At 38.1% G+C, this 288,358-nt stretch overlaps 2 protein-coding genes across 6 annotated transcripts in view; both read right to left on the reverse strand.

The window, feature by feature from the left end:
- Positions 1-2,654: 2,654 nt before the first annotated feature.
- Positions 2,655-193,324, reverse strand: TTC27 (tetratricopeptide repeat domain 27). Of its 5 annotated transcripts, none has more exons than XM_082426976.1 (20): positions 193,027-193,322; positions 191,676-191,853; positions 189,399-189,528; positions 181,795-181,935; positions 177,244-177,346; positions 150,760-150,924; positions 141,834-141,967; positions 135,255-135,367; positions 130,896-130,962; positions 102,766-102,879; positions 79,217-79,312; positions 76,163-76,285; positions 57,809-58,036; positions 36,801-36,899; positions 32,683-32,735; positions 27,807-27,972; positions 13,117-13,314; positions 11,690-11,801; positions 6,667-6,767; positions 2,655-2,894 (listed from the first exon to the last, which is right to left on the reverse strand). In XM_082426976.1, exons 1-20 carry the CDS (start codon positions 193,124-193,126, stop codon positions 2,772-2,774), a joined length of 2,544 nt encoding a protein of 847 aa, XP_082283102.1. In that variant the 5' UTR covers positions 193,127-193,322; the 3' UTR covers positions 2,655-2,771. The 5 variants fall into 5 exon arrangements, 4 of the variants coding, with proteins under 4 accessions (XP_082283102.1, XP_082283104.1, XP_082283103.1 ...); XR_014254108.1 differs by having other exon boundaries at positions 2,863-2,894; positions 11,681-11,801; positions 193,027-193,324; XM_082426978.1 differs by lacking the exon at positions 6,667-6,767 and having other exon boundaries at positions 193,027-193,324.
- Positions 193,325-221,908: 28,584 nt separating this feature from the next.
- The window catches only part of BIRC6 (baculoviral IAP repeat containing 6), a 268,010-nt gene continuing 201,560 nt past the window's right edge, over positions 221,909-288,358 (reverse strand). Inside the window, 9 exon segments of the mRNA XM_082427081.1 lie at positions 221,909-223,058; positions 226,765-226,899; positions 232,345-232,533; positions 246,449-246,526; positions 249,049-249,210; positions 251,170-251,387; positions 254,068-254,178; positions 254,839-254,984; positions 269,602-269,812. Coding sequence (XP_082283207.1) covers positions 222,879-223,058; positions 226,765-226,899; positions 232,345-232,533; positions 246,449-246,526; positions 249,049-249,210; positions 251,170-251,387; positions 254,068-254,178; positions 254,839-254,984; positions 269,602-269,812 — 1,430 coding nt within the window. The 3' untranslated portion in view covers positions 221,909-222,878.

Genomic DNA, 288,358 nt, shown 5'->3' on the forward strand with positions numbered 1-288,358 from the left:
AAAAAAAAATATACAAAATTAAATAAGTCAATGCTTTCAATGTTTGGGGTCCTCATTACTGTACTGAGGCTCCATCAGAGGTAAGGCCAAGCTGTCCACCCCTATGGGAACCTCAAAGTCCACTCTGCGATTCTGCAGTTCTGAACCTCACCACTCTACTCACGACCCCTCAACACACTCCCCATGGCGCTGCTTCCCAGACTCAGTATCAACTCTCCAAGCTTCCCGAGTTTTGGGTTTGGGTGTAGGGAAGTGATTTCTTATTCCACTGGGGTTTATTTTAACTCCTTTGCAGTTAGGGTCCCCATTTACTATGCTGCTTCTTTGGAAAAAGGCCAACAAAGAATTTATTAAAATAAAGATCAAACAATCCTAAATAATCTTAACAGACCACAGGCCAATTGTTAACTGAGACCTCACAGAATTTCTCTCCTTGAAAAACTTTATAAACAATGAAAGGCAATCTTTCCAGGTATCCCATTGTTGGAAAGAGAAGACTGAAATCAGCTGACCATTGGAAGTTCTTTCTAGCCCCAACATAGCAAGTACAAAGAATGCAGGTTTCAGCAGTGTTCGAATTCCGGCTATTTCTCTTTCTGTAGTTTACTGGTGATGTCGCAAACCTACCTAGTACATAGTGAGAACTCAGTAAGTATTATTATTTATGCTGTGGGAACTAAACAAAGATTAAAGGATAACATCTTTATATTTTTCTAGTTGATAAAACAAAAAAGTAATTCTGAAAACCAATGTATTAATACTAAAAAAAAAAGTTGAAATCTATAAAAGATAAGGCATTTGGAAATAGCAAGTATATAAATCATAACATAGCAATACAAAGCACCAAAGACCCTATTGGAAATGATATACAACTGTTTAAACAGATACTCTGTTACTGACTCTGCAGCTGGGTGAAAGTGCTGTAAGAGATATTAAGAACTTGATAGGAGGTACTATTATCACAACACTCTCTACAGATGAAAAAATCAAGTACCAGAGTGTTAAGTATTAAGTGTTAGGAGGTGGTAGAGATGAGGTTTTGCTAAAACCCAAGTTTTTCCTACTTTACCATAGTACCTACCCCCGACATTTTCTTCAATTATGTTAAACATTCACTTAACATTCACTCGCCTAGTAAGACTATTAAACATAACTAATAGGTCTATATCTTTAAAAGAAGATATCTAATAGCTCTTTTGTGAGATCACCCCAAGAAAAAAGAGGTGTAGGGAAGCTTCCTGGAGACTTTGGTCCACTATAGCATTTGAAAATAGGACTGGAAGGTAATAATCCTTTTAGGACTTGGTTTGTGGCAGTTCACACTCACCAGTGCCTTTCTACTTTGAACCCTAAGGAAAACAAACTGAGAACTAAAAAATTCTAAAACCTGGAAATTATTCTTCAATCTTCTACTCGATTCCTGAAATCTTTACCCTTTTCAGTATTTATACGTTTTCTATTGGGGTTCACAGCTAGGTACCGATAAAGAGGTTTTAATCTTAAAACCTCGCTCCCTCCATCCAACCATCCACCCACCCACCTATTCCCCAATGGCTTCCATAAAAGATTCAAGTGGACATTTAATGTTAATTCATGCTACTACATCATTTTACTGGTCTTTCTCATAGTTACTGCGTCTCCTGTAAGAGAAACTGCTTTGAGACATACATCAACTTTTTTTTTTTTTAGGCTAGTATGATACTAGAAAAGAGAAGCAGGTGGTTAAGTAAAAGAAGCACTGCTAAGCATTCATAACCAAAATTCATTGATGAAAGTTCTTAAAAACTTTTTTTTAACGTTCAGAATACTTACATTTGTGGATGACATATTTTTAAATTTCCAAAGGCAGTAGAAACTCACAAAGCAGAAAGGGATAGAAATTATTCACATTTTATAAATAAGAACATGGAAAACAGCAAGGGTCAAATGACTTATGCATGGGACCCAATATTCAGCAACCACAAGCCAGGACTTCAAATTCCTTACTATGACTTTTGTAGTAAGATTATTAAGCTCAGCTGCTGCCTTCAATATTTGTTTCCATAGACATTACTAAGAAAACATTTTACTTTGGCATTTTTGTAATATGGCACCATTTATATCTGTCTTCACTCATAATAACCTTATTAAATAACCATCTTTAGGGCTGGCAGTATACACAATGAGGGTCAGGCTGGTTACTAGTGGCTAATGGCTGAGTCAAAATTTGAGTTATGTCATTTTTTTCTTGCATTTTCCCTGATTTAGAAGTTAAACCATACCCACATTTCTAACTTAGCCAAGCCCGTATCTTTTGGACCCAAATACAAAATCTCAAGAAGTGTAAAGGTTTCCATCACCAAAAGTACTCTTTTATCACTTTTGGATAATACATCAGCCAACCTAATGATTCCACAAGCTTGTAGCGTGTGATTTCTTTTTTTCCTGTTTAGACTTTTTCCAAAGAATGATCTAATTCATTTTAGGCTGTGACAGAATAAACCCTATGCTAAAAAGAAAACTACATTTTTTTTGCTTTTTGTGCTGAAATACCTGAAGGATAATAAAAATAGTGAATTCAACTGTAATTAAGCCTAAAGAAAGAAGGAAGGAACATTTTATTTAATGTATTTCAGAAAGTTCAAACATTTGGAAAGATCACAAAAGCAAGAATGTTACCCATACAAGAGAAATTTATTAAAAAAAAATCAGTATCTTGTGGTTTAGATACACAGGTATAAGAGAAATTCCAGAAGGTGAAGCACCTTTTCCAGAAGCTGTTCCGAGGATGGTCAATACTGATTTCGAAATTGGTTGCTTAGGTCTTGAAGCTCTGTTACTAAGGTGTCCATTGCTGCTGTTTCATTAGCTAACTCCCTGGAAATTTCTCCACTTACCACATCTGTAAAAAGTTGCTGCAACATAAAGAACAAGGCAGAACTATCAAAACAATGAAAATCTCTTTAAAATAATATAGATACAGAGTACAGAATTAAAATTCCCTTTGCTTAATAATACATTATAGTAGCAATAGTAGTATTTGTTCTATTCTCCATCCTGAAATATACAAGCTGCAACAATTAAAGGATGAATCAAACAACATGCCTGAACTTGTAAATTCAAATCAGCTCTGCTCTTCAAAATGGTTGCCTTGAATATTGATTATATTATTCATTTCAATGTCATAAGATGGCTTTTGGATAAAGAGACATCATTCATCCAAACAAAACAAATCTATTCTTTGTGTATACAAGCAAAACAAATGTATTTTATATTCAAGTTCATATAAATCATACTTTTATGCTAATTATTTGAAAATTAATATGGCTTAGGACTCAGAGGCCACAAAGATCATCAAACTTTGGTGACAGCAAAAAAGCCCAGCAAAATAAAAGTACCCCCCTTCGGTAAAAGGAATTGCCTTGGGAGGAATATTGCAACATACTCCAATAATGCCACCATGGAACATTCTGGAATGCCTCTCTAGGAGCTGCCTGCTGAGCCGGTACAGGCACCCAAGAAAATCAGCTTCAGGATTTTATGACTCTGTGTGTGTGTGTGTGTGTGTGTGTGTGTGTGTGTGTGTGTGCGCGCGCGTGTGTGTGTGCGCGCGCACATGTGTTTTAATCAGAAATGTAATTTGCTCAGCTTACCATAAATCTTTTTCATCACAACTGACTAGATGATTTGTTTACAAAAATCAAATTTACCATTACAATATAACTATTTACTATCACCATAGATGACAGCAATTGTTCTGACAGCTATTTTAAAAAGGGAATCCTGAAGATGTTCTGAGTGACGGCATCATCACTACAATGAGCTCAGAGTTTCTCACAGTGATTTATGGAGCAAAGAACATTCACTTGAATGCAGAACTTCAAAAATGCTTTGCAAAGCTTTGCCACATTACTGTGTAGTTACACCTTGTACAGCATTTCCCAACAGATTGACATACCAACCACTGCGATGTGATCAGTAGAGAAAACACCTTTGAGGAAAGTAACCTGGACTCACATAGCATATTTGTTTTTACTAAGAATTACAGTGCTTGCAAATCATCATAAATCTGCACCACTGGGACTTTCCTGGTGGCGCAGTGGTTAAGAATCCACCTGCCAATGAAGGGGACACAGGTTTGATCCCTGGTCTGGGAAGATCCCACATGCCACGGAGCAATTAAGCCCATGAGCCACAACTACTGAGCCTGTGCTCTCGGGTCCGCGAGCCACAACTACTGAAGCCCGCGTGCCTAGAGCCCGTGCTCTGCAATGAGAAGCCCGTGCACCGCAACGAAGAGTAGCCCCCGCTCGCCGCAACTAGAGAAAGCCCACACACGGCAACAAAGACCCAGTGCAGCCAAAAATAAATAAATTAATTAAAAAAAAAAACTGCATCACTTCCCTATAAAGTAAGGAGAAAGCAGAGAGAAACTGAGGCTTAGAAAGAATGAATAATTTGCTGAGGATCCCATGGAGTGTAAGTGGGAACTCTGTTTTGTCTTCAGGCTCTCCAGCGTTTTCACCAACTGCCCTCACGACCCCCTGCAGCCAATCTGTACAAGGACAGGGTGCTGAGGGCCGAGGAGTTACTGTGTCCTGGCCAAGCGTGGACTTGATGACTTTAGGTGAATGTCTAGGTTCTACCCAGGAGTTTAATTCCATGAAGTCCCAGGCAAGAAAAGACCAGAGATTCATGCAAACCAAGCCTGCTATCTAACACAGTTATCATCATTCATTTTCACTTTTTAAAGTGTTCTGAAAAAGTGTTCTTTTGGAAGGCAATTCTGTTTAGCAAACCCAATTTGTTTATTTATTTATTTATTTATTTATTTATGGCTGTGTTGGGTCTTCATTTCTGTGCGAGGGCTTTCTCTAGTTGCGGCGAGTGGGGGCCACTCTTCATCGCGGTGCGCGGGCCTCTCACTATCGCGGCCTCTCTTGTTGCGGAGCACAGGCTCCAGACGCGCAGGCTCAGCAATTGTGGCTCACGGGCCTAGTCGCTCCGCGGCATGTGGGATCTTCCCAGACCAGGGCTCGAACCCGTGTCCCCTGCATTGGCAGGCAGACTCTCAACCACTGCGCCACCAGGGAAGTCCCCAATTTGTTGAAAAAGTAGAAAAGGCATATGATTTACTACAAAATCAGAGACTCCCAAATATTATATGCAAAAAGGTGCTTTCAAAGGAGATGTCGGGAAGCAATTTTTCCCACTTTTGGATAATCCAGTTGCGATCTAATGAGAACAAAATCTAAATACAGATGATGTTCTGAGGTCTCATTTTCAATGTTTGGAATGCCACAATATGAATGGATGGGTAGTACAGACAAGACTATTTAAGTCATATAAGTACAGGTTTATGTAAAATTAATACATTATAAGAAAAAGCTGTGCACAGAATAGGGAAATCTGTAGAGTACATCCTGAAGAAATAAACAATCATGGGTAGGTTAGTGATCTCACCAAAACTAGGAAAATTAGCTCCCAATTTGGGAAGGAGAGTCACAGAAAAAGTCTGCTACCTTGACTTTCTTTGAGAGAGCTCTTGCAGTTTTCTGAGAGACTCATAATCTGAAGTTGTTTGAAGTTTCCTGTTGGGAGGAAATACAGTTTCCCCAGGTAGATTACAGAAACCTGGTTCCAGCATGCAGACTAATAAGGACAGAAAAGTGATTTAATAATCTAAAGAGGCAAAAACGATGCTCTGATCTGAAAAGATCAAGCAATTAATAAAAAGCATAGTCTGCAAAGGTTTTTACACGTGACCAGAAGTGACCTTCACATGCCATGGACTTGTTTTCAGAAGTGAAGTAAAATTAGTTTGCAACCCAGGATTAAATAGTGAAGGCAAGGAAAGATTAGAAAAAAAAGTGCTAAAGTGTGTTAGAAGTTATATTCCTTTAAATTTTGTTCCTGAGGTATACTCCAAACCTGGCTGCATGTTAGAATTACCTGGGAAATTTAACACAAATTTCCCAGGCTCTGTCCCAGACCCGATCTGTCACAGGTAGAGGTGTGGAGTCCAATCTTCAAAAAACCTCCCTCCATAATTCTCGGGTGTCCCCATCCTAGCACTGGTTCATAGGTTGGTATTTGTAAACTGATAGCGTATGTTTTAGTTGTCAAACCTGAGTCAACCTATCTACCTTAATATCTGTGTCAAATCCATATATCACCTACTTAATATTAGTCACTAAATCAATTTTTTATTTAAATAAAAGTATTTTAAAGGAAACAGAACACTACTGTAAATAGAAAATAAGCAATACTATTCATGAAACTGTAGGTTTGATATGCTAGTTATACTTTTTCTAACATGCACTGAAATAAATACATATTAAAATAAAATATTTACCCAAGTGCTACTAGTAGTATATATGCCACACTTTGGGAAAAAGTGATAATAAGTACTACAGCAGTGTTTTAATTTGACTTAAAGAAAGCATCCAGAGCTGGATTATAAATATTAATTTCAAAGACTCCTAAGTTACCCATGTGTAGGGTGGTTTAGCCACTGGGTCAATGATCTCCTCACCAGTACAACTAATCACCTGGGGGCTGATGTCTAAAATATAACATGGGCCTAAAATTACCCTTCATGTAAAAGAAGACTTAAGAGCAGCTGGCTGATACCAAAGATCTTTTATTTTCTATGATAATTCTAATTAATTCACATTTCACTCTCACCTTTGCTTTAGATAACAAGCCCCGTAAATTGAGTCGAACTGAAGAAAGCACGTGTACAGCCTCTTGGGGACTGGATTTGTTTTTACTGCATTTTATAGCCACTGGAAGATAAATATGGGGAAAACATCCATTAAAAATTGATAATGATAATTTGTAAGTACAAAAACCAATTAGTTAATTAGGATTTTATAGTAACAGACTATAGAAATATTTCTACGAGACAAGTTTTATTTTGGTGAAAGGAAAATAAGTTATATGCATAATTTTTCCTTTTATCCCTTAAGAAGGATAGCTTATTGCTAAAAGGAAAATTTTGAGGAAAATGAGGGATATTTGGTGAGTTACAGACTGTTGGGAATGGACCGTGAAAACACACACGCACGTGCACACACACAAGCACGGAGTAATGAAATTAGGCAGAGACAAGATCTAACTGAACACAAGGTGCCCACAGAGAACAAAAACATATGCAGCTCATCTTAATGTGGCTTCTCACAGTACTGAGTCCCTAATGGGGAACCACAATTGCTGATGACACCAGCCCAAAGAAGTGACATGCCAGATATTTACAGCTCAATTCTTACTGCATTTTTGTACTCAGAGTTGACATCACCATTCTGGAAGAAGTGACGCCAACAACCTAGGTGCCTGCATTTAGGGAACGTGACCACGACCAGGCTCTGGGATCACTGAGCCATGCTTGGTATCCATTAGCAAGAAGTGGGGGAGAGGACAGTCACTCATTCCCGATACCTCTACCTCCAGCATTCTGGGGAGCCCATTTACCTAAAACTTGAAATTATCAAGAGCGTGTAACCCTTCCTAGCACAGGACCTCCCTATTAATGCTTTTTAAGAACAAGTGGAGAGGGCTTCCGTGGTAGCACAGTGGTTAAGAATCCGCCTGCCAATGCAGGGGACACAGGTTCGAGCCCTGGTCCGGGAGGATACCACATGCTGCAGAGCAACTAAGCCCGTGCGCCACAACTACTGAGCCTGCGCTCTAGAGCCCGCGTGCCACAACTACTGAAGCCCACATGCCTAGAGCCCATGCTCTGCAGCAAGAGAAGCCACTGCAATGAGAAGCCTGCTCATCACAACGAAGAGTAGCCCCCGCTCAACACAACTAAAGTCCGCACGCAGCAACGAAGACCCAAAGCAGCCAAATTAATTAATTAATTAAAAAAAAAAAAGAACAAGAGCTTTGTAAAAATATAATGCCTCTATACCCTGAGCAAACCATAATTCATAAAGAGTCATGTACCACAATGTTCACTGCAGCTCTATTTACAATAGCCAGGACATGGAAACAACCTAAGTGTCCATCAACAGATGAATGAATAAAGAAGATGTGGCACATATATACAATGGAATATTACTCAGCGATAAAAAGAAACGAAATTGAGTTATTTGTAGTGAGGTGGATGGACCTAGAGTCTGTCATACAGAGTGAAGTCAGAAAGAGAAAAACAAATACCGTAGACTAACACATATATATGGAATCTAAAAAAGATGGTTCTGATGAACCTAGGAGCAGGACAGGAATAAAGATGCAGATGTAGAGAATGGACTTGAGGACACGGGGTGGGGAGGGGAAGATGGGACGAAGTGAGAGAGTAGCACTGACATATACACACTACCAAATATAAAGTAGATAGCTAGTGGGAAGCAGCTGCATAGCACAGGGAGATCAGCTCGGTGCTTTGTGACCACTTAGAGGGGTGGGATAGGGAGAATGGGAAGGAGACGCAAGAGGGAGGAGATACGGGGACATATGTATATGTATAACTGATTCACCTTGTTATACAGCAGATACTAACACACCATTGTAAAGCAATTATACTCCAATAAAGATGTTAAAAAATTTTTTTTAAGTACACACACACACACATATATATATATATATGAATGTGTATATATTAAAAAAAAAAGAAGGTAAATGCCTAATGAGCAGAGGGGCAAAACAAAATGTTGCTGAATTAAGAAAGAAAAAAAAATAAAACATACACAAAATGAGAAATTCTAAAAGAATGAAACTAACTTGGAATAAATAATATTTAATGTCTTGCTAAAAATATATATATATGTAATGCCTCGTATTTCTCCACTGATTTGTTCTTGTTTTTGTTCCTCTAAATTATGCTCACTACAAACAGATCAATAATCAGATCCTATTTTAAAACTACACTAAACAGTGCAACAACGGAAGTTTACTTAGTACCCTGTATCTCAGAACAGGGATGGAAAACAGATTTCTTTCTGTATGCAAACTCTCACCAATTGGTGGAGGTTGCTTGTGCCTGGCAAAATAGTTTGGCCATTCATTAACACCTTCCATGGCTGGTGAGAACTATGCTTGACATTCCTATTCCAAAATAATAATCAGACTTTGAAAGGGTGCATGGTAATCAACAACGTTACACTCATTTTCAACGGGTACAGTTAACATGGAGATGGTGAGGATTATGATGTCTGTGTCCCATAATAGAGGAAGGTTGTAACTGCTATTACTGAGGTACTTGGGCTATTTAGTACCTAGTAACATATCAAAAACAGCTGTGATTCTGTTTTCAATCCTTCATTGTCATTTTGAGAAAAACAAAAAGCAAAAAGACAAACACGAGCTCCATTAGTCCCCTTCCTCAATCCCATTTCCAAAAGGCGTTAGAGATGGGGAGACAGAGAGAGAGAGAGAGAGAGAGAGAGAAAGAGACAGAGACAGAGAGAGAGACAGAGAGACAGGGAGAGAGAGAGAAATAACCTGCTGTTTCAAATCATCAGGAAATCCAAGACAGCTGTGCTTCCTCCAGGCAGACTGTAGTTAAAATGCGTAACTATTATTTTAGAAGTTCCTGGATGGCAGAGAAGGAACGAACTTTTGTCCACCCTTTCCCAGAAGACAGAACAGCAGAGACTGTAAATGAACACCCTCCAGACAGAACAATGGGTACACGAAGACAAGGCTATTATGGAAGGGTCTCCAACGCTCCGTGGAGACCACAATGTCTTACACCGAGCTTTCTGAAGCACATGGCTACTCTTAAAAATAGCAACCCAGAAGGGAATAAATCATGTGGAGATTTTTTTAAATGTTATATTTCCTTTTCCAGAATTGGGTGAGGTGGAGAACAGTGATGGGGAGAAAGATAAAAAAGAACAGAAATAACAGAGAAACTCAGCTCATTCTTCCATGGAGCACTGGTATACAAAAGCAACATAGAAAAGGTTAAGATTTATCTCCATAAATCTAAAATATCACGAGAAAAGAAAGCTGAGCATCCACTCAAGTATGCTTAAAATGTTGTAGGAGCACGAACACATAATTCACTAAGTCAAAGGGAAACTTAAAAGAACAGACACTTGTTTTTCTCTAAGTATTGCCTGGATGAAAAAACAAAAAAAGGTACCAAAAATAGTTCGCAATCAACTTTAAGATGCAAAATGAAGATTTTACCTAGAGTACTTCTTTAACCTGCATATTTATATTTGACAGGTTTAACATTATCACTTAGTGATTACAGAAAATATCTTGGCTTTGACTGTTATAGAGCCTGCTGTTCACCGAAATGTTTAGGGTTGGCAAGCTGAAGTAGCTCAGATAAATTCTTCAGAGAAAATTGCACCCTGTTATAACTGCTTAGCATGGGTTTCCTCAAATACAGTACCATATCCACAAAGGCCAAAGGGATAATGAATGAGCTCCATCTGAGCCCACCCACCAGGAGGCCAGCACAAGCTACATAAATTCTAGCCACCCTAGACCATCCTTCCACTGGTCTATCGGCAATTATCTCAACGTTTTGGATATTTATATCCTTTTGTCAACGATAAGTAGAATTATTAACTACTAAGCCCATTTCTAAATTGTTTGAATGTTCTATGACTTCTTTCAAGGCAAAGTTAAACTTTATTCTTGTTCATTTTTTTCTTTTTAGTTTTGAGTCCCTTATCATACAGCTCAGATCCTCTACCACAGAAGGAACAGGGTTGGGGTGAGGAGGTAAGGGATTAACATTTAAACCATGTGTAAGATACTGGTAAGTGTTTAAATATGTTTTTACTTATTTTTCGTTAACAACCATAGGTAGATATTATCCCCATTTTCCCCATGAGGGAACTAAGAGCCAGAGAAGCTAAGTAATGGTGACCCCAAGTCACCTAGTTAGTATGTGGTAGAGCTGGTCCTGGAACTTGGGCCTCCCTGAGTCCAAAGTTCTGCCCTTTTTATTGTCCCTTGTTGGCTACCTATTTGCTGCAACTATTAGTTGCAGAAGTTAGAGGAGGACTTTAGGATAGGTTCACAGTCCTTGTGATTCAGTTCTTGACAGTGTGGCTTCATTATTTTATTTGAATTGCATTCCCAGGGCATCACATGCCTATATTCAAACATAAATATAAAAGTGCATTATTACCTTTAACTAGTATATTTTTCATTAATGCAAATAATTAAAGGCGGCCTTTATCTGGAATAGCTTTCCCCAACTGGCCTACAATTTTATATGTAAGGTTTTCCCTCCCCTCAAATATCACCCACTAAATTTCCCAAAGTTATGGATTATATTTTTAATTTCCTTTGTATATGCCATAGCTCTCACGTATATTGCTATGCACTCCAGAAATCTATGTATTTTTATGAATAAATATTTTCATTTATAAAAGAAGAACATGAGTCAGGAAAAGTTAATATTTTCTTACTACTACATCATCAATGCAGGAGAAGGTTACTTCTGTGTGAAGTGAAGATTAAATACAGTTGTAAAAGTATTTCCTATCTCTAAAGTTTCTATCATCTGTCACTTATTCAAACACTATTTAAGCCTCTAGCCTATTTCTTCTTACTGCTCCAGGGTGCCTACTACATAATAGTTGGTCTGTAAATATTTGCTGAATTAACTACAACAATTTTAATATAACGAAATAACCTGAAATTATTTGTAACGGAAATTTGCTTTTGACTAATACTTTTTCTTATCAGTAAAAATACATTAAAATATGCCATGGATATCAAACATTACATCAAATACCATGTGCGAGTCCTAAGGCTCTCTGAACCACTTCCTTAAATGACGTAATATCTTTCTCCCAACAACTGGACTGTGTGTCACACTTGTATGCCTTAGAGAGATACTGGAACGCCTGAGGAAAGAAAAAGAACAACTTTCAGAATAACAAGTAGAATTCACATTTCAAACTCAGCTTCCTGGAAGTCATATAGAACTAATTCCAACTGAAAAACCAGCCTCTGTTGTTATGTAGCACAGTTTCTATGATTCTCATCGAAGAAGGGGTATAGATGCACATCCAACAGCAATGAGCAATTAAAAGAAATCAACTGGATGTGTCTGGATAGAGACACTTCCCTCCAAACAGAAAAATAAAAATGCTTGCTTTGGAAATCTATAAGAAGTATACACATTTCCCTAGCATTTGTAGCCATCAGCTTAAGAGACCAGTTTAGAGAATGAGGTGTGAACTTGGTGAAAACTACTGAATTACTGGTAGGTGTGTAAACTCACAGATACTTAAAACACTCTCTTTCACAACCCCACCCTTGTGGATTCTTGAGGGAGAAGTCACAGATCAGAGAATTCAGAGTACCCTTAATTCTGCACATAAAGAGAGGACATAATTCAAGACAAAATGGAAGGACGGAAAGCAGGAGTGTGTGCATGCCTGCGTGTGAGTATGTGTTCTCTGGGCTGACAGGGCTTTGGTGGAAGCCAGCTGGGTGGACTGAGGGAGGAGAGAACGGCTAAGAATCCCACAGATTAGCTGTACTGTGGCGAATTCCAAACTTACACAAGAAGTACATTTGATTTGTTGTGGATGTTTTGAAAAGAGCACAAAATATTTAGTATTCCAACCTTGGCAACTCTGGAGGTGCATCTACATTCTAAGATAAGAAGCTAAAGGCATAACTTGACTCTAACTGGTGTTCTACTGCACTTGTGAGAAAGGGGCAGGGTAACCTTTGTAAAATATTTTATGTTTAGACTTTAAAAGCTCCTCTCTGATATTCTTATCTAGCCCCTTTTTCTTTCTCCTTTTCATAGTCTCCATCTCGGATTTAAACACTCCTTTGTCCTTGTACCGTCTACCTTAGTCTTCAGCAAGGAGCCTGCAGAAAGGGGTGTGGAGTAAATAACAAGAACCAGCTGTTCGCTGCAGCTCTGGAGGGAGAGCAGGTTAAGACAGACCCTTTTGCAGGAAACAGAGAACAATTATTTAAGAAAAATTCATGGAAAGAAAAAAGATGAATACTTACAAATCTTAACCTGTCCACAATTCAGGGTGCTTACGTTAAGGACTCTGAATCACACCTGAAAACTTGGGCACATTAATCTTGTCTTTCAAATTATCACAGTCTTCCTCCAACCATCAAAAAAGCAGATCCACTACACATATGTTCAAACAGAAGGCAAGAGCCCCGGAAAACTGAGGCAGGACTCACCTTTTCATTTTCATCAGGCTTGTCACTCTGCCCATTTCCACACACTTGGGCATACAGCCTCCAGATTTCTCCGTCATTCGTCACTCTTGAAGTTACTCTGCCAAACAGCTCCTGCAGCTTTCCTCTGAGGCCAGATGCAACATTTCCACTACGATCAGCCGTCCCATCCATCACTGCCCTGACCAGAATTGTAAGGACCTTAAAAGATACACAGGAGAAACTGGGAAGCTAGAAACAACCAAACAATAACTAAAAACAAAGAGCTACCCTCACCATCAACGATGATGACAGTGAAAAACCTTGTCAGGCCTGTAAGAATATCACCCGTCACTTCTGAAAAATAAAATACAAGACGAGCCATCCCGAACCACTGTCTGGAATCGCAGGCCGACTACCTCTCCTGGTGTCGCTTATCAGTCTCCTTGGAGGGCTCTGGTTCCACAGGGCCCTATGCTCTGTGCACCTCTCTTCACACTCTGAGGGCTCTCTCTGAATGATCTGCTCCACACCTGTAGCTGCAAATACACTATGACCAAGTCTACCCGATACTGTCAGCGCAGCTCCAGCCCGACTCCTCTCTGGAGCCCCAGGATTGTGCACCTCCGTATCGACCAGCCATGTCCCATCAACATCTCATGCTCCATCGATCCCAGAGGGAAACCTAGATCCCACATCCCTCTTCCTCCTGCAGTCTCAGAGCCAGTGACCTGAGCGCCAACCTAGAGTCTCTTCTCTCCCGGCTGAGCCACGTGTAACCAACTTGATTCAACATTCCTAATGAGTCCTAAATCCAGCTTCTCCTCCTTTAGGTTGGACCTCACTATTCCCACCTGGACTGCAGTGATAACACTCTAATTCTGCTAAAAGAGGTCCTGGCCCTTCCTAATTGTTGCATAATAAACTGCTAGTGCATTTGCCTTAGGTATGCAGGGTACCCACAAAGTAGCTCTTGACCCGCCAACTACCCCAGGTCCGCTCACCATTTGCAATTTCGTGGCCATCTCATGTTCATTAGTCAGATGCCTTGAATGCTGATAGATGAATTAAGGTGACCCCACCGTGGGTTACACTGTTACGACAAGCTACATCTGTCACATCTGTATTAGGCTGTGTATCTCAAGGCTTCCTGGAAGCACAGAAAGTGCATCCTCCATCATCCACTCTTGTGACAGGAGACCAGCAGAGACACATGGATCCACGTAAAGAAGCAGCTCGAGGAGAGTGCCCTCAGACCCTGCTGCTGCTCAGTGCAGCCCCTGGACTGACAGCATTGGCATCACCAGGGAGCTTGCTGTAAATGCGGAATCCTGGATGCAGAAGCTGCTCCATCTCAGCTGAGATTCTGCATTTCTAACGAGCTCCCAGGTGATGCTGATGTCGATGGTCCACAGATCACACTTTGAGTGGCAAGGTTCCAAGAGACAGGGTGCCACGTCTTTATTCTTCCTCTGAACTTCAGGGAGAGGACCACATTTCATCACCTTGTGTCCTCAGTATCTAACACCATGCCTGGCACACAGCTCTGATGCAATAAATACTTGTACCTGAAAGAAAGACTGAATGAACACACCTCTTTCAGAAAGCTTTGCTAAGAGAAATGCAACCAGTGTGACACCTTGCTCTATCTCCCCATAGAGCACTCTGATCCAGGCATGAGATGCATCCAAGGAATCAAGGCTCCTCTGGCCCATGAACACTGTTAGGAATGTGAGCTCAGACTTATGGTCCTAATTATATACAGGGATAAAAGTGGACAGGAGAACACTCAATTGTGCTTTTTTCTTTTTTGATGGACAAGGTAAATTATCTCTGCCTATAAATTCACATTACAATCCAACATGTACAGTTTTAAATCTGAAAGTAATGAAATAGATATTACAATTCCACTCATGGTTTTAAATATGAAAGTCACAATGCAGGAGAAATGGTATGAATGTGCACTACCTGTTTCGAGTAATCATTCTGTAAACGTTTCAAGGATTAACATACTTCGAAAGAGATGGTCTATTGAAATAGTTACTAACATGGACAAATGAAGCATACTAAATTAGTAAAATTCTTTGTTTTTTCTGGGATATCACAGTTGGCCCAACATCTTATCCCCTCATTTTAGCCACAATGGGTAGCCAAGGGGGAAGAGAAATCTTTTGGCCTTCTTGCCAATAAAAATGGAGAGCTGCAGTACTGGTGTTTCAGAGGGGGAAAGTTGGTGAAGCAGGGTGTGTGTGTGTATTTGCGGGTGCACAGAGGGAACTGCAAAAGGGTAAGGAGGTAGATAGAGTGCCTCTGTGTTGGGGTTAGGGGGCAGATACCAAACACCTCTACCCAATTCATATGCAGATACCATAAGTAGAGAGACCCTGAATATAAGGGGAGGCAATAACAAATTTGTTTTTTACTCTTTATTTGATGTAAAATGGTTAAATAGCTGGATCTGGGCCTTAGAAGAGACTTCTGTATGGAGGAATACATAATAGAAGTCATTCATGGCCATGGCAGATATTGCCTAGAGAGACTGTGCTGGGTAAGAATCAGACCAAGGATAGAGTCTTAAGGAACACAACATTTAAAAGGAGGGTAGATGAACAGAGGTCTATGAACAAAGGAAAGGTGGCAGAAAGCGATGTCATGGAAACCAGGGAAGGAGAAAGTAACAAGGAGAGGACGTCTACAGAAGATCAGGACTGGAAGATTCTGCTGGATTTGGCAGGTACATGGGATAGTGACTATCCAGAGCTAAAGCCAGAACAAGGAGGGCAGGAGAGATCATGATTTTAGACAAGAGGCTCACAAAGAGAATCACATGAAAACCAAGACAAGTATTAGCATCATAAAAAACAAAAAGCAAAAAATACCCCCCAATCATAGTATCCTGTAATACCTATTTTGAATATAATTTGCATAGGCATATAATATTAATAGAAAATATTCATGTAACCAAAATTTTTAATATAAATATATTGGGAAAATAAGAAAGGGAAGTAGTGGAAATGCTAATATAATAAAGTCCTTATTTACTATAATAGGAAGTCAACTGATAATACCTAAAATTTGGTTAATAAAAAATAGGAGGGGGGAGCGGTGGAGCAGGAAATTGCTCTATTTTGTTATAAGCCTTATACTACGACTTAACTTGTAAAAACTATATGTTATGTGTTATTTTAATAACACAAAAATTTAATTTAAAAATAGAGAAAAAGAATAAATACAAAGATTGGCAAAGAGGAAACAAAAAACGACAGCACACATGAATATTCATTTATAAACTTTAAAATTATGTCTTTGTTGTGTGTGGGCGGAGTGGGGAGGGGCAAAGACTAAAAGGGGACCCTGAGGGCTTTGGGATGCTGGTGATGTTCTGACTCGCACTCGGGGAAGGGCGCGGGGCGGCGGGGTGGGGGGCCCCGGGTGGTTTACACAGGTGCGTTCCCTGCGTGAAAATTCATGCTTACTTATGACCTGTGTACTTTTCTATATTTTCACTCTATTTTAATAAAAGTTAATTAAAAAGGTATTTCCTGCAATTAAGAAAGCCCCATAAACTGAAGGAAAAAAATAAGAGTTATTAAAATCCATTAACAAATGGAGCTAATATGTAATCTTCAAAAGTAGGTTTAGAGTGATAAAATTTTTTAAAAAACTATTAATGTTATAATTTACTGGTTAATATCACCATTTCCCTCCCTCTAACTGGTGAGAAAAATCACACTCTTGTTATCCAGACTGACTACCAAAATAGTAACTTTTAACATATATTTAATCCTTCTTTAGTAAATAGATATTTTTAACTTAAAAAAAGCAAAGGGTGTTGTAGTAGGATTTCTTTGATAAAATGAATCACCAAGGATTATGATTTTATCCTGGGCAGTCTACAAAGTTTACCTGCATTATAGTCCTTTGCACCATCAAAGGTGAAAAAAAGATTTTTTTTTAACAGGTAAATGCTTTTATCTCCTGTAAACTGGGTAAAAATATGATTACTGAACCCATCAGTAACTAGTTAAAACTATAAATTATTAAGTATGTAATAAGAGGCTGAAGGGTACAGTACTAAAGTGTAAGAATTTAGAGGTAAACGATTCTTGGGGAAACAGGATCCAAGATATGGCCACTTGGATGGGTTGCTCCTATGAAATAAGATGAGGGCAAAGAAGTTTCAGTCCAAAGTACTGGACGTGCCATCTACCTAAAACCAAGTGTTCAAGAACAGTAGATCTAGAGTGGACAGGAAGATATACATAGTCAGTTGCTGAAGTCCACCATGAATATGGGGGAATGGCTAGGAAGTTGGTAAACAGCAGTAACGAGGACAGGTCTTCTGTCTGCAACATCACAGAACTGTTGTATCAAGCAGTCAATATACAGGTAAAGAGCTTCAGAAACTGTAAAGCAATATAAACCTATAAACTATCACGATCATCACTGACCCTCAACTTCCTTACTCTGTCAAAAGGGGACAGCAAAGCCCTCATCGTCACCCACTCATTATGTGCCCCTATACTTCCTTGGATTAAAATGGAGCTAAAGAAGAACAAACTCTACCACCATGGTATCAGCCCTCAATACCTCCCACTACCCCTGCTCTGAGCACTCACCATGTGCTAGGCCCCATTCTAAGTATGTGACCAACATGATTTCATTTAGTTCTCACTGTAACCCTAGGAAGCAGGGACTTTATTATCTCCACTTTACAAAGAAATTGAAGCATGAGAGGCAAAATGAACTTCTCAAGGGCACAGAGCAAGTGAATGGTGGAGCTAGGTTTTGAACACAAGTGATACTGGCCTCCTGAGTCTTGATGAGGATGAAGAGAAGACGACGATGATAGCAGGTAATATTCATATATATACCCCTTCCTATGAGCCAGGGGCTCTATGAACACAATCTTCCTAACAACCCTAGGGGGAAGGTGCTCTTGTTATTTGCATTCTGCAGATGAAGAAACTGGAGCACAGAGAAGTTAAGTAACTTGTCCAAGGTCACACACCTACGGAAGGCAGAGGTGGATTTGAACCTGCGGCTCGCATCCAGGCTCTTGCTCTCAAGCATTTGCTGTATTAAATGATAAAGCACAGCTCCTTACTCCTCTGTTGTTCCTTCCTTTCCAATAGTAAGTTCTTTTCATTGGAAAGATTTGCTCTTTTATGAAATATGTATGCCAATAACTTTGATCAGTTCATTATCATTTTTTTTGCCAAATCTTGAATCAACCCAAACCAGTTTTTGTAGTTTCTTCTTTTTTAACTTAAAAATTTCCCCAAGACATTGAAGCTAATAAAAAATAAAAAGAGAAAATAAAATTCGCAAACACAAGCACTACTAACATTGTCATTAATTTCTAATTTCTTTACTATATGCAAATTTTTAAATATAATACTATGTAAACTGCTTTATCTTCCTTTTTCACTGAACATTATGTCATAGAATTATTTGATGTTTTCATATATTCTTTAGATAGATCACTTTAATAGATTCACAGTCTCCCACTGGGTTGACAGAGCACAGTCTATTTAACAATTCCCCTGCAGTTAGATAGTTGGGCTGTTTCCATGTACTGCCATTGTCCTTATCACTATAAAGAACACTTCACTGCATATCTTTGTGCCTAAAGATTTTTTTCATACTGAAGCTTCTTTAGGTTAGAATTCCAGGAACAGAACTATGGAATCAAGGGAATAAACATTTTAAGACTCTAGAGATAAGCTGGATACTTTCAAAAAGGGCTAAATCAAATTAGATGTCCATCTGTAGTATATGAAAATGTGTCATTTCACTGCATATTACCAGCACTGGGTGTGTGTGTGTGTGTCTGTGCCTGTGTGTGTGTGTGTGTGTAGGTGTTTTAGTCTTTGATATTTTGTTCCACTAAAAATATACACAGCTACTATTCTGAATTTTACTTTTATTATTAGTGAATTTAAATCTCTTTCCAAATGTTTGTTGAGTAAATATATTTCCTTTTTAAGATATTTAAATTTTTTCTTAATTTGTACAGAACTCATTATTTTCCAATGTGAGAACAGTTTTATTGTTCATCTTCATATGGAGATTACATAGCCTACAAGCTGATGCACTAACACGTTGCTAGCCTCTTTTTCTGAACCCCAATTCTGTACGCTGCTTAAAAAAAGGAGAAAGTTGATGAATCTGAGAAAGTAACAGCAAACACATGGGAAACCCTGGAGAGACAGAGACTGGCTGGGTCCTGGTTTGGTGGAGAAGAGCAGCCCAGGATGGAAACGTACAAGGTGCCAAGGTTCACAGATGGTCTGAGAAAAGCTGCTTAGTTGTGCTTTTTTTTCTTCCACACACTACTCTATACACCACTTGCCATCAACATGGAGAGACTGAAACACAGCAGTGCCAGCCCAGTGCAAGCCAGGGACCAGGCAGGTACCGCCTGGGGGCAGAGGGCCTGGCCAGCCCCCCACCTGCTGAGGTTGGATGACTACTCAGGAAGATGGGACTGGAAGAAAGCAGTGCCTGGCAGAGATAAGAAAGGTTTCCTGAGGAGCCAGGCCACCTGGCAGTGGTGGTGGTGGTGGTGGTGGTGGTGGTGGTGGTGGTGGTGGTGGGAGGAGGTAGTGGCAAGGTGTTTCCAAAAAGTGAGCTCCCCTCATGGCCCAAACTCACCAGGAGGGGCACAAGTTGGTCCTGGGCTTGCTTTAGACCCTCTCACCAAGTACGCATTACCAGTCAAGGAGCCAATATCCCTGGGGGAGTATGAGCCAACAGGGACAAAATTAAGACATCTGAAAAGTGCAACCATAATGAAAGAAACAAATTGAACAGCCTATGTGAAAAAGAATTAAAGGGACATGTGGAGGAAAACTTGATTTTATAATACATATCCGCAGGAAGACGAGCGGGAAAAACCAAGGGAATGGTGAGATCCCCTGGGTAGCAGTATAAGCAGGGAAGAAAAATAGCGGAGGACTGAGCCTGAAATTGCTCTCACAGGGAAGGAAAGGCGAGAACGATTCTGCAAAGGAGATGAGGAAGCTGCATCTGGTAGCGTAAGAGTTGTGAAATTCTGGAAGCCAGCTGAAGAAAGCATTTGAAGAAGGAAGAGAGATCAACTGCGTTAAGTGTAACAGATAGGCTGAGAAACCTGAGGGCTGACAGCTGTCCCCTGGATGTGGCAATATAGACCCTGACAACAGCACGCTCAGTAGGCTGGCGGAGATGAGCCTAGAGGGCGTGGGTTCCAAAGAGGACAGGAAGAGGGGAAGTGGAGACTGTGCAGCAAGATGCTTCTCCCCAAGAGTCAGCCCTGACGAGCAGCAGAGAAATGGGGTGGGGACCGGGCTGGGGGCGGGGGGAGTGCACATAAGTTATTTGTGCACAGTTTGGAAACCTTGAGAACTTTCAAAAACAAGAGCAATGATAAATGCATTTGTAATATAACACAGCTATACAGGTAAACTTTAACCCCTGGTGATTATAAGGGAAGGTCCACTTGCCTTTTTATTGGAAAACTAATCCTAATACTCTACTCCGAAGATCATTCTTTATTTCGTCTGTGGTTTTCTTCTTGGGGTTCTGGACACCCTTGCGGATCTAATTGAGAGTTTTGAACCCTCTACCCAGAATAGGTACATAGCCACGTACACAAATGTTTTTCATGATATTTCAGGTAATCTCACAATCTTCTGAAGCCTAAAAATAGATCCTTCTTAGAAATTCTAATTTGTCCACCATGGCATGGGATTCCGGTCTTATCTCTCAATACTGCATACGACTAAGCATATGACTAAGTAAGTGTATCTCTTTGAAAAGCTTTATTACTTTTCTATCAACTCCTTCCCTATTCTTATCCCTTCTGTCCCTTCCAGATGTTCAAATCTCTGGTATTGTTTTAGGCAAGACCTTCATGTGATCAGTTGAAGTCTCTCTGGCCTTCTCTCGGGGGCACCTCTGTGCATGTCGCCTCTCCTTCTACCAAAGCTACCAATGAGGTGTGTGTTGGACACTCTCCCTTACCTTTACCAACCCCACTATTCTCAAAGCCACCGCTTTCTCCCTGAAAAGGAGCATGAAAGTTGTGGTGGGACGAATAGTGTCCGCCCCACCCCCCAAATTCATGTTGAAACAGAACCTCAGAATGTGATCTCATTTGGAAATAGGGTCTTTGTAGAAATAATTGGTTAGGCTGAAGTCATATTAGATTAGTGTGGGCCCTAAATCCAATGACTAACGTTCTTCTAAGAAAAGGAGCCGACAAACAGAGACATGAGGGAAGGAGGTGAAGTAGGTGAAGAGGGAGGCACAGGTTAGAATTATGCAGCCACAAGCCATGGAATGCCAGGAACCAGAAGCTGGAAGAGGCAAGGAAAGATTCTTCACTGAGCCTTTAGAGGGAGCATGGCCCCGCCAACACCTTGATTTCAGACTTCTAGCCTCCATTACTGAAGAGAATCAAGTTCTGTTGTTTGAAGACACCAAGCTTGTAGTAATTTGGTAGAGTAGCCCCAGGTAACGAATCCAGCAGTCTTATGTACAAAGACTAAGGCAACATGGAGAACACTGCGACGAACGCTTCCCAGGGCACTTAACTGGCTTCTACTAACCCTCTTCCAGTTTCAGTTCAGGAAGCACTAAATGAGGCTGTCATGTCTCAGCCTGTCCCTCCTCAGGACAGTGACGTCCAGCCCTCTGGTCAGAAGTCATCCTTTCCTCATGTGTAGAAGTTTTCAATTCAGATCTCTCCATCTTTTCTTTAGCAGAGTGTGGCTTTTGTGTCATGATTTAAAATGTTTTCTCCACCCCCAAGCTTATAAAAATATTTACCATACTTTCTTTTAAGTGCTTTTATGGTTTTACTTTTTCAATAATAGCGATGATGACGATCACGATGCTGATGGCAGCTATACTCACAGCACTCGTGTGTGCCAGGCACTATTTTCTGCCCTTTACATACATTAACTTACTTACTCTTCACAACAATCCTGTGAGGTACTAATATCATCCCTGTTTTACAAAACTGAAGAACAAAGTGGTCAGTAATTTGCTCAGGTCATACAGCTAGTGACTGGCAGAGGTAGTAAGCAAAGGCTGTCTAACCCCAGAATTTATGCTCTTACCTACAACATGATCCTGCTTCTCAAGCCATTTCAATTTAAATATTTATCCAGGGACTTCCCTGGCGGTCCAGTGGTTAAGACTCTGTGCTTCCACCGCAGGGGGCACAGGTTCAATCCCTGGTCGGGGAACTAAAGATCCCGCACGCCAGGTGGCATGGCCAAAAAAATAAATAAATAAATGAATAAATAAATATCTTATCCATTTGAATTTATTTTGGTTTAAGGAGTGAAGCATGGCCTTCATTTTGGGTCCCAAATGCTTGGCCAACTATTTCAATACATATTGAATATTTTATTTTATCCCACAGATTTAAAATGCCATCCTTAACATGAACTAAATTCTCATACTTGAGTCTGTTTCTGAATCCTCTCTCCTGTCCCATTTCATTCCTGTAGCAGATGTTAACTCTTAATATAATAAGGATATTATTAGCTTTTTATCTTTTCTATTTGTTACAAATATTTCATCACATATTTTTTCCATGAAGTCATAAAAATTCCTTCAAGTTTTTTTTTTCTTGCTTCAAAGTTCAGGAAATATGGTAAATACCCACTTGTACTGCTAATTTTTCTAGGAGATGAAAAAATGTTTAGCATATATTTAGCCCATTTGGAATTCATTTGGTGTATCATAAAATAATCTAAGTATATTTTTTGAGCCTGGATGTTTAGAGGGATTTCATTTTAATCAGTATAAACAGCCCTGCAGTCCCTCGCTTCCTAACTAAACCAATGCCACACCACCAACTTCATGTAAGGACTTCTAAATCTCTAACCCACATCTCTGATCATTTCAGCGATACAGCGCTTTTGTTTCATTCTCTTTCCTAAGCCTATTTCTCACTTCCATCATGGCCCATAGACTGCATCAAGCAGAGCGTGACTGTGGGGAACCACCACTAGCACCTGAAGAGAGCTTTTTCTCACATGGAGGAGCAGCGATTCTAATCTCCACAAAGAGAAAAGGATAACTATCCTCTTCCTCAACACTAACCTTGAGGTCCTTGGCCAAGTCTCCCCAAAATCTTGGCTGAAAGCACAAGGCGTTGGCCCTTTGAATCCTGGAGGTCTTCAGAGCAGGAAGGAATAGGATTGCCTCAGGTCCAGTTACAAACACTTCCAGGAGGGCTGGAGGCCAGGAATGAAGCCATTTCCCGCCTCTCTGGCTTGGCCAAGTCCCCGCTCCACTTGGAGCTCTCTGTTTCCTGGTCTGATAACCCTGACCCTTGGTCAGGGTCCTGCTCTGTTTCCTGGTCTGATAACCCTGACCCTTGGCTTCCCCACACCTCAGTTATCAGAGAGACGTAGGCAGTTTAACATTGTCTTTTTCACTCCTTCAGCAAAAAAAGAAAAAATTTCTTCGCGTGTGGAAAAGGCAGGCACAGATTTTAGGTTAAATAGGCCAGACTTCAGACTTCACGTCCTGGCTTGACTGCTCGTTAGCTGTGAAAGATCAACTTTATTAGTTCATCTTGCTGAGCGTCAGATACTTCAGCAGTAAAATGGAGACAGTATCTACTTCACAGAGACAGAGTTTGTATACAATATATCCATTCCCTCTGCTCTTCTCTCTCAGGTAAGCCCAGCCACCACTTGCTCCAGGACTTCAATCTGGTTGGCAACCTGCCCCACTGCCCATCAACACCACCTCCCTCCTTCCCCAAATAGAAATCCACACAAAGAACAACATCCATAGGAAAGAATACATATTGTATGACATTCAAGAGAAAGCAAAGCTGAACTGTGGTGACAGAAATCAGATAGTAGTTGCCTGGTTGAGGGGAAAGGGTGGTGGTTCAGTTGACTGGAAAGGGGTATAATAGAACTTTGGTGATGAAAATGTTCCATATCTGTTTTGGGAAGTAGTTACATAAGAATACATAATGGTCAAAACACATCAAACTTACACTTAAGATCTGTGCATTTTATTATATGTAAATTATACCCCAATTTGAAGAAAAAAAAACTTTGTTAGATATAGTTCAAATGCACATTAATATGATGGGGAAATGTGCTTTTTAATATAAATCTTCCCATAGACTTCAAGGCTTGATTCACACAAAAAACAGACATGCCTAAATGTGATTCCTATCTTTGGTTCTGACTAGATATATTACTGGTCAAGTTATATAACCTCTCTGGGTCTCATATTCATACATTGTAAAATGAGGACTATTTAGTACCCACCTCAAATACTGTATGCCCTATAAAAGATAATCCATGTTAAGTGCCAAGAACATAGTAAGCACTGGATATATGTTAATCCCTTTTCCTTCCTCTTCCATTTATAAACAGCAAATGGGGTGCAATAATGCAATACTTAAATTTTTCCCAAAATGACTGAAAGTTATCAAAGAAGAAGGAAGAAGAGGAGGAAGGGGAGGAGGAGGGGGGATGGGGGAAGAGCAGAAAAAGAAAAAAACAAAAGGAAAAAGAAAAAAAATGAACACATCAACATTAGAAATTATCCCAAGGAAGAAGCATGAATATACACAAGGATTTGTCTACAAGGATATTCATGGCACTATTAACAATAGTACAAAACTGGAAAATCAACCAGGGACTAATTACACAGAAACATGAAAATTAGTTTTATGATAGATTAATAAAAGTGTGTACAATCCAGACATGATATAAATATCTATTATAGAACAGTGTTCTTGAGTTATACTAATCTATGCATTAGTCAAAATTAGGACATAGAGAGAAAAGGCAGGAAATGATAAAGGTAGTATATCCACCCATTCTCTTATTACAAATAGTGAGAAAAACAATTTATAGTTAATTTATCATGTGTCTGTATTAAAATGAATATGAATTTACACATTTACACACACACAATACAAAAATTAAAATGGCAGTAATCACATCTATAAAGAAGTAGAAAAAGAATAGATAAAAAGAGAATTTTAAAGCAAATTGAAATAGAATGAGGTCAGGTAGTGTGAAACATAAGAATATCAGAGTTTTTTTGAAAGACACCTGTTGCCAAACTTGCAGAGTCAAATTAAGTAAAATTATTTTAGCCAAGATAAAAATATTCCAGACAATCTATCGACTGTCTCAGTCCACGCTGACTAGCGGTGAGAAAACATGATGGCAGACACAAGTATGCCATGAAGCTAAATATGACTGAGACCATACTAGCCATCAAGACCTTCCTTCAGTGATGATTTAACCACTCTGGAGTGATTCTACCCACACCTGCCAGAGACCAAACACCTCCATCAGTATTCTGTGACACTTCTGGAGAAAGCTATTAACAGGGCCTAGTATAAACTGACAAATTATCTCACTGTGGCTATTTCTCCATCTGAATACCTGAAAGTTCTCTATTATAAGGTGCTAAAGATGATCATTTGACCCGAGCAAGTCACTGGTTATCTAGTTCTTACGTTCTCAGTAATATTTCCCCAAATCCAAATATAAAAATTAAGCTAACAGCCATAACATCTGACATCTTTATAGCACCTTATGTTTCTCTAGGTGCTCTGTTTATAAGCAGTATTTTGTCTAACAGGAATGATTCTTGGTGTTCCTGTGTGTGGCAGGGGTGCTGAGGGAAGAAGTCTTAAGAATACAGATGCCACCCTTGATTGCTTCTAAAAATACTGAACTTTTATAAAAACTAATTTCAAACTCATCAAAATATTAGTGCCCAGATGAAATACTATTGTACGAAAGGAGGTTTGGTTCATATTCTGAATTTGAGGAACAAAAGAATTACAGGAAAAAAGAAATCAAAATATTAGCTGGCCATGAATTTAAACTAAATCCTAATAATTTTCTCTAGGTAGGAAACGACTCAATTTTCACTTAAGTTAAAAATGATATAAGTTAAATACTCTGCTAAAACAGGTAGAGGATTAGAAAATTTTCAATGGGAATTAGAACACAGTTTTGCTACGGGTGAAAATTCTTATGATTAGATTTGCTGGAAGGAGTTTAAAATCGTGAATATGATCACTAAAATATGTTTGGAAACTCTATTTAAGATAAAAATTAAATGAAAGCATCTTAATTTATGCTGGGAGAAGTTTTTGGGGTTTTTTTAAACTTTTTTTCCTTTTCTGAAAAACACTCAAAATACATCTCTATGCATTCAGAACAAGCTTCGTGAAAGGAAAAAAAAAAAAAGAATTTATTTCAAGTGTGAAATGGAATATACTACCAATGCAAATTATTTACATTCTCCCTGAGATTTTAGAACAGGCTTCACAAGGCTTTCTTAGTAAAGAAAGGTCTTTTAAAAAATTACAGTTGAGATAAACAAGAGACAAGCACTTTGCAATCTCTGCACCATCCTCAGTGGTTCAGCAACACACCGAGATCTGTTCAGAGCCTCATCAGTGCCCTTTGCCAAGGGGCTAAGTGCGGAAGAGAAAGAGCCATCACAATGGTGAATAGGACAAGTACTAGATGGCCACAGGACTGTGCAAACAGATTGGCCAGGGTTTCCATCCTCTCTAGGATGTAAAACTCTGCTATGCTTCCATGCACGTTTTAAGTGATCTTCACTCTATAAAATTCAAGTCCCTTCTTTCTATAATGGATGGTCAATGTACAACAGTTAAAAAGGGGGAAAAAAAAAAAAAAAAGAAAAAGAAAAGTAATTGAAGGGGTCAACAATGCTCCTGTAAGTAGGTATATGGTTCTACTTGAAGCCACAGATCTCTAAGTGAACTGCCCAGAACCTGAGCTTTAAAGCAATTTAGCAAACTATATAGCTGGATTTGCAAGAACATGCAAACAGGTTGAGGGCTGGGGCTACGAAACCAGAAACCAGACAAGGTAAATTTTGTAACAGCTGGAGTATATCTATAAATAAGCCATAAGAGTAGTGAGGTATTATCATATATTACATGTTATTTGTTTTTTCATAATTCCAAATTCACCACTTTAAATAATATATATGTTGATTATTGCAAATAAAGTATTAAATTTTCAAGCCCCCGGACTTCGTAACCTATAAGCTCCTGTACACCCTATCTTTAAACATTCTCTTCAACCACAATTAAACCCACAAGGTCTTTTATATTTAATACTATTGGATGTCAAACACAGGGGTTTCAAGTCTCCCATAGTTTCTGAAAGGATATAGTATTTTTTGTACTGTTAAGAATCAACCAGTCCTGACTTCATCCCAAGATGAAGACCATCTCATTAAACAGTGCAAAGAAAACGTTAGTCTTCATTTCTATATTGTTCAAACAATCTGAAAGTATGCAGTAAATGATTGTTCAATGAGTGGATAAATGAGTATGGGAGTTAATCCAGCTATTACACTGAGATAACCAAAGTAATAAATAACACAAGCATCACTCTATTAAGTTTCTGCGAGCTGACTATATATATGTAAACCACATATCAGATTTTCATAACTGAGTCACAGTAATATTCAGTCTATGATTACACAAACATATTTGACATCGGAATGCCAGAATTAATATGTAACTAAGAATATTCAACTATACAAAAAAGCCCTCTTTTATATATTACTTGTGTTTAACAAAATTTTCCTGTGTAGAGTCAAGGAAGCAATTTATATCATATAATGAAGTATTAATATCAAACACAAACTGAAATAACAAAATATGAATATCCTACCTGAGTATCTTTGTATTTGTCTCTTAAGTCCAAGAGCCGATGATAAGCTTTAATGGCTTCTGAAAATTCCCCAATGTCAGTGCTAGTGAGAATATAGTTTTCCCAGATCTGCCAATGTTCATAGTTGCACTTGAGGGCTTCTTGTAAAGTTCTAAAAGCTTTCACTCTATTGAAGGTCAAGTTAAAAAAACAAAAACAAAAGGACCAATAATGAATAAACATAGCTAAATAAACTACAGCTAAATGTATAAAATACTAATGTGGACTTTCTGTCAGTCCTTAATCATTCACGTTAATAAACAGAATTAGAGGTTCAAACAACCCGAAACCACCTCAAATTTCCTTAACAGGAAATGGCAAACAAAAACAAGTAGAAATGAAACAAGAATAGGGAGACATAAATAAAAACCAAGTAGAAATTTTGAAATTGCAAGAGACATTAAAACAAACAAACCAAAAAACCTCAACATGTGACAAAAACTAGATTACACACAGTCAAAAAGAGTACTGATGAATTGGAAGATAACAGTGAGGAATTCAGATTAAAAAATAAAAGAGTAATAAAGAGACAGAGGAAAGAATGAGAGGTAAGATTCAAGCACACATTCGATAGACATTCCAGAGTAAATAAATGCAGAAAATGGCAAGACACTACATTTGACAAGATAATAGCTGAGCATTTTCCAGAACTGAACAAAGATCTAAATTCTATGATCAAAAGTATATTTTGTGTACTGAGCATTATATTGGGTTGGCCAATAAATAAAGGTAAACCAACACCTAGATACTTTATGTGAAACTGCAGAACATGAAGATAATCCTAAAACCTATAAAAGAATGACAGAGGACAGCAGATATTTCATTAGCAGCAGAAGATGGTAGAAGGCAATAAAATACTTTAAAGTGCTAAGTAAAAATAACTGTCAGTCTAAAATTTTATAATCAACTAAACTTACCACTCAAGAATAAATGCAAAATAAAAAATTTTAACATGTACAAAGACTAAGGAAGTTTACCACCTACTGACCCTAACTTAAAAGAACTATTAAAGCATCTCCTCTTGCAAAAATAAAAGGGACTTCAAAGAGAAGAAAAGGGACACAAGAAATGATCAATGGTGAGAAGAGAAAATGAAGTACATCAGTAAATTTAAATAATTATTGAGACCAAAAACAATTATGAGTTGTGTTTTAAGAAAAAGTAAAACTACAAGTATATAGACCATATTCTCTGTAACTAAATAAGAAATCAATAGTAAAGAGACAGTTAAAAAAATATATGCCTACAAACTTAAAAATGCACTCCTAAAAAAAAGGAACCTACAGTGGGGGGGCGGGGGGGGGAGATTCATATTAGAAAGTACAAAATATTTAGAATTTAATGAAAGCATTATATACCACCATCTGCAAGATATACGTAAAGCAGTATTTAGAGAGAAATTTACATTTTTATATGTATTGATTATAATTATGAAAGATGGAAAATAAACGAGCTAAAACATCCAACTTAATTTTGTAAAAGAACACCAAATAATTCTAAGAAAGAAGAAAATATGAAATAAAATATAAAGAAAGAATATAAATGATCAACCAAAAGCTGGCTTTTTGAAAAAGACTAATGAAACAGACAAATGTCTAACTAAATTCCATTTAGAATTTAGAAAAGTGGTATATATAAAATTAGTAATTTTAAAAAAAATCATAAGAGAACATTATGAACAAATTACGCAAAATGAGCTAAAAAATAGAAAGCCAAATAAATCAATAAAAATTAAAACTAGGCTAGGTGGTTTTACAGATAAGGTTTATCAAACCATCACAGAATCCTTGCCTTATCCGAGCTACTTCAGAAAACAGAAAAACACTATTAAAAATTTGATATTGACAAGGAAATCAACAGAACTTCATGTCACCTATTCTAAAAGTTAAACATCTCAGCTCTCAAAAAGATTCTTAATACTTTACTCTACTGGCTGAACAACACTATAGCTCCCTTATAGATCATAAATGCTTTAGTGGACAACTATAGTAACCTCTTTCAAAGGTATGCTATCAATCTCCCTCTCCAAGAGCCATTTTGAATTTGCTAACTTAAGACTACAAGGTCCACCTCCCTTTCCCTGCTGAGCCTCACAGGGTTTCATCAAGACCCCTCCTCTTTGCTGACTTCAAGGCAAATTTTAGAGAGGATGGTGGGGGGTCTTCTGGCTGACTCAGGCCCTTGTTCTGAGAGTCACCCCCTAAAGCACTTAAAAAGAAGTGTAACTTCTTTTTAGTAACCTTCCCTGCTAGTCACTGAACACACAAATCATTTACTCATTCTCTAATATACCTATGGTACTGATCAAAATTTCTTTACAATTAAGTCCTTTTAGTCTTTTCATAACCACAATTCACTACAGTTTAGTTTTTTATACCCTATATTAAACAATTTACCGAAAGTTGTCATGGAATGCACTGATTCATTTATCCCTTGACCCACCCTCCTTTACAGTTAAAAATGTAAGTGCCCTTGCTCTAATACTTCTTCAAATTCAGCCATAAATTGTTTCTATGTGATTTTTTTTCTTTTTTTTGTTTCTTTCTCTACTCTACTCCCTATGCCCACCTCATATGTGATAGCAACTGCCTTCAAAGGCAGTGGACTGAGATTCCCCAGGTCTCCCATCCACACAGTGGGTGGGTGTGAAGTTATCCTATTGGAAAAGAACTCAACAAGCAGCAGTCCACACCAGGAGGAGTATCCTTTCTGTATGTCCTCCTATCCTCTAATCACAATTTTTTGGCCTCAAAATTTTTGCAATGAAATCCTTTTTTTGGAAAGTATGACTTCCTTCTAAGGAGCTTCAATTCCGGATTCACTTATCAAACCCACAATGGTAGTGATACTGCACTATGACAGTTATATAGGAAGATGGAAAAATTTCCCACGGGACTGGTAGGGACATGATGCCTAGGGGAATCAGAGGAAGCAGGGGAAAGAGCACTTTAGTGAAGAACCTGGTGACAGCAGAGGGAGAGATGAGATAGTTTGAAGGGTCACTTTAAGGCAGGGATAGGATTCTTTTGAGAGGAGCATTAATAATTTGCCCCTGAAGTAACAATCTCCTGAGTCAAAAATGAGCTCTCTCTGGAGAGCAGCAGCAAAGGAAGCAAAGAGTAAAGAGGCAAGAATAAAGGAGTGATTTACCTCTGACCTTACAGCCCCACTCTGACACAAAAACCTTTTCATGGAGCTGCAGGAAGACAAAAAAGTGTCAAAAAGAAGCTGAGGAACAATGTGCAAGAACCACTAAGAGAGAAATCAATTAGAATTCTTAGGATTAATGGGCTGGAGGACAGCACAGAGTATCAAGAGCCTCACTACATACAAAATTATCAGTATTACTAGAAAAACCCGCTGAGATCATTCTACAACTATGACAGGGATTTCCCCTGCCCCTGCTTTAACCCAAAAGGGTTTCTAGTGAGTTTTAACACAATCAGTTGCAATCAAGAACATAATATTATTTCCCAAAGAGAGCGGTAGAACAAACAGTACTTTATTTATATAGATTGTCATCCAAGAGCAGCGGAAGCATTTCATGATCTCGACGTAATGTGGATTTAATGATATCTTCAGAAGTACTCGTGAATCCACAGAGAAAAATTAAATTTGAAAATAAGGCGAAATAAAAATGGAACTATATCTACCCTTTAATTCATTTATTTAAAACTGGGGCAACAGCCATCCTTGCCTCTTCCCTTTCCTTTGCTTTCTATAGCCAGTCAGTAAGCCCAGTTGGTTGTTCTCTTTATAAACTGGCATCTGCCCCCTTCTTTTTCCAGTCTCGTTACTGCCTGCCTGGACTGTTACCACAGCTGTCTCCTAACTGGTTTCCCTGTGCCCAGTTCCCTCTCTATTCTGTCTCACACACTGTCACCAGATAAATCTTCCTAAAAAACTTCCTTCTTCATGAAATTACCCCACTGAAATCTCTGGCTTCCTACTGCCAACAGGACAGTCTCAACTAGTCAGTCAGATAATCAGAACACGCTGCCATTTGACCCCAACTGACCTTTCCAACCTCATCTCCCACTATAGATCTCAATAGTCTCGAGCTGGACTATTTTACTTCCTATATCCTAAAGTGTGGCATTCATGCCTGTCACTCTGCATTTGGTCACACAGATTCAGAACACTAGGTACACAAATTAATGACCATTTATTTCCAAATCCTGAAAGGCTTCCCTCTCTCCCCTCTACCAATTCTTCAAATTTTAGCTTGAATCCAACATTCTCTCAGAAGCATTTCTGAACCAGCATCACACACCTTCTCTCCTCTGAGATCCTCACAGGACTACATGAGTGGCAGAGAATATAACTGTTCTACAAATATCACCTACCATTATTATAGCCCTCTTTGTACTTATCACTTGAGATTTACCACATACAACTTATATTATTAATCAATTTTTAAAATAATATGGCATAATATTTTATTTTTTAAACCCACACTCCCTAAAGACATTGGTTCATACTTATATGTCTCAGTAATGTCCACTACACAGCAAGCAATCATTAAGAATCTATCAGTTGAGCTGACTGACTAAAGGCATGCTTGCTTTTACCATGCAATGAAATTTAGGATACAAAACTTCGGTATCAAATAAAGAGGTCAAAAAATATTTCTTATTTTATTACATACTAAATGTTTTCAAGAAATAAACTACACCTGGAATGCAAATGGCGATATTAAGTCATTTTAACTCAAAGATATGGGTAGGCAAGGGGAAAAAGACAAAGAGTAGGGCACAATGTTTCAGTGTTCAGTTGAAGAAAATCTCATTCATTTATTTTGGAAGCAAAGTTCTTCATCTTTTTCTGATGCACTTACTTTTGTTTTAATCGGATATAAGAAGTTGATAAATTGTTCCAAGCTTCAGCATTCTGAAATGATAGACAACAGTTACAGACTATTCTCATTTAGGTATAATTGCTGCAACCAAAAATATAACATATTTTCCTAGCTCAAGATGTACTCTTTACAATGTTAATTTTCAATAAGGTACGTTTAAAAATGTATAAGAAAATTAAATAAATTAAACTTAACACTTATAATTTAGAACAAAAATAGTCAACAAGGGCTTAGCTGGTGGCACAGTGGTTAGGAATCTGCCTACCAATGCAGGGGACATGGGTTCGAGCCCTGGTCCAGGAAGATCCCACATACTACGGAGCAACTAAGCCCATGTGCCACAAATTGAGCTTGTGCTCTAGAGCCCGCGAGCCACAACTACTGAGCCCACCTGCCACAACTACTGAAGCCCGAGCGTCTAGAGCCCGTGCTCCGCAATAAGAGAAGCCACCACAATGAGAAGTGCGTGCACCGCAATGAAGAGTAGCCCCCGCTCGCCACAACTAGAGAAAGCCCACGTGAAGCAATGAAGACCCAACGCAGCCAAAAATAAATAAATAAATAAATAATTTTTTTTTAAAAGTCAACAAAATGATATAACTATTATAGCACTAATTTGGAAGTTTGCTAAGATTTTATTTCTAAATTTATATTTACAAAACAGTTGGACAATTTACAACATAATTTACACAATATATAGATTAACTACAAATCTAAAGTAATGCAAAATATTGTTTTTCCTATCATAAAAGTCTTTGCTATTTTACCATCATCCTTCATCAGATGGGAGAGTAAAGGAGTATGTGCTCTCCAGTGTTAAGCCTAAGTATTTCATCAATCAAACATATTTCTCTACCTATTCCTCTATGCAATGACAAAAATAAATTAAAGCCTCTATATAAATGTTGATTCTAACAAGAATGATATAAATTATGCTTGTTCCTCTTTGTTCCACGTTTTATAAAACATAAAGTATATAGTTCTCAAGTTCCATACATATGATATAAAAATTAATTGGCAATGGACCTCTCCTTACAGACAGAGCACTGTTAGTACCAGACTAGCCTTATCACCACAAAAAGTTACAAACTGGATGAAATTTAGGAAACAACTGTTTTTGAGAAGTTGGACAAAGGGTTACACAGGACTATGATCCCTGAGAGAAGGATCGTTGAGCTGTCTCAACAATCAACCTACACTTCTATCTAGAGGCACTTTGAGGGCTGCAGCACAGAAAGGTAGAAACCAAACAAAGCACAGCAAGTCTTACTAAGAGGGGGAAAAAGAGCTCAGAGTTCAGGGCTGAAAAGGTGGCTGAATTTGCAAGACAAAATAACAGGGAAGAGAGATCTGTGCAGAGAATAAGCTCCAGAAATCTCAATAAGCATCTCCTTGAGTCCTTGGCTGAATACTAAGCTACACATGTGCAGGGCAAAACTTCTTAAGGCCAGGCAGGGAACAACTACCACACAGCTGGGAGCTGAATGGAGATTCTAGACGTCACACAATTCTGGGAGTTATTCAAGTTCCAACCAACCAGAGAGGAGAATTCTTACTGATCACCTGTGGGATTAAGTTCAGCCCCCAAAAGGTTATACCTCAAGAGAAGGTTGACAGCAACTCTAGAATAGGGACAACTCCAGACCTACCCTAAGCTTAAAATCAAGCTGATTCACAAGTAAATTAACCAAATGTCAAAATAAAACTCTACCTTCCTCAAGGGAAGACAACAAAACCCAGAAACTCAACAACACAACATCCACAAGTGTAGGATATAATTTTTAAAAATTGGTAGACAGGCAAACAAGCAGGAAAATTCATCCATAACCAAATAAAAAATCAGTAAATAGAAACAGACAGAAATTAAAGAGATGTTGGAATAAGCATACAAAAACTTCAAAGCAGTTATTATAAATATAATAAAAGATTTGAAGAAAACATGAACATGATAAGGTAACAATTGGGGAATCTCAGTAGAAACATGAAAACTATAAAAGAACCAAATAAAAATTCTTGAACTAAAAAAAAAATAGATTGTCTGAAATGATGTTTAGTGTTTTTTTTAATTGAGATGTAACTGATATATAGCATTGTATTACTTTTAGGTGTACTACATAATGATTTGATATATGTGTATATATCTGTGGTATATGTTGATTACCACAATAAGTTTAGTGAATATCCACCACCACACATAGTAATAATAAGTTTAATGAATAGGTTTAACAGCAGATTTGACATAAACATAAGAGCTAAACCAATAAAACTCTTAGAAGAAAAGATAAGGTAATCTTCATGATCTTAGATTTGGCAACAGATTCTTAAATATGACACCAAAAGCACAAGCAACAACAGAAAAAACAGACAGGCTGGACCTCATCAAAATTAAAAACTTTTGTACCTCAAAAGACACTATCGGGGGCTTCCCTGGTGGCGCAGTGGTTGAGAGTCTGCCTGCTAATGCAGGGGAGACGGGTTCGAGCCCTGGTCTGGGAAGATCCCACATGCCGCGGAGCAACTAGGCCCGTGAGCCACAACTACTGAGCCTGCGCGTCTGGAGCCTGTGCTCCGCAACAGGAGAGGCCACGATAGTGAAGAGGCCCGCGCACCGCGATGAAGAGTGGCCCCCGCTTGCCGCAACTGGAGGAAGCCCTCGCACAGAAACAAAGACCCAACACAGCCAAAAATAAATATAATAAATAAATAAATAAAAGATTACTATTAAAAAAAAAAAAAAGACACTATCAAGAAAGTGAAAAACAACTTGCAGAATAGGAGAAAATATTTGCAAATCATATATCTGATATCAGATTTGTATCTAGGATATATAAAGAATTCTTACAACTCAACAGTAAAAAGACCAATAACCCAAATAGGTAAAGGATGTCAATAAACATTTCTCCAAAGATGATACACAAATGGCCAAAAAGCACATAAAAAGATGCTCAACATCATCAGCCATCAAGGAAATGCAAATTGAAACCACAAGATACCACCTACTAGGATGACTATAATCAAAAAGACAGACAATAATTAAAGACAAGTGTTGCCAAAGATGTTGAGAAATTAGAGCCCTCACACATTGCTGGTGGGGATGTAAAATGGTGCTTTAGAAAACAGTCTGGCAGTTTCTCAAAACTTTGAATAGAGAATGGATGAATTGTGAAAACATTAATCTAAGTGAAGAAAGGCAGTCAAAAAGACCACTCATTGTATGATTCCACTGATATGAAATATTCAGAACAGACAAATCTACAGAGACAGAATGTCCATTAGTGGTTGCCTAGGGGTGGGGATGGGGGGTAGACGTGGAAGGTGTTTGGGAGAAATGAGGAGTGACTGCTAACAGGTACAGGGGATTTCTTTTTATGGTAATAAAAATGTTCTAAAATTGACTGTGGGGATGGTTGCACAATTCTGAATATAATAAAAAGAAAATCACTATATTGTACACTTTAAATGGATGAACTAGATGGCATGCGAATTATTTACCATCTCAGTAAAGCTGTTAAATATTTAAAGACTGTAAACTAAAAGAACTTTCTAATAGTGCAATTAACATAGGCAGCACATGCTGGTGACCAACAAAATATATGTGACACTTTGCTGTATACTCAGCAAAGTATATTTTTAACTAAAAAACTGTTTTATCAAAACTATTTTCTAAACAAAGCAATGAATAACTTAGCTATTATGAGAAGAAACTTATTTCTAGATTTATAACTCATATAACTTAGGGTGTGACCTTCTGCCAAAGGGATACCTTCCTCCAACACAAAAGGAATTGGTGTTCTTTTTTTTGACATAAAATAATAGAAAGTTTGAATCTTTTTGCCTTCTTCTCTCTCTCTCGCTCTCTTTTTTTACTGTGATAAGAACACTTAACATGAGATCACCCTTTTTAAAAATTTTAGGTGTACAATACAGCGTTGTTACCTATAGGCACAATGTTGTACAGCAGATCTCTAGAACTTACTCATCTTGCATAACTGAAACTACAGACCCATAGGAATTGCTGTTCTGAACTACAGTACAATTCAAATAACTTAAAGAGTACCAAAGAGCTGTAATAAGGAAAGAAGACCAAACAAACTTACGTCGGGTTCTAGAGTCACACAGCGCTGAAATGCCCTTGCTGAACCTCCATAGTCTTCCAAGGCCAGATAGGCACAACCGAGAGAAAACCACACCCCGAGCTGCAAAGACCAAAAGGCAAAGTCATTCAAACACATACAGACATTTATAGAATTAACCTGAAAATCATTTAAGATACTATCAACAAACACACTAGACTACTATAAAGAATGCAGAGCTATAATTTGGCTTACATTTTATATTAGTTTAAATGTAGGAAACTTAGCAATGGAGATGGCATTTTTCCATATAATTTTCAAAGCTAATACAACACTAAAAGCATGTGCAATATCACTGCACGTCTTTTACCGAGAAAGACCATTCTTTGTGTTAACCAACTCCGTGAAAGCAATGGAGAGCTCTGTTGACAAGCCCTGATATTATAAATGTGGGATTAATCTAACATTTTTACTGAACATCTATGTAACTATGTAAAAAGTATACAGAGCATCAGCAGGTTCACAACTGATGAATGTATTACGAACTTGAGAGGAAAAATTTTTGCTTCCATCTTCAAGTTAGACCACAAATACTTCTGCAGTTTAACCAAGAGCCAAATTGCCCTAGCATGTATCTGTTTAGGCATGCCCAAAAAATTTTAGAAAAAGCAGGCTGAGAATCTGGATTACCAAAGAGTCATTCAAAGTGGAAAGCCTGACTTAATATGATTTGTAAACTTAGAGATGCAGAAAACAGGTAAATTAGGAAGTAGCTATTGAAATCACAAAAGAATTCTTTACATCACAGGGTTTCCTTAAAATTCAATAGCCTCTGTCAAAAGGAAGATAAGACTGATAAAAATTCAATGAAATTAGTCAGAAATGCAGCTATTACAACGTTGCTTTCCTTTTAGATATAGTTAGTAAGGCCAGCAGCAGAATGCAGCTTACTTTCTTACTTTCTTTGACTTCCAGTACAAAGGCAGTAAGCCAGCAGACAGACTTGGTTGAACACTTTAGGGTGGGAAAGGAAATGAGGTGCTCTGTTATCTGTCCAGAGCCTTCCACAGAGGCGAGTAGGAAGCTGCCCCTACACCCTCCTCCCCCCGCCATTCCTACAAAACTTGCTCCATATGGCTAGTTGAGGCCTGAGATTTCTTTAAGCAGATATAGATTTTAAGCAGATATAGATTTTTAGCCGATAATTAGAGATAAGGCTTAGAAAGCAAACATCCTTGGGCAATTTAACACTTTGCCTTGAATTCACAAGAGGCTATAAATAACTGCTATGAGGAGACTTTAAGAGGAGAGATTTTGTTAGAGGTATAGGTAATGGCTAGAAATGGGGTGGCTGTGTGTTTGGGGGGATGGGGGGGATGCAGAGGTACTAGGTGGAAATAAAGTTATAAGTTCACTTTTCTCAATCAAGGGACTCTAGCAACTTAAAAATTAGCTTATTACACTTTGCTTTTGTCTGGTTATTTACAGAATTAATTGAAAACAGTTCCATACTCACTAAATGTTACTCATTTTGGGAGGGCCTAAAGTCTGATGCTAATGTATAAAACAACATATAAAACAAGCTCTCTTACTTCTAACCTAGTTGAAAGTTTCAAAATCTGTGTATTATATTTCATCACGTATAAGGTGCACTTTTTTTTTTCCCATTTAACATCTCTGCAATAGATGCATCTTAATAACCCATAGCTGATCAGAGTTTTATTGGCAGCATTCAATTTTCTATACAAGGTGGCACTTATATGTGCCTCTTACAATTGACAGCATCTTATACCCCAATAAATCATGGCAGCAAGTTTACTTGGAATGAGGTATACCTCATTCTGGGACTAAATCAAGAAAAATGAGAATTGCCCTCAAAGTTCTCAAAATGCACGTGCCCTGCTTGCTTCCTGCATCAGCAAAGAACAAACTCCCCACAAAACTATTTCACATGTGTTATAAAAAACAGCAAGTGTAAATTTAAGATGTAAATAAAGAACTTTATTTTTCAATCCACCTGAAAAAACAAAGGTTACAAATGTCTGAAATTAGCAATTATCTCACAGCTCTAACACAAGCTGGTGATGAGATTACTGTTGATCTTTAGGTTTTTAAAGCAAGTCAATATTTTGTAACCAATGTCCTAAAACCAAAATAAATTTGATGAAAACCAGGCAGATGACAATTTAATGTATAGTATTATGATTCTCTTTTCTTTTTGCTCTTGGTAATTTGTGTAATTGCTTTTTAATTTGCATCTGAAAAAAAATTCTAGAATCATTAACTGCTAGTAGGTTTTCATCTACTGATAACATATAATTATGATGGGAGATGACTTCTGTACACATCCTATTCTTTGATCATGAAATGGCTTAAAAAAAAAAACCTCTAGGATCTTCTAACTGCTTCTGGCTGACCCACTAAACCATCAAAACTGCATTCATACCTTGCATCTCAACTGAGGTCCTCAGAATTTGGGGGACTAAGGAGAATATTCAGTGCCTCTTACTCTTTTCATTTTAAACTATTACTTAACCTATATTATCCACTGGCATCTTGATTTAGGATGGTCATGCTCTGAAGAACAGAACATCATAAAAGAAAAAAAAATCAAAAGAAGCTTCAAAAAAAAAGAAAAAAACACTCACATGATTCCCCAAATTAAAGTTGTATATGGTTGAGTACCAAAGGTCTCTATCTTCTAGTCCAATGCTATCAGATAGAAATATAATGCTAGCCTCATTACATTTGCTAGTAGCCATTTTAAAAAGAAATGGGTGAAATAAATTTTAATAACATATTTTACTTAACTCTACATATCCAAAATATTATCATTTCAACATGTTATCAATATACAAAATTATCGAGATATTTTATGTTCATTTTTTTCATATGACATCTTTGAAACCTGATGTGTGTCCTACACTTACAGCATCTCAATTTGGACCAGCCACATTTCAAGTGCTCAACTGCCACATGTGGCTAGTGGCTACCATACTGGGCAGCACACTTCTACACTATTTCTCCAAAACACTGACACAGACCCTGGCACACCTGCATCCCTCCCTTTCTTCTCCATTGAAAAAACTAGCTCCTCTGGCTGACACCCTCCCTTGGGCTCCAACTCTTCATATACTATAGTCACTGCTGTTCTCTCCATACAACAGCAACCAGAATAATTAGCACTTAATGAGCACCTACAATGTTTGCCAAGCACTGATACTGCGAGCTTTCCACACATTAACCTCATCTATTCCTCACAACAGCCTTGCGAGGCAGTAAATATCACCCTCATTAAAGAGGTGACCATGGACCAGAGGCAGTCAGCGAGAGAGGAGAGATTCGAGGCCCAGTCAGTGCGACTCCAGAGCCCACTTCATCTCCGTGTGACCACGCCGCCCCCCCGCTACACCGTCTGCCCACACACAGCCACGATTTACGGCAGCGCCATCCTTGTCACCAGCAGAGAGGGCGGGGTGTTGGGGGGAAGGAAAGAGTCCAATTAACATGTGCTGGGAAAACCCAGGAGACCAATTTTTTAAGAACCAGGGCATTATCTACTTCCCCCCTCCAAAAGCTCTCTTGATTAGGCAAGTGGACAAAGATGAAGCAGAAGAATGGATGGCTATGTTTGGTTGGAGGAAAGAGCTGAAAGGCAAATCTCTTACCAAGGGACTGGGCAAGGATGGAGAAAGATAATCGTCTGACAGAGAGGCTCTGGTGGAGATTTCTGTGGAGCTTATTTCCAAGGCAAATTGTGAAGGCAGGCAAGCTATAGGCAGGGCAGTGATCTTTAGAAGCTGACAGTCTAGCTTTTTCCTCTGAGGGAGCCAGTACAGAAACACAAAAGCAGACCAACTATTTATCTTAATATGATGATATATGCACTTGAAGAATGGTTTTAAATTATTTTTAAGATAATTATCAAAAAGCAGGAATGGTTGAAGAAAACATGATCTCTCTTTGAATTTCCCTCAAAAGCCCCCTACAGAAACAGTGGAATGGAGGGAAAGATAAATGACTGGGATTCAAGAGGTTCTAAGGTACTGTATGACCTTGGCCATGTCACTTAACCTCTGAGTCTTAGTTCCCCAGTTGTTAAATGGGGGGTGGGGGGAGGTGGATTAAGCAAAAATTCCAAGGCTCCTTCAGACCTCAGATTCTGAAAACCTGGAGGTGACAGGGTTCAAAGGTACATTAATGCCATCTAGTGGCAGAACAAGTACACTGATGATGCAAATAGAATACTTAGAATCAGCAGGGTTGACAAACTAGGAGGAAATCAGTTCAATTACAGGCTTAGAAATCAACTGAAAAGAGGCAGTGAGGAAAATGAGGCCTAGAAAGGAAATGATTTGCCTAAAGCCACACAACAGTTCCTGGCTTCTGGTGTGCAATACATGTGATGAAGAGAGTGACTGCAATACTTACTAAACCTCAATAATTAAAATAGAAATTGAACACTAAGCACCACTGGACAATGGACATGGATTACTTTTAAAAGTTAATTTTTACAAGGGTATTTAAAGCACATCTGCAATAGGTGCCATTTACTTATGTATTACAATTTTCTTTCTTAAATTATGAGCCTACTACTCAAATTTCCTTCCTCCTCAAGGTTTCTGCAGAATGAATGAATAATCAGTAGCTTCACTTTTTTTTTAACTAATTTTCCTTACAGGATTGACTGAATTTTTCTGATGTCCCATATAATAAAGTGTAACACGTTATAATTGAATCCTGAAGCCAAGCTACATTCTCCATTCTCTCCTTTCTACATCCCTGACTCATTCCCATGACCCCAAATGCAGATAAGTTGTTGAATGTGGCTTCATTAAACAGGAAATGACCCAAGCCAAATCCAAGAGAGCTATCAATGTTGTCTGGTAATATCTTTTCCTAAAATGATGCTTGCTGCTCTTATTTTTTAAAAATGTGCACCACCAACTCTTTCGTAACCAAATTTCTCATTTACTATTAAATACTGTTCTCCTCCCTAAGGAAACACAAGTCTTAACCTGCCAGCTTCTCTCCCTCTCTCAAAAGTTTCCTCTATGTCAGTGTCTTCTTTTAAACTACAAGAGCAACTAAATTTTATACACACTTTTTTTTCCTTTTACTAGAAAGGGTATTAATTGTTTAGTGTCCTCCTCTTATTACTGTCCTAGACTTGGTTACCGCTGGTTCTTCTATTTGCCTACTCTTTCCAGAGAATTCACATGTGAGGTAACACGGGTGCTTACATATCATCTGCACGAAAACTCTCCTGTGAGATATATCTCCCTATCTTTAGGCTCCAGATAATGGGGTAACAATGATTTTCTACCACACCGCAATGGGCAGGACAGAAAACTCCACGACAACTGAGAACTTACTATGGGCCAGGAAGTATGCTAGATATTTTTTACATATTGGCTCTAATTTTCCCAACAGCAAATTGAGATAGGGATTATATCTCCACTTTACAAATGAGGAAACTGAAGCTCAGAAAGATGAAGGGATTTACCTTGGGATTACTAGGATTCAGAGTCGGGTCTATGGCCGCAGAGCTCTGCCCTCCCCTCTACCCCTTAGTCCCAGCTACAGCCCAGATGTTATCACAGAGCTCGTATTTCTTGGCAGTTATGCAAGTTAGACCTTAAGAGTTTCATTTTTTATTGCTTACCAATATGAGAAAGGAAGAACAAAAAGGAAAGAATCTCTTTTTTCTCTACATATTATTCGCATATGTTTATTCTCTCTTCTCCACTGGAATGTAAGCTCCAATCTCCTCGAACCTCCCCACCACAGTAACACAAGTGCACAACAGAAACTCTAACTCCATTTCAAATAAAAACATTTCTTCTTTCAAAAACTGAAATGAAAGAGAATGTTGACCCCTACAAATCGAAGAAGAACACAAGCTCTCAGGTTAATTAGCAATTCTATCAGAGTATTAAAAAAACTTCCAACCCCTGGAGATGCCCGAAGTTCAAGATTTTGCCTCGTGTTCTCTTCCAACACAGTTTTCTGTCAAGAATTCATTCACTTGCATGGATTCACCTTACTTCCACAGAAAAGCCCCAGCCTGCAAGCTCCGTTCTTGGCCTCACTCCTAGGCTTCAGGCTTGGACTGCGAGCCCTCTCTACACAGCAACATCTCTTCACATTCAACACTCAAAACACATCATCTTCCCCTACCGAAGACACAGAGAATTCAGGAGGAAGGGAAAGTATCTATCAATAGGGACATTTCCTTTTTAACCAAACAATTGAGAAAACCGGCATGTTCTCAGATCCCGAACTCTCCCTCAATGCTGCCAATCCAGGGAATAAGGCCCAGAAAATTTTCCTTTATAAGGAGCTTCAACCTGTTCTATCTTTCCATCCTCACTGCTAAAGCCACTGATCACTCATCCATGACATTCATCCCTTATTTAAACTTCCTAGAATATCACTTTTGTCATATCACTCTTTTATTCAAAACCACAACAGACTTCCATATCTGTAGGGTTACTAATCCTGAAGAAAGGCACTTAAGGCCCTTCACAAACTAGTTCTGTCCATATCATTTCCCAGTGGAAACTCTCTGCTCTCTGCTGATAGGCTGACACAGCCCAGTTCATTCCCACATCCATGTCTGGTTCACAGCAGGATCTCGATAATGCTTAGTGAGGCAACCACATAATGTACTGTTCAAACTGCAACATTTTTAAAAATGAAACAAGGCATTAAAAAACCATTAAAATTACAGGACCTTAAAAAGACCTTATTTATTGACCAACAAACTGTTGATTGTCAAATTGGTTTTACTACTGATATAACAGGGGACCTAAAGATGGTTCTATTCGAAAACTATTTTCAAAAGTAAAATTATTTATTGAAAAATAAAATATATTAAAAAATTGTAAATTCTGATTATCTGAAATTTAAAAATAACAAAAGGAACATTAAGTAAGCTATATATTTGTGACATTTGCATATTTCTCTAATATATTACAGAATTAAAATCAATTTTTCTTAGTAGATATTCATATCCTCTAATCAGTTCCTTAGTCATATCTAATTCTAATACCATGTCATTGATATTTTCTGATAATTTTTTCAGTATCTTAGTACTTTTAATTTTTTCATAAAATTGCCTGCTGTCTACTTCAAAGTTGTTCTTTATTGTTAATTGTCAAATTTATTGTTAATACATTTAGAATTGTTAAAACTTTTGACTGACTCTTCTCTGTAGGTCATGATTTTAGCTGAGAAAATATTCTTTCTAAATGTACTGAGGAAAAATTAAAAATAGAACCACCGGGCTTCCCTGGTGGCGCAGTGGTTGAGAATCTGCCTGCCAATGCAGGGGACACGGGTTCGAGCCCTGGTCTGGGAAGATCCCACATGCTGTGGAGCAACTGGGCCCGTGAGCCACAACTACTGAGCCTGCGCGTCTGGAGCCTGTGCTCCGCAACGGGAGAGGCCGCGACAGTGAGAGTCCCGCGCACCGCGATGAAGAGTGGCCTCCGCTCGCTGCAACTGGAGAAAGCCCTCGCACAGAAACGAAGACCCAACACAGTCATACATACATACATACATACATACATACATAAATTAAAAAAAAAAAAAAAAAAAAGGTAGAACCACCATATGATCCAGCAATCTCACTGCTGAGTATATAGCTGAAGGAAATGAAATCACTCCTCGAAGAGATATCTGCACCCTCATGTTCACTGCAGCATTATTCACAATAGCTGAGACGTAAACAAACTAAGTGTCTGTCAGTCGATGTATAAAGAAATGTATAAAGAAGTATAAATGTATAAAGAAGTATAAATGTATAAAGAAGTGTCTGTCAGTCGAATGTATAAAGAAATTGTGTGAGTGTGTGCACACACAGGGTGAAATATTATTCAGCCATGAAAAAGAAGGAAATCTTGCCTTTGGCAACAACATGGATGAACTTTGAGGGCATTATGCTAAGTGAAATAAGTTAGACAGAGAAAGACAAATACCATATGCTCTCACTTGTATGTGGAATCTAAAAACGCCAAACTCAGAGAAATAGTAGAAAGGTGGTTGCCAGGAGTTGGGGGCGGGGGAAAGTGGGGAGATGTTGGTCAAAGCATACAAACTTCCAGTTATAAGATAAGTAAGTTCTGGGGATCTAACATACAGCATGGTGACTATAGTTAACAATACTGCATTATACACTTGAAAATTGCTAAAAGAGTAGATCTTAAATGTTATCATCACACACACACAAAGGTGACAGAGGTGAGGTGATAGAGGTGTTAACTAATGCTACTGTGGTAATCACTTCACAATATATACATGTATCAAATCTTATCACGTTGTATACCTTACACAGTATGTCAATTATATCTCAATAAAGCCGGGAAAAATTTTTTTTAATGTACTGAGATAACTAGGAAGCTCAGAGCAACTGCTGCTAAACAGAGGGTATTCTGAATTCTAGATTTGATAATACTGAAGCTTATAAATATTTTTCTTGGGTCCTGTCTTTTGGCCTCCATTTAGAGTACCTTTCTTCAACAAATATTTTTAACAGGACAAGATTCACCAAATAATTCATCAAATTTATGATTCTTTGTAAGTTTCATCAAACTTACAAATTTATAAATTATAGGCCTTCTCAATTACATTCTATTCTAGAATAGAATATAAATTTATTCAGTTAAAATCAAAAGCTCAGTCAAAAGTTTTTGGCAAATTATTATTGATATCTTAAGTACAATGGTACTTGGCTATTTTTTTAAGTCCTTATTTTTTTAGAGATACATACTAAAACATTTAAAAATGAAATGATATATTGGGTTTGTTTCAAAATAATATGGGATGGAGTGGGGAAATACAGATGAAACAGGACCAGTCATGAGTTAGTAATTGTCAAAGATGGTTCATAGGCACATGGGAGGGGACTCCTTATTCTGGTCTCTGCTAGTATATATTTTGTATAATTGAAAATTTCATAACAAAAGGTTACAAAGAAAAGATTCCTCCTAGGTAGATGTTACAGACGGAACTGTATCCCTCTCAAAATTCATATGTTGAAGCTCAACCCCCAGTGTGACTGTATTTGGAGATAGGGCCTTTAAGGAGATAATTAAGGTTAAATGAGGTCATAATGGTGAGGCCCTAATCCAACAGGACTGGTATCCTTTGAAGAAGAAGAAAAGACACTGGAGCTCTCTCTACACATGCACAGAGAAAAGGCCATGTGAGGAGACAGTGAAAAGGTAGCCGTCTAAAAGCAAGGAAAAGACCTCACCAGAAACCAACCCTGAAGGCAACTTGATCTTGGACTTCTAGCTTCCAGAACTGTGAAAAAATTAATTTCCACAGTGGTTTAAACCACCCAGTCTGTAGTATTAGTCAGCCCTTAGCAGACTAACACAGTAGGGATATTCAAAAGTACAATTATACATTATTAAATTAAATCCTGTACATGATTTAAACTCTCATTGTTCCTCTTCAAGATAAATTTCAATGTCTTCCTGTTTGAAAGTTTGCTTTCAATAACTACAATTTGGTAAAAGTTGTAAAAGCTGAAATTTTTTTGAACTCCGTTAATTGAATACATAAAAGATTTCCAATTGATTTTGAACACAATGCAGCCAAAACGCAAGACTCCTTAAAAAAAAAAAAGTTCCTATCATTATAGGGCACTTAAATTGATTTATAAAAAAATTCTTCAAAAAACTCAAACATTTTTATAGTGCATTAGGTGATGGGCAGCAACAAGAGAAAGTATATACTGCCACACTAATTTTATTTTAATTCAACATCAGACATCACATCAGACATCACAAGAATTTTGTAATTCAATTACCCAAACAGTGTATATTAAAGTATGTGTAAATGACGACCGCTAGTTTTTATTTCCATTGGTAGAAGCTTGTTTGGACCATATTATGTCCACCACTACAACCCATTCCCAGTACATTTCTGCTCCACTGGTTTTCTTCATTCAAAAAGAGAATTACTTTTACCATGTTGTCATGCTCCACGAAAATTTGTATCCTTATTATCACCACTAAAAGAAATACTTTTATCTTTGATGTTTAACAATAGCATTCAGAATAATGTCAGATGTTTCAACTTTGATAGAGTGAATTTCCAAAAATTTTATTTTGAATCCAATAATTAGGTGAAAAACATTAAAACCATTATGAGAACCAAATTAATGAGTTTTCTATTTGAAGCATCTGATGTCACTGATATAAAACTGGCAGATTCAACTGTTAATGAACTACTTCTGCTAAGAGCTAGCATATTAACAGCTATGACCTCACTTTTCACACACACACGAAAAAATTTGGTATCAACTAATTTTCTAAACTAATTTTGTGCATTTTCATTTGCTCTAGATAAAAGTCCAGTCTCACAGAATGACATGAAAATACACCTCCTACAGCTGCATATTAAATCGTCATCTTTGGACATGCTTCCTATGAAAACAACAACAACTAACTTTTGACATAAACACTTACATTTCTTCAGAAGACTTGGGTCTTCTGGTTTTCATGTGATTAATGATATGATTACGGCCCCTGAGGTGGAATTTAATTATATCAACTAAGTCTTGGACAAGTTATATTAATACATTTATTTACTCTCTTGACAAGTGAAAATTAAGTTCTTAATTATTCCCTAAAAACACATTTTAAAAATTTGTTTGCTTTTTGGAGATGATTGCTGCCAAAAGGGTTTACTATAAACTATGTAAAAAGTTACCAAGCAATATAATATAGAAATAGTGGTACATTTAAACCATACAGTAAGTGACCAAACCCCTGCAGCAAGGGAATTCAGCCTATTCTCCATGTGCTTTTATTTCTGGCAGGACTGCTCTGCCTCTACTCCCCATACATCTATCTAGCCTACAATTCCCCATATTTCCCACTAATTCTGCCAACTGGTAACCAGGCAACATCATGCATCTCACAGGCTGCAGCTTGGCACAACTGTCTGATATATACCAAGGGGCTTATAGAGACATTGGCTCAAACATTTCTCCTACCACCACCCAAAACCTGAAGGAGTTGGCTGTCCTCAACCACTCAGAGCAAACACAGTTAATGGTATCAGCAAGCATTCTACACACTGTCCTCTAAAGGGCAATGTTAGTTAAGTTGCATCTGGAAAGCATTGGGGAAAAAAGACACAGGCTCCTACTGGCCACCTTTCATATTTTATAGCACGTCGTAAAGTGGGAGCTCCATCCACCTCATGCATTAAACACAACACTAGATGAGGCTATGGCCGAAGACAGAAGTACAAAATGAATGTCTCTGAAAACCCATTCTAACTTCTTTTACTGTAACTATTAATAATAGCACTTCATTTAAAAAGTAAAAATCTGGGGACTTCCCTGGTGGTCCAGTGGTTAAGACTCTGGGCTTCTAATGCAGGGGGTGCGGGTTCAGTCCCTGGTCAGGGAAATAAGATCCCACATGCCGTGCAGTGTGGCCAAAAAATTAAAAACAAAAAAAAAAGTAAAAATCTGGGACATACAATTAACTGGATGTGTTATCAGGATATTAGGCACAAACTAGGACAGCCACTTAGTAAACTCTCAAATCTTCACCTTTCTTCATGCTTTTGTCCTACCTGTGAAGCCAGTTCCCCTCCTGCACATCTACTCACTTTGCATCAATCAGTGAACATCTAAGCTAACTTCTGTCCCATCTCTGGCTCCATCAGTCCACAGTGACCCCTCACCACCTCTCAACTCCTATACCCTTCTGCCTATACATGTATCTTTGCATATATAAACTGCCAGTAATATCATATAACCTTACAAAGATGACCAGTTAATTGAGGAGGAAAGTCAAGGAAAATTTTAAATTTTTAAGGGGGGTAAGGGGGAAAATTGACAAAATAAAAGGAATAAAGTATCTGCGCTGAGGGAGGGGTAAAAAATGATAGGAAGTGACATGTTCCTTTTTCAGGGCTACACATACTAGCTTGATATCTGAGCAATTTCTTTGTATTTATTTTTTGCATAAAAGTAGGGGACAATGAGAATAACTACCTAAGAGTAGACCGAAGGATTTATGTTTTAATTCTGGTCCTGAGTCTACAAAATCCTGCTTGGGAGGTTTGGTGACCACTTCCCCAACTTCAGCTTTTTTTTTTTTTTTAACCTCTTTATTGGAGTATCATTGCTTTACAACGGTGTGTCAGCTTCTGCTTTATAACAAAGTGAATCAGCTATATGTACACATATATCCCCATATCCCCTCCCTCTTGCGTCTCCCTCCTTCCCACCACTCTAGGTGGTCACAAAGCACCGAGCTGATATCCCTGTGCAATGCAGCTGCTTCCCACTAGCTATCCGTTTTACATTTGGTAGTGTATATATATCCATGCCAGTCTCACACTTTGTCCCAGCTTACCCTTCTCCCTCCCTCCCCGTATCCTCAAGTCCATTCTCTAGTAGGTCTGCGTCTTTATTCCTGTCCTGCCCCTAGGTCCTTCATGACCTTTTTTTTTCTTTTTAGATTCCATATATAGGTGTTACCATATGGTATTTGTTTTTCTCTTTCTGACTTACTTCACTCTGTATGACAGACTCTACGTCCATCCACCTCACTTCAAATAACTCAAATTCATTTCTTTTTATGGTTGAGGAATATTCCATTGTATATATATGCCACAGCTTCTTTATCCATTCATCTGTTGATGGACACTTAGGTCACTTCCATGTCCTGGCTACTGTAAATAGAGCTGCAATGAACATTGTGGTACATGACTCTTTTTGAATTATGGTTTTCTCAGGGTTTATGCCCAGCAGTGGGATTGCTGGGTTGTATGGTAGTTCTATTTTTAGTTTTTTAAGGAAACTCCATACTGTTCTCCATAGTAGCTGTATCAATTTACATTCCCACCAACAGTGCAAGAGTGTTCCCTTTTCTCCACACCCTCTCCAGCATTTATTGTTTCTAGATTTTTTGATGATGGCCATTCTGATCGGTGTGAGATGATATCTCATTGTAGTTTTGATTTGCATTTCTCTAATGATTAATGAAGTTGAGCATTCTTTCATGTGTTTGTTGGCAATCTGTATATCTTCTTTGCAGAAATGTCTATTTAGGTCTTCTGCCCATTTTTGGATTGGGTTGTTTGTTTTTTTGATATTGAGCTGCATGAGCTGCTTGTAAATTTTGGAGATTAATCCTTTATGAGTTGCTTCATTTGCAAATATTTTCCCCCATTCTGAGGGTTGTCTTTTCATCTTGTTTATGGTTTCCTTTGCTGTGCAAAAGCTTTTAAGTTTCATTAGGTCCCATTTGTTTATTTGTGTTTTTATTTCCATTTCTCTAGGAGCTAGGTCATAAAGGATCTTGCTGTGATTTATGGTACAGAGTGTTCTGCCTGTGTTTTCCTCTAAGAGTTTGATAGTGTCTGGCCTTACATTTAGGTCTTTCATCCATTTTGAGTTTATTTTTGTGTATGGCGTTAGGGAGTGTTCTAATTTCATTCTTTTACATGTAGCTGTCCAGTTTTCCCAGCACCACTTATTGAGGAGGCTGTCTTTTCTCCATTGTATATTCTTGCCTCTTTTATCAAAAACAAGGTGACCATATGTGTGTGGGTTTAACTCTGGGCTTTCTATCCTGTTCCATTGATCTATACTTCTGTTTTTGTGCCAGTACCATACTGTCTTGATTACTGTAGCTTTGTAGTATAGTCTGAAGTCAGGGAGCCTGATTCCTCCAGCTCCGTTTTTCTTTCTCAAGATTGCTTTGGCTATTCGGGGTCTTTTGTGTTTCCATATAAATTGTGAAATTTTTTGTTCTAGTTCTGTGAAAAAAGCCAGTGGTAGTTTGACAGGGATTGCACTGAATCTGTAGATTGCTTTGGGTAGCATACTCATTTTCACAATGTTGATTCTTCCAATCCAAGAACATGGTATATCTCTCCATCTATTTGTATCATCTTTATTTCTTTCATCAGTGTCTTATAGTTTTCTGCATACAGGTCTTTTGTCTCCTTAGGCAGGTTTATTCGTAGGTATTTTATTATTTTTGTTGCCATGGTAAATGGGAGTGTCTCCTTAATTTCTCTTTCAGATTTTTCATCATTAGTGTATAGGAATGCAAGAGACTTCTGTGCATTAATGTTATATTGTGCTACTTTACCAAATTCACTGATTAGCTCTAGTAGTTTTCTGGTAGTGTCTTTAGGATTCTCTCTATATAGTATCGTGTCATCTGCAAACAGTGACAGCTTTACTTCTTCTTTTCTGATTTGGATGCCTTTTATTTCTTCTTCTTCTCTGATTGCTGTGGCTAAAACTTCCAAAACTATGTTGAATAATAGTGATGAGAGTGGGCAACCTTGTCTTGTTCCTGATCTTAGTAGAAATGGTTTCAGTTTTTCACCATTGAGAACGATGTTGGCTGTGGGTCTGTCATATATGGCCTTTATTATGTTAAGGTAAGTTCCCTCTATGCCTACTTTCTGGAGGGTTTTTTATCATAAATGGTGTTGAATTTTGTTGAAAGCGTTTTCTGCATCTATTGAGATGATCATATGGTTTTTATTCTTCAATTTGTTAATATGGTGTATCACATTGATTGATTTGCGTATATTGAAGAATCCTTGCATTCCTGGGATAAACCCCACTTGATCATGGCGTATGATCCTTTTAATGTGCTGTTGGATTCTGTTTGCTAGTGTTTTGTTGAGGATTTTTGCATCTATATTCATCAGTGATATTGGCCTGTAGTTTTCTTTCTTTGTGACATCTTTGTCTGGTTTTGGTATCAGGGTGATAGTGGCCTCATAGAATGAGTTTGGGAGTGTTCCTCCCTCTGCTATATTTTGGAAGAGTTTGAGAAGGATAGGTGTCAGCTCTTTTCTAAATGTTTGATAGAATTCGGCTGTGAAGCCATCTGGCCCTGGGCTTTTGTTTGTTGGAAGATTTTTAATCACAGTCTCAATTTCAGTGCTTGTGATTGGTCTGTTTGTGTTTTTATTTCTTCCTGGTTCAGTCTCGGAAGGTTGTGCTTTTCTAAGAATTTGTCCATTTCTTCCAGGTTGTCCATTTTATTGGCATAGAGTTGCTTGTAGTAATCTCTCATGATCCTTTGTATTTCTGCAGTGGCAGTTGTTACTTCTCTGTTTTCATTTCTAATTCTGTTCACTTGTGTCTTCTCCCTTTTCTTCATGATGATTCTGGCTAATGGTTTATCAATTTTGTTTATCTTCTCAAAGAACCAACCAACTTTTACTTTTATTGATCTTTGCTATTGTTTCCTTCATTTCTTTTCCATTTATTTCTGATCTGATCTTTATGATTTCTTTCCTTCTGCTAACTTTGGGGTTTTTTTGTTCTTTCTCTAATTGCTTTAGATGTAAGCTTAGGTTGTTTATTTGAGATGTTTGTTGTTTCTTGAGGTAGGCTTGCATTGCTATAAACTTCCCTCTTAGAACTGCTTTTGCTGCATCCCATAGGTTTTGGGTCGTTATGTTTTCATTGTCATTTGTTTCTAGGTGTTTTTTGATTTCCTCTTGGATTTCTTCAGTGATCTCTTGGTTATTTAGTAGTGTATTGTTTAGCCTCCACGTGTTTGTGCGTTTTACAGATTTTTTTTCCTGTAATTGATATCTAGTCTCATAGCGCTGTCGTCGGAAAAGATTCTTGATACGATTTCAATTTTCTTAAATTTACCAAGGCTTGATTTGTGACCCAAGATACGATCTATCCTGGAGAATGTTATATGAGCACTTGAGAAGAAAGTGTATTCTGTTGTTTTTGGATGGAATGTCCTATAAATATCAATGAAGTCCATCTTGTTTAATGTATCACTTAAAGCTTGTGTTTCCTTATTTATTTTCATTTTGGATGATCTGTCCATTGATGAAAATGGGGTGTTCAAGTCCCCTACTATGATTGTGTTACTGTCGATTTCCCCTTTTATGGCTGTTAGCATTTGCCTTATGTTTGAGGTGTTCCTCTGTTGTGTGCATCAATATTTAAAATTGTTACATCTTCTTCTTGGATTGATCCCTTGATCATGACGTAGTGTCCTTCTTTGTCTCTTGTAATAGTCTTTGTTTTAAAGTCTATTTTGTCTGATATGAGAATTGCTACTCCAGCTTTCTTTTGATTTCCATTTGCATGGAATATCTTTTTCCGTCCCCTCACTTTCAGTCTGTATGTGTCCCTAGGTCTGAAGTGGGTCTCTTGTAGACAGCATATATACGGGTTTTGTTGCTGTATCCATTCAGCCAGTCTATGTCTTTTGGTTGGAGCATTTAATAATCCTTTTACATTTAAGGTAATTATCGATATGTATGTTCCTATTACCACCCATTTCAGCTTCTAACAGCCCACAATCCCCAGAAGTCTACGGTTGATTTTGAATTTTAGTAGTTTCAAAAGTTACTTGGGAAAATGAAACAGGTACGGGTGGATGAATGGTAGCTAGCAATCTCAACACAAATGCAAACGGTACACACGTCTTCTGGTTCTCTAACAAATGCACCATAGACAAATGCATTTGGTTTTGTAGACCATCCCTGATATAAAACCAAACATTCCTATTTTTATAACAATTTGATTTCAGGAAGCCATTACAGTGCACAAAAGCCATTCAAATATCTCTCTCATTTGCCTGAGTTTTGTTTTTAAACCTAATTGTTTGGACATGTCAGAAAAGCAGGGCTAGAATTTTTTAAATTCTATTTTTCTATTTTCCTTTCATTCCAGGACTTAGAGGAGACAATAGCATGTAGGAGCTCTCCTTCTTCAGAGGCAATTCAAACTTGCATCAAGAGTTATAGTAAGTCTACAGCGTTCAAGTTTGCATCTTGTAGTAGTTCTGTACAACTGTAGCATCATACGCCTGCATATTTTGGCATGGCTTACAGCCTGCCTGAATTCGATCCATATGACAAACTGCAAAATATCCTCACATAATATCTGTTTGCTCTGTGACGCTGCTTGGAGCAACTGTCATTTCTTTGTCTTGCTAAGTAATTAATTTGAAATCATATAATGAGACCATTGGGCCCTGTCAAGTCCTCCCTTGTGAATTCCCTTACTCCACCCCTTCTTTCCTATTGCCCCTCCCCCACAGACAACTGTCCTGCTAGACCACTGCTACAGTTCCTAAGCCTGCCTACATCTAGTGTCTCCCATGGTCACAGAGTTGCCAAAACAATATTCTTAAATCACCTCCATGCACACCACGTTCCTTCAATTCAACAAAGCCAAACACAAATCAACCCTTTAATAGCTCCCTACCTGCCAAATAAAAAAACCAAAGGCCTCACCTTCAAGACCTTCCATAATCTGGCTCCAGTGTAGCTTTCCCACTGGGACTGCCCTATTCCCTTTCACTCTAAAAAACTAGCCTATTCACTAACACTCTACACACACACACACGCACTCCCTCTTTTCTTTGTGTTTCCAGGGCTGGGCTCATACTGTTCACCTGCCTGGAATGCCCTCACCACTGCCTTTCCATTGGCCTATTCAAGTATTATGTGTCCTTCAAAGCCCAATTCACCATCCTCTCTTCATTGTCTACGAAAGGCAGAAATAGTCTCTTTGGCCTCTATAAAACTAGTGTCTTATAAATTACTCTCTGGGTTTTTCTTTGAGGCCTCATGCTGTTGGCTAGCTTTGTCTATGTCCATTTCACTAGACTGTAGCAGAGGGTACAAACCCGGCCATCTGGCGATCTGGTGCTACTGCTTCCTCCTCTGGTTCAGTGCCATGTGTACAGCAGACAATTAATATGTATTTGACTGAATAACTGGTTGAAGATATTATTTGTTCACTCATTCAACAGTTATTTATTAAAGACCCAATATGTGCTAGGCACTGTTACAAGCACTAGGAAAATGTAAATGAACCATACAGATAAAAATTTCTACCTTCATAGAACTTACATTGTAGTGGAGGGAGAAAAAGATTTTTTTTTTTAAGTAAGCTATATATAATATTAGAAGGTGCTAAGTACTCTGGAGAAAAATAAAGTAGGGAAGGAAAATAAGGAATGTAAGGTAAGGGTGGAAAGTGGGGGTGTGATTTTAAATAGAATGATTATGGAAGGCCTCTCTGAGAAAGTGACATTTGATCCCAGAAGTGAATGAGGTAATGGAGCAAGGTATGCGGATATCTATCCAGAAGAAGAACATTCCAGGCAGAGGAACAACAAGTGATGAAACCCAGAGGCAGAAATGTGCCCGGAATGTTCAGGGAGGAACAAAGAGGCTAATGTGGGGTGAGTGAGGTGGAGAATGGGAGGAGGAAGGTAAAGAGGCAACAGGGGCTAGGCTTGGAAAAGCCTTGAGAGCCAGTCAGAGACCTGGCTATTATCACAGGTGATGGAGCAGAGGAATGACACATATGACTTGCATCTGAAAGGATCAATTGGGATGTCCATTGAGTATAGGCAGATTGTAACAAGACAGAGGCAGGAAGACCAGTAAGGAGGTAATATATTAACTAGGTGAGAGGTGATGGGTATTTGACCAGAATGGTGGCAGGTAGCAAGCAGTTGTCCAATTCTGGATATATTTCAAAGGCAGATCTCCTAGGATTTGCTGATAGATTAGATGTGGGATATGAGGGAAATAGAAATCAAGAATAACTCCAAGATCAAACAGGCTGCCACTTATAGGGATGGGGATGATCTTGGGGGCAAAAGCTTTTAGGAGGGGGGGAACAGTATTTCGGATATTAGAAATGTTAAGTCAGAGTAACGAATGGGGAGACTGAGAAAGCAGTGAGATACAGAAGTCTACAGTTAAGGGGAGAAGACAGGACTGAAAATAAACTTTTGGGAGTTGTAAGCATACAGATGGTATTTAAGCTATGGGACTAGATTAAATCAAGGGAGTGAGTGTAGACAGAGATATACAGCCCAACGACTAAGCCCTAGGAACCAGCAAAGAAGACTGAGAAGGAGTAGCCAGTGAGGCAGGAGGACAATGTTAAGGCTGGACGTTAAGAAGAGACTGTGTGCTTGAGACAACAATTCATGTGCGTGATTTAACTTAGACAATGGAGACTAAGGGAGGTAATTTATTTTCCCCACTCCTTATGGCAGCTGTGGTTGGGTAAACTTTAAACAGATAAGCAAGGATATGATACAGTTTTCCATAAAAGTAAAATTTTAGTAACACAATTCTGAGTTCTATTTTCTACCAAAAAAAAAGTGTCCAGTGATAATCAAGTTAGTGCAGGGTTTCTCAACCTTGGCACTACTGACATTTTAGCCGGGATAATTCTTTATTGTGGAGGGCTGTGCTGAGCATTATGGGATGTTTGGTAGCATCCTTGGTCTCTACCCACTAGATGTCAGTAGTGCACCCCTTCACCTCCCCACCACTGCCAAAGGACCCGGAGACAAAATCGTCCCCAGTTGAGAACTCTGAGATAGAGCAAGTTGTCAACAAAAACCAACTCTATGTTAAGCATTCTTGCTGTGAAATGCAACTGTCAGTTTCTGCTGATATTCTGTACTCCCACCTGTCCTACTCTCTTCTCCAGGCTTCTCACCAGCCCACAGATGAGAAAGATTCTCACTGTATTCACTACCCAGAGCGAGGAAAGTAAGCAATTAGCTCAACCTGTCATAAAAAAAAAAAATGTGTTCTGATTTTTTTTCAGTGTAAAAGATATGTCCCAAGTCTACCCAGTTCAAAAGTGACCATTTCTGCACACCCTCATTCATTGCAGCACTACTTACAACAGACAAGAGGTAGGAGCAACCCAGTGTCCATCGACAGATGAATGGATAAAATAACTGGTATGTACATACAGTGAAATATCATTCAGTCTTAAAAGAAAATTCTGACACATGATACAACATGGATGAACCTTGACGGTGTTATGCTAAGTGAAATACGCCAGTCACAAAAGGACAATTCCTGTATGATCCCACTCATATGAGGTACTTAGAGTAGCCAAAGTCATAGAGACAGAAAGTAGAGTGGTTTTTAGTCGTGGGGGGAGAACCGGGAGCTACTGTTTACTAGGTGCAGAGTTTCAGTTCCACAGGATGAAAAGAGTTGTAGGGATGGCTGGTGGCAATGGCTACACAACAAAGTGAATGTACTTCACACTACTGAACTGTACACTTAGAAATGATTAACATGGTAAATTTTATGTTATAGGCTTTTTATCACAATTAAAAAAAGAACAGACTGCTGGCTCTGGAGTGAGACTGTCTGGGTTCAAATACTGGCAAAGTGCCCAAAGAGGTACCTGGCTCATAGTAAGTACTCAGTAAATATTAGGGGCTGATATTAAATCAGTATTATAACTAAAATTATACCAAGTCAGTGTGCATGTTTATCAGGAGCATGGTTGACAGGTATGTGTGACTTTGGTGATTGGGAAAGCAGTCATAAAGACAGTTTGGTTAAAAAAATAACCATTTCTAGGAATAAAACCATTTAACTAACTGAGTATCATTAAGTACAAAAGAGGTTGATCTCTTTCCCCTCAAAATTAGGTCCTCTCCTGTGGATTTATCTTGCACTTACTTAATTTTAAAGATCCAGGTTCCTTTTGCATTATTTTTTCAAATCTTAAAAAATTTTTTAAACATTTAAAAATGCTTCTGTGCATGTAAATACAGACATTTTTTTCCCTGAAATGATCAACTACCCATTCTATCTGTTACCCTTTTTATATAAAGGTTTTTCTTTCATTATTGACATCAACAATTACTTGCAGAGTCCTTCACTGCCTGTAATTTTGACTCTCATTCACTTCCTTCCTAGTGTACCTACTCAAAATGGAGCCTAACTTTAATAGCTGTATTTGTGTTAAGGACAGTTAACAGAGAGAAATCACAAAATGAAACAGAAAAGTGAATAACAGAAGCACAAAAGAAAGCGAGTGAGAGAAAAGCAACCTGTCCTCTCTTAGTGACAAGCAAGAGGTATTCTAAAGGCTAGGTTCTTAGCTCACAGATGAGCGCCCCAGTCTTTATGAAAGAAAATGGGTATTCATTCAGTAAGTCAAAATCAAAGAAAGGCAAGAGCAGATGAGGCTTTATGAAGTGTCCAACCTGCATGGGATTAATCTTCACCGAGCGTTCGAAGCACTCCACGCATTCTTTAAACTCTTTGCTTCGCAGATGGAGGAGGCCTCTGGAGCGCTGGGCGCGAGCACTGCGGTGCTGAGACAACTCCCAGGCCTGGTCGTAGTAAGAGTGCTCTCGAAGGACATCTCCAAGCAAGCAGTATAGACTTGGTGTTGCTTTTTTCTCCAGCTCTTGCCTGAGGATTTCTTCTGCCTAGAAATAACAACAGAAATAACTAAATTGCTGAATAGTGACAAATGCCTATTTTTTAGCACATATACAATCGTTTATGTCATGTGATCCAAAATTTTATTTTCAAAGTTTGAGATGACCTGCTTATTTCATGCATCTAGGACACAGGCTGAAAAAGAGAGGGACAGTAGAAGATAAATATAGTACAAGTAACAGAGGAACAAGAAGTAAGAGGTGAACACACTTCGCTGGCCTCTGGAATCCTCAAGGAAAGGCACCGAGGAGAGGCTGACTTCCTGATATTGGGGGGGATTCATTTAGCTCCCCTTTTCCCTGCTCCCTGTTCCAGTTGTCACCACTGTGACCATTTGTTAGAGCAGAGCCTTCAATTCACCTCCACCCAATAGCAATGAAAAGTACGTTTTCCCTTTTTTAAAATGGTATGCTTCAGGAGCCTGGGATCGCTGAAAAATTTATAAAAGAAGGGAGAGGGTACAATTTAATAGGCACTGCTAAACACCTACCTCTTAACCGAACTACATCACACCTCACAGATAAAACCTGCCGGAATTCCCTGGTGGTCCAGTAGTTAGGACTCCGTGCTTCCACTGCAGAGGGCACGGTTCGATCCCCAGTTGGGGAACTAGGATCCTGCATGCCGTGCAGCATGGCCAAAAGACAAAAAAACAAAACAAAAAACCCCTTGCCAACATGAGATCTATCTGCTTCCAGACAGTCCATTCACTATAGAAATCAAAGACCATCCTCAGTACACGGCTTGGGTATTAGTCTCATGTGTCCACAAATCGGATTCACCTTGTCACCCAAGCTAACTCTGTACTTGTGACATATACTACCCCACTTCCCCCACCCATGTCCGTTACCCACCCCCAACCCCATTTCTGATTAATTTCAACAGAGGGCAAGAAGCATGGTAGTAGCTCTACTTTCCATCCTCACACACAAATACTTCCACATAAACAGCAGTGGGGCCACCAAATATGCCAAGACAGCCTTGGCCAAAGTGGATGTAGATATCCAGGAAGCTGTCCTTTGGTAGCTAAAATGGTAGTTTAGACCCCCTAACTTGCGTGACTGGCAATCTTAAAGTCTGTATATCTTATTTTCTTTAGGTTCAACATATCTATAATTTAAGTCTTAAGCAGTCTAATTTTTGTGAAATCTTTTAAAACACGGCTGTGCTTCTAAAAGTGTCTTTGGATGCCGCCTCTTTTGCATTTCTGATACAATATGGGTTATGTAGGTCTTTTAGGCTAGTCTGAAAATGAAACCAGAATTTATAAAACAGATTCTAAGAGAAAACAATTCCAAGTCCTAAACGGCCAAAATAAACATGAAGTTTTCAAATATAATCCATGTAATTCCTTTATTCACAGATAATACAGCAGTTATTAATTTATCTAACTATAATTCTGTATTCGATATATTGATTTTTCAGTAGGTACATTTCAATATACTTTGTATTCAATATATTTATTTTTACGTATATACGTGTATGTATTCAACCAAATTGTGTATAACAGATTGTAGCCACAGCAGGATTTTTGCTGAAATGACCTTACAGTGTAGTTGAGGCATTTCTCTTGACAGCATGGCATTGAAACTTGATACCCACACTCTCCCACTTCTGCTTTAAACTGTTAGAGTGGATTCCGTGGTCTGCAATTAAACAATGACCATTACAGTAACTGGGTACAGAAGTGACTGCTGTCAATACACTCCTGCAAAAAGTGAAACTTTAGTTTTTTAAGGAACCTCCATACTGTTCTCCATGGTGGCTGTATCAATTTACATTCCCAACAACAGTGCAAGAGGGTTCCCTTTTCTCCACACCCTCCCCAGCATTTATTGTTTCTAGATTTTTTGATGATGGCCATTCTGAGCGGTGTGAGATGGTATCTCATTGTAGTTTTGATTTGCATTTCTCTAATGATTAATGATGTTGAGCATCCTTTCATGTGTTTGTTGGCAATCTGTATATCTTCTTTGGAGAAATGTCTATTTAGGTCTTCTGCCCATTTTTGGATTGGGTTGTTTGTGTTTTTGATATTGATACCATACGACCCAGCAATCCCACTACTGGGCATATACCCTGAGAAAACCATAATTCAAAAAGAGTCATGTACCGAAATGTTCACTGCAGCTCTATTTACAATAGCCAGGACGTGGAAGCAACCTAAGTGTCCATCAGGAGATGAATGGATAAAGAAGATGTGGCACATATATACAATGGAATATTACTCAGCCATAAAAAGAAACGAAATTGAGTTATTTGTAGTGAGGTGGATGGACCCAGAGTCTGTCATACAGAGTGAAGTAAGTCAGAAAGAGAAAAACAAATACCGTATGCTAACACATATATATGGAATCTAAAAAAAAAAAAAAAAAAATGGTCATGAAGAACCTAGGGGCAGGACAGGAGTAAAGATGCAGACCTACTAGACAATGGACTTGAGGACATGGGGAGGGAGGGGGAAGGGTAAGCTGGGACAAAGTGAGAGAGTGGCATGGACATATATACACTACCAAACGTAAAATAGATTGCTAGTGGGAAGCAGCCGCATAGCACAGGGAGATCAGCTCAGTGCTTTGTGACCACCTAGAGGGGTGGGATAGGGAGGGTGGGAGGGAGGGAGATGCAAGAGGGAAGAGATATGGGGACATATGCATATGTATAACTGATTCACCTTGTTATAAAGCAGAAACTAACACACCATTGTAAAGCAATTATACTCCAATAAAGATGTTAAAAAAAAAAAAAGTGAAACTTTGTGATTGGTTATCTGATCTGGTTGGAGTTGAAGACAATGAGGATCCAGTGATCAGGACAGGGTTTAAGATCAGTAGTCCATGACCTCCAGTGATGAAAGGATTACTTAAATTATCACCTGCGGTAACTTAGAATGAAGCCCCGATCTAATGCAAGGCTTCTGCAGTTTGAGTGACAGGGCATTGTGAGAGAGCGCAAGACTGTGAGGTAGGTCAGCTGCTCCTAAATTCACTGGACAGCTCAAAAAAAGAAAATGACACTCAGTGTTTTAAATCCTCAAGGCCAGAGAACCAGGGAATTTCTATAATTTCCTAAAAGAATTTGTTTTCCTTGTAGCTGCCAAGCTGGTACAGCCAAAAATCAGATGCAGGCATTGCTCTTGCAGGATTGCTGAATTACAATATAGGATAAATTCAGTTTCACTAGTTCTATGTGAAAGTTAGGGCATTTGACTGGGTTAATCAAATATGCTTGACTCATTCATTCTATTTCCTCTATTGCCTCTTAGCTACACATCATTTTATTAAATTTTCATGATTGCTCTAGGGCTACTCATGTGCATCTTCAATTTATCTAAGTTCATTTAGAGTTAATATTGTATCACCTCACCTTTCTCATGTCACAAGTGGCGTTCCTAAATTTCTGTTCCACAGAAACGAGAGATAAATAAACGACTGCTATTGTTTTAAGCCACTATGTTTTGATGTGGTTTGTTATATACCAGTAATAACTGCAACAGTTGTTTAAAGCGAGAGGGTTACTCTAGTGCCAGTTACTTCATCATGGCCAGGAGAAGAGGGCACTGATTATAAAAGAGCAAGACCCAAGAATTTAAGTGGGGACATTTGGGATGATTCAGATAACAGAAAACCCCCAGATTCTATGCAGTTTCCTAAGCCAGCAGAGGCAACCCTCCCCTATCTGATAAGACTAGTGCTACCTTGCTTAAGGACAGTGTAACAACTACACCTCAAGGAGTTACCTTGCAAGAGAATGCCAATTCTCTCCTATTACCTAACCTCTCCCACCCCTCATTGCCTCCAGACATGTAAATGGGTTTATACACAAAAAGAACTGCAAGATTTTCTTACTTTCTAGAGAGAAAACCTTGGGACCATGTGGAAAAAGATTCTAAGGGAGCTAGACCATAGACAAAGAGGATCATAATTTTAAATCAGCTTAATGTAGATACTCATCAGAAAATTTTGATTCACAGTTCTAACTCAAGTAGCTGGGGATGGTTCCAAACTATTTGCTCAACTACTTGACTAAAACCTAGACTCAAACATGGCCAAAACTAAGGCTGAGATGCCAAAAATTCCTTGGTGTAATATGGAAGAAAGAATCCAACAACTTAGAAGAAAAGGCTGTTGTTAATTTATCATTTGCAACCTGTCACCCACCCTACCTGTGTCCCCCATTAAGGCCAAGGGGATACTCCTTTCACCTTGACTTTGAGAAATACATTGTACCTGGGAGTACCAGCATTTTGAAGAGTGCTATAGTAGATATCTTATGTAAGCTGGGGGTAAAGCCGAGAGGTCCTTCTGTTAAATGAGCTTCCTGATTTCAATGGGGAGGATCAGAAGCCAAGGTAGTAGAGACTTGCTGATAGCACTTAACCCCTGGAAGCAAGATGAACATAGTTCTTTGTAACAGGCACAGCCAGAGTGATAAGTAGAATGGTGTGACTAGCATGGATCATAGGTGATGGCCAACTGATCATAAAGATTTTTAACCAAATTAGATAAACAGCCAACTAAGTACAACTCGATCTACGTAAGACTTAAAAAAAAAAATCTAGATTTGGAGACCAGATGTCTGACCTGAATCACCAGGCTGAAACGCTGTCTCTCACCCAATTCCTATCCCTGAGTCACTTCACAGACTCAGAGCCTCTTATAAGCAAACAAATAAATAAGCAAGCAACCCAATACTGGTGAGAAAGGACCCTGTGATAACATAACAAGTATATATCACAATTCTTCTTCCCTAAATAAGTAATTATAACCATTTACCAGGTAACTATATCCTGGGGAAAAAGAAATACCTCCTCTTTTCAAGGTTGATTAGCTCTTAGTTACTGCTAATCCCCGGGGACCCAGAATATCACCATGTTGAGTTAGTGGGTTTATGGGAGATACTAAGCCTACCACGGGATGGACTAAGTCCCGAACCCACCCAGTGGTTACTTCCCTAGTTGAATACAGAGGTGAATTACATACATCCAGCAACAAGCAGAGTCCACAGTGAGTGCTACTTCGGAATAAAGGGCCAAGCGAAAGCCTCTGAAGCTGCTTCTCCCCATTAAAAGAGAAAATCCAAAGCAACACCGCATATCTATGTAAACCACAGACATGTGTGCCGCTATCAAAAACTTGAAAGACACTGCAAAGTGTGTGTGTTTGTACGTGTGTGCATGGGCCGTTTAACCTACCCATTTAAATTGAGAACACAGACGGGTCCTGGAAAACGTCATAGATTATTATAAACTTAATGTAATGGTGCTCTAATTATAGCTACTGTTCCAGACATGATCTCTTTACTGTAGCAAATAATCACAGCCCCTGACATATGCTAAGCAGGTACTGATACAGCAAATACATTTTCCTCTACCCAATAACCAGGCAACATCAAATGCAGTGGGCTTTAACTAGCACAGAGAGAAGTAGACTTTCCCTGTCTTTACTCAGAATTACATAGACTTATGGTATAATTCAGTCTGCAAGGACCTTGATTGTCTCACCATCCCATTAGACCTTACCAGTCTTGATGACATCATGCTAATAAAAGTCAAGAAACTAAAATAAAAAATTATATGCCAATGTCAACCAAAAACCAAGTGGAAATTACATACTCTTGTCACTGTAACTTGTTATTAGGAAAATTTTCAGTTTATAAAAATTCATTTTATACGTTCCTTAGAAGGAACTCATCTATTAAATAAAGCAAGATATGTAAAATAAATGTTTATGTGTTATTTTTGTTATTATTTCTAGTTATTTTTGTTCTTATATGCCCTAAGAATGCTTCAATGTCTAAACCTCTTTTGAAGAAACTGTACGTTTCCCCCAAATCAGAAATTCTTCTTTACGTATATAACACAATCTATAAAATACTCTGTGTCTGGGAATTCCTTGGCAGTCCAGTGGGTTTGATCCCTGGTCGGGAAACTAAGATCCAAAAAACTGGCCAAAAAAAGAGTAATTAATTAATTAATTGTATTAAAAAATACACTACTCTGGGCCTATTAGTAGTTTGTCACTTTCCAAATAAGTAAACTCCCAAGTAAAAGGACTAAACCACTGCATAGTCATATGTACCAGATCATGCTATGTACTTGCTTAAGCTGGGAACTACGTTTCCTAAAATCCCTTTCCCTTCTGATTTCATGTTAGAGTTGGTCAGAAGGGAAACTTGCTAAGGATTTGAAAGGCAGAAGTAAAGCAACAAACATCCTTTACTCTTGGAAGGTTGTCATGGTTAAATATGACATCAAACAAGAGGCAGAGATGTCCTGCAGATCCCAGCTTGACCATGCTCTATGGGCCATCTTGTCTTTCCACTTGCTGGCCCTGCCAACCAACAGCAACCCCAGGCCCACCATAAGACACTTCACTTTGGACCCACAGAGCTTGTAGCTACAGAGATCCAACAGCTTTCCACAGACCTCTCCACAAGTTCCTTCTTCATCCTCCCATTTCAATGGCTGGAAGTACGTGGCTTCCCAGATTCCCCTGTAAGTTCTGACTGATGCACTTGTGCCAACGCTTCAAGTGTATCGTTAAATGATTCTTTCCCTGATCCTCTTACTCCCTCTTTCACTTCTTCATTTTCCTTCCCACATTTGTGTAATATCTAATTCTTTTAGCGAACCTCTATTCCCCAAAATACTCAAAGTGGCTCTGCTTTCATAAACAAAACCTGAATGATAAAATCTTTTTTTTTCATTTTTCCTTTTAAATGCCTTACGTGTCCTTCCATCTGACAGTATTTACAGACTAGTTTTTATTCAGCACATTATTAAATGCATTATCTCACTTAATCTCTGTAATAATTCTGAGAGGTAGATATTAATATGCCCATTTTTAAGACAAAGAAATACAAGTTTAGATTCCTTGATCAACTGGTAAGCCCAAAACCAAAAAATACTAAGTTGAAAAACAGGACCTTGATTTCAGGTTCAATACTTTTCCTATTTTCACATCAGCAAAAATGGTGGTATAAGGACCTCTAAAATTTCCCTGCACCACAAAAGCAACAAAGAAAACTGGAAAAAGTGTTACTTTTTCAGAACTCTGGAAATTAATCAAAGATTTGAAATAACCCAGGGAGTGTTTATTCAAGAAAATGATAAAACCCTTGGTAAGAACAGCAAGCTTTGTGTCATTTTAACATGTACCATTCCTATTCCCTCTTCTCCAGTTCTGCACTAGCCTTGAAAACCAACAGCATATTATCATGGGAAAATTATCAGCCAAGCAGCCACCAGAGGGAACAAAATGGGTTTGGAGCTCCTCTGAACTTTCACTCCCAGAAAATTGTCTGGTGCTTCCCTGGAAGAGCCCACTTGCAAAGCTGTCTTTATTTAACCTAACTCTGAACTTGTCCAGTGACGACCCTTTGTCAAAAACAATTAGAGACAATTGATTAATTCTGCAGCTGCCTGAGGTAGTAACAGCTGGGGCAAACAATAGGCTATACAAAACACTTAAAGGAAAATAAGGGAATGAGATATACATAAGGGCTTTGAAAAATTCCACCATATTGGTGGGAATCTAGAAGTCCATGCATTTGTAGGGCTGTGCACATGTTCAGGAAAGACCTGAGGAGGCCTTATGCTCTCACCTCAGGCTGACCCTGAGGCTTTGCACAAGCAGTTAGTGAATGCTAAGGCAGAGGTGTCAACTGTCTGGCTGAGTGATGAAAGCACACCCCAACACACACACACCCAGAGACCACCAGCAAAGACTGGGAGACTTCTTAATTTAGGCATTTAAGGAATTTTCTGTCCAATCATTAGCTGACCATGAAGCTAACCAATCTGAGACTACAGAAGGAAACAAGAAAGTATGGCCCTTACATGGGAAAAAAAAGTAGAAACCATCCCTGAGGATGTCCATATGATGGACTTAAAAGACACTTAAAATCTGCTAAAATAATGCCTAGTACAAGGACTAAGAAAGTAACTCAAAAAGAAAAAAAAGTAAAAGAAATGACAACGGAATTAAAATGGTATACTAGAAATAGAAAACATCCATTTAGCCAAAAAGAAGGCAGTAATGGGGAAATAAAAAAGACATACAACATATAGAAAACAACAAAATGACCAACATACATCCTACACTATCAGTAATTAAATTAAATGTAAAGGGATTAAATACTCCAATCAAAGGCAAGATTGGCAGAAAGGATTTTAAAATTATGATTCAACTAAATGCTGTCTACAAGGGACACACTTTAGATTCAGGCATACAAACAGATTGAAAATTTTTAAAAAATAAAAATGAAGATGACACATCATGGAAACAGTAACCAAAAGAAAGCTGGAGTGGCTATACTAATATAAGACAAAATACACCTTAAGACAAAAATTGTTACTAGAACAAAGAAAGGCATATTTTAATGATAAATACTCACTCCATCAAGAAGATAGAATAGTTACGAGTATATACTCACCTAACAACAGAGCCCCAAATTACATGAAGCAAAAACTGACAGATTTGAAGGGAGAAATACAAATTCAACAATAATATTGGAGACTTCAATATCCAACTTTCAATAATGAATAGAACAACTATACAGAAGACAGAAATAGAAGACTTGAACAATGCTATAAACCAACTAGACCAAACAGACACTTAAAGGACACTCTGTCCCACAACAGTGGAATACACATTCTTCTCAAGTGCACACAGAACATTCTCCAGAAGATATACTAGATGTTAGGTCATAAAATGTCTCAACAAATCTGAAAGTGTAGAAGTCACACAAAGTATATTCTCCAACTACAATGGGACAAAATTAGAAATCAGTAACAAAGAAATTTGAGAAATTCACAAATATGTGGAAATTAAACAACACACTGTTAAATAAACAGTAAGTCAAAAAAGAAATCACAGGGAAATTGAAAACACTTTGAGATAAATGGAAACAAATATATAATATGCCAAAACTTATGGGATGCAGTGAAAGCACTGCTTAGAGGAAAATTTATAGTTATAAATGCCTATCTATCAATAATAAATAATATCAATTCTGGGTATTTTATCCACTGGAAGATGGGTCTGGAGGGCCAGAGTGGGGCAGCTTCCAGAAGAAGGTAAGAAACACTAGAGCAGTGACTCTGCTTAGTCTAAATTGGCCTCTTTTTTCCTCAAATTCCTATCCCACGTTTCTTTAGATAAGTCAATTCTTTCTCCTTGAGCACTTACACCTCTTCATCTTGCCGACAGACTTATCTTCCCCAAGGGCAATGCTTGCAGGCAATATATTTGCTCTTTTCAATTAGTCACACCCTCAGCCTTCCTCACTCTCTCCAAAATGTTCTATTTTCTCTTCCCTCCTCCACTTATCCACTCAATTTATATAATTTAATACCAAATAAAGAACTACAAAAGATGTGCCCAGTGAACATAAATAAAGCATAAGGGCTTGTAATATCACTTTTGCAGTGTCAAAATGTGGGTGGTCAGAAATCTTCACAGAATGTGAAAAGCTTTGGTATTTCTGGCTTCCCTACTGGAAAACACAGATGTATGTTCTTACACAATACAAGAAATTTGTCCTCTTAACATCTATGAAGTAGGATAAAAATACATTCCCAAACATGCAAAGGCATACTTCAAGTGGCAAATGGCTGCAATGAACCTGGGGTGCCTACAGGAACCTGCAAACCCCAAAGACCATTCCCTTACCCACACATATATACATAGCTTATATATCTATTTTATTTTGTAATTCCACACAACTTATTACTATTCTTAATACAACTTTACAGCAATGACTAGGTGCAGTGAATCTCAGCATAAAATTAAGTCAGCCAAGACTTACACAGAACCTTATGAATTATGGCTGGAATAACACTCTCCTTACTTTACCAGGAAAACCTGCAGTGCTTAGAGCAAGGGTCACCCACTCAAATGCCCAGAGATTCTTGCCAATTATTGAAAATGAATAAAGTAGGCTGGCAATTGAACATACAAAGGAAGGAGCCACTCCTCAACTCCAGCCAGTTAGCACAATAATATGGGAATTTGCCCCAATGTTTCCACATCATTTGATTCTATAAGAGAAGAAATCTAGAATTTTAGATGAAATTGCCTGAAAATGCTTACTCTAATTTTTTTTCAAAACACTATGTAAGCCAAACAAAATACCTCTTGCAACTTTAGATTTAGAAAATTAAGCTCCCACCCTACAGTGGACATCAATTGCTCTTTTTCCTGCTCAGCATCCATTCCCTGATCTTCTGATTACAGAACTCCTCTTCCCTGAGGGGAAACCATTCCATGTGGTTGGTACAGGTAGGGCCTATCAGAGGCAAGGGCACATGCCTCAGGCATTTCAGAACTTTTCTGTTACAGCCATGGAATTGACTGTATTTTTCCACTGGGATTACTAACCTTGAGCTTCCAGGGGCCATCTTGTCTGGCTCTTGGAGAGATAACATCATCTCAGCCCCTGGATACGGCTATCATGATGGGTCTACTAGAATTTTCAGTTGCATGAACCTATAAATTCCTTTTTTTGCCTAAGCTAGTATACGTTAGTTCTCTTACAACCAAAAGAGTCCTAACATGTCCCTAGAAAACATAATCCATTCTATAGACTTCCAACAATAAGAAGATCTGTGAGGGACTTCCCTGGTGGCACAGTGGTTAAGAATCCACCTGCCAGTGCAAGGGACACGGGTTCGAGCCCTGGTCTGGGAAGATCCCACATGCCGTGGAGCAACTAAGCCCCTGTGCCACGACTGTTGAGACTGCGCCCTAGAGCCCGCGAGCCACAACTACTGAGCCTGCATGCCACAACTACTGAAGCCCGCATGCCTAGAGCCTGTGCTCTGCAACAAGAGAAGCCACTGCAATGAGAAGCCCGTGCACCACAATGAAGAGTAGCCCCCGCTCGCCGCAACTAGAGAAAGCCCGTGCGCAGCAGTGAAGACCCAACTCAGCCAAATAAATAAATAAATAACAAATTTATATCCAAAAATTACGATGAAGAATTAGATGTGAAATGTACCTAGCATTTTGTCAGGCACACAGTAAGCCCTAAACTAATGTTTGTGTTTTTTCTCAATCCCTCCACTGGAAAACCAGATTGGAAAGCAAGATGCTTGAGGCTTCACTACTAGGAAGAAGGAAAGGAACTTGAAACAGCTTCTAGAAACATTAAAATTTTCTATAAATAATCATACTAGTCAACTGTGTACAGTTTCTCCAAAGATAGAAGAATTACTGTTGTCAACTGTTAAACAGGTGTTTATGTACCCAGGTGTTCATGTAACAGACTGGAGGAAGTAAGGACAAAGGGGAAAAGTACTGATGCTACAGGGGTAAAGCTGAATTTTTCCACTCAAGGCTGATTTCAACCAAACATCAGTTTTTTATGAAAATGTGTAGAATCACAGGAGGAGGCCCTGGAGATCTCAAAGAAAGAATCTGTACAAGATACAAACTGAGTAGACTGTTGCTTTATAGAAGGATAGCAGAGGGAGAAATATTTTGCTGGCCAAACAGAACTTGGAATCTACACACTTCCATCTTAGCATCTGTCAAACTATACTAAAGTATTCTGCTCACAAATATCTGCACTATCAGACTATAAGCTCCTCGGAGGTAAGTTTTTTTTCTCTCTCATCTTTGGAATACCATTGCCCAGCACACAGCAGGTACTCTATAAATGTTGGATGAATTCAACTGAAACTAACACTGAAATCACAAAGGGCTTCAGATTCTAAATAGAGACATAAAATATTTTTCCTACTGAGAACAAAGGGAGAACATTTTGGGGACATGCTCTGGCTGACATCAACACTGAGCATGACTAAATTAGGACTGATCTAACAACAAGTTAGTCCTAGCAAACAGAGAGGTCATACAGCAGAATGTGAATGTCACAGGCCCTTCTCACCCAAGTGATCACACCTAAGAAGTGAGTCTCGTTAGGACTAAAAATACCGAGGAGCAAAACTGACAGCCTGAGTTCCGTACCCTGGTGATGTACCTTTTGATCAAACAGTCCAGTGTTGAGAGGTAACTGAGAATTTTAGATATATGCAAGAAAAAAGTTAATATAGTAAAATATATGCCATATTGGGACTCACATTTTTGAAGGTATATTTTTCTACAAGCTGTTACATGGGATATTCAGGTTTGAAGCAGGGACCCTACCCTAAGCACATTAGGATTCCAGGAAGCACCCTGTTAGAGACAAGGCCCTGGGTTTGGGGTAAAGAATATGGGTGAAAGTTCAGTTCAGTATCTAATAAAAAGAAAAATAAAACATTTCAGGAAAATTATTCCTACTTGAGTCAGAAGGAATTATCAAAACAAACTGCCCTTCTTGGCTGCGATTTGGGCCTCAATTTTGTGAATGAGCGGAAGGAATTAAAAATTCTAATGTGTGATAAGAGTGGCCCTCATCTGACACTGCATCTGGTCAGTATGTAGGTAGGGGAATTGGTAGACCAACAACTACAGGAAGCTCTCCTGGCAAAAAAATGAAGGTGGGGAAATGAGCTCTAGACCCAGAGATGGTACTAATTATAACAAGTGTATTTCAGGACTACAGAAATGACAGAATTAGGCTTAACAACTAGAGGTTTGCTCCAAGGGGACCAAAAAATGGCAGGCTAAGAATTTAAAGTCGTACTATGAATTAGATTTGGCCATCTGACAATAGCTTCAGGTTTTTAAAAGTGTGTGTGTGTGTGTGTGTGTGTGTGTGTGTTTTGCGTACAGCTCAAACAACTTTGGGCATAGTCTAACTCAGTCTTTTCCTCTGAAGCACAGAGGAAAATGGATTCTAATTTTTACTACTGCAGAGACTGGTTCTCAAAAACAGGGAGCTGGACCACTGGAAAGGTGCTCTACTGACCTTGACACAGTGAATGGGACGAGAGGGCAGAACTAAGAGAGCACCAAAGAACCTTGTACTCTTATGGCTGTCACATACAATCCTTCTAGCAGAAAGGCAGTTTATCCCTAGCCTACATTCTTGTTCTATGAGCGGCAACTGAGAGGTGAAAAGTACAAAACACTTCATCTCACCCCAGTCGCTCACTCCCCTTTTCCATGGGGTGATGCCTAGTCTTATTCACTCTCTGACTGAGCCAACTATTCACTAATTGCTCTTTACATTTATGTGTGTAACTGTACCACGCTCTGGCTTGATTTTTCAAAGGATACCTGCCAACATAAATATTCCAGGTCCAAGATAAAACAGAATAATTAAAAACAGCCCTTGTTATCCAATTAGCTGATCATCTCCTATTTGTACACCAAGTTACATTTTCAGTTGTTTTGCCTATCTTCCTCATTCAAGTGAACACAGCAGGTTTTAACTTACAAATTGACCATCAAATTTTAAGGGATTAACAACAACCAGGATGGGGGGCAGGTGTTGGGGAAGCAGTGTGGGCTTTAGAGGAAAGGAAGGTCTGAGCTTGGATTCCAAAATCTGCCACTTACTAAGGCTAATCAGTAGAATGGCAAAAACAATTCATACTTTGTAGGTTGTTACAAATATTAAATGACAGTGACAAAATAATTCTATAAAGAATGTAGTACATAAAAGGCTCTCAAAATTGCATTACATAATAACAGCATGCTCACAGTATCTTAGCATCTGCAGGGCAAAAATAAAAGTTCTTGAAGGCTCCTATTTCTATTCCTAAAATTAAAAGGTTGAAATGGGAGGGGTGAGATCTCATAATTTGTTTTTGGAGAGAAAATATATAGCAGGGGTTGGAGAGGTATCTTTCACCACATGTAAAGTCCATAAGGAGTGTCTACTTGGAGATTTGCTTCAATGCAATCACTATTCTACAAACACCTACTAGTCATTCATTCAGCAAATATATTTAAGTTCTCCCTAGGCTCCGGGCCTGCGGTAAGTGTTGGCGAGACAGCTATAAATAATATAGACACAAGCTGTTCTTAAACAGCTTACAGCTTAGCAGGTGAGCTAAGCCAGTACATGAAGGATAAGAGCACTGTTGGGTGTTGGAGGAGCACACAGGAGAATATCACCAAATCTTCAAGGGAGATTTCAGGGAAAGTTCACTGTAGGAAGCAATCACCAAAGAGACATCTGAAGAATAAGGAGTGAGCTGAAGGAGGACAAGTTCTAGACAGACAATAGCATGTGCAAAGGTTCTGAGGTCAAACAATGCTGAAAAATCAAGAATTACAAGTAGTTTAGTCCTACCAGAACTTTGGGCACAACCTGGATGAGTGAGTACAAAGGGGGACAAAGCAGAGATAAAAGAGTAGGTAGGGACTTCCCTGGTGGCCCAGGGGCTAAGACTCGGTGCTCCCAATGCAGGAAGCCCGGGTTTGATCCCTGGTCAGGGAACTAGATCCCGCATGCCGCAACTAAGATCCCACATGTGGCGACAAAGACCCCGCATGCCACAGCTAAGAGCCGGCGCTGCCAAAATAAATAAATTTTTTTTTTTTAAAGAGTAGGTAGACAATGCAGTTAGCAAGGTAAGCAGGAGTCAGATCATGAGGTAAAGACCATTCACCCTAAAGAGCTCTGAGTTAATCCTGGAGACACAGGGAAGTTCCTGAAGAGTCAGAACAACATGATCAGATTTGCCTTTTAGGAAGCTTGCTCGACTGTAGTGTGAGAAAAGAACACGTGAGAACTCTCTTAAATCATATAAAGAAACTATCTTAGAAGGAAAAAACCCCAAAACCCAACCAAATGTTAAAAAGAATCTCAGCTGTTTTAGAAAGAAAAGATTTACTTGGCAATTTAAAGGAAAAAAATGTTAAAGCCCAAAGGCTACAATGATCTGCAACTGTAGCATAATGAAAGATAAGGCTCTGCATCTCAGGTAAGCCTTGTTTCCTAGAAACAAGAGAAAATAAGAGAGGTCCCAACCTGAATCTCTCCACTTCCTTCCCCCCTGCCCTCTCCAGGCAGCTTACGCCTGCTCAGTCTTTGTCTTTTCACTTATGGACCCAATTTGAGCAACAAAATAAAAATTTTGTTATAGAAAAGCCTTGGGGAAACTGCAGTAAGTGTGCCAAATAGCTTTAAAAAATTAAATGCTAGCAGATGAGAACCAGTCCTGACCCCAAGGTCAAGCAATATTAATCTTAGCTATTTTGCCAGTGGTCATTAAATAACGAGAATTTCTGTAGGTAGTTTCTAAATTGGAAAGTCTGAGATCTTACTAGTGGGGTGCAAACATGAGCACCAGAGCACAATAATTAGACTTAGATACTCTTCCGAATTTGCCTTTTAAAAATAAATTATGCCATTAAGCACTAAATGCAAGGATTAAAATTTCACAAACTTCTACTTAAATCAAAATGTGGTGACAACTACTGGCACACAACCAAATACTAAAAGAATCTTAGCTGTTTTAGAAATAAAACATTTGCTTCCAACTTGATGCAAACGTTTTTAGGGTCTATGATTAAGCTAATCTGTAAATACAGCATAAGAAAAACAGGTAAGGGAAGTCTTTTATGTGGCAAATAAAAAGCTAAAATCAAGATTTTGAAGGATGTTTGGCTGTAACTCACAAAAGACTTGAGACAAAGTAAATGACTATACATTCCTAAAAATTAAAATATGCACATTTTATAGAGTGATTAAAAACGTAGGAATTTATCATTACTATAAGACATTTCTTACAAGGTTATGTGCAAATTTAAAAAATAATAATACTACAACTACTTTAGGAAACATAGTCAAATCCATTCCATAGTCCATCCATCCAAAGAATGGACTCATTATATTTTTTCTTTTACAATAAGAGAAAGTCTCTACTTTCCATACTTTCTAAAAATAATTAAATAAATATAATATTTCAGAATGTGCTTTGGGTATTTGTGATTCACCAACTTGCTTAATTATTTCAAAAATCACTATTTCAAAAACTTCCATATTTTTATATACAGTTATTATTTATTTGTTCACTGACCGACGTAAAGAATGATGCAATGGGAACTATATCAATGGTATCTTGGGAGTCAGGATACCATTCATTCATCCATTCATTTCTTTGTTAAACAAATATCTGAGTACTACCTGTGTGCCAGACAATGGGCACTAAAAAAAATACTTAAGTCCCTGAAGAAACATAATACTATATTTCATCAAATTTGAGATGCCATCAATTGTAAGACTAACTCTTAACTAATAAAGAAAAAACGCTTTCAATTAAATTATGACACAATGCCTTAGATGAATCACATCAGCCTCTCAGTGCTTTGATATTTTTTAAATCTATTCAGAAAAATTTGGCAATTTTTCCTGCCTTCAATACACTGCTTGACATTTTAAATGGCAACCATTTTTTCACAGATCTCCGTACAAAACACAGCTTCATTTACTTTGGGATGTCTTCCTTACTTGGCTCCCATAAAGCATTTAGTTGTTATTAAAGAAAAGTAAATGGAACTGTGATGATTTTGCCAATGGCACATGTTTACTTCACTAATGTTAAATTCACATCTCTTGACTTTGTTTTGGTCCTTTACTGTGTGTTCCATAACTTTGTGTTTCAATACCATATCATAATGGAATCTTTTTGAAGGTATCTTAAATGGCAATTAAACCCAACATATGTAGAGCTGACACTGTGTACATAACTCAATTGAAATGATGATACTAAATATAGCTACAACTAAACTTGTACAAGCACAAGCAATTACAACCTGGCCAAATGGCCACCTGACTGACAGCGACTGACAGATGCCATCAAGTGATAGATATATTCCAAATTCAAAGACGTTAAAATGTGAAAAACATTATGTCTTAGAATCAGTAATAGCAGCAAACACTCACACAGCACTATGAGGAAAGCACCATTCTATGTAGTTTACATACATTATGTCACGAAAACCTGTAAGGTAGACAGATTATGTGCCTCTAGATGAGGAAACTGAGGCTTGGGGGCTGGGGGGTGTTTGAGTAACCTGCCCCAATATCACAAAGCTAGCACGTGCCAAGGCTAGCTTTTGAATCCAGGCAGTCTGGGCTATGCTTTTAACCACTACGTCATGTGGTCTCTTAAGTTATTAATCAATAACTAGCTTTGCAACCTAACCTGAATCGTTAAAGACTCCTTTCCTTACCTGGAAAAGGAGGAAAATGGAATGGATGATTATGGAGCCCTTTCCCAGGATGAAAATATTATAATTCTATTATCTTCTATAGTAAAATGTTATCACCATGGTAGTCTCTCCTTAACCCAATACAATTCAAAGACCTTCACTGACATTAGTGATTAGTGAAAGGAACGTAACTTCTACTATTAGTCTAAAATACACACACTTAGAAAGGTATTAAGAAACAGACACACATGTACCACCATTTCTCTTTTTCAGGGTGACGGCAAAAGGCTGACTGTAGACACAAATGATTCAATTTGTAGGTTTTACTCTGCCTGTGTACTACATTTATGATAGAAATTTAGCCATTTAAAATTTTAATCCAAAATTAACAAATGATTTCAACGTGTCCATTGAACATACACACACTGCATAGTCCTTTATTCTTTATTCTTTAAAAATTCTTTTCATTTATGAGGGAAAAAACAATAGATTAATAGCAGATGCAAATATGGCAACATTTTCTCTCTTGACCCAACTTAAGGGTGGAATTAAATGTGCATTACACACTTGACAACTCTTCTGCCCCAACTCAGGGTGATTTGTCACACCCTTTGGATTTTCTACAGGCCAAGCCAGCTGCCCTCCCTCTTAGGTAACCTTCCTTCAGACCCACAGCCTCTGATCATAAGGCAACACAGTGGTGCTTAAAATAATTCCTAATAGTTCATTTTGAAGTTGTCTACAGAAGGAGAGTTAATAAAGGAAAGAGATCACAAGGTGCAATGTGTTTAAAGCTTTCATTATTTATTCACAAAGAGCAAATACTGTATCAGTTTTGGGCCTTGCTTTTCTCTTTTATATACACATACACATACAGACAAAATAATTTGCCCCAACGGAAATCAGAGAAAACATTAAAAAGATTTCTGGGGAAAAAAGTGAAAAAAGGAATATAAGTGAACTGTTGGCAAAAGTAGGCTTAAAAAACAAAACAAGTGAGAAGACGCTCAAAGATGAAAGGCCCTGGCCAGTACACAGAATTTTACTATTACATACCTTTCCATGCTGCCCAGATCTTTCATAACAAATGACAACATCTTCCCACATTTCTAGCTTCTCAAATATCTGAAGGGCTGAACTGGTACATCCCAACTCAAAGAGTAAACTTGCAAGCTGGCGCTAGAAAATCAAGTTAAAATAATGAATAATCCTTTACACAAAGACAGATTCCTGTTCCACTTGTAGGTATATCCAATCCGCCATTTTAAGCATCTGCTTACTGTATTAAATGCCTAATTTCTATAATTCAACCTCTACTAATTAGAAATTTGCAATCATTCAATACTTACCTTTACTTTAGCAAGCCTCTTTAGAGGGGGTAAGAAATTAAAAAACAATATAGGAACTGTTCAAAACACTCAATATATCAATTTTTTCCCAAGAATTCAGAACTTAAAAGGCAAAATCTGTATTTCTTCATTACCTAGAGATTCTATATACGACAATCTGTTGTAAAGCTGATATCCAATAAATCAATTTTTAAAACTCTAGTTAGAATGGCCATTATCAGAAAGACAAGAGATAAGTGTTGCTGAGGGCATGGAGAAAAGGGAACTCTTGTGCACTGTTGGCGGGAATGTAAACTGGTGCAGCCACTACAGAAAACTGTATGGAGGTTCCTCAGGAAACTGAAAATAGAACCACCATATGATCCAGTAATTCCACTTCTGGGCATATAGCTGAGGAAAATGAAAACACTAATTTATTTTAAGCACATCCTAAAAAACTTAGCTACTAATTTCCCAGTCCTTGGCAGATAAAAGGGTGCAAATTGTGGTAAGGTGAGTGAAGGTTAAATATATTCAAAAATAAACATACTGTATATTATAAGTGGTCTAACCTGCAGGAATAGAAAAACAATATTAAAAAGGTTTAGGGCTTCCCTGGTGGCGCAGTGGTTGGGAGTCTGCCTGCCAGTGCGGGGGACACGGGTTCGAGCCCTGGTCTGGGGGGATCCCACATGCCGCAGAACGGCTGGGCCCGTGAGGCACAACTACTGAGCCTGCGTGTCTGGGGCCTATGCTCCGCAACAAGAGAGGCCACAATATTGAGAGGCCCGCGCACCGCGATGAGGAGTGGCCCCCGCTCGCCACAACTAGAGAAAGCCCTCGTACAGCAACGAAGACCCAACACAGCCATAAATTAATTAATTAATTAATTAATTTAAGAAAAAAAAGGTTTAAAAAGTAGGTGAGACTCTTGAATAAGGTCTGGTTTCAAAATTCAATACATATTTAAGAGTTAAGATGCTAATGGACATGGAACATGCAGGACTAACAAACTTAGAAAGTAAAATGAAATATGCCTGAAAATTATAAGCTAACATATTATCGAAATAAATAAAAGGGATGGCCCAATTCTTCTGTATCCCATGAAATACAAGAGAATTTGGCTATTTTAGAATATGTGGTTGGACATTTTCAAAACCTGAACATAGCATGTGGGAGCTGGAATAAATCTTAATGCTCATGTAGTAAGTAGTTTAATCTTTTCATTTAATAGATGAAGAAAGTTATGACATCTAAGCTGATATGATCTTTAGCTAGCAGTAAAGATGAATTCTCTTTTTATAATAAACTAATGTGTTATTTCTTGATCTTTAAAAATAATACATAAAGATATGGTTACTCCCTATTATGAAAGAAAAATGATTTAATTTCTTAATGAAAGAGGATGTTTATCTAACTGCCCAAATATCCTAAAATCCACAGCTTCCTAAGCAGATAAAATAAACACTTAGCCTACATTCTAAATTTATTTGAACAGTATTTAATTTTCCTAATGCTTCTGTTCAGAAACAGAGTAACAGCTACACCCTCAAAAGACATGTTTTGTCATAATAACAGTCTGAGATGTTTATACACCACAAATCACACAGTACAAAGCACTTAAATTTCACAGATCAGGGTCAAAAACATGCCAATAAGTTCCAGTTTTTAAGTTCCACCTTCCTGATGAAGAAGCTACTCCTTTTGAGATGCTATAACAAAGCTTTTTTTGTGCCTATGTTTTATTGAGATGCCTTCAATAGACAAAATGAATCCCAATGTGTAGTAAACCCCCTCATTTACACTGTGCTTAAGAATATAACCTACTCTCTAAGAAATCTTATGATGGAGATTCTGAGTCATTGAATTGTGGGTTGGCATTTATAATTCTAAATCACTACCTATGTGCATAATCCACAAGAGAGGACAGGAAGCTGGTTAAAATGACAATAGTTACTAAATCATCTAGAAATTTCTGGCTAGCATCATTTAACTCCACTTAGCCTCTCTGCACCATAGCTTTCACATCTGTAAAATGGGGTTATTTCACAAAATTTTTGCAATAAAATAAGATAATGTGTGTGAAAGGCAGAACAAAATGTGTACCTCATAATAAATGTGCAGTAAAAGCTGGTATTATTTGGTATAATTACAACCCAATGGAGATAGAGGAAAGGAGGTAAACTAGACTAAAAGTTGGGAAACTAGAGATGTAGTTCATGAACAGCTATATGATCAACATTGGAAAAGTGTAGTTAATTGCACTGGGCCTCAATTTTCTTTTCTGTAGAATTAAGAAACTGGACCACATATCTTAAGTGGCCTTCAGTGCTTAAAATTTTACAAAATAGAGAACCGACGCCTCTTACACAGGAGAACCATGGCGTGGGAGCTAAACTAGGTATTCTCATATCATTAGAAAGAGGAGAGTAGTTAAGGGTATCTCACAATATCAAGTACCGAATAAATGCCTTCCTTTACCTTTTGTACACAACTTGCTTAAAAGGTTCATTCTTTAGCAGAAGGTCCTTAAAGGGCTTTTAAACATTGAAAATGAAGACTTCTGTGGCTCTAGTTAATCTAGTTTAAATTTTTTTTTTAATGTTATAAAAGTCTAATATCACTTTACTCAAATAGCAGTTTGAAGTAACTGGCAATCCTCAGCTAGATACCTTTATTCTTTTCACTGAAATATTTGAAAACTCAAACATAAACATCTAATGCGTTTATCTTTCAAATGCAAAGTATTTTCCATACCCAATGACAACAACAACAAAAATACCTGAATGGCCCAATGAGGTGGCACTTGACAGCAATAGAAAATCTTCAGACGTTCCAATACAGACGTAGTCTTATCTTCAAATTGGTCTGCAAGAGCCTTAAGAGCACGTATCATAATCAGAATCTATATGTGCAATAACTTTTTAATATAAACAAGATTCTTATTGCAAAAGTTATACAAACAGACATATAAACAATAAAGAACACAAGTTACTTTGATAAGGTAATGGGATGTGTGAATTTTTTCTTGAATTTCATTTTTTTTCTTAATTAAAAAAATTTTTTTTTATTTTTGGCTGCATTGGGTCTTCATTGCACATGGGCTTTTCTCTAGTGGCGGTGAGCAGGGGCTACTCTTTGTTGCAGTGCGCGGGCTTCTCATTGCGGTGGCTTCTCTAGTTGCAGAGCATGGCCTCTAGGAGTGCAGGCTTCAGTAGTTGCAGCATGCGAGCTCAGTAGTTGCGGCACTCGTGCCCTAGAGCACGTGGGCTTCAGTAGTTGCGGCACGTGGACTCAGTAGTTGTGGCACGCGGGCGCTAGGGCGCACAGACTCAGTAGTTGTGGCGCACGGGCTTAGTTGCTCCGCGGCATGTGGGATCTTCCCAAACCAGGGATCGAACCCTTGTCCTCTACATTGGCAGGTAGATTCTTAACCACGGCGCCACCAGGGAAGTCCTTGAATTTCTTTAAATGTTTAAAAAAAACTTTAATCAACATTTATGTAAATTTGTACATTTAAAACTTACCAGGAAAATAGTTTTTTAAATTGAGGTTTCCTATAATAGTTCTTTCAAAGAACTAGCTTTATTAATCAGCCTTTTTACTTTTTCTAAGAAAAACTGTTCTTCAGCGTATCTATTTCACAGCCATACTGTCACTGTGACAACGGCACTTTCTAACATAAATCAGAGAAAAATTATATGAAGAACTTCATTTAGGAATTTTCTAACAAATAAAGTGAAATCAAAGCGTGTGTCTATTTGATCACAGAGGGTGAGTTCTCTTACTCTTCAGCAAGAGAGACATAGGGCAGGACATTCATTCATGTGAGACCACCCTTAAGGTGCAATGGACAGCTTCAACCTGCATGCACTGAGGAATCCCTCTGCTGGTCTGAAATACCTGCACTTTGTACTAAGTGGCTGAACTCGAAGAGGCTATGTCAAGAAGCAGACCAACAAGACCAAGATGGCTGACTCTGAGAAAAGGTACCAGGGCCAAATGCAAAGCCAAAGGCTGGCACTAACTGGTCGTCACATGATGAGTCATCACAAGACCTCACATATTCAGCATCAAAGTGAATGCAGACGCTCTGGAGTCCTAGGCAAACACACAGACAGCAGTCCCATTACCGTGATCATCTTCACCTGCCTCCTCATTTGCCATACAGTACGCATATACGTTTTTTCTGTTTTATACGGAGACCTCTCAACTGTGAATTATCATGACCTGTTTTGCATAATGCAGTGCTCAAATTTTCTTTTTTTGGCAATTGACTAGTTTTCACAGGCCTGTCTTATAAGGATTAGATGGCAGCAATACGTCAATGTTAATTTTCTGATGTTAATGCACATATTGTACTTATGTAGGAGAGCGTCCATGTTTTTGAGGACGATGAAGCGCTATGTTTACAACTTACTTTCCCAAACTTCAGGATACAAAAGACAGTTGGTCCTGTACTTAAAACTTTTCTGTAAGTTTGAAATTTTTTTCAAGTTTTTATGAAATTAAAATTGAAAATTTCAACAACAACAAAAAAAGTAAGAGGTAGCAAGTTCAAACTTCCTCAGGAGAAAGAAAAGGACAAGAATCTAACAAATCCCACTATAAGTAAGAGGAGACCAGTTTCTGAGCAGGGGAACTGCTCCTCAACTGGGGGAGAAGGGAAGTTCTCTATATTATAGTAGGTGGGAGATACATTTGTTAGTCTAAGAATATCCTGCAGAATGAGAAAACACTCATTACATCACTTCTTTGACAATCCAAGATGTTATTCAATCAAATCAGTCAGAACAAATTGAGTCATAACCAGACTCCTAAACCATCTTGATCAAAATATTTTTAAAGCTTTCTGGCCTTACTTCAGAGAAACTTAATAGCAAAAAGGTTGCATGCTTCTGCCCAAAGCTATTTAGTTGTAGGAGAGAGAGAAGAGAAGAAAAACTTCTGGCTGAATACATATGGTTACAATACATAAATAGAAGGTTCACTGAATTACTTCATTAAGGGGGGCAACTTTTCCCTTTTATCAAATTCTTTTTCTTCCTTTGGAAAGAAAAAATAAATAATGCTTATTTAATAATTAAAAGCCAAAAGCAACATCCCAACATTTACTTTCATGAATTCTTAATTACATGCAAGACATTTGATTTTCAAACAAAACTCATGCTGTTTGCTGTACTTACTGCATCTAGCTAAAACGTATTAATCAGTGCTCGGTAAATACTACCTGATTTATTAATAAACAGATTTATTATGTATTTCAGATACTTTTAGATGATCTCAGAGTGTCTCTGGTACTCAGATACTCTCCAAAATGGCAGAGACCACCGGAGAGAGCAGAGAATGAACATTTATTTGAATCTGATACCATAAATAAGCCCCTGTACAAGTACAGCTATGCTTTATAAGAACTCGAATAGGCCATGTGTATGATAAAGATTAAAAACAGAATTCTAACCTATTTTCACTCCTGCACAGAATATACTTGTTCCTACCTTAAATATGACAACCACCTAAAGATTCACCTACCAATAAAACCAAGAACATCAAATTAATTTGTCTATTTCCTCTACTGAATTCAAAGTACTCTCTTATTTGCTAACTCACTCCAAATACAGGGACTTATTTACAATTCATCTCTAGGTTTTTCAGAGCAGGATTATTTCTAGTGACTCATTCTGGAATAATCCCATTATAGTCAAATGAACTGGAGTCCTTTACAAGAAAAAGAGTGCTGATAGGTGAAGTGGCCTGCATGCTGTTCTAGGTCAACCTCCAACAAACAAGTCATTGCAACACAAAGGCACTCATCTACGAAATGGTTTTCTAAATGATCTTTTGCACTCCAAACACTCTGAGTATATGGCTTTATCAAAAGAGTATTTTGTTTAATTTCAAGCATTTGAGGAGGCTGCTAGTTTCAGGTACCATTAGCCGAACACAAGTATCAGGTTCATTCCTCAGGGGCAAACTGTACCAAAGCAGTCTGGAAGACAACGGCAGGACATTGAGTGCTGGGAGAGTGGGGCTGAATGAAAGCACGCCAGAGCTTCTACTGTGTGTGTGTGTGTGTGTGTGTGTGTGTGTGAACGTGCACAGAAACAATGAGCTTGGAGACAAACTGGCACTTTGTAAGCTTTCACACTCCCCCAGAAATTGAGGTGAATGACCTCTAAAGCAGTGTCCTACCCTTTCACTTGCCATTTTCTCTCTCCACTTTCTAAATTTCATGTATTTCACACCTGAAAGTCATGGGCACTTGGTCATAAGTTAAACTGGTATGAGAAGTTGTCTTTAAGGGAAAATGGTAACATCAAAAATGGAGAGAAAGAGAGAGAGAGGGAGAAGTGAATATACCCTAGACCAATCATTAGGAGTTGAAAGCAAGCAGAGTGTACTATAGGAGGGTGACAGAAGAAATGTGGATAAACGGGAAAGACGATGAGTAAAGAGTAAGGAAGAGTCTAGGTCTCAGTCAGGAGTGGTGGGGGGAAAGCCAAGTCACAGAAAATCCAGGTATGATAACTGCTGGGAGACACCAGATGACTTCATGATGTATAAACTACCACGATATGAAACTGTTTTCAAGTTTTAAGACTCCCTTTTAATGTCTTTTTCTCCCCAAACTCCATCACAAAGCATTTATACTTTGAGTGTCCTTTGAGACAACGTGCTTGTGCATATGGATTCTCTAACCCCAGACAATAACGACTCTCAGCCTTCCAGGAGCCACAGTACCAGAGGTCAGGAGATACCGCTAAGGAATGGGGAATAAAAGAATAAAACCCTGGAAAACAATAATGGGCCCTCTCTTTTCAATGCTCTGTTTTCAGTAGAGAAAGAACTTCCCCTCCAAAAAACTAGAGAAGATCAAGACTACATTTTAAAATTAGCACATGGAGAATGATTTAGTATAGAAGGACAATTCTGAACAAGGTCTGGTATGATTTAGACTTTATTTATGTGCTCGTATCTAAAAGTATGGCACACATATCTTCAAAAGAACAGAGCTAGTCCCTAAGGACCTACACTTTCACTGAAGGCTATTCTTTCTTGCTTGCGTGATATCAAAGTGTTTATCCGCTTTCTGAAGAGCCAAGTAGAAATTAGCTGATAATCTAAAAGGTATGATTGATCATATGCCAAATCACCTTGCTTTTTTGTGCAATGTGTGTGTGTGTGTGTGTGTAGGAGGGTGGGATTTATTATAAAAATATGCACTTAATCAAATATATCCAACAGTTGGGCTGAACTGCTCTCTCTGACAGGAGTCTGCAGTCATTCAGCCGTGATTCACAGAGTGGTGAAGCTAACTGCCACCTCAAACTCCCAAGCCCAAGAAAATTTCTAATAGGAACAAGGGGAATGAGAATCAAAACCTATTAACACACCTACTAAGTATCAACAACACCATTAAAACTATTGTTAATCCAGTTTTACCTTGTGTACAGGGAATTGCAGGGAATCAGAGAGATTAAAAAAAATGGCTTGCCCAGGCTTCCCTGGTGGTGCAGTGGTTAAGAATCCGCCTACCAATGCAGGGGACATGGGTTCGAGCCCTGGTCCGGGAAGATGCCACATGCTGTGGAGCAACAAAGCCCATGGGCCACAACTACTGAGCCTGCGCTCTAGAGCCCGTGAGCCACAACTACTGAAGCCCGTGCACCTAGAGCCCATGCTCCGCATCAAGAGAAGCCACCGCAATGAGAAGCCCGTGCACTGCAACGAAGAGTAGCCCCTGCTCGCCGCAACTAGAAAAAGCCAGCGCACAGCAACAAAGACCCAACTCAGCCATAAATTTATTTATTTATTTATTTACTTACTTACTTACTTAATTTATTAAAAAAAAATGGCTTGCCCAAAGTTTAAAGCTATGAAATAGGTGAGCCTGTCTGATTCCAAACACTAAGTTGACAGCTTCATTAAAACCTTACCTCCTAAATGGAAATTATCAGAGCTGTGAAAATAAAAAGCAGCTTCTCCCTGGAAAAATACTGAGAACTCTAATTAACTGGGTTTTTCCCCACCTAATCCCATAATATGGGAGTCAGGGTGTGGCCTGGCGAAGAAGATCTTTGATCACTACTTCCTGTTCCAAAGACTTTCATGTGTTGGCTGGTAGGAACTGGGTCTATTAATGGGGGCTGGGAGAGCCTAGATGTCTTTTTTATGATTCCAGACAGAAGAGATGAACATAAAGAGGGAGGCTTCAAGGAAGCCCAGACAAGGATCTTGGAACATTCCCCTTAGTCACACCTTAGCAGTTCTTAAACCATTTCGTTTCATGACCTCTTTATATTTATTTTTTTAATTAATTTTTATTGGAGTATAGTTGCTTTACAATGTTGTAGGACCTCTTTAAACTCTTATAAATTATTGAGGGACTCCAAAAGCTTTTGTTTGTGTGGGCTATCATCTATTAATATTTATCATATTAGAAATTTAAACTGAATAAAATTTAAATATTTATTAATCCATTCTAAAAGAAAATAATGAATCTATTACATTAACATACATAATATGTTTTATGAAAAATAACTATATTTTCCCAAAAAAAAAAAAAAAAGTCTTGAAAAGATTGGCAATGTCTTGGGAATTCCCTGGCAGTCCAGTGGTTAGGACTCTGAGCTTCCACTGCTGGGGGCCCGAGTTCAATTCCTGGTCAGGGAACTAAGATCCTGCAAGCTGAGTGGCACAAAGAAAAAAGTAAAAGAAAAAAAAAAAACTGTCAATGTGTTACATTTTTGCAACTCTCTTTAATGTCTGGCTTAATAGATGACAGCTGGATTCTCAGCGGCTTCTGTAGTCAATCTGTTGCAATATGATGTTTTGGTTGAAATTTATGAAGAAAGTTTGGCCTCATACAGATAGGTAGTTGGAAAAGGGAGAAGTATGTTAATAGCTTTTTCAGTTAATTGTGCATATTATTGTTTGATACTACATCAAAATTCAAAATGTGGTAGCTTTAGAGTTACCTGCAATGTGGAATTTGAAATCCTATCAATGAATGTTTCCCTTTTACATTAAATACTCTGTTACAGTAAAATCCACTGGTCTAAAAAAACCAAAAAACAAAACACCACTCACTGATGTATCTTGAACTTTGAATGGATCTTTTACCTATGCTTGGTTTTTCACATCATGCATTAGTCATTTGGAAAATGTGCAGATTTACAAATGTTGACATATTTCATATAATATTAAAAATTATATGCATTAATATCACCAATAATCTCACAAGAAAACTCTCAGCCCTGTACTTGAAGTATTGGAAAGCTGTCAAATTCATAACTGCATATAAAAGATTTCCAAAAGTCTCATTATTTTTTCTTAAAAGCCCAAAATTTTATCACTGGTAAGAAATACTGTCAATTATTTTCCTAGAAATGATGAGCTCACTTCATTCATTTCTGAGAAAATTTCTGCCAAATACCCAAGTATGAATACCCATAGTCTGTCAGTAGTTCTTCTTAGTAAAAACAGTGTTTCCTGGGAAAAGCAGCTCGCTTAGCTTTCCTTGAGACAACCACTGTACTTCAGCATGCAGCACAAGTGTTTCGCAAGTACTTCCCAGTTCATCACGTAGAATATTAAAAACTGCGCTGTCAAGGGTGAAGACTTAATAATAGCAATAATACTGCTTTATCAAAGACATTCATAAACAAAACTGTCTTGGGACTTCCCTGGTGGTCCAGTGGTTAAGAATCCGCCTTCCAATGTAGGGAAACATGGGTTCAATCCCTGGTTGGGGAACTGAGATCCCACATGCCACGGGGCAACTAAGCCCGCGTGGTGCAACTACTGAGCCCATGCACTCTGGAGCCTGTGTGCCACAGCTAGAGAGAAGCCCGTGTGCTGCAACGAAAGATCCTGCGTGCCACAACGAAGATCCCACGTGTTGCAACTAACAGACCCAACACAACCAAAAAATAAATAAATTTTAAAAAACAAAAAACAAAACTGTCTTTTCTTTTTTTTTAAGCTACAAACTCGTGGTGGTGAAGCACAGGATGACTACCAGCACAGCACGGTGTCCTGACCTTGATTCCGGTCAAGGGGTCAACAGTTTGACCCCCCCACTGCTTCTGCTGATTCAGTATCAACACAGTGACAAGATAAATAGTATCTCAATATTGTTGTGAAGACAGTTGTGACCTTGGACACTCTGAAAGGTCTGAGGAGCCTCGGGGCTCCACAATCACCCCCTGAGAACTGCTGCCTGAGAACTGGGAGATGCACAATCTCTCGTGCCTTCCCCTGATGCCGCCCACCTCCAACCTTCTCCCACAACTTCTCCAGGGGATCCTGCTTAGTATTCAAGGCAATACTTAGAAGTTCTCCTTTATTATCTTGTCTTTAAAAGTTTAGGAAGTGAGAAAAGTCAGTCTGTTTACAGTCTGCAAGTATTATAAGAGTGCAAAGAATATTTATTAAAACTTAAGTGAATGCTTTAAATTCCTAGTATTATCCTTTCTAAAAAAGTTAAAGTAGTGAAGTCTAATAATAATTACACCTACTTTCCTGAGCAGTCTCAGTCAGATGCAAAGCATCTGTTCCTCAGCGAGCTCAATTCCACCAGGCCCTCGTCTGCAACCCTCAGTAACACTCACCTCTAAGGTTCCTTCTGGCACCCAGTCCCCTGTTAAATCACAACGCTGGCCTCCAGGCCTTGGTAAATGCCCTTTTAGTCTCTGTTCTGTTGTATTTGGATGTAAGACAGGAAAATATCTGGAGCTACTAAAGATTAACAACCTGCCTCTGTCAGGGGCAGTCTCTTCCAAAAGTACCCATAATCACCACCCTCACCAGACCCTGAATTTCTGCAGGCTGGGCTGAAGAGCTATATATATATATTTTTTAAATTTATTTATTTTACTTTTGTCTGCGTTGGGTCTTTATTGCTGTGTGCGGGCTTCCTCTAGTTGCGGCAAGCAGGGGCTACTCTTGGCTGCAGTGCGCGGGCTTCTCGTTGCAGTGGCTTCTCTTGTTGTGGAGCATGGGCTCTAAGCACGCAGCCTTCAATAGTTGTGGCTCGTGGGCTCTAGAGTGCAGGCTCAGTAGTTGTGATGCACGGGCTTACTTGCTCCACGGCATGTGGGATCTTCCCGGACCATGGCTCGAACCCGTGTCCCCTACATTGCCAGGTGGATTCTTAACCACTGAGCCACCAGGGAAGTCCCATGAAGAGCTATATTTTAACAAGCACGTTGGAAGTGGTTCTTATGTTCAGGCAAGTTTGAGAAATGTTGTATAAGGCTCTTAAGATGTACACAGGGTACTGTCCCAGGAAAAACCAATGTGTCAGTTCAATCAACACAATCTGACTCTGTCAAAGACCTTCAGTGTGCCCCAACTGGAATCTGACTGAAGTTACCATTTAGTGCCTCTAGAAGTGTGCTTTAAGTGGGTGTACTTTATTCCATCCCACTAGTAAGTTTCTCTGCTGTTACTGAGTTTTCACTGTTCTGTAACTTTCTAGGTTTTCAAAATATTTTTTTAACTATTAACAATATTTTATATTGTTTATTGCTTCTCCCTTCTTTTACCTCATTTATGAACTAATTGTTGCCTATTTTTTTACTAATCTATTACCATGAAACTCACATCCTGGTTCAGCCCATCAGCCTCCATCCAGGCAGCCCCCTTTCTTGGCCTTAGCAGAAGCCAATTTCACTCACCCAGGTGCACGTTCTTTTCCCACACAGGACTGCATCCTGATATTGTGTACACTCCATTTCCTCCTCCTTTCACCTAAATTGTAGGCCTTCAGACGCTGAGTTCTGCAACCAAACCTCCCTCACAAAAGCCTCTGTTCACTTCTTCCTGCCTATGCTGGTTCAACCCCTTTCCCCCAGATGATGCCAAGTCTTCCTCTGATATCTTCTTTCTCAGAGCTTCCTGAGAAGAATACAGCATGGTGAATCAAAGCATGGACTTCAGGGGCTTCCCTGGTGGCTCGGTGGTTAAGAATCCGCCTGCCAATGCAGGGGACACGGGTTCAAGCCCTGGTCCGGGAAGATTCCGCATGCCGCGGAACAACTAAGCCCGTGCGCCACAACTACTGAGCTTGCGCTCTAGAGCCTGCGAGCCACAACTACTGAGCCCAGGCACCACAACTACTGAAGCCCGTGTGCCTAGAGCTCGTGCTCTGCAACAAGAGAGGCCACCGCAATGAGAAGCCCGCGCACCGCAACAAAAAGTAGTCCCCGCTCACCACAACTACAGAAAGCCCACGCACAGCAACAAAGACCCAATTCAGTCAAAAATAAATAAAATAAATTAATTAAAAAAACAAAAAAAGCATGGACTTCGAAATCCAAGACAAATCTGGTTTGAATTCAATTAGACCTTGAGAAAGTCACTTATATTTTCTGTGCTTCAGTTTCTTCATCAGTAAAAATATAAATAGTGCCTACTTCCTAGGATTATTTAGCACCTGGCATATGAGTATCCAGTAAACGGTAGTAACTGTACACAGTTCTGAATAAACAGTAGTAATTATAATGACTCCAAAAAAAAAAGCATAGCTACAGTCACAGGAGCAAGTTCTAGTATACTTTTCAATAACTTTCAAACGCTACACGTGGTTATTAACACAGGTGAAGTACAGAGCTAGAACAGACATGATTTCATATCTCAGATATTTGAAAAGCTCAATGGCGGGACTCAGCACACTAAACATGAAGAATTGTAATTATCCCAATGTTTTTAGATTTTCTAAATCTAAAGCATTCTATTCTAGATAGTAATGATTGTTTTTAGTGAGTTATGAAGGATTGGGCAGTTTTATTTTCCTGTACCGCCTTTAAAGTCAGGATAATAGAAGCAGTCAACATTTACTGAGGGTTTACTATGTGCCAGGAGCTATTTGAAGTGTTTCACAAATATTAAGTCATTTAACCCCTCATTATCTGAATGAGGTGGGCATTACTGCTCTCTCCATTCTCCAGATAAGGGAAGTGAAGCATAAGAGGTTAGGGAGCTTACGCTTGGCCACAGTACGTGACATCTCTTCCTCTTGGATTGTGAGGTCTATGGACAATAAAATCTGGTGTTTTTCTGACAACAGACATTCTGACACTGAAGCAGGCAGAGAAAAGCAGAGATGAGAAAAGAGAGAAAGACCTGATGATCTCTTCGAGCCTTGAATCCAGCTAACTCTGAGATCGGAATACCCCTAGACTTCCCAGTTATTATAATAGTCAACCAATTTCCTTTTTTACAGCCAGTTTGAATTGGGTTTCTGTCCCTTACAACTAAAAGTTTCCTATTGAGACCTGTCCTTGATTGTACTGAAGCAGAAGTATAAAAAGTCTCGAAAAGCTCTAAACGTCAATCTGTCCATTACAAGCACCTTATATTTAGAAAATGATATTTAAAGTATAAAAATCAACTGCAACTTCTCAAATTTTGAAGCCATACCCCCTTGTGAGGTAAGCCAAATATGGCCAAGGTCAGCTTGAATTACTAGATCACGTGCTCCCCTACACCTCCTGACATCCATAATGACAGCCATATGTTCCACTCATGCAAATAGCTGCACATCAAGGTCAATGCCAAGCCTGCCAAATATAATGCATGTGGATGTACATTCATGAAGAAGATATGTGAAAATGTAATAGAACAGGTGCACGTTCTGAGACACTAAAACTTCGGAGAGCAGTCTGCAATGCAGAACAAATGACCGGCTTGTAATATAGAGGGAAAGCTTTGTTTTATGGTATGTTGAGAAATACCGAGTGAACATATTTCCAGTTAATTAAGCAGCTAATTCATGAACCCCAGTCTCTTATCACTTTTTTTAAACGTCTTTATTGGAGTATAATTGCTTTACAATTCTTATCACTTCTTTTAATGACCTCAAAGGGTAGTGATTTATGCATGTAGTTCATCATTTTTTAGGAAACCCTGTTAAGAAAAAACTGACATTCCTTTACCTCTTTCCCCTTAAAAAAAATACAACCAACCAAACTGGGAATTACTACCCTCTGAGACCTCTACGTTACCCTCAGTGTGATCACAGTGACTGCTCTGTTCCTGTTAGCTTTGGCACAGGACTGAAGATTTGGACTGTAGGATGTTACAAAGGCTGGTCTCTACTGCTCTCAGATTGCTAAACTGCCAAATGAAAATATAATCTTTAATTTAGCTAACTCTCAATTATTCCTGCTAATAAGTAGGTAATTAAAAATTAAACACAGAGAAGGACCTACAAAAACAAACCCAAACAATTAAGAAAATGGTAATACGAACACAGATTTTGATAATTACCTTAAACGTGAATGGATTAAATGCTCCAACCAAAAGACACAGGCTTGCTGAATGGATACAAAAATAAGACCCATATATATGCCATCTACAAGAGACCCACATCAGACCTAGGGACACATACAGACTGAAAATGAGGGGATGGAAAACGATATTCCATGCAAATGGAAATCAAAAGAAAGCTGGAGTGGCAATACTTATATCACATAAAACAGACTTTAAAATAATGTTACAACAGACAAGGAAGGACACTACATAATGATCAAGGGATCAATCCAAGAAGAAGATATAACAATTATAAACATATACGCACCCAACACAGGAGCACCTCAATACATAAGGCACAACTGCAAACAGCTATAAAAGAGGAAATCGACAGTGACACAATAATAGTGGGGGACTTTAACACCTCACTTACACCAATGCACAGATCATACAAACAGAAAATTAATAAGGAAACACAAGCTTTAAATGACACAATAGACAAGATAGATTTAATTGATATTTATAGGACATTCCATCCAAAAACAGCAGATTACACTTTCCTCTCAAGTGGGCACGGAACATTCTCCAGGATAGATCACATCTTGGGTCACAAATCAAGCCTCAGTAAGTGGAAGAAAACTGAAATCATATCAAGCATCTTTTCTGACCACAACGCTATGAGATTAGAAATCAATTACAGGGAAAAAACGTAAAAAATACAAACACATGCAGGCTAAACAATACATTACTGAATAACCAAGCGATCACTAAAGAAATCAAAGAGGAAATCAAAAAATACGTAGAGACAAATGACAATGAAAACATGATGATCCAAAACCTATGGGATGCAGCAAAAGCAGTTCTAAGAGGGAAATTTACAGCTATACAAGCCTGCCTCAAGAAACAACAAAAATCTCAAATAAACAATCTAATGTTACACCTAAAGGAACTAGAGAAAGAAGAACAAACAAAACCCAAAGTTAGCAGAAGAAAAGAAATTATAAAGATCAGAGCAGAAATAAATGAAATAGAAACAAAGAAAACAATAGCAAATATCAACAAAACTAAAAGCTGCTTCTTTGAGAAGATAAACAAAATGGATAAACCATCAGCCAGAATCATCAAGAAAAAGAGGCAGAGGACTCAAATCAATAAAATTAGAAATGAAAAAGGAGAAGTTACAATGGACACCACAGAAATACAAAGCATCCTAAGAGACTACTACAAGCAACACTATGGCAATAAAATGGATAACCTGGAAGAAATGGACAAATTCTTAGAAAGGTATAACCTCCCAAGACTGAACCAGGAAGAAATAGAAAATATGAACACACCAATCACAAGTAATGAAATTGAAACTGTGATTAAAGATCTTCCAAAAAACAAAAGTCCAGGACCAGATGGCTTCACAGATGAATTCTATGGAACATTTACAGAAGACCTAACACCCATCCTTCTCAAACTCTTCCAAAAAATTGCAGAGGAAGGAACATTCCCAAACTCATTCTATGAGGCCACCATCACCCTGATACCAAAACCAGACAAAGATAACTACAAAAAAAATTACAGACTAATATCACTGATGAATATGAATGCAAAAATCCTCAACAAAATACTAGCAAACAGAATCCAACAACACATTAAGAGGATCATACACCACGAACAAGTGGGATTTTCCCACTTGAAGAATCCTTGCAAGGATTCTTCAGTAATGCAAATCAATCAATGTGATACACCATATTAACAAACTGAAGAATAAAAACCATATGATCATCTCAATAGATACAGAAAAAGCTTTTGACAAAATTCAACACCTGTTTATGATAAAACCTTCCAGAAAATAGGCCTAGAGGGAACCTACCACAACATAATAAAGGCCATATAGTACAAACCCACAGCAAACATCATTCACAATGGTGAAAAACTGAAAGCATTTCCTCTAAGATCAGGAACAAGACAAGGATGTCCACTCTCACCACTATTATTCAAGATAGTATTGGAAGTCCTAGCCACGGCAATCAGAGAAGAAAAGGAAATAAAAGGAATACAAATTGGAAAAGAAGAAGTAAAACTGTCACTGTTTGCAGATGACATGATACTATACATAGAGAATCCTAAAGATGCCACCAGAAGACTACTAGAGCTAATCAATGAATTTGGTAAAGTTGCAGGATAGAAAATTACTGCACAGAAATCTCTTGCATTCCTATGCACTAACAATGAAATATCAGAAAGAAATTAAAGAGAAACAATCTCATTCACAATTGCAACAAAAAGAATAAAATACCTAGGAATAAACCTACCTAGGGAGACAAAAGACCTGTATGCAGAAAACTATAAGACACTGATGAAAGAAATTAAAGATGATACCAACAGATGGAGAGATATACCATGTTCTTGGATTGGAAGAATCAATTGTGACAATGACTATACTACCCAAAGCAATCTACAGATTCAGTGCAATCCCTATCAAATTACCAATGGCATTTTTTACAGAACTAGAACAAAAAATCTTAAAATTTGCATGGAGACACAAAAGACCCCGAATAGCCAAAGCAGTCTTGAGGGAAAAAAACGGAGCTGGAGGAATCAGACTCCCTGACTTCAGACTATACTACAAAGCTAGAGTAATCAAGACAATACGGAACTGGCACAAAAACAGAAACATAGATCAATGGAACAAGATAGAAAGCTCAGAGATAAACCCACGCACCTATGGTCAACTAATCTATGACAAAAGAGGCAAGAATATACAATGGAGAAAAGACAGTCTCTTCAATAAGTGGTGCTGGGAAAACTGGACAGCTACATGTAAAAGAATGAAATTAGAAAACTCCCTAACACCATACACAAAAATAAACTCAAAATGGATTCGAGACCTAAATGTAAGACCGGACACTATAAAACTCTTAGAGGAAAACATAGGAAGAACACTCTTTGACACAAATCACAGCAAGATCTTTTTTGATCCACCTCCTAGAGTAATGGAAATAAAAACAAAATAAACAAATGGGACCTAATGCAACTTCAAAGCTTTTGCACAGCAAAGGAAACCATAAACAAGATGAAAAGACAACCCTCACAATGGGAGAAAATATTTGCAAAACAAATCAACAGACAAAGGATTAATCTCCAAAATATATAAACAGCTCATGCAGCTCAATATTAAAGAAACAAACAACCCAATCCAAAAATGGGCAGAAGACCTAAATAGACATTTCTCTAAAGAAGACATACAGATGGCCAAGAAGCACATGAAAAGCTGCTCAACATCACTAATTATTAGAGAAATGCACATCAAAACTACAATGAGGTATCACCTCACACCAGTCAAAATGGGCATCATCAGAAAATCTACAAGCAACAAATGCTGGAGAGGGTGTGGAGAAAAGGGAACCCTCTTGTACTGTTGGTGGGAATGTAAACTGATATAGCCACTATGGAGAACAGTATGGAGGTTCTTTCAAAAACTAAAAATAGAATTACTGTATGACCCAGCAATCCCACTACTGGGCTTATACCCAGAGAAAACCATAATTCAAAAAGACACATGCACCCCAATGTTCACTGCAGCACTATTTACAATAGCCAGGTCATGGAAGCAATCTAAATGCCCATCGACAGACGAATGGATAAAGAAGATGTGGTACATATATACAATGGAATATTACTCAGCCATAAAACGAACGAAATTGGGTCAATTGAAGAGATGTGGATGGATCTAGAGACTGTCATACAGAGTGAAATAAGTCAGAAAGAGAAAAACAAATATCATATATTAACACATATATGTGGAACCTAGAAAATGGAACAGATGGACTGGTTTGCAGGACAGAAATAGAGACACAGATATAGAGAACAAACGTATGGACACCAAGGGGGGGAAAGCCGTGGGGGGGTGTGGGTGGTGGTGGAATGAACTGGGAGATTGGGATTGACATGTATATACTGATGTGTATAAAATGGATGACTAATAAGAACCTGCTATATAAAAAAATAAATAAAATTAAATTCAAAAAAAAAAAAGAGTGACCCAGGAAGGACTAAAAAAAAAAAAAAAAAAAAGAAATTGATTTTTTTTTTTGGATCAGACATGGCATGGGGGAGAAGCCAAATGATGGGGTGGGGGAGAAGCTGAATGATGATAGATAGGTAAGTACTTTATACACCACTGGTAAAAAGCAGGGTATAAATAAACACAACACTCAGTATTCAGCAAACATCCAATAAGTGCCTATACAAAAGTGAGTAAAACACAGAACCTGACCACTCAAAAAAGCTCACATTCTAGCTGTGAAAATGGAAAGGTTTTCAAATAAAATATAATTTAGTAAATGCTAAAATACAGTATTAAGAATAGATGTTCTTTATGGAGGTTCCTTAAAATCTAAAAACAGAACTACCATACGACCCAGCAATCCCACTACTGGGCATACACTGTGAGAAAACCATAATTCAAAAAGAGTCATGTACCACAATGTTCACTGCAGCTCTATTTACAATAGCCAGGACATGGAAGCAACCTAAGCATCCACTGACAGATGAATGGATAAAGAAGATGTGGCACATACATACAATGGAATATTACTCAGCCATAAAAATAAATGAAACTGAGTTATTTGTAGTGAGATGGATGGACCTAGAGTCTGTCATACAGAGTGAAGTAAGTCAGAAAGAGAAAAACAAATACAGTATGCTAACACATATATATGGAATCTAAGAAAAAAAAATGGTTATGAAGAACCTAGGTGCAGGACAGGAATAAAGATGCAGTTGTAGAGAATGGACTTGAGGACACGGGGAGGGGGAAGGGTGAGCTGGGACGAAGTGAGACAGTGGTATGGACTTATATATACTATCGAATGTAACATAGATAGCTAGTGGGAAGCAGTCACATAGCACAGGGAGATCAGCTCAGTGCTTTTTGACCACCTAGAGGGGTGGGATAGGGAGAGTGGGAGGGAGACGCAAGAGGGAGGAGATATGGGGATATATGTATATGTATAGCTGATTCACTTTGTTACAAAGCAGAAACTAACACACCACTGTAAAGCAATTATACTCCAATAAAGATGTTAAAAAAGAAAAAAAATAGATGTTCTAAAAATACTCATTTAAAAATTCTGAAATCTCAATTAGCTTCCACAGATAAGAAAATCAAACGGCAGTATGAACAGTCTCCAGTAACAGAAAACTGCTACAATCTCAAATTTCCAATTCAATGCAATGTCCTCCCAGAAATTCAAGGGTGAAGGAAAAAACTCTTGCCACGCAAACATCTTCAGAGGCACAACTACCTGGATAGGGACAGACCTTCACAATTTAAATTAACAGGTTTAAAACATAACTGGGTAATTAAAATTCATCAGCAAAATTACTTAATAATGAACATAAAGTAACCTAACATTAACCCTCAATGACTGAACTCAGTTTATCTAACACTTATTTGAACGTTATTAGACAATGATGACATTTGGTCTGCACAAGTTTTTTTGGATTGGACATAAGTAAGATGGTTCCTTTGCATGTATGTGGTTTCAATTAATTTCCTTCATATTTGGATATGTATAATACATTGTTTTCATCATACTAAAGGAAAGAAGAAAAAGATGTGATCTTATGATAAAGAAAATATTGATTATTTGGACTTGGATCAGACATGGCATGGTGGGGTGGGGGAGAAGCAGAATGATGATAGATAGACAGGTAGTTTGTACCCCACTGGTAAAAAGCAGGGTATAAATAAATACTGGAGAATATAATATTTTAATTCACGCTGCTTCTGAATTCTAAAATAACCAGTGTTTCCATAAACATTATTTTATTCATCATTACCACCATCATCATACTCCTGAAGATACAATAATTAAAGAACTCTAGCCTAGAAAAATTTCCATTAGATAGGGTGCTTTTAATGCATTGCCCTCAACCTGGAGTTCCTTCTTCCTCTGTGGATCTTATAATATTGATTTATTTACCTTTAGGTGTGACACAACAGTCCCTTTCTAAGTTTGGCATGTCTCACTTAGACATCCCTTCCAAATCTGCCACCTTTAGGACCAGCCATTGCAACCTTTTTTTTTTTTTAACATCTTTATTGGAGTATAATTGCTTCACAATGGTGCATTAGTTTCTGCTCTATAACAAAGTGAATCAGTTATACATATACATATATCCCCATATCTCCTCCCTCTTGCATCTCCCTCCCACTCTCCCTATCCCACCCCTCTAGGTGGTCACAAAGCACCGAGCTGATCTCCCTGTGCTATGCGGCTGCTTCCCACTAGCTATCTATCTTACATTTGGTAGTGTATATAAGTCCATGCCACTCTCTCACTTTGTCCCAGTTCACCCTTCCCCCTCCCCGTGTCCTCAAGTCCATTCTCTGCATCTGCATCTTTATTCCTGTCCTGCCCCTAAGTTCTTCATAACCGTTTCTTTTTTTTGTTTAGATTCCATATATATGTGTTAGCATACAGTATTTTTTTCTTTCTGACTTACTTTACTCTGTCTGACAGACTGTAGGTCCATCCACCTCACTACAAATAACTCAATTTCGTTTCTTTTAATGGCTGAGTAATATTCCATTGTATATATGTGCCACATCTTCTTTATCCATTCATCTGCCGATGGACACTTAGGTTGCTTCCATGTCCTGGCTATTGTAAACAGAGCTGCAGTGAACACTGTGGTACATCAATCTTTCTGAATTATGGTTTTCTCAGGGTATATGCCCAGCAGTGGGATTGCTGAGTTGTATGGTAGTTCTATTTTTAGTTTTTTAAGGAACCTCCACACTGTTCTCCATATTAGCTGTATTAATTTACATTCCCACCAACAGTGCAAGAGGGTTCCCTTTTCTCCACACCATCTCCAGCATTTACTGTTTGTAGATTTTTTGATGATGGCCATTCTGACCAGTGTGAGATGATATCTCATTGTAGTTTTGATTTGCATTTCTCTAATGATTAATGAAGTTGAGCTTTCTTTCATGTGTTTGTTGGCAATCTGTTTATCTTCTTTGGAGAAATGTCTACTTAGGTCTTCTGCCCATTTTTCAATTAGGTTGTTTGTTTTTTTGATATTGACCTGCATTAGCTGCTTGTAAATTTTGGAGATCAATCCTTTGTCAGTTGATTCGTTTGCAAATATTTTCTCCCATTCTGAGGGTTGTCTTTTCATCTTGTTTATGGTTTCCTTTGCTGTGCAAATGCTTTTAAGTTTCATTAGGTCCCATTTGTTTATTTTGTTTTTATTTCCATTTCTCTAGGAGCTGGGTCAAAAAGGATCTTGCTGTGATTTATATCATAGATTCTTCTGCCTAGGTTTTCCTCTAAGAGTTTGATAGTGTCTGGCTTTACATTTAGGTCTTTATCCATTTTGAGTTTATTTATTTATTTTTTATTAAATTTTTTTTCTAACGTGTTAAATATCATTGATCTTTTTTTTTTTTTTTAACTTATGGCTGTGTTGGGTCTTTGTTTCTGCGCGAGGGCTTTCTCTAGTTGTGGCAAACGGGGGCCACTCTTCATCGCGGTGCGTGGGCCTCTATCGCGGCCTCTCTTGTTGTGGAGCACAGGCTCCAGACGCGCAGGCTCAGTAATTGTGGCTCACGGGCCCAGTTGCTCCACGGCATGTGGGATCTTCCCAGACCAGGGTTCGAACCTGTGTCCCCTGCATTGGCAGGCAGATTCTCAACCACTGCGCCACCAGGGAAGCCCTTGAGTTTATTTTTGTGTATGGTGTTAAGGAGTGTTCTAATTTCATTCTTTTACATGTAGCTGTCGTTTTCCCAGCACCACTTATTGAAGAGGCTGTCTTTTCTCCATTGTATATTCTTGCCTCCTTTATCAAAAATAAGGTGACCATATGTGCATGGGTTCATCTCTGGGCTTTCTATCCTGTTCCATTGATGTATACTTCTGTTTTTGTGCCAGTACCATACTGTCTTGATTACTGTAGCTTTGTAGTATAGTCTGAAGTCAGGGAGCCTGATTCCTCCAGCTCCGTTTTTCTTTCTCAAGATTGTTTTGGCAATTCAGGGTCTTTTGTGTTTCCATATAAATTGTGAAATTTTTTGTTCTAGCTCTGTGCAAAAAAGCCATTGGTATTTTTTGATAGGGACTGCACTGAATCTGTAGATTGCTTTGGATAGTATACTCATTTTCACAATGTTGATTCTTCCAATCCAAGAACATGGTATATCTCTCCATCTATTTGTATCATCTTTAATTTCTTTCATCAGTGTCTTATAGTTTTCTGCATACAGGTCTTTTGTCTCCTTAGGCAGGTTTATTCCTAGGTATTTTATTCTTTTTGTTGCAATGGTAAATGGGAGTGTTTCCTTAATTTCTCTTTCAGATTTTTCATCATTAGTGTATAGGAATGCAAGATATTTCTGTGCATTAATTTTGTATCCTGCTACTCTACCAAATTCATTGATTAGCTCTAGTATTTTTCTGGTAGCATGTTTAGGATTCTCCATGTATAGTATCATGTTATCTGCAAACAGTGACAGTTTTACTTCTTCTTTTCCGATTTGGATTCCTTTTATCTCTTTTTCTGCTGATTGCTGTGGCTAAAACTTCCAAAACTATGTTGAATAATAATGGTGAGAGTGGGCAACCTTGTCTTGTTCTTGATCTTAGAGGAAATGGTTTCAGTTTTTCACCGTTGAGAACAATGTTTGCTGTGAGTTGGTCATATATGGCCTTTATTATGTTGAAATAAGTTCCCTCTCCGCTTACTTCCTGGACTTGATTGACTATTTCCTTTCCCATATTAGGGAAGTTTTCAACTATAATCTTTTCAAATATTTTCTCAGTCCCTTTCTTTTTCTCTTCTTCTTCTGAGACCCCTATAATTCGAATGTTGGTGCGTTTAATGTTGTCCCAGAGGTCTCTGAGACTGTCCTCCATTCTTTTCATTCTTTTTTCTTTATTCTGCTCTGCGGTAGTTATTTCCACTATTTTATCTTGCAGGTCACTTATCCATTCTTCTGCCTCAGTCATTCTGCTATTGATTCCTTCTAGAGAATTTTTAATTTCATTGATTTTGTTGTTCATCATTGTTTGTTTGCGCTTTAGTTCTTCTAGGTCCTTCTTAAATGTTTCTTGTATTTTCTTCATTCTATTTCCAAGATTTTGAATCATCTTTACTATCATTACTCTGAATTCTTTTTCAGGTAGACTGCCTATTTCCTCTTCATTTGTTTGGTCTGGTGGGTTTTTAACTTGCTCCTTCATCTGCTGTGTGTTTCTCTGTCTTCTCATTTTGCTTAACTTAGTGTGTTTGGGGTCTCCTTTTTGCAGGCTGCAAGTTTGTAGTTCCTGTTGTTTTTCGTGTCTGCCACCAGTGGCTAAGCTTGGTTCAGTGGGTTGTGTAGGCTTCCTGGTGGAGGGGAATGGTGCCTGTGTTCTGGTGGATGAGGCTGGATCTTCTCTTTCTGGTGGGCAGGACTGTGTCAGGTGGTTTGTTTTGGGGTGTCTGTGACCTTATTATGATTTTAGGCAGCCTCTCTGCTAAGGGGTGGGGCTGTGTTCCTGTCTTGCTAGTTGTTTGGCATAGGGTGTCCATCACTGTAGGTTGCTGGTCGTTGAGTTGAGCTGGGTCTTAGCATTGAGATGGAGATCTCTGGGAGAGCTTTCGCCGTTTGATATTACGTGGAGCCAGGAGGTCTCTGGTGGACCAATGTCCTGAACTCAGCTCTCCCACCTCAGAGGCACAGGCCTGTCACCCGGCTGGAGCACCATGACCCTGTCAGCCACACGGCTGCTAGTGTTGGAGGGTCTCCTGCAGAGGTGGGGGGTGGCTGTGGTTTACTGCGGGGACAAGGACACTGACAGCAGAAGTACTGGGAAGTACTCCTTGGAGTGAGCCCTCCCGGAGTCCACCATTAGCCCTACCAAAAAGCCGGTCTGCATCCTTCAATGTAACTGCCTGTTACTGTGTAAGTTAAAGTCCAGACTCTGTCATTAACTAGCCAGGCAAACTGGGGCAAGTCACCTGACCTCATCATACCTTTATTTCTTCAACTTATCATGTGACAAGATTAAGCTTTTCCCTAAGAGTTCCTTCTAGCTTATTTTTCTTTCTGCTTTAACACTTTATCATTTTACCACTTTGTACAGCTGAGGAAGGGAATACATTTCCACAGAAACTAAAACAGAATTTTTTTAAAACATTGTTTTATGTATACATGTATTTTTTAAATCATTTTCCTCTTATTCTTCAGGGATGCAATAACTTCAACAATTAGTAATATCAAACTCTGAATCAGAGGAATTGGCAAAAGTTCAGATTATGAAGTAAATGGCTCAACAAGTGACAGAAAATTAGACAAATTTTGTCTAATTCATCTTGTTCCATGATCTGACTAATTTCCAAATTTTCTGGGTTGGGGAGTGAAAAGATTTTCTCTGATTTTCCCCGTAGAGGCAGGAATAACAACTCCCTCATTCTGTTGTATAGGTAGAAAGGTATACCACTCTCTTCATCACATAGCATTTGCATGGCAAGATGAAGAGACCCCAGATATAGTAAGGCCAAGACAGGGGCAAAGGGCCAAAGCATGGTGATTTGGCTCTTTCTTCAAATCCATTTTCCCCAAGCAAAGCACATCCTGTTTATTTGATATCTAAAAGCATCATCTGCACAATTCAGAGAATCATGCAGGTTTCAAACTGGAAAGCTAGGAAAGATACAGAACCTAAGGAATAACTTTGTATTATATTTCCGGCAGCATCAATAGAGTGCTCTAAGCTTAGTGAGGTGTCCATCAGAAATATTTTTAAACACAGAAATAAAATATTCTCCATTAGTTTAAAAAAAAAAACCACTTTGGAATAGAGACTATTTATTCCAGTTCATCAGTGAATATTTTTGCATTAGGATGAATTTTGTTTCCTCATACAATCTATGCCTGTGATACTGCATACCTTTTTCACTACCTCTTGTATTATCTCTTTACCACTCACCACAAACCTATGCTATAAGTACAGTTATTATTACCCTCTTATATAGGTAATGAAAATGAAACTTAGGGATGTGATGCTGTGATATAATAAGAAATATGTAAGCTCTGGTTCCCAGCACAGAGCTTCTAAAACTCTTGTAACTTCCTGAGTGGTAGGGTTAGAAGAGTGTCTTTTGTTATCCATAGTAAGTCCCTTTCACCATACCTGAGCTTATGGCAATGAGGTGACTCTGGGAGGATGGGGGCCGGTTGTCAGAGGAACCAACCATGTGACTGGGGGGTTGAAACTTCCAGCCCCCCCACCAAGGTCCGGGGAGGGAGAAAGGGCTGGGGATTGAGGTAATCACCAATGGCCACTGATTTAATCAATCATGCCCACATAACAGATACTCCATAGAAACCCCCAAAACAAACGGGTTCAGAGAGCACCCATATTGGAAAATGCACCGACGTTCTGGGAGGGGGAGTGCGCCCCAAACTCCACAAAGACAGAAGCTCCTTTGCTCAGGATCCTTGCCCTGTATACCTCTTCATCTGGCCGTTCATTTGGATCCTTTATAACATCCTTCATAATAAACCAGTAATAGTAATTAAGTGTTTCCCTGAGTTCTGTGAGCCAGTTCTAGCAAATTATCAAACCTGAGGTAAGGAGGAGGTCGTGAGAACCCCTGATTTATAGCCAGTCAGTCAGAAGTAGAAGACTTCACATTGGAATCTGAAGTGGGAGGCAGTCTTTTGGAACTTAGCCCTTAACCTATGGGGTCTGCACTAATTCCAGGTAGGGTCAGAATTGAATTAAATTGTAGGACACCCAGTTGATGTCCACAAGGAAATGAAGAAATGCTTGGTGTGAAAGACCCACACACTTGGCGTCAGAAATGTTGAGTAGCGGAACAGCTCCCCTTTAGAAAGGTTAAATACTACGGTCACAGAGCTAAGTGACAGAGTTGGGCTTTGGAGCCAAGCAAACTCTAAAACAACACTCTTCAATAATAAAACGTGTTAGAGAAAAATGATTTTATACTCACAACAAACATGTACGGTTATTGATAACAATAAAGAGCTGGAAGAATAACAAAAATTGCCACATTAATTCTTACCTGTGTCTGCCTCATTGCCCGTTCCACTCGGCGTATGCTTCCTCTCTCAAGTTTTGTCCGGAGGATCAAAGCTGATGTCTGAATGGCCCAGAACTTGGGTTGTGAAAGCAAACACTGATGGGAAGAAAGAAAGAAAGAAAAAAAAAAAAAAAAAAAGACCACAGAAGGAATGGATAAGCTGGATAAGTCCACTCTGAATATAACAAAATGAATATATCAGGTAGAGCTGAGTGCAGATTTGAAAATCATCTCAGTGAAAAATAATAAAAGACAACATGCGCTTTCAAATATTTTTTATGAAGAATGTGTTCATCTGAGCAGAGTCATTACTTAACCTAGTTGACCTGTTCTACTGAATAAATTCCTTAAGGAATGAATCAGAATATTTCCAGATAATCAAAAAGGTAAGCAGAATATATCATACCATAAATTAATAAATCTTTTTATCTCACGAGTTATTAAAAAATGTGAGAAAATAAACTACATAAAATAAATGCCATCTTTCTCAAATTTGAAATAAATTTTTAAAAATCATCCAAACTCACAAACGAAAACAAATAATTGGAAATCTGGTAACTTTCACTTAAATATCCTAATCCACTGATGCAAATGCAAATCAAACTTAAAGAAAACCACTCTAAAATTTTTGAGAATGCTTTCTAGTCTTGGTTAGGGTAGGGAGTCTCTAATTTTAGTTAAAATGCTATCCTAGAGAGGGCACCTTAAGAAAGACTGGCTCTAAGAAAACTCTGAATACGCACATACTGAATCCTAGCCCCAGAGAAAGCTGTGACCAACCATCAGTTCACAGAGTGCAGTAGAAACCATTGAATATGACCACAAATGTAGTGGGGAAAAAGTGGAAGTTTTGAGTGCGTGAAAACAGGGGCAAAATGTATTATGAGACAATAGGGACTGATTGGTATAATGAACACAACTTAAGCTCTTTGCTGATGACATGGAAACCAATGCTGTCCCTGAGTGATCATTCACAACAATAACTTTCAGTGAAGATTGCTTTGAAGAAAGTCAAAAGGCTTATTCATCTGAAAGCTGACTACATCCTCGATTATTTGCTTATTTCTAAAAGTCAGGTATAAAAAACATCCTAGTTAATTAGCATCCAATTAATCATTCATAACCTAGCTGTGCACTAGAAGGAGAAGCTTTTGGTATTTTAAAAGTAAATCAGGGCTTCCATGGTGGCGCAGTGGTTGAGAATCTGCCTGCCAATGCAGGGGACACGGGTTCGAGCCCTGGTCTGGGAAGATCCCACATGCCGCGGAGCAACTGGGCCCGTGAGCCACAATTACTGAGCCTGTGCGTCTGGAGCCTGTGCACCGCAATAGTGAGAGGCCCGCACACTGTGATGAAGAGTGGCCCCCACTTGCCACAACTAGAGAGAAAGCCCTCACAAAGAAATGAAGACCCAACACAGCCATAAATAAATAAATAAATAAAAGTAAATCAGATCCCTGAGAGCAGGATCTGGGCATCGGTGTTTTTTAAAACACTCCCCAGGTAATTCTAAGGCATAGCCAAATTTAAGAACTAGTAGGCTAAGCTAATACAAGTATTTGTTTTTGGTCAAATTCCCTTGTAACTCCAAATTCTCATTAAAAGTTAGCAAGAAATCCTTCAATGTAGTATATATAAACTATATCACCGTCCCTGCAACGCTTTACTGTACCATGCCCAGCTCACTTCCATCATTTCTAATACCTGCCTGGCCCCTATAGGTATGTGAATTTTCAACTCCAAATCTTTGCCAACTTTCTTACAATAAAAAGGAGAATGAAGCACCAACAGGTTAGATCACTTGCTCAATGTCACACCTTCATTAGGAGCAAAAGCTGATTCTAATACTTGGTCTCGATCCCCAAAACAACATCTTTTTTTTTTTTTTTTGGAAATTGCACTGGGATGCATGAGCTTCAACCATTTTCATTTTGTAACTGAAATATAGTTGACATACAATATTATATCAGTTTCAAGAGTACTACAGGGCTTCCCTGGTGGCACAGTGGTTAAGAATCCGCCTGCCAATGCAGGGGGCACGGGTTCGAGCCCCGGTCCAGGAAAATCCCACATGCCTCAGAGCAACTAAGCCCATGTGCCACAACTACTGAGTCTGTGCTCTAGAGCCCGCAAGCCACAACTACTGAGCCCGCGTGCCTAGAGTCCATGCTCCGCAACAAGAGAAGCCACTGCAATGAGAAGCTCACGCACTGCAAGGAAGAGTAGCCCCTGCTCCCGCATCTAGAGAAAGCCCACACACAGCAACAAAGACCCAACGCAGCCAAAAATTTAAAAATTATAAAAAAAAAGAGTACTACATAATGATTTGATATTTGCATACATTATAAAGTGATCACCACAATAAGTCCAGTAACCATCTTTTCCCATACAAAATTATTACAATATTATTGACCATATTCCTCACGTTGTATATTATCAATATATCCCCATGACTTATTTTATTCTATAACTGGATGTTTGTAACTCTTAATCTCCTTTACCTATTTCGCCCACCCCACTTCACTTTCTGGCAACCACCCGTTTCTTTGAATCTGTGAGTCTGTCTTCATCTTGTTTTGTTTATTTGCTTGTTTTGTTTTTTAGATTCACCATATAAGTAAGATCATGCAATCTTTCTCTGTCTGACTTATTTCACTTAGCATAATACCCTCTAGATCCATCCATGTTGTCGCAAATGGCAAGATTTCACTTTTTTACGGCCGCAGAACATATTTACATTGTTTTCTTAACACTTTCTCCAAGGAAGTGGATGACAGTACCCAGGAAACACTGGTAGAGTAATGTAAGAAGAGGACTCAGTAAAGAACTTTAGGAAACTTCTCTATTAAAGGGAAGTGGAAGAAGAGGAGTAAACAAAGAATACGCAAATAAGGGAGAAGGAGAATCAGAAGAATAAATTCTTACTGAAATGTGTTCATTCATTAATTCACTTGAGCGCCTACTCTGTACAAGGCAGTGTGCACGAGGCCCCAGGGACAAAGTAGCAAGCAAGACAGACAAGGTCCCTGCCCTCAGAGAACTTACATTCTAATGCAATGACTATTAAGTAACCTAATTCTTCTATAACTAAGTTTGCAAATTAAAATATTTTTATCTCCTTGGAATACAGTTATATGGCACTATAAATATATACATGATGAAACAGAAGACATGAAATAAGTAAATCTGCACACTGATTCTACTACCTACACTGGGTCGCCTGTTTTCTCTTCATTTTGTTAAAGGGACCGTCTCAGTAACCTCATGACAGGATGGAAGAGCACTGAGGAAATGGCTCTGTAGAACAGTGGGGATAATCTCCAAGTCAGCCAGAGCTTGATCAGAATCCCAGCTCCACCAAGTGAGGTGATTAGCTGGGTGACCTTGGGAAGCCACCTGACCTCTTAGGATCTCATTTTCCTCCTAACTTAGGAGTAGTAACTCCCATCTCTCACAAACTTGTGAGGATTAAATAAGCATGAATAGGTAACACTTAACAAGCCTCTGAGAGTACCTGCTAAAAAGCACATGTGGTCCCCTCCGGGATTTCTCCTCCTATAATGCTTTCTCTCACCCTCAGCAGGAATGCACCATCCAGAGGGGGCACAGGTGATGGCCCTAACCATCAGCTACCCCCAAAATATGGCACCTGGGCATACAGAACATTTTAAGCTGAAGGAGTCTGAGAAAACAGCCGAAGCAGGAAGATCACTCTGACCTTCCCACTGCCCTTTTCTCCTGAAACAGGTCATAAAACTCTCATGTGAGAGGTGCCTTCCCTATACCCAGAGGAAAGGTGCATCCTTATCTCTGAAGACAAAGGGACCCTGAGAAGAATCCCAACAAGCAGGCCTTACTAAGTTTCTCCCAGTTTACTACCCTTACCTTTGAACTATCATACTCCTCCAAGACTGCCCACACTTCATCAAACCTAGCACAAAAATACTCAGGTTGAACTGTTTCATCAGGTCTTCATTTCCTTATGAAGACTTCCGTGTCACACAAAATCTCTATTAAGTAAATGTGTGCACTTTTTTCCTGTTAATCTGTCTTTATCAGTTTAATTTTTGGACCCAGTCTGGAACCCTAAGAGCGTGGAGGAAAACTCTGTCCTCCCCCACAGTCCCCAGCCACACGGTCACTTTACACCAATAACATCATGGCACATGGGCCAGCACAGGCCGTGGGCTTGTCAGTTAAAGCCTAGCTTTAAAAGGTTTGCATACCAAAGCGGGGAGATATTTTCCTCGGAAAACTACCAACTCAGACTGTTTTCTATGCTGGCATGAGAACAAGAGTTTGAGACTTTTATGTGAAGCTCAAGCAAAACATTCTCACTAAACGCTGAAAGTAAAATGCAATCTGAAAAACAGACATTTGAAAAGCTTTAAAGAAGGAACTGACTGGATAATGATATCACTGAAGAATGCATTTATCTTATATTTGTTTGGCTGGGAGATATACAGACTTGGGAAAGTCTTTCTAAAAGGAGGTAACTGCAGATAGGCTGTGTTTAATATATCTTACACAACACTGCTGCCCATAAGGTAAAAATCAGTCAGAATATGAGACATTAGGTAAAGAAAAAGAAAATTAAACAGGACATATATGCTTTAATGCTCTATATAGTTGAAGAATGTTCATTTTATTGCTAAATAATATTTCACTGCAATATACAATTTATTTAACCATTATCCTGCTAATGGGCATTTAGGTAGTTTCCAATCTGGAGCTATTACAAATGTGCTATGAACATTCTAGATGTGTTATCAGAATGTGCCATCATTTTAGGTGAACATGTACAAGTATTTCTGTTGGACATATACTTAGGAGTGAAATTGCTAGGTCAGAGTATTTAGCTTTCATGAATACACCCAATCTTCTAAAAGGTTTTCCACTTTACACTCTTATTAGAAACATTAGAGAGTCCTTGTTACTTTACAACCTTGCAACACTCAATATTGTCTATTTTTTACACTTTAGCCATTCTGGTGGGTATTTAGTAGTATTCCGTTATGGTTAATTTTCACTTCTCTAACGAATTTGCATTTCTCTACTGGTTAATAAAGTTGTGCACCTTTTAATACGTTAATGACCATTTTAATGCCTCTCTTTTAAGTCCCTATTGAAGTCCTTTGCCTGCTGTTTTCTATTGGGTTGTCAAAATTTTTCTTGGGCTTCCCTGGTGGCACAGTGGTTAAGAATCCGCCTGCCAATGCAGGGGACACGAGTTTGAGCCCTGGTCTGGGAAGATTCCACATGCCATGGAGCAACTAAGCCGTGTGCCACAACTACTGAGCCTGCGCTCTAGAGCCCGCGAGCCACAACTACTGAAGGCCAGGCACCACAACTACTGAAGCCCGCGCACCTAGAGCCTGTGCTCCGCAACAAGAGAAGCCACCGCACTGCAACGAAGAGTAGCCCCTGCTCACCGCAACTAGAAAAAGCCCACACGCAGCAACAAAGACCCAATGCAGCCAAAAATAAATAAATAAATCAATTTAAAAAATTTTTTTCTTGATGATTTGTTAAATATTCTTTATATTTTCTGAACACAAGCCCCCCTGTCTTTTTGTTGGAAGAGGGTAACATATTCTTCTTATTTGACAAATACACAACACATACTCGTGCTGGCAAGGCACTGGTCTAAGTGCTTTACAAATATTAACAGTATCTTTTGATATTTAAAGTGTTTAATATTACTAGTCATCCAGTTTATCGTTTTTTGTTTTATGGTTAGAGCTTTATTGTCCTTTTTGATCGTCCTAAGGTCTCAAAGATGTTCTCCTGTAGTTTTCCTCTAAAAACTTTACAGTTTTGCTTTTTACTTCCACATATTCCATTTGGAATTGATTTTTTGTATATCTAGTATGATACAGGGGTTAAGGTAGCTTTTTTCCATACGTAAATAAATCATCTAGTACCATGTATTGAAAAGCCTACCCTTTCCCCACTGCACTGCAATGCCAGATTTGACATAAGTCAGATGAACTGCGTATGTATGGCTCTGTTTTTGGACTCTCTATCTGTTCCGCTAGTTAGTCTGTATTTCCTCGTGTCAAAATGTCTTAATTCAGTGTTTCTCAAACTTTCAAGTGCATAAGAATAATCTAGAAAGATTGTTAAAACACAGACCCCTTGGCCCCAACCCCAGAGATGCTGATTCAACAGGCTGTGAAGTGGAGCCGGAGAAATTCCGTTTCTAACAAGCTCCCAGGTGAAGCTGAGGCTGCCAGTCCAAGGACCACAACATGCGAAGCTCTGCCTTAATTGATATAGTTTTATAATAAGTCTTGGTATCTGCCAGTGGAAGTACTCCAATTCTGTTCTTCATGACTGACTTCGCTATTCTTAGCCTTTCACATTTCCATATGAATTGTAAAGTCAGCTTGAGTTCCACAAAACCAGAAAAAACAACAGCAACAGCAACCACAAAAATCAAGCGCTGGGATTTTGTTACGGATTGCATTGATAATGTAGGTTAATTTGAGGAGACTTAAAATTTTAAAATATTGAGCCCCCCACGAACATAGCATATTCCTCTATTTAGGTCTTCATTAATTTGTCTTAATAATGTTTTGTAGATTTTAGGACAGAGGGCTTGTAAATCCTTTGACAGATTCACTCCTAGGAATTTGATGTTTTTAACATTACTGCAGGTGCTATCTTATTCCTCTCTTCTTAATTTTTTTTAATAGTGGTAAGATACATATAACATAAAATGTATCCTCTTGACCATTTTTAACTGTACAGTTTACTTATGCAACCAATCTCTAGAATTCTTCTATCCTGCAACTGAAACTCTATACCCATTAAACAACAATTCCCCACTTCACCCCACGGCAACAACCACCATGCTCCTTTCTGGTTTGTTTGTTTGCTTTTTGTTTTGGGTTTATTTTTTAATTTTTTTTGGGGGGGGGCCGTGTTTTTTTGGGCATGGCATGTAGAATTTTAGTTCTCCGACCAGGGATCGAATCCATGCCCCCTGCAGTGGAAGTGCAGAGTCTTAACCACTGGACTGCCAGGGAAGTCCCCACCATGCTACTTTTTCTTTCTATGAATTTGATTACTCTAGGTACCTCATATAAATAAGTGGAAACAGGCAGTTGCAAATGCTATCTTTTTAAAGTTCATTTATTTTTACCTGGAGTCTATTAATTAAAGCAATTTGATGAAATGTTGCCTCACTAAATTGAGTACTGGCTAAAAATCCAGTAAAAACAGACACTTAAGAAAGAAATTTGGGAGAGTTTACAGATGGCAGAAGAGTAAGACGTGGAGATCACCTTCCTCCCCACAAATACATAAGAAATACATCTACATGTGGAACAACTCCTACAGAACACATACTGAATGCTGGCAGAAGAACTCAGATCTCCCAAAAGGCAAGAAACTCCCCACGTACCTGGATAGGGCAAAAGAAAAAAGAAAAAACAGGGACAAAAGAATAGGGACGGGACCTGCACCAGTGGGAGGGAGCTGTGGAGGAGGAAAGGTTTCCACACACTAGAAAGGCCCTTCACTGGTGGAGACGAGGGTGGTGGGGGGAGAAGCTTCGGAGCCACGGAGGAGAGCGCAGCAACAGGGGTGCAGGGGGCAAAGCAGAGAGATTCCCTCACAGAGGATCAGTGCCGACCAGCACTCACCAGCCCAAGAGGATTGTCTGCTCCCCCGCCGGGGTGAGCGGGGGCTGGGAGCTGAGGCTCCGGCTTCAGAGGTCGGATCCCAAGGAGAGGACGGGGATTGGCTCCGTGATCACAGCCTGAAGGGGGCTAGTGCACCACAGCTAGCCAGGAGGGAGTCCAGGAAAAAGTCTGGAGCTGCTGAAGAGGCAAGAGACCATTGTTTTGGGGTGCACGAGAAGAGGGGATTCAGAGCACCACCTAAACGAGCTCCAGAGACAGGCGCGAGCCGCAGCTAACATAGCAGACCCCAGAGACGAGCATGAAATGCTAAGGCTGCTACTCCGGCCACCAAAAAGCCTGTGTGCAAGAACAGGTCACTATCCACACCTCCCCTCCCAGGAGCCAGTGCATCCCGCCACTGCCAGGGTCCCGTGATCCAGGGACAACTTCCCCAGGAGAACGCATGGTGCGCCTCAGGCTGTTGCAATGTAACTCTGGCCTCTGCCGCTACAGGCTCGCCCCGCATTCCGTACCATCCCTCCCCCCGACCTGAGTGAGCCAGAGCCCCCTAATCAGCTGATACTTTAACCCCGCCCTGTCTGAGTGGGGGAACAGACACCCTCAGGCGACCTACACGCAGAGACGGAGCCAAATCCAAAGCTGAACCCCAGGAGCTGTGCGAACAAAGAAGAGAAAGGGAAATCTCTCCCAGCAGCCTCAGGAGCAGCAGATTAAACCTCCACAATCAACTTGATGTACCCTGCATCTGTGGAATACCTGAATAGACAACGAATCATCCCAAATTGAGGAGGTGGACTTTGGGAGCAATGATATATACATACTTTTCCTTTTTCTCTTTTTGTGCGTGTGTATGTGTACGCTTTTGTGTGTGATTCTGTCTGTATAGCTTTGCTTTTACCATTTGTCCTGGGGTTCTGTCTGTCCGTTTTTTCTTCATTTTTCTTAGTATAGTTTTTAGTGCTTGTTATCATTGCTGGATTTGGTTTTGGGTTTGGTTGTTCTCTCTTTCTTTCTTTTTTTTTAATTACCTTGCAAATTTTTTTTATTTTTATTATTTTTTATTTTTATAACTTTTATTTTATTTTATTTATTTTTCATTCTTTCTTTCTTTTCTCCCTTTTATTCTGAGCCATGTGGATGACTGGGTCTTGGTGCTCTGGTCGGGCGTCAGGCCTGTGCCTCTGAGGTGGGAGAGCCAAGTTCAGGAAATTGGTCCACCTGAGACCACCCAGCTCCATGTAATATCAAACAGCGAAAATCTCCCAGAGATCTCCATCTCAATGCCAACACCCAGCTCCACTCAACGACCAGCAAGCTACACTGCTGGACACCCCATGCCAAACAACTAGCAAGACAGGAACACAACCCCACCCACTAGCAGAAAGGCTGCCTAAAATCATAAGGTCACAGACACCCCAAAACACACCACCGGACACGGTCCTGCTCACCAGAAAGACAAGATCCAGCCTCATCCACCAGAACACAGGCACCAGTCCCCTCCACCAGGAAGCCTACACAATCCACTGAACCAACCTTAGCCACTGGCAGCAGATACCAAAAAAAAACGGGAACTACGACCTGCAGCCTGTGAAAAGGAGACCCCAAACACAGTAAGTTAAGCAAAATGAGAAGACAGAGAAACACACAGCAGATGAAGGAAAAAGGTAAAAACCCACCAGACCAAACAAATGAAGAAGAAATAGCCAGTCTACCTGAAAAAGAATTCAGAACAATGATAGTAAAGATGATCCAAAATCTTGGAAATAGAATGGAGAAAATACAAGAAACATTTAACAAGGACCTAGAAGAACTAAAGCGCAAACAATGATGAACAACACAATAAATGAAATGAAAAATCTCTGCAAGGAATCAATAGCAGAATAACTGAGGCAGAAGAACGGATAAGTGACCTGGAAGATAAAATAGTGGAAATAACTACTGCAGAGCAGAATAAAGAAAACAGAATGAAAAGAATGGAGGACAGTATCAGAGACCTCTGGGACAACATTGAATGCACCAACATTCGAATTATAGGGGCCCCAGAAGAAGAAGAGAAAAAAAAAGGGACTGAGAATATATTTGAAGAGATTATAGTTGAAAACTTCCCTAATATGGGAAAGGAAATAGTTGATCAAGTCCAGGAAGCGCAGAGAGTCCCATATAGGATAAATCCAAGGAGAAACATGCCAAGACACATATTAATCAAACTATCAAAAATTAAACAGAAACAAAAAATATTAAAAGCAGCAAAGGAAAAACAGCAAAAAACATACAAGGGAATCCCCATAAGGTTAACAGCTGATCTTTCAGCAGAAACTCTGCAAGCCAGAAGGCAGTGGCAGGACATATTTAAAGTGATGAAAGGGAAAAACCTACAACCAAGATTACTCTACTCAGCTAGGATCTCATTCAGATTTGATGGAGAAATTAAAACCTTTACAGACAAGCAAAACCTAAGAGAATTCAGCACCACCAAACCAGCTTTACAACAATTGCTAAAGGGACTTCTCTATGCAGGAAACACAAGAGAAGGAAAAGACCCACAATAACAAACCCAAAACAATTAAGAAAATGGTAATAGGAACAGACATATTGATAATTACCTTAAATGTAAATGGATTAAATGCTCCAACCAAAAGACACAGACTGGCTGAATGGATACAAAAACAAGACCCGTATATATGCTGTCTACAAGAGACCCACTTCAGACCTAGGGACACATACAGACTGAAAGTGAGGGGATGGAAAAAGACAGTCCATGCAAATGGAAATCAAAAGAACGCTGGAGTAGCAATTCTCATAACAGACAGAAAAGACTTTAAAACAAAGACTATTACAAGAGACAAAGAAGGACACTACATAATGATCAAGAGATCAATCCAAGAAGAAGATATAACAATTGTAAATATTTATGCACCCAACAGAGGAACACCTCAAACATAAGGCAAACGCTAACAGCCATAAAAGGGGAAATCGACAGTAACACAATCATAGTAGGGGCCTTTAACACCCCACTTTCATTAATGGACAGATCATCCAAAATGAAAATAAATAAGGAAACACAAGCTTTAAATGATACATTAAACAAGATGGACTTCATTGATATTTATAGGACATTCCATCCAAAAACAACAGAATACACTTTCTTCTCAAGTGCTCATGGAACGTTCTCCAGGACAGGTCATATCTTGGGTCATAAATCAAGCCTTGGTAAATTTAAGAAAATTGAAATCGTATGAAGTATCTTTTCCGACCAGAGCGCTATGAGACTAGATATCAATTACAGGAAAAAATCTGTAAAAAATACAAACACATGGAGTCTAAACAATACACTACTTAATAACAAAGAGAACACTGAAGAAATCAAAGAGGAAATCAAAAAATACCTAGAAACAAATGACAATGAAAACACTATCACCCAAAACCTATGGGATGCAGCAAAAGCAGTTTTAAGAGGGAAGTTTATAGCAATACAATCCTACTTTAAGAAACAAGGAACATCTCAAATAAACAATCTAACCTCGTACCTAAAGCAATTAGAGAAAGAAAAACAAAAAAAACCCAGGGTTAACAGAAGGAAAGAAATCATAAAGATCAGATCAGAAATAAATGAAAAAGAAATGAAGGAAACAGTAGCAAAGATCAATAAAACTAAAAGCTGGTTCTTTGAGAAGATAAACAAAATTGATAAACCATTAGCCAGACACATCAAGACTAAAAGGGAGAAGACTCTAATCAATAGAATAAGAAATGAAAAAGGAGAAGTAACAACTGACACTGCAGAAATACAAAGGATCATGAGAGATTACTACAAGCAACTCTATGCCAATAAAAAGGACAACCTGGAAGAAATGGACAAATGCTTAGAGAAGCACAACCTTCCGAGACTGAACCGGGAAGAAATAGAAAGTATAAACAGACCAATCACAAGCACTGAAATTGAAACTGTGATTAAAAACCTTCCAACAAACAAAAGCCCAGGACCAGATGGCTTCACAGGCGAATTTTATCAAACATTTAGTGAAGAGCTAACACCTATCCTTCTCAAACTCTTCCAAAATATAGCAGAGGGAGGATCACTCCCAAACCCATTCTACAAGGCCACCATCCCCCTGATTCCAAAACCAGACAAAGATGTCACAGAAAAAGAAAACTACAGGCCAATATCACCGATGAACGCTGATGCAAAAATCCTCAACGAAACACTAGCAAACAGAATCCAACAGCACATTAAAAGGATCATACAGCATGATCAAGTGGGGTTTATCCCAGGAATGCAAGGATTCTTCAATATACGCAAATCAATCAATGTGATACATCATATTAACAAATTGAAGGAGAAAAACCATATGATCATCTCAATAGATGCAGAAAACACTTTCGACAAAATTCAACACCCATTTATGATAAAAACCTCCAGAAAATAGGCCTAGAGGGAACTTACATCAACATAATAAAGGCCGTATATGACAAACCCACAGCCAACATCATCCTCAATGGTGAAAAACTGAAACCATTTCCACTAAGATCAGGAAAAGACAAGGTTACCCACTCTCACCACTATTATTCAACATAGTGTTGGAAGTTTTAGCCACAGCAATCACAGAAGAAAAGGAAATAAAAAGAATCCAAATCAGAAAAGAAGAAGTAAAGCTGTCACTGTTTGCCGATGATATGATACTATACATAGAGAATCCTAAAGATGCTACCAGAAAACTACTAGAGCTAATCAATGAATTTGATAAAGTAGCAGGGTACAAAATTAATGCACAGAAGTCTCTTGCATTTCTATCTATATACACTAATGATGAAAAATCTGAAAGAGAAGTTAAGGAAACACTCCCATTTACCACTGCAACAAAAAGAATAAAATACCTAGGAATAAACCTACCTAAGGAGACAAAAGACCTGTATGCAGAAAACTGTAAGACACTGATGAAAGAAATTAAAGATGACACCAACAGATGGAGAGATATACCATGTTCTTGGGTTGGAAGAATCAACATTGTGAAAATGAGTATACTACCCAAAGCAATCTACAGATTCAATGCAATCCCTATTAAAAAATACCAATGGCATTTTTCACAGAACTAGAACAAAAAATTGCACAATTTGTATGGAAACACAAAAGACCCTGAATAGCCAAACCAATCTTCTGAAAGAAAAACAGAGCTGCAGGAATCAGGCTCCCTGACATCAGACTATACTACAAAGCTACAGAAATCAACACAGTATGGTACTGGCACAAAAACAGAAATATAGATCAATGGAACAGGATAGAAAGCCCAGAGATAAACCCACGTACATATGGTCACCTTATTTTTAATAAAGGAGGGAAGAATATATAATGGAGAAAAGACAGCCTCTTCAATAAGTGGTGCTGGGAAAACTGGACAGCTACATGTAAAAGAATGAAATTAGAACACTCCCTAACACCATACACAAAAATAAACTCAAAATGGATTAAAGACCTAAATGTAAGGCCAGACACTATCAAACTCTTAGAGGAAAACATAGGGAGAACGCTCCATGACACAAATCACAGCAAGATCCTTTTTGACCCACCTCCTAGAGAAATAGGAATAAAAACAAAAATAAACAAATGGGACCTAATGAAACTTAAAAGCTTTTGCACAGCAAAGGAAACCATAAACAAGACGAAAAGACAACCCTCAGAATGGGAAAAAATATTTGCAAATGAAGCAACTCACAAAGGATTAATCTCCAAAATTTACAAGCAGCTCATGCAGCTCAATATCAAAAAAACAAACAACCCAATCCAAAAATGGGCAGAAGACCTAAATAGACATTTCTCCAAAGAAGATATACAGATTTCCAACAAACACATGAAAGAATGCTCAACATCACTAATCATTAGAGAAATGCAAATCAAAACTACAATGAGGTGTCACCTCATACCGGTCAGAATGGCCATCATCAAAAAATCTACAAACAATAAATGCTGGAGAGGGTGTGGAGAAAAGGGAACCCTCTTGCACTGTTGGTGGACATGTAAATTGATACAGCCACTATGGAGAACAGTATGGAGGTTCCTTAAAAAACTAAAAATGGAACTACCATACGACCCAGCAATCCCACTACTGGGCATGTACCGTGAGAAAACCATAATTCAAAAAGAATCAGTTTACACAATGTTCACTGCAGCTCTATTTACAATATCAGGACATGGAAGCAACCTAAGGGTGCATCAACAGATGAACTGATAAAGAAGATGTGGCACATAGATACAATGGAATATTACTCAGCTATAAAAAGAAACGAAATTGAGTTTTTTGTAGTGAGGTGGATGGACCCAGAGTCTGTCATACAGAGTGAAGTAAGTCAGAAAGAGAAAAACAAATACCGTATGCTAACGCATATGTATGGAATCTTAAATAAAAAAAGGTCATGAAGAACCTAGGGGCAGGACGGGAATAAAGACACAGACCTACTAGAGAATGGACTTGAGGACACGGGGAGGGGGAAGGGTAAGCTGGGACAAAGTGAGAAAGTGGCACGGACATATATACACTACCAAATGTAAAACCGATAGCTAGTGGGAAGCAGCCGCATAGCACAGGAAGAACAGCTCGGTGCTTTGTGACCACCTAGAGGGGTGGGAGGGAGACGCAAGAGGGAGGAGATATGGGGATATATGTATATGTATAGCTGATTCACTTTGTTATAAAGCAGAAACTAACACACCATTGTAAAGCAATTATACTCCAATAAAGATGCAATTTGAGAATTAGGACAATTGCTACAGAACACTGTGCCATTTGCAACCATATACTTGTATGTGAAATGGAATTTCAACGATTTTCACATACCAGGGCAGAGGCCAGAAACCCCCTAAAATAAGTGGTAACATTTGTGTCTCTTTTTAAGAAAAGTTCTCTCATATCTCAAATCTCATTAACCAGAACCGCTGAAAGGTTACTCACTGAGTCAGTAGGCTTCTACAAGTGTATAATTTTTCATATACACTTTAACATTTCTATTGTTGCTGTGAAAGTTGAAATAAACTCTTTTATTTATTTATTTATTTATTTTTTTTTGAGGTTGATAATCTTGTTTATTTCTGAATGAAGTTCTAAAAGTGAAGTTCCAAAAAGAATGTGTGAAACAAATCTGATATATGTAACTGGGGCATGTCCTGGGAATTCTCCATGGTAAATCATGTTAAAATAGATTTTTAACATTTGTGTTTTATAAAGATTAACGTGGGCAGGACTACTGCAGCATTCATTTTGGAAGGATGCTTTCACTAGAAAAGATCAGGACTCAAGCACCGAGGATTCCAGCGTCAGGTAGTATAAGCTTATTTTTGTGTGTGGGGCATGGTTATTAAACACTTGTACCCTTGCTATTCTATTTTTGCAGCATCAATTACATGAATTTCTATGCCTTCATGATAGGTGAAAATCAAGCATGTGTTTAATTAAGGGTTGCTTAAAGAGTTTAGTCATGACATTTTGTATTCTTGATTTTGCTCATTTTCTGGTCAATTGTTTATCCAGGCAGGGATTTAGTACGGTCGTCATTAGTTGTGTTCAGCTGGCTTCCCACCTTGTCAGCACATGGTAGGATCTCATTTCCCCTTTCAAGTTAGGTGCAGTCATGTGACTTGCTTTGGCTAATAAAATGTGAGCAGAAGTGACCTGTGTTATTTCTGGATAGAAACTCAAAGAGCCACTGTGTGATGTGCCGCATTTCTTTCTCTTGATGAGGTAATTGGGAAGAAAATGTCCAAGTGGAGTTGCTGTCAGGCTGGGTCTTTAGTGACCATGATGAGCATAGCTTTCCTGCCAGCCTTCAGTGGCTGTGTGCACGCATGAGACACAAAGCTAGGAGATTCTGAGTTCTAGGATTTGTGCATTATGTGTTACCACAGCATAACCTAGTTCATCCTGACTAATCCACTTCACTTTTATTATAAAATCTTTTTAGCCCAGGACAGTTATAAAAGTGATGGTATTTTCTTTTTTTTTTTTTTTTTGGTTTTTCAATTCCTTTATTTTGATCATCCATAGACGTTTAGATATAATGCAAAGCAAAAATAAACACTTCTCTGATGGCCAAGTGTAAATATTACTAGAAACTCTTAATTATATGAAGAAAGTACTTGAATTCTTAAGTCTATACTGGTTTTCAAGTAATGAAATAAGCCAACAATATATTTTATGAGAGCAGTCAGGAAAGTAACCGCTTGGATTTATGGTGAGTAACAGAGGGCCATGTGGTTAGAGGAAACAATGCAGACTATTCTTAGAAAGTTAACTGATAGCTTAGAAAATATTAAAAATGTAAAATTCTCATTAAATTGAAGCCATGAAAAACTTTTTTAAATTTGGGGGAAAATATATTTTATATATATTTAGTACCCTTTTTCAAACAAAAGGATGCTCAACATCACCAACCATTAGAGAAATGCAAATCAAAACCACAATGAGGTATCACCCCACACCAGTCAGAACGGCCATCATCAAAAAGTCTACAAACAATAAATGCTGGAGAGGGTGTGGAGAAAAGGGAACCCTCTGGCACTGTTGGTGGGAATGGAAATTGATACAGCCACCACGGAAAACAGTATGGAGGGTCTTTAAATAACTAAAAATAGAACTACCATACGACCCAGCAATCCCACTACTGGGCATATATATACCCAGAGAAAACCCTAATTCAAAAAGAGTCATGTACCAAAATGTTCACTGCAGCTCCATCCACAACAGCCAGAACATGGAAGCAACCCAAGCGTCCATCAACAGATGAATGGACAAAGAAGATAAGGCACATACATACAATGGAATATTACTCAGCCATAAAGAGAAATGAAATTGAGTTATTTGTAATGAGGTGGATTGACCTAGAGTCTGTCATACAGAGTGAAGTAAGTCAGCAAGAGAAAAACGAATAACGTATGCTAACACATATATGGAATCTTAAAAAAAAAAAAAAAAAAAAAAGGGGCAGGACAAGAATAAAGATGCAGACGTAGAGAATGGACTTGAGGACACGGGGAGGGGGAAGGGTAAGCTGGGACGAAGTGAGAGAGTGGCATGGACATATATACACTACCAAATGTAAAACAGCTAGTGGGAAGCAGCTGCATAGCAAAGGGAGCTCAGCTCTGTGCTTTGTGACCACCTAGAGGGGTGGGATAGGGAGGGTGGAAGGGAGATGCAAGAGGGAGGGGATATGGGGATATATGTACATGTATAGCTGATTCACTCTGTGATACAGCAGAAACTAACACACCATTGTAAAGCAATTATACTCCAATAAAGATGCAATTTGAGAATTAGGACAATTGCTACAGAACACTGTGCCATTTGCAACCATATACTTGTATGTGAAATGGAATTTCAACGATTTTCACATACCAGGGCAGAGGCCAGAAACCCCCTAAAATAAGTGGTAACATTTGTGTCTCTTTTTAAGAAAAGTTCTCTCATATCTCAAATCTCATTAACCAGAACCGCTGAAAGGTTACTCACTGAGTCAGTAGGCTTCTACAAGTGTATAATTTTTCATATACACTTTAACATTTCTATTGTTGCTGTGAAAGTTGAAATAAACTCTTTTATTTATAGTTAGAATATTTTATAAGTTAAAGAATCAATCCACTTCAGCAATTGTTGATAAGGAGTGTAACAAGATACCTTGAGAGCAAAAGGGAGACAGCTCTGCACGCCTCAGTAGGAGTTTCTCACTGAATTATGCCACCTGAGCTGATGCTTGGGCTCAGACCAGAAAGGGAGCTGTAATCATCTGTTGATGACATCTGAGGAAATGCCAGTAACTACTTGAAAAAGTCAGTGAACACCACTTAACTTACATTAAAAAGTAAATTTTAATATTATGACACACTATACAGAAGGTATGATTTTACTTAGCTAACAATTTCCCACCATATGCAACATTACCCTCATTTCCAGAAAAGTAGCAAAGAAAATTATGTACCACCATCAAAGAGGATCTGGAGTGTTGCTTCTATTAAAAACAAATTTCCTTTCATTCTTATCATTATACATTTCAAATACTCTTCTTCCAGAGGTCACTAGGACTCTTTAAATGACAGACAGCCAGTCTGCTCCTTTAAATATGAAGGAGCTTTCACATAGTTGCTTTTTCTACACATAAATCAAGGCAACTCAGAGCTCTCCTGTGTGCGCATAACTGTTTGGCTACACTAAAGGCAAATCAAACAATGCCCACACAGGTCAGGCTGACCTTATAAAAGTAAGGAACAAAGAAATATTATAAAAAAACAGAACTATTCCCCCTTCTTAACGAACTGTTTAAAAGAGCATTCGTTGTTAAAATCAGTACCAAATAACTTTAAATTCCAAATGTAGTCTATAAATCATTCCCAGTAGAACAGCAGTCCAAATGCCCTGTCCTTGCTCTCTAGACCATTTAAAATCTGTCTCAAAGCTATTTTTCCCCAAGTCTTACTACTGCCTTAAACAAACCTTCCAACACAGCCAAATGAACCCAGTGCAGCTCACACATGGCCATCTCCTTGCCTTTGCTGGTGTTATCACTCCATCTAGATCCCATCTGTCTTTCAAGGCCCCTCTAATCCTCCCTTAGTGAACAAAGCCTTCTTTGACTGCTCTGTTCTAAATATTTTCTTCTTTTCTAAGCAGTTAGGGGATTTATTTATCTGTGCTATCAATTTGTAGTTTAAATTGCCTGGTACTGCTAATTACATTTTCATAAGTTTATCTGATCTTGGCTAAATTAAAAATTCCATGAAGGCAAGCCTTATGTTTTATACCTTTATTTCTTCCACAGTATCTAGCAGCATGCTTGGCAAATCCTGAGATTCTGGATCTCCTGCTATTACAACGCGCTCAAAGTTCTTTTCTCCACTCTGCAAATTTTCACACAGAAAGCAGACACCAGAGAGATCAAGCTGATGGTCATTTGGTTGCCTCAAAAAAGAAAGATCTCCTGCATTCTGGAGATGCCAGTTCATCAGCACTACCAGATGCACCTTTCACATGGTCATGAAAAGCAGACCTATTTAAAGCATACAAATTATTTTTGAACTGGATTTTTCATCCTTTAACACCATGTGAATTCATAAAGTCAAAAGGCCTAACACCTTTAGCTTCAATGATGGCCAAAAGCCGAAGCACAAAGCCATGAGTTTGAGTAAGTCTCCTCAATATCAAATGTATCACCATCTCAGCTATAATAAGCCCCATATACTTCTCCTATCATCTGGGGACCGGAAGCTCCACTAAGGAGCTTTTCTTTCTTAAGGTTTTTTCCTTCACCTTACATTAATGCTCTCCATTATCACCAGCCTAACAAACAGCAAGATTCACTTTAAAAGTAAAATGTACACAGTGATGTCAGTGTCGTTTATTCCTTAAAATCATTTATCAAATAACATTTAAATGATTTTGCTCTTGCCCAAAATGCTTTTCAGATTTTTTTATTATTTGATATACAAAGAAGATTAAAAAGTAACTAAAATGCAAGTTATAAAGTATAATATAAGCACCTGTGAATCTGGGACTGGTTTTTTTGTTGTTGTTGTTTTTGCCGTACCTTGTGGCATGTGGGAATCTTACTTCCCCAACAAGGGATCGAACCCACGTCCCCTGCATTGGAAGCGTGAAGTCTCAACCACTGGACTGCCAGGGAAGTCCCTGGGACTGGTTTTTTAACCTATCATTACCTTTATAAAACTCATCCACGTTGTTACTTATAGCTATAGTTCATTTATTTTCACTTCACTGTTGTATAATATTTCATACTTGTGATATAAGATATCACAGTTTATTTATCCCTTCTCCTGTCAACAAACATTTAGGCTGTTTACAGTTTGTCTGCCATTACAAACACTGTTATTGTTAAACATTCTTTTACACATCCACTGATGCACATGCACGAGTTTCTTAGGTGTACTTCTAAGACTGGAATTTCTAGAACACCTGTTATACACAACTTCTTGGTGTTTTTTGACATCTCTCTGATGTGGATAAACATGGATTACATTTTTTTTTAATTCTGCTTTTTAATTTCAAGTTACTTCTAGAAGTTACATTTTCTCTCCCAAATCATGAGCATCTAATAACTAACATAAGTTGCTAGGTTATCTTTGTGATTACACCCTATATTTCTTTAAACGTTTCACACATAGCTGTTCTACATTATGAATGAGAAAACTGCAATTCATCCTTTAATCTGTTGTTTGTTGACTCTCAACCACAGTGGCTTGCCTTCTCTTCTGTTTATTGATCTTTAATTATGAGCTCACTGCTCAATTTTTAATTTGGGTTTAGGAGATGTTTTCCTCTAGGGAGACTGTTTTCTGCTGCCACAGCCAAGCAGCACCACGCATTCACAGCCAAGATCACTTCACACTCGCTTGCTTCAGTCTTAGCTCAGCGGAAAGTTCTGAAAGTGCTATTACTTCAGGTAATCCCTCACGGCTGCCTGCCGAGGCCTCGGCTCCCTGCCTCTCATTGCTGGAGCTAACCCCAGCTGCTGACTTCTCTGAGTGTCTATGCACATATGTACATGTTTAAGTCAGGTCTGAAGACTCCTTAGACACCTTTTCCACCTCTTGTGAGATTAGCAGTGTCTTAACACCGTGAAAGCCTCTGCTCTCTGGTCCATGAGTCCCCCTTCTTCCTTTTATTTTAAGCCACGTCTTTAAATTTCGTAGCTCCTCCCTATTTCCTTTGCTGCTAAAGACAATATGGGGCAAGACAAGGTTGAAACCCAGTAAGAGACACAGGGAGACTGACCGAAGTTTAAAGGTAGCCTGAGTATGCTCCAGAGAGCCTGTGTATATCTTCAACCCAAAATAAGGATGGTTATCTAGCAATGAGGCAATGATGGACTTTGCTCATTTTCCGTATAGTTTTGTGCCAGAGGTCTTTCAACTTTTTATTTTCAAATTTATTTTCTCCTTCAGAAAGGTTTCGAGAATAATACAAAGAATTCCCATACACCCTTCACCCAAGTGTTAACATTTTGCCACACAACCAATAGTTTGATCTGCAGGCCCAATACAGAGTCTACTAAAGATGGCATTTACAGATTTAAAATAATTAAATTCTACTAATTAACTACTTTTATGTCCATTAACACAAGAAGTTACCTGAAATCATATATTAGTACCTCACTTTATTTTATTGTATACACAAGTTTCCTGCCCTGTGCACTCCGAAGGTTTACATTCATCCTAACTATCTTTCTGCTTGATGTCTCTGTTGACTCTCAATCATGAGAGGGAAAAAATTCAATAAACATTTTAATACCGACAACCTGTGTTGGATGCTAAGGGTCAAAGGGACCTCCAACTGAAGATCTATACAGTATATCCATCCACTCAATTTTAGGGTTTCTTTTGAACACAAGTTTCCAAAAATATTTGGGTAAAACTAGCTTGATTTTGCCTTGAAAAAGAAGTAAGCTTCATATTGAATGTGAACACTGAGCAATTTCCCATTGGGAATTTGTTCTTCTCCTTCTACATTCTTTCCATTTAACACTTTAGGTAGGTTGAGTATTTCTGTTGTACTTCAGAAATTGATGATAAGGACTAATCTACACGGAAACCGAAATCTACTTTGACAAACTAATCCGTCTTAAATATTACAACTCTAAATAACATACATGCATTTTTCCCTTTTAGTTATTCTTAGTGACTTTACTGAAGTATATGATAGATACAATAAAATAAACCCATATTTAGTATAGTGTTTGATCTGTTTCGACAAATGTATACACCACAAACATCAAGATATACAAAATTTCTATCAGCCACAAAAATTCCCTTGTTCCTTGCACCTCTTTGCAATCAATCTGTGATCTATTTTCTGTGATTATGATTTAGTTTTGCCTATTCTAGAACTCTAATGAAATGGAATCATACAATCTGGCTTCTTTAACTCAAAATCATGTTTTTCAGATTTCATCCACATTGTTGCATGTATCAATACTTCATTTCCTTTTATTGCTGAGTATTATTTCTTTAGGTGGATATACTGCAATTTATCATTTACTTGTTGATGGACATTTGCACTGTTTCCAGTTTTAAGCTATTATGGATTAAACAGCTATGAACATTTGTGTAAGTCTTTGTGGAGCCACATACTTTCATTTCACATAGACAAATACCTAGAGGTGGAATTGATTGATGTATGAGAAAATGCCAAACTGTGTTCCAAAGTGGTTGTGCCATTTTATGTCACATTACATTTACAGTGTATGAGAATTCCAACTACTCTGTATGGTAATATACCTTTTAAGTGGTGTATAGTGGTATATTGGTGTGGTTTTAATTTGCATTTTCCCAATGACTAGTGATATTAACAATCTTTCATTCTCTTAATGGTCATTCATAATAACCTAATGTCATCAGGTAGTTTATTTTGTTTTTTTGTATTTTGTCCATAGTTTGTAATTTTTATCTGCAGAGAAATGGGTCCAAAGAGCTTACTTGGCCATCACAGAAGCTAAAGTATTCCAAATAAATTTTAGAATCATCTTGTCAATTTCTGCAAAAAAAAAAAAAAAAGAGAAGGGGGGCGACCTGGATTCCGACTGCTATTGGATTTAAATTATAGCTCAATTTTCGGAGAACTGTCAATTCAACAATATTAAGCCTTCCAATCCATGAACATGGTAAGTCTCTCCATTTATTCAGATCTTCAATTTCTTAAAGCAATATTTGCCATTTTCAGTGTACGGGTCTTACACTTTAGTCAAATTCATCACTAAACATTTGGTGTTTTTATGCTATTGTAAGTAGTTTTAAAATTACTTTCCCAATTATTCACTGCTAGTATATATAAACATAACTGACTTTTTTATATTGACCTTGTATTCTCAGACCTTGCTTATTAGTTCCAGTAGCTTTCATGTCTATTCCTTATAGAGTTTCCCTATGTAAAGAATTGTGCTGTCTACGCAAAATGATAATCTTATAACTTCCTTTCCAACCTGCACTCCCTTTGTATCTTCTTAATGTCTTATTGCACTAGCTGGGATTTCCAGTTCAATGGAATAGAAGTGCCATTTTCCTGATCTTAGAGGAAAAACTAGTTTTTCATCAATAATGATTTTAACTCTGATTTTTCATAGATACCCTTTATCAGGTTGATATTCTCTTCTATTCATAGTTTACTAAGTTTTTATAATGAAAGGATGCTGAATTTTTTCAAATGCTAAAATAAATAAATATAATGAGATAATTCAGTTTTTCTCCTTTACTACATTAATAAAATGAATTGCAATGACTGTTTAATGTTAAACCAACTTTGCATTCCTGAGATAAACACTATTTGGTCATAACTTACTATCCTTTTTATATACTGCTGTTTCATATATTTATTTTGCCCCAGATTTGTGGTTGTTTACAATGAGAGTTCAAATGCAGTACCAGTTACTCCAACATGGCTAGAAATAAACCCACAAATAAGCATTAACCTTAAGCCATGGTTAACTGTGAAGAAAGAAGTCTAGCAGTTACCAAAGTAGATGATGGTAAGAAAAGAGCCATGTAAGATCCCACAAATCCTATTACTCATTATTCTTTCTCCATCTATTCTTGAAATAAGATATATACAAGTAACCTAGTTCAACTCCAATCAAAAAAAAAATATTTTTTAAGCCTCTGTTTAATAACAGTTAACCCACAAACTGAAACAAAACATACCCATCTCCTGCTTCTTTAAAAGTTACCAAGTTATGACCCAGATATAGCTACAAGGCTCATGATCCGAATGCCTGTTAAATTAAAATGCATGAGTAACATCTGGGGAGACAAGTATTCAAACCAGAAAGAAAATCAAAATCCTGGGTTATCCTGCTTAATATAGACATGTCAACATGTAATGCGAGGACAAAGTATCAGAAGTATCATGACTGGGTTTCCCTGGTGGCGCAGTGGTTGAGAATCTGCCTGCTAATGCAGGGGACACGGGTTTGAGCCCTGGTTTGGGAAGATCCCACATGCCGCGGAGCAACTAGGCCCGTGAGCCACAACTACTGAGCCTGCGCGTCTGGAGCCTGTGCTCCGCAACAAGAGAGGCCGCAATAGTGAGAGGCCCGCGCACCGCAATGAAGAGTGGCCCCCGCTTGCCACAACTAGAGAAAGCCCTCGCACAGAAACGAAGACCCAACACAGCCAAAAATAAATAATAAAAATAAGTAAAGAAGTATCATGACTATCTCACAGTTATATTGCCTATCTTAAAAAATTAAAATTAAGAAATAAGTATGCCCTAGAAGAAAAAAAGGTATCATTTTTCTCTTCAAAAATGGTTAACAAACTATTTTAATTCCATAGTTAAGTATTTATTAAATAGCCTTAAAATTAATAGCAGAAAGAGAAAATACGTACAATATAATGTGTAACTTTCAAAGGTCTTTTTCCATTTTTCATTTACAGAGACCTTGGGGCTTCAGGCAGACAGTCAGAAGGCAGGCTGCCAGTACCAATTCACACTTAAGCAGAACTTCTGCCAATGAAAACTGAAACACCTGTATGAATTAAGTAAATTGTTCCCATTTTCAACAATGAAAGGAAATTAAAGGCATTACTGAATGTCACTGACTTGGCTCATCTGAAAGGAAATAACGTAGACAACACAGCTAATTTTAAATTATCAAGCCGATACAACATAAATGGCTCTCTAGAACAATGTGGGTTATTTTTACTATGACTCATTCAGTTTTCCTGAAATGTGAGGAAAGAATATCTCAGGAAGAGCATTACATAATAACAATGTTAAAAAGGTAAAATATTTTTCTTAGGAAAATCTCCTGCCATTGCTGAATTAAAACTTTTTCCCAACATATCTCACATATATTTCAACATGCTACACCAACCTGGAAACACTGGCAAAAATTCTTCCAAAAAAGAGATTTCACCATTATTTTAGTAAACTTTAGGATAGCACATGAAAACTGAACAAAATTCAGGACCAATAAGCCATTCATTTGTTCAGTAAGTATATATCAAATGTTCAATAACTGTGATTCCTGTCCCTCCAAGTGCTCACAATACTCTAGTAGGGGACTGAGATTTCTACGGGACTTGCTCTTCTATCAACAGAGGAAGACACCTCACAGTCTCAAGAGTTCACAACTCCAGACCCCGGCCACCACACCACAGCCAGAGCATGGAAACGGATGCTCAGGAAGGAAGAAGATGCTGCTTCTTTCCTCTCTACTCCCTTCTCTTCCACATCTACAGCCAATTCCAAACCGGCCTTATCCACTTAGGAAGTCCTATTCCTTGAAAACTGTAGCGTGCTCCTACAAACCAGCAACCAGATAAGCTGACTCATTCCTGAATGCTATGGGGGCACCAGGCTCTATCTACCCACTCTGAAGTATTTTCACATACATTCTGTAATTTGATCCTCAAAACAAGTTTTCAGTGCCGAGGGAGGGACACATCACTCCTTCCCTCATTTTACTGAAGAGGAAGATGCAACAAGTGGTTATCCTAAGCATACACTAGGTAGTACAGTGGGTGGTAGTACCACCTATATGATGGAACTAAGTGGAGCGATGCAGCACCTTTGCTGCAGGACAGAAATAAATCCTGTTTCTGCTTCTAGTGTACTTCATTCGTTCCCACATTTTGCATACTTTTCTTGAGCAACAACTGTGAGTAAAGCATTGAAGCACTGCAGTAGGCCTTGTAGAAGACCCAGAGAAGAACAGAGACCAGTGCCTAAAACTGGAAGTTTATCATCTTATGGGGAAGACAAGACATACACATAAATAATTACAATACTGTAAGCCCAAATATGATCCTTGTTTAAAGAGAGTTCAGAAGCAGGGTAGCACTTAAAAGTGGTCCCTCTTGCCTCAAACACTCTTCTGGAGTTATATAGGATATAAATAAAGGATATTTATGTACAGGACATACAGTTAATATAGGATATAAATTTTAGTGAAATTCTTCATTGAAACCAGGGGCCACATCTAATTCACCTTATTACCCACTTCAGAATCATGCACAAAGAAGGGATAAGAGGAAGGACTGAATGACAAAAGGAAGAGCTGGTTTGGGTCTTTCTGGTGTATTCCGTATGCTTCCTTTGGGATAAGAAATGGAATGGGTGGTGCACAGCCCGAAGTATGCTTGGGGCTCCTCAAAGCCCTCCTCACTATAAGTGCCTTGCCTTACTTCTTACCAATTAAACATTTACTTGGCATTAACAAACAAATCTCTTTAGAAGAGTTAGGCCTGGCACTATAAAGCACTGTCACTGAACAGCTTTCCTCAAAAAAGAGATCAGTCCTCAGGTCAGTGCTGACCTCCTCCAGTGCTGGAGGAGGAGAGCAGAAAAATTATGTCTTATAAAGCCGTGGGGGGAAAGTACGAAACCTGAGTTTACGACCTTCATTGCAAGTTAGGAGGGATGAGTTACCTACCATCACAGGTTACCAGAGTTAATTACTTCAGAAGTACCTCACTGTATAGAGGAACAAGAACAGGAAAAGAAGAAAGAAAGAGAGAGAGAAAGAGAAAAGAATCAGAAAAGAAATAAGAAAAGGTTAAAGAAAAGAATACACCCCACCCACAAAAAGCACTAAAAAACAAATTTAACTGCTTGAATGTAAAGAGAGTGTTTTAATGTCATTTCAGGATAACTGTGGAGAATCTGTATCCCACAATAATCCGTTTCTGAAGCCAATCCCAGGAAGGCGTTACTGCTGACCACTGTCCCCATGAGAAGACAGCAGGAACACTTCCTATCATATGCTGCATCCTGTTTAGCTCAGTCATCAGAAGAAACACAAGCATCCTGGTCATCATTTATCATCCAGATACTAGGTGACTGTCCCCATCCAGCTCTGTACTTCCCTACACTGACTCAAGCTCCCCATCATTCCAGACCCTCCATGTCCTTTCCTGTGCCTCACATCAGGAAGACCCATGTTCAACAACACCTTCCCACCACCACCTTCTTGTCTAAAACAGCCATCCCCAACCTATTCTTATCACCTTATACTGTTTTTTATTTACACTGAGCACTTCTATTAAATATCTATTTCTTTTTTTGTCTACTGTGTTATTTCCCCTCACAAGAGTGTAAACTGACGTAAACTCCAAGAGGGAAAAGACTGTTTACTGCTGTATCTCCAATAACCAGCACAATGCCTGGTAGATATTAAGTATTCAATCGATATTAGCTGAATGAATAAATGGGAGGTACGTAACAATTTTTTAAATATATCTTTTAAAAAATGTTTAACACTTTACTTGTCAAATTCCCTATAGCGTATGTAATGACTAATTAGGGACATTCTACATAGTTACCTAAACACACATATGCTATAAAGAAAAACAGCAGATTTCTAAGAATACTGAAGTGAGAAAATAAAACAGGCACCCACAGGACTCAGAAGATTAACATCCAACCAGTTCCAAAACTGTATGTAGAAAATAGTAACTTGCAAAATTTATTTTACAGTACAAAGTAAGCTAGCTTTCCTTTCTACCAGATAAAAGTGCTTTATTTTTGCCTTATCTGAAAAATAACAAAGGAAGAAAACACCAGAATTCTAACTTGATCCCTAACTATGATAATAAAAATGCCTTTGAAAAAATGATGTATCTTAAGCAACTTGTGTTCATTAAAGACGTGTGTATCTTCTTCTTATCCATAAAGCTAAAAAGATACTGACTGACCTCTTGCTCTGTGACTTTCCTCTTCTAGAAAAGCCTTCTTTGATCTTGAATCCTCAAACATCTATTACTCTATCTTTCCTTTTCACTGCCATTCTGCTGTAACTGGGGTCTTCATCTATCAACTTTATTTTCTTACACCCCATTCCCTCCTTAATTCTCTGTAGTGAGGTGACTACCCAGCTATTCCACTGAAACTGTCATAGAGATAAGCAACGCAAAACATCAAAGCCTCAGCCTTTCCTCCAGACTGCTCTCCACTGCTGAACGCTGACAAGTACCCCTGGCTCTTGACACTGCCTCAGCCTCCAAAACCCATTCCCTCTGCTGGTTCTCCTCCTCGCTCTCTGAAGTCCTCTTTCTCATCACATCCGTGTCGCATCACCTTCAATCTGAGACGAAAGAGTTGCACACTATTCTGGCTTTGGAGTGAAGGTTCAAACTCCTGCTCTGTCACTTCATTTATTCATCCAACAAGTATTTATTGAGCACCTATTATGTGCGAGATACTGGACTAGGCCCTGGGATCAAACAAAGAACAGGAAATATTTGGTCACCGCCCTCAAATCTAAGCAAGTGCAAAGAAAAATGCTTATGTCTAAATCAGCAGCAAGATATATGCAGCTTGGAAACTAAAATGATAAGCTTTTTTCCCCTCAATTTCCTTAGGTGGCAGTGTTTCATCATGAGCAATCTGAGGCAAGAATATACCAGAGGAAAAATAATTTACAAGGAAAAAAAGAAAAAAAAAAAGAAATGGAAAGGAAAAAGACATTACTCACTGATGTAAATGCCAGCAGCTCCTCTTCAGTTAACTTATGCACTGGGTTATTCTTTTGGAGATTTGTGCTTTACGTTGAAAACAAAAAAAAGCAAATTAATTCCAGAATGCATGTCATAATGAATGAAATATAATTTTTAAAAGGCAAATAAACTATATTTACATATTTGAAAGCACATATTTTAATATTACTGCATTATTTAGAAATGTAGAGATGAGTGTGCCAAAGATAAGTACAAAAAGTAGTAAAATGCTGAGAAATGAAATGTGGTTGGTGTACAAAATATCAACACAATTTCTTTTATAAGAAAAAAATGAAATCCAATCTGTGTCACTCCACAAAGAAAATGAAAAGAATTAATATAGCAACAACTCCTATTTATCAAACTCATACAAAAAAAAATTTAGTATCACCATGAGACAGGCAAAAATTAAGAAGTTGTCAAAGAGGCAGAACAATGGGAATTCTTAGATCCTGCTGATCCAAGTATGATTTGATTGGATAGTTTTGGAAAACAATTTAGCACTATCTTGTAAAGTGAACATTCATATATCCTAAACTCAGTAATTCCAGCCTAGGTATAGAGCTCAGAGAAATTCTTCAACAGGTGTACCAGGAATCATACACACGAATATCCATAGTAATATTGTGTGTAATAGGAAAAATCTGTTAACAATCCAGATGTCCAAAAAAGAAACCAATAAATTGTAAAATATTCACCCAATGGAATGTTATACGGCAAAGTAAATTTCAGCTACGTATGACAACATGGATGAGTCACAGAAAGACACTAGTGAGAGAAAAAAGCAAATCACAGAAGGCTATATATAGTAAGACAGCGCTTTTATAAAGTTCAAAAACAAACAAAATGAAGCAACTGACTTAGAGGTATAAAAGATGTGAATAAATATATTTTTTGAAAAGGCAAGAAAATGAAAAAGACAAAATTCAGGACAGTGACTACCTTTTAAAGAGAGGCAGGAAGATGAGACGGGAGAGAAGCACACGGACTGAGCAAGTGGTATTTGCAATCTTCTAGTTCTTAAATTGGGTGGTGGGTTCAGTTTATTATTATATTTATAACATATTTATATATAACATAAGTTATTTTGTATGCATATATTACTTGTATTAAGAATGAAAAGAAAATACCACCTCACAAAATAGTACCACTTCCTCATAATTTCCAATACTGTTGGAGGATTTTATAATGAGCATAAAATGTTTACATAATAATTGTTAAATGAACATATTGTTGGTAAAAAAATAAATGAATGTAAGGAAGGAATTATAAAATCATTTTATGTTGTACACCTGAAATTAATACAATGTTATGTCTCAAATTTACCTCATTTGAAAACACACACACACACACAATACACACATACATACACAGACATTTCTAGTTTGATTGCACAAAGGAATTATGTATCAGTTGGCAAGATGATCCAAATAACCCCTAAGGTCCTTTCGGTTCTAATACTATGACTCTGATAAGTGAACAAAAACAAAAGTCATTCTAAAATAAGAACCTCAACCAAAATGGATGAACATTCATCCCTCACATACAAAATTCCAATCCTAACTTCACTGCATAAAGTATATAGATAAAGTTGAAATGCTACAGGCTCATTACAAGTAATTATGATACAGTAACTGAATCAGGCCACCACTCTTCACCGTAACTTACTAACTTAGGCTTAGAATATATTACTCTGCTATCTGAAAATCAGACTATTAATTCAAAAGCAATTACCCTCCTCACTCCAGTTGTCTGAATTACTGAAGGATTGCTGTATTTTAAGGAATTTCTCCCACAGTTACTTTACATAAAAGCAATCAGGTACATTGATGTATGAGACACGTGGCCTCCAGGTAAAATCAAATTCAAGCAGGAGGCCAGTGAAGGGAAGGAGTTGAAGAAAAGGAGCATGAAGCTAGCCCCACAGTTTGGTCAATCCACCATCTATATGAATTCCCCCCGTGTCTCCTTTCCAAAGAACCCAGCCCACCACAATATCCAAGTCACCTCTTCACAAGGGTTAATGGTCACGGAGGTCACGCAGAGATCAGACAGTATAATAAAATCACGACCCCCACATGCAAATCATCAATTCATGGATGTTCCAACCCAGGGGTTTATAAAGTGCATCAGATGCCCTAAGATTCAGAATATAATCAAGTAGTTTCTACCGAACAATGAAGATTTAAATTGCCCATGAAATCCATTCAGCACTTTTTAATTGTTCTATATATTGAGATTCTACCAAGATCATATTTGGGGGAAAAAAAGTATTTGAAGACAAGCATTTTCTTGGTTTTTCAGTCCTCTCTCAACTGTGAAGTCTAACTCAATAAAGCTAAAGCACAACTGAGAGAAGCCTGGGAATATATATATTTGGTTTGATTTAGTTTCCTGCTGAGTTGACAATTATGAGTTTGCCAAAATAATCTTTTAAGAAATAGCATAAAGGAAAACTCAGAATTTGGGTCCGTAAATCCTGGATTCAAGCCCTAAATGCTGTACTGTAATTCTGAGTGAGTCATTTTGCCATTTAAAACCTGATTTCCCACCTGAAAAATGGAGAAAAACAACAACCTCTAGGACTGTTAGAACATTAATGAGGGATAGTGTGAAAGTACATGGTATAATTCCTAGCACATAACATTGCTTGTAAATGATTGCTGTTTATATTATTTATACACTAAGTATCATTATGAATTGAACAAATAATTCTTTGGCAGTAAGCATAAATTCTGTCACTGGAATGAAATAATGTGATAAGACAACTGATTTGGATTAGAAACAGAACTCTACATGTGTGATTCTTTTTAATCAAACAAAAGGGGACTGTAGAACTGAATTTAACTTTTGTACAAGTGAAAACCTACTGTTAGTGTAAAGGAGATAAAATGCCATGAGGTGAACACAGAAAGATAAGTTCTACTGAGCTAAAAGACAAATTTTTTTATAAATGCTCCTTTTATTAAACTGCCTATTACTAATTTAACCAGTCTCAATATTATAACTTTGTGAAATATCCTATTTTGAACATTACTAAATCTCCAGATGAGAAACGGGATATTTATATAATCTAAAAGACCATGTTAATAACAAAAGTTAAAAAAGAATAACTTTACATTGGAGAAGCCTGGCAGACCCCACTTTAATCATGTGATCAAACTTAACATGGCCAGTAGAGGAACAAATCAAAATGGTTTTCTACCTGCTGGGATGCAATAAGAATCACAAAACCTCCATTTTCTGATACCCCTGATAATGATACAAAATGTGAAACTAATCCTTTTTTTTTTTTTTTAAATCAGACAAATTCAAACTGAGAGTAAGCCTACAGAATAACTGGCTTATAAATTTCAGGTGTCAAGATCATGAAAGTCAAGCAAAAATGAAGAACTATTCCAGATTGATAGAAACTAAAGGGACATGACAACTAAATGTAACACATATGTTCTAGACTGGATCCTGTGCTATAAAGGAGATTATTGGGACAACTGGCAAAACTTGAATGGGGTCTGAGTAGGAAGTGATAGTAAAGTATGAATGTTAATTTCCTGATTTTGATAGCTGTATTATGGCTATGCACAAAAACTCCCTTGTTTGTTGAAAACACACACTAAAGTATTTAGGGGTGATAGAATATCATGTCGGAAAATTATTCTCAAAAAAGTTATTTCCAATGCCTTGCCCTTGCAACTTTTTTCCAAATTTGAAATTATTTCAAAATAGAAAAATAAAATAAAATGAAAAACTATTTCTACCACACATAAGGTTCGATTGTATTAAAAAAAAATTCTAGGGACTTTCCTAGAGGTCTAGTGGTTAAGACTTCGCCTTCCAATGCAGGGGGTGCAGGTGTGATCCCTGATCGGGAAGCTAAGATCCCACATGCCTCGGGGCCAAAAAAACAAAACATAAAACTGAAGCAATATTGTTAACAAATTTGATAAAGACTTTAAAAATGTTCCACATCAAAAAATCTTTAAAAAATAAAATAAAATAAAAAATAATTCCATACTCTGAACGTAAATATCCTCAAAGGTCAAAACAGTCACCTATCCTAAATACTTCATTAAGAGTCTATTCCTAGCCAAGGTTAACCAAAGAAATTTTGTTTATGAAGAAAAGAGAAGGATAAGTATACCAGCTTACAGGAGATTCCTGAGATTCCTCATCTCTAACCCTTTAATTGGTTGCCCAACTATTCTTCATCTTCATAAGCCATGACAAGATTCTCTATTCATCCACAACTCTGGGGACCTGCTTGAACAAAGATTTCCCCAACACAAGAGAACCAATACGCTAGAAGTTCAAGGTAGCCAAGTAAGTCATTAACTCACCAGATTCCAAGGATAACAGCAAGCTCTTCAGCACATAGGTCAGGCATCTGAAACTGTTCACAATCTGCTAACTTTATCTCATTTAGAACAGTATCATCATTGAGCTCAATATTCTGGTGGAATACAAAAGAAACTCCTTAGAACAAAAATTAATTCTGATTCATTCAACAGACTATACACAACAGATTGCTGGGGGGATAACATCTTTTTGTTCAAGATTTTACAATGTCTATATATGGTCAATAGGCTGCTTCTTGTGAAACACATATTTGGGGACAATTTACTGTGCAGAAATGGAGGACACACATCTATACCTCCGGATGCACTGACAACATCAATAACAGGGAATGACTGCTATTGTTGATTAAGCCTACTACGCAAAAGCCCCTCAGGATTCAAAACCAGATCTTTCTACTCTGATTCTAAATTATAATCTAAAACGTCAACTGCCAGCTCTGTTTCTCAATAGGATTTAGAATAGGCAAAACAATTTGAGAAAGGAATAAAACCTGAAGACTTAGAGAACTTGGTAGAGTACTTGATTTCAGAATTACTACAAAGCCAAAACAGTGTTGTACTAGCATGAAGACAGACATATAGATGAAAGGAATAAAGTCCAAAATTTGAGACCCACGTTATATGGTCAATTGATTTTCAAAGGTGTCTAGGTGAGTCAAACAAAGGAAAGTTTTTTCAATAAATGATGTTAGAACAACTGTATATCCATTTGGGAAAAAATGACCCTCCGTCCTGATCTCATACCATACACAAAAATTAAATCAAAATTAATCACAGACCTTACTATAGAAGCTAATACTAAAAAACTTCTAGGAAAAAAATCATAGGAGAAAAGCTTTGCCACTTTGGGGTAGGCAGACAGTCCTTAATTAGGACACAAAAAACTCGAACCATCAAAGAAAAACTTAATAAACTGGACTTCAGCAAATTAAAACTTCTGCTCTTTGAAAACATTGTTAAGAAAATGAAAAGTTAAGCTACAGACTCAGAGAACATATTCACAAAACAAATATCTGAAAAAAGGCTTGTATTCAGAATATGGAGTTACAACTTAAGAAGAAGAAGATAAACAACCCAACATAAAAATGGACAAAAGATTTGTACAGACACTTCACAAAAGAATGGGCAGTAAGCACATAAAAAGATCCTCAACAGTAGTCAAAAGGGAAATACTAATTAAAATCAGAATGAACTACTAGTACACACACATTACAATAGATAAAATTTAAAAGACTAACTATACTAATTATTGACAAGGATCTGGAACAATTAGAACTTTCACACATTGCTGGTAGAAATGTAAAATGGTACAACCATAGAAAACAGTTTGCTAGTTTCTTACAATAAACATATTTACCATATGAGCTATCAATTCCACTCCTATGTAGTTCCCTATGATAAACAAAAACATATGTCCACCCAAAAACATGTGTGTGTGTGTGTGTGTGTGTATATATAAATATATATAAATTAAAAAGTGTTCATAGCAGTTTTATCTGTAATAACCCTAAACTGGAAACAACCCAAATGTCTGTCAACAGGTAAACAGATTAAAAAGAAGAATTATGCTATATGCATTTAATGAAATTCTAATCAGGAATAAAAAGGAAGTACAGACACATGCAACTACACAGATGTATCTCAACTGCTGAGCAAAAGAGGCCAGATACAAACGAGTACATACTGTAGGATTCCAGTCACATGAAATTCTAGAAAAGGCAAACTACCTGTAGCCACAGAAAGCAGATCAATGATTGTTTAGGGCCAGAGAGGGTGGGGAATTAACTGCAAAGGGGCAGGATGGAACTTTCTAGGGTAATGAAATGTATCTTGACTGTAATGGTTGTGTGTATATATTTTTCAAATCTCAGCAAAATGTACAATTAAAAATTTTCTGTGTATAAGTTATATCTCAATAAAATGGATTTTTTAAAAAATTAATCATTAAAAAATAGTAAAATCACGATGAGAAACCACTACACACAACTCACTAGAATAGCAAAAAAAATTTTACCAAGCACTGGCAAGGATGTAGAGCAACTGGTGCTCTCATATACTGATGGTGGGAATGTGAAATAGTACAACCACTTTGGAAAACATTTGGGCAGTTTCCCAAATTGAAAATACACTTACCACACAACCTAGCCATTCCATTCCTCGGCATTTACCCCTGAGAATTAAAAACATACGTTCACACAAAGACTTGCCCATGAATGTTCCGAGCAGCTTTATTCATAATAGCCAAAAACTAAAAATTGCTCGATTGTCTACCAAGAGGTGAATGGATAAACACACTGTGGCTTATCCATACAATGAAATAACTCAGCAATAAACAGGAGCTAACTATTGGTATCAAAATATAAATGAATCTCAAAACATTATGCTAAGTGAAAGAAACCAGACACAGAAGAGTCATACTATATGATTCCATTTGTTTGAGATTCTAGGAAAAAACAGCTCTAATCTGTGACAGAAAGCAGACCAGTTGGAGGGAAAGTGATTGACTGCAAAGGAGTATGGGTGGACTTTTTGGCCTAATGGAAATGGTTCTGTATTTTGATTACAGTGGTGGTTACATGGGTCTACCTATTTGTCAAAACTCATCAAACTGGATACTTAAAATAGGTGCATTTTATTTTATGTAAATTATTCCTCAATAAACCTGATTTAAATTTTTTTCTAATTCAACAGAAGTAGCTAAAGCTAGGAAGACTTTAAACTGTAGGCCTAGCTCTATCTATAAGGTTTCGAGAAAAGAGAAAAGAGTACAACCTCCAACCACTGCTGACAGGAGAAACACACAACTTTAGGCGGCTACTCAGGCTCCACTGAAAAAGTGCCTCTTCCTCCCTGACCTGCACAACTTCAAAAGGCAGAGCTGGCAGGTGCACAGCGCACCCTGGTGGCCAACCATTTTCAATACAAGCCTTTCATATTCTTTTTTAAAAAGCTACCTATGTAATTCTAAATTTTCTAACAGCTACACTTTAAAAAGTAAAACAAAAAAAAAATTAAGTGATTTAACCTAATACATCAAAAATATTATCCTTGTAACATGTACCAACATAAAATTATTAATTAGATACTATACACTTTTTCATACACAGCTTATGAAATCTAGTACATCTTTTACACTTCAGCACATCTAAGTTTGGACCAACCAACTTTCAAGTGATTAATAATCATATGTGGCTACCACATTGGACAGTGCAGCTCTAGAGTATCCAAAACTCTCACCTTTTCACATCCAGATAGGGTTGTATCAACCTGCTTATTAATATCCAATGTTTGTGGAGTACCTTTATAGATCTAATATGATCCCTTAAAAAAAGTGTGATGTGGGGACTTCCCTGGTGGTCCAGTGGTTAAGAATCCGCCGTCCAGTGCAGGGTTCAATCTCTGTCTGGGGAACTAAGATCCCACATGCCGCGGGGCAACTAAGCCCGCATGCCACAACGAGAGAGAAGCCTGCGCACTGCAACCAACAGCCCACGTGCCACAACTAAGACCCCACATGCTGCAACTAAGACCTGTCGCAGCTGAATAAATAAATAAATATTTTAAAAAAAAAAGTGTGATGTGGGGAAAAACAAATGAGGAGGCTAAAAATACAATAACTTTCCCAGGTTCTCAACCTCGGCTAGACAATAAAGATGTGACAGGGATCCAAGTCTCCACCTCCCACAGCCAGGACTCCTTCCCCTCCGGCCCCCACAGAAGACCTGAGACAGGTCAGCCTTAACAACAAGGCATTATTTATTACTCTTCAGCTACAAACAGGTGATCAAAATAGTTTCAATCTTCATTCAAGATACTCTACGTTCCTATTCAGCTCTTTTCGAAATTAAAACTGGTTGGCTGCACTACCTACTTGCCTATGTGTTCTACAAGCCACAAATTTAAAATACTGTTCTGCTTTAGTCCCACTCCAACCTCATAACATTCTACTGAATCAAAAATTTAGCTACAGCCTTTCAGACCTCCTAGTCAAGTGATGCTTATGATACTGTTTTTGCTCACCTATCATTAATTTGTTTCTTCCTTTAATGCTGCCCTTGCTATGTAATAAACGTTATATCTAGATAATCAAGCTAAAGCTTGAAACTGCAAGAGTGTGGACTTTTGGACAGACTGTTTTTGCACATAACCTTGTACAATCCTGCAACAGAGGCCAGTCACATAAGGCACAGATCTGGATTGTCCTGTATTATTGCATTTTTCTTGTTCTGAATATCCTTGACATTACAGCTGACAAAAATGAAAACTGATACTGCAGATCTGTTTTCTGAAACCTTTAAAGCTAAAATCACATGCAAGAACTGACTTTGCAACTACTAATATTGACACCCTTTCGATCTGTATGAAAGCGGGTTGTGTAGAAGCAGCAAATCAATGGGTGCCATTTTATCTTTAGTTAAACACCATCCTTGTGTATTCATTTACACCATCTTATATGTGACACACTGCTGTACAATGTGTAATTCTGTGATCTTTATTTCCCTTTGTATTCATTTTAAGCATCTTTATAAATTGCTGTATTGTGCTTAATGTAAAAAAAAGAGAAAAAGAAATTAGCACGTAATTTATCTCCAATTCATGGGACACGCCATATTCAGCATTTAATGTATATTTCTTATCAATGATGCTGATCATGTATGTGTTTGTGTTTTCTGTGAATATACACTTTTAATTTATTCTCCCTCCTCACACCGTGCCCCCATGATTGAATAATAAAGAACAGAGACTGCGCCTTTGATTTGCACATTGGGGTTGCTCATAACTGTTGGCTTATTAAAGCCTGAAGTCCAATAGCTTCAGGCTATGTAATTCCCCATTAATAACAGATTAAAAATCTAGCAAGGTCCAAAGGGAAACACTATGATCCTCACTGGCAATAAAATTACTGTATTTCCTCAATTCTAAGATATACATCTTCACATTGTAACATTTCTAATCACGATGTATTTTATAATCACTATAATTGGTATAATAGTGTTCCTTTTTTCCTGAAGAGTTTGGTTATTAAACAGATGGTGTATTTTATAATTTAATGGTATCTGAATAAGGAAATATGATACGTAACTAATTAAACAAGCAAGTCTATCTTCCATCCATGAGTAAAAAGCTGCTTCTATCTAATCCATACCTACATCACATAATTTGTACTTTCCACCTTTAAGTGGTAATTAATGAAGATCATAAAATTATCAGAATGCATTTTATTTCAAATGTGAAAGAATAAATTCTGTATTAAATTGTACATCATTTTTATACATTCCTCATAAAAGTCATCACATCCTATTTATAATCATAGGAGACAATTTTCAATACTAGAACTCCACATTAATAAACAAACAAACAAACAACAATGGATTACTGAATTAAATGCTTAGATTGCGGAATTAAATCTCTTTTCACTGATGCTGTGCTATGGCCTAAAAACCAGGCTTATGATACTTAATCTAAGACTCAGGGAGGGACTTGGGTTACATCAAATCGCTGAAGGAGGAGGGTCTGGTATATACAAGGAGGAAATGGAGGACGGAAGCAGGTATCAACAGAGTTCCCTGACCAGCATCAACACAGCAGTACAAATACTTGTTCAGCTGTGGCTCTCTCATCCCTGAGTTTCTCCATCTTTTCCTTCTCCTCTTAGAATCAGTAACTGTCCCCACCCTGAAGTTACCACAAAAGCAAACAGAGAACCTGGAGCAAGCCCAGGAGGTAAGTAAGATCACATCCAAGGCCTTCCTCAGGACTCCTTACTGCTGCCACTCTTTCCCATCTCCCTAGTCCCTACCCTTGGCATTATTTTCAGTACACAACAGAATTTTAGTGTTCAATGCACCAAGTAAATTTGTTTGCAGGCTCTGGAATGAAAAGTAGCAAAACATGGGCTTCAAGGATGGTAACATCAACCAAAGAACAAGGAAAAATGTTGGTTTGGGGTCTCTGGGATAAGAAAATGTAAATGCTAATGGCCTCCATGGAAGCAGATGGAAAGGCCTATTGAGCAGGTAAACTGACTAAAAGCTATAAATTTAAGCTACAAGAGAATGTATTAGCCAAGTCAAGAAAACATACTAAGGCAGAAACCAGCCCAGTAATGACATAGTAACTAAGGACAGATCAGAAAACTGGTAAAAAGGAATTCTGATCATCCGTTTACATGTTTAGAAGAAACCCAAGAAATTTCAAGGCTCTTAATATTTGAAAATATCAACAGAAGGCAAAAAATATGGTAGCCACTGGAAAAATTAGTCTCTACTCAGTCTGCTTTTTGGACTTTTTTCAAGGGCAGTAATACATAACTAACTGCATTACTAATTCAAACTTACTGAAGTCTAGGAAAAAAACATTTTATCTCTATTTAAGGGTAAAAATGGCTTAAAAAAATGGGTCCTGTTATGTCTTGTTTTTTAAAAACATCCAGCCACCTTGTAAAAGCTCAAGAAGGGTCAAAAGAAGCCTCTTCCCACCCCATCCAGTGTTTCTACAAAACTCACCTATGGAAACTGTTAGACTTGGATGCTAATTTAAATAACTTACAATCCTACTTACCTTGGTTAAATATTCCTGAGGAGTGGGTGCTGGAGTGAATTCATAATTTGAAAACACAGCTCCTTCCCTTCTTACATCTAAAATAAGTTGGGCCACGTAATTTTCCTGGAACCATGTCCTTTTTCCCAAAGCACCTGAAGAAATATATATTAAATTATATGTATCAACTTGTCAATCAGACATACAGTACAATCTTAAAGAGAAGTATTTTCAGAGTGCTTTAGAGCTTATGAGGTATTTTCTCCATTTCAAATAAGAGAAACCTGAGGCCCAAAGATGACTTTAAAATGACTTTTTATAAAATTATAAAGCCAGTAAGTTATAAGGCCAGAACTCAAACCCAGGATTTCTGCCACTAGTTTCCACATACTTACTTTTTCACTAAACTACCTCCCTCCTCAAAAAAGGTAACTCATTAGGTGTCATAGGGAGAAGAAATACTATCCTCTCCATACAACAGATGAAAAAATGGAAGTTCTGAAGTGCAGTCATTTGCTCAAGATCACAGGGTTTTCAGTATCAGAGCCAGGGCTTAAAGCCAGGGTCTTCAGGTTCTAAATCCCACAGTCTTTCAATTACATTATCTGGCTCCACGTAAGACCAAATTTTTTTTTCATTTTGTATGTGAAATAACTTGCTGCAGAACAGCTTTAAGAGAAGCAAAAGCTCTGACATCTCTTCTCTGGCAAGAGTCAGATTACAAAGACCCTTGATTACAAAGACCAGTCTAAGAAGTCTGGATTTTATCCTGTGATGAGTCTGGCTCTACTTTATACAACAACCATTTAAACACGTTATACTAAAAATAGCTATTCAGATGGTCTAACACAGCTTACTTTTTTATAGTAAGGCTAGAGCTGAAGAGAAAAAAGTAATAATCTGATTCTCATTTTATATTCGTGAGCACATTTGTATTTTTAAGTTCTTCAGTCTTAACTTGGAAAAAAAATATGAAGAACTAGCTAGTAGATACACCAACAGCTAAAGCTGACTATACTGAGTACCATGATACTAATTTTTTAAATAATCCAAAAAAAAAGTCTCCTAGTACCGAAATATTTAAAAACAAAATCTCTGAAATTAACCTCACAACTTATATTACATATATCTCAAATACAAGACTCCAACTTACACTTGGCCATTGTCACAAAGTTATAAGTCGGATATTTAATAATTCTCCCCCTACAAACAATGTAATAAAAGGTGGTTAAGATCCCAGACTAGGCCACAAAGTCACATTTACCTCATAATATATCTGAAGGATTTTATTGACAGGACTACCTCAATAAGCACAGAGTTTGGCGACTAAGAATGGGCCTTAGAGATAATGTAGACCAAGCCTAGGCAGGACAAATAGTTTCAATCATTTCAACATTCACAGATTGTTGTTTCAACATTCACAGAGCCCAGGTTCAACAGGAATAAATGGTGTGATCCACTGATGATGTCTGACTTTCATGAATGTCTTCAATATAAAATGCCAATTACCAATGTGAGACTAGGGACAGGGCAATACATTAAGAGAAAATAATGTTTCTTATTTGGTACTCAGAAAAAAACACAGAGATCTTGGGAAAAATTCTGTAATTTATTTGTTCTTCCAAGAAATGTTTATTGAGTGCCTACTGTATGCCAGACAGTGTTCTAAGGCAATGAAGAAACATCTAAACAAAACAGTCAAAAATTTCTGTTCTTGAGGAAGAACCTGGACTTCACCAAGGAGGATACCCCACATCCAAGGACAGAGGAGAAGCCACAGTGAGACGGTAGGAGGGGCGCAATCAGAGTAAAATCAAATCCCATAACTGCTGGGTGGGTGACTCACAGACTGGCGAACATTTATACCACAGAAGTCCACCCACTGGAGTGAAGGTTCTGAGCCCCACGTCAGGCTTCCCAACCTGGGGGTCCGGCTACGGGAGAAGGAATTCCTAGAGAATCAGACTTTGAAGCCTAGTGGGAATTGATTGCAGGACTTTGACAGGACTGGGGGAAACAGAGACCCCACTCTTGGAGGGCACACACAAAGTAATGTGTGCATCGGGACCCAGGGGAAGGAGCAGTGACCCTGGGGGAGACTGAACCAGACCTACCTGCTGGTGTTGGGGGGTCTCCTGCAGAGGCGAGTGGTGGCTCTGTTTCACCAGGGGGATAAGGACACTGGCAGCCGAGGTTCTGGGAAGTTCTCCTTGCCCTGAGCCCTCCCAGAGTCTGCCATTAACCCCACCAAAGAGCACGGGTAGGCTCCAGTGTTGGGTTGCCTCAGGCAAAACAACCAACAGGGAGGGAACCCAGCCCCACCCATCAACAGTCAAGTGGATTAAGGTTTTACTGAGCTCTGACCGCCACAGCAACAGTCAGCTCTACCCACCACCAGAGCCTACCATCAAGCCTCTTAGATAGCCTCAACCACCAGAGGGCAGAGAGCAGAAGCAAGAAAAACTACAATCCTGCAGCCTGCGGACCAAAAACCACAGTTACAGAAAGATAGACAAGATGAAAAGGCAGAGGGCTATATACCAGATGAAGGAACAAGAAAAAACCCCAGAAAAACAACTAAATGAAGTGGAGATAGGCAACCTACCAGAGAAAGAATTCAGAATAATGATAGTGAAGATGATCCAGGACCTCGGAATAAGAATGGAGGCAAAGATTGAGAAGATGCAAGAAATGATTAACAAAGACCTAGAAGAATTAAAGAACAAACAAACAGAGATGACCAATACAATAACTGAAATGAAAACTACACTAGAAGGAATCAATAGCAGAATAACTGAGGCAGAAGAACGGATAAGTGACCTGGAAGACAGAATGGTGGAATTCACTGCTGCGGAACAGACTAAAGAAAAAAGAATGAAAAGACATGAAGACAGCCTAAGAGACCTCTGGGACAACATTAAACGCAACAACATTCGCATTATAGGGGTCCCAGAAGGAGAAGAGAGAGAGAAAGGACCAGAGAAAATATTTGAAGAGATTATAGTCGAAAACTTCCCTAACATGGGAAAGGAGATAGCCACCCAAGTCCAGGAAGCGCAGAGAGTCCCATACAGAATAAACCCAAGGAGAAACACGCCGAGACACATAGTAATCAAAGTGGCAAAAATTAAAGACAAAGAAAAATTATTGAAAGCAGCAAGGGAAAAACGACAAATAACATACAAGGGAACTCCCATAAGGTTAACAGCTGATTTCTCAGCAGAAACTCTGCAAGCCAGAAGGGAGTGGCATGATATACTTAAAGTGATGAAAGGGAAGAACCTACAACCAAGATTACTCTACCCGGCAAGGATCTCATTTAGATTTGATGGAGAAATCAAAAGCTTTACAGACAAGCAAAAGCTAAGAGAATTCAGCACCACCAAACCAGCTCTACAACAAATGCTAAAGGAACTTCTCTAAGTGGGAAACACAAGAGAAGAAAAGGACCTACAAAAACAAACCCAAAACAATTAAGAAAATGGTCATAGGAGCATACATATCGATAATTACCTTAAACGTGAATGGATTAAACGCCCCAACCAAAAGACATAGACTGGCTGAATGGATACAAAAACAGGACCCATATATATGCTGTCTACAAGAGACCCACTTTAGACCTAGGGACACATACAGACTGAAAGTTAGGGGATGGAAAAAGATATTCCATGCAAATGGAAATCAAAAGAAAGCTGGAGTAGCTATACTCATATCAGATAAAATAGACTTTAAAATAAAGAATGTTACAAGAGACAAGGAAGGACACTACATAATGATGCAGGGATCAATCCAAGAAGAAGATATAACAATTATAAATATATATGCACCCAACATAGGAGCACCTCAATACATAAGGCAACTGCTAACAGCTATAAAAGAGGAAATCGACAGTAACACAATAATAGTGGGGGACTTTAACACTTCACTTACACCAATGGACAGATCATCCAAAATGAAAATAAATAAGGAAACAGAAGCTTTAAATGACACAATAGACCAGATAGATTTAATTGATATATATAGGACATTCCATCCAAAAACAGCAGATTACACATTCTTCTCAAGTGCGCACGGAACATTCTCCAGGATAGATCACACCTTGGGTCACAAATCAAGCCTCAGTAAATTTAAGAAAATTGAAATCATACCAAGCATCTTTTCTGACCACAACGCTATGAGATTAGAAATGAATTACAGGGAAAAAAACGTAAAAAAGACAAACACATGGAGGCTAAACAATACGTTACTAAATAACCAAAAGATCACTGAAGAAATCAAAGAGGAAATAAAAAAATACCTAGAGACAAATGACAATGAAAACACGACGACCCAAAACCTATGGGATGCAGCAAAAGCGGTTCTAAGAGGGAAGTTTATAGCTATACAAGCCTACCTAAAGAAACAAGAAAAATCTCAAGTAAACAATCTAACCTTACACCTAAAGAAACTAGAGAAAGAAGAACAAACAAAACCCAAAGTTAGCAGAAGGAAAGAAATCATAAAGATCAGAGCAGAAATAAATGAGACAGAAACAAAGAAAACAATAGCAAAGATCAATAAAACTAAAAGTTGGTTCTTTGAGAAGATAAACAAAATTGATAAGCCATTAGCCAGACTCATCAAGAAAAAGAGGGAGAGGACTCAAATCAATAAAATCAGAAATGAAAAAGGAGAAGTTACAACAGACACTGCAGAAATACAAAACATCCTAAGAGACTACTATAAGCAACTTTATGCCAATAAAATGGACAACCTGGAAGAAATGGACAAATTCTTAGAAACGTATAACCTTCCAAGACTGAATCAGGAAGAAACAGAAAATATGAACAGACCAATCACAAGTAATGAAATTGAAACTGTGATTAAAAATCTTCCAACAAACAAAAGTCCAGGACCAGATGGCTTCACAGGTGAATTCTATCAAACATTTAGAGAAGAGCTAACACCCATCCTTCTCAAACTCTTCCAAAAAATTGCAGAGGAAGGAACACTCCCAAACTCATTCTATGAGGCCACCATCACCCTGATACCAAAACCAGACAAAGACACTACAAAAAAAGAAAATTACAGACCAATATCACTGATGAATATAGATGCAAAAATCCTCAACAAAATACTAGCAAACAGAATCCAACAACACATTAAAAGGATCATACACCACGATCAAGTGGGATTTATCCCAGGGATGCAAGGATTCTTCAATATACGCAAATCAATCAATGTGATACACCATATTAACAAACTGAAGAAGAAAAACCATATGATCATCTCAATAGATGCAGTAAAAGCTTTTGACAAAATTCAACACCCATTTATGATAAAAACTCTCCAGAAAGTGGGCATAGAGGGAACCTACCTCAACATAATAAAGGCCATATATGACAAACCCACAGCAAACATCATTCTCAATGGTGAAAAACTGAAAGCATTTCCTCTAAGATCAGGAACGAGACAAGGATGTCCACTCTCACCACTATTATTCAACATAGTTCTGGAAGTCCTAGCCACGGCAATCAGAGAAGAAAAAGAAATAAAAGGAATACAAATTGGAAAAGAGGAAGTAAAACTGTCACTGTTTGCGGATGACATGATACTATACATAGAGAATCCTAAAACTGCCACCAGAAAACTGCTAGAGCTAATTAATGAATATGGTAAAGTTGCAGGATACAAAATTAATGCACAGAAATCTCTTGCATTCCTACACACTAATGATGAAAAATCTGAAAGAGAAATTATGGAAACACTCCCATTTACCATTGCAACAAAAAGAATAAAATACCTAGGAATAAACCTACCTAGGGAGACAAAAGACCTGTATGCAGAAAACTATAAGACACTGATGAAAGAAATTAAAGATGATACCAACAGATGGAGAGATATACCATGTTCTTGGATTGGAAGAATCAACATTGTGAAAATGAGTATACTACCCAAAGCAATCTACAGATTCAATGCAATCCCTATCAAATTACCAATGGCATTTTTTACGGAGCTAGAACAAATCATCTTAAAATTTGTATGGAGACACAAAAGACCCCGAATAGCCAAAGCAGTCTTGAGGCAAAAAAATGGAGCTGGAGGAATCAGACTCCCTGACTTCAGACTATACTACAAAGCTACAGTAATCAAGACAATATGGTACTGGCACAAAAACAGAAACATAGATCAATGGAACTAGATAGAAAGCCCAGAGATTAACCCACGCACCTATGGTCAACTAATCTATGACAAAGGAGGCAAAGATATACAATGGAGAAAAGACAGTCTCTTCAATAAGTGGTGCTGGGAAAACTGGACAGCTACATGTAAAAGAATGAAATTAGAATACTCCCTAACACCATACACAAAAATAAACTCAAAATGGATTAGAGACCTAAATATAAGACTGGACACTATAAAACTCTTAGAGGAAAACATAGGAAGAACACTCTTTGACATAAATCACAGCAAGATCTTTTTTGATCCACCTCCTAGAGTAATGGAAATAAAAACAAAAATAAACAAGTGGGACCTAATGAAACTTCAAAGCTTTTGCACAGCAAAGGAAACCATAAACAAGACGAAAAGACAACCCTCAGAATGGGAGAAAATATTTGCAAATGAATCAACGGACAAAGGATTAATCTCCAAAATATATAAACAGCTCATTCAGCTCAATATCAAAGAAACAAACACCCCAATCCAAAAATGGGCAGAAGACCTAAATAGACATTTCTCCAAAGAAGACATACAGACGGCCACGAAGCACATGAAAAGCTGCTCAACATCACTAATTATTAGAGAAATGCAAATCAAAACTACAATGAGGTATCACCTCACTCCTGTTAGAATGAGGATCATCAGAAAATCTACAAACAACAAATGCTGCAGAGGGTGTGGAGAAAAGGGAACCCTCTTGCACTGTTGGTGGGAATGTAAATTGATACAGCCACTCTGGAGAACAATATGGAGGTTCCTTAAAAAACTAAAAATAGAATTACCATATGACCCAGCAATCCCACTACTGGGCATATACCCAGAGAAAACCGTAATTCAAAAAGACACATGCACCCGAATGTTCATTGCAGCACTATTTACAATAGCCAGGTCATGGAAGCAACCTAAATGCCCATCAACAGACAAACGGATAAAGAAGTTGTGGTACATATATACAATGGAATATTACTCAGCCATAAAAAGGAACGAAATTGAGTCATTTGTTGAGACGTGGATGGATCTAGAGACTGTCATACAGAGTGAAGTAAGTCAGAAAGAGAAAAACAAATATCATATATTAATGCATGTATGTGGAACCTAGAAAAATGGTACAGATGAGCCAGTTTGCAGGGCAGAAGTTGAGACACAGATGTAGAGAATGGACATATGGACACCAAGGGGGGAAAACTGCGGTGAGGTGGGGATGGTGGTGTGCTGAATTGGGCGATTGGGATTGACATGTATACACTGATATGTATAAAATTGATGCCTAATAAGAACCTGCAGTATAAAAAAACAAACAAAACAACTAATACTAAACTTTCATTGGGTTATTTGTATGGAAATATGTTAATATAAATGTTTCAGACATTACATGAAATTCCTAAAAATCTTATATTTGTATTTGTATGGAAATATGTATGGAAATATGTTAATATAAATGTTTCAGACATTACATGAAATTTCTAAAAATCTTATATTTGTATTTGTATGGAAATATGTATGGAAATATGTTAATATAAATGTTTCAGACATTACATGAAATTTCTAAAAATCTTATATGTTCTGGTATAATGTTATAAGTCATAATCCTAGTTATTACTTTAAAATGTATATCTCAGAAATAACTAATTTTCTTGTCAACTGCATTATTATGAACTTTCATCAAATCTTTTACCGTGGTCATTTTTAAGTCTTTTGTCATTTACAGACAGTTCTGGGTGTACTCTGATGATTTTGCAAATATGTTTCTATAAAAGGGTTTCATCTTCAAGAAATTCATGGAAAAGACTCTGACAAGTACAGGTTTCTGGTAACTGACTGTACTGCTGTACTGAATGAATAAGCATTTTCAGAACTCTGATGAAAAACTGATGAACTCATAAAAGTGCTAACAAGAGATCAAGATGAAAAAAACAATTAATTACATGGGACTGAGTGAACTGATGAGGATGAGTATAATTTTTGTGACTTTCTGTCTGAATTAAAAAAAAAAAAAAAATCCCACAAGGACTCAGAGGCAAAGAATATACAAATCAATTTTCACTGCAAAGTAAAGGAGCTGTTACAGTGGAGGATTACTGGACTGAATGTCAATATTATGACATAGTATGAGTGTGTTTCATGTTTGGTAATTGCAATCATTGTTGCTTTTGTTGTGGTCATCCATGTACAATGCTTGGTGTCAGTCTATTTATCTCTTGTAAAAATAAAATACAGTGTGTGTGTGTGAAAAAAAAAAAAAAAAGAAGGAAAAGGACTTAGAAAACCAAAAATTTAAGAAAAAATAAATCTCAGAAAAATACGTAATAAAAAGATAAAGATTTTTTTTAATTTAAAAAAAAAAAAATTTCTGTTCTTAAGAAATACAAGAAAGGCAGGATGGAAGCCGCAGGGGGGTATTTACCAGAAAGGGCAAACTAAATTTGGGAATCAGGAGGGGCCTTGGGAAGCCCACATGCACAGCCAAATACACAAAGTTCATTTGTGCACTGCCCGGCTGCCATATATTACGGACATGTCTAAGTAGACATGGGCATCTGCAGGAATAAAGAAAGTATATGATTTCAACTTTGTTCTAAAACTATGAATTTTTTAAATAAAATCTTTAAAATCTATTTTTGTAAAGCAAACAAGAGGACACAGATAATAAAATACAACCATACAATACAGCCAAACTGCCAATTATATATTAGTTTATCATAAAAATAAATCAATTATCCACAAAACGTAAAAAAAAAAATCTTACCTGTCAAATCAATTTGTAATCTGCAGATGTCTTTAGCAATATTGAACTGATCTTTTGCTTTTTTATATTCATAATAATATAAAAATATATATGCACATTCCAGATGGAACTGAACAGCCAAATATCGACCTGAATCATCTACAAACAGACCCTCTAGTTTCATCACTGTAAGACAAAAGATGAAACATTTAAAAGTATGATGAGAATAAAAATATATTCATAAGTAAAACATTGAGTCCATAATATATGAAGTATATATATTACATAGTTCCTGCTCTTAAAGAATTTCAAATCTGGAAGATGAGGGACACATATAATAATAGTTTACAGTAAGCATTCTCTGAGCACTTACACGTTCCAAGCTTGAAGCTAAGGACATTATATACATTATCTCCTTTATTCCACACAATCCTAGGAGATATGATTCATAACCCTGCTCTTTCTTATTTTAGAATACTTGTCTTAATCGTACAATAAAAAAATATGACAACACAAGGTGATGATACAATATACCAAGTGAATCTGCAAACAGTTAAACAATATGAAAATCTAATGAACAGATCAGATAACAGACAGTTTTCCACACAAAGAATGTAGAATTTCTCCCTTAAAAGAAGAAACAGATATATATCCATATAGAGCTAAGACAATATGAGTATCAAATAGAAAATGAATAAGTATTGGCTTAGCAGTCATATTCTCCTTTATTTCTCTAAACACCTGAGATGAAAATATAGAAGAATAAGAGCCTAATAACATGGTATCTGAAATAAGATGATTTTCAAAATTAATTATATATAATAAAGGGGCTAGTTGGCATACACCAAGGGAGTTTCCAACAGGTCACCTCATCCATCCCTGTACAATATCCCTGAAAACCTATCCTTCACAAATGTTCCCGGGAACAGGATCAGCATTTCACAAAACAGTTTACATGAATGAAAGTATAATGAATGAATAGAAAACACACTTAGAATGTCTAAAAATTGAGAATCAGTCTTCTATAATTCAAGCTGAGAGGTCAGTGATATTGACCGATGCCTACTCTGCTCAGCACTAGGTATTTTACATGTTGTGTTAATTCTCACAATGATGTCTTTAGGGTTGACATTAACCCCACTGAACTCACTAGAAAACTGAGCTTAGATCGCTTACTGACTGGTCACCTCACCTGTTAAATGACAAAGCCAGAATTTGAATCCAAACTTGTTGGGAAAACGGGAGGAGGGAGTTGGCAGAGGAAGGACAAAGGTGTAGAGATGATGTTACAAAACCTAATCTACTTTCTCACCAAGTAATCTGACAGAAACCTACAGCTAAGAAACAGACATCCTTTGTCTTACCATGAACTGAAAATAAAATGAGCCTGAAAAAGAAAGTGTTTTTCTATATACTGTCAGTCCTTTAAAGAGATTCTTAACTCAAATAAAGAGACTAAATCAAGATGTATATGTCTTAGGACTTCCTTGGTGGCACAGTGGTTAAGAATCCACCTGCCAATGCAGGGGACACGGGTTCAAGCCCTGGTCTGGGAAGATCCCACATGCCGCGGAGCAACAAAGCCCGTGTGCCACAACTACTGAGCCCGCATGCCACAACTACTGAAGCCCGCGTGCCTAGAGCCCATGCTCCGCAACAAGAGAAGCCACCGCAATGAGAAGCCCGCGCACCGCAATGAAGAGTAGACCCCGCTCACCACAACTAGAGAAAGCCCACGTGCAGCAACGAAGACCTAATGCAGCCACTAATTAATTAAATAATTAATTAATTTTTTAAAAAAAAGATGTACATGTCTTACTTCAAAAGGCAGACAGGCATCCAAACACGAACTTCTCACTGTGAAAATCCTTCAACAGATTTCCTCCATGCAAACCAAACTCAAGAAAAGGTGGATCTGATGATACTCAATGCTGTTAGTGAGTGCTTTTTCTTTTTAAACTTTCTCTTCTTTTGTCTGCCCATTATTCCTGAGTGTCTAGCCACTACTCTCAGAAATATAACCTTCTATAATCTTAGCAAAATTCACAAGTGAAACAATTTCACCTAATTGTCAATGACAGTAATCTTCTCTAAAGGTTCTGGATGCAAACTGTATTAAGGGATGTTGAGCTTGCCTAAGGTTTTTCAAAATCCTCTCTCAAATATCACAAAACGGCCATTTCTGCACTTAAGTAGGCTTGTTATGTTGTGATCACTCACAAAGGTCTAGGGAAGACCATCAAATCTAAACTGTCCTAATAAGACGTAAGTCACATAAATGCCCAAAGCAAAATGTGTAGTGTATATCTATCGTCCCTCCTACCTACCCGCTTACCTACTTGTAGATATGTGTGTGTGTGTGTGTGTGTATACACAAACACATATTAGTACAACTGGTTCTGATCTTGTACTTCTGTGCTTTTTCTGCATTTCTTATGTGTTCAGGGGTCAAAGACTGTTAGAAAAGTAGGATAGATACTAACTTTTTTAAGAATTAGTTTAATCTTTAATTCCAACAGCATGACCAATTACTCTCCCAATAAAAATATCTTTAAGAAACTGGATTTTAAATTTTTAATATATTTTTGTGTTAATGATTGTGTTGGGAACAAAATGACTGCTGAGAACAAAATAAGGAATCATCAAAAGACAAAAACTAAATGAAAACTGCAACCTTAGGAATTAAGCACACAGTCTGCCATATTCTGCCCTGAAGCTACCTACCAAACCTTTAGGGACCTTAGGATTCCACTCTGATGGCTGCAAGGAGCACCAAAGACAAAAGATCAGAACTGAGGGCTTCCCTGGTGGCGCAGTGGTTGAGAGTCTGCCTGCTAGTGCAGGGGACACGGGTTCAAGCCCTGGTCTGGGAGGATCCCACATGCCGCGGAGCAACTGGGCCCGTGAGCCACAACTACTGAGCCTGCGCGTCTGGAGCCTGTGCTCCACAACAAGAGAGGCCGCGATAGTGAAGAGGCCCGCGCACCGCGATGAGTGGCCCCCACTTGCCGCAGCTGGAGAAGAGCCCTTGCACAGAAACAAAGACCCAACACAGCCAAAAATAAATATAAAAATAAATAAGTAAATAAGACCCGGTGCAACTAAATAAATAAATAAATATTAAAAAAAAAAAAAATCAGAACTGAACCTACCCAAAGTAGGCAATCTAGCCAGAGATCTCCATTTAAAGCTGAGCCCCAAAGAACTGTGTCTTCAATGGAAGTTAAAAAGGACTAGGTCTGCCACACAGAAGAGGTCAAAAAGGAAAATGGCAGTGGGCAAAGGGGAAAACACTTATCCCAAGAATTCATAACCATAAGCCAGCTTTCACACAGATTTGTGGACAAAATTCAGTACAAAAAAAAAAAAAAAAACCCCACAAAAACAAACAAAACCCTACCCCTCAAGCCAAGAATTAGGTCCCCAGAGAAGTAGCACAAAGAAAAATCCTCTTCTACAGGAATGCAACTTCAACCAGGATTCAATGAATTCCCACAGATAAATTTCCAAGGAACACGAGCTCATAGAAAACAACAACAACCACCAAAAAACAGAACATTAGCAGAAACAGCAAAAGGTAGAAACACACCTTCAAAGCCTTCAGAGGCTGAAATTGCGAGATACCCATACATGAAATATTCAATAGGTTTCAAAAAATAAAAGGCTAGAAAATATGAACAAGGAAAAAGAAACTATAGAAATCTACCAGGCAAATCAGAAAAGAAACCAAAAATAGTTTAGAAAAAGACTTTAATTAAAATTAAAAATTAAATGGACATACCAGAGAACTAGAAGATAGATCTAAATAAAATTATTCAGGAGACAACATAGGGAAACAAAGAGATAGAAAATAAAAGAATTAAGGAATGTTGAGGATGCAGATGAGAAGTTCTAATGTGTCTGAAGATCTAGAAGGAGAAAATAGATAATGAAGAAGAGACGATATTTGAAGAGATAATGGCTAAGCATTTCCAGAGATGTGGAAAGAAACTAAATCACAGAATCAGGAAGCCCACTAAGTCCCTAACAAGATAAAGAAAAATCCACACCTAGTCCAGTAACAGTCAAACTAAAGAATGCCAAATACAAAAACAAGATCTTAAGAACAGCAAAAGGAAAAAAGCACACAAATGAAGAATAGTTGGACCAACGACTGATTTCTCAATGCCAACAGTGGAATCAAAAGACAACAAATTAATATCTTCATGGTACTGAGAGAAAATAACTATGAACCTAGAATCCTTTAGCCAACAATTCAAGGAGAGTGAAATAATGATATTTCCAAGTAAAAAGAAGCAGTTTATCACCAAGATATGTTTGCTAAAACTGAACTGCTAAATTACTTTAAATAACTTTTAGTATACAAAAACATAACTTTTTAAAATAAATTTATTTATTTATTTATTTTTGGCTGCGTTGGGTCTTCATTGCTGCGCGTGGGCTTTCTCTAGTTGCAGCAAGTGGGGGCTACTCTTCATTGCAGTGCACGGGCTTCTCATTGGGGTGGCTTCTCTTGTTGTGGAGCACGGGCTCTAGGTGCGCAGGCTTCAGTAGTTGTGGCATGTGGGCTCAGTAGTTGTGGCTCGTGGGCTCTAGAACGCAGGCTCAGTAGTTGTGGCACACAAGCTTAGTTGCTCCGCGGCATGTGGGATCTTCCTGGACCAGGGCTTGAACCCGTGTCCCCTGCATTGGCAGGAGGATTCTTAACCACTGCGCCACTAGGGAAGTCCCCCAAAACATAACTTTTATTACCTCCATACCTCCCCTAGGTAGAGAAAAATGAGAAAACATTGCCCAAAGACAGACAGGAAAAAGCCAAGGACCATAACCCAACACTGCAGTTTCAGACTTCAAAAAACAGTACATCTTTGGAGTGTGGAAAGGAAGGCCAAGTCTCTTTATGAACAAGTGTGAAGGAGTGTTGAGAATTTTATCTATTTTTAAAGCTTCTGATTTAGAGTAAAAGTTGAAAGCTGCTGAAAGTACTGTATCTGCTTCAGCAGAGATACTTTCCAATGTTAATTAAGCTACTGATGAAGACATAAAAGTTAGAAGAGTAAAGAGCAATGAAAAGGTAGAGAATTGGTGTTTCCCCAAAAGCAACCCCGTCATCCTAGTGACAACATTCTCACGAGAAGCTGAATCTCATGGATATTAACTAGACAAGCACGTACAGGATTATTTAATTTCTTAAATATACAGCAAAACCATCAACAAAACTGATCAAATATGCCCTAGCTAAAGCCATTTAACTGATTCCCATTGCTCTTAGGATAAAAACAAAATTCCTAAACATGCCCTATCATGTCCTATACAGTCCTGGACCTCCACCTCCCACACTGTCCTCTCTCTGCTTCAACCACAATGACCTTAGACCATCTCGCTCATGCCACAGAGCCTTTACGGTTCACGTAAGCCCTTCTTTCTGGCATCAAAGTTTGCCAAGTCAGACATTTATCGACTACTCTGTCATCCATTTATAAGATACTGCTTATCTTAGCCTATTATACATCCAAAATCCCTTATCTGCAATGATGAAATTTTTAAAAATCCCTGCAAACCTGAAGTGTTTTTGCAATTTGTTTTGGGGGAAAAGATCTGAACTGACCTCATTTGGCAGCAAAATTGGGCATGAATGGACAGGTAGAACTAGCCCTCCGGAAGATAACAAAGGGTAGGGAAAAGTAAGAGTGCAAGTTATAATAGACGAGGAATAGAAGCTTTTGCCACTTAGGGGAACGTGGAGCTCCTGTTTGCCTCAGCTAATTTGTAAAGTCTACCTTCGAGGATCCAAACACAGCAGAAGATTGGATATAGTCCAGAGGTCTCACGTCTATCAAAAGAAGACAGGTGAATAAACTATGAAACACGAACGTACTAGAATGCTAGACAGCTGTAAAAAGGAATGATCTTCAAAATACATTACAGAAATAAAGTCCCAAACAGCAATGTGTGTGTGTATGTGTGTGTGTATACGTGTGTATATACATAAAATATATTTTATGTTTTATATATATATATATATAATATTTTGTGTAACATGAAGGAAGGGAGAATACCAAAGAGCAAAAAGAAAACTAGAGGGGCTTCCCTGGTGGCGCAGTGGTTAAGAATCCGCCTGCCAATGCAGGGGACACAGGTTCGAGCCCTGGTCCGGGAAGATCCCACATGCCACGAAGCAACTAAGCCCGTGGGCCACAACTACTGAGCCTGCGCTCTAGAGCCCACGAGCCACAACTACTGAAGCCTGCATGCCTAGAGCCCGTGCTCTGCAACAAGAGAAGCCACCGCAATGAGAAGCCTGCGCATTGCAACGAAGAATAGCCCCCGCTTGCCGCAACTAGAGAAAGTCCATGCACAGAAATGAAGACTCAACACAGCCAACAATAAATAAATAAAATAAATTTATAAAAAAAAAAAAGAAAAGAAAACTAGAAGAATAAACCAAAAATTAATAAAACTAATAAAGGGAAAAAGAGAGAATAGGGTAGAAGGAAAATAGAGATAGACGAGAAACTTCTCCAAAGAGACCTTAACTTGACCTTGACTCTTCTCTGAAAAGTTCTGACTCTGGAATCATGTAATTATTTTATATATTCAAAAAAAAAAATCAATCCATAAAAATTGAAAACAAATGGAAAAATATAACTCTAACTGTATAACAAGCTGGTGACAAGGGAAAGAATTATTGCAAATGTCTTTAAAATGTTTTGCCTTAGAGCATAGTGTACATCCTTAAGGTAACATATTCTAGGGGCAAAGAGAGTTGCAAAGAAATCTTGAGCCTTATTCAGTGGTCTTATTGTTAGTAGGAATGCTGGCATTGTTTTGAAACTTTTTATATATACAACAAAGCAAGTAAGTAATTATGTTTATATTGTTAGGAACAAGATTTTCAGTTTAAGAGAAGAAGAATATAAATATGAAATCAAAGATATTGATACATTGCAAGGTTAAATCTTTTTAAATCATATTATTTCTTTACTACTATCGTACTGTTGAAAGTACTATAGTTTTAGAGTAACTTTTATGTCTAAGGGAAAGTCTCCATCATTATTTTTCTCTTTAAAAAGCCTCTTGAGGGCTTCCCTGGTGGCGCAGTGGTTGAGAATCTGCCTGCCAATGCAGGGGACACAAGTTCGAGCCCTGGTCTGGGAAGATCCCACATGCCGCAGAGCAGCTGGGCCCGTGAGCCACAATTACTGAGCCTGCGCGTCTGGAGCCTGTGCTCCACAACAAGAGAGGCCGCGATAGTGAGAGGCCCTCACACCGCGATGAAGAGTGGCCCCCGCTTGCCACAACTAGAGAAAGCCCTCGCACAGAAACGAAGACCCAACAGAGCCATAAATAAATAAATTAATTAATTAATTAATTAATTAATTAATTTTTAAAAAAAGCCTCTTGACTATTCTTACATACTTTTTCATCCAAAATCAATTTGCATATTCTCTCTTCAAAATGTAATCGCACTTACTGTAATTGCACAATTAGCGTCTTTACAATATTGATCATCCTATTCAAGAAAATAGTATGTCTTTAACATTTTTAGTAAAGTTGTACAATTGACTGCATTTTGGTTTTGGACATTTTAAGAAATTCTTGGGTTAAATCTTTTTTTCTTTTTTTTCACCTTTTTATTGAAATATAATTGACATATAACATGATATTAGTTTCAGATGTACAACACAATGATTCAATGTATGTATATACTGCAAAATGATCACCACAGTAAGTCTAGTTAACATCCATCACCACATACAGTTACAAATTTTTTTCTTGTGATAAGAACTTTTAAGATCTACTCTCTCAGCAACTTTCGATACAGAATTATTAACTATAGTCACTATGCTGTACATGCAAGGTTATATTTTTCAACAGCTTTATTTATATTCACATACGTGCAGCCCAACAATTTGAAGTGTGCAACTCAATGGCTTTTAGTATATTCCAAGAAATCTGCAACCATCACAACAGTCAACTCTAAAACATTTTTATCACCTCAAAAATAAATCCTGAACCCTTTAGCTATCACTCTCCTCCGCCCATCCCTCCCATAGCCCTAAATACAACTAATCTACTTTCTGACTCTAAATTTGCCTATTCTGGACATTTCATATAAATGAAATCATATACTATGTAGTCTTTCATAACTGGCTTCTATAACTTAGCATGATGTTTTCAAGGTTCACTTGTGGTGTAGTATGTATCAGCACTTCATTTCTGTTTATGGCTAAATAATACTACAATGGAATCCATTGTGTGGATATACAATATTTTGTTTATCCATACATCACTTGATGGGCACTTCCATCTTTTAGTTATTACAAATAATGCTGCTATAAACATTCATATACAAGGTTTTGTATGGACCTATGTTTTCATTTCTCTTGGGTATATACCTAGGAGTTGAACTGCTGGATCATATGGTGATTTTGTACTTAACTGTTTAAGAAACTGCCAAACTGTCTTCCAAAATGGCTATACCGTTTTACATTTCCACCAGCAGTGTTCCAATTTTTCCACGTCCTCAACAATACTTGTTATTATCTCACTTTTTTTTATTACAGCCAGTCGTGGGGGTGTGAACTGACATCTCACCGTGGTCTTGATTCTCACTGCCCTAATGACTAATCATATCGAACATTTTTTCATGCACTTATGTCTTCTCTAGATAAACATCTGTTTAGATCCTTTGCCCATTTTTTAATTGGGTCTTTTTTTTTATAATTGGGTTGTCAGAGTTCTTTATATATTCTAGATACAAGTCCCTTATGATATATATGATTTGCAAATAAATTCTCCCATTCTATGGCTTGTCTTTTCACTTTCTTGATAGTGTCCTTTGAAACCCAAAAGTTTTTACAATTTTGATGAAGTCCAACGTATCTATTTTTTGTTGCTGTTGCTCATGCTTTTGGTATCATATTTAAGAATCTGTTGCCAAATCTAAGGTCATAAAGATTTACCCCTATATTTTCTCCTAAGAGTCTTATAGTTTTAGCTCTTTCATTTAGGTCTCTAATCCACTTCAATTTAACTTTTGTAGACAGTATAAGGTAAGGGTCCAATTTCATTCTTTTGCATGTGGTTACCCAGTTGTCCCAGGTGAAAAGACTACTCTTTCCCCATTGAAACATTTTATATGTAAAGTATAGCAAGTAATTACTTTAATATTGTTAGAAACAAGATTTCCAGTTTAAGAAAAAGATATAAATACCATTATAAACACTTTGTAATAAGGTTAAATTTTAATTGGAGCTCTTTGGTCAGGGTCAGGGACTTAACAGGCATGTTTGCTGGGGCCTGGTCTGAATGGGGATTCAACCAGCGCGTTTGCCAAGAACAAAGTCTCAACAAGGGCCTCAGCTGGGTGCTTGCCCTAAGTTTGAGACATGACTTATGCGTTCCTAAAACCAGGACTGGTGACTTGACCAAAGACTCAGCCAGCATGTTTGCAAGGTCCAGGGCTCACCCGGAGAGTCTGCTGGGGCTGGGGATCAGTCAGAGACTAGAGCAATATGTTTGTGGGGCTGGGGTCTCAACTGGTGTGCTCAACAGGGCCAGGGACTTAACCAACATTCAACAGAGCCAGGTCAAGGATTAAGCTGTGTGTTCCCCAAGGTCAGAGCCAAGGGAGCAGCCTGCACAGTAGAGGTATGGCTGGGAAGATTGTACAAGTACTCATGTTGAGGTTAATGGGAACCTGGTTTTTCACTGTCAAAGAAAGGAGTTAGAAATTTGAAAGAGAGACGACTAAAATAAACCCTGTGATACTGGATTGGAATTGGAGATGATGTAAATTCGTGGTTTTTAATACAAAGATAAATATAGAAATAGATACAGATGTGTACATATACTTATATATACATATACACATACACATACTTTCCAGCTATGTCTGTTGAAAGGCTTTAAAAGGAACCAGAGCTCCTTGGAGAAATTACTGATTCCAGGGCCAGAGCAAGGAAATACAAAATAAGGCTAAAGCATCTTCTTATGTCAGAAAATAAAGAAGTGCTCAAAGATATGTTGAAAGGACACGGAAGCCAATTTGAACAAGCTCCAACTGGCCAAATCTGGGACAATTTGAGCATCAAAACAATTATAGTAACAATTATAATCTACTGAATGAATTAGGAATCTGTGACCACATACTAGTATCAATATATAAATGCATAAATTCAAAGTTTAGTGAGGAATAGGAGACTTACATGGTCTCTAAGTACATCACCATAAAACACCAAAAATTATAAAGAGTAACAGCCAAAAACTGGAAGCAATCCAAATTTCCATCAACAGATGAAAGGATAAACAAACTGCGGTATTCCCATACAATGGAACACTACTCAAAAATTAAAACGAATGAACTACCGGATGAATCAAAATAATTATGCTGAGTCAAAGAAGCCAGGCCACAAAAAAAAAAATAAGAGTACAGACTGTATGAATCAACTTCTATAAAATTCAACAAAATGCAAACTAATATATAGCTATAGAAAGCAGATCAGTGGTGGCCTGAAGAGGCTGAAGGAGAGATCAGGAAGGGTGAGAGGACAGGGCTCCCAAGAAGCACAAGGAAGCTTTTGGGAGCAAAGTATATGTTCATTATCTCAATTGTGGTGATGGTTTCACGGGTATAAACATATGTCCAAACTTTACAAATTATACATTTTAAGTATGTCAGGTGTACTGTATGTCAACTTTAGCTCAATAAAGCTGTTTCAAAAATAAAAAATATAAAGAGAAAATGGATAATTCTGTAGTGAAGAAGACTGACAAATACCATCTCAATCGAGTGACCAAAGTTAGTATCACCAGTAATGGGACCAACTGAAATTGTGCACCATCTGATAGGATGCAATGACAGTAACACAGCATGATTTCTGTGACAGATCTAGACTGAAAGAGACTAAACGGATATGACAACTAAATGTAACACTTGATTCTGGACTGGGTCATTTTGCTTTTTAGGATGTTTTAGGGACAACTGGCAAATCCTGAATGGCAGTAATTAAATATTTGTATTGTATCGATGTTAATTTCCTAATATTGATTGTTGTATTGTGGTTGTATAGGAAAATGCCTTCATAGAAAAAACACCCTAAACTATGGAGGAGTGATAGGGCATCAATTCAGCAACTTATTCTTAAATGGTTTCAGAGGGAAAAAAAGTTCTTTGTACTATACTTGCAAGTTTTCTAGAGGTTTATGTTTCAAGAAAAATTTTTTAAGTCCAAAATATTAGCAACTAATAAAGAAAAATAATTAAGACCATATCTGGCCTTTCCTACATAAACCAAATTTTAGGGTTCTCACAGAGCCCTGGTTGATGAGGATGAGTTCTTTACAAAAGAATTCTAGATATGTACTTAAGATTAATATAGACAGATTGCACTTTCAGAGCCAAATGTAGCCTGGGTTGCCTCAGTAACATGCCAACCAAATGGAAACTTCATAAGATCCTCAAAAGTTGGATGGAGAGTATCCATCATAAGCCATGAAAACCAGGGAGGCACACAGCCATAGCAAAGTGACAGCCAACTTCAACTCATTTCTTAAAAAAACAAACAAACAAAAATCCTCTTCTCCCCAACTTCCATACTTTCCAAGCTTGTTTCCTACGTTGCCCTCTCTGATTTTTCTTCCATCCTACAATTTTAATCAATATCTACTGAATTATTATATATGCTTACAATTGTGCTATATCCTACAGCAAAGTTGTTTTTTTTTTTTTAATAAATTTATTTATTTATTTATTTTTGGCTGTGTTGGGTCTTTGGTGCTGTGCGCAGGCTTCTCATTGAGGTGGCTTCTCTTGTTGCGGAGCACGGGCTCTAGGTGCGCAGGCTTCAGTAGTTGTGGCACGTGGGCTCAGTAGTTGTGGCTTGCGGGCTCTAGAGCACAGGCTCAGTAGTTGTGGCGCACAGGCTTAGTTGCTCTGCGGCATGTGGGATCTTCCTGGGCCAGGGCTTGAACCCGTGTCCCTTGCATTGGCAGGCAGATTCTTAACCACTGAGCCACCAGGGAAGCCCCTACAGCAAAGTTTAAGCCCTACTCTCCACAAAAAGAAGATGGGGGAAGAAGCACTAGGAAGAGAAGACACATAATCATTATTCAACACACAGTTAATTTGACTTGAAATTGGGTGGTACTGACCATAAATACCAAAGCGGGGGGGAAATTCATAAAGCTGGGATAGTTGAACAAACTTTGTCAGAAGGGCTGGGCCTTGAAAGATGGGTAGAATTTGGCTATAACTCCACCTCTAGACTGTAAGGGTCACAGCAGTGTCTTGTTCACTGCTGTTTAAGTCTAGCACTTGTCATAGTTGGTGTTCAATAAATATCCTAGGAGTGAACAAATATTTAAAAACCCTTTGACGGCTGTCACCAACAAGATGGAAATCCAATTTCCTATCCATCTAGCTCCTGTCAACCTGTTTCAACCTCATAACCTGGCACACAACTCCTAACATGGCTCCAACCATTCCAAACTACCGGAATTCCCAAACGCACAAAGATGTTTCAAGTCTATGTGCCTCTCTTTGTACGTATTATATGTCCTTTCCAACTTCACCTAATAAATTCTTACTCATTCTTTAAGAATCAGTTCAAGCATTAGCCACTTTGTAAAGCCTTCTCTGGTCTCTCAAGTTTAGACTAATCATATCCTTTCATTCATTCCTTCCTCTTTTTTTTTTATTGAAATATAGTTGATGTACAATATTTTGTCATTTTCAAGTGTACTACATAGGGATTTCACATTTGTATACATTATGAAATGATCACGACTGTAAGTCTAATAACCATCTGTCCCCATACAAAGTTATTACAATATTACTGACCACATTTCTTATGCTGTATATTAAGTCTCCATGGCTTATTTATTTTATAAATAGAGGTTTGTACCTCTTAATCCCCTTTACCTATTTTGCCCCTCCCACCTTCCTTCCCTCTGGCAACCACTGTATCTATGAGCCGGTTTTCATTGCTGTGTTTGTTTTGTGTTTTGGATTCCACATATAAGTGAGATCACACAATTTTTGTCTTTCTCTGACTTACTTCACTTAGCATGATACCCTCAAGGTCCATCCATGTTGTCACAAATGGCAAGGTTTCTTTCTTTCTTTTTTTTTTTTTTTAATGGCTGCCATCTCCTCCTCTTTACGCTCTTTTCTTTCTTCTACTTGTGAAACAGGAGGGAAGGGGGCAGGGCACAACCACTGAAAGAATGACATAGCCCGAGGACATGACATAAACTGATTACAACCTAGGAGACCTTCAAGATGGCGGAAGGGTAAGACTTGGAGATCACCTTCCTCCAAACAAATACATCAGAAATACATCTACATGTGGAACAACTCCTACAGAACAGCTACTGAACGCTGGCAGAAGACCTCAGACCTCCCAAAAGGCAAGAAACTCCCCACAAACCCGTGTACGGCAAAAGAAAAAAGAAAAAACAGAGACAAAAGAATAGGGACGGGACCTGTACCAGTGGGAGGGGGCTGTGAAGGAGGAACAGTTTCCACACACTAGAAGCCCCTTCACTGGTGGGGATGGGGGGGCAGGGGGGAAGCTTCGGAGCCACGGAGGAGAGCGCAGCAACAGCGGTGCAGAGGGCAAAGAGGAGAGATTCCCGCACAGAGGATCGGTGCCAACCAGCACTCACCAGCCTGACAGGCTTCTCTGCTCACCCGCTGGGGCGGGTGTGGGCTGGGAGCTGAGGCTCTGGAGGTCGATTGTAGGGAGAGGACTGGGCTTGGCTGCATGCACGCAGCCTGAGGGGGTTAGTGCGCCAAAGGTAGCCAGGAGGGATTCTGGGAAAAAGTCTGGACCTGCCTAAGAGGCAAGAGACATTTTCCTGCCTCTTTGTTTCCTGGTGTGCGAGGAGAGGGGATTCAGAGCACCGCCTAAACAAGCTCCAGAGAGCTCTGCTATCAGCGCAGACCCCAGAGATGGGCATGGGACGCTAAGCCTGCTGCTGCCGCCACCAAGAAGCCTGTGTGCAAGCACAGGTCACTATCCACACGGCCCCTCCCGGGAGCCTGTGCAGCCCGCCACTGCCAGGGTCCCGTGATCCAGGGACAACTTCCCCGGGAGAATGCATGGCGCACCTCATGCTGGTGCAACGTCATGCTGGCCTCTGCTGCCGCAGGCTGGCCCCGCATCCGTACCCCTCCCTCCCCCCGGCCTGAGTGAGCCAGAGCCCCCCAATCAGCTGCTCCTTTAACCCCCGTCGTGTCTGGGCGAAAAACAGACGCCCTCAGGCGACCTACACGCAGAGGCGGGGCCAAATCCAAAGCTGAACCCCAGGAGCTGTGCAAACAAAGAAGAGAAACGGAAATCTATCCCAGCAGCCTCAGGAGCAGCGGATTAAATCTCCACAATCAACTTGATGTACCCTGCATCTGTGGAATACCTGAATAGACAATAAATCATCCCAAATTGAGGCAGTGGACTTTGGGAGCAACGAAATATATATATTTCTCCTTTTTCTTTTTTTGTGAGTGTGTATGTGTATGCTTCTGTGTGTGACTGTCTGTATAGCTTTGCTTTTACCATTTGTCCAGGGTTCTGTCTGTCTGTTTTGTTTTTCTTTACTATAATTTTTAGCACTTGTTATCATTGGTGGATTTGTTTTTTGGTTTGGTTGCTCTCTTCTTTCTTTCTTTCTTTTTTTATTACGTTTTAATATTTTAATTTTTAATAATTATTTTTTCTTGTAATTACTTTATTTTTTCTTCCTTTCTTTCCTTTTTTCTCTCTTTTATTCTGAGCCATGTGGATGACAGGGTCTTCGTGCTCTGGCCGGGTGTCAGGCCTGTGCCTCTGAGGTGGGAGACCTGAGTTCAGGACACTGGTCCACCAGAGACCTCCCAGTTCCACGTAATATCAAACAGCCAAAATCTCCAAGAGATCTCCATCTCAATGCCAACACCCAGCTCCACTCAACGACCAGCAAGCTACAATGCTGGACACCCTATGCCGAACAACTAACAACACAGGAACACAAGCCCACCAACTAGGAGAGAGGCTGCCTAAAATCATAATAAGGTCACAGACACCTGAAAACACACCACCGGACATGGTCCTGCCACCAGAAAGACAAGATCCAGCCTCATCCACCAGAACACAGGCACTAGTCACCTCTACCAGGAAGCCTACACAACCCACTGAACCAACCTTAGCCACTGGGGACAGACACCAAAAACAACAGGAACTACGAACCTGCAGCCTGCGAAAAGGAGACCCCAAACACAGTAAGTTAAGCAAAATGAGAAGACAGAGAAACACACAGCAGATGAAGGAGCATGGTAAAAACCAAACAAATGAAGAGGAAATAGGCAGTCTACCTGAAAAAGAATTCAGAATAATGATAGTAAAGATGATCCAAAATCTTGGAAATAGAATGGAGAAAATACAAGAAACGTTTAACAAGGACCTAGAAGAACTAAAGCGCAAACAAACAATGATGAACAACACAATCAATGAAATTAAAAATTCTCTAGAAGGAATCAATAGCAGAATAACTGAGGCAGAAGAACGGGTAAGTGACCTGGAAGATAAAATACTGGAAATAACTACTGCAGAGCAGAATAAAGAAAAAAGAATGAAAAGAATTGAGGACAGTCTCAGAGACCTCTGGGACAACATTAAACGCACCAACATTCGAATTATAGGGGTCCCAGAAGAAGAAGAGAAAAAGAAGGGACTGAGAAAATATTTGAAGAGATTATAGTTGAAAACTTCCCTAATATGGGAAAGGAAAAAGTTGATCAAGTCCAGGAAGCGCAGAGAGTCCCATACAGGATAAATCCAAGGAGAAACACACCAAGACACATATTAATCAAACTATCAAAAATTAAATACAAACAAAAAATATTAAAAAGCAGCAAGGGAAAAACAGCAAATAACACACAAGGAAATCCCCATAAGGTTAACAGCTGATCTTTCAGCAGAAACTCTGCAAGCTAGAAGGGAGTGGCAGGACATATTTAAAGTGATGAAAGGGAAGTACCTACAACCAAGATTACTCTACCCAGCAAGGATCTCATTCAGATTCGACGGACAAAATTGAAACCTTTACAGACAAGCAAAAGCTAAGAAAATTCAGCACCACCAACCCAGCTTTACAACAAACGCTAAAGGAACTTCTCTAGGCAGGAAACACAAGAGAAGGAAAAGACCAACAATAACAAACCCAAAACAATTAAGAAAATAGTAATAGGAACATACATATTGATAATTGCCTTAAATGTAAATGGATTAAATGCTCCCACCAAAAGACACAAACTGGCTGAATGGATACAAAAACAAAACCCGCATATATGCTGTCTACAAGAGACCCACTTCAGACCTAGGGACACATACAGACTGAAAGTGAGGGGATGGAAAAAGATATTCCATGCAAATGGAAATCAAAAGAAAGCTGAAGTAGTAATTCTCATATCAGACAAAATAGACTTTAAAATAAAGACTATTACAAGAGACAAAGAAGGACACTACATAATGATCAAGGGATCAATCCAAGAAGAATATATAACGATTGTAAATATTTATGCACCCAACATAGGAGAACCTCAATATATAAGGCAAATACTAAGAGCCATAAAAGGGGAAATTCACAGTAACAAAATCATAGTAGGAGACTTTAACACCCCACTTTCACCAATGGACAGATCATCCAAAATAAAAATAAATAAGGAAACACAAGCTTTAAATGATACATTAAACAAGATGGACTTAATTGACATTTATAGGACATTCCACCCAAAAAAAAACAGAATACACTTTCTTCTCAAGTGCGCATGGAACGTTCTCCAGGACAGATCATATCTTGGGTCTCAAATCAAGCCTTGGTAAATTTAAGAAAACTGAAATCGTATGAAGTATCTTTTCCAACCACAATGCTATGACACTACATATCAATTACAGGAAAAAATCTGTAGAAACTATAAACACATGGAGGCTAAAGAATACATTACTTAATAACCAAGAGATCACTGAAGAAATCAAAGAGGAAATCAAAAATACCTAGAAACAAATGACAATGAAAACACAATGACCCAAAACCTATGGGATGCAGCAAAAGCAGTTTTAAGAGGGAAGTTTATAGCAATACAGTCCTACCTCAAGAAACAAGAAACATCTCAATAAACAATCTAAACTTACACCTACAGCAATCAGAGAAAGAAGAACAAAAAACCCCAAAGTTAGCAGAAGGAAAGAAATCATAAAGATCAGATTAGAAATAAATGAAAAAGAAATGAAGGAAACAATAGCAAAGATCAATAAAAGTAAAAGTTGCTTCTTTAAGAAGATAAACGAATTGATAAAGCACTGGCAGGACTCATCAAGAAGAAAAGGGAGAAGACTCAAATCCGAAGAATTAGAAATGAAAAAGGAGAAGTATCAACGGACACTGCAGAAATACAAAGGATCATGAGAGATTACTACAAGCAACTCTATGCTAATAAAATGCACAACCTGGAAGAAATGGACAGGGCCTTAGAAAAGCACAACTTTCTGAGACTGAACAAGGAAGAAATAGAAAATATGAACAGACCAATCACAAGCACTGAAATTGAAACTGTGATTAAAAATCTTCCAATAAACAAAAGCCCAGGACCAGATGGCTTCACAGGCGAATTCTATCAAACATTCAGAGAAGAGCTAACACCTATCCTTCTCAAACTCTTCCAAAATATAGCAGAGGGAGGAACACTCCCAAATTCATTCTACGAGGCCACCATCACCCTGATGCCAAAACCAGACAAAGATGTCACAAAGAAAGAAAACTACAGGCCTATATCACTGATGAACATAGATGCAAAAATCCATAACAAAATACTAGCAAACAGAATCCAAAAGCACATTAAAAGGATCGTACACCATGATCAAGTGGGGTTTATCCCAGGAATGCAATGATTCTTCAATATATGCAAATCAGTCAATGTGATACACCATATTAACAAACTGAAGAATAAAACCATATGATCATCTCAATAGATGCAGAAAAAGCTTTTGACAAAATTCAACACACATTTATGATAAAAACCCTCCAGAAAGTAGGCATAGAGGGAACTTAACTCAACATAATAAAGGCCATATATGACAAACCCACAGCCAACATCGTCCTCAACTGTCAAAAACTGAAACCATTTCCACTAAGATCAGGAACATGACAAGGTTACCCAGTCTCACCACTATTATTCAACATTGTTTTGGAAGTTTTAGCCACAGCAATCAGATAAGAAAAAGAAATAAAACGCATCCAAATCGGAAAAGAAGAAGTAAAGCTGCCACTGTTTGCAGATGGCATGATACTATACATAGAGAATCCTAAAGATGCTACCAGAAAACTACTAGAGCTAATCAATGAATTTGGTAAGTAGAGGGATACAAAATTAATGCACAGAAATCTCTTGCATTCCTATACACTAATGATGAAAAATGAAAGAGAAGTTAAGGAAACACTCTCATTTACCACTGCAACAAGAAGAATAAAATACCTAGGAATAAACCTACCTAAGGAGACAAAAGACCTGTATGCAGAAAACTTTAAGACAATGATGAAAGAAATTAAAGATGATACAAGCAGATGGAGAGAGGTACCATGTTCTCCTTTTTGACCCACCTCCTAGAGAAATGGAAATAAAAACAAAAATAAACAAATGGGACCTAATGAAACTTAAAAGGTTTTGCACAGCAAAGGAAACTATAAACAAGACGAAAAGACAACCCTCAGAATGGGAGAAAATATTTGCAAATGAAGCAACTCACAAAGGATTAATCTCCAAAATTTACAAGCAGCTCATGCAGCTCAGTATCAAAAAACAAACAACCCAATCAAAAAATGGGCGGAAGACCTAAAAAGCCATTTCTCCAAAGAAGATATACAGATTGCCAACAAACACATGAAAGAATGCTCAACATCACTAATTAGAGAAATGCAAATCAAAACTACAATGAGGTATCACCTCACACCAGTCAGAATGGCCATCATCAAAAAATCTACAAACAATAAATGCTGGAGAGGGTGTGGAGAAGAGGGAACCCTCTTGCACTGTTGGTGGGAATGTAAATTGATACAGCCACTATGGAGAACACTATGGAGGTTCCATAAGAAACTAAAAATAGAACTACCATATGACCCAGCAAACCCACTACTGGGCATATACCCTGTGAAAACCATAATTCAAACAGAGTCATGTACCAAAATGTTTACTGCAGCTCTATTTACAATAGCCAGGACATGGAAGCAACCTAAGTGTCCATCAACAGATGAATGGATAAAGAAGATGTGGCACATAGATACAATGGAATATTACTCCGCCATAAAAAGAAACGAAATTGAGTTATTTGTAGTGAGGTGGATGGACCTAGAGTCTGTCATACGGAGTGAAGTAAGTCAGAAAGAGAAAAACAAATACCATATGCTAACACATAAATATGGAATCTTAAAAAAACAAAAAATGGTCATGAAGAACCTAGGGGCAGGATGGGAATAAAGACACAGACCTACTAGACAATGGCCTTGAAGACACAGGGAAGAAGGGGGAAGGGTAAGCTGAGACAAAGAAAGAGTGGCATGGACATGTATACACTACCAAATGTAAAACCGATAGCTAGTGGGAAGCAGCCGCATAGCACAGGGAAATCAGCTTGGTGCTTTGTGACCGCCTAGAGGGGTGGGATAGGGAGGGTGAGAGGGAGGGAGGGAGACGCAAGAGGGAAGAGATATGGGGATATATGTATATGTATAGCTGATTCACTTTGTTATAAAGCAAAAACTAACACACCATTGTAAAGCAATTATACTCCAATAAAGATGTTTTAAAAAAAAGAAAAAACTGATTAGAACCAAATGGGCCCAAGATGGCATACAAGTCAACTTCCACTAGACCTTGAGCCTCAGTATATGCTCACTGTAACACAGCAGCAAGCTAAATGACACACCCACAGGCACCATGACAGTTTCAAGATAGACCATAAGGATCAAAAAGTAGGCGGTGGCCCAATTCCTGGAAATCCGCACCCCTTCCCAAAATAGCTAGAATACTCCTCCCACTCATTAGCGTATGAAATTACTCACCCCTATAAAAACTGACAACCCCATATCCTGGTGCCTTTCTCACCTTCTGAAATGGCCGATACTCTGTGGAGTGTGCTTCTCTCTAAATAAATCCACTTCTTACCTATCACTTTGTCTCTCACTGAATTCTTTCTGCGATGAGACGTCAAGAACCTGAGCTTCATTAAGTCCTGAAACCAAGTGTGTGATCTCAGTTGGAGGTATCACCTGTCCATTTAGTCCAGGTTCGAGTGCCAGCCACGTGGGTTTGAGTTCCCAATCAGGGTTTTGGCTGGGTTCAAGTCCCGGCTGCGTGGGTTCAAGTCCCAATCTAAGGTGCACGGTTTCACTTGTATTTTATCGCCTATCCTACTGATTTCATTGATATCCCTAGCAACTACCACAGTGACTAGAACTCAGCAATCATTCCAAAAAAAATTTTTTTAATTAAATATCAAGTTGGGCAGGAAACAGAAAGTCAAAAATAAAACTGGGAATGATTAAAGATTTTCCTAATTTAAAAATGACATGATGAAATTGGTATTTTTTTAAAAAATCCAGTACTGCTGTACAGGCAGAAGAAAAGGAAGGCCAAGAAAGAGCCTACAAGTCAGGTGCAACCCTTCAGACACAAAGTGATGGTGCTAATAGCCTTAAGGAACTGCAAGGCTGGTCACACAGAAAGAAGGACAGACCTACCCTGAAATTCTGTTGCTCAACAGGAGTGCTGTCCAATAAAAGTTTCTGTAACGATGTAAATACTCACAGCTGCACTGTCCAAAATGGTACCATTTACCACAGGTGGCTTCTGAGCACTTGAAATGGGGCTAGAGAAACAGAGAAACTGAATTCTTTATTTCATTTATTTTAATTAGCCACATGCGGCTAGTGGCTACTGCACTGGACAGCACAGCCCTAGCTAGCAGTTGCAAGTGAAAGACTAGCAGGTTTTTTTATTTACTAAAAGGAAGCACTTTGTAGCAATTACAGATCCCAACAATGGAATGACCTCCTTCTCACCGTCATCTCGGAAAGCCCAATGAAAAAGGAAATAACTTTTTTGAACACAATCTTCCAACAGATCCCAGCATTAGGATGGGTGGGAAGCTGGCCTACAAAGAATTACATTATTTTACTCCTAGTAAGGACTTAAAGACCATTTTTACGCAGAAGAAAACACTAGGTTTGGAAGTCAGACGAGCTCCCTGAAGTCACACAGGGTGTCAGTGACAGAACAGAAACTGAAAGTCAGATCTTAAAACTCTAGGTTCTGTTAATTATCTTGATTGTGATAATTTCACAAGTATATACATATGTAAAATATCACCAACTGTACACTTTAAATATGAGTCTTACTGTAGGTTAATTATACTTCAAAAACATTGCAAAAAAAAAAAAGCACACAAATCCACTACTACACCTTCCTATATCAAGTCTTCAGTTCTATCTCATAGAGTTGTTGCTAGTTAACACATTTAAAGACTTAGAACAGTACTTGGTGTGGAGTAAGAACTACTGAAATGTAAACTGCATTATTACTATCAGATGTTAGAATTCTGCCCTACTGACCAGTTTGGAGAAAAGCAATGGAAAGAAGAGTAAGCAGATTTGGAGTCAGAAACTCCAGATCATAGTTCTGGTTCTTGGACAATCTCTCTGAGTCTCAATTCTTTGTAAAATGAGTTAGCTGGGCAAGATAATCTCTAAAGGGCCTTTCCAAACTAAAGATTTCAGACATGGACTAGGGTAAGAGTTGTAGGAATGGAAACGAAGGATGGATACGAAACCCTTAGGGATGAACTGATAAGATTTAAGAACTGGCTAAATACGAAGAATGATGGAAAACAATGAGTCAACTGTGAACACAAAGTTTTAAGCTTTGGATAACTCAAGTTTAAATAGAAAGAGGAGCATGTTGACCCAACAGACATGTATTTATTATTTTAATAAATCAGTAGGTTCTCCATGGAAATGAATATTCATGACCTTCTGGATCAAAATGTCAACCAGCATATATTTAATATATTTAGCATATATTTAAAATGTATGCTAAAACCAAAATCTCTTCTCATGAGATTATTGAAAGCTATGTTAAAATGAAATCCCTATGGATTCATATGGATAATTATAATTAGATAATTATACTTAGTATATTTAATGACATCCATCCCAAAGTATCAAATTTATTTTTAAAAATCGATGCACTACCAAACGTAAAATAGATAGCTAGTGGGAAGCAGCCGCATAGCACAGGGAGATCAGCTCGGTGCTTTGTGATCACCTAGAGGGGTGGGATAGGGAGGGTGGGAGGGAAGGAGATGCAAGAGGGAAGAGATATGGGAACATATGTATATGTATAACTGATTCACATTGTTATAAAGCATGAACTAACACACCACTGTAAAGCAATTATACTCCAATAAAGATGTTAAAAAAAAAAGTAAAAAAAAAAAAATCGATGCATTCATCAGTCACCAAGAAACTAATCTCTTGACGAACTCTTTCGATGTGGAAACAATCTAAGCCTAGAGTCACAGAGCTTCCTGTAAATGTTACAGTAGAATCTCAGAGAAAGCATTTTAGCCTGTTTTCTCTTAGACATAAGCCCATCTTCATATACCTAAACCTCAACATTACATCTCATGCACTACACGGAACACGTTTTCAGTATCAGATCCCACAATAAATGATTGTGTGCCCTTGAGCAGCCTTCAGAGAATCATGGTTTCATCAGTATGACATGCAAAAGAGGACCTCAGAGTGCACTGAGGATCAGGCTTTTCAAGATTCTAACTCACTCCTTTCAGAGATGTGATCAGTCCAGCAAAGTTATGCTGACATTCTGATGGGTTGCATTCCACTACATTGTACTGATGCAACATTCCTGGACAAAAGTATAAAGATCGCAATTGCTTATGTTTCATAGACAGAAGAAGAAAAAACATCTTGCCAACTTTTTGATGATCCTTCAAGGGCAACATTTCAAATATAATATTCTTCTCTGGACTCTGAACAATATTTCAGTTATAACTGACTGTTGGGTCAACATTTGGGTTAAATCCCAGAACATTTTTTTAAATAAAATTGTTTATGAAATGTTGCAGTTTAAGACTATGTGCACACTTAGACATAGCCAAAATGGACCAATTTATGAGTAGATAAAATAAAAAATGTCGTTGATTAGCCTAGAACAGCAACATAAAAAATTCTTAGTTGCAAGGCAAAGCAAATGATATGCTAAAATATACTGCAGAAAAGAACTGAGACCACTTGGGGAATGAGTCACTTAGAGTCATATTTTCCAGATATCTTAGTTAACACTTTCTGTTTAGGAACTAAATTTTACCTCTTAGAATTCTCTCTAAGAAGAGAATGGTTCCTATCATTCATATGGTTCCTACCTTTTAAAATGGTACATAAAAAAGGTATTTTTTTTCTTTTCTTAATTAAGGGTCATCATTAAGAACATTAATCACTGAGATGTGGTAAAGATGTAGACATAAACGCAGATTTATATATATTATATGGGATAAAGGGAAGAGATGTAGCTTTCCCTCTGGCAACTGCATCAAACTTGATTTCCTTTACAAAAAGAGAAACAAAAACTCCCAGTGACACCTTGTTTTTTTGTTCATTTACCGATTTTCCATAAAAGTATAATGAAGCATACAAAACTGTATAAAATGCTACACAGTGTAATGTAATAACCTTTTACAAAATGAAATAGTGGGCTGAATCCTGATGCCATCTTCTTCCAAACGCTTTCACTATCCTCAGGAAAAAATCAACTTTTTTTCCCATTAATATCCGTAAAGTTCAACTCATCTCTGACTTTCAAAACTTTACCAGTTTTGTGAGCCCCCACTCCTCTGTCTCCCTTGCACTAAGTTTGTTTATGGAACGTATCTCACTTCATTTTAAAAATATGAAATGGCATGAATGCGGGAAGACGTAGTCTATACAGTTTTCGTTTTACTAAAAATAGAAAGAGGACAATGACGTCTGCTAAACTGGGCATCAGGTCTTAATTTTCTCCAAGTCCAACTTCATATTTCATTCGCAAGAGAACTCCACACTTAGGCAACACTATAAGAAGAAGATTCAAAATCCCATAGGGTATCTGGATAGGATCAATTTTCTCATAACTTCTATAACATTTCACTTTTTGAAAAACTTTTGTACAGAAGTAAACTCAGATGAAAACTGCTATCAAGATGGAGGACAAATAGAGGGAGTTCTGCAACTTCTCCCCTGAAAAGTGAATGTAGAAAAGGCTCAATAAATATTAGCTATCACTATTCAACAAATATGCATTAAATATTTATTATTTTCTAGGCATTAAGCAGAAACAAGAAAAAAATCAGCCCTCAAGTTGCTCACAACTTAGAGAGTTGCTTACAGTCTTAACAAAAATATAGATGGTTCAGCAGCCTAAATTTGCCCATAAAAACCTTTTGTAATCCAAAAACATTAAACCAAAGACTTTTACAGGAAAAAGAAATACTGTTTTTCAGTTCTGTTACTTCATTGCATCATTGTACATGTAGTGAAATGTCATTGTATAGAAAAGTAAACTGCTTACATTTAATAAAACAATCTGCTAACATGTCAGGTTTAAATTTCATGGCAGAACAAATATTGTTTTATATATACAAAGTTTAAGCTCAGAATAATTTTTTTTTTTTACATGTACAAGTCTGATCTAACACACCCTTGCTTGTTCCACAGTCTTACATAACTTAAAATCCTGAACAAATATAAACTAAGTCCAGGTACATAAACAACAATTATACTGTCTGAATAATATTTACCTGACATTCTCATTTTGAATCACATATAGATGTTCATTTTATCTAAGATTAGCATATGTGTATGTATTTCTGTCTTAGAACAAAATAAAAATTGAGAAACTAGTTTCTAGCATAGTAGTATTTGTTACTGCACAAACTAATGTCCTCTCTAGTGCTTTGTGACCTAGCCTGTTACTATACAGATGCACCTTTAAAGGAACCAGACTCCAGAAAGGTACAGCAGCGCCTTGCAATTACACATGCCCACACACACAAGAGCTGTCTTACGCCTTCACGAATGTGCCGCCTCAATCAAGTGCAGATCACTGCTTCTCCACGCAGAGTGATACTAACCACCACCCCCAACACACATACGCACCCACATACATAATGACTTCATACTCTTGTGATGTGAGAGGAATAAGGGCTCTGGAATCAGGCACACTTAACATCAAATCCCTTCTCTGAAACTCAGAAGTTCATTTCTGAACTCAAGTTTACTTGTGTTCTGTATTCCTTCACTACAAGAGAATTTGTTTTTGTTTGGCAACTTTTGTCAGGAATAATTGTTCCAAAATCCCAGGGAAATCAAGGGTCAAGGTACCCAAGATTTTCCCCCTTTTTCAAAATGTTTTCCTAAAAGACATATGAGGCATTTGCAACAAAGGCATTTACAGGGGTGTGTGGTTTATGATCATTTACTTAATTTTATATTTATATTCTAGGCACATTTCTATATGTACATTATATACTACAATAAAAAATAATAAAATGCAAAAATGCCTCTCTACCCATTGTCATCCTCAGTAGAATGTATTTTCTACAAAATGTTTAAAAAAAAAAAAACCTGAATCCTTTCTTCATGTACTCAGTAGGATATAGGATAAATAATTTCCTGTTCTGCATGCAATTTGGCACAGTTTACTCCAGTTCAAATTAGTTAAAGATTTTTTGTTAATAAAGGGAGTTTACACTTGTTTCTAATGAGGCTTCTTACATTAAAGAACCGAGAAAATATTTAAATACCTTTAGGCAGTTTGTGATAAAATCATGGTGACCTACATAGAATAAATCACTCCTTTTAAGTAGGTAATATAAACAATAGTGATTGCCTTTTTAAAAATTCAAAGACAAAAAAGAAATCCTATAATCTGACATCCTAATAATTTGTGAAATTCCACATCCAGAAAGAATGGAACACAAAAAGTTACCATCGGGCTTCCCTGGAGGCGCAGTGGTTGAGAATCTGCCTGCCAATGCAGGGGACACAGGTTCGAGCCCTGGTCTGGGAAGATCCCACATGCCGCGGAGCAACTAGGCCCGTAAGCCACAATTACTGAGCCTGCGCGTCTGGAGCCTGTGCTCCGCAACAAGAGAGGCCGCGATGGAGAGAGGCCCGCGCACCGCGATGAAGAGTGGCCCCCACATGCCACAACTAGAGAAAGCCCTCGCACAGGAACGAGGACCCAACACAGCCAGCAATCAATCAATCAATCAATCAATCAATCAATCAATGAGCTTAAATTAAAAAAAAAAAAAAGTTACCATCTGCTGTCAAACAACAGACGAAAAAGGAATGTCTCAGCCAAGAAAACAGAATGGAGCTACATGCTCATAGCAAACAACGTCTGCGACATACCTCTATCAACGCAGTCTTCAGCAAGAGCAAGGAGCTGAGGTGAGCGTTCCTCAAGCAACTGCTGGTGAACATTCACACATCTCAAAGTCCACCATGGCAAGCTCTAGAAAAAGGAAACACCAACGTGTTTACGATGAATTAAAAGGATGCTTAGGAAAAACATTTTACATTAATTCAAATCAATTTTTAGAATTTTTTTACATTTGTGAGATTAAATTTCCCCTTCAATAAGCTGCTATGTCTTCAGTAATAATACCAAATCCACTGCCATGTCTTCCACGAGAATAACATCTCTCCTCCATTCTCTCAAACCCTGTATTTGTAGCTAGTTGGGCTTCCTGATGTCATTTCGAACTTACCATTTCCTCCTTTAAAATGCCTACTGTAATCATGCTGCTCTGCTGTGACACTCTACCAGCACCATAATCCAATACCAACAATCCTAGGAGGGCTCCCCCAAGAACCTTCTATGGGGTGATTTTTTTCCCTCATCTCAACTTCCAGCACACTGTTTGCACCTCTCTTTGCAGACACACTCCACCGTATTCGTGTATGTCATCTAGCTTTCAATGCTGTCCGCCATCTAGCCAACAAGATGAGGAATCATGTCTTCCTCATCTCTGTATCCTACTTGAAGCAACGTATGCTATGCAAACTACAAGGTAAGATATCCCCTGGGTTCAGATATTCCCCAAACTGGGAAGATCTCTTCCACACCCTCTTCCATGAAGCCTTCTCCCACTAGCAGGGCACACACTGGTCTCTCACTTCTCTAAACTTCCACACTGTGCCTAGAAGTTAGCACCACACTGCAGAGCTCTTGTTTTTCAAGTGTGTAAATACCCGGTCCATATATTTTGGAGGGTAGAAACTGCATTTTATACATTGTCTTGACTAATGCACAGGCTGAGAACACAGTAGCTTTTTCTCAGTTCTCTGATGCTTACTCTTACTTTTCAACACATCCTTATTAAACAACAACAAACAACAACAAGCCAATACAGAAGCATACACAGTGAAGATGAAAGTCTCTCTTCTGTTGCCTCAGCGCCATTCTCCTCCCCCAGAAAAACGCATGACAAAGGTTTATATTCTTCTAGATCTTCTGCTATGCATGTGTGTGTGTGTGCACGCACATGCAAGTAGTAAGTATTAAATATTTTTGATAGGCTCATTAAATTACCAAGTATGATCATGCATTGAATGATCTAAATTAATTACAACTATGTTACTCTAAATTATATTGCACAAAGGAGTGAAAAATTAATTTTCCTTTTTTTTTTTAAAGCAATACCTACTAATAGGAGATCATGCTTAATTACCAAAAGCATTTTTTTTTACTTGAACTTAATTTCTTCATTTGATTAAGGGGTAAAACTGCTTGCTCCCCTTCTAAACTACACACAAGTGCTGCAACAATCATAAAATCACAAATGAATTTTGACCCCCTGACAAAATCGTTTCTAATTATTAATGCTGTTCCCTCAGTCCATCTAAGGAAAGGAAAGGTAGAATGATCTAATAGAGAGAAGTTTCACATCATTTTTAATTTAATTCCCTGAGGTGCTGTCTCATTTTCATTCTTTTCCTATCACCAGGCTGATGAAGTCAGTCTATATTTCAATTATCTGTCCCTTATCTGCTATCAGCAATAAGTGAGTCAGGTCTGGCAGCAGTCTTTCCTTTTCTAGACATGGGAATTTAGATAGATCCAGTCAAAGAGACTGCCCTTTCAAGAAAACATACGACATAAGATGCTCAACTCTTAAAAATCAGATCTATAAACTAACTCTTAACCCAAAATCTTCAGATGGGAGAAGGGGGAGTGTGAAACAAAGAAAGAAAGCATAGCCTATTTTTCTACTAGAAAACAAAAGTGCCTTTTTCTATCTGTCAGGAATCACTTAATAGACAATTTGAGGCATTAATAAAAAAGAAAACTAGAAGCCTTGCTTTAGATAGTTCCTAGATCCTGTCTCCTGATTATAGCACTTATTACAGAATATTCTGATTGACAAGTCACACTAGTCAATAACCTCCTAGAAGGCAGGGAGCATGAGTGTACTCAAAAGAAACCCAATAAATGTTTGCCAACTTAGTCCATTTTATAAATAAGAAAACTGATATTCAGAGAAATTCACTGGCCTAAGGCCACACGGTTGTTAAGTGGCTGAGCCAGACAAACTCTGGTCTGATTCCAAAGCCAAAATTCTTTTTACTCAACATTCACATATTACTAACACTAGTCTATACACTTCACAGACTAGGGGGTGGGGGAAAATCATCTTCTTTTATAGTTCCACAAAAATAAAATCATAATAAACAGCCTGATATGTTCCTTAAGATCCAGCCATTTCAAAATTAATTTAAAAGGTGAAGATTAACTCGGATAAGCATGTCATGCTTCTTTATCATTTTATCTTCATTTCTCAAAGAAATCATTTTTAACATCATCATTTACAGAATGATATATCAAAGACCCAAAGGGAAGAAAACTATAACATTTCAACTGAAAGGCAAGGTTTCAGCACAGAATGATCTTTGCAGGGAGATGTACAAGAAAATAGGGTTTTAAAACAGAAGTCAAAAGCTGTTTAGCATCTGCCAAGAAACTCAGGTAACTTATCTCTCCAATTCTACGACATCTGCACCCAGCAGTTCACATATTTCCTTGTTCTCCTAAGCTGTTGATACTACATGTATCTTTTTACAAACAATGCTTAACGTACTTGCTGATGAAAGTTTTCCACCAAGAAAACTGTATCACTAACTCATTGACCATTAGTCTCACTAGAAAGAAAATAATGCCATTTAGCAACCTCATGCTTTGATGATACTTCCTTTAGGGCCAAGTACTAGTCAGTCTATAAGATCATTTAACTCAGATCAACTTGGGAAAACATTTTTTTATTCAAGCTAACATCACTAAACAAAAAATCAAAGATAAGGTCTTATATCCGCTAGGATATGTTGAAACCCATCTATTAAAAACCCTTCTGGTACAACTGATTCCAAATCATCTGTCCTCATGAGAGCTGCTGAAAGAGGCATGATTCCCTTCTTACCTCCTCTTTGTCACAACTTAAATGCTTAGGAAAGTAAGCCCTTATACAGTACAGACCAAGTCCACATTTTGCCCACAGAAATATTGCGTTTCTTAAACTTTTTCAGCCAACAAATTGGGAGATCTCACATAAAATTTAGATTTACTATTTCTGGAAATACAAGGTCTGTATGCCCAAGTTGCAACAATCAAGACAGGAGTCAGGAAGCTACAGCCTATGGACCCAAACCAGCCCACCACCTGTTTTCCTATAGCCTAAAACCAAGACTGGTTCTTACATTTTTAAATCAGTGCAAAAAAAAAAAGAAAGAAAGAAGAGAAAAATAATATTTTGTGACATGTGAAAAGCATATGAAATACAAATTTCAGTGTCCATAAATAAAGCTCTATGGGTACACAGTCACACCCATTCACATACATGTCATCTACAGCTGCTTTCACACTACAAGGCAGATTGAATAGTTAGGTGCACAGAGTTGAGTAGTTGTGACGGAGCCTGCACACTGCACAGCTGACAACCTCCACTACACCTCAAGGACTTTCTTCGAATCTCTCATGTGGTTTTTATCACCTCCTACTGCGTGTTAGCTATCTGTATCAGTACTTTTGTCACTAATTTATATGTGACCTAAAGAAACCATATAACAGACATACAACAAATGCTCTACTAAATCCAACCCAAATATGAAACAAGGTAGAATTTAAGCCAAGAAACAGTAATCAAGAAACAGCTTCCCTGGTGGCACAATGGTTAAGAATCCACCTGCCAGTGCAGGGGACACGGGTTCGAGCCCTGGTCTGGGAAGATCCCACATGCCATGGAGCAACTAAGTCCATGCACCACAACTACTGAGCCTGTGCTCTAGAGCCGTGAGCCACAACTACTGAGCCCGCGTGCCACAACTGCTGGAGGCCACACGCCTAGAGCATGTGCTCTGCAACAAGAGAAGCCACCACAATAAGAAGCCTGCTCGCCGCAACTAGAGCAAGCCCGTGTGCAGCAACGAAGACCCAATGGAGCCAAAAATAAATAAATAAAATAAATAAATTTATTTTAAAAAAATTTCTAGGAGCTTTAATAAAAAACAGTAAACAGTGAAATTAATTAAAAAAAAAAAAGATCTACTGAAAGTGCTATACTTATGGCTACTCATCATCCTTACATGAAATTCACAAAAAACTATGAAGGGTGTTTTTAAACCTACTTTTAAGATTCAGAGAATGAACATTTATACACATGCAAATATACACACAACACATATATACAACCCCATTAAAGAGGCTCAACATCTCATTTTATACCAGACGAATCTCATGAGAGGAGACAGGTTTTGCTTATTTTCATCAGATTTTAAAATTATACACCTAAAGAAGACTTAGAAAACAAATATACCAAGACATTTTCAGCATCACACCTAAAGTTTTATGCTAATCAGCACAAAAGTCACACCTGGGTCTGAATCTCCTGGCTCCTTTTCTTCCCTTACCTGAAGAGCTGTCAGCCTATGTCTTACATTCACTAGGGAAATTCGTGCTAATAATAGCAGAATAGGATTCAAGGTCAGGCTGTAGATTGATTCACCATCTAGAATGAGCAAACTCAGAACGAGTGCATCCAGTCCTTTGACCTGAAAAAAAAAAAATTTTAAATGATATAATTTAGAACATACTAATCTTTATATGTCTTATAAGAATACATATTTTGGGGCTTCCCTGGTGGCGCAGTAGTTGAGAATCTGCCTGCCAATGCAGGGGACACGGGTTCGAGCCCTGGTGTGGGAAGATCCCACATGCCACGGAGCAACTGAGCCCGTGAGCCACAACTACTGAGCCTGCGCATCTGGAGCCTGTGCTCCGCAAAAAGAGAGGCCGCGATAGTGAGAGGCCCGCGCACCGCGATGAAGAGTGGACCCCGCTTGCCGCAACGAAAGAAAGCCCTCGCACAGAAACGAAGACCCAACACAGCTATAAATAAATAAAATAAATAAATTAAAAAAAAAAAAAAAGAATACATATTTTCCAGGTAATCAGCTGTGAAACACGGGCACTGATCTATTACACAGCAGTTGGCACTGGACGGAGTCCTAACATTACAAATGCCCTCAGAGATCTACAGCTCCAGCCTGCCCTGACAGCCAGCCAGCCGCCTGCTTGTGCTTTAGAGAACAGGGCAATCAAGAAAATGTTACTATTTTTTTTTTTTAATTTGCTTTTCCCAAGTTGCACACTTTTTTTAAAAATAAATTTATTTTATTTATTTATTTATTTATCTTTGGCTGCACTGGGTCTTCATTGTTGCACATGGGCTTTCTCTAGTTGTGGCAAGCAGGGGCTACTCTTCGTTGCAGTGCACGGGCTTCTCACTGCGGTGGCTTCTTTTGTTGCGGAGCACGGGCTCTAGGCACGCGGGCTTCAGTAGTTGTGGCACACGGGCTCTAGAGTGCAGGCTCAGTAGTTGTGGCGCTTGGGCTTAGTTGCTCCGTGGCATGTGGGATCTTCCGGGACCAGGGCTAAAGCCCACGTCCCCTGCATTGGCAGGCAGATTCTTAACCACTGCACCACCAGGGAAGCCCAAGAAAATGCTACTATTGAAGAAGCATCATGACTTTACAGATTTACTTACAACAAAATAGCTTCTCAATAAAAACCATCCCTATGTGAAAGTATTCATATTAAACACCTACATTTCATATATGCTTCACCAGCTGGCTAATGTCATTACAAACCATTGCTGCTCCGTAATTACTATAAAGCCAAAATACAACAAGGTCTTACATATCAAATGCTGAGTAGGCATACAATCATGGACCAATGTGAACAGAGGCTGCCCAAAAGGTATGCCTCTAAAAAATCTACTTCCTACTGAACAGAGATTTTCTACAACAGACCAAGCACCTGTGTTTTTAAAATGTGGACTGAATCATTTTGACAGTTACCACAAAATCGATAGTAGGAAGGCTCAACGTTAGGAACATGGGCTCTAAGTCACAGACACAGGATCGGGTCCTTTTTCTCATTATTAATTTGTGGGCATAGATAAATTTTTTTTTAACTGAAGCCTCTGTTTCATCAGTTATAAAATAAAATAATAGAACCTAAACCTCACAGGGTTCTTGTAAGGATTAAACAATCCAAGTGATGCCAGTGTCTGGCTCAATGCTTTGTTGAAACATTCAATAAAGGTAAGAAAGTAATAGCTGTGGGTTCATCCTCTGCCTAACCTTCATCATTACTGAAAAGTGTACCAGAGGAATAAAGACAATGTGAATGACCACCACCAAACCACAAATAAAGCTTACTGTTACCTACGCTGAGGGTAGAAGGAATTTTTTTTTTAAGTTCAATGATCAAGGAACTGTTTTGAAGTACTACAACTGCCTCAACTTTAGAAGAAAACAGATACAAAAAAGTTAAGTGCAGTCCAAAATCACACAGAAGTTATTAGCATCTGAACAGAGATTATAGCCCAAGTTTTCCAACTCCTAAACCAGTGTTCTTCCTACCGCCTCATGCTGCCTTCCCCTCAGACCTCTCTACCTCTTCCTGCCTCTCAGCAAGCTCCAGGGCTATGCTAAGCATGAGGAAGTCCTCAAGGACAGGGCCAGGATCACTTCTAGACTTCTGACTAGGACAACTGCATGATGGTAGTGTGGGTCACTGAGACACAGACACCAGAAGAAGACCTGGTTTGGAGAAGAACCTCACCATGAGTTCAGTCTTGGACACAATGAGTCTGAGGTACCTTGTGAGACCTCCAAGTGGAGGTACCAAATACACAAGTGAATCTACTGCTTAAGAACTAGAGAGAAGGGCTTCCCTGGTGGCACAGTGGTTAAGAATCCGCCTGCCAGTGCAGAGGATACAGGTTCGAGCCCTGGTCCGGGAAGATCCCACATGCCGCAGAGCAACTAAGCCCGTGCGCCACAACTACCGAGCCTGCGCTCTAGACCCCGCGAGCCACAACTACTGAGCCCGCATGCTACAACTACTGAAGCCCGCGCACTGCAACTACTGAAGCCCACACGCCTAGAGCCCGTGCTCCGCAACAGGAGAAGCCACCGTAATGAGAAGCCTACACACCACAACAAAGAGCAGCCCCTGCTCACCGCAACTAGAGAAAGCCCGTGCGCAGCAACAAAGACCCAACGCAGCCAAAAATAAAATAATTAATTAATTAAAAAAAAAAAAGAACTAGAGAGAAGACCCTGCCTAATGTGACCAAGTTGGACCTGCAGCCTCATCAAATCATCTTGCCATTTAGATGGATTTAACAATCTTTATTTCCTAACATCCAAACCAAGCTGGTGAAGTACAAGACATGCCTTTAAGGAAAAGAATCCTTATTCTAATCACATTGAGATGAGAAAGATGTCTACCTGTTGTAGCACAAATTTAGATCATTATCTTCTAAATGAAATCTTTAAAGATAACAAACAAGTAATTTAACAGGGCAACAAATAAAAAATTACACAAAGAGATACTCCATGATATACTACTTGGATCTCATTACCTCTGATACTCAAAGGTTTAGTTGGTTACCAAACCTCCTACTCTAAGTCCTCTGGAAATGTCATTAATAGGGTAAATAATAAATAAATAAAGGAGTGAATGCATGAATAAACAAATAAATAAACTTCTTTTCCTAGAGTTACCTTGCATCACCATCATTAAAAAATTAAATGCTTTTCTATCTTCCTGTGACATAACACTGATATTCCAACCGAATTCTAAATGTGCTTCCAGAAGTTTGGGGAAATGACTGAGTTTTAAAGAGGACTGTGGGACTTCCCTGGTGGTACAGTGGTTAAGAATCCGCCTGCCAATGCAGGGGACACGGGTTCAAGCCCTGGTCCGGGAAGATCCCACATGTCGCGGAGCAACTAAGCCCGTGCACCACAACTACTGAGCCTGCATTCTAGAGCCCATGAGCCACAACTACTAAGCCCGCGTGCCACAACTACTGAAGCCCACGCCCCTAGAGCCCGTGCTCTGCAACAAGAGAAGCCACCGCAACGAGAAGCCCGCGCACCACAACGAAGAGTAGCCCCCGCTCACTGCAACTAGAGAAAGCCCGCGTGCAGCAGTGAAGACCCAACGCAGCCAAAAATAAATTTTAAAAAAATTAATTAATTAAAAGACAAAAAACAAAACAAAACTAGTATGTACATACAATGGAATATCATTCAGTCTTAAAAGTAAGAAAATTCTGACACATGATACAACATGGATAAACCTTGAGGATGAACAATACATACTACTATATGTAAAGCAGATAATCAATAAGGATGAGTGTATAGCACAGGGAACTCTACTCAGCACTCTGTAATAACCTACAAGAGAAAAGAATCCAAAAAATAAATAAATAAAGAGGATTGTTTATATTAAAACAGACAAAATGAAGGTTACAACTCCCTTAGGAACAACTCCTCAGTCAAGAGAGCATATGACATATAAAAATACTTATTTATCAGAATAGTGAAAAGAAGTCAACATCTGAGATAAACTTAATATAAAACTAGATTACTAGATCAACTTTTAAGGGTGAGAGGTGACCTACTCAGAAATGAACCTTCACTGCTATTCCCCTGAGGCTGGTTAGCACCAGAGGTCAAAAAACAGTGCTAAAAATGCCAAGGCCGTAATTTAGAGGCAGGGAAAACTAATTTGGCTTTGATGACTATACTCAATGACCATAAAGTATATTCACAAATATTTGTCCTTCACAAGAACTATGAAACATAAATCAGCACAGGAAAATGACAACTAGAAAATGCTGATGTGCCACTCCCCAGTTTAAAAACGTCAACTCCCTTTATCTCCCAAATTCTCAGATTGCTGGTAAAGAGTAAAAATTGAATAATCCTCTCAAAAACAACATGACATGACCAAGAAGAGCAGAACATGCATATACCCTAGGGCACAGCAGCTCCACTCACAGATATATGTCCTCAGCAGAGCTTCCCAACTCAGTGCTGGGAAGCATTTCCAAGTTTGCCCAACTACAGCCTGAGGGCCAGTAAAAACAGCCTCCTCCATTTAGCACACTGCACCAAACACTATCCTTTTTTTTTAAGCATGCTGTGCTTGGAAATTCTTGCAAATGATTCCCAGAAGATGTGTTCCTAATAGCACTGTACATAATATATTGCAAAAAATGGAAACATCCCATGTGGCCATTGAGAGTAGAACAGATATATAAACTGTGGTACATTCATACAACTGGAATACTATGGAACAGTAAAAATGAATAATAGTATAATTTCAGAAATACACCACTGAGCAAAGCAAGTCACAGAACACACACAATTTGTTTCATTTATATAAAGTTCAAAAACTGGCAAAACTAAACAATATGTTCTCGGGGGATACATACATACATAGGTGCTAAAACCATGAAGAAAAGCAATGGAGGACTTCCCTGGTGGTGCAGTGGTTGAGAGTCCGCCTGCCAATGCAGGGGACACGGGTTCAAGCCCTGGTCCGGGAAGATCCCACATGCTGCGGAGCAGCTAAGCCCGTGCGCCACAACTGCTGAGCCTGCGCTCTAGAGCCCGCGAGCCACAACTACTGAAGCCCGCGCGCCTACAGCCCGTGCTCCGCATCAAGAGAAGCCACCGCAATGAGAAGCCCATGCACTGCAACGAAGAGTAGCCCCTGCTCGCCGCAACTAGAGAAAGCATGCATGGAGCAGTGAAGACCCAACGCAGCCAAATAAATAAATAAAATTAAAAAAAAAAAAAAAAAAAGAAAAGCAATGGAATGTTAACACAAAATTCATGAGAGTGGTTCGTGAGACAAAGGGGGCCAGGGATACCACCAGGAAGCACACACAGGGGACCTTGTATCCCTGTATTTCCCAACCTTTTCCAAGTCAGAGCAAATGCAGAAGATGCTATTATTTGTAGTGCACATCAGGTAACTAGAGAAGGCTACTACACCAGACGAGACCAGTTCAAAGGCTCTCCCCAGCGCCGGCCCCACACAGCTACTGCAATGGCAAAGGGGCTCAACACCTGGGGAACGGCAGTCAGGAAGCTCTGTTCTACAATGCTGGTGATGTTCTCTCTCTCAAGCCGGGTGGTGGGAACAAAGGAGTTTTATTATTTAAACTGTACACATTCTGTATGCTTTTTGGAATGTGTGAGGCACTTTTTTTTTAAGATTTTTTTTTTTTTTTGATGTGGACCATTTTTAAAGTCTTTATTGAATTTGTTACAATATTGCTTCTGTTTTATGATTTTGGTATTTTGGCCACGAGGCATGTGGGATCTTAGCTCCCAGAGCAGGGATCAAACCCACACCCCCTGAATCAGAAGGCAAAGTCTTAACCATTGGACTGCCAGGGAAGTCCCATATGAGGCACTTCTAATAAAAAAATTAAAATCAAGGTCTTATTTAAAGTTTCCTATGATTTGGTCTGAGCCCCATCAAGGCTGACCTTTTACTGCTGCTCCAACAGGCTCAAAGCATCCGTTTCCCACAAACACCGCACTCTTCTCCCCTCAATTTCTGCTCATGTGACTGCACCTAGAACGTATTTCTTTCTCTTCTCTACCTGTCCGTTTCCTCATCACCTTTCAGGTTCTAGCTCAAGGTCCACTCTTGATGAAAAGGTCTTCTCAGACAAAATTCACTTTCCACACATCTCTTCATTAATTTCAGTATTTCTTAATAGGTTGAATCTCTCATGTAACCCATTTCTGTACTGTTTGAACTGTTACCTAACTTTACAGGTGCTTCTACTTTAGTATAGCATAAAGAGTACTGAATTCGGACCCAGAAAGTGTGTGTTCCAATCCCCCAGCTATAAGGCCTCTGACAAGTTTCCTTCACCACTGTGAGCATCAAGTCTTCTCAACTGATACAGCATACATGAATGAAGCACCACTCCAACCACACGTTAGCGCTCAGTACGTATTTACGATTTTATCTGGTGGGTTTCTAACCTGCACTATAGGGCAATAGAGGCCAGAAACTGTTTCATACACAGTAAGAGAGGGAATGAGACACTCCTTATAAGTAATTACCTAGATAGTTGAAGCATATCTCTTTAAGTGCCAAAATCTTGGGGATTTTATTTTAACCATTTTGGATGAAAACTTTTGTAAAGTATAGATTAAATTCCCTTCTTAGACATAAGATATGGAAGAGCTTTGAACCTTTCAATAATGATTTAGGGCCAGCATTATGAATCTCAATTACTCTATTGCAATATAACATAATGACTCAGTAAACTGATGTGTACAGAGGCTTCAGATTATGACTGCTTTTGTATTTCTCTTTCCAACCACCATCAAATTATTAACACTAATCTCTAACAACTCCATTCCCCTTTCATTTGTTACTTCTAATTCTGAGAAACCAGGTAACAGTAAATAGGTCCCTTTTGCTGTGCAAGTTTTGGATGCTAAGCAGCCTTCCAGGCTGAGTGATCGATAGTAATGCTCTAGTTCTGAGGTGGCTGGATTAATCAGTTACCACACTTCTTTTCAGAGCATGTCATATCCTCCAAGCCCTGCGTATATGTGCTCAAACAGTACTGAGGAAATCAGACTGCAAGCTCTACTGATGACCTACTGATGCAGGTCAATAATATTATCTCCATATATGGATAATAAGAATCACTGTCACCATGGAGCACCTCTTTGCCAGACACTCTAAGTAAATACAAATAAGTGTATCTGTAACATAAAGGAAATCACCCCTGGGAACTGTTTGTAAGGACAGCAGCAAAAGTTTCCTGCAACAAAATTAAACAGATCTCCACATTCTCTGCTTTGCAAGAAAAGATCTTTATGTAACTGTGGTAACATATGCAGCTGGGTGACTGGTGCAGCTGCCTGCACTTTAATAAAAAGAGCAGCTAACAGAGCTCCATAAAATGGGGAGCATCTGAAGAGGAGTTTGAGTCTGATAACGGAACTTCTGGAATTAAAAATCTGATCGATGAACAAGCATTCTTCGTAGGTTCTGTAAAAGCAATAAAGTCATGTTTCTCTCCTACCTATTATTAACTCCAGTTTATAAAGAGCCGTTCCTAAAGAATAAACAACACAATAATACCTATATATGACATTTCCAAGAAGCGTACCTCACTAAACTGCTGGAACAAAACAGACGGCAAAAAATCCTGAGGGTGTAAATCAACAAGAGGCCCCGTCCAGTTACTCTGAACAAAAAGTTGCAAACTGCTCACACCAAGTAGGAATATCAGCTGTTGTCTGCATATGAGAATAAAGAAATAAACATGAGCCACTATCACTGTATAACCATAAACACACTATTTCATTTCAGTTTTATTAAGAAAAATGTAAGATATCAACATTTATTGAGATCATCTGAGAGTATTACAAAAAAAATTTCTGAAACAATTTAGGTCTGCAATGTCCAATATTATCACCATGAGCCACACATGGCTGTTTTAAATTTAAATTAATTACAATTAAATAAAATTTAAAATTCAGTCCCTTAGTTGCACTGTCCACATTTCAAGTGCTCAATGGCCAAACGTGGCTACTGGCTACCGTACTGTACGGCGCACAGAATGTCTCCATCATCACTGGAAGTCCTCCTGAACAGCACTGGTTTAGGACCCTATCAGGCACTTAGAATTTCGTCTTGTGTTCTATTTAACAGCTCTGACACTGACTGGATGGAAAACTGATTTTATACAAAAGAAAACTGACAACAAAAAGTTGTTTTCAAATATTTTACTGATCCTGTACTACCAACTATTAGAACAACAACAAAAAAAAAACCCTAGAAATTTCACTTGAACCCATTTCTTTTCAATCCTACTTTGGCTGAAGACAGGAGTGGGTAGGTAAACTTATACTGCAAAGGAGAGATTAAAAAAAAAAAAAAACTTTTAAGCTTTGTGGGTCACACGTGTTACTTTTTTTCCAGCCGTTTAAAAATGTAAACATCATTCTTAGGCACTTTGGACTTGCCCCACCAGCAGTAATTTGCCAACCCCTAGATTAAGACACAAATAGGTGGGGATTCAACTCTAACGAATAGCAGCCAGAGAATCCTGTAGCTTCACACTGAAGGAAAAATAAAAGCAGCCATCCTCTTCTTCCCATATCCCCTAGGCCCTACCTCAAAAGAAAGATTCTTTAAGGAAAAAAAAAAAAAAATCAAGCCTACAAGCCTGTGGCAGCCGGAATGCTCTGGATGCAGCACAACTGAGAGCAGAGCAAAGAATGAGCAGAAAACAGGTGACAAAAGAGCCTGTTTGTAATTAGAAGTTAGGAAACTTGAGGAAACAGGTGTGCAGCAAGATCTCAAAGCCTTAATATAACTGTCATAACTAAAAATCAAAATCCTTAAGGGGAATTGAGAATAGAGTTTAATTTTCAAACACCTCATAATGAGGTAACTGAAATGTCTCTTCTCAGCTCTGTGTGACAAGCCGAATTCTGGTCTACCAGTGTATGATGTGTTTGTGTGTATGTGTGTTTTCATGTGCACCACACAAAGCTAATGGCTATGATACCGCACACATATCTGACAGCAAAATAATAATCAAGAACGACATCAGAGGAATGTAAACTACTAGTACACCAGAAAAATAAAAATGAATGACACTAATTTTTTAAATAAAATGCCTATAGTAGCACTCTTTTGTGAACTCCTTATAGATAGATTATGTTTTATTCATCTTCACAACCTCAACACCTAGCCAGTAGTTGATTTGTTGAAAAACTAAATGAAGCCATTCCCTAGAAATAATGGTAAAACAAAACTGTTTTAAAGACAACTAAAACTTGATGTGGTTGCCAGAGATGGTAGAGAAAAGGAAGGTATATTAACAAACTAACAACAGTAAAATATAAGCCATTGAAAAACTTAGGTTACACTGCTGTGTAACTATCCATTATATTTAATCCTATAAAATTACATAAACGTCAATGGAAGAAGACAAACCAAGGGTTCCATAATAAAAACATTAAAGATAACCTAAAACATAATAAAAGTAGTTACAATTATCACTCAGCAATCTACAAACAGCAAGACGGAGAGTGTACACTTTCAAGTTAAAAGAAAAGAAGGTCTGAAGTCTTGTCTATGGCTAAAACCTATGAGACTTAAGCATTTAGAAACTCAGTGGGTTAGCAGCTACCACCCAGTCATAAGTCAGTGTTATATATGAAACCTGTATATCCTACACCACTTTACCTTTTCATTCTCGATGGTCCTCTGGACAGAAACTCTTACATAGATTATTTGGTACATCATGAGTCGAGTCCTGAGTAAACATAAAGCCAGGTTTTTCAACTGCAAAAATCAGTGCCTTACACTGTCAAGGCAATATTAAGTGTATTCAGAATCTGTTTCCCTACGAAAATTTCAAATAAAATTCTACCTTCTGGTTTTGTCCAAATCTGTTGAGTAATCCAGGAATGTTACTATCTGCTTCTCTAGATAGCTGTCAATCCTTTCTTCAGTCATCGTTGCTGAATTTAAAATACTTTGAGTCAATGAATTTAAGAATATGGCCTCATAGTTCCCTTCTAGCAGCAATTGTAGGAAAGATCCAATCTCTGTAATAGAAAAAAATTAGTCCAATAATCCAAAGAACAGCTACTTTCATACTGTAAAAGGTAACACTATTACCATTTCAGCATGCCAAAAAAAAAAAAAATGTATATACTTAGAATGCTTCCTATACATTAACCACAAAGCACTGAGCAATTGCCCATCACCTCTCCTAGAATTAGAAGCTCATTCATACCATGAGCAGCATGGCAGAAGTTAGACCCAGAAATAATATTCCTCATTAGCAAGTAACATCAAAAGGAATTCTGCTGGGAATTCTAAAGAATTCCTACTGACAACAGAAAAGTTTCCTTACAAAGCTTCCTTTCACAATCTGGCTCCTCCTACCCCCACTGTCCTCCCTGATGAAAAGCTCGTTCACTCATTGTTCCCCTAATATCCATATGCACATTCCTGCCTCCACACTTTTACACCTGTGACTCCTCCTGGGGAACTTTTCCACTTGTCAGTCTTACTCTTTAAACAAAAATCAAGTCAAGTTTGACTTCTTCCATAAGACTTCCAGACCCAAACTTCAGAAACTACCTCTCTCCTGAAGCACCTATCCCGTATACACACAAACACGGGCCCGCGCACACATACATACACACACAAATATATAGGACGGGATATATACTGTCCTACATTGTTATTTCTCTTTTGGGTCCAGCCTAAACCCCACAACCAGATGTGCCTATATCCCACTAGTAAATGTGCCTTTTAACTCTTTCTCTCTCCGGTAAATGTGCTTTGCTTACAAGATTACATCTTTGCTGCCTCATTTCAGCTGTTGCGCTTACCAGCTGTGTGACCTTAAATAAATTACTTACCCAATCTGTACTTAAATGCCTCCATCTGCAAAACGGGAATAAAAGTAGTGTCTACCTTACAGGTCTATTCTAAATATTAAATGACTGAAGAAATGTTAAGGGATTAGAAAAACAATTGACATTATTATTATTGAACCTGGACGGTGAGAAGTTTGGGGTAAAGACATGCACGGAGCCTGAGGACCGCGCCCACTATGTCAAGGATGCAGCAACCCACAGCATTAAGAATCAGATAGATTTGGGTAGGAAAAAAATAAAACCAGAAGGGATGAGAACCCAGCCGCCGCCCTTCTCCCCGCAGTCCCCACGCTGGCCTCAGTCCCTCCTTGGCAGGTGCACCCCTCTCACCCGAACCGGCGACTCCCTCCTGCTTCCACTGCTGCAGCTCAGCCTCAGTGGGGAAGCCCCTCAGAAGGGCCAGCTCCGGGGTCCACATCACCCCAGACATCGCTGAAGCCAAAACAGAATCCTACGAAGGTCACACAGGTGTCAACAAAAGAAAGTGAAAGGAAGAGGGTCCAAAGACGTCGAAGACTAGTGGCGACAGCTCCTGTAAGCACATCCACAGCCCTAGAACCCCATGTGCAGACAACAGCACACGGAGGCGGCCATAACGTTGGCGCGGAGAACCCTGGGAAGCACTCACAAACTCTCGGGGACCCGCTTCCGCCTAGGAGGCCAACCCGAGCCCTTGGTACTGAGCATGCCCAGTAGGAATGCCCCACCCCCGAGCAGGGGAATGGGCGGTGTTTGGGGGCGTGGCCGACCTCAGCCATTCCAGCAGGGGTGCTGCCGAAGGAGTGGAGGGCGTGGAGTCATCTTGTACCGCCCACCGAGGAGGCAGGTTGAAATGCCGTTCAAAGTTGCGATTTTGCCCAGCTGCGGTTTACTTGGAAGGTCTAAGGCTTTGATTCCTAAACCTGTTTGGGTCAGAACCCTCCAGACTACCTGATGAAAGCCATAGTCCTTCCCGCAAAAGCACGTGGACCCTTACCACCAACACTGGGGTACCATTTCAGGGAGTTAGAGACTCTCTGAAGTGGAGTCTGTGAACCCCAGGTTAACAACCCCGTCAGCAGGGCTTCCCTGGCGCCGCAGTGGTTAAGAATCCTCCTGCCAATGCAGGGGACACGGGTTCGAGCCCTGGTCCGGGAAGATCCTACATGCCGCGGAGCAACGAAGCCCGCGCGCCACAAGTACTGAGCCCACGTGCCAGACTACTGAAGCCTGCGCGCCTGGAGCCCGTACTCTGCAACAAGAGAAGCAACCGCAGTGAGAAGCCCGCGCACCGCGTCGAAGAGTAGCCCCCGCTCCCCACAACTAGAGAAATCCTGCGTGCAGCAACGAAGACCCAACGCAGCCAAAAATAAATTAAAATTAAAATTAAAATTAAAAAATACTGTAAAAAAAAAAAAGAACCCCGTCAGCAGAGGTCTTTATTCTTGAATGTATTCAAGTGAAGAAAAGTATCTGATTTTGATGCTGCCACTACATAAATCATAACTAGGTGGGCCACCTGGCTCAGCCACTGGTGCAGAGAAACTTTTGGAGGCTAGACTGTGAGAAACCTCCCAGCCCTGCGTGCCTGCTGCTGGTCCAGAGCTGGCGCCTTAGTCGCACGTCTTTTAATCTTCATAGCCGCACTCCTAGGCCAAAACGGAGCTCTGAGAGCCGGACTTGGTGCAACAGGACTCTGCCCCAGGCAGCTTGAAGCCTGCACCGTGAGTGCGCCTGCCGTACACGATCCAGGAGAAAGCTGCAGGGTGACACTGACCACACGGGATTCATGGAAGAATCAAGTGCAGTTCTGGAAGAGCCTCGCCCAGTACCGGCTCCAAGGCTAGAAGCGAAGTAATTCTTTTTTTTTTTTTTTTTTTTTTTACAACTTACACATACTTTATTTACTTGACTGAAAGCCTTATGGTACATAAAATGCTTTCTATAGTTGATCTCAGCTTTGTTCACACCGAAGTGAGTCGTGTCTGGGTTTTCTGTGCTCAAGACGGCTCAATTGCTGCTGCTGCCGCTGTTTGTTTTCTTTCAGGATCAAGGTGGGTACTTTCATATAAAATCTTGGTTTTAATTTCTTTTCTGGCAAGTCTTTCCTGGATTCTTAGCTTTGCATAATTACACCTACAATGGAGCCAGCGTCCTAAAGTCACCAAGATAAATCCTCCTACTCCAACGTCACATGATCTTCTAATTCTACCTTCGCCTTCCCGGGCTCGCCGGGCTCCCCGGGCTCCCACGCAGCCGCCATGGGTACAGTCAGCACCTCCTACGAATTCTTAATTCACTTTCTTCCTCAGGACCCAGAGCCCCTCTAGACTTTGGAAGGAAGAGGTGCTCGGCTTAGCTCAGCAGCTGCCAGCAGATGCCAACAGAAGCCAGACCTGGGCTGTGAGAGAAGAGCTGATGCCGTAGAATGTTTCCTCAGTGAGAAGTAAAGAAAAGGTATTTGTGCAGGGAACCATTTTTGATCGGTGCCATCATCTGTTTTTTCAAGCACAAAATCTAGCACTGTGGAACTATTTGACAGTTGTTAAAGATCAACAGTTGCAGAAACACACTAACCACTACACCAAGTTCCTCACTTGTGTGTAGGTAGAGCCCCATTGACCCACAGGGTGAACTTGGAGCTCTTAGTATAATTCAAGTTTTGTTTTGCTTTTTCTAATTGAAGCATAGTTGATTTACAATGTTGTGTTAAGTTCTGCTGTATCAAGGTTTATTTTAAATGTGATTTGCGAGACAATGATAGTCATTAAATCTATTAATCTCCCTTGAAACAAAATGGACTCCAGTAATAAAAATGGGAGAAAAAACATCTCAATTTAAAAAAAAAAATACTGAGACTTCCCTGGAGGTCCAGTGGTTAGGATTTCACCTTCCAATGCAGGGGGTGCAGGTTCGATCCCTGGTCAGGAACCTAAGATCCCACATGCCTTGAGGCCAAAAAACCAAAACATAAAACAGAAGCAGTATTTTAACAAATGCAATATAGACTTTAAAAATGGTCCACATCAAAAAATAAATAAATTAATTAATTTAATTAAAATTAAAAAGAAAATACTGAGTGGAAACTGAGTTGGTAGGTGAGCTATGTCCACTTTAGGATCAGTGTAGAGTGCCTTGGCTAGAAGGTCTGTTGGGAACCCAGATGTCGCTATTTATAAATCCTTTTTCTTATGCTAGTCAGATTTCTCAGGGAAGACTCTTTAAATCTCCCACCTGGATGGTGTCTGGTTGCCAGAATTTCAGAGCCAAGTGAAGCAAGAAAGCCAGGAGTCTCAGCATTCAGGACCCAGTCTGTATATGGGACACTCTACAGGGTCCATATACACCACTGCAGGGGTGGTGGAGGGAAAGCAGTGGATGCAGGTTCCAAATGACTGACTCAGCTGTGCAGGAGTCCTAACTTTAGCCCCTCCCTCTCCCACCCCATAATCTTCGGTCCCAGAGGCACCTCGTGCTCCCAGTTCCTGAGTCTTTTGGGGATTCTTCAGTGTAGATAAAAGGTGGCCTTAGCGTTCCCTGTTGCATTTTTAGGATTGGGCTTTCTTTGGTCAGTGAAATCAGTTACCTAGCTTCCAACACTGTTAACTACTCTCATCTTCTCTTTCCTTGAGAGTTATGTCTTAATTTTTTTTCTTTACCGTAGTTTTTTAAATTAATTTTTATTGGAGTATACTTGCTTTACAATGTTGTGTTAGTGTCTGCTGTACAGCAAGGTGAATCGGTTATACATATACATATACCTAATCTTTTTTAGATTCCCTTCCCATCTAGGTCACCACAGAGCAGAGTTCCCTGTGCTATACAGTAGGTTCTCATTAGTTATCTATTTTACATATAGTAGTGTATATATGTCAATCCCAATCTCCCAATTCATTCCACCCCTCCCTTCCCCCTTTGGTAACCATAAGTTTGTTTTCTACATCTGTGACTCTATTTCTGCTTTGCAAATAAGTTCATCTGTACCATTTTTCTAGATTCCACATATAACTGATACTATATGATATCTGTCTTTCTCTTTCTGACTTATTTCACTCGGTGTGACAATCTCTAGGTCCATCCATGTCGCTGCAAATGGCATTATTTCGTTCCTTTTTATGGCTGATAATATTCCATTGTATATATGTACCACATCCTCTTTATGCATTCTTCTGTCGATGGACATTTAGGTTGCTTTCATGTCCTGACTATTGTAAATAGTGCTGCAATGAACATCTGGGTGCATGCATCCTTTCGAATTATGGTTTTCTCCAGATATATGCAGAGTGGGATTGCTGGATCATATGGTAGCTCTATTTTTAGTTTTTTAAGGAACCTCCATACTGTTCTCCACAGTAGCTGTACCAATTTACATTCCTACCAACAGTGTAGGAGGGTTCCCTTTTCTCCACACCCTCTCCAGCATTTATTGTTTAGAGATTTTTTGATGATGGCCATTCTGACTGGTGTGAGGTGATACCTCATTGTAGTTTTGATCTGCATTTCTCTAATAATTAGTGATGTTGAGCATCTTTTCGTTTGTTTTTTGGCCACCTGTACGTCTTCTTTGGAGAAATGTCTATTTAGATCTTCTGCCCACTTTTTGATTGTGTTGTTTGTTTTTTGATATTGAGCTGCATGAGCTGTCTTTACCATAGTTTTTCTTTTTTTTAATTATTATTTATTTATTTATTTATTATTTTTTGGGGGGCTGTGTTGGGTCTTCGTTTCTGTGCGAGGGCTTCCCCTAGCTGCGGCAAGTGGGGGCCACTCTTCATCGCGGTGCGCGGGCCTCTCACTCACTGTCGCGGCCTCTCTTGTTGCGGAGCACAGGCTCCAGACGCGCAGGCTCAGTAATTATGGCTCACGGGCCTAATTGCTCCGCGGCATGTGGGATCCTCCCAGACCAGGGCTCGAACCCGTGTGCCCCGCATTGGCAGGCAGACTCTCAACCACTGCGCCACCAGGGAAGCCCCTTTACCATAGTTTTAATGGGTTTTGAAGGAGAGAAATTAGATGCATATATTCAATATGCCATGTTTACACAGAACCTTAAATTGTGTTGTAAATGACACCTTTCTCCAAGTAGCTTCAGGTTTGATACATTTATGTGTTTTAACTAATTCTATCTCATGTCTTTTCAGGTAGTAAAGGGGAGGCAGGATCTTTCCACTAGCTCAAGACCTCCTTCACTAGCATAGAGAAGTCAGGATTGTAACCAGCATTTCATGACCCTTCAATCCCTTTTCATATTCATTAAGAACTCTCATGTTTAATAATGATAATAATTTTTTAATGTTTGCAAATGTTTTTGGGTTTTTTTTTTTTTTTTTTGGCTGCGCTGGGTCTTCGTTGCTGCGCGCGGGCTTTCTCTAGTTACAGTGAGCAGGGGCTACTATTTGTTGCCATGCGCGGGCTTCTCATTGCGGTGGCTTCTCTTGTTGCGGAGCACAGGCTCTAGGCTCGCAGGCTCAGTAGTTGTGGTACACAGGCTTAGTTACTCCGCGGCATGTGGGATCTTCCTGGACCAAGGCTCAAACCCGTGTCCCCTGCATTGTCAGGCGGATTCTTAACCACTGTGCCACTAGGGAAGCCCTGCAAATGTTTATAGCAGCATTTTTAGTAATAGCCAAAAACTGGAAACAACACAAATGTCCATCTACAGGTAAATGAATAATCAAATTGTGGTATATTCATACAATTGAATACTGTTCCCCTATAAAAAAGAATGAACTATAGATACACCCGATACACACAAGTATCAAAATAATTATGCTGAGTGAAATAAGTCAGAAAAAAAAGAGAACATCTTATATGATTCCATTTATATAAATGTAAACTAAACTCTAATGACAGAAAGCAGATCAGTGGTTGTTTGGGATGGGGAGGTGGAGAGGAAAGCAGGGAAGGGTTACAAAGAGGAACAAGCACACTTTGGGGAATGATGGATGTGTTCACTATCTTGATTGTGCTGATGGTTCCATGGAAATGTACATATGGAAAAACATCACCCTGTACAGTTAAAATATGTGCACTATATTCTATGTCAATTAGACCTCTATAACACTGTCTTTTAAAAATTGTTCTCTAAGGCTTAAAATCTCATCTCCCAAGACTAATATTCTCCAAAAGCCTTCTCCTGACATACAATTCTTTCTTCTCATCCCACCACTGGTCCTCTACCTTTTCCAAACACTGTGTCCCTCAGAACACAGACACATAGGGTACTCACCCAAAACACGGCGACCATCACCAACCCATAGGGTATTAAAGCCAGCAACTGGACGGGGCTACCCTCCCCCTTACCTTGGAGCCATTACGATCACTGCCGTTTTGGTTAAGGCCACTGAGAAAATCGCTGTGGGATTCCCTTTAGCCATTTTTGTATCTCATGCTGTAGAAGCTCTCCTGAATTCTCATCACACTCAATATTTCTCAGTCAGTCGCCTCATATGAAGTGTTTTTGTTAACTGTCCTTCACATAACTCTTTTACACTATAATAACCTTAACCCAGTTACTCTTCCCTCTGTTACTGATGAGACCCTCATGACAGCTTAAAGCTGACGGACCACCTCCTGACTCCCCATAATGATCTGCAGGAGATTCCAATGGGTAACATTGACTTCACATGGTTCACTGATGGTTCTTATTTTTTAAATGGCAATGGTAAATATTGTTATGGGTATTCTATTACAACTCCTTTTGATGTTGTTGAGGCAGCATGTTTACCTATGGTTACTTCAGCCCAACAAGCTGAATTATATGTTCTTACATGGGCTTGTACTTTAGCCAAGGACAAAACTGGCAATATTTATACCAATAGTAGATATGCTTTTAGAGTACCTGTGATTTTGGAATGTTGTGGAAGTAGTGTGGCTTCCTAACTTCTAGTGGAAATAAAATTTTAAATGGCCCCTATGTTCAGGAATTATTTAATGTAATACTTTTACTTGCCTCTTTAGCTACTTTTAAGATACTGGGGCATTCTAAACTTGACTCTCTGGAAGCTAGGGGAAATCATCCTGCCAATATTGCTGCAAGGAATGCTGCCCTTAAAGCAGCCAAATCTCTGTCATGGTTCGAAGAGATATTTCCCCAAATGATAATTTAGAAAAACTGGCTAGAGAGCTCAAAAATTAGCCTCAAAAAAGGAAAAACAAGATTGGAAATTCAACAATTGTTGGTTTGATAAAAAGAGAAAGCTCTGGTTTGGACCAAATAACAACCAAGTCCTACAGGAGACTCTAAAATTCCCACTCCTCACCACTGTGCATGCATTAACCCATTGGTCTACTGACAAAATAACAGCCTGCATGAATCAATATTGGTGATTATTAACAAGGCCACAAAAGCACCTACCTCACTTGTCCCACTTGTCCAAAGTACAACCCAGGGAAACCTGTTGGTACTGCTCCCAGACATTTTAAACTGCCCAATGGACTGCTCGAGCTCTGGCAAATGGATTTGATACAACTTCCTGTGTCTAGTGAATATAAATGTGTTTTAGTCGCGGTTTGTATGTTTTCACACTGGACTGAAGCCTTCCCTTGCAGACAGGCTACTGCCTCTTCTATGGCTAAAGTCCTTTTGGAAAAGATTACCCCTACCTGGGAAACTCCACTCAAATTTCGCAGTGATTGAGGAACCCATTTTACTGGCCATGTGCTTCAACAAGTCTATGCTGCTTCGCTGGTTTTACAGCACTTTCACTGTGCTCACCAAGCTCAAACCTCTGGTTTAGTCAAACACACTTACAGCATTATTAAGACTCAATTGGCAAAATTTGTACAGGTCCTCCAAATATGCTGGGCAAAAGCATTGCCATTGGTCCTTCTAAATCTCAGACCCACCCCTTTTGGAACTCATGAACTCTCACCTACTGGGATAGTCACAGGATGCCCAATGCAATTGGCCTCTGCTTCTTTTGATCCACAACGGATAAAAGGAAAGGTAGTCCAATATTGCAAAGGCCTAAATGCTTCTATTAAAAATAACCTTGTTTTGGTAGAGCAATCTTTTCTCAGCAAACCCTTAGGAAACAAAGACCTTAAGCATCATATCTTGCAACCTAGAGATTTCATCTATTGGAAAGGAAACCTTCAGAAGAACTTTCTTCAACCACACCGGACAGGCCCCTACCAAATATTGCTAACCAACCCTTGTGACCCCAAATTCCAGTCAACAGACTCTTGGGTTCACATGACACAGCTAAAGAAAGTGCCAAAACCTGACTGGACCTACATATCATCTGGTGACCTGTAGTAAAGATTTCCTGGATTTGAAGCAGACAACATCTGATGAGACAGCTTTCCCAAGATATCTGGACTAGGTCTGTTAGAATTTTGTTGCCAAACCTTTGATGATGATGTAATGCTTCAGATGATTTCCAGTGTCTATGATCTTGATAACATATGGACTTCAGACAAAAAGTGCCTGAGAGTTCTCCCTCCTACCTGTCCTTGTTACTTGAAGATGACCTGAATCAGTTTCCAATCTGTCGACTTTCCCTCTGACATGAGACATTACGCTCAGAAAAGGTCCTTACTGACATAGAGGAACAAAAAGCCACTGAAACTAGAAAACTTGACTATTGATCAGGGATACTTTCAGAGAAAGACCTTGATCAATAGAGGGAAATGTAAAAAATTAACAAACAGACATTTCAGTTAAACAGAGTTGGGAGACCAGAAGGGGGTACTTACACGTGGCTTGCCATGGTTGCAGGCCCCAAATTGCAATTCTCTGAAGATCCTAAATAAACCCATCTTTGCTGAAGAAATATCTGGCAGTCTATTTGTTTCAGGCCAACAATACAGTTAAACTTTATATACTTTAAATAAAAATACATGTTTTTAAATCCTTTAGTTGATTAATGTTAAAAGAAGCTGGAAACCCTTGATTATTATAGTGAGGTGACTAGTATCCCCAAAGACATCAAGTCTTAATCCTTGTTACCTTATTTGGAAAAAGAGTCTTTGCAGTTGTGGTTAAGGATTTAAAAATGAGGTGATAATCCTGGATAATCCCAATGGGTTCAAAGTGCCATCACCAGTGTCCATATTAGAGGCAGGCAGAGGGAGATTACACACACACACACACACACACACAAACACACACACACACACAAAGAAAGATATGTGAAGATGGGGGCAGAGGTTGGAGTAGTGCCTCCACAAGCCAACAAATGCTGGCAGTCACCAGAAGCTGGAAAAGACAAGGAATGGATTCTCCCCTAGAGCCTTCAGAGGGAGAGTAGCCCTGCCAAGACCTTGATTTTGGACTTTTGGTCTTCAGAACTGTGAATGAATAAATTTTTGTTGCTTTAAGTCACCGAGTTTGTGGTAATTTGCTACAGCAGCCCTAGGAACTAATACAAGTATTAAAACATAATTAATGATTTTGTATAAGTAAAGGCAAGATAAATACATTTTATGGAATAAATATATAATGTTAATTATGTATGTCTATTTCATTACTTATCCAAACATTACTGGCCCTTCAATTGCCCAATAAATTAATTAATTAATTATTTTGATGACTAGCACTTATATAAAAAACTTAGTTTAACACATTTTTTGGCTATGAAAATATATTTGTCAAAGTGGTATTATAGGACATATTTCACATAATACTTTGTTAGCTTGATTAAGAACCTAAAAATGGCATGTGTATCTTCATTTCCATCTTGACTCTCACCCTGTAAATGTTATAAGCAGACTTCTGTGTGATGTCCTTTTACAGTTTGGAATAAGAAAGGAGATTTCTACCTTCCAGTCTCCCTACCTGCCTCCTCAATTCCAGTTTTTGATCTGAAGACACTTCTCTTATCCACATGATCAATGTAACATGTACTTTCATGCATTAAGAGGATAATCACTTCACAGACAAAAAAAGAATAGCCACTTCACATAAAAAACAGACATACAGATCAGCGGAACAGAACTGAGAGCCAAGAAATAAACCCATGTATATATGGACAGTTAATTTATGACAGAGGAGCCAAGAAGATACAATAGAGAGAAGACAGTCTCTTTGATAAATTGTGTTGGGAAAACTGGACAGCCACATGCAAAAGAATGAAACTAGACCACTATCTTATACCATACACAAAAATTAACTCAAAATGGCTTAAAGAAAAAAAAAATGGCTTAAAGATTTTGAGACCTGAAACCGTAAAATTCCTGGAAGAAAGAAAATGTGGTAAACGCATTGACATTGGTCTTAGCAATGTTTGGTGGATCTGACTCCAAAAGCAAAAGAAACAAAAGCAAAAATAAATAAATGGGATTACATCAAACTAGAAAGCTTCTGCATAGTGAAGGAAACCATCATCAAAATGAAAGGGCAACCTACTGAATGGGAAAAGATATTTACAAATCATACACTTGACAAAGGGTTAATATCCAAAATATATAAAGAACTCATACAACTCAACAACAAAAAGCACTTAATTAAAAAATGGGCAGAAGTTCTGAAAATACATTTTTCCAAAGAAGACATACACACGGCCAACAGGCACATGAAAAGATGTTCAACATCACTAATCATCATACCTGTTAGAATGGCTATTATCAAAAACACAAGAAACAACAAGTGTTGGAGAGGATGTAGAGAAAGGGAAACCCTTGTGCACTACTGGTGGGAATGTAAATTGGTGCAGCCACTGTGGAAAATAGTATGGAGATTCCTGAAAAATTTAAGAATAGAACTACCATGTGATTCAGCTATTTCACTTCTGGGTATTTATCTGAAGAACACTAAAACATTAATTTGAAAAGACATATGCACCCCTATGCTCACTGCAGCATTTTTTACAATATCCTAGATATGGAAACAACTTAAGTGTCCATCAATGGGTGAATGGATAAAGATGTGGTATGTATATATAATAGAATACCACTCAGACATTAAAAAAAAAAAAAAAGGAAATCTTGCCACTTGAGACAGCATGGATGGAACTTGAGGATATTATGCTAAATCAAATAAGTCTGACAGAGAAAGACAAATACCATATGATTTCACTCATGTGTAATTTAAACAAACAAACAAAAGAAAGAAAGAAAGAAAAACAAACTCATAGATACAGAGAACAGATTGGTGTTTACCAGAGAGTAAAGAGGTTAGGGACTGAGGGAAAGGGGTGAAGGGGTCAATTGTATGGTGACAGATGGTAACTAGACTTTGGGGGGTGGTCACTTTACAGAGTATACAGACGTAAAATTAAATGTTGTACACCTGAAACTATATAATGTTATATACCAATTTTACCTCAACTGAAAAAAAAAAAGAGGATAGCCACTTTAAAGTAATATCAGAGCCATAGACATCCTATCAAAATCTGTACACACGTGGCATGGGGAGGGCTTTTCCCTCTCAGGCATATAGGAGAAAAATTCCTGAAGTTTGGGAAGGGCATCAACTTCAGGGGGAAAACTAATAGAAATAGAAGAGAGTGGATTGAGAGAGAATTACCACTTTGGGGAGCAGTTAATAGTGGTTCTCAAATCAGGCTGTCCATCAAAACCACCTCGGGAGTTTTGTAACCACCTGTTTGGAATCAACCCTCACTAATTAAATCAGAAGCTCTGGCAGGTGGGGAGACTCCTCTTCTCAGGATTTTTTAAAGGTCTCCACGTGAGCCTAATAAGCCAGGGATGAGAACCATGAACTGGTATGTACCACGGATACTGTGCTAGGCATTCCCCTTAAGTTATGCCCTTGATACTTATAATAACACAGATAGTTATTATTGTTTCCAATTACAGATGAAGAAAATGACTCTCAGAGAAGTCATGTGGCTTGTCTGAGGCCACACAACTAGTAATCTGAAGAACCAGGATGATTCCAACCTTCTTTCCTCTGTAGACCAACAAAATATCATAGACTTGGATTCAGAGTGTAAACTTGTCAATCATCCAGAAAGTACCACAAATTCCCTTGTCTAGAGCTAAGAGATGTTCAGCCACTTTAGGAGAAAAGTGGGACATATGAAAGTCACTTTTTATGTTGAGAATAACATTCCCCAAAATTTAGGAAAAGACTGGCTATTCTGCCAGCCATTAAACTTATTCAATCAATTAATGAAAACCTACCTCACTGAATATACTTTTGTAAGCCATCCAATCAGTGTTAGACTCTTGCTTCTGAAAGTCAGCCTGTCAGGGATGGACTCAATCAAATAAACTTACCTCTGAGTGCCAACCAACCAACAAGAGTGTCAGCTAGGTAGTCATACTTCAGATGATGTCAATTCCTTATTGCTCTGAAAGTCTGCCAGACCCTGATCTGCACACTGCCCCAAACCCATGCAAGACCAACACGCTGCTCAGCTGTGAGAGACTGGGCCTGACCAGCATAACTTTCCCACTGATGACATATTTAAGATCCTTTAAAATCAAAATGGAGTAAATGTGATTCAGGCATTCAAAGTAGAGCCTGGTGGCCATTGTGAATGTGGTTTCAGACACATTCCTGCATCAACTGAGAATCTGAATTTTCTGAACTGTATCAAACTCAAGGACACCACCAGCCATTTTCAAAACAATAACTGCTAGCAGCTACCAGATGCAACCATATGACCTCAAAGTCTCCCCTTGTAAACATGCAACCATTCTGGACCCCAATCAATCCTTGCTTAACAAGCACCCTTCATGCCAGCTCTAATCTTAATTCTTAACAATTTACGCAACTTTTCAATTTTTGCCTATATAAGACTCTCCCATTTTGTAGTCCAGCAGAACACAATTCAAGTGCGTCTTGAATTTGTGTTTCCCAAGCTATAATCCTCAGTTTGGCTCAAATAAAGCTCTTTTCTATTCCTGTTACAGATTGTTTATTGATTATTTGCATTGACACCTCGCTATATGTTATGGGCTGAATTGTGTAGGCCCCCCAAATTCCTATGTTGAATTCCTATGCTAATTCCTTAGCCCCCCAATTAGGACCCCTCAAAATGTGATTGTAAAAAAAAAAAAAGTGATTGTATTTGGAGATAGGGTCTTTAAAGAGGTAATTAAAGTAAAATAAGGTCATTAGGGTGGGCACTAATCCAAAGTGACTGGTGTCCTTCTTGTAAAGGAGAATGTGAGATACTGTTACCAAGCATATACGTTAACCAACTGTGCTGGCCTTGTTCTTGGTGTGTCACAGGTTTGCCTATGACAAAGTCTAAACTTCTTCCTGGAAGAATATCTACCTCTTATACAAAGCTATACCATAATCCTAACTCTTGAATTTTCTTTGGTAAATGGAAAAATTAAACAAAGAATTTTTTTAATATTTTAAAACTCAGAACAACAATGGCCATCACGGGAAGCTTTTGACATGTCATAAAGAATAAATACGTTTAAGAGGCATTCTGAAAAAAATTGGGAGACAAAACACCAAATAGACAATATCAGCTTCTTTAAAATTGGAAAAGTGAGGCCTCAAAAAAAAAAAAAAAAAATCAAACTCCAAGACAGTACCCAATGGGACTTCCCTGGTGGTCCACTGGTTAAGAATCAGCCTTCCATGTAGGGGATGTGGGTTCAATCCCTGGTTGGGGAACTAAGATCCCACATGCCACGGGGCAACTAAGTCCGTGTGCGGCAACTATAGAGCCCTAGAGCCCACACGTTGCTACTACTGAGCCCACATGACACGGTTAGAGAGAAGCCTGCGTGCTGCAATGAAAGATCCCACATGCCACAACTAAGACCCAACTCAGACTCTGATCAGAAGAGCCGGATGTGAGGCCTCCGCATGTAGCCCCCTGCGAGCAAGTGAAACCCGACTAAGCACAAAGGAAAAAAAAAATCCATCTCAGAGCTGTGACTATTTTCAGGCTACTGTTTTTCTCTGTGGAACACTGCCTGCAAAAAAAAGAAGAAGTAGGTAATTCTAATGTGCAACACAGAAGGACAGCCAATGCAGGCCAGCTTCTCCAACTCTGGCACTCCAGCTGTGTGGCTGATAGGGTCTTGGTGCTCCGGCCGGCTGTCAGGCCTGAGCTTCTGAGGTGGGAGAGCCAAGTTGAGGACACTGGACCACCAGAGACCTCCTGGCCCCACATAATATCAATTGGCAAGAGCTCTCGCAGAGATCTCCATCTCAACACTAAGACCCAGCTCCACTCAACGAACAGCAAGCTACAGTGCTGGACACCCCATGCCAAACAACTAGCAAGACAGGAACACAACCCCACACATTAGCAGTGAGGCTTCCTAAAATCATATTAAGTTCACAGACACCCCAAAACACACCACAGGACACGGTCCTGCCCAACAGAAAGACAATATCCAGCTTCATCCACCAGAACACAGGCACAAGTCCCCTCCACCAGGAAGCCTACACAAGCCACTGAACCAACCTTATTCACTGGGGGCAGACACCAAAAACAACGGAAACTATGAACCTGAAGCCTGCAAAAAGGAAACCCCAAACACAGTAAGTTAAGCAAAATGAGAAGACAGAGAAATATGCAGCAGATGAAGGAGCAAGGTAAAAACCCACCAGACCAAACAAATGAAGAGGATATAGGCAGTCTACCTGAAAAAGAATTCAGAACAATGATAGTAAAGATGATCCAAAATCTTGGAAATAGAATGGAGAAAATACAAGGAACGTTTAACAGGGACCTAGAAGAACTAAAGAGCAAACAAACAATGATGAACAACACAATAAATGAAATTAAAAATTCTCAAGAAGGAATCAATAGCAGAATAACTGAGGCAGAAGAATGGATAAGTGACCTGGAAGATAAAATAGTGGAAATAACTACTGCAGAGCAGAATAAAGAAAAAAGAATGAAAAGAATTGAGGACAGTCTCAGAGACCTCTGGGACAACATTAAACATACCAACATTCGAATTACAGGGGTCCCAAAAGAAGAGAAAAAGAAAGGGACTGAGAAAATATTTGAAGAGATTATAGTTGAAAACTTCCCTAATATGGGAAAGGAAATAGTCAACCAAGTCCAGGAAGCACAGAGAGTCCCATATAGAATAAATCCAAGGAGAAACATACCAAGACACATATTAATCAAACTATCAAAAATTAAATACAAAGAAAAAATATTAAAAGCAGCAAAGGAAAAACAACAAATTACAAGGGAATCCCCATAAGGTTAACAGCTGATCTTTCAGCAGCAATTCTGCAAGCCAAAAGGGTGTGGCAGGACATATTTAAAATGATGAAAGGGAAAAACCTACAACTAAGATTACTCTACCCAGAAAGGATCTCATTCAGATTCGACAGAGAAAGTAAAACCTTTACAGACAAGCAAAAGCTAAGAGAATTCAGCACCACCAAACCAGCTTTACAACAAACGCTAAAGGAACTTCTCTAGGCAGGAAACACAAGAGAAGAAAAGGACCTACAAAAACAAACCCAAAACAATTGAGAAAATGGTATTAGGAAAATAGATATCGATAATTATGTTAAATGTAAATGGATTAAATGCTCCCACCAAAAGACACAAACTGGCTGAATGGATACAAAAACAAGACCCATATATATGCTATCTATAAGAGACCCACTTCAGACCTAGGGACACATACAGACTGAAAGTGAGGGGATGGAAAAAGATATCCTATGCAAATGGAAATCAAAAGAAAGCTGGAGCAGCAATTCTCATATCAGACAAAACAGACTTTAAAATAAAGACTATTACAAGAGACAAAGAAGGACACTCCGTAATGATCAAGGGATCAATCGAAGAAGAAGATATAACAATTCTATATATTTATGCACCCAACATAGGAGCACCTCAATACATAAGTCAAATGCTAACAGCCATAAAAGAGGAAACTGACAGTAACACAATAACAGTAGGGGACTTTAACACCCCACTTCCACCAATGGACAGATCAACCAAAATGAAAATAAATAAGGAAACACAAGGTTTATTTATTTTTTAAAATAAATTTTATTTATTTATTTATTTATTTATGGCTGTGTTGGGTCTTCATTGCTGCCCGTGTTTTCTCTAGTTGCAGCGAGCAGGGCCTACTCTTTGTTGTGGTGTGCTGGCTTCTCCTTGTGGTGGCTTCTCTTGTTGCACAGCACGGGCTCTAGGTGCGTGGGCTTCATTAGTTGTGGCTCCCAGGCTCAGGTTCACTAGTTGTGGCGCATGGGCTTAGCTGCTCCGTGGCATGTGGGATATTCCCAGATGAGGGCTCAAACCCATGTCCCCTGAATTAGCAGGTGGACTCAACCACTGCACCACCAGGGAAGCCCAGGAAACACAAGCTTTGAATACCACATTAAACAAGACGGACTTCATTGATATTTATAGGACATTCCATCCAAAAACAACAGAATACACTTTCTTCTCAAGTGCTCATGGAACATTCTCTAGGATAAATCATATCTTGTGTCACAAATTAAGCTTTGGTAAATTTAAGAAAATTAAAATCGTATCAAGTATCTTTTCCGACCACAATGCTATGACACTAGATATCAATTACAGGAAAAAATCCGTAAAAAACACAAAAACATGGAGGCTAAACAATACACTTCTAAATAACCAAGAGATCACTGAAGAAATCAAAGAGGAAATCAAAAAATACCTAGAAACAAATGACAATGAAAACACGACGGCACAAAGCCTATGAGATGCAGCAAAAGCAGTTCTAAGAGGGAAGTTTATAGCAATACAATCCTACCTCAAGAAACAAGAAACATCTCAAATAAACAACCTAACCTTACACCTAAAGCAATTAGAGAAAGAAGAACAAAAAAACCCTCAAAGTCAGCAGAAGGAAAGAAATCATAAAGATCAGATCAGAAATAAATGAAAAAGACATGAAGAAAACAATAGCAAAGATCAATAAAACTAAAAGCTGTTTGGTTCTTTGAGAAGATAAACAAAATTGATAAACCATTAACCAGACTCATCAAGAAAAAAAGGGAGAAGACTGAAATCAACAGAATTAGAAATGAAAAGGAGAAGTAACAACTGACACTGCAGAAATACAAAGGATCATGAGAGATTACTACAAGCAACTATATGCCAATAAAATGGCCAACCTGGAAGAAATGGACAAATTCTTAGAAAAGCACAACCTTCCAAGACTAAACCAGGAAGAAATAGAAAATATAAACAGACCAATCACAAGCACTGAAATTGAAACTGTGATTAAAAATCTTCCAACAAACAAAAGCCCAGGACCAGATGGCTTCACAGGGGAATTCTATCAAACATTTAGAGAAGAGCTAACACCTATCCTTCTCAAACTCTTCCAAAATATAGCAGAGGGAGGAACACTCCCAAACTCATTCTATGAGGCCACCATCACCTTGATACCAAAACCAGACAAAGATGTCACAAAAAAAGAAAATTACAGGACAATATCACTAATGAGCATAGATGCAAAAATCCTCAACCAAAAATTAGCAAACAGAATCCAGCAGCACATTAAACGGATCACACACCATGATCAAAAGGGGTTTATTCCACGAATGGAAGGATTCTTCAATATACGCAAATCAATCAATGTGATACACCATAGTAACAAACTGAAGGATAAAAACCATATGATCATCTCAATAGATGCAGAAAAAGCTTTCAACAAAATTCAACACCCATTTATGATAAAAACTCTCCAGAAAACAGGCATAGAGGGAACTTACCTCAACTTAATAAAGGCCATGTATGACACCCACAGCCAACATCGTTCTCAGTGGTGAGAAACTGAAACAATTTCCACTAAGATCAGGAACAAGACAAGGGTGCCCACTCTCACCACTATTATTCAACATAGTTTTGGAAGTTTTAGCCACAGCAATCAGAAATGAAAAAGAAATAAAAGGAATACAATTTGGAAAAGAAGAAGTAAAACTGTCGCTGTTTGCAGATCATGATAGTATACATAGAGAATCCAAAAGATGCTACCAGAACACTACTAGAACTAATCAATGAATTTGGTAAAGTAGCAGGATACAAAATTAATGCACAGAAATCTCTTGCATTCCCATACAGTAATGATGAAAAATCTGAAAGAGAAATTAAGGAAGCACTCCCATTTACCATTGCAACAAAAAGAATAAAATACCTAGGAATAAACCTACCTAAGGAGACAAAAGACCTGTATGCAGAGAACTATATGACACTGATGAAAGAAATTAAAGATGATACAAACAGATGGAGAGATATACCATGTTCCTGGATTGGAAGAATCAACATTGTGAAAATGAGTATACTACACAAAGCAATCTACAGATTCAATGCAATCCATATCAAACTACCACTGGCATTTTTCACAGAACTAGAACAAAAAATTTCACGATTTTTGTATGGAAATGCAAAAGACCCCAAATAGCCAAAGCAATCTTCTGAAAGAAAAATGGAGCTGGAGGGATCAGGCTCCCTGACTTCAGACCATACTAGAAAGCTACAGTAATCAAGACGGTATGGTACTGGCACAAAAACAGAAATATAGATCAATGGAACAGGATAGAAAGCCCAGAGATAAACCCACGCACATATGGTCACCTTATTTTTGATAAAGGAGGCAAGAATATACAATGGAGAAAAGACACCCTCTTCAATAAGCGGTGCTGGGAAAACTGGACAGCTACATGTAAAAGAATGAAATTAGAACACTCCCTAACACCATACACAAAAATAAACTCAAAATGGATTAAAGACCTAAATGTAAGGCCAGACACTATCAAACTCTTAGAGGAAAACATAGGCAGAACACTCTATGACATAAATCACAGCAAGATCCTTTTTGACCCACCTCCTAGAGAAATGGAAATAAAAACAAAAATAAACAAATGGGACCTAATGAAATTTAAAAGCTTTTGCACAGCAAAGGAAACCATAAACAAGACGAAAAGACAACCCTCAGAATGGGAGAAAATATTTGCAAATGAAGCAACTGACAAAGGATTAATCTCCAAAATTTACAAGCAGCTCATGCAGGTCAATATCAAAAAAACAAACAACCCAATCGAAAAATGGGCAGAAGACCTAAGTAGACATTTCTCCAAAGAAGATACGCAGATTGCCAACAAACCCATGAAAGAATGCTCAACATCACTAATCATTAGAGAAATGCAAATCAAAACTACAATGAGATATCACCTCACTCCAGTCAGAATGGCCATCATCAAAAAATCTACAAACAATAAATGCTGGAGAGGGTGTGGAGAAAAGGGAACCCTCTTGCACTGTTGGTAGGAATGTAAACTGATACAGCCACTATGGAGAACAGTATGGAGGTTCCTTAAAAAACTAAAAATAGAACTACCATATGACCCAGCAATCCCACTGCTGGGCATATACCCTGAGAAAACCATAATTCAAAAAGAGTCATGTACCACAATGTTCACTGCAGCTCTATTTACAATATCAGGACATGGAAGCAACCTAAGTGTCCATCGACAGATGAACTGATAAAGAAGATGTGGCACATATATACAATGGAATATTACTCAGCCATAAAAAGAAACGAAATTGAGTTATTTGTAGTGAGGTGGATGGACCCAGAGTCTGTCATACAGAGTGAAGTAAGTCAGAAAGAGAAAAACAAATACTGTATGCTAATACATATATATGGAATCTAAAAAAAAAAAAAAAAGGTTCTGAAGAACCCAGGGACAGACAGGACAGGAATAAAGACACAGACGTATAGAATGGACTTGAGGACACGGGGAGGGGGAAGGGGAAGCTGAGACGAAGTGAGAGAGTGGCACTGACATATATACACTACCAAATGTAAAATAGCTAGCTAGTGGGAAGCACCCGCATAGCACAGGACATCAGCTCAGTGCTTTGTGACCACCTAGAGGGGTGGGACAGGGAGGGAGACGCAAGAGGGAGGGGATATGAGGATATATGTATACATATAGCTGATTCACTTTGTTATACAGCATCAACTAACATAACAATGTGAAGCAATTATACTCCAATAAAGATGTTAAAAAAAAAGACCTGACACAGCCATAAATAAATAAATTAATTAATTAATTAAATATTTTAAAAAAGAGACAGTCTCAAAGTCTTTGTAACCTTCTGAATCCTATCCTCTTTGAGTTACTCTCTTGTTTTACTCAGGTTTACCTGATTTTCCAAATGAACTCTTCACCCACAGAATTTTCACAAAACACACACACATACTGTAGTAGACCCAATCAACTCTGTGAACGATAGGGAATTGAATGTATAGATTCTGGCAGAATAAAGGTACAGAGGCAGATAAACCACAAAGCTAATGCAGCTTAAGTTTTGTGGCCCCTCTCAAGACTCTGGGAACGGTCCTAACAATGTAGTGACCTGATCCTAAGATTGCATAAAATTTGCAATACGTAATAGAAAAGTAGGTTAATGATGGCTTAGGGCTGGTGAGGGGACAAGGGGAGAGGACAGTGATAGCTAAAAGATATGGGGTTTCTTCTTGAGATGATGAACATATTCTAAAGTTGTGGTGATGGCTGCACATATCTATGAATATACTAAAAACCACTGAATTCTACACTTCAAATGGTTAAATTGTATGGTATGTGAAATATATCTTAATATAACTTTTTAAAAAAATGATACTTTTGGGAATTTCCTGGTGGTCCGGTGGTTAGGACTCTGCACTTCCACTGCGGGGGGCATGGGTTCGATCTCTGGTTGGGTAACTAAGATCCTGCAAGCTGTGCAGCGTGGCCAAAAAAAAGATACTTTCATGTCAATCAGTTAGGTCTATTGTGCCTTTCACTGAGATACACTTCCCCTCTACTCAGGTGGCTTTGGAGTGGCTGTGGTAATCTGGGGGATCCAGGAAGTTGGGGATGTGTTTAATTTTGGTTTGGTGAGATAGATTTATATAGTATGCCGTCATTTCTGTGGATATTGCTAACCACTTCATTGTAGGAACTGGCTTCCAGGAATATTCCTACAGCCTCTGTACTGACCTACCATGAAACAAAAATGAAGGCTGGAGGTCTTAGAATGAAGTAAATGAATGAGTCCTGTGGTGCTCAACACGAGAGGTAGGTGGGTAATGGAAGAGAAACAAGATTTGAAATGCCCACAACCAGAGCTGTCTATGTAAAATTCTTCCAGTAATCAGACTAATCTAAAATTGTGAGAAGATTAAATCCTCATCAATGCTTGGCCAAAATGGAAATCCACTCCTATCAGGAATATACTTGATTTTTACACTGAGTATGGATATCATTATAAATCCATCATGTTCTTTTCTTTTTTGATGGGAATCGCAGAATACAAAATTTATGTGTTGGTGGGCCACAAACCTGTTGGAATACTATAAACAGTGTATATGTCCATGGGAGAAGTTGTATGTTTTATGCAGCCCTACCATCAATAATAAAAAGCAAAGTTTGTTCAACCATGCAGCAAGAAATCATGAATTCTCTTTCTATTCAATCTTAGAAAATATTACAAAAACCGTGGTCCTATGAAGAGGTAATCAAAAGATTACAGGCAAGAAAAAAAACAAAAACAAAAAGATTTTTTAAAAAACTGCAGCCAAAATATGTAAGGAAAAAGTATTATAAAGATGTATCTGTCAATTAGTTAATTAAATTATTTTATTTTTCTGCATTTCATGTTTGTGGCATTTTAATTGATTAGGGTCTCTTTTCTCATTTTAAATAAATATCCTTTTGTGTAATACAAAAAGAAAATCTAAAAACAAAAACTAATCAAACAAAAAGACAAGTACATTGTAAAACTGCTAGGACAGAAAGACAGATTTGAAGTTAAATTAAAACTACTGTCAAGAGGCAAGTAAAGGACTATAATTAAGGATTTTCATCAACTTCAGGAAAACAGATAAAGGGACAAGATATTTGAGATAGGTTACAATCCTGGACTATGGCTCTGTATCAATTAGTTCAATTAACTGTTAGACTCTTAGATGGAAAAAAAAAGTTTCAGAATAGCAGGGTAAAAAAAAGATTTTGGGCTTCCCTGGTGGCACAGTGGTTAAGAATCCGCCTGCCAATGCAGGGGAAACGGGTTCAAGCCCTGGTCCGGGAAGATCCCACATGCCGCCAAAGAGCTAAGCCCGTGCGCCACAACTACTTAGCCTGCGCTCTAGAGCCTGCGAGCCACAACTACTGAGACCAAGTGCCAAAACTACTGAAGCCCACGCGCCTAGAGCCCGTGCTCCGCAACAAGAGAAGCTACCTCAATGAGAAGTCCGCGCACTGCAACAAAGAGTAACCCTCGCTCACCGCAACTAGAGAAAGTCTAAGTGCAGCAACAAAGACCCAATGCAGCCAAAAATAAATAAATAAAAAATAACTAAATAAAAAGAAAAAAAATTTATAAAAAAAGATTTCAATAAAGCCTCTATGTAAAATTTAAAAATAAAAACACACTACATAAAGTAAGTTCAGAAGCCTTTCTGTTAAGGTTGGATTAAACTTAAAACCTAAAGTTTCAAAATTATGAAATACAGATTTACAAAAGACTTTAAGAAAGTTTCAGCCAATATTCTAGAGTAGACTCAAGATGAGATAAAGGGAGCCTAATACCCTCTTTTATAAATGGGCTCAAGCATGAATTATTGAATTCAATCAGAAATAATACATGAAATTGCCAGGTTAAAAAATATCCACTGTGTTGTTAGATATTTCCAGATAGTCTTAGAAAGTAAACAAGTGAGAAATCCATATAATTTATGTCTCTCTCTATAAAACAACAAAATGAGCCTTTCTTCTTTAAGACTTGGGGGCCTACATATAAGGATAATGGTACAGATTACAAGCAGAAGGCCCATTGAAAGAAACATTGATCCACATTGCCTAAAAAACAAAAGGACAAGTGTCCAAAATCGGTCCAATGGTGCCACTCCAAGAGATATTAGCACCCAAAAATATTCTGTCCTTCCTCTAAACTCCCAAGGAGAATTATCTATAATAATGGGGCCTTCCCTGGTGGCGCAGTGGTTGAGAATCTGCCTGCCAATGCAGGGGACACAGGCTCGAGCCCTGGTCTGGGAAGATCCCACATGCCGCAGAGCAACTGGGCCCATGAGCCACAACTACTGAGCCTGCGCGTCTGGAGCCTGTGCTCCGCACCAAGAGAGGCCGCGACAGTGAGAGGCCCACGCACCGCGATGAAGAGTGGACCCCACTTGCCGCAACTAGAGAAAGCCCTTGCACAGAAACTAAGACCCAACACAGCCAAAAATAAATAAATAAATAAATAAATAATAATAATAATAATAAAATAATGGGACGATAATTCTTGTTGATATAGTGCCATTTTATCTACCTCATTCCCACTACTGTAGAACATAAAATCTTGCTGTGAACAATTTTAAAGTTGGCTGAAAAGCAAAAAGGAAAGCAAGTTCACTCTTCTTAAGAAAAAAAGAGAGGAACTTCTTGTGCCAGTGTGTGGGGGAAAAACGATAATAGAAGACAAATTAGACATGCTTTAGTCTGGGGTATACAGTAAACTGTAAAGAGGTTGAAGGGAAATGAACTTTATTTACATTGGTTTCATAGAAGCATTCAAGTAGTAAGAATCTCTAATGAGCCTATACCTAACCTATGATTGGTGTTTTGGAATCATTAGTAGAAGAATACTTCTTTATTCTATGGGACACAACACCTACAATTTTAGGATTTGCTTCCAGACTGCAGCACTTATGCAGGATCAGATTATAGCTGATCTAGACATTAGAATACCTAGACTATGTATAATTCAAGAAATTATTAAAAATAATACCTCTGATCAGAGAATCTCTATAGGTAATATAGGATAAACACAGGAAGATTATGAACACAGAAGAGTCCAGATTAACTATTCCTAGAAAATTATAAGTCTTTCTTTTTGTACAAATATTGAAAATGTTAGTCTGTACTTTTGGAGTATTACCTCAATAACATGGTACATATTGAAGAACCATTGCCAGACAAAGCATATCCTTTAATTCAGTAGCCAATGCTTAGCCTTGCCTCAGAGCAATTACAAGAGCCAACTGGTCAAAACAACCTTATATAGCTAGAGCTAAGATAACAAGGATAGCCACTTATAGAAAAGGGGCACCAACAGGCTAAAGGAGCTCTAGCTGGCCCCTCTAAATAATGATAATGGCTCCAGAGAAATGGGAGGTGCTCTGGGGCTAGGTTTGCCAATTTGCAGACAACAAGGTGAAAAGAGGAAGAGATAAATCAAAGAACAAAACCTGTAGAAAGGCTAGGGAAAAACAACAGCAAGGAGCAGAAGGGGAGGGGGTGGCGAGGATGAGGGAGATCTGTGTCTACCCTTGTGACCTAGCCCTTGGAAAAGAGAGAGGCCAGGGAGGTGGAGAAGATCAGTCACTCTCCTAGGAACCCCACTAGGCAGAGATACTTAACCAGAGGCTGTGTGCTGCCCAGTGACCCAGGGCAACCTGCAGCTGACATAGCTGGACTGGGCATTCCCTCCTTGGAGAAGCTCCAAGTGACTAAAACTAAAACACTATCAAAATGGTGGCCTGTTGCAATCTCTTCCTGCACTGGAAAACATAGCTGGTGCAACCCGAGGAGGGACACATATGAATAAAGCAAAGAAAACCAGTCTTTTGGTGGTGCCCATGGGATCACTACAGGATCACATCCAGGGGCTGAGGGAAGAAGGCCAGAGGATGCCCCTTCTGCCCAGAAAATGCATAAGTTCAGAGGGCTGGTCAGCTCCTTTAGTTTGAAGAATCAGGAGACTAGAAGCTGAGAAAAACGAGGATGGCTGCTGGAAACTGGACAGATTTTGAAGAGAAAAAGAGGAAAGAGCTTCCTTTCAACCTGGTGTGCACCTTCCAACTCAAGCATGTGGCCCCTACATTCTTACCACCTTGCTGGGCTCTGGAGGGGATGGGAAGCAGAGAGCTTTTAGGCCTGTTCCAATTTAGCTCCAGACAGGCTTACAACAACACCAGAACCAATCCTAGTTAGAAAATATATATGATTCTTTCATCTTTGTAGAGGGGAGCTCTGAAAAAGAGTAAAAAAGTAATTAAAATCACAAAGGAAAAGATCAATAGATGATTTCATGATAATTTAAAACTTCTATGAGGGACTTCCCTAGTGGTCCAGTGGTTAAGAGTCCATCTTCCAATGCAGGGGACGTAGGTTCAATCACTGGTCAGGGAACTAAGATCCCACATGCCACAGGGCAACTAAGCCCGCGCACCACAACTACTGAGCCCACGTGCCACAACTAGAGAGAAGCCCACGCACCACATGAAGATCCCTGGCGTGCCACAACTAAGACCCAAAGCAGCCAAATTAAAACAAACAAACAAAAAACTTCTATGAGAAAAATTAAAAGTTAAAAGGCATCTGGAAAAAACACATACAAATATGATAAAAATTAAAATTCTACCATGCAAGTAGCTCATTTATATTAAAACATCCTAAGACAATACAAAAAAATGGGTAAAAGGTATAAACTGATTATTGACAAAGTAGAAATTCAAATGGCTAATAAATATTGATATAAACAATGCTGAAAAAACAAGCAGACTAAAGCATGTTTAATGATGCTACATAAAAATTCCAGATTAAAGAGTTATAATCCCCAGTGCTGGCCAGGGAATAGGAACATTAACTGAACCTGGAAGTGTGAGTCAGTACAAGCTCTCTGGAAAGCAATTAGTCATTAAATAGCAAACCCTTTGACCTAATAATTCTAGGCTTTATCATAAGGAAATAAAAGATATAGACCATGGTTATTAGAGCATTATTTATAATTAGCAAAATAGAAATAGCTTAAATGTCCAACAGTAGGGGATTAGTTAACTACATTCGTATCAAGCAGTCATTAATTTTTTTTTTAATAAATGTATTTATTTATTTTTGGCTGTGTTGGGTCTTTGTTGCTGCATGCAGGCTTTCTCTAGCTGCGGCGAGTGGGGGCTACTCTTCGTTGCGGTGCGTGGGCTTCTCACTGAGGTGGCTTCTCTTGTTGCAGAGCACGGGCTCTAGGCACGCGGGCTTCAGTAGTTGTGGCATGCTGGCTCAGTAGTTGTGGTTCATGGGCTCTAGAGCACAGGTTCAGTAGTTGTGACACAGGGGCTTAGCTGCTTCACGGCATGTGGGATCTTCCCGGACCAGGGCTTAAACCCATGTCCTATTCATTGGCAGGCGGATTCTTAACCACTGTGCCACCAGGTAAGTCCCGCCATTAATTTTCTTTATGATAAAAAGTGCGTAATACATTGTTAAAAAGGTGATAAAATTGTTCATACGATATACCAATTATATAGAAAAGAGAAGTATAGAAAATAGACTATGAAGATATCAGAAAATTGTTTTAATTTCACATGTTGTATTTTTCAGTATTTTCCCAGTTTTCCTTAGTGAGCTATTCATTATAGACTATAACTATCATAAAAGAGAAAAAAAAAACAACTCAAAAAGCTCAGTAATACTGAAACCAAATGAACCTGAGGCCCTGTCATGTTCTGACCATCCTGTCTAAGACTGAAACACCAGTGCAGTAGCTCGGCCCAGGCTCCTCATTCCAGTCCTCTGGTACCCTGGCTGCCTGCTCCAGCTGAGTATCTAGCTCCACCAAGGTCTGCAGCTGGGTCTGTTCCCGTCTCTAGGCTGATCCAGCAGGCATGTCTGTTTCTTTCTTGGAATCTTTTGGTCTAACCAACCTCATGGACGTACCAGAGTGTTAACTCTTAATTGTGGAAAAGTATGTAATATGGTGAAAAAAATGTAACTGTAGAAATTTGTCTACTAAATAATTAGCTTTGGTTTAAGGAATAAATGGCCAGTCAGCAATGCCTAGCTAGGGACCAACCCTCATTTGAGTTATTTAGTACAGGGCCACTCAAGCCACAGCCCACAGACTGCGACCAGTTGGCAGTGGGCTAAGTACAGAAAGTGAGTAAGCAGTAGGACAATGCTGCAATGTCTTCATTGTATTTTATAAAGTACTGGTCTCTAATGGAAAGAAAGGTAACCAAAAACCTTGGCCCTTCACCACAGTTTGACACACTAGAATATTTCACCTCACCCATCTTACCCTAAGTAAACCAAATTATAGGACATCAAAGAAAAAAAATGTTGGGAATTCCCTAGAGGTCCAGTAGTTAGGACTCCTGCACTCTCACTGCCTGCTGAGGGCCCGGGTTCGACCTCTGGTTGGGGAACTAAGATCCCACAAGCAGCGGGTGCAGCCAAAAAAAAAGAAAAAAAGAAAAAAACGTTTACAGTACTTTCTACATTTGTCTGACTTCAGGGATACTGGTCTTAACATTAAATGTTAACTAAGCAGTTTATTTTTGTACTTCAAGATCACAACTTCATAGTTAATAGTTTTATGAACTGACCCACTGGATTTACTGATTTCCGCACGTGCTCTTGGACCTAGGCCATCCCGTGTCTGCTGGCATCTGCTCCAGCCTTCTTCAAGGCCTTCACACTCATCCTTCTCCCCTGGCTCCTCAGCCTGTAAACATCCTGAAGTTATTCTCATACCAAAAAATACATATTTCCCCAAGCTCTGTCACTTGTCCCTTCCTCTCCACCCCTTCATTGTCCTAGTTTTTGACCACCACCACAACTCTAGTGTGGGCTCTCTACTGACCTCCTTGCCACCCAACAGTTGGCAGAATGATCTTCCTGAAACACCATCTGACCAGGTTTCTCCTCTAATTAAAGCTACTGGACAGCCCTCCATCACCTACAGGATGTCAAAGCTCCTTAACAGGACAACCAAGTTCTTCCGTGACCCAACCCCTCCTATCTTCCTGACACCACAGCCCACATCCCACCCATTCGACTATCCCCACTTTGCCTCTTAAAGTCCAATAGTATCGAACATGGTACCATTAACTCAAGTTCTCCTTTTTGCTCTCTTGTATCTGGAATAACTTCTTTCTGCCTGGCTAACTTATTTATCCTCACCCTTCCAGACTCAGGATATCTTCTTTTTTTGTTGTTTTTGTTTTTGTTTTGGCTGCATTGGGCCCTTGTCGCTGTGCGTGGGATTTCTCTAGTTGTGGCGAGCGGGGGCTACTCTTCATTGCAGTGCACGGGCTTCTCATGGCGGTGGCTTCTCTTGTTGTGGAGCACGGGCTCTAGGCGCACGGGCTTCAGTAGTTGTGGAACGCAGCCTCAGTAGTTGTGGCTCACAGGCTCTAGAATGCAAACTCGGTAGTTGTGGCGCACGGGCTTCGTTGCTCCGCGGCACGTAGGATCTTCCCAGACCAGGGATCAAACCCATGTCCTCTGCATTGGCAGGCAGATTCTTAACCACTACGCCACCAGGGAAGTCCAGGATATCTTCCTTTAGGAAGCTCTTCCTGACCATATCACCTCAGTGTCCATCAACATTTTGCCTGAGGTAGGTGTCCCTCCTCTGTGCTCCCAATATACCCTGTAAATAACAGTATCAGAGAACTTACCATTTTGCACTGACATTATGTTTTCATGTTGCCATTCAATCCTCAAGTGCAGGAACCTGTACCTAGTACAAAGTGAGTGCTCAAATGTTTGTTGGTATAAAGTCTAGATTCCAGGTGGAACCAAATTAGACTAAAGTCTCAAATTCAGACTTTAGGCCTTGGTTTTTAAAAAACATGAACTGGAACTTATAGTACTGATATTGTTACTTCACTTTTATAGTTTTCTGAGGACTAATGGTGTGAAATGGGGAAAATGACCCTACCTTATTTTAATGATTAAAAATAAAATCCAAAATTGGAGGTAAACAATATACTTGGATAGAAGCTTTTATCATCTATCCCTGACAGGACCCTGACAGACCAAAAAACAAAAGGCCTAGAGGATTGATGACTGTCCTTTTACTACTTATTGCTGCTAATTTTATACTGAGATATAAGATAGCAGGTCCGTGAGTAACATTTAATTGACTCTGCTTTCTCATAAACTGACTCGATTTTGTCATGCTTGTGTAACTCATCACCCACTAGACCTAATGTTATGTGTTTTGGAACCTTTGATTTCCTGGTCACACACTTTATTCACTTTAAGGAGCTCTGTACCTTGTGGAGAGAGTATCATGATCCCTAGTTCCCCTTTTCCTTCAGAGAGTAACTCACTGTTCAGGATACAGCTTCTCCTTCAGGTCAGCTCCAGATTCAGGGTTTCCACACGCCAGTTTATTTTACATAAACACTATCAAGAATCACCTTAGCTCTTCCTTTGTGATAACTGGTCTTGAAAAAAACAGCCTTCCCTTTCCCATGAGCAGCTCTTGAAAGTGTCCAATTCTTTGTAGAAATAGCATTTCACACCATGGCAAACTGTTTTAGAAACAAGACATACTAATACACCTAAGTCTTTATTTATTTGGCTCTAGGAAGAATTTGCATGAAAATGAGCCTATATGGCAAGTACAGAATGTACTGTAACAGCACCAGAGAGGTACATCCTCTCTGCTCTACAGAGCCTCAATGTTTAATACATACATGTGACGTTAGTAATAAAACCAGATAGTCCAGGAAGAAAGGAGCCCTTTAGGAAAAACTCAGTTTAGAGTGACTTTTCAAATTGACCATTCCTCTTCATATACTTAAATTCAAATAACAGATACATTCACAGGCCCAAATATTGGCATAGAATAAAATCATGTTCATTTATTTTTCTGCATCTTAGAATTTTAGAAAGCATAAAATTAAATACGTTGAATGTAATAAATTTATCCATACAAGTGCAAGTCTCCAGCTATAATGCATTTTATGGCAGATTTATCATTTAAAAAATGTACCAGTAAATCAAAAAGGAGGGAGTATGTCCATTTAACTTTTATTGAAGTGTATGTAGGAGGTCTTCAGAAATCAAATATGAGCATGAAGATATGGCCAAACATAAAATCTATCAAATTCAGTGAAAAGTTGCTGACTTTAAATAGTAGTTGTAAGAATGACCAATATATATTCCTTGTTAACAACCCTTCACTCTACAGTAAAAAAAAAAAAAAAAAAATTTCAGTAAACATTCTTTCCTAAGGTAGTTTCCCTTATATAATCAGTGATTTATCCATTTCTTTGTATACACAAATTTGTTGAACATACCAATCAGTGGTTCTCACAATTGAAAAATAAAAGCACAAAAAAGTTTACACTCTTGTACAGGTAAATAAAAGATCACCTTGAATTAAACTGGATCTCCTTAAGGGTGTAGTATAGTTTCAGTTTCATTACCTATTACATAATTAGTTTCTTACATACAAATATTGACATATTTGGCTTGTGCTTCAAAGCCTCTGCGTCTATGAAGTCCGTATCAATGCAGCTCACAATTTGAAGTCACTGGGGAGTTCTTTACTGCTGCTGGCTGTGACCTGATCATGCATTAGAGTCTCCTCAGCACCGGCTGTGGCACTGCACATCTCTGAGGCGTCATCGGCATCAGGGTCCAAGTCTTCAGGGCAGGGAAGCTTCAGCAGCTCTTCTCGGAGCTGAGCAGTGTGACGCTACGCAGGGGGGAATGAGTGATGTTAGAACTGTAAACCCTGGGATACTAGCACAACATCATTGGAGGGAAGAATTGAGTTCAAAACAAAACCCAAAGCATTGGGTCTACAAATATTTATTAAGACCTTCCTTAAGCTAGCTGCTCTAACAGGCAGTGAACACAGTTGGCACAAATCTCTAACCTCAAAGCAACCGATGCTGTTGATAAGCCCCGAGTACTGAGTAGCGTGCCCACACACCCCACCAATGCCCCAACACCGGTAACAAAAACAGCATTACTAATGACTTAGAGGGTGCCAGTCATTTGCCATATATAGTTTTAAATTAAAGAGAATAACATCTTGACTTGTAATACACGCTGCCTCTGACTAAAATTTTTGAGAGACAGTCCATAAATTAAAATAAAACCACTGCTATTTTAGTGAATAAAAACAGTATTTATCAGGTACTAGGCCCTATGTAAAACGTTTGAAATGTTTCATACTCATTGCCTCATGTAATGCTTGGCTTACACCTTATAAATAATTTAATCATCGGAATTTTTAAAAATGTAAGCAAATGAAAAAGAAGATCTAGAGAGAGTACATAACTTTGTATTACCCCATACTGCCATTTAGGGAAGGATATAGAGACGTTAACAGAGAGTGGTTGGTTGTTTACAGACATTAAGTTTTAGTTTATAAATTTCTAGTGGGAGAGAAATGACCTCAAATCTCACACCAAGGGCTTTGAAAATTAGTTGTGTCAATAGCTGACTTTGAAAATTAACCAACATTTATAGAACAAGGCACTGTGCTCAACAGTAACAATGTAAAAGCAATGTGTAAAATAAGGAGGACACAGCTGGATAAAAAGACCTGACTGTACTAGGCCGTTTTATCTAACGGACTTGAGCATCTGTGGATTTTGGTATTTGCAGGGGATCCTGGAACCAATCCCCTGTGGATATGGAGGACCAACTATATGATCTCTGATTTTACAGAGCCTAAACTTTGGTTAGAAGTAGAAGACATATAAGCAAGATAAGACAACTACACATTTGCAGCCATTTTTAAGGTTTCAAAGTATATTTACATACTGGTAACTCGAAATTTTTCTAGCCCCAATTTCCCTTCCACCATGGACAACAGAAGAAAACACTAACTAGGGAAGAAAAGAAAAAAGGACAATTATGAAGGCCCAGTTGAGGTGGGAATACTATGCTTTTATTGTGAAATTAAACTGAACAGCTGCACACTTTTCTCAAGTAGCACTCAGCAGCAAAAGTATACCTGAGATGATATAAATTTGGACTGATTCAGGATAGGGATTTCCAAATCAGGGCATTACAGAAACAACAAAGAGTAAGAATTTGAGATAAAAACAAGACACTGACTGAAATAACAAAGCAAAAGCAGCTGGACTTTAGCCACTGAGGTTTTGTGTAAGGGAAAGATATATCTAAGCACACACTTGGGGAGGATCAATCTGGTTATGCACCACAGAAAGAACTGGAAGGGGGAGAACAAGAGGCGAGGAAGACTGATTGAGCTATGGGAACTGAGGAGAATAATGGGGAGGAGAATCCCCGTAGGAAGGCAGCACTGACAGGACCTAGCACTGACCAGGTAGGTATACTAGATGAGGCCAGAGTTAAATACAATCTGAAGATTTTAAGACAGAGAAAAGTTGTTTAAAATTAAGAAAATACAGAAAGTTACAAAATTTGATTGAAGGAAAGATAAGTTCTCTGTTTTAGATCTTCAACGGAGAGTGATGACAGGGCATTCAAGTAAAAATGCCAGTAATATGACTTTGAGAAAGCTAAGAGCAGACAACAGTTTGCAAAGTCACTTTTAAAGAGAAAATGGCCAATGTCAGGGGTATAGATACAATGATAGAGAAAGAGAATAAAATAGTCCTAAGGGCCAAATAGTAAAGCTTCAGGTACACAATCATTCAGGAGAAGGGGAAAGAAAAAACAAGCTGAAAGAATTAGAGTGTGAGAAGAGGAGCCAAGATAGCCCACAGATGAAAAGTATAGAGAAAAAAAACACATTAGACCAGTGTTAGGACTGTTTTTATTAAGTAGGCAACAGTGTTACAAGAGATTATACTGAAATCATCTAATTTAAAGTCAAGGCAAGTTTCCATGAAGTGAAATTTAAGCTGAAAACTGAGTGGAAGTGAGCCAGTAGAGTAGGCGAAAGTAAGCATCTGTAAAGGCCTGGAGGGGAGACAGATGCACGGAGGGGAGAGAGGTGCGTAGAGAGCAGAGCCAGGGTCACTGGCTTTGAGAATTGGATAGTGGGTAACTTTCATAGAATGGAAATTCAACTGCAAAACGTTGATTGGTGAGAGGGTTATTTAAAAATGGAGGCAGGGCTTCCCTGGTGGCACAGTGGTTGAGAATCTCCCTGCTAATGCAGGGGACACAGGTTCGAGCCCTGGTCTGGGAAGATCCCACATGCCGCGGACCAACTAGGCCCGTGAGCCACAACTACTGAGCCTGCGCGTCTGGAGCTTGTGCTCCGCTACAAGAGAGGCCGCGACAATTGAGAGGCCCGCGCACCGCGATGAAGAGTGGCCCCCGCTCGCCGCAACTAGAGGAAGCCCTCGCACAGAAACAAAGACCCAACACAGCCAAAAAATAAAAATAAATAAATAAATAAATAAATAAAAATAAAAATGGAGGCAAAAGGGTTAACAGCTCTAGTTTTTGTAGTAAAAGGAGAGAAACATTTTTATAATAACAGGGGCAAAATAAAACTAGCTTAAGGGGATGCAAATGTAAGGAGAAAAAAAATTTTCTTTTTAAAGGTTTTTATAATGGAAAATCTCAAACATATACAGAAGTAAGCAGAATATAAAATAAACTCCAATGAATCTATCACCGAGCTTCAACATTTTATCAACTCAGAGCTAGTCTTCTTTCATCTATATCCCCACCACTTTTCTCATTTTGTTTTGAAGCAAACCCCAGATATTGTATGGCTTTACATTCATAAATATTTCTGTATGTAACCTGAAAAATAGGGACATTAAAAAAATTCACCAATTAAAAAAACTAATAAATCCTTATCATTATCATCTAATCATTTTAAGTGAAGATACTTTTAAAGTTAGAAGGAAAGGAGCCAGTAGAGATGACCATAATCAGTGGAGGATAAAAGGAACAGAGGTGAGTAAAGACAGATATCTCCCAAGGCAGGGAAAAAAGGGTGGCCTTTGAAGGTATGATTCCCACATAAAAAAAAAAAAAAATCTCCAAAACCATCATGTACTACATTTCCATTCTGTGAACGCCCAAGTGGAAAACAACATCTCACCTCCCCCAAAACAGGATTGTATCACAGACGCTTCCACACCTATCAGCTGTTGGAGGCTCTGCAGCTACCACCTCCCTCATTACTCCAAGTAATAAAATTCTGGAAGGTAAGAGGCTCAGGGAAAAGCTAATGCAAACTGTCACGGAGCACATTTTGTTGCCATCATTGTCAAACAAGTCTATGAAACTCTGTTGGCTCAGCCCCCATACTCATTTTTAATTTTAGGAACTGTCACTTCATTGTCAAAAGGAATGTATCTTTTCTATAGACTTTTGGGTAACCTCTGAACTTAATAAATTTAATGTTTCTTTCCAGCGGTCCTCACGGTTCTGTCAGTGAATATATGACTCTTCTTTTAAAGCCACTGACAAGGCTCCTGTTAGGGAGGGTTACTCACCTTGAGAGCTGCTGCATGGTGAGACATGGTCCTGCCTACCCGCTTATCACTGCTGTGCTGCTGGATGTCTGCAATCCACTCCTCACACTGGGCCATGATCTCAACTCTTTTCAAGTAAAAATGTTTATGTATAACCTTAAGAATAAACCAAGCAAGAGAACAAAATGTGATCGGGTCAGAATTTAAAAGACAAAGTATGTGGCATTACAAAAACATGAAATTTAAAAGACATGACATTTTTTTTCTCTGCACAAAACTCAATGTGGTGAACACTCTACATAATTAACAGGGAAGAATCAGGATTATGACATCAGATGACTTGTGTTGAAATACCCAGTTCTATAAGCAGAAAATAATGCCCAATCCCACTCAGACATGTCAGTAGTTAATCCTATCCAGAGAACATAAGACATCTACAAAACAACAGAGTCAGAAGGCAAATGTAAATAAATGAATAACCAGGAGAAAAAGTATTGACAACAGAAAAACTGTCAATTTCTATCTTTCAAAGAGAACTCAAAGAACATTTAGTAGAGTAAAGAGATTCTCAATCACAGGCATTCGCACAGAAATCAGAACATAGCCCAAAATAGGCAACATTATTACTCTCTTAATTTTGTCTTCTGGTTAACTTATGAACAAGATTTTATTTTATGATGTTTAACTCCTTGTGATAAATGTGCTTTACATTTCAGATTTTTAAAATTCTTTCTTTGAAAAACTGAGTGAAATTTCTGTGTATGTAGTAAAAGTCTATTTTTGACAAATTTAAGTTAGAAAATAGATCATTTTGGAATTATTATTCTGTACTCTGGGTGAGCTACTTACTACATTGCCCAATGAGCTTGTCTCCTCTAAAGAAAAGGCAATAATACCTACAAGGGAAAAATCATTAGGAAAAACTGGGAACGGACATAAAACACCAATAAGTTATTGAGTTTGATGCATACAGGGATACAAAAATGAGTACGAAACAACCTGACACGAAGAACCATGATAACCACAGAATAAGATGGGAGATGAGTGCACAAGAAAAAGATACGTTTTGAAAAATACAAAACAACAACAATAAAAAACAAAAACAAATCCCATGACATTAAAAAAGTAGCAGGCCACAACTGATTGGGAAAATTAGAAAAGCATTCATGGACAAGGGGTACCCCTTTAATGTGAGCTACGTTCTAAAAGATGAGAAAGAATTACTGTTTCAAATTATACTTATTTCCTTTTTGTAAAAGTCATGTCCCCACTCTGAGTCCCCTGTGTTAGCAGTTTATTCTTCCAGAAAACAAAACAAAACTTTAAGCATGAACCAACAAATTACACTGACTGACTGTGTATACTTACAAATTTCTTTCAATACATTTAAAAACTGACGTTTAACATATACAGAAAAGTGCCCAAATCATGTGTATAACTGAACACATTTTCCCACAGTGAACACAAGAAAACAACCTCTACTTAGATAAGAAACATAACATTACCAAGCACGCCGGAAGACCCCCTTGTGCTACTTCTTACCATTAACCCTCATCCAAAAGTATACACTATACTAACTTCTTTAAGTATGAGTTTAACTCAGTTTTGAACTTTTATAAATAGAATCATATAGAAAGTACTCTTGTGCCTGGCTTCTTATGCTCTTTATTGTGTTTATGATATTTGTCCATCTTAATGTGTGAAGGAGTTGACTCATTTACACTGCTGTATTCCACTTTATGAAAATTCCATAATTTCTCCATTCATTCTGCTGATCAGAGCGTTTCCAATTTTTGGCAATGTTATGAACATTCTCTACACCCAACATGTACACAACTGCTATTGAGCATATACCAAGGAATGGAATTGCTAGTCATAAAGCATATATTAAGCTTATTACCTGAAAGTATTGATATGTTAGAAACTATTGATATATCAGAGCTCCAGTTGTTCCACAACCTAACATTTGGTATCAAAAGCCTTTGAACTCTTAGAGATGCTGAAGGATAGGCAGACAGGAGCCAGACAATGCAGAGTTTTGAAGGCTACGGTAAGGACTCTGTGTTTTCCTCTTCATTTAATGGGAAGTCAATGGAGTGAGATGATCTGATTACGCGTGGAGAACCATTGTAGAAGGACAAAGTGAAAGCAGCGAAATCAGAAAACTACTTCAACAATTCAAGCAATAGGTAATGGTAGCTTGATTTTTTGTTTGTTTGGTTTTTAAAAAATATTTATTTATTTGGTTGTGCCAGGTCTTTTTTTTTTTTTAAATAAATACATTTATTTATTTATTTTTGGCTGCGTTGGGTCTTCATTGTTGCACGTGGGCTTTCTCTAGTTGTGGGGAGCAGGGGCTACTCTTTGTTGTGGTGCATGGGCTTCTCATTGTGGTGGCTTCTCTTGTTGCGGAGCATGGGCTCTAGATGTGTGGGCTTCAGTAGTCGTGGCATGCAGGCTCAGTAGTCGTGGCATGCAGGCTCAGTAGTTGTGGCTCGCGGGCTCTAGAGTGCAGGCTCACTAGTTGTGGTGCAGGGGCTTAGTTGCTCCACGGCATGAGGGATCTTCCCGGACCAGGGATCGAACCCGTGTCCCCTGAGTTGGCAGGCAGATTCTTAACCCATGTGCTACCAGGGAAGTCCCTGTGCCGGGTCTTAGTTGCGGCAGGAGGGCTGCTTAGTTGTGGCTTGCTGGCTCCTTAGTTGCAGCATGCATGTGGGATCTAGTTCCCTGACCAGGGATCAAACCTGGGCCCCCGCATTGGCAGCACAGTCTTAATCACTGCGCCACCAGGGAAGTCCCAGTAATGGGAGCTTGAAATAGGCTGGCCATGGTGAAGATTTAATTAATTAGTTAATTAATTAATTAATTGAAGTATACTTGATTTACAATGTTGTGTCCGTTTCTGGATACAGCAAAGTAATTCAGTTACACATATACATACATATTCTTTTCCATTATGATTTATTACAGAACACTGAATATAGTTCCCTGTACTATATGGTAGAACCTTGTTGTTTATCTATTTTATATATAGTAGTTTGTATTTGCTAATTCCAAACTCCTACTTTATCCCTCCCCCACCCCCTTTCCCCTTTGGTAACCATAAGTTTGTTTTCTGTGTCTGTGAGTCTGCTTCTGTTTTGTAAATAAGTTCATTTTAGATTTAAGTTCAGTTAGATTCCACATATAAGTGACATTATATGGTATTTGTCTTTCTCTGACTTACTTCACTTAGTATGATAATCTCTAGGTCCATCCTTGTTGCTGCATATGGCATTATTTCATTTTTTTTATGGATGAGTAGTATTCCATTGCATATATACCACATCTTTATCCATTCATCTATCAATGGACATTTAGGTTGCTTCCATGTCTTGGCTATTGTGAATAGTGTGGCTGTGAACATTGGGGTGCATGTATCTTTTTTTTTTTAATTTATTTATTTATTTTTGGCTGCATTAGGTCTTCGTTGCTGTGCGTGGGGCTTTCTCTAGTTGTGGCGAGCGGGCGCTACTCTTCGTTGTGGTGCACGGGCTTCTCACTGCAGTGGCTTTTCTTGTTGCGGAGCATGGGCTCTAGGTCTGCAGGTTCTAGAGCGCAGGCTCAGCAGTTGTGGCGCACAGGCATCGTTGCCCCACGGCATGTGGGAACTTCCCGGACCAGGGCTGGAACCCGTGTCCCTTGCATTGGCAGGCGGATTCTTAACCACTGCGCCACCAGGGAAGTCCTGCATGTATCTTTTTGAATTAGAGTTTTCTCTGGATATATGCCCACGAGTGGGATTGCTGGATCATATGGCAACTCTATTTTTAGTTTTTTAAGGAACCTCCACACTGTTTTCCATAGTGGGTGCAGCAATTTACATTCCCACCAACAGTGTAGGAGGGTTCCCTTTTCTCCACACGCTCTCCAGCATTGTTATTTGTAGATTTTTTGATGATGGCCACTCTGACCAGTGTGAGGTGGTACCCCACTGTAGTTCTGATTTGCACTTCTCTAATAATTAGCAATGCTAAGCATCTTTTCATATGCTTCTTGGCCATCTCTATGCCTTCTTTGGAGAAATGTCTCTTTAGGTCTTCTGCCCATTTTTTTGACTGGGTTGTTTTTTTGTTACTGAGCTGTATGAGCTGTTTGTATATTTTGGAAATTAAGCCCTTGTTGGTCACTGCGAAAATATATTTTATCATCAAAGTTTGGTTATGCTTTGAATGGTGGAGCGAAATTTGTCAACAGACTGAATGTGGTATGTGAGTAAAAGAATGAAGCCACACGTGGTTAGGGTTTTGGGTTTAGACCATGGTGCTTTTACTGAGAGAAGAAAGGAAGGAAGAATCAAGAGTGCAGTTTTGCAGTGTTAAGTTTGAGGTGGTTATTATACATTCTAGTAGACTTGTCAAGTAGTTTACATATCTGGATACATTATTTGAGTCTTAAGGGCACTGAGAAATTAATTTATGATACAAACAGAAGGAATATAAGTTTATCAAGGGCAGGAACTGACTTTCACTTTTCCTTGAGTTCAGAATACCTAAGGGCAGTACCTAGTAACAGCTGATATTCCACACGGCTGCCAAATGAATTACTTAATGTAAGTAACCCAAACTTGAAAAGGGACAGAACATTATGCTTAAGAGTACAAAGAAATGCATGTTTGTATTTCCTGTAATATTAGGAGAAGTAATTACCCACAGCCTTGAATACAAGCCTTTGCAAAAGTAAACTACCCAACTATGTCATTCAAAGTGCAAATTCATTTAGTAATAACAAAAGGAAGAAACGTTTTTACATTCCTTCAGAGTATATCCATCGATACTATTTAATGAGGAGAGCTTCGTGTATGATGCTACATAGAGTTCACACATAATATTTGCTTAACTGTATTAAAGACCAATTTTCTATCAGGTAAATATGCCAATTCTTCCTCTAAAGTGTTGTGTTTCTAGCACAACCTAAGAAACTAATGATCAGGGGAAACAATTTAGGAAAGAAAAATGTTTCATGACAGTTAAAGTAAGATGTGATGAAGTAATCTGATGTGACAAGTGAAAAAGACAATCATATTTTAGGCAGACTAAGGAGAGATAACTAAGTACAGGAAAAGAACCACACTTCAAGATGTGGTAAAATCAAAGCACGTGACAGTATCAAGACTGGTTTCAGAAACTAAGTTCAACTTTTCCTAAAGAAAAGAAAATGTCTTTTTCTTCAATTTCACACACAGATATTAGTATAAGGGCAAAGTTTCTATTTGCAAGACAAGTAGAAAGTATCTTAATCTCTAATAAAAAAGAATATTTTTATGAAGAATATTTTAGTAATATATTCTAGCATATACTAACATAACTAGCACAGTATGCTAGTAGAACGGTAGCCATGAAAAATAAAGAATTAATAAAACTGTCCAAAAATATAGTCAGATGCCTTTTAGGAAGTAAATGGTTTAAAAAATTCTTCTGTACTATATTACTACTGATTTTTCATGACTAAAAACAAGAGTAAACTTTAGTATACCACAGATATAAAGGGAAGTATAATACCTAAACTATACCCTATTATGTCTTTAATAAAGTATTTCATTAATTTTATTAAACATACCTCTTTAAAACATGGTGAAGGGTTTCTGATTTGTTCTAGCATTGCCCACTTAACCGTTGCTTGTCGAATGTTTCCATCATATTCTCGAGAACTCTGTGTGCCACTGGGAGTGCCTCTAGACCGTTCATATCCTGGTTCATTAAAATAAGGCTCAGCTACTAATATAAGGGACTGAACAGACACCAACACCTGAGAACCAAAGAAATAAAGAATAGTTATGATAGGACATTTTTACTACCAGTAAACTAATACCTTGCTTTATCAACTAGGAGTGCCTTTTAATATGTGCTTCCACATAATTTTATCACCATAAAATTGATGTTAATAATTGATACTGAAATACTTTATTATTAGAGCAAAATTAAAATAGGTACAGTAGAATCTTATATAATATTTATATATATGTTTTGAATCCTTGAAAGAGAAAAATAGGTATGAAGATCCTATTTCCTGAAACTACTAAAAAAAACACTTGCTTATCAACATCCCATACCAATTTAGACATCATTTTGCTCGAACTGTCCTTACTCTTAAAGGGCATAAAGCTAACAATGTACTCCTAACAATACTCACCTGTAAGGAAAACTACACATGACGCAGTCTTTACTTTCATTCCAAGGAAAATTTACTTTCACGGTATCACAAAAATATTACCAGAAGCTTTCAATGTCAAGGTGACATGGCTCTAAGACCACCTCTGACCCCCTACTTACATACCAGAAGGTCTGTTTCTCTAGATATAACCAATATTGAGAGTTCACTCTTAGTTAATATAGTACTGCTTGCTAATATGACATCTTTGGAGGCAGGAAAATATTAGCTATAATCTGCCCACTTCATAAATGAAAAACAATTAGCAGCAGTTGCATTTTCATTAGGAAAGATGATTAAACAACATCAAGGATATGCACCTTAGAAGTCAAAGGATATATTTTCTTAAAAAATTTAAAAAATGGAAACTTGAACCTGAAATATATGACCTATGAATACACAAAGTTAAATATGACCTGAAGTAACCATGTTACTGAGGCCAAGGTCAACTACAGAAAAAAAAATTAACCTGTATAATTCTGAGGCAAAGATCTCATAATTTTTAAACTTACTGAAACTAAATATATCACTAAAGGAAAGTGATTTCCCTTGGCTATATACTTTCCCCCAACTCAAATCTGACACTTCTGAAATAATCTTCCAGGCCATATTTGTTAGTTCCTTTCCTCTTCCCTTTTAAATAATCTTCCTCTTATATGAGTAGGGTATATTCCCATTATCTACAAAGGCGGAGAAAGAAATTTTGTAACATAGGATTCAGTTACTTAACCTCACCTCCTTTGAGACAAAATATAATTTTATAAATCTCAAGCAGCTGGAGATTCAAACAATTTACAAACTACTTCAGATTCATAACACATTTGGTTTTTTAAAAGAGCTAAACTATATACAGGAAATGAAAAATAGATGCTTTGTGTATAGAACAAAGAAAACTACATTTGAGAAATAAATTTGAGTTTAACGTTGTCTGCTAAAAAAACTGAACTATAACATCTGCATTTGATAACAAATAAATTAGCAGAGATTGGTATTTCTTGGAATTAAATTCAAAGTATAATTTATAACATGTGCTCTTTTATCACTGGGTGACATTATTATTTACTTTTTATGGGCATCTTCTATTTACTTTTTAAACATGTACCTTTTAGGAAATATATAAATGCCACTTTATTTTTCTTTGGTGAACTCAGCTATTTAGGAGTCAAAATATTCATTTTATGGAATTTCTGGAGCCTTGAATTATCTGACCTACTTACTCATTTTATTTCACAGCACACTTTATTGCAGCCCATAAAACACTCCCATGAAAAACCAGTAAATAATTCCTTGGGAAGAGGATTTCTCTTTTTTTAAAAGGATTTGATTTTCAATATTCTAAATTAATAGGATTTATCTAACTCTGAGAAACACTATGTTTTGAAGTCAGAGAGACCAAGGTAAGCAGAATAACTTTATCCCCTCAGAATCCATTTTTTGGTCATCTGTAAATAGAAATAATACCTACTTACATTATAGGATGACTGTGAGAATTAAATAAGGGGTTGAGGGGTGTAAAACAGTAGGGCTCATAAGTGTAATTAATACACAATAGCTATTCTTTCGTGGAGTGAAAATGACAGCATACATCCAGAAGATAGCAAAATGCAAAACAAAATCAATTCTACTCTAAAAACAATATATTTTAACTTATGTAATAGGGATATGCAAAAAAGCAGTCAGCATGAGTTCCATTTTGATCAACAAAGCTTAATTAAAAGAGCTCCCTGGATCAAACCAAAAAACAAACAAACCAAAAAAACCCAATATTCATCATAGCCACATCTGGCTAAAGTGTTTCCTTAGAATGACTTGAAAATGAGTTGGTAATTAACAGAAGAATATCTATTACGTACCATAATATACTATATATATAAGTTATACTTAATAATAAACAATATATTTTCATTCCATAGTGTAAGTTCACCAATTCTTAGTCAGTCCTTTGACATTTTCATAAAGTCAAGAGTCAAAAAAGCTTTTATTCATAGGCTGAATTTACAGTCCCTCTCCTCTTCAGCTGTATGTTAGCATCCACAAAACTGCAAGATGTTCTCAGTATAGTTTATTCAGAGGCTGACTAAATAAAGAATCATATAACAGCTTCCTTTCACTGTCTGTGTCAAACAAAAATTTTAACCCTACCAGGCCATAACCAGTCAGCAATCTTGCCTCCTATGAATGCCTTTATTTTCAAATTATAACTTGTCAGAAGATTTAATTCTTTGACCTGGTCTGGTATGTTAAAAATTTTTATTATAGATATTTCAAACACAGGAAAGTACAGAGTATACAATCCAAAATATTTGCAACAAGAAACTATGTTATACAAACTAATAACTTGTTTAGGGTAACGGAAAGAAACAGTCTTAGTTCAAAATGCTTTTAGCCTTTCAAAATAGTAAGTATCCTCCTCTATGGAAAATTATGCTGCTATTGAGTAGAACTATAATCAGTGGCTGATTTCCAGAACTTTCCATTTCAAGAAAAATGGTAGTATTTATATATTATTATAAATATATTTATAAATGGTTGATTATGTGACATTAAATATGTTTAACTCCTCTTGCACATGACATCTTTATTAACAACCAACTGGAACAAACTATTCATAAGGCATTAATATGTATTTTAGGTAGATTATAGCAACATTAAAAACCAGTCACATATGGGAATTCCCTGGTGGCACAGTGATTAAGAATCCATCTGCCAATGCAGGGGACACGGGTTCGCACCCTGGTCCGGGAAGATCCCACATGCCGCGGAGCAACTAAGCCCGTGCATCACAACTACTGAGCCTGCGCTCTAGAGCCCACGAGCCACAACTACTGAGCCTGTGTGCCACGACTACTGAAGCCCACGCGCCTACAGCCTGTGTTCCGCAACAAGAGAAGCCACCGCAATGAGAAGCCTGCGCACCGCAACGAAGAGTAGCTCCCGCTCGCCACAACTAGTGAAAGACCGTGCGCAGCAACAAAGACCCCACGCAGCCAAGAATAAATAAAATTTAAAAAGTAAAGAAATTAAGTAATTTTTCCTAAGCCTCTGTAGTCTGCCTCTGAAGAACGAATCTAATAGACAACAAAGGGCAATGTGTTCCCACCTAGATGCATTTCTTTCTAGTATGATGTTTATAAAGCAGTATAACACACACAAAAAAATACAGGCCAATATTTCTTAGAAATATGGATACAAAAATCCTCAAGAAAAATACTAGCGGAGGAGGAGAGAAGATGGCGGAAGAGTAAGACGTGGAGATCACCTTCCTTCCCACAGATACAGTAGAAATACATCTACACGTGGAACTGCTCCTACAGAACACCCACTGAACGCTGGCAGAAAACGTCCGACCTCCAAAAAGGCAAGAAACTCCCCCCGTACTTGGGTAGGGCAAAAGAAAAAAGAAATAACAGAGACAAAAGAATAGGGACGGGACCTGCACCAGTGGGAGGGAGCCGTGAAGGAGGAAAGATTTCCACGCACTAGGAAGCCCCTTCGCGGGCAGAGACTGCGGGTGGCAGAGGGGGGAAGCTTCGGAGCCACGGAGGAGAGCGCAGCCACAGGGGTGCGGAGGGCAAAGCGGAGAGGTTCCCGCACGGAGGAGCGGTGCCGACCAGCACTCTCCAGCCCGAGAGGCTTGTCTGCTCACCCGCCGGGGCGGGCGGGGCTGGGAGCTGAGGCTCGGGCTTCGGTAGGATCGCAGGGAGAGGACTGGGGTTGGCGGCGTGAACACAGCCTGAAGGGGTTAGTGCACCACAGCTAGCCGAGAGGGAGTCCGGGAAAAAGTCTGCAGCTGCCGAAGAGGCAAGAGACTTTTTCTTCCCTCTTTGTTTCCTGGTGCGCGAGGAGAGGGGATTCAGAGCGCCGCCTAAACGAACTCCAGAGACGGGCGCGAGCCGCAGCTACCAGCGCGGATCCCACAGCAACAGGGGCGCAGAGGGAAAAACGGAGAGGTTCCCGCACAGAGGATCGGCGCCGAGCAGCACTCAGCAACCCGAGAGGCTTGTCTGCTCCCCCGCCGGGGAGGGCAGGGCTGGGAGCTGAGGCTCGGCTTCCGTCGGATCGCAGGGAGAGGACTGAGGCTGGCGGCGTGAACACAGCCTGAAGGGATTAGCGCACAACAGCTGGCTGGGAGGGAGACCGGGAAAAAGTCTGCAGCTGCCGAAGAGGCAAGAGACTTTTTCTTGCCTCTTTGTTTCGCGGCGCGCAAGGAGAGGGGATTCAGAGCGCCGCCTAAACGAACTCCAGAGAAGGGCGCGAGCCGCGGCGATCAGCGCAGACCTCACAGCAACAGGGGCGCAGAGGAAAAAACGGAGAGACTCCCGCACAGAGGCTCGGCACCGAGCAGCACTCACCAGCCCGAGAGCTTGTCTGCTTGGCGGGCGGGGCTGGGAGCTGAGGCTCGGGCTTCGGTCGGATCGCAGGGAGAGGACTGGGGCTGGCGGCGTGAACACAGCCTGAAGGGGTTAGCGCACCACAGCTGGCTGGGAGGGAGACCGGGAAAAGGTCTGCAGCTGCCGAAGAGGCAAGAGACTTTTTCTTGCCTCTTTGTTTCGCTGAGCGCAAGGAGAGGGGATTCAGAGTGCCGCCTAAACGATCTCCAGAGAAAGGCGCGAGCCGCGGCAATCAGCACGGACCCCAGAGACGGGCGTGAGACGCTGGGGCTGCTGCTGCCGCCTCCAAAAAGCCTGTGTGTGAGCACAGGTCACTCTCCACATCGCCCCTCCCGGGAGCCTGTGCAGCCCGCCACTGCCAGGGTCCCGTGATCCGGGGACAAGTTCCCCGGGAGAACGCACTGCCCGCCTCAGGCTGGTGCAACGTCACGCCGGCCTCGGCCGCCGCAGGTTCACCCCGCCTCCTCTGTACACCTCCCTCCCCGCGGCCTGAGTGAGCCAGAGCCCCCGAAGCAGCTGCTCCTTTAACCCCGTCCTGTCTGGGCGGGGAATAGACGCCCTCAGGCGACCTACACGCAGAGGCGGGACCAAATCCAAAGCTGAACCCCAGGAGCTGTGCGAACAGGGAAGGTAAGGGGAAATCTCTCCCAGCAGCCTTAGAAGCAGCGGATTGAAACTCCACAAACAACTTGATGTGCCTGCATCTGTTGAATACCTGAATAGACAACGAATCATCCCAAATTCAGGAGGTGGACTTTGGGAGCAGGATATATTAATTTTTCCCCTTTTCCTTTTATTTGTGAGTGTATATGTATATGCTTCTGGGTGCGATTTTGTCTGTATAGCTTTGCTTTACAATAGCTTTATTTTACTTCACTATATTATAGCCTCTTTCTTTCTTTCTATTTTTTCTCCCTTTTACTCTGAGCCGTGTGGACGAAAGGCTCTTGGTGCTCCAGCCAGGCATCAGGGCCGTGCCTCTGAGGTGGGAGAGCCAACTTCAGGACACTGGTCCACAAGAGACCTCCCAGCTCCACGTAATACCAAACGGCAAAAATCTCTCAGAGATCTCCATCTCAATATCAAGACCCAGCTTCACTCAACGACCAGCAAGCTACAGTGCTGGACACCCTATGCCAAACAACTAGCAAGACAGGAACACAGCCCCATCCATTAGCAGAGAGGCTGCCTAAAATCATAATAAGGCCACAGACACCCCAAAATACACCACCAGACGTGGACGTGCCCACCAGAAAGACAAGATCCAACCTCATCCACCAGAGCTCAGGCACTAGTTCCCTCCACCAGGAAGCCTACACAACCCACTGAACCAACCTTAGCCACTGGGGACAGATACCAAAAACAACAGGAACTACGAACCTGCAGCCTGTGAAAAGGAGAACCCAAACACAGTAAGATAAGCAAAATGAGACGACAGAAAAACACACAGCAGATGAAGGAGCAGGGTCAGAACATACCAGACTTAACAAATGAAGAGGAAATAGGTAGTCTACCTGAAAAAGAATTCAGAATAATGATAGTAAGGATGATCCAAAATCTTGGAAATAGAATAGACAAAATGCAAGAAACATTTAACAAGGACGTAGAAGAACTAAAGAGGAACCAAGCAATGATGAAAACCACAATAAATGAAATTAAAAATACTCTAGATGGGATCAATAGCAGAATAACTGAGGCAGAAGAAAGGATAAGTGACCTGGAAGATAAAATGGTGGAAATAACTACTGCAGAGCAGGATAAAGAAAAAAGAATGAAAAGAACTGAGGACAGTCTCAGAGACCTCTGGGACAATATTAAACGCACCAACATTCGAATTATAGGGGTCCCAGAAGAAGAAGAGAAAAAGAAAGGGACTGAGAAGATATTTGAAGAGATTATAGTTGAAAACTTCCCTAATATGGGAAAGGAAATAGTTAATCAAGTCCTGGAAGCACAGAGAGTCCCATACAGGATAAACCCAAGGAGAAACACACCAAGACACATATTAATCAAACTGTCAAAAATTAAATATAAGGAAAACATATTAAAGGCAGCAAGGGAAAAAAACCAAATAACACACAAGGGAATCCCCATAAGGTTAACATCTGATCTTTCAGCAGAAACTCTGCAAGCCAGAAGGGAGTGGCAGGATATACTTAAAGTGATGAAGGAGAAAAACCTACAACCAAGATTACACTACCCAGCAAGGATCTCATTCAGATTCGATGGAGAAATTAAAACCTTTACAGACAAGCAAAAGCTGAGAGAGTTCAGCACCACCAAACCAGCTTTACAACAAATGCTAAAGGAACTTCTCTAGGCAAGAAACACAAGAGAAGGAAAACACCTACAATAACAAACCCAAAACATTTAAGAAAATGGGAATAGGAACATACATATCGATAATTACCTTGAATGTAAATGGATTAAATGCTCCCACCAAAAGACACAGGCTGGCTGAATGGATACAAAAACAAGACCCATATATATGCTGTCTACAAGAGACCCACTTCAGACCTAGAGACACATATAGACTGAAAGTGAGGGGATGGAAAAAGATATTCCATGCAAATGGAAATCAAAAGAAAGCTGGAGTAGCAATTCTCATATCAGACAAAATAGACTTTAAAATAAAGACTATTACAAGAGACAAAGAAGGACACTATATAATGATCAAGGGATCGATCCAAGAGGAAGGTATAACAATTGTAAATATTTATGCACCCAACATAGGAGCACCTCAATACATAAGGCAAATACTAACAGCCATAAAAGGGGAAATCAACAGCAACACAATCATAGTAGGGGACTTTAACACCCCACTCTCACCAATGGACAGATCATCCAAAATGAAAATAAATAAGGAAACACAAGCTTTAAATGATACATTAAACAAGATGGACTTAATTGATATTTATAGGACATTCCACCCAAAAACAACAGAATACACATTTTTCTCAAGTGCTCATGGAACATTCTCCAGGATAGATCATATCTTGGGTCACAAATCAAGCCTTGGTAAATTTAAGAAAATTGAAATCGTATCAAGTATCTTTTCCGACCACAATGCTATGAGACTAGATATCAATTACAGGAAAAGATCTGTAAAAAATACAAACACATGGAGGCTACACAATACATTACTTAATAACAAAGTGATCACTGAAGAAATCAAAGGGGAAATCAAAAAATACCTAGAAACAAATGACAATGGAGATACGACGACCCAAAACCTATGGGACGCAGCAAAAGCAGTGCTAAGAGGGAAGTTTATAGCAATACAAGCCTACCTCAAGAAACAGGAAACATCTCGAATAAACAACCTAACCTTGCACCTGAAGCAATTAGAGAAAGAAGAACAAAAAAACCCCAAAGCCAGCAGAAGGAAAGAAATTATAAAGATCAGGTCAGAAATAAATGAAAAAGAAATGAAGGAAACAATAGCAAAAATCAATGAAACTAAAAGCTGGTTCTTTGAGAAGATAAACAAAATTGATAAACCATTAGCCAGACTCATCAAGAGAAAAAGGGAGAAGACTCAAATCAATAGAATTAGAAATGAAAAAGGAGAAGTAACCACTGACATTGCAGAAATACAAAGGATCATGAGAGATTACTACAAGCAACTCTATGCCAATAAAATGGACAACCTGGAAGAAATGGACAGATTCTTAGAAATGCACAAACTGCCGAGACTGAACCAGGAAGAAATAGAAAATATGAACAGACCAATCACAAGCACTGAAATTGAAACTGTGATTAAAAACCTTCCAAAAAACAAAAGCCCAGGACCAGATGGCTTCACAGGTGAATTCTATCAAACAGTTAGAGAAGAGCTAACACCTATCCTTCTCAAACTCTTCCAAAATATTGCAGAGGGAGGAACACTCCCAAACTCATTCTACAAGGCCACCATCACCCTGATACCAAAACCAGACAAAGATGTCACAAAGAAAGAAAATTACAGGCCAATGTCACTGATGAACATAGATGCAAAAATCCTCAACAAAATACTAGCAAACAGAATCCAACAGCACATTAAAAGGATCATACACCATGATCAAGTGGGGTTTATCCCAGGAATGCAAGGATTCTTCAATATACGCAAATCAATCAATGTGATACACCATGTTAACAAATTGAAGGAGAAAAACCATATGATCATCTCAATAGATGCAGAGAACGCTTTCGACAAAATTCAACAACCATTTATGATAAAAGCCCTGCAGAAAGTAGGCATAGAGGGAACTTTCCTCAACATAATAAAGGCCATATATGACAAACCCACAGCCAACACTGTCCTCAATGGTGAAAAACTGAAACCATTTCCACTAAGATCAGGAACAAGACAAGGTTGCCCACTCTCACCACTATTATTCAACATAGTTTTGGAAGTGTTAGCCACAGCAATCAGAGAAGACAAAGAAATAAAAGGAATCCAAATCGGAAAAGAAGAAGTAAAGCTGTCACTATTTGCAGATGACATGATACTATACATAGAGAATCCTAAAGATGCTACCAGAAAACTCCTTGAGCTAATCAATGAATTTGGTAAAGTAGCAGGATACAAAATTAATGCACAGAAATCTCTTGCATTTCTATACACTAATGACGAAAAATCTGAAAGTGAAATTAAGAAAACACTCCCATTTACCATTGCAACAAAAAGAATAAAATATCTAGGAATAAACCTACCTAAGGAGACAAAAGACCTGTATGCAGAAAATTATAAGACACTGATGAAAGAAATTAATGATGATACAAATAGATGGAGAGATATACCATGTTCCTGGATTGGAAGAATCAACATTGTGAAAATGACTCTACTACCCAAAGCAATCTACAGATTCAATGCAATCCCTATCAAACTACCACTGGCATTTTTCACAGAACTAGAACAAAAAATTGCACAATTTGTATGGAAACACAAAAGACCCCGAATAGCCAAAGCAATCTTGAGAACGAAAAATGGAGCTGGGGTAATCAGGCTCCCTGACTTCAGACGATATTAGAAAGCTACAGTAATCAAGACAGTTTGGTACTGGCACAAAAACAGAAATATAGATCAATGGAACAGGATAGAAAGCCCAGAGATAAACCCACACACATATGGTCACCTTATCTTCGATAAAGGAGGCAAGCATATACAGTGGAGAAAAGACAGCCTCTTCAATAAGTGGTGCTGGGAAAATTGGACAGATACATGTAAAAGTATGAAATTAGAACACTCCCTGACACCATGCACAAAAATAAACTCAAAATGGATTAAAGACCTAAGTGTAAGGCCAGACACTATCAAACTCTTAGAGGAAAACATAGGCAGAACACTCTATGACATACATCACAGCAAGATTCTTTTTGACCCAGCTCCCAGAGAAATGGAAATAAGAACACAAATAAACAAATGGGACCTAATGAAACTTAAAAGCTTTTGCACAGCAAAGGAAACCATAAACAAGACCAAAAGACAACCCTCAGAATGGGAGAAAATATTTGCAAATGAAGCAACTCACAAAGGATTAATCTCCAAGATTTACAAGCAGCTCATGCAGCTCAATAACAAAAAAACGAACAACCCAATCCAAAAATGGGCAGAAGACCTAAATAGACATTTCTCCAAAGAAGATATACAGATTGCCAACAGACACATGAAAGAATGCTCAACATCATTAATCATTAGAGAAATACAAATCAAAACTACAATGAGATATCATCTCACACCGGTCAGAATGGCCATCATCAAAAAATCTAGAAACAATAAATGCTGGAGAGGGTGTGGAGGAAAGGGAACACTCTTGCACTGTTGGTGGGAATGTAAATTGATACAGCCACTATGGAGAACAGTATGGAGGTTCCGTAAAAAACTACAAATAGAACTACCATACGACCCAGCAATCCCACTACTGGGCATATACCCTGAGAAAACCATAGTTCAAAAAGAGTCATGTACCACAATGTTCATTGCAGCTCTATTTACAATAGGCAGGACATGGAAGCAACCTAAATGTCCATCGACAGATGAATGGATAAAGAAGATTTGGCACATATATACAACGGAATATTACTCAGCCATAAAAAGAAATGAAATGGAGGTATTTGTAATGAGGTGGATGGAGTTAGAGTCTGTCATACAGAGTGAAGTAAGTCAGAAAGAGAAAAACAAATACAGTATGCTAACACATATATACGGAATCTAAGGAAAAAAAAAAAAAAAAAAGGCCATGAAGAACCTAGTGGCAAGACGGGAATAAAGACACAGATCTATTAGAGAATGGACTTGAGGATATGGGGAGGGGGTGGGGTGAGATGTGACAGGGTAAGAGAGTGTCATGGACATATATACACTACCAAATGTGGAATAGATAGCTAGTGGGAAGCAGCCACATAGCACAGGGAGATCAGCTCAGTGCTTTGTGACCACCTAGAGGGGTGGGATGGGGAGGGTGGGAGGGAGGGAGATGCAAGAGGGAAGAGATATGGGAACATATTGTATGTGTATAACTGATTCACTTTGTTATAAAGCAGAAACTAACACACCATTGTAAAGCAATTATACTCCAATAAAGATGTTAAAAAAAAAAAAAAACGCAAGAAACTAGTAGAGGGGAATGTCCTCAACATGATGAAGGTAATTTATGAAAAATCCACAGCTATTATCACACTCAATGGGGAAAGACTGAAAGTTTTCCCCTAAGATCTGGAGAAAACAAGGCGATTCACTCTTGCCACAGAAAAGATATAGCCTCTCTTCTTCTTGCTCAAGTCAATTTTGTCACAGATCTGGAAATCTATATTCAGTAAACCATCTAAAATGTAAAGAAAGTCATATAATAATGGTATTATTTGTAAAACTAAAATAATAAAAGTGAAATATTTAGTCAACAGTGGTGAAATAGTTCAATTATACTATATGAACTCAAAAGATTATTACATAGCATTTACAAATTATAAAATTGTAAACTGGGAAGATGGATATGCTCTAATGTTAGGTGAACAAAGCAATATACAAATAATTATCTACTATGTTAATTATGACTATGTAAACTATGCATATGACAAAAAACCTTAAAGGGAAAATACAGAAAAGATCATACTTTATGTGTAGTAAGTTTTCAAAGTTGTAAAATTTAAACACTTCAGAGTAAGTTTCTTTATTTCATAGGATTTTTGGTATATGTTAGACATACAGATAATATAGAAGTTAAAAGCAAATCCAATTTTAAACTAAAAAACTTTGAAAACTGTACATTTATTTTTAAAACTACATAAATCCAACAAAAATTTCAAAAATTGATTCCAATTCTCAGGTAAGTCTAATTTACTTCATGAAAAACAGGATATCTCTGAGTTTCCTTTTAGAGTAAAACTCATCATAAAAATAGTTTCTGTTGACAAGAGTAACATACATGTAGAAAAATATTTTAAGGTTTTTGAACTAGAATTGGCAATCATTTCTTTTTTAGTTTTTTAAATTGAAGTATAGTTGATTTACAATGTTGTGTTAGTTTCTGGTGTACAGCAAAGTGAATACATATATTCTTTTCATATTCTTTTCCATTATAGGTTATTACAAGATATTGAATATAGATCCCTGTGCTATACAGTAGGACCTTGTTGTTTATCTATTTTATATATAGTAGCCTATAGCTGCTAATCCCAAACTCCTAATTTACCCCTCCCCCTACATAATCATTTCTCAAATGAAGAAGTATTATAGTTACTTGGGGGAACATTCTAGTAACTTCCTTAGTTACTTTGCATGAATCATATAATCTCTGTTTTTCTTGAGTCTCCATATTAGCACAAAGGAAAAACTTATATTACAGTACTATTTCTTTAATTCATGGGGCTGCTTCAAGGTCTTTTCAGAGAACCTAAAAAAGTCACATCCTAAAGAATGATTTTTCATATCTCTTTTACCTAATTCAATATAAGAATATAGGAAAAGAATCCTTTCAAGGTAGGTCAACTTTAACAGGCTTACCTGGGGATAATTTATGGTGGTCTTTCTTAAAATAAACACTAAACTGCAAATGTGAGTTTAAACTATTATGCAGCAACAGTGATTTGTTTCCTCAATGATTAGGCAACAAAGTTAATTCCTATTATTAATATGTCTGTCTCTTTGCTGGAATTCTGAACTATTAAGATAAAGCATCAGTAAAAAAAATTTGATGGGATACTATATAACATTTTATTTTATGTACTCAAACGGCTTGTGAAAATTAACTTAAAAAATTCAAGACTATGAAACATGTGTGTTAAGTGCTCTGCAAAATAAGAATGGCAAATCCCAAGTTTTATGAATTCCAGGACAGTACTTCTAAACCTCAGATGAGACCCATTATTTTTTTAATTTTTATTTTAAAATTTATTTATTTTATTTATTTTATTTTTGGCTGTGTTGGGTCTTCGTTGTTGCATGCGGGCTTTCTCTAGTTGCAGCAAGCAGGGGGCTATTCTTCATTGCAGTGGGAGGGCTTCTCATTGTGGTGGCTTCTCTTGTTGCAGAGCACGGGCTCTAGGTGTGCAGGCTCAGTAGTTGTGGCCCACGGGCTCTAGAGCACAGGCTCAGTAGTTGTGGCGTACAGGCTTAGTTGCTCCGCAGCACGGGGGATTTTCCCGGACCAGGGGTCGAACCTGTGTCGCCTGCACTGGCAGGTGGCTTCTTAACCACTGCGCCACCAGGGAAGCACCGAGTCCCATTATTAACTAGATTACAGAAGAACCATGTCATGTGTGGAGAGATATGTAACACTAGTAGTTATTAAATTCTACTCACCTGAGTTTGAGCCTTATAGTGACTGGGAGGTGGAAGAGGCTAATCTGTCTTGCCTGATCTTGTTGCACCAGAGTGTACTTTAAGGCAAGTTAGGGATTTTTTAAAAGGGAATTTTGACAAAAAGAAAATTCTAATGTCCTAACTTAAGATTCTAAACTCAAAATGAGCTATAACTCCATTGTACTAACTGCTCACCTATAAGCTATTTAATATGTACTTCCTATCAATCTAGCTTATTTTTTATGGTTTACTATGTTTATTCTTGGTCGCTAAAAAAAATGTTCTTAAACCAAGATGGTTCCTTATTTTCTAAGTGAAACTGTAAGAGAAATTTGTTTACTTGCAAAAAGCTTGAGGTCTGAGGATTCCACTTCTCTTCTGGTCTTCCATGCCATGTATTTAAGATGCTTAAACAAACCTGAGGAAGAAGGAGGAAAAGTATAAACAGAATTGAAAGGAGTGCCTTTTAAAAGTAAACTGCCAGAACTAGAAATAAAATTGAAATGTTATTGTGTCAAAGTATCTCAGTTTTATGCCCCCCCCCGAAAACCCTAAGGGTTGGTCTGTTAAAACAAACTGGTATCTTCAAATGTGATCCAAATCTGTGTGGCATTACAATTTCTTCATAATGAAAAATGAGTTAGCAGTTATTATACATTAATACAAATAACATATTTTTTAATGAAAAATAACTCTTTTCCAAACAACAACAAAAAAAATTTTGGTGAGGAAAAGTGGTATTGTTTTACATTTAAGAAAATCTCTTTCAAAGTTCTGTAAATTTTGAAAATGGGTTATAGTTTAACAGAAGAGATCTTGATTTCATACCTGCCTCTACATTCGATTTGTTGTTATATATTGCTTTGGTTGAAATGTATGAATAAAATGTGGCCTCACGCAAACATGAAGTGGGAAAGGGGAGGACCCTGCAGATTCCCTGAAGGGTCTTGAGGATCCCCAGAGTTCCTCGGAACAAATTTGAAGACGCGTTAGTTATTTGTTCACTCAAAGAGCAAGAATGAACTCAAAGCATCTGCCAAACACAGGTCAATAGTCACTCTGGGAAAAAGAGAACCAGGGACATGTTATCTGTATTTGTAAACTAATAATTTCATGTAATGGGCAACAGATTTGGAAAATAAGTGGTCCTTAAAAAAGCAGAGAAGTCCATCTCCTTGCTATTCTTTTAATGCTCTGTGAAAACAATAATGTAAAATACATCAATTTGTTTAGTAGATAAATTCATCAATAATTTTAAAAGACTTGTATCTGAACAGTTCTGTGAATTATCATTTGAAGCACTATCAGACACACCATCCCACCTGGTTTTTAGAGCATCCCTGTGACTACCAATGGCAGGGATCTTCTCCCTAACTACAGACCTAGATCCCAAGGTTAAATGTTAGTTCCAATGTATAACAGAACAGACTATACAATTCAGGGTACTGGAATCTCAAACCCTAAACCTCTTCCCTATACCAGTAAGTCTTAAGGAAGTAATTTCTTATAAAAAAATTAATTAATTAATTTATTTATTTATTTTTGGCTGCACTGGGTCTTCGTTGTTGCACGTGGGCTTTCTCTAGTTGCGGCGAGCAGGGGAGGGGCTACTCTTTGTTGTGGTGCGCAGGTTTCTCCTTGTGGTGGCTTCTCTTGTTGCAGAGCACGGGCTCTAGGTGCGCGGGCTTCAGTAGTTGTGGCATGTGGGCTCAGTAGTTGTGGCTTGTGGGATCTAGAGCGCAGGCTCAGTAGTTGTGGTGCACAGGCTTAGTTGCTCTGCTGCATGTGGGATCTTCCCAGACCAGGGCTTGAACCCAGGTCCCCTGCATTGGCAGGCAGATTCTTAACCACTGTGCCACCAGGGAAGTCCAAGGAAGTAATTTCTTTAATAATTCTTAACATCTACACTTAAACTCTATTCAAGTTCCAGACTGACTCTCTCTCTTGAATAAAGTCAACATTGCTACTTTGTCTACTTTGCTCAGTTATAAAAGACCTATTCTTTGCTTTCCCCAACAAAGTAAGGTTTACCTCTGGTTAAGTATCCCACAATAAACCCAGAAAATTAATTTCAATTTTGTGATTTGAGCTTATGGTGAAGACAAAATGATAACTTGTAAGCACAGATCTGAGGCAGGCTGCACCTTTTAAAAATAGGAAGACAAAACCAAGGGAAAACTTGGGCCATCTTTAATAAACCAGATCAACTTCAAGCATCTATTATTCTCACATCATCAAAGTGTCTGCTTATGAAATCGAGAAATTTCTTCTGACCTTCTAGTAATTTTTAAACATTGAATACTCTCAGCATGGAATTTACTATTGAAATTTCACCAAACTGTTCAAAATTACTTTGAAAGGTGATGATTATTCTTTTAAATCTAACTTTTAAAGGTTTATTGCCATATGAAATGATTTTTATTATACCGCTTCATCAACTTTTTTTGTGGAGACAGGAATGCATCTTCCTACTTACAAGAAAATATAAAACATTTTAACACAAACTAAACTTTAAAAATAAGTTCACAATGGTACGTATCACAGAAAACATGGATAGTATCTTCAGGCACTTGTGAAAAGATAACTGGAACTGAAGATATAGAAAGTAAAGAAAGGTGAATGGCAAAGACAGGCATCTGGCTCTATTATCTTCTGAGTGCAGATAGCTCTCAATTGGCCAAGGAATGTGTTGAATAAGTTAGTCCCTCACAATAACCCCTTAAGACTATAAGTGCTTTGTAACACTGTTGTGTTTCTGCCATTTTTGGTTCCTTCTCTCTCATTCCTCAGGCTAATCTTTGCATACAGGGAAAAGAAACACAAAGAAACTCACATACTTTTGAAAAGAAGATAACTAAAACAAAATTTCTGTTCAAATTACAAAGAACCTTTGGGTTACAATACTTTGGCATTAGAAACAAAAGACTGCGATTACATTACCTTGCCATCATTATAAAGGTTTGGATTGAATCGCACACTATGACCACCAGTCGTCTCTAGATTCACAAGAGGAGGTGAACTGGGATAATCTTGAGGAAAATAGACATCAAACTCAAAGCAGCCATTTGCATAAGGAGTGTCTGCTGGACCAGTTATCAGAACCTAGTATGCACATACAAACACAAAAGCCTATGTTACTATTCCTAAATGCTACTATTTAGAAAAACAATTCAACATGAAATAAGAACAATCTTCTTACATCCTATATACATCTCTACCAAAATGTGTTAAAAATGAAGTTAAAAGTTAAAAACATACACAGGACTAGGAAACGGTTTTAAATTACAATTAAAGTGATTTGGTTTCGGTGAAATTGGGCTTTTAAAAGAGAGATGTCCAATTGGCAGCAGGAAAGCTTACCTTAACAGCAAATACCTTTTAAAATATTAAGTTACTTTTTTTCTAAGAGCTGTCCTTCATGATCTCTACATCACTGTCAACAATTTGAGATTCTAGGTATATTCATTATCATATCTCAAAGGTATGAGAATAACTTTCTGCTTCAAATCTTCATGTTAATGTTTTAAGAAATAGCTTATTTTTTTTAAAGAAATTAACATTTAAAAAATAAATTTATTTATTTTATTTATTTATTTTTGGCTGCGTTGGGTCTTCATTGCTGCACACAGGCGTTCTCTAGATGAGGCGAGCGGGGGCTACTCTTCGTTGCAGTGGCTTCTCTTGATGCAGAGCATGGGCTCTAGGCACGCAGGCTTTAGTAGTTGTGGCACATAGGCTCAGTAGTTGTGGCTCGCAGGCTTAGCTGCTCCACGGCATGTGGGATCTTCCTGGACCAGGGCTCAAACCTGTGTCCCCTGCATTGGCAGGTAGATTCTCAGCCACTGCACCACCAAGGAAGTCCAAAAAATAGCTTACTTTTAAATATTTTCTTCTGGGATAATGAGACAAGTAGATAACAGGAATAAATGTTTTCATGTAACAACTTATGATAAAAAGGTTCTGAGAGAACAGTAGGTATGATGTTTCCCTTAGGGCTACTCGTAGTCCAAAAAAGAGCAGAGAACCCAACAGTGAGTGTCAGAATTATTTAATGAATTATGTTTGAGTCAATCAACAGATATTTAGTGTACAAGACATGAGCAGCAAAGTCTCGGGTCCTGAACAGCTGTGCGTGGAGGCAAGTGGTACTAGAGTCCCATTCTGTGACAACTCTGATTTACATTTTGGGGCTCCAACTTGGGATCCTTTATGTGAGGTACAGCATAATGCTTAACAGTCAGAAGTTTGAACTTGTGTGGTCCATTTAGCAATAAAATACTTCCCTAGGCAATCATATAATAATCAGCTCTACTGTTTGTAACAAGGAAAAGTGTGGTCAATAGGCAAGGTCTATGAGATTTCTACTGAAAAATTATCCAAAAGAGCAAAACAAAAAAGCAAACAAGCAAAAAACCTTATTCAAATCAATGGGTCCATAGTTTTAGCTGTGTATCTAAGGAAGACACAATATTTAATCCATGAATTAAATCAAGTAAAGAAAGGTTCCTCCCACCCCAGGTATCAAAATCTTTAAAAAATTACTAGCTGCAGCGTCTCTAGGAATTTAAGGCCAGATCACCACAGTGTTAAAACATAAAGCTGCTGGTTTTATTTATTATTGTACTACCATTACTTAAATCATATGAGTCTGTAAATACATAAATTTCCTAGAAAAGAAAAAAAGAGAAAAACATTTTGAAGACTGATAGTATAAAACATGAGAGAAGTATTCTGGATTACAAGGAAGAAGTCCTGTAACTTTTTTTCAACTGACCAGTATTAAATCCTTTGATACTATGTTCTAAAACTATGACAGGCTGCACACAGCCTTTGTTCAGGGAAGGTATTTTGGTATTTTCTTCTAAATCTTTATTTTGAATAGTACTCTCATCCACATACTCTGAACTAACATGAGAAAAGGACTCCCTTCAATGATGTCCAAAATGGTCAACAGAATTTTTATTAAATTTATTTAAATTCATGTTATTTCTAGTGCTTTATATGAATATTTGAATAACTGGATTAGCCAGGGAAACAGGAAAAAAAGTGGTTTTTTTCTACCTTCATGATGTCAAGTCGCTCCTCATCACAGCGCACAAAAACACTAGAGGACGATGAAAGCGGCAGGGAGGTGGACAGCGTCACAGCTTCCTGCGCGAGGCGGCGGGCTCTGGCGGCACTGTTAGCATCGTTTGCATTTTTCACCTGAGACATGTAGTGGTAGTTCACTTTAAAACCCAGTTTCCCATCTTCATCTTCAGAAACCATCTCAAATGTATCTAAAAGAAAAGAAAAAAAAAAAAAACACTGAAAAAAAAAAAAAAGAACCAGAATGGAGGATAGCTGTTATTAATAACAAAAAATTACAAATAAACAAATCACTAATCCTTCTTCCCCCCCACAATGGAGAGGACTGCAATGTGGAAGAAGAGCAAACTATAAATGTTTATGTAATACCTACATATGTGTGTTAACGCTGCTAGAGCAATGGAATATGTCATGGAAGCAAAGGAAGAAATTAATTTTAATTTACAATTTGGACATGCAGGCAGATTATATAATATCAAGCATTTAAATCACAATGCAAAGTAGTAGATAATTTATTCTTAAAATGAATGGTATATAATGTTTTTTGCCAAAATAATTCAGAACATGAAATGCCAAAAAGTATTTCATTATATTTCATTTTTAAAAAGAGAATAAGTCTTTATATATTTGCACTGATTTGGAATCAGAAAACAGAAATGACAGTCTGAAGTTTATTTCTGTATTACTTTTGAAATTTAAGTTAATAGGATAAAAGAGGATTATTAGGGAAATCTTCAAAGTACTTTGACAGAATATAAGTAATGGGTTAATTCTTAACCGTTTATTCAGGCAGGTTTGGAAGGACTTAAAGTTATTCTTTACTTATAAGCTAGATGTCCATACAAAATAGAAAGAAAGAAGTGGATTTGAACTATATCTCTAATTCAGATTAACCCTACCTCACCAATGGATTAAAACAAAGATATTTAAATATCTTATAAAACTAAATTAAAACCACCTACTGATACAAGGGAAAATACAAAGAAACAATGATAACTTTTGATCTTGTGTTCATACAATTCTAAACATACAGAAAAACATAAAACTACATTATAATTATCATTAATGCAGTAAATTTTACCAAGAACTTACTAAGTGCAAGGTCTTAGGCTAGGCTCTTTGGGTTAAATAATAAACAGGAAAATATATCTGCCTTCAAGAAGTTAATAATCTAGAAAAAAGGGGAAGACCTATAAACAGTGCCATGGGTCTGTGCACTACAAATGTACTATGTCTCAGCAAGACTACTAAGTAGTTTCTATCAGTAAACTTGTAAACCAGAGTTATTTCATCTGCTCAACTCTGCTGCCTTTCACATAATACAGGGATAAATTTCCTTTGAGTTTTATAAACAGCAATCCACCAGATACACACATGAGCCTATCCCCATGCCTGGAGGAAATTTTTATATCATATATCTATAAGAAAACAGGGTCTTCTAATACCAAAATTTTATTAAAATTTACAATCGAAAATAATGGCTAGTTGCTAAAAACCTACATACTGCTTGATTCAGCAATTCCTCTTCTATTAATTTGTCCTGAGGAAATAATCCTGATGTGTACAAATATTTATATGCAATAATGCCCACTGAGATGTTGCAGACGTTACTAAAAAACTGGAAACAACCTAAAGGTCTAGTTATGGGTTAAACAAATGACAGTACTTTATATGAGAACATTAGGCAGTCAAGGACTTCCCTGGTGGTCCAGTGGTTAAAAATCCGCCTGCCAATGCAGGGGACACGGGTTCAATCCCTGGTCTGGAGAGATCCCACATGCCGAGGGGCAACTAAGCCCATGCACCACAGCTACTGAGCCCATGCTCTAGCCTCTGCTCACCACAACTAGAGAAAGACCGCACGGAGCAACAAAGACCCAGCGCAGCCAAAAAAAATTTTTTAAATAAATATAAAGTACTTTAAAAAAATAATTAGGGTTATAAAAAATATTAGGCAGTCAATAAATATCAAGTTGTACAAGAATCGTGATATGAGAAAATATTTGATATATAAGTTAGAAAATGCAGTTTACTAAAAAACAACACAACAGAAAACCTGTTATTTTTTTTAAATTATTCTAAAAGTCAATGGATAGCAAAACTCAATTACATTTAAAGTCACATCCAACTGGTAGAGTTTATGATTTTAAGTGGCATGAGAGAAGCCTCCTGGCAGACTAACATTAATCAAAGGCTCTGGCCTATGATTCTGACAGTTACGACATAAATCTACATTTTTTTTGGACTCCTACTTTGGTGTTCTTTTTAATATAGTCAATGTCCTTTGGGCTGGTTCTCAAGAATGAAAAAGAGGGACATACAATAATAGTTAATAACGGTCATCAAAATTTGGATTTCTAGTGTTTATTCATAAACCAGCACCTTATGAAGGGTGCTGATATGATCTTTTCATCAGTCCTTACTTGTCAAGAGTTTTGGAATGGGAAAGGCTACATTTTCCAAAGGTATATCCCTTGGAATTCTAAAATGGTAAGAGTAACAGACTTGGTTCAAAGTCCCAGGTCTTGGCTTCCTTCAGGCAAGGATATGCAGACATGGAGAGGTAAAGAAACAAAACCACTTTCTGCCTGTTTGTTAGACATTTGGCTTTGTTTTTTTCCTGGTTTCTACTGAATCATGATTTCCAAACATAACTATAAACACAGATATAAATTCAGAGATAGAAAGATGATAAAAAATTTTTGCATGTGTGTAAACATAAACATACATACACACATACACAGAGTATACGAATAATTCATGGTAAAAGCATGTTTGAAATTCTTTAATTTTACTAGAACACATTTCAATAGCACTATTAAAAAATGTAAAATGAGAGCTGAAGAAATAAAAAGTACAATTTCAACTTACCAAACTGTAATTTCTTCATGACAGCCACATATTTTTCTTCAAGTGATTTCAATACTGATAAAGGTTTGGGTTTCATAGCCACCTTCTTTGAATATTCACCTACTTTTTTTTCTGTTATTTAATATTTCAAGATAAATACCATAAGTATACATTTTCGAAGAGTAAAACAAAAAAACTATTAACTTCTAGAGTTCAGATTTTGAATTCCGAAAAATTACCAAACTCTTCATAACTATCTTCCTATTGTACCATTTTAAAATTAAAAGATTTCTTTCTATTTCATAAAAATAACTAATAGGGCTAAAAATCTTATCAACTTTAAAGCTTAAATTCTTAAAATGCTAATTAGATTTCATCCATTCAGGCAAAAACAGCAGAAATGAAGCAATAGATGATGAAGAATCATTTATTTCTTCCATTGCTAATATGTGAAAATGCCAATTTTAACTGAATTCTTACACACTATTAATGTACTGTTTTCTATCTAATACAATTGCATTTTTCAATTTCATAGCTTTCAGTGGGAAGAAAAATTTATAATGCATGCTGTCAGCCTACTAACAATCTTAGAAATCATACACAGTAGAGATAAATATTTTAAAATTAGAGACTATACATAATTAGCTTGAAAACCTGACATAGAGCAGAATCTTTAAGTAAATAACTCGATGGAAAACCATTAACATAGAGGGAAGAGAAGGCGGTTTTCAGTAAGTAAATGAAACATCTCTGTATCAAAAGAAAAGGAGCATGAAGAGAATAGTGCTGTACCGTGATTTGCTTGCCGCAAACTGGTAGTGGCTGCATAAACAATCTCAGCGGTCCTCTGAATGTCTGGCACCAAAAGAGTAAGTCCTTCTGGCTCTTGATCAGATGCATCTGGTTTTACTCCTGTTTTAACATTTTCCCTTTTAGATCTGAAAAGGTTTTTTTAATATGGAAAGAAATGCAAGGAAAATTAAGATTTTAGTTTTGAAAAATAAATACTTCCATAAATCAGTAACAGTGGTTAAAAATCAACATGATAGTCTGCATTTCATTTGACATACACATGATATATACCAGGAGTAGTTTAGATTCATTTTGAAGCCATAGGATAATGCCTAGCACAATAACCAAAGTTTCGGGTAGGCTGTCTCTTCATATGCAAAAACAGACAAGAGTTAAACACTGTAGAAATGTCATATTGTAAAAAGACCCCAATACCTGGCATGTCCTTCAATCCACACCTTTAAAAACATACTTACAGTAACTATGTACCTAGAAGTAGAGAAATCAATTCTATATCTAAAAGTAAAAGATCCTCTGCCTTCTAAGGCTTGGGAATCAAAGATCCATAGGTGGTTTTTCGGTTTAATACTATTTGTATTTCACTTAGAGTATATTAATTTCCAAGGGGGGGAAAAAAGAAAAATTCCAGAATAAAGTGCAGGTTCACTACTAGGTAACTTAATATAATGTGCTTCTATACACTGAATCTTTATTTAAACACTAAGTTTTAGGGCATAATCATTTTAAAGATATTCTTCTGTTATTCCCTATTCAGGGTCTAATATAGACTGAAAATAAATTTTCTAGGTGAATGCAGTAGCAATTTATTAACAAGGTTCGCTAAAAACAGCAACTAAATATCAATTTCCTTTTTTCTATTTCAACTCTCAGCATGTTTTATTCACATCATCACTACACTACTGCTTAGATACTAAAAATCTACATCTTTGTTAATTCATTAAATAGATAATTTAAAACAAACTGAAATCACATATAAATATGTGGTTAAAATGTTTATGCTAAGGTATGATCTAAACTACGCATCATTCATTTTTCTAGTTTGTACAGCTACTAACAAAAGGACATGGCTATTATATTAAAACAACATTTCACTAAGTGGGCAGGGAGCCTTAGAGAACTATAAAAAGACTAACAGAAGATAGAAGAGTCCTTAACAAAATAATATCATGCAATCTATATCCAAATAAACTGTTCTTTATCACAAAGACAAAAATCTGCTCAGAAGCAATTCAGTGCTTAACTTTAGGTAGATAATAAGAGGTAAATTAAGAAGAGCCACTCAGATGGATAACAAGGGTAAACGGATTTAGTGTTATACATGAGTCTTGAATTGGTTCCCATACTGTGTGAAAAATCTAGTAACCACAGATATTTTTATACCACCTCATATACCACCTCACCTGGCAAGAGGATTTAACTTAAGAACCATAATGTGTCACTGGGTTACTGCTTTTTCTCCTACCCTCTCTTATCTTCCCTGATGTATATGTAGGAGTCACAGAGAACACATGGCCAACTCTCATTTGCTACTCAGGAACCACTTGGTAGATGTTATGCTGTGTATCATATTAGTCATCAACCTCTGTGTGTGAACATATATGTTTGCATATGTAAGTAAGGAGAATATAGTGAATGAATGTTTTAAGACTGAAATAGACATTTTACTGCTAGAATCAAATAACATACTGCATCTTTTATAGCTATGAAGTTAAGTTGAGACTACAGTTTAATAGTGAGTCTGACAATTTTTTAAATAAAGATATGATTCTGGTAGACAAGCTCAAACAGATTCTCAAATTCTGCATTTACCAATGGCTGTTCACAATCTTTGTGAAACACTGAGAGTCAAGAAAAAACACTTAAGTTGATTGACAGTACCCCCTCTGAATTTATAAAGACTCTCTCTCTCCCCAGTTGTAAATGATTCTCTTCCTGGGGCTTAAAAAAATTCTTAGTTAGAAGGGCCACTGAACAATAGGAAAACAACAGTAAGTGGCTTGAGAAAACAGAAGAGTTATGGTTATAGCTATAATAAAATAAAGATGGTTTCCTAAATCTATCATTAGTCAGTTGATCCATTATATTCTCAATAAAGATGTCACTTAAAGAAACATATCTTGCCAAGCAGAGAAGGAAGATTACAGGAGTGAAGCCCATTTTTCCAGAATTAGGGTATTTTCTCCTTGAAGAAACAAGAACCTCTGGCATGGAGAGTAAACTGCCTCAATGCAATTTAGAGCAAGTTACCCTCAGAAAACTACTGATTCTAAATTTCAAGCCCTATTCATGAATACCAATTTCCTAACTCCAGTTTTTAAAAGATGATTAGTAGGAGAAATCTCTATTATTAAAATACTGCAAATAGGATAAAAATTTTTATGTATTTTTGACCACAAAATTATAAAAATGTTTAAGAATAGTGCAAAAAAATCCACAGAAATTTTAAAAACAGCATTTTTTACACCAAATGCGTAGAAGAAATAATCATATACATCTTGAAGATAATGGCTGAATCATAAAACAGACATAATTAGACCTTTACAGCAGGGTCTAATGAGAATTTTTTATGTGGATAGTCTTTTTGACAAAAACATACAGCAGAAAAAGGAATCATCTTCAAAAGGTGAAAGTACTTCAGATATATGAAGAACACACACTACCTGCCTAATGATGACTACAACTAGTCGTTGTCTGACATTAAATTACAGACAGCAGTCTCTTTTCTATAAAAGCTGCAGGTTACTGTCAACCCATATGTAGGCCCAGCTCATGAAAAAAGGCCATACCTTAGCTCACATCCTGAAGTCTGTGTGAAAAGCTATTTGAGTTCAAGGCACCTAGCTGGAAGTAGGTCTTTGAGACTGACAATGGATCCAACATGGTAAAAGCAATCAGCGACGGCCGCTACCATGGTATCCGCTGCTTTGTGCATACGTTGAATCTGGTTGTGATCACTGCCCTGAAGAAATACGAGGAATCAACTGAAGGTTCTACTATTGCACAGAATTATCTGCAAACATTTTCCACTATGCTGTGAATTCCAACTACACAGCTAATAAATTAAGCAAATTTTGGCTCTGTGACATATAATCTAAACTAGGATGTGAGCAGAATGGGCAAATCTTTCTTGTGAAAACAAAAAGAAAAAAGAAACCCGTAACTCAACATTCAGTTATATTGAACTGCTTCTTCTAATTCTACCACCCACATTAAGTTGGATATTTGTAGGACTACAAGATATCAGAATTATGTTCTCTTATAATCTATAAACTAAAAACAGCTTAATACAACTATTTTCTTGGTCGGACATTAGGAAAGACCACTTCAATCCCCTACACTCCTAATTCTAAAGTCAAAACTATCAAACTGTTGAAATAAACATTTAAAAAGCAGAGTCACACTGAAGAAGTAATCAGGACACCATGTGCTGAAATGTCCAGATTCAGAAGTATTAAGAATTAGTGTCTTTGAGGAAGATTCTAAAACTACAAGAGAATGAAACTTCTATATTTACCTATAAAACAATGCACCATATCATACTCCACAGTTCTAAAGCTCTTTGCCAGGAATTATAGTTTAAAAAAAATTAAAAGTAAAAGTAAGCAGAAAGACTTTTAAAAATATTACTGTGGAGAATTATTTGCTTCTAATGTCTATAGAAAACATGAAAATAATTTTTGAAATGCACCACTAAATGGGATAAGACCTTTGTAAGATGAATGTTTTCCATGCTTATTTTAAAGCTTAGTTTTAAACCCTAGATTCCCTTTTGTTTTTACTTAAATTCTTTCCAAATGGAAGTACTGGTTTTAGTTTTCAATATGATTTAAATGAAAGTAGAAAATAAAATCTTTGTCTTAAAAGAAGCATAACTGAGCAATAGGAGAGAAGGGAATATTCAAAACAGAGGTATGAGAACCCTTTGAAAATAAAACCTTGATTTTTAGATTAGATAAAAATATAATAGTTTTTCGGTCAGATTAAACATCACAGGACAAATACGGTACTGTGTGCTGCTGTGGAATGGAGTTGCCACAAGTAATATGCTTCACCAGGGGACAATCCAACTGAGGCTAAGAAGAGATATTAAAATAAATGTTGGCATTGCTGTCTCCACCACCAAGTAAAAAAGGGTGACAAACCACTGAACTTGTTCAAGGTCATCACAAAAAGAAACTTAAAAATATATATATGGTTGCAACAAATGCTTCTTGTCTAAGAAATCAGGCCTTTTTCATTTTGTAGGTTTGAGAGACAGAGGATGAAGAAAAGATAGGAAATGTTTTTCCAATGAAAACAAATGTAGGAGGACTGGAACTGAAATTCTTTCTCAACTGAAGCCCTAAAGGAACTAACCTAAAGGAGTTAAAACAAGAGAGTTTGATAGAAAATAGGCCGTTTAAGAAGTAAATCAACTAATTTTATTGCTTAGTTGGATAAAAAGGAATTGGGTATTTCTACAAGACAATTCAGTTATTTTAAAAACTGATGAACTCTGCACCGGAAGACACTTTGGGATAGCTAAGGGAAAGGGAAATCAAGGATGCTTACTTTAATAATGCTATTAAAGAGAAGTTCAATGTCGAGAACACCTTACACTCAACACAGAGTCATTTGTGTCACGTCCTTATTAGCAATTAAGATTATCTGATTGGTGGCAAGTGCCTTTTTCAAATTTTTGGTGAAGCTATCAAATAGTAAATATACAAAATATGATTATTTGTCTACTGGAGTCTAGCAGGAAAAGTCTGCACAAAAGATCAAGGACAAAATATTTGCCTTTGCTCCGACTCCAAGGAGGCTATGAAGTGCCACACTTACTCAAAAGTGAAACCAAACTACTATGGCTATACTTTGACTTCATTTTGAGATAACACAGGTTGAAATGGCCAGCAGAAGATGAATTTCACCAAGGATGGTACTTAAAATCTAAAGGGCTCATATTTTCACACTGTGATTATTTTGTGGGCAACAAAATGAATTTTCACACTAGATAATTATATTTCAAGTAGAAACAATACATATATAAAGGTTTAAAGTATTACGTTACCGATGCCACAAATCCCTTTATTAATGGAGGTGACAGAGTTGCTTTCAAGTTCTTTCTTTTTTAAGAATCTAAAATAAAATGCTGATCAACAACTGGTCATAAATAGGCAGGAGTTGTTTTTGCTATTATTTAAATATCGAGTTTTGCTAATAAACTCTTTAATTTCTTCTTGACAAGGGAGTTAAAGATATTACAAATATAGGACATATTAAGATAGTAACAAAATTCAGGAGATGGAAAACAATAGGGTGTTTAGGGGGGTGGGCAGAGGCTTGTCCAGCAACATAGAGAAAATAATTGTATCTCCAACACACCACCCTAGTCTATGCAAGTAGATACCAAATCAGCTTGAAAAGACAGTAAAGGAAAAATACATACATCAATAACTTAGAAATTTTCAGAGGAAGTGTTTTTATTAATTCCTTTGAGCAAAAAAAAAAATCAAATGGGTAAAGCTGACTTAATCCTCATTTAAGTGATAATTACACGCAGTTGCTACCAGCTCATGTTCTACAGACCATAAAACACAGTTTACCTTACTTAGTGTACCTTAGTGATCTAGTAATTATTACTTAGGCACAACTCGAATGGCTATGCATATCTAACGAAATATGCTGCCTTTTAACATCTTATCATAGTGTTAACAAAAATTCTTCAGGGGAATGAAAAAGGATAAGCAAAAGAAAATATCAGAAAAATTCTGTAGAATCTGCATTCTTATATATACTTTTTTAATTATCAAAAGCAAAATTTTCAGTTAAAAATTTTTACTTCATTGTCAACATTAAAAATTTTTTTTATGTAACCTAAATTTCCAAAGCCAAATCAGAAATAAGTTCACACTTCCATTTCTAATTATTCACTGATGCATAAATCCAATTGTTCTTTGGAAGTTAAGTTCAATTTAGTAAATAAAAATACTTGATTGGGACATTAGGAAATTTGAGGTCTTATCATAGCTCTCTGCCACTAAGCATCAGAGACCTTGGAATAAATCACAGTATTTATGGACCCTGTTTTCCTCATTTATAAAAAGGGGGATATGAACTATCTGAACTCTTAAGAGCATCCCTTATAGTTCTAAAAACCTGTAGACATTATGGGACAGGTTACTTATCGTGAAGTGCCCAGAAAGATTTACAAACTAAATCTTACTTAGCAAGAGACTTCAAATTCAGCAATTAAGATTGCTTGAGATTTTGTCAGAAGTAAGATAGTGGAAACCATCTTGAAACATAAAGCTCATCTAATGCAATCTGACAAGGAATAAATAATCATTTTATATGTTATGCTACTGAGGTAGAAGTATTAAGTCAATTTATAATTTTTAATGAGTTTATGTTTGTTAATCACTTAAATAATATAATTAAGCTGTACTTTGGTACTTGATCTAAGTGTTTTTCAGGAATCAGCTAAAGCTGAAGTCTAGCCATTACACAAGCATGACACCTAAGTGATCAATGAACAATTTTGGTAAAAGGTAGCAACGGGGTATAAAAATAGAAGTATCTGACTACGGGTCAATCAACTTGTCTTTTTTTTTTTTTAATTGTTTATTTGGCTGTGCTGGGTCTTAGTTGCGGCACGCGGGATCTTTGTTGCGGCATGCGGGATCTTTGTTGCGGCATGCGGGATCTTTGCTGCGGCATGCGGGACCTTTGCTGCGGCATGCAGGATCTTTAGTCGCTGCATGTGGGATTTAGCTCCCTGACCAGGGATTGAACCCAGGCTCCTGGCCTTGGGAGCATGGAATCCTAGCCACTGGACCACCAGGGAAGTCCCTCTTTCTTCATAAATGTTGTTTTTGATAATGAACACTACAGGCATCAGGAAAGTGGGGAGCTAAATCCCAGATTTATTATCTATTAGTAAGTTTTTAAATGTTAAACTCTAAGTAATAGTTTCACTCTTTGTTGAACAAGAATATTTTCTTGTCTACCACACAGAGCAGAAAAAACTAGTAATACACATCTAAGAACTTTTGAAACTCTATATCCTACACAAAAGTTAGGTTATAATATTATTCCTTGTATTTTTTACACAGCTATATGCTACTATATATTTATTATAACTTTACCCATAATTTAAAGCAGTTTGGCTTATTCTTCAGAAACAAGAAGGGAAATCAATAAAAATATAGAGGCTGGAGCATAAATATTATACTAATCAAAATTATTTCAAACTGACAGAACAAAAGGAATTCAGGAAATACTTTTGTCTTTTATCTGCCTAAGTCATTAATCTGACAGGAAAATTCATTTTTACCAGATTTTGATCTCTCAAAACTGGCATAAAATTAAGTGGTAGTGACCTTGGACTTAGGTGCAGTAAACATCTAATCACAGGCTGTCTTCGGCATGTGTCTAACAAACACTGCTTACACCTTTATACATCCTTTACCTCCTACTTTTGTATCATGCTGTCATTCTCACATGCACTCCCCCTCGCCCCCCACCTCGGCCTCTCTCTTTTGGCCCCTAGGGAACTATTTCTTCCACTGCTTGTAGATATAAAAATTAAAAGTATTAAACACAAAAATCATCGAATTATAAAACTAAAGAAAAAAACAGAAATTAAGGCTTTCTGGATAAAATAAATGAAAAACTTTTTTTTCTGCATTAGGCAAGAAAGAAAAGTATCAATATTGCTATACTGAGGGCACCTGAAAAACAGAACATTTATGGTAATAAAGTTTTCAAAAACTATGCAAGGGAGTGAATTCTACTTATCCTTTATAGACAAATAAATGTTAAACTTTTTGTTCTTCATAAGTGTCTATTACAGCAATAGACAGGCAAAAGAATTTTATTGCTTTGGAAGTCCTTTGATCTTTTTATTGCAGTAATTATTAAGGTGGCTTCTGAATAATTTCTCTGAAATAAAGTAAATAAGCTACTTAATATTAGTGAGGCAAATGAAGTTAAATAGAACCAATATTTACATCAACCATTTCCTATTTTTGTTCAAATTATTATAAAAAATTTCAACTGAACAAGAAAAAAGTACAAAATTTCCGTATGATAGCATCCTGAAATGTTCCAATTCTGTTTAAATTTTAAGTGATAGATGATGTTAGAAAATGGCCTAAGTAGAAAATTACATTTTTAACATTATAGGTACATTTAAGGTATGTTTTCAAAATGGTATAAAACCAGTATACAAAACATGTTATTAGATACTTAGAAAAAAATTAATTTCTGAAAAAGTCCTCATAATTATCTAAATGTTGTCTGTTTCAGGCAAAAGTTGGAAAGTGCTGAATGCAAAAATTCTCTATTTTGAAGCAATACACTTTTGCCTAGTCTTTAGTTAGGAATGTTATCACTGATTTATCTTAATATAAATGTTTACTAATAATCAGCCAACAGCAATATTAATCAGTTTATTTATGTTAACCATTAGACTCAAATTAACTCTAAGCAGTTACTGCAAATTGTGAATCTTGAGAGGTATTAGGAGAGGTGGTAGACAGTAAAATATAGAATCATGAGTAAAAGAATATTAAAATATCATCACCCTTAGGAAGTTCTTAATGCAATTTGTACAGTAAATATTTAACAACTTTTTAAAGACAGACTAAATCACAATAAATCACTCCTAGGTGCCACCTTGCCATGTCAACAGGTTAACCTTGCCAGGAAAGATGAACATAACAAACCAGAAGTATATACATTTATTCCTTGAATAGTGCTCTGGTTTACACTAATACCAACCCCATCAAAATACTGTAATTATCTGTCACCAGACTAATCCTCATCCATAGGAGCGTGAGGATGAGAATCAAAATACCACTCTAAATTGTAGCCACATTAAAACAAAAGCAAGGCTAGTTTGGCTTCTGCTAACTTTCGTTTCTCCCAATTAAGCACAGATAAAAGGGGGAAGGAGAGTAAGACAGTCAATGGACATACATCTTCCCATTTCTTCTCCTTTTTAATTTTGTTAGTTTATATTTGCAAAATGCCATTACTTTTAGAGGACTTGAAGATATATCTTATTAATAAAGTTTCCCAAAGTGTGAGAAAACATTAAGTGATAATTAGACGTGGTATTAGTTAACTGAATCGAAGAGTGAGAAAACTAGTCTCTTTCCAAAGAAAAGAAAGGTCTCAGTAAGCCTTTGGTAATTTCTTAGCATTGTTAAATCTTCCTTCTTAAAACACAAAACGGGTCTGGAGTCAGACACTAACTTTTTTTTAAAAAAAAGATTTTATTTATTTATTATTTATTTATTTTATTTATTTTTGGCTGCATCAGGTCTCAGTTGCAGCACATGAGATCTTTGTTGAGGCACGCAGGATCTTTCATGGCGGCACTTGGGCTCTTCGTTGTGATGTGTGGGCTTCTCTCTAGTTGTGGCATGTGGGTTTTCTCTTCTCTAGTTGTGGCACACAGGCTCCAGGACGCATGGGCTCTGTAGTTGTGGCACATGGGTTCCAGAGTGCTTGGGCTCTGTAGTTTGCAGCACGTAGGCTCTCTAGTTAGGGTGCGCGAGCTCAGTAGTTGTGGCGCACAGGCCCAGTTGCCCTGCGGCATGTGGGATGTTAGTTCTCTGACCAGGGATCAAACCCGCGTCCCCTGCCTTGTAAGGTGGATTCTTTACCACTGGACCACCAGGGAAGTCCCAGACACTAATTTTTAAAATTTAGTTTATTCGCTTTTAGACTTATCTTCTATTTATGGCAAATGATACTGGTCCTTTTGATATGTTAGTAATATGAAGTTTCCTCTTTAAATAAAATGTTTGGCTTAAAAAAAAAAAAAACTGATCTAAAGAAAGATTCTAGCAAAAGCATGGGTGGTATAAGGTTTGAAAGTTCCTCCTCATAAATGCTGAGGCTCTTCACTCTGACAAAGAATTTCTACCAAGAAAAATTTCCCTCAGTTTTCAACCATGAAAATGGTTTGGTTTATTTTGATCCGATTAATAAAAATCCCATTATTACATGATACTCTTTTAAGATGAATTCTAAAATAATACAGACAAAAGGCTCCAGAAAAATTAAATCTAAAGCCTACTTACTGTCATAGAAGTTTTCCACACATACAACTTTAGCTGGATGACAGCTTTAAGGAAATAGAAGAATTGTATGAACATGAATGTAGTCTCACCCTGTCGTTCCTGAACCTTAATATAAAAGATTTTAGATTCTCTGCTAATGATTCTGAGCCTCTGTCAAGCCAATAGATGATTGTTTTCTGTCTTCAGTAAAATAACCTAGTAGGATTAGTACTGGAGAACTTCTGCGTAGGATTACAGGCTTCAGATTCTGGTATGTTAACAAAGGAAACCATGCTCCGAAAACCATTTATTCGATAGCACTTACACTTTATTGAAGGAGATCCCCGGGGATAAATCTGCAGTCACTGATGCTAACACGTAGGCAGAATAATGCAGTTAATAAGTAATTTAAAGCCTGAGTTATATTATTTCTTTTTTAAAGTCAAACATCTGAAACATAGACAGTATTGCTACCTAGGAACTAACTTTCTTTTAAGTCCATAATTTTAGAACAAGAATGCTAATAGACTCAAATCCTCAGTCCCCAGAAGGGCAGGATGGGAGAGGACACAAATAACTCAACTGTCAAGATAGAAAGGATGAAAATCTCTTCCATGGCAATTTAGTCTTGTTCTAACTCCCACCCTAACCGGTTATTCAGCTACACTGCAAGACAATCTTTTTTATAATGCAGATCTGATTAGATCTCGGCTGAAATCCTTTCAATGGCTCATCACATTTAAGAGCAGGTAACTATGCAGTTCTTCAAGCCCATGCTTTCCTCTCTAGCCTCATTTCCCACCCCCCTCTCCCACCCAAAGGACACCCAGGCACACCAAACTTCTTTATTCTCTACATTTCCCTGAATACGTGATGCTTTCTTTCACTCCTAACATTCTTCACACAGCCTGGTATACCAGGCCCCTGCTCTTCGTTATTTAGCCAATGCTTATGTATTCTTTGGGCTTCCAAATCTGGGTTGATCCTCCCGTAATGTCTTAAACTTCCAACACGCCATGTACTGTGTTATTAAAACTGCCTAGTTATTGTTTCCCCCATTATCTGTCAGTCCCTAAGAAAAAGACCTAATTTCCTTGCTATGCTCTCATGAACATTCAATAAACATCTGTTAAATGAACAAATCAGTGATGCTCTTGTGACCAGGCCAGATCTCACCTATCTGAATATCAGCGCAAGTTTCTAAAACACAAATTAGATAAAAGCAAAGTAAATAATCTGCCTTTTCAGCTTCTTAATGATATTTTCCTATTTCCTCTTATAGAAGGTTTCAGGCTTGGAGGGGAGAGTCAGCTAACCTATATAATCTCTATCATTCTTTGAATTTTGAGATCAAAATTAGTTGGGTTTAAGCATTGTCCTCAAGATAGGATACTCTTAATTAGATTATTCCAACCAGTAAAAGTAAACTTCCTCTTTAGATTTGGGCAAAACGTTTTAATTTCTTTCATCTAAAAAAAGATAAAAATTGTAAGTATAACATATACAGAAGAAATAATATCAATGTAAATCATTATATGTAACCACAATTATCATCCAGAGACCTGCAAATTACACAGAGAATCTATCTTTTCTTTATCTAAGATGACCAAATTGTGCTATGTTAAATTTTCATTTGGAAGGAAAAAACTGCATGCCTTTTGTGTATGCCTGGCTTTAAGAAAAAAAAAAAAAAAGAGTAACAAATGAGAAATAACGAGAAGAAAACAAGGCAATACAATAATATACATAAACATAATTAGTAAACTAGTACTTGCTTTCTTGCTTTAAAAAAAAAGAAAAATCTATACTAAATAGATGTACTCTATCTACCCTTACCTTTTTTTCCCCCTGAGCCCCCAGGTGCAGATGTGGTCAGGACTTCCCAGGGAATCACCCACAGGCAATGCATCCCCCCCACCCGCCTTATTTCTTACTGAGAGAAAAAGAGACAAAAATAATGCAAAAATGTTCTGAGCTGGGGTACACCTACATATTATTTTTAAAGTCATAACTCCAAACCCTGATGAAGCACTAAAACACATCCTAAAAGTGATATGTAAACAGAACGTAAATTTGCCTTGACCATCCTCTTCTCAGAGTATCCTGGGTTTTGTTTTTGTTTTTAAATGCAGTTGGGGATCAGGTAGGCAGGTAGAGGGGAGGGGGAGGGGGGGGAAGCTTTGCATCTTGAAACAGTGTTAAAAATAAATTTAGACCAACTTCTGTGGGTATAAACTTTACAGGAAATTGGACTACACTGTTCACTTTATTAGAGTTCTATTCTGATGAAAATATGAAAAGAAATACATTTAAGTTCTGACAGGCTGGAAAAGAGTAGATTTTCCCCTCTTTCTGTGAAGTGGAAAGTGAATTCTCAAGGTGCCAAACCTTGATAGGAAAGTAGGGACGTTATAACATGTACGTCTTTGCTGGCTTCTTTTTGTAACAGAGGCTGTATTCTACACATATATAAAAAAATACCAGATATCATGAGGAATCTTGACGAAGAGGCACATTCAAACCCTAATACAATACTCTCTTTAGTGTTTCTTCGTCAGTAAAATAGCTTTTAAAAATAGTTAACTGCACAGGGTCACTGTAAAGATAAAATAAAAAATGAAATGATCTCTGTGAACAGTCATTAAGATCTTTATGTGCATGGGGTTTTTTTCAATTTTTTAAAAATTAATTAATTAATTTATTTTTGGCTGCGTTGGGTCTTCATTGCTGCGTGCGGGCTTTCTCTAGTTGCGGCGAGCGGGGGCTACTCTTCGTTGCAGTGCATGGGCTTCTCACTGCGGTGGCTTCTCTTGTTGCGGAGCATGGGCTCTAGGTGTCTGGGCTTCAGCAGTTGTGGCTCACGGGCTGTAGAGCGCATGCTCAGTAGTTGTGGCGCACGGGCTTAGCTGCTCCGCGGCATGTGGGATCTTCCCGGACCAGGGCACGAACCTGTGTCCCCTGCATTAGCAGGCGGACTCCCAACCACTGTGCCACCAGGGAAGCACCCTACATGCATGTTTTGCTGGTACAGAATTTAAAAGTTTGAAGTGTCATTTTTTCTTGGTGAAAGATTTTAAAGAATATTTTTTTTCCAGGTAACCAGTAGAAAAATAAAGAGCTCCTGTTAACTGAAACTCAGTTATCCTCTATCTGCAATTAAATTTTTGTAGTGAATCATTAATACATTTCATGCAGAAGTTTAATTTTTAAGAAATTATACTGCATGTTATGTGAACAGGATATACATTAAGAAAAGCAGCAAAAAAGGCACTCTAGGTGTACAAATTCTATTCACTTAGCTCAGTTAGAAAATCAGAACTTTAGTCTGATGACACCACACTATTTTTGTATAATTATGTTAGCTGCCTAGGTTACCAGTTAGAAAGATTTTCGCCATAATGAAGGATGGGACCAAAGATAATATTATTTTCTTCTCTATAACATAAAAAAGTCTCACACTATCAAAGAAAATATACCTTTCATTTTCCCTCCCAGGTAAAAGAGTATGAACCTACAGCTTTTTATATCGCTACCAACTGGCTCTTCTTTAATCTCTTCTGTAATTTATGATTCTTACTGCCTGGCAGTGAGCCACTAGCTTTTAAAGTGATAACGACAGTACAATAAAGCTAAAAGAGTCAGAATAATCTGAGAAGTTGATTTCTTCCGAAAAATGAAAGCTGACAAAAACTATTCCTCCAATGACCAATTCTCTGCCATCATTTGATGTATACTGAGTTTCTCAAATTTTAGGCTATTAAAAAAATAAGTGAGAACAGGTAGGACAAATATATTGCAAAGATGGTAAAGAAGATTAACTGATTCAAAAGACCACTAACAAAGAAATAAGCTTCCTCTAGCCTAATTCTGAATGCTTATGCAAACATCAGAATTTAGGCCATCTCTAAGTAAAACTGACAACCATTAAACAGATTCTGGTAAGAGAATGAAAAAGGTTACCAGGAAAAGGTTTTTAAAAAAGTTTTTGATAAGAGGACTCATCATCTGATTTCTAGCAAGGTATAAACTTAACCAAAGATTCATTTAAAAATTCAATTTTCCACGAAGATAAAATACTAACTTTACTATAACTTCAACAACTAAATACCGAATCCTCTACCTTCTAAAAAACATTATAGCATGAATTATAACTATAGCATATGTATCAAAATGAAACTAGTAATTCATAAAGCCAACAGTTCTAATTCTATGAATCTACTCTGCAGAGATTTCTGCAATTCCCAAAAGATGTATGTCAGAGGTTATTACAAATTAGAAATAACCCAAATGTCCACTAATAGATGGTTAAGTAAAATACAGCATCTATATACAATACATAATCAGAAATATTAAGAACAGTATCAGCAATATGTATTTACTGAGCGTGAAGGTGTCTTTCACCTCAATATTGAGTAAAACTAGCATCTATCTGTATAATAGGTACAATGTGATAGCATTTAAGAAAAACTCTATCTATAGCTATAAGATCGCATAGGGCGATGTCTGATAAGCCACTGTTAATAAGCGTTTCTGAGTGTAGGATTTGGTGGATACTTTTTCTTTGTAGTTTTATTTACTGCTTGTGCATATGTGTGTTTAATTCGCATATATCATTTTTAAAAAACCAACAAAGCTATTTTAAAAAAGATTGTAAAAGCCAAGGTCAAACGAAATGAACAAAGTATAGTACCTTAAACGGTTGGTGTAGGTATCAACACAGGTCTTCATTTTGGCTAATAATGTACCGACAGAAGTTTGACACTCTGACTGTTCTTCTTCCTCTTCACCATTCTCTGCAGAAAGAGGCAACAATAGGGGCACCATGCACGTACAAGAAGCAATGGCCCGGAGCAATTCTAGCAGAGCTCGATAGAGTGGCACATGTCTTGCCATGTCGAGAACTGTAAGAAGGAAGAGGGGGAAAGCATAAAATGAGCACATGTGCAATATAAAAGTAAGTCCACAGCAATGTAGCTTCTACTTGGATCTTAAGATTAATTGCTTGGTTGGTAAGTGGACTAAAGTAGATGTTCATGAAGCACCAATGTGCAAAGTATAAGAGGCACTTTCAGGGAACAAAAAAAAAAGAAAACGGCACAGAGTTGGAGAGACAGCAAGAAATGTAATTAAGTAACTATTTAGTTACATCACACATAAAAATGATTAAATAGTCCAGATAATACATTATGGCAGTAAATACATTTACTTATTTACTTTTTAAAAAAATGTATTTATTTATTATTTATTTTTGGCTGCATTGGGTCTTTGCTGCCGCATGCAGCTTTCTCTAGTTGCGGTGAGTGGGGGCTACTCTTCGTTGCGGTGCGCGGGCTTCTCATTGCGGTGGCTTCTCTTGTTGCGGAGCAAGGGCTCTAGGTGCGTGGGCTTCAGTAGTTGTGTCACGTGGGCTCAGTAGTTGTGGCTCACGGGCTCTAGAGTGCAGGCTCAGTAATTGTGGTGCACGGGCTTAGTTGCTCCATGGCATGTGGGATCTTCCCGGACCAGGGCTCGAACCCGTGTCCCCTGCATTGGTAGGTGGATTCTTAACCACTGTGCCGCCAGGGAAGCCCAATGCATTTACTAATATAACGTGGAAATAATATATTTTTTAAACAATTGAAAGGAAGCCACTGTATCTTAGGTAAAATAGAACGATACGACCAGCTTATCAAAAGTATAATTCAACAAATAAACTTGTTAGGAAAAAAAAAAAGTTGACAATGCCAGCTTTTAGCTATTAGTTATAAATCAAATGAATTTTTTTCTTAAAACTACATGCATCTAACAGTGGATTCCATACTCTAAGAACATGTATTGCTTCTATAGCTTTTATAAGTTGTTTTGTTAGGTTTTGTGGCTTTCTCCCAAGTGCAATTTACTTTTGTGAATCGTGAGATAAGGACCTAACAACTTTTTTCCAATACCAGTTACTGAATAAAGTTATTCCATAAATGTTTATTATTTATTATGTTAGTTATTCCCAATTATTTACTGAAAACCCACCGGTGGACAGGCTGGGAATACAGCAGTGAAGAAAACAACCAAAAATCCTTGCCTTCATGTAGCTTACCCTCAAGGTAGAGAACAAGTGAGTAAAAAGTTTTCCAGACACTACTAAGTACTCTGAACGCTAAACAGAAGATTGAAACAGGGGAGGAGAACTGGGGAGTACCTGCTGGAGGAAGAAATTGTCTCACTGCCCACACAGCTATATTGGGATTGGAGTATGGGGGGTGGGTGTTGAGGCATCACCTAGGAATTCTGGACTTTGTTTGGCAAGTGATTTAAAGGGATAAAGGCCTTAATAAAATTAGTTCTGATGACGTAAAGACAAAGAGTGAGCCTGTTCAGAGTTATGGATGAGTAGGCCCTTGTTTCACACCTTCGAATAATGATACAGAGGACGGGGTAAAAAAGTATGACTGCCCATTCTTTCCTCGCTTATTTGAAATTTTACTCTCCATCTTTATCATATATAAAATTTGTATACATACTTGGTTATGTTTAAAGCTTCTTTTCCAACTTATTATCTAATGTTACTACTTTTACAGTATAACATAGTACACTATAGTTTCAGGAAATCCAGGTTAAAATCCAAAGTTACTAATCAATAGGCATGAAACACAACATTAATATTTGTGAGGATATGGAAAAGCTAGACTTACATAAAGAGGTGGACATGCAAAATGATAACCAATTTGGCATTATTTTACATGCCCATATTCTATGACTTAGCAATATCACTTCTTACTATAAACAAGGATGATCAATATAATACTGTTTTTAATACTGAGAGTTGGAAGCACCAAGGGGCAATGAAAGGATAAATATACAATAGCACGTCCAAATGATTCTGTTCTATGTAGCATTTAAAAAGAGTAACAGTAGATCTATCTCCTACATCTATATTTGAGTGAATTAGGTTGCAAAAAATACATGAAGATGACATTTATGGAAACACAGGCTCAAATATTTCTTTTTCATGGCTGAGCAACCATGTAGGAATACTCGAGAAAAAAATGAATTTCTAAATATTAACTTTATACACATAAGTAACATCTCAAACCAATTACTCTGACAAATAGTAAAACATTCTTGATAAGGCTAGAGTCTCTTTTGACCATTTCTGTCCTCAACGTGTATCACTTTCAAATACATACATCTAATCTTCTTTCTGTATGATGACAGTTCTGTATGTGTATTATTCTTTGGAGAAAGTATTGTGTGTATGAGAAACTAAGGTTTAGTAAGTTGCATAAGCAGCTAAATAGAAGGCAGCAAGACCAACACTGACACCTAGGTATATCTAACCCTAGAGCTTCATTATACCATGATGCTTCCTGAGTTGTCCAATATGGTAGCTACTGGTCACACATGACTATTTAAATTTAATTAAAATGTAAAAAAATTAAAAGTTCTGTTCAATTGTACTAGCCACATTGCAAGTGATCAATAGCTACACAAGTCCATACTGGACAGAGGAGACATAGGACATTTCCATCATAGCAAAAAGTCTCTTGTATAGTGTCATCATCAAGAGCCAAATTCCTTATATTCTGTTTATATACACAAACCACGAGAACCATGCAGGTATGGGCTCTATCCAAAGAGATGGGTCTTTTTCTAGGGGTTATAGGTGTCATAGAGCCACCACAACTATGCTTAAAGGAAACCATCTCTAGACTATATGCAAAATAGCATGAATATGTTGTTTCAGGTTTATTTCAAAACGAGGGATACATACATGTACTGGATATACTTGCATAGATATAGAATACTGAGAATATTGACCATAAACTAGTAATGGTAGTTTCATATAGAAAAGGACTAGGCTTTGGTGGGGCAATGTTAGGGTAAATTACTTTTCATTATATACCTTTTTGAACTGTTTTGCAATGGTTTACCAGAGTATATGGCATGCAGTAAATATTTTATTGACAATATAGTTTAGTAATTACTAGATCACAGTAACTTGATAACACATGGATGATTTAAAGAACTTAAGATACAAGCACATGCACAAAAGGAATTAAGCTATGATCTTTTTTTTTTTATAAATTTATTTTATTTATTTTATTTTTGGCTGCGTTGGGTCTTCGTTGCTGCGCGCAGGCTTTTTCTAGTTGCAGCGAGCGGGGGCCACTCTTCTTTGCGGTGCGCAGGCCTCTCACTGCAGTGGCTTCTCTTGTTGCGGAGCACGGGCTCTAGGCCCGCCAGCTTCAGTAGCTGTGGCCCGTGGGCTCTAGAGCGCATTCCCAGTAGTTGTGGCGCACGGGCTCAGTTGCTCCGCGGCATGTGGGATCTTCCCAGACCAGGACTCGAACCCATCTTCCCTGCACTGGCAGGCAGATTCTTAACCACAGTGCCACCAGGGAAGCCCTAAGCTATGATCTTATCTCAGTTAGAAAAATCAACACACAATATTAATTAATCCTAAAAATTAATCTGACCTCTATAAAAAAGAAAAATACTTAGTATTTTAGATAGTGTGTTAAGAGGTAGAAGATTATTTCCCAATGTTATTAAATAATGTATAGTTATAATCCTTTCCTCAGAATTTGCTGTTTCTCCTTACATTCTTTTGAATGGAGTTCTATGAATGTAATTTATGCTCCATATTACAATATTACCTCCAAATAATCCACACTTCATTGTTCTGCAACATTCTATTGCCAGAAAAATAAAGCCAACTATAAGAAAGCATGGTTTTTTATAATATAGTAAATAACATATATTCTTACATTAGAAAAGCAGTAATATAAATTACCGGCTAAATCACATCATGTTAAGTAATTCTAAACATTAAAGTGACAGAGGGTTATTATGTATACACAAAAACTGTTTTAGGGGTTTAATAGCAGGCACTTTGCCGGGATAATAATCAATGCGATTGAAAATGAGGCAATATTGTGTTCTTATTATAAGACAATAATCTTGGAGAATTAAACCTAAAATGTTCTGAGATATAAATAAACTATTCGATCCAAAGAATATAAGAAATAATTTGACATAGGAAAGAACCTGCATGAAGAACTCGCTCAAGACTGTATCATCAGTGAAGTGGAGCGAGCAGGACGCACACACAGGTCAGCCAGTTCCGAAGTCCAGACACTGAACTTCTAAAATATAACGGCACTCAACGGTCACAGTTTCAGAAAAAAACACTAACATGACTTACCAACAGAGAGGAAAAAAAAGTGTTTCAGGCATGGGAGAAAATTTAATATGGCCTGAAATTCCTCCTAACAGGTTCCTTAAAGCACACTAAAAAGTGCTAGTTGCCTTTAAGCTTTAATCTGTATAATTCATAATCTTAAAATAAATATTTTCAACATACTTTACAGCACAGTCTCAAATTTCATTTGAGACTCAAATGAAACATTCAAATGGTAAAATAAAAAATTTACCTCTTAATATAATTTAATTCTCTAGAATCTTTAAGTGGCACTTGTTATTAAAAAAAAAAAAAAATCAAAACTCTAAGTAATCCAAGCAAAATCACAAAATCATTTCCAGATGAATTATTTATAACTTTCAAAATCAATTTATTGAGGCATAACTTACAATCAATAAAATGCACTAACTTTAAGTACATATTCAATGATATCTGACAATATACACTCCTGTGTAATCACTGCCAAAATGAAGATACAGAATAATTTTATCCCAAACACCTCTTATGCCCCCTTGTAGTTAATCATCCTCCTCTGGCCAGCTTCAGGCAACCGCTCCTATGCTGTCACCGTAGAAAGCAGATAAGCAACAGAGAAAACCAACAATGCCAAATTGTTTTTTTTTTTTTTTTAAACATTTAAAAAAACCCACTTACTTATTGATTGATTGATTGCCACGCGGTGCGGCTTGTGGGATTTTAGTTTCCTGACCAGGGATTGAACCCGAGCCTTCGGCAGTTAAAGCGCAGAGTCCTAACCACTGGACGGCCAGGGAATCCCCCCAGATCGGTTTTTTAAAAATAAATAGCAAATCTCAATAGCCCCCTGTCAGTTAAAAAAAAATTGAATTCTTACTTAAAATCCTTTTCATTAAAAAGCTCCATATGGCTTCACAGGTAAATTTCATCAAACACTTAAAAAACACATACTTTTTTTTTTTTTTTTGGCCACACCACGTGACTTGCGGGATTTTAGCTCCACGACTAGGGATTGACACCCCCCACCCCCCCAACCCCCCGGCCATGAAAGCGCCTAGTCCTAACCACTGGACTGCCAGGGAATTCCCTAAAAAACATATACTATCAATTGTATGTGATCTACTTCAGTAAACAGAGGAAGTGGTAACAACTCATTTTATGAGGACTAAATTACCCAGATACCAAAATGAGACAAAGACATTACCAATAAAAAAAAGAAAGAAAAGAAAAAAGAAACTACAGATGAGTATCCCTCATGAACACAGAAACAAAAAAGTATAATAAATCACAACGAAGTGGCTTTTATTCCAGGAATGCAAAGTTGACTTTACATTTGAAAAATCAATGTAATTCACCATATTAACAGACAAAATAACAAAAGCCATATGATCATCTCACCAGATCTAAAAAAAGCATTTAACGAAATTCAAAACTCATTGATGATAAAACTCTAACCAAACCAGAAATAGAAGAAAACTGCCTCAAGCTGATAAAGGGAATCTAAAAATACCCCTACATCAACCACCATATTTAATGGTGAAAAGACTGAACACCTTTCCCCCAAACTGACAACTTCTGCAAGATCTAGACAGTACAATAAGAAAAAAAAAAAAAAAAGTTTTAAAGAAACAAACAAAACTCATATAAATTGGAAAGAAGAAATAAAATTGTCTTTAATGTTCATGGTATGATTATCTCTCTATACAGAAATCCTAAGGAATGTAGCACAACTACTGAGTTTCACAAGGTAGTAGGATATCAGGTGAATAAATAAAAATCAACTGTATTCTTATATACTAGTAACAAGAAAATAAAATTTAAAAAAACAGTATCATTTACAATAGCATAAAAAATGAAATTGGGATAAATTTGACAATTTCAAAAGTATAAAAACACTGCTGAGGCTCATTAAAGGAAATTTAAACAAATAGATATACAATGCTCATAGAAGACCCAATATTGTTAATAAGTTCTCTCCAAATTCATGTACAGATTGAATGCAATTCCAATCAAATTTCCAATGGGCTTTTAGTTGGGGGGTAGAAACTGACAAGATGACTCTAATATATATGGAAATGCAAAGGACCCAGAGAGTCAAAATAATTACAGCTGAATTTTATTTGCCATAAGATTACAAATTCTGCAATTAGTGCATCTTAAGAGTTGAGTAAACTTTATAAGTATTAACTGGTCAAATGCTTGCCTTTTTTGAAACTATCTAGTTGGACAAAGGAACAAGAAACAAACAAATTTACAATGATACTTTGACTAATAAAATCTCTGAGAGTAGAAATCCTCTAGGTAAAAACAAAACAAAAATACTTCGCAAATCATGCAAAGCCTAATTGTTTAGCTGAATACCTATGACTGACAAAAATACTTCCATGTAGAATTTCTATTCATTCTAGCCCACATAAAAGTTACAAGGGCTTGGGTATATAATCGCTGATGTCCCAACACCAGCCTTTCACTCTTCTCTCCATCTCTGGTAGAAATAGCTAATCTGTGTAAGTTCCAAATATTTTCATACTCTCATCTTCTATTACCAATCTGTCTGTTCATACTTCTAGCTATACATGCTAGATATAATGTTACTGATTACTATTTCTGGATGGTGGTCCATGAGGTAATTTATGTTAAAATTTATTTTTACTTTCTCCTTTGTGCTTTTAGGCATTGCTTAAGTTACTTACAGCCTGCATAAAATGATGTCTTAAATTTGCTTTAAAATAACCTATTATGTGTATATACGTATGTGTTTGGAAGAAATGGGTTAGTGAGCACGTAAATGAAAAGCATGGCCATATGTTTATCTGATGAAGCTGGTGACGGAGCTCAAAGGGGTTCATCATGCTACATTCACTAGTTTTACATATTTTGAACTTTTCCATAATAAAAAATTTTATTAAATTGTCATGGTCATTAAAGACAAAGTGGAGGAATGTTACAAATTGAAGAAGGTGGAAAAGGTTACTAAATGATCCTAGATTAAATTTTGGACAAAAAGCAATTTTTTTCTTTGCTATACAGGACATAATTGGGACAACAGATGAAATATGAATGGTATCTGTGGATTGGATGATTAGATAAGTGTATTCTATCAATGCTTTTTTTCTGATTTTGGTTACTGTAATGTGGTTATGTAGTAGACTGCCTTTGTGTTTTAGGAAATAAACAGTGAAATACTTAGGGGTAATAGAGCTATCGTATCTGCAACATATGTCTCACAATTGGTGCAGAAAAAATAATGTGTGTATCTATAAAATTTATATATGCTTACATGTATAGATAGACAAAAGAAAGGAAGGAAGTTGGTATCAAACTCCTAGAAAGGCATGGGGTGTGGGGGGACTTCCCTGGTAAGACTCCGTGCTCCCAATGCAAGGAGCCCGGGTTCGATCCCTGGTCGGGGAACTAGATCCCGCATGCATGCTGCAACTAAGAGCCCTCATGCTGCAATTAAAGATCCTGCATGCCAAAATGAAGACCCCGCGTGCCACAACTAAGACCCGGTGCAGTCAAAATAAATAAATAAATAAAATAAATATTTTTTTAAAAAAGAAAGGTGTGGGGAAATAGCCACTCAACATTACTGGTATAATGTCTATGGAGCACAAGTTATAATCTGTCAAAACAACAAATTGGCATACCCTTTGAATCATCAATTCTAGTTAATTCTGAAAATTAATCCTACAGATAAAATTATCAAGGTCACCAAAATTAGTCACTGCAACATTGTTTATAACAGCAAAAGAATCCATTTATGTTCATTAGATGGAGCTGTTTCGATTACTAAGTATCAATTATGCAGTCATAAAAATGAAGATGTGCTTTATGCTGCATTGGAACAAATTCCAAAGTACCTAAGGTGGGAACAGGAGGAACAAGGAATAGAAATGGGGTTGTATGGGGAATTCCCGGGCGGTCCAGTGGTTAGGACGTGGTGCTTTCACTCCCGGGGGCCCGGGTTCAATCTCTTGATTGGGGAACTAAGATCCTACAAGCCTCGTGGGTGTGGCAAAAAAAAAAAAAGAAAAAAAAGAAAGAAAGAAATGGGGTTGTATGGTATAGTGCCATTTGGGTAAAAATAACATAACAACAATGTAAAAGGTAAGGAAAGAGAATATGTATTCATATTTACTTGTTTTTTATATATACATATATATACACACACAGGATCTCTATTAAAAAATATAAGAAATTATGGGAGTTCCCTGATGGCGCAGTGGTTGAGAGTCCGCCTGCCAATGCAGGAGACACGGGTTCGAGCCCTGGTCTGGGAGGATCCCACATGCCGCGGAGCAACTAGGCCCGTGAGCCACAATTACTGAGCCTGAGCATCTGGAGCCTGTGCTCCGCAACAAGAGAGGCCGCAATAGTGAGAGGCCCGCGCACCGCGATGAAGAGTGGCCCCCGCTCGCTGAAACTAGAGAAAGCCCTCGCACAGAAACGAAGACCCAACACAGCCATAAATAAATAAATAAAAACAATAAACACGAAAAAAATATATATATACATATATATAAGAAATTAGTACTATTGATTATCTCTAGGGAGCTAAATTGGTCGGCTAGAGGACAGGTGCAGGAAGACAACTATTTATTAGATACCATCTTAAAGCTTTTGAATTTTAAAACAAGTGAAGAATATAATATTTGGATAAAGAAAAAAAGTGTAATTTAATATTTAATAAAGCTGATTAATGTTACAAGTAAAAGGCACATGATATAGTACATTTAGGTATGTGTTGAATTTTTACTTTCAAGGAATTAATGGATGCAAAATATCCCACAATAAGGATAAAGAATAATTAATGAGAGGTTAAAAATTTTACTAGGCTTTTGAAACCTAATTTTTTTTTTTCTCACCAGCATGACAGCATGAAGAATTCAGTGAACCTGCTCTGCCATGAAACAGATACAAATTTTTTAAAAAACACCACCACTCAAGGCCCTAGAAATAGTCCAAAGAGCACACAACAAACTGAGAAAACATTCATTTAAGAAAATCTACTAAAACTCAGTAAGAAAAACAAGAACCTAAAGTATTTGAACCAAGATCCTACTCTCTTCCTGCTCTCAGCTCAGCAAGAAAACAAATTCACTACAGACTGGTAGAACCTGAGCTCCCTCTTCCCCTAGCTTGAGTTGGAAGATTACCTCCCCAGGAGGGGAAAATCTCAGCATTTCTCACCCTCCCACCAGCTACTTGCTGCTGTGGCTAAGTTTCAGATAAGTAGAGCTAAGAGGCAGATGCTTCCTTTTGCCCAGACCCCACTTATGGGACAGGGGATATGAATAGATAATTCCCCAAAAAAGATATACAAATGACCAGCAAACACACCATCATTAGTCATCAGGGAAATGCAAATCAAAACCACAATGAGATACCTGCCATCTCACATGCACTAAGATGGCTGTAATTTAAAAGTCAAGGAATAACTTATTACCATGTGAACCAGCACTTCCACTCCTAGGTATACACCCAAAGGAATTGAAAGGAGGAACGAAAACAGATATTTCTACACTCATGTTCACTGTTATTCACAATAGCCAAAAGGTATAAACAACTCAAATGTCTATCAAATGATGAATAAATAAGCAAAATGCAGTAGATATCCATACAGTGAAATATTATCCAGTCATAAAAAGGAAATCGAGTACTGATACATGAAACAACATCAATGGACCTTGACAACACTGTACTGAGATTAAAAAGCTAAACAAAAGACTACATATTACATGATCTGATTTATATGAAATGTTCACAGTGGGCAACTCTCTATACATAGAGAGACAGTAGATTAGTGGTTGCTTAAGGCTGGAGGGGTGCTAAGGAGAAAGAGCGATGATAGCTAAGGTGTATATAGTGTTTTTTTTAAATTAATTAATTTAATTAATTTATTTTGGCTGTGCTGGGTTTTCATTACTGTGCGCGGGCTTTCTCTAGTTGCGGCGAGCAGGTGCTACTCTTCGTTGAGGTGCGCAGGCTTCTCACTGCAGTGGCTTCTCTTGTTGCAGAGCACAGGCTCTAGTTGCATGGGCTTCAGTAGTTGTGGTGCATGAGCTTAGTTGCTCCGCGGCACGTGGGATCTTCCCAGACCAGGGCTCGAACCCACGTTCCCTGCATTGGCAGTAACCACTGCGCCACCAGGGAAGCCCTGGTTTCATTTCGTTTCTTTTCTTTTTTTTCTTTACTTTCCTTTCTTCCTCCCTCCCTCCCTCTCTTCCTTCCTCTCTCTCTCTCTTTCTTTATGGCTGCATTGGGTCTTCGTTGCTGTGCACGGGCTTTCTCTAGTTACGGTGAGCGGGGGCTACTCTTCGTTGCGGTGTGTGGGCTTCTTACTGTGGTGGTTTCTCTTGTTGCAGAGCACGGGCTCTAGGTGCGCGGGCTTCAGTAGTCGTGGCACACAGGCTCAGCAGTTGTGGCTTGTGAGCCCTAGAGTACAGGCTCAGTAGTTGTGGCGCACAGGCTTAGTTGCTCCACGGCATGTGGGATCTTCCTGGACCAGGGCTCGAAGCCATGTCCCTTGCATTGGCAGGTGGATTCTTAACCACTGTGCCATCAGGGAAGCCACCTCTGGTTTCTTTTTAAATTGACAAAAATGTTCTAAATTTGACTGTCGTTAACAGTTGCACATAACTGTGAACGTGCCAAAAATCACTGAATGTGCCCTTTAAGTGGGCAAATTGTATGGTAAGTGAATTATCTTTCAATAAAGCTATTATTAATTTTTTTAAGTACTTATTCATATACCATTTGCTCCTTTTTCTTCTGGGATGTTTATTTTCTTCAATCGCTTAATAATATTACTTTGTATATGAGACAAAGAACACAATAAGCTTTCCAAACATTTCCCCCTAATATGCTGTTTTGATTTTCAAATATATACAAACATAGATGTAAATGCATACTCATTATAGCCTCTTCCAACTTGGGACCAGCAAAAGAATGAAGTCTTGGAAAAACTTTCTGTCTTTCACTCAAGTTTTGAATGGCTTCCATTTCTCTGTTTAAGTATTTGAAACATTAGAATTTCTATTACTATAAATGTAGCCAGTTATCCAAAGATTTCCATTTGTACTGCTTTATAAACTTATTTAACAAAGTATTGCACACAGTGTTTTATTTTTCCCAATCCCCTTCCATGTGGCATACAATGAAAATAAGAACAGAGTACAAAAATCATCCCAATAAAAGCCCTAGCAAGTTATTTTATGGATATTGACCAAATGATTCTAAAATTTATACGGAAAGGCAGAATACCCAGAAGAGCCAACACAATAATGAAGAAGAAGAACAAAGTCGGAGGACTGATATGACCAGACTTCGAAGCTTAGTATAAAGCTACAATAATCAAGATAATGTAGCACTGGCGAAAGAACAAATAGATCAATGGAACAAAAACAGTAACAAAAATCTGTACATGAAGGTTTATAGCAGCTTTATTCATAACTGCCCCAAACTGGAAGCAATCAAGATGTTCTTCAAAAGGTGACTGGATAAACAAACTGTTGTATATCCAAACAGTGGAATATTATTCTGCAATAAAAGGAAATGAGCTACCAAAGCAAGAAAAGACATGGAGGAAACTTAAATGTATATTGCTTAGTAAAAGAAGCCAATCTGAAAAGGTTATACACTGTTATGATTCCAACTATATGACATTCTGGAAAAGGAAAAACTATGGAGCCAGGAAAAATATCAGTGGTCACCAGAGGTTTCATTGTGCGGAGAGAGAGGGTGGGATGAATAGAGCACAGGAAATTTCTCAGGGCAGTGAAACTATTCTGTACAATACTGTAATGGTGAAATGCACAACACTAGGCATTTGTCAAAACCCACAGAACGGTATAACACAAAGAGTGAACCCTAATGTAAATTACTGACTTTAGTTAAAAATAATATGTCATGTCACTATTTGTTTATCAATTGTACTATGTATCACACTAATACAAGATGTAACAGGACACTATGAGTGGAAGGGGGTGGTAATATGTACTATCTGCTCAATTTTCTGTAAACCCAAAACTGCTTTTAAACTAGTAGTCTATTGATTAATTTTTTTAAATATTAGTCTATTAATTAAAAAAAATTAACTACCTAAAATTATAGTACTTTACATAAAATTACGTAAGAATACAAGTAATCCAAGACAGGTTGATTTTTTAAAAGCAATTAAATGGTTATGAAGTTATCAAGAACAACAAGAAGAACCACAAAATGAGAAGCTACCTCTCCATTATACGAATAAAGCCGAGGATAGCCTACCATGTTGATACTCAATACTGAAGAGAGGGGGAAAAGAATCTGACAAACATGAAGGGTTGATAATTTTTAAAACACTTTAAAATCTGGAAATAAATGGGTGTAGAGAAAATAATACAGCTCTTCTAAAATAAATGAAACATGATACTTCTTTTTATGCTATTGTTGTTTATCTTATTTAATTAAGTTAGCAGTGAGAGGATTCCAACTGGGAATCTTAAACTATGGAAAGAGAAGATACTCTCTTCATATCAAGGAGGGATGCAAGCAAAAGCTGTGGAGGCAAGGTAACAGGCGGTGGACAACGAGATTGAAAATAGTAAAAACAGGCGAGACAAAATCATAGGTCTGATTTACAAAGAAATTTAAATAAATTTCAGTACTATGTCATTTCTTATGATACACATTTTAAACTTAAAATAGGAAGTTTTTGTATATTTGCATTTTCTTGACAACAGTCATTTACATAAACAAGTGTGCTCATTTTAATGCCAAATTCCACCCAGATATTAATGCATTCGGCAATCTACGCTTATGCCAGGAAACTGGAAAATGATTATTCATATCTGATTTTACATTACTCGTGTTTTTCTTTTAAAGACTTAGGTCTGAATATCCCTGGAGAAGGGAATCTGGAAAACTAAGGGAGAGCTAATTTTTGCTCTCTTTTTTAAGATATGCACTTTTAAACTAACATGTATGGGTGGTCAGCGAACAAAAGAAGTCAGTAAATGTAACAAACTCTTAATGAAATACAAACGAGTACAAAATACGCCAAGTGTTTCTATCCTGAATTCCTTAATCCTATGTTTGGCCATGCAGAGCTTCATCAGAAAACCTTAGGTGTTTTCTCACACAGCACACTTCATCATTACTACAGGATTAAATGTGACCAGCCTGACAAAGAAGAGCAGGGGCATAACACTGTTATGCAACTCCATGTCTGCAAGGGTGGCTTGCGGCAACTTCTTCACTCAGCAAGTGCCAAGTGCATGTTCAATGTTACTGCTTACCACCAACCAAGTAAAGACACTATCCTTCGGATCCTCAGATGAACCTGTTTGCTAAACTATGCAATGCCTGAAAAATACCTTGGATTTATCATCAACAACTACAGATACAGGTGTGTGACACTACTATATAATTATTTCAGTAAGATAAATTATCTAATTTGAAAGTAGTTACTAGTACTAGGTAAAAGAATAAAATTCTCATCTTCTGTATTTGAAACAACATTTCAATGGGGAAAAGGATATTCAAATGACTGAAAAGAAACAGAATAGTTTAAAGGTTGATAAGAAATTTATAAGAAATAATCAAAAAGATTAGTCATTTTTTCCATGAAACACACGATCCAGCATATATAAAAGCTAAAAATAATTCTAAGAAAAAATGGAAAACATTTACTGCTTGGCTTGTTACTGGCAGAAGCTCATCAATTCTTACCAGTTACAGTGAAATTTACCACAGATTACTAATGGAAAAGACCCACCCCTTCTGGAGAACTGAAAACATTTGCCATGTTCAATAAAGAAGTTTGTCCAGGTTTTTTGTTCACTTCTTTTTCTCTGAGTGCAAACAGAAGTTCTCCAAGAAGAGAAAAGGTCCATTCATCACTACTGTGGACTAAAGCAGGATAACTGGGAATACTTTATTCCTGATGCAATGTAGGGTAAGGAACACTTCTCTTTTAATTATTTTAAAACTTGGACACGCAGCTCTACCTACCACCAGAGCCTCCCATCAAGCCTCTTAGAGAGTCTCAAACACCAGAGGGCAGCCAGCAGAAGCAAGAAAAACTACAATCCTGCAGCCTGTGGAACAAAAACCACATTGACAGAAAGATAGGCAAGATGAAAAGGCAGAGGGCTATATACCAGATGAAGGAACAAGAAAAAAACCCAGAAAAACAACTAAATGAAGTGGAGATAGGCAACCTTCCAGAAAAAGAATTCAGAATAATGATAGTGAAGATGATCCAGGACCTCGGAATAAGAATGGAGGCAAAGATTGAGAAGATGCAAGAAATGATTAACAAAGACCTAGAAGAATTAAAGAACAAACAAACAGAGATGAACAATACAATAACTGAAATGAAAACTACACTAGAAGGAATCAATAGCAGAATAACTGAGGCAGAAGAATGGATAAGTGACCTGGAAGACAGAATGGTATAATTCACTGCTGCAGAATAGAATAAAGCAAAAATAATGAAAAGAAATGAAGACAGCCTAAGAGACCTCTGGGACAACATGAAACGCAACAACATTCGCATTATAGGGGTCCCAGAAGGAGAAAAGGGAGAGAAAGGACCTAAGAAAATACTTGAAGAGATTTTAGTTGAAAACTTCCCTAACATGGGAAAGGAAATAGCCACTCAAGTCCAGGAAGCGCAGAGAGTCCCATACAGGATAAACCCAAGGAGAAACACGCCAAGACACATAGTAATCAAATTGACAAAACTTAAAGACAAAGAAAAATTATTGAAACCAGCAAGGGAAAAATGACAAATAACATACAAGGGAACTCCCATAAGGTTAACAGCTGATTTCTCAGCAGAAACTTTACAAGCCAGAAGGGAGTGGCATAATATACTTAAAGTGATGAAAGGGAAGAATCTACAACCAAGATTACTCGACCCGGCAAGGATCTCATTTAGATTTGATGGAGAAATCAAAAGCTTTACAGACAAGCAAAAGCTAAGAGAATTCAGCACCATCAAACCAGCTCTACAACAAATACTAAAGGAACTTCTCTAAGTGGGAAAAACAAGAGAAGAAAAGGACCTACAAAAACAAACCCAAAACAATTCAGAAAATAGTCATAGGAACATACATATTGATAATTACCTTAAACGTGAATGGATTAAATGCTCCAACCAAAAGACACAGGCTTGCTGAATGGATACAAAAACAAGACCCATATATATGCTGTCTACAAGAGACCCACTTCAGACCTAGGGACACATACAGATTGAAAGTGAGGGGATGGCGAAAGATATTCCATGCAAATGGAAATCAAAAGAAAGGTGGAGTAGCAATACTCATATCAGATAAAATAGACTTTAAAATAAAGAATGTTACAAGAGACAAGGAAGGACACTACATAATGATAAAGGGATCACTCCAGGAAGAAGATGTAACAATTATAAATATATATGCACCCAACATAGGAGCACCTCAATACATAAGGCAACTGCTAACAGCTATAAAAGAGGAAATCGACAGTAACACAATAATAGTGGGGGACTTTAACACCTCACTTACACCAATGGACAGATCATCCAAAATGAAAATAAATAAGGAAACAGAAGCTTTAAATGACACAATAGACCAGATAGATTTAATTGATATTTATAGAACATTCCATCCAAAACAGCAGATTACACTTTTTTCTCAAGTGCGCACGGAACATTCTCCAGGATAGATCACATCTTGGGTCACAAATCAAGCCTCAGTCAATTTAAGAAAATTGAAATCATATCAAGCATCTTTTCTGACCACAACGCTATGAGATTAGAAATGAATTACAAGAGGGCTTCCCTGGTGGCGCAGTAGTTGAGAATCTGCCTGCCAATGCAGGGGACACGGGTTCGAGCCCTGGTCTGGGAAGATCCCACATGCCGCGGAGCAACTGGGCCCGTGAGCCACAATTACTGAGCCTGCGCGTCTGGAGCCTCTGCTCCGCAACAAGAGAGGCCGCGATAGTGAGAGGCCTGCGCACCGCGATGAAGAGTGGCCCCCACTCGCCGCAACTGGAGAAAGCCCTCACACAGAAACGAAGACCCAACACAGCCAAAGATAAAAAATAATAAATAAATAATAAAAAAATTAAAAAATTTAAAAAAAAAAAAAAAAAAAAAAGAAATGAATTACAGGGAAGAAAACGTGAAAAGCACAAATACATGGAGGCTAAACAATATGTTACTAAATAACCAAGAGATCACTGAAGAAATCAAAGAGGAAATCAAAAAATATCTAGAGACAAATGACAATGAAAAAAACGACGATCCAAAACCTATGGGATGCAGCAAAAGCAGTTCTAAGAGGGAAATTTATAGCTATACAAGCCTACCTAAAGAAACAAGAAAAATCTCAAGTAAACAATCTAACCTTACACCTAAAGGAACTAGAGAAAGAAGAACAAACAAAACCCAAAGTTAGCAGAAGGAAAGAACTCATAAAGATCAGAGCACAAATAAATGAAATAGAAACAAAGAAAACAATAGCAAATATCAATAAAACTAAAAGCTGGTTCCTTGAGAAGATAAACTAAATTGATAAGCCATTAGCCAGACCCATCAAGAAAAAGAGGGAGAGGACTCAAATCAATAAAATTAGAAATGAAAAGGGAGAAGTTACAACAGACACCGCAGAAATACAAAGCATCCTAAGAGACTACTACAAGCAACTCTATGCCAAAAAAATGGACAACCTGGAAGAAATGGACAAATTCTTAGAAAGGTATAACCTTCCAAGAGTGAACCAGGAAGAAACAGAAAATATGAACAGACCAATCACAAGGAATAAAATTGAAACTGTGATTAAAAATCTTCCAACAAACAAAAGTCCAGGATCAGACGGCTTCACAGGTGAATTCTATCAAACATTTAGAGATAGCTAACACCCATGCTTCTCAAACTCTTACAAAAAATTGCAGAGGCAGGAACACTCCCACACTCATTCTATGAGGCCACCATCACCCTGATACCAAAACCAGACAAAGATACTACAAAAAAAGAAAATTACAGACTAATATCACTGATGAATACAGATGCAAAAATCCTCAACTAAATACTAGTAAACAGAATCCAACAACACATTAAAAGTATCACACACCACGATCAAGTGAGATTTATCCCAGGGATGCAAGGATTCTTCAATATACGCAAATCAATCAACGTGATACACCATATTAACAAATTGAAGAATAAAAACCATATGATCATCTCAATAGATGCAGAAAAAGCTTTTGACAAAATTCAACACCCATTTATGATAAGAACTCTCCAGAAAGTGGGCATAGAGGGGACCTACCTCAACATAATAAAGACCATATACGACAAACCCACAGCAAACATCATTCTCAACGGTGAAAAACTGAAAGCATTTCCTCTAAGATCAGGAACGAGACAAGGATGTCCACTCTCACCACTATTATTCAACATAGTTCTGGAAGTCCTAGCCACGGCAATCAGAGAAGAAAAGGAAATAAAAGGAATACAAATTGGAAAAGAAGAAGTAAAGCTGTCACTGTTTGCAGATGACGTGATACTATACATAGAGAATCCTAAAAATGCCACTAGAAAACTACTAGAGCTAATCAATGAATTTGGTAAAGTTGCAGGATACAAAATTAATGCACAGAAATCTCTTGCATTCCTATACACTAATGATGAAAAATCTGAAAGAGAAATTATGGAAACACTCCCATTTACCACTGCAACAAAAAGAATAAAATACCTAGGAATAAACCTACCTAGGGAGACAAAAGACCTGTATGCAGAACACTATAAGACACTGATGAAAGAAATTAAAGATGATACCAACAGATGGAGAGATATACCATGTTCTTGGATTGGAAGAATCAATATTGTGAAAATGACTATATTACCCAAAGCAATCTACAGATTCAATGCAATCCCTATCAAATTACCAATGGCATTTTTTACGGAACTAGAACAAATCATCTTAAAATTTGTATGGAGACACAAAAGACCCCGAATAGCCAAAGCAGTCTTGAGGGAAAAAAACGGAGCTGGAGGAATCAGACTCCCTGACTTCAGACTATACTACAAAGCTATAGTAATCAAGACAATATGGTACTGGCACAAAAACAGAAACATAGATCAATGGAACAAGATAGAAAGCCCAGAGATTAACCCACGCACCTATGGTCAACTAATCTATGACAAAGGAGGCAAAGATATACAATGGAGAAAAGACAGTCTCTTCAATAAGTGGTGCTGGGAAAACTGGACAGCTACATGTAAAAGAATGAAATTAGAACACTCCCTAACACCATACAC

This window comes from Balaenoptera physalus (assembly GCF_965194825.1).
Source record: "Balaenoptera physalus genome assembly, chromosome: 15".
Lineage (NCBI taxonomy): Eukaryota > Metazoa > Chordata > Mammalia > Artiodactyla > Balaenopteridae > Balaenoptera > Balaenoptera physalus.

Bases quoted from the DNA above. Each gene is read 5' to 3' on its own strand.
- TTC27 (XM_082426976.1), bottom strand. From the start codon at position 193,126: ATGTCTGGGGTGATGTGGACCCCGGAGCTGGCCCTTCTGAGGGGCTTC. The intron at 150,925-177,243 runs GTATGTCGCAGA...TTTGTCTTACAG, and splicing joins TGAAGACTGCGTTGATAGAG to TGATGAAACTAGAGGGTCTG. The intron at 32,736-36,800 runs GTAAGTTTGTTT...CTATCATTTCAG, and splicing joins GTGTGACTCTAGAACCCGAC to AATGCTGAAGCTTGGAACAA.